Genomic DNA, 250,029 nt, shown 5'->3' with positions numbered 1-250,029 from the left:
GCAGGCGGTGCTCACAGACAATGTGGAGTACGTACCTATCTTCTGGCCGATGTTTGATCCAGGAATTTGCTGCAAGCTGCAACAGAAGGAGACGGAGACGGGAGGGAGTCTGTGAACTGATGGATTCTGATGCCGGATGGGGGGCAACTTCGGGCGAGCGACACCGGGATGTTTGCTGGAAGCTGCGCTAGGACGGGTGACTTTGGGGCGTTGCAGGGGAAAGTGGCAACCGCAAAGAGTTAAGCGCGTCGTCTTTTTTCGATGGGGGTCGGACAATGGAGTCGGGTCCGGTAGGTACCTAGGTAGGAAGTGGTGACTGGGGGCTGGGAAGCCGTGACGCTTGGGGGCGCTGGGGGGGGTAACTGCAACAAATGGACGAGCGCGCGGTGAGCCAGGTCTGCCCTGATAGCAAACGCCTCCTGATTGTTGCCGAGTGTTTCTTGGTGATGTGATTTGCCGGCTTCTTATCCGTCCGGTGTTGTTTGGCTGACCGTCTTGTCTTTCTGATGCTTCTTTTTCTTCTTCTTTCCTGTTCCCTTAAGTTCAGCACTGACTGTGTTGATGTCGATGCTGCACTTGTCGTACCGGTATCTGTAGTGCCTTCGTTTTTTTCTTCTCTCCACCTGTCACCGGCAGTTGCAATGCAGGGTATCCGAAGTGCGTTCTGGCGACCGAAAGACGTATCCGTAATGCTGCCCTGGTTTGCTACCCACTTTCTCGACGATCCGTCAATACAAGGTGGCGGCTTTGTTTGAGCCTTTCGTAATAATGTACGAGTAAACTGGGTATTTTGTTTGATGTTGCCGTTAATCGGTGATCGAATGCGACGTCGCGTTTACAGGCGGCTGGTAGTGGATGGGTTGATGGATGAAGGGTGGGACCCGGCTGGACAGAAGCAGTCGATCCTTTCTCGCTTGATGGAGAAGTGCCAATGCCAATGGCGGTGCAGCTCAATGCAAATGCTATCCCCTCCGAATGGCCAAATCCAATGGGCAAAACAATTCGGAAGAAACACCGCCCCTGGTCGGTATCGGTGGGCGATTCGATTTGCTGACGTCAAGCAGCGGTAATCGTCGCGTGTTTCAGAGCGCCTCCGCGTGGTAGTCGGCGAGTCGGTGGTCCGTAGTTCGAGGTACGGTTTTCGCCCCTCCCTTTACTTGCTGGATTTTCTTCTCGGTCTTCCCTCTCGGCCCTTGGCCTGATGCGTCCAAGGCGTGTCTGGAGTGGAATGGAACAATATGGATCAGATGATGGTTGGATGCGCTTGCTCGGCTTGGGGCCAAGGGTTCTCGTCCGCACGGTGTTCTGGCTTTCCCAGTGTCAGCCAACTTGCTTTCGCATATGCTGCCGCTGTAACGCAACAAACAGACAGCGAACCAATGTCTCTCCTTCATCCCACGTCGCAGCACCATGCACCGTGGCACGTCCTGGCGGCGCTGTGAACCGGAGCCTGCAGATGGATGGGGCCAAAAGAAATTCTTACCTCTGTGCACACCTGGGCTTTGCTTCCGGTGTCCCTTGCTACTTTTACTATCCTGGCCGTCGATGATCGGGTTGTCGAATCTCGCAGCGGGGTGCAGTTCGCCAAGTTGCCCTATATATGATGGTGCGCTTCGGAAATTGAACGGCGTCGATAGTGTCCAAGGCCGCGTTGGTTCAGCAAGATGAGGGCGGAACAAGCGACGATTTGATTGTGCGGGAGTCGATTGACGACAGAGGACAGCTGCAAAACGAATCGGCGGACCACGATGCTGTCAGAGAGGTATGGCTGACTGAAGATATCAAGTCGGATGGTGAGAGAGTCAATTATCACTGCGCAACGTGGGTGTCGTGATCAGTCAGGCGAGACTGAAAGCATAATAAAATTTGCTCAAGTGCGAAAGGCGCAGCAAAAAAACGTGGCGGGAGGCCTTTCATATCTATACGAGCCTCCGGTCCAAACGGACCAACGAGCGAAGAGCCAACCCCAATTTGTGTGACTGGCGGGAGCAGCTGAGAGAGCGTGATGGTGGGTAGTGACAAGTCGATGATGATCTGGAGGACCAAGAGCAAAGGGGAGAAAGGCGTGGCCTGTCCCGTCACAGTATGGCATGGCATGGCATGGCGACAACATTCTGAGGATAGTCGTCAAGGGACGCAGCTAAGAGAACGCAGAAGTTTGCGTTGGTATGCTTGAGTACCTCTCCCGTCACAGGCCACTGCAGAGTGCCTTCCTCTCTTGCGGTTTTTGTCGACTTGGTACATCTGCCTACCTTCCCCCTCTCATTTAGACTATTGTACACCAACCGAGACTAACCAGTAGGGAACTATCAAGGGATACGGCCTAGCGACAACATACAACGCTCAGGACCGATCGCCCCGAGATGGAGTCGACATTGATGTTCCCAATTGCCGGTCCATCCATGGAATGACAGGCGACCGAAGGCGTCCGAATCGAAAACTAACCAAGGGCCGGGGTCTAAGAACAGCAGGACGCAGCCGGTGTCCTTTGGATGCTCGAACGTTCTCAGGTCCCACGAGGTGTCGGCCTCTCTAGAAACACAGCAGCCTGACTGGCACGACTGGCCGAGAAGCAGCTCAAACCGGAGACAGAGAAAGAGAGAGAAAGCAGACGGGGCGGAAGGCCTGGCCCTGCATTCCCCATCCCATCCCAATGACCATTACCCACCTCCCACGAGCCCCGGAACACGTTCCTGGCATGGAACTTGAGCGTCAGAAGTGAAGAGCCCTGCCACTCCAGACTGCCAGACTGTGCTGTGTGCCTGTCAAGCACGCAGCACAAAGGAGCCAGTCGGTCAGTCTCTAGTAGCAAGAAGAGGGGTGCGGAGCGGGGTGGGGAATCCCTTAAGCCCACCATTACGCGTTTCGCCCCTCATCGACTATCCCACCCATCCCACCCGTCCAACAGGACAGTTACGAGGTTCCATCCAGAAACCTTAGCTCGTCCTGCCCGATCAGCCACCACTCTCACTGGCTAGTCGTCAACGAAAGCAAGATATGGCAGGCTTGCCACAGTCGATAGATGCTGGACTGGGCGAGACAGAACGAGACATGGCTAGATAACCACCCCAATGCTCAGGGTATCCTGTACCTGTACAGACGCGCCATGTACGCACAAACACGAGGTCGCGGTTAGCCGGGCGTCCCGCCACTTGCATTGCGCCGCTTTGATTTCTCTGGCTTTACTTCGATGCTACTTCGAACTCCATCTTGGCCGCGTACATTGTTTTTCTGCTCCATTGGGCAACCATGATACCGCATGAGAGATGTGCGTCGGGGCAGCTGTACGACGGCTCGGTCTGAAACTTGACTATCTTCGCATCGTTCAAGCAGGCAACTAGCTAACGACAATCCTTCCCGAGCCCCGATGGCCATTAGTCGTCCATTAAGCCAGTCAGTCAGTCGGTCAGAGGGATCTTTCTTGCGCGTGAGACTCGGTTGCGATTCATGCTCGCCATTTTTCTGGCACGACGCCTCAAACACATCCAGACAGCATCTTTCGTCCGATGGCCTTTCCTCAGGCGCCATGAGGACCGAACGGCAACGCGACGAAGGACCCCTAAGACCGAGACATACAAACATCTGGATCGGACGCCATGGGACCGCGAGGATGATGCCCGTCCCACCGCCTCTTCTTTGTCAAGTTGTCAGGTAGATATGTCCAGCCCAGCCCTGGGTGAGAAGCCGGTCACCCCTGCAAAAATGTGGACTTCTTGTTCAACGGTCATACGAAGGCTGGGCAGCAACAGCGCTGCGAGTTCCACTTGCACCCGAGACTCCGAGTTTTCGACTCGGCTGCCAGACCGCCGCAGGAAGCAATAGTCTTCAGCTCTACCTGTAGTCGACAACATCCGCGGGTTCCATATTGTATGGTTGTGCTGCGCCTCCATTAGAGCTGCGGCCATGACGCGGATCGAAAGCCTATCGAACGCGCACGACAGATACGTGGATATACGTATTCTGGGCGGCCCAAGCTACCTCCACATAGTGCGTCCGCCTACCCCAATAGTACGGTTCTACGATCCGTGCCCAGGTCCACGACGCTGCAGACCACCAGTCTGAGTCTGTAACCCGTTCTTGTTGCGTCTGCACTTGTGGTTTTCGACCAGTGGTTAGGGATCCCCGAGCCTAGAAGCAAAGTTTTTCGGTGCTCTCTTCTACGGAAGTTCTTTCGGCTCCTTTTCCAATCTCGCGGCACGTCGAGGCTCGTCCGCATATTCCATACGGTGAGAGCAAGCCAAGCACCAATTATGTATCCCGTAACAATAGGTAGGCAGGACTGCATGGTTTGCTTGTAGGACATCTTGATGTAGCAAGGCTTTTCACCCCTTAAACACCACGTATCTTCGTCTTTCATGATTCCCATTTGCAAATCGCCGGTTTCGTCTATCCGAGCCCTGGCATCAGGTATTTGGACACTGGTCTGTACCTGACACGGATGTACAAGTTCAAGTCCCCTCCATCTTCCAGTCGTGAGGAAGGGGCTTTGGAGGCCCGAGCTTCTCGGCAATCCTCCATGTTTCCACTGATCAACCAACATCCTACCACTAACAGCCCGCAGAAGATCCATGCCTCCCCGTCAAGTCTGTCATTCAAAATAGAACACGTACGCCGACTGGCTGGTGATTGCTCGGTACATTCTCCAAAACAGAATGGCTTGGACACGACATCAGTGAGATTGGTGATCGTCCCGCCAGCAACATTCTGACAATGATACCTCGAATTCAATGATGCGATATGACTTGCTTCCGACATACCAAGACCAGTGAGACGGATGTCGCTTTTCAACGCATCATTGGGGCACCTTACACAGGCTTGTCCCACCAACCTAGACAAAGGCTAGAGCCAGCCTGTCCATCCAGAATGCCAATGGCCTTGCACGACGTTGGCACGGCCGGACTTTCCGGCGACTGGTACGATGAAAGTTTGCACCCCTCACGGACCTGCCAGATCCATAGAATTCGTCCTGACACGGATACAGAGGAGCAATATAGGTAAGCTAGCGGCCATCTCTGGCTGCAGGAGAGCGGACTGGGCAATGGCTCCCCTCTCGTAATCCGCAGGACCAATTATCAAGCAGCGTGCAGGCTTGGCCAGCTTATATCAAGATTTTGCATCCTTTTGAAAGCACACAAGTTCGGGCTTTTTTTGCACGCTACTCGCACATACATACCTACATGTTCGGGATGGGTTTGCTTCCGGTACACACCACATCCTTGGCCATGCACCTCAGCCTGTTTCGCGCACCGCGCCTGTCGTGGGTTTGGAAGGCGGCTGCTGGTCGGAGATCGGGTTCGTGCTCCCTCGTTCACGATTCGACTCATGTTCGCCCTGTCTAGGATGTTTCGCTCATCCTCAATCGCATCACCCATATTCTTGCCTTGTCTCGGTTGGCATCACTTTCTATCGAATTCTCCCTGCGATTGCAATAGGCAAAGTAACTACCTAGGCATGCTTCAGCCACCAATCGAGGTTCAAGCAGCCAGCCTCGGGCTGATTGTTGCAGTGGAAGCACGGCGGGTAGGGGAACCGATCTCGATCATACCCCCTCACGGCGCAAGTGGCGGGCGGTAGTCGAGCACCCAAATGGCTGTTTAGCGGCTGCATCTGCCAGCGGATGGTGCCTTGGCGAAGAGGCCGAGGGAGCAGAAACCAAAACCTTGGCATCCGACCTTTCCCTACCTCAACCCGGCAGGCCCTTTCAATCTTACCTTTTTTTTTCCCTTTCTTTCTCGATTCTTTCCTGAAACTCTGGGCACTCTGTAAGGGAAGGTGCTGCGGCACCTGGCATCCAGAACATGGAACCGTCATCCCGGCCAGCCGTTATCCCTTAGACTTCCGAGCCCAGACTCCGAGGCTCTGCGTCAGCTCGTGGAGCTTTGCTTGCCCTTTGACACCCTGAACTTTTTTTGGTCTTCCTTTCTTCGCTGGCGTTTTGGACAACTTGAGACGACGCAGCGTATCCGGGTTCTCCCATGGCAGGTTTCCAGGGTTTCGAGAATTTTGCTCGCCTTACTTTTGGGCCGCCATTCTTTGGAAACTCTAGTTGATTGAATTGAGTTGGTCTGATCGTTCGCGACTAAGGCCGCACTGCACTGACTAAATGACTTCATTCATGTCGAGAGTAAGTTTTTCTTCTCAGACGAAACGTGCGGAAGAATTGGTGGGGGGCAGAAAGCTGACTGCCGCGTCCGGTTGCGGGACCGACAGGTTCATGTATACGACCCTTTGGAGGGCCAACTGGCGGCGGTCTCTGGATAATGTGAATGGCATCAGCGGACATGCATGGCAGCCTGCTCTGCTGTTGTGAATCATTTAGTATCTAATGTGAATGTATTTCGCGTTTCCTTGTGTTGAGTTTTGGGGCATCACTGTTACTGGTTCGGGATCGTGCTGCTCCTCTTCCGGCCCGTAAGCGGAAAAGATGATACTCGACTGGAATCGGACAACTTGAAGTTGGCTGTTTGAGGGCAGATTTGACTTGCCCGGTCGTTTCGTACGCTAGCGCCCTGTACTTGAGGAGGCGGCGACGACGACGAATCGTATGTATAGTTGCTAGCCTCCCTACAAAGGTAGTTCAAAGGGTGCTCTGTGGTTTGCTCGAAGCAGTTGTAGAGTTTAAACCTACGTTGGTTTGGCTTCCGAGTTACTATTTCCACGTCTCGAGTTATTGCTTATCCTAACCGCCCAACTGCTGGATGGACTGAGCAGGGCAGTCTTTCACCTCTATAGACACCCTCCTTTTCGTCTTCACTCTCAGTTTGTTGACTGTCAATCTTGGGGCTGTCGTCCCTGTTCTCACCGGCTTCCCTGGTCCATGATCTCTCTTCGACGTTGGGGCGGCGAAAGCAGGAAACGAGGGTTAAGGGGAAGCTGCAGGAGCGGGCCAGAAGTAAGGGGTGCGCTCAACTACGTCCATTTGCGCTGTTTCTCCGTCCACCATTATACATTGATACGACTGTAATACGGAGAGACCTCTTAACCCTGGAATGGTTGATGGATGTCGCTACCCCTGGAAAGGTGAACGTTGACACCAGCTGGTGTTAGTACAAGCAATGCACATGTCTTGACTTCTTCAAAGACAACAGCTTAAACCACATCTCACCGCTTTACCCTGTGATGCTGGTGGCCTTGCCCTATATCGGGGCAAATAGTAAAGTGATGTGTGTTTCAGCACAGTTGAGATGGTGATGGGACCTATCCGCGATCCTTCACCTTGGGGTTGAGGATCCGTAGCATGGCCCGCACAAGAATCTCGACGAGTATCTTTCACCTTCAACAGCACGATACAGAGCATTGGCAAACCATGTAGACCTGGACGTGATACCGAGCGTGCCCTCGCAGGTGAACCTGACGCTCGTTTGATACATCCCCCTATGGCGACCTTAAGGCAACAGACACTTTAGGAGAGGCTGTCGCGATCAGGGAACTTGCACTAACGAAGACACTACACCGCGCGAGATATAGAGAGTTCTACAGTCTTATTATTTCGACCGTCGGGCAAACTCACAGGGGAACCTCGGCTCATCAGCACGAACTTCGGTGTCTGGATAGGATATTCAACACCGATGAATGTTTCTTCTTCGGGGTGTTAGCTCCCTGGAGCAACATGTACCTGTCCCAGTTATGTTACTGTGAAACCTCTCACAGGCTGGCTTGCTTGTCTGACACGTCCAACTCCTTCTTTTAGTGTAGGCAACCATGAGGAAACCCCGAGAGGAGCGATGCTATTGTAGTGAAGCATACGGGACGGGCTCGCGATAACGTCGTCAATGGAGAGCGGGGAACCCTAGAAATTATGCTAAGGAACCTATGAGCCCCTCGTCCGGCCAGTCAGAAGACCTTTATTCAAGACACTGAAGGCACGACGTGTACAACGATGTATCAAGGCCCTCTTATGTACCGTTCTTGTCATCAGTTACTGATAGTCTATGACTACGCCAGGGAATGAGGACGAAGGGTACGACGGGGACGACAACGAAGAAACGACCATGGCGCCGACGCCGGAGAATGCCATACGCGCAGCGAAAGAGCCATACAAGACGGAGCAGGTCAACGACCAGGGTTTGCCCATCAACACCGCCATGCTTCCAGTTCTGAACCACGCGAAGATCGAGAAAGTCATGTGGCAAGTGGCCGCGTACGGTCAGTGGGTGGAGGAGCACAACAATGACGTGACCCAATGGATCACCATTCACGGTCGCAACGACACCATTGACCAAATAATCGTCAATGACATGAGTGCCCTCGCGCTTAAGGACCTGCTCATCGGTATCTCTACTAAATATCCAACAGGAAGTAGAGTCGACATACTACATCCCCACATCCGAGCCGGATGTCGTACTTGTACACTTGTAAGTCCGTTTCATTACAATTATCAAATTGTCATGTAATTACTGTTCTCACAACACCGTCCCGCAGCTTCTTTCCCCGTAACATGTGATGGCCACCGTCGGTAGATGGAAACTATACTATACTGTCATAGACAGTAAACAGATTCAGCTATGTCGTACAGAGTCGAAGTAACTTGATCGTCCGATGGACGATGTGGGATGATGTAGGACAACGGTGGCTCGTAGTGGCTACTGCAGTGACGATCAACGTGCCTCCGCAAGTTTTTAGAGACGTATGCCGAGCACGACACCACGTCTCAGCAAGGTAGGTATAATATTATGAAGCATGACAGGCAAGCCCTTGAAAGAAAAATATAATCCGGTGTTCACTTACTGCTTAGGACGTCGTTGTTCCGTCACCCACCTAGTCAGGATTTCACTTGGGATCGTAGTTCGTGGAACTATCCAGGTCCCGATGTGCGAGCACGACGAACGAGGAGCCCGAAAAGTCGCCCCAAGCCGAGCGCCGGCAGATCTGCCGGCGCGGAAAAGAGGGAGGCTTGTCACGGGACGGGGCCGATCCTCCGGGGCTCCGCTACCTCACGCGTGCCTCGCAGTGACCCTGACGTCACCTGCCTTGTGTTCGTCTCACAGAATCACAATTTCAGAAACTCAAACTCGAGAGGAGAATCTTGGTTTGATCACACCCGTGATCCTACCACTTCCAGTGTGAGATGCGGTGTGGTCGCCCCGACGGCTTGATATGTATGACCAGGGCAAGGGCAGACTTTCCCCAGCTTCCCCGGATCGCACAGTCCACATGTGGAAAAAAAACCTAAGATAACCATATCAGCATCATATGATGCGATGGGCGGCATGTCACTGGGCCTGGACTGATGGACATGGACCACATGGACAATAGTAGAGGTGGCAGGACAGGAATGGGAGGCTTTGGGACTGCTCTCGCAGCAAGACATTTGGACTGAGACTGGGACGAGCCGTATGATGTTGATCAAGAAGGCCGAAATGGAAGTTGTGCAAAAACCATTGAATACCGTCGCTGAGCCATGTCTTTTAAACACCTGACATTAATGCCGCCCGATCTACCGTTCGTCGTTATCGCGTATGTGTAGCCGGCCAGCAAAAATCAAGTATGTTGATTTTTTTTCATTTCCCGTCCTCGAGCCCCCAAGCATACGAGGCTACTCTTCAACCCGTACACAGAAAAAAAAGAACTCTCCTTCTTTGCCGAATCACGCAGAATTCATATTCCCATGTCTCAGTTGAAAAAAGGGGAGAGGGTATTTCCCGGCGGGGTGTGCGTTTCGCCTCATGTGTGGTTGTTTGACGAGTTTGATTTGATGCCTTTTTTAGCAAGCAAGGCACTGTGCTCTTGCCCTTGCCTTGACCGATGCAACCAATTCAGAATCCATCCTCAATACCAACTCCGTCCGATGAAGAGGGGCCGTTTTTTAAATCGACGAGGGGTAGAGCATCACGCGAACGGATGCGCCGAAAGAGCGGGTGGGGAGGGGGTTGGAGAACTTGGCGCGGACGACGCCAGAGTTGCCTATTCATTCGTATTAGCTGGGAGAGCTCGAGATATCGTGGGTGTTTCGATCGGAAGGGAGGACTATATTTACCGTGAGGGCGGGTGACCTTGCCCCAGATGACGCGGATCTTAGAACCGCGGACCTCCTTCTGAGCCTTGTAGACGTAGGCGATCTTCTTGCCGAGGTAGAAGCTACTCGCAGGTTAGCGATCGATTGAGGTCGACAAGCGGGATAGGGCGACATACTTGGCGGCGTTGGTGTCATCAACTCCCTCGATCTTGATCAGACTCGTCTTGGAGTGGGTGACGTGACGGCTACGCTGGTAGCTGAGGTGACGTCCCCTGGAAGTGATTGTTAGTCTCGGTTCATTCGGTCTGCGCATCGTCGGCTCGTCGGATAGGATGTCTCGAGGGCATTCAGGGTTTCGTCGGATCGATCCACGAATGCGTGGTCGGTCGCGGGAAAAGGGGATTTCGGTTTTGCAACTTACTTGACGTATACTGCGGAAAATCAGAGTCAGCTCAGATTCAAGAAAACGAGAGAGCAAGTTAGGCGATGTGCCGAGCGCGCAACGCCCGTCGATGTCGAGATCGTCCAGGGCGACTGCGCGGCTTCAATCCACATCGCCAAACTTTGCTTCGAGGTTGTTGGGGCAAACAACTCACATCTGTGACCGGCTTCCGAAGGCATTTTGGCGGTGGTTAGTATTCCTCGCTCCAACCAGAAGGGACTCGAGAAAGGAAAGTCAGAGGATGTCTTCACGAAAAAAGACTGGTACTCTGGTCGACGTCGGTTGGGTGCTTCGTGAATATTGCAGGCGGCTCTCGATAGGCTCAACACTGATGCGGAAAGGAAGGTAGGGTAAAGTGACCCTACCTGCCACATGAATTTTTTACCGAAATCTGAGCCGGCCAATCAGGGCACATGTCGGCGCTTATCTCAGCAGCCCCCTTACGTGGGGCTGCCAGATAAGATTATCCACCCCGCGCCACAGTTAAGGTCACGTGGTGGGTATGGGCTCGGTGGTGTGGCTTTGCAGGTTTCGAAGCCGGCGCGAAGACAACGCGCCCCGCGTCCCGTACATTTGCCGAGTGAGTGCACGCGGATGTGGACTTTGCGTTTCTCGGCCAGTTCGGCTTCGATACAGCTGCTGACCGGGGCCCCGTCTGGCCTAGGCGCATCTCTGCCGCCATTCAGTCCACACTGACCGCCCTCGCACCTTCATTCGCCCGAAGTCTTGCACTTTCGGCGGATAAGACATCTCGATCGACTGAGAAAATGTCCGTCCATGACAAATGGGTGCATTATGTCGCGATGCATTCGCAAAACATCATCTGTCTTGTCGTCGAGCATCACCCCAATCCGAGGATTTGTGCGACCGTTTGCTCAGAGATAAACCCATCTCTTCAAAACGTTTGAATAACGACGATTACCTACACACCTTACTATAGAGAAACACAAACTCGGAAACAGATGCGCGGCTGGGCCGGAGGTCCAGAATCGTTCAGGGTACCTGTGGGAGCTTGGGCGCCGAACCCGCGGAGTTGTGAGACAGTTGCTGGGCCGGCTCTCCAGCAAGTCCGGTGTCCCAGATACAACCCAAGGCCTGAATCTCGCGGGACTTCCTGAACAGGCTCAGGCGTCTCTGGAACCCAAAACAACAAAACAAAAAGAAAGATGGAGGGAGGAGGGGAAAGACACGATCTCACAACCACGCAGGAAATGTCTCAATCAGTTTCCCGCTAAAAACGCATCGGCCGACCTGTGTTCTGGTATTTTCGGATCTTTGGATTAAGAGCCGACGAAGACCGATCCGTGGGGGGAAGGCCCTGGAAGGGGAGCGACTCCGGAGATGTACTCAACTGCTTGGGCGGCGGCCGTGGTAATAAATGACCGGCGTTGGGTGAGCCACGAGCTGCAACGATTGGAACGCCTCGAAGAGGTGGGCATGCGGCAATTTCTGGCCGCCAAACTCTGCCAATTTCCAGCAGTCTGCAGCAGAGCTTCATGCTACAGTTGCATTGGCCAGGCCGGCGCGAGGATGGAGCTTGCCATGGAGACTTGACAGACCCCCGCGGTGACAGCATCGGAGTTGATGGGGGAGCAAAAGGGAGAGAGGGAAAGGAAATGCTTCCAAGCATATCCGCTTGCCGCCGCCATGCAGGCCAGACAGATATGACTCTCCAATGCAACTGGACCCGACGATACAGGTAAGAGTGACAGATTTCGTTGCTACGGAGCACCGTTTCACACAGGCTGGCCGACCCACGCTCGCTCCCACCAGCTCTCGCAGATTCCGCCCGCCCTTTTCTCAGGAAGACGATCTCACAAACAGCAAAGTCCGATCGGGAGGCTCGGTGGTGTCCGGCGTTTGGGATGGGAAGGACTGGGACTACCGTCGCAACAGCTGGAGCCGGCGATGGAGCCCAAGCCAAGATCCAGATTACTCAATGCTGGGCGGTTCAAGGCGTTGGACCCTTTTTGGGCCCTTGCTATGCGCCCGCCTGAGGTCATAAGGGTGGATGTTGACGGAGTGACTGATCACTGGAGTTGCTAGGTTGTGTCCAAGGGCCGCGAATCCCGCACGTCTGCGTGTGCATTGGAGAGCCTGTGCCGTGGGCTGAAGGCTGCGCTGCCTGCTGGCCGACAGAGGCACACGGCCTTTTTTACGTCCCTTCTTTTCCTCTGATTATTTTTGGTTTTCTGGAGCTCCGGTGCGCTCTGACAGGCGTTGGTTCAACAGTTCTGCTGTCGCCTGCATAACAAGGTACCTGGGCGCCTCCTCAGCCAAGGTACCTGAGCTGCTCGAGAGGTGCTCTTCTGAGCAGGGGTCCTGGCATTCACCGGGTAGGTACTATGTATTGCCTTCTTCACCAACGTCGCCTCGAGACCTTGCGAGTGCGGATCGTAGACTGAAGAATGGCTGCGGCTGGCCTAGGATGATAGTATAGCGACGCTTGCATGCGAGGACCTACACGGAACAGTTTGGCCGTAGTCGTGCTTTGTAATTCGATCCGGCGGAGAGACAGACCCTTACCAGTCTGCTTACAAGTTAGTGACGGAGGGATTGCCTTTGTGCATCGAACCCAATTGCCCACCGTCTAGTCCTATGCCGTCAGCGCCGGGCGAATCAAGGCGACAGTGGGCATGACTGACTCTGTGCACGCTGGAGCTATGCCAGGAAGCTTTGACTGCCAACCAGTTTTGAGGGATCTGCTCTTGCTCATTGGCACTGCTGATGGACGGTGGACGCGCAGAGCTTAAAACCGATAGATACGTGTGAATCTCCGGTGGCCGCTCAACATTTCATCGACAAGACCGAGGAGTGCCCCTCCTTTCCCCCCCTCCATTGACATCAACCCTGTTCAAGTCCCGGATCCAGGCCGGCAAGATGAAGTAGAATATCCCGGCGACATGAACGAGGGGCCCGTCTTCCCAAAGAAGCACCGAAACCCTCTGGAAAAATTCATTGATGCCCGCCTGCTCACTAATCCTTCGTCCGTCTCCGTGCGCTCAGCTCCTGGCTCTCCACAGCTCCGTCGACGACAGTCCGGAGAGAGCGGGCGCTGTGTAGAAAAGCAAGGCTCACCTGTGCCAACCCATCTCGCAGCCGACTTGACTTGCACCTACCCACTTGCCTACCGAGGGAGGCTTACCCACCGACTCATTCGCTTCCAAGCGCAAAAAGGCGAGCCGCGGTGCGTTTGCAGGAGCTCGCGAATTCGACAAGTACCCGAGTACAGTACCTCCCACGCTACTGCGTAGTGAGGGAACACCAAGAAAGGGCCTTGCGACTGTGAGTAAGCTCCCCCTGGCCTCCCGTCTTGCTTGGTCAAACCCCGCCTGCGCACGCTAGGGGCGGTACGTCGACCTAATCGCAGGCCAAGTACCTTTTTAGCTTCTAGCCCGTCTCGTCTAGCAGCGACTTTGTACGGTACCCGTCCCAAAGCCCCTCTCCTTCCACGCTTGTGTCTCGCTGTGGTGACAGGTGCGTACCCGTAGACTACTCCGATTCACACAGGCTGTACCCATACCTCTCCGCCGCGCACCCCTACCTCGAAGGTGAGGTACATCTGTGCTTCGTCATTACTAAATACCCCAATCCATCCGTCCCGGATCCCGCCCAGTATCTCTTTCCAAAACCTTCCCATCTCGCTCTTCTGCCTTTCTGCTTGCTGACTTGGTTTCCTGCTGTAGAGGCATATCCATCCCCTTTCTCTCCTACACCTCTCATACCAAAAGAACTGTCATAGTCGAGCCACTTCATCACCGACTTCCTTCACAATGGCCGACCACAGCTCCGCCGCAGCGTATGTCACCCCGCCTTCCTCACCCCACCAAGATGCTTTTGCTGTTCGCTGCGACTCTGGAGTCTCGCCCAGCATCATCGACTGCTCGGAAATAGACAGTGTCCCGAGAGCCGCAATCGCAATAGACCTCATTTTCTCCTCAAACTCAAGTTTGGCTGACTCGGGCGCGTTTCCCACAGTTCCATGGAGCTCAAGGACAACACCGTCATCGTTGTTCTCGGTGCCTCCGGAGATTTGGCGAAGAAGAAGACCGTACGCAATCAGAACGCCTCCATGATCTGGCACTTTGCTGACCTTTTCCCAGTACCCTGCGTTGTTCGGCCTGGTACGATCTCCTGGCCCGCACCGAGATGCCATACCCGCGGACTTGGCGAGCTAACCCGCGCAACTAGTACCGAAACCAGTTCCTCCCCAAGGACATCAAGATTGTCGGATATGCACGGACAAAGATGGACCATGAGGAATACATCCGTCGCATCAGATCCTACATGAAGACCCCCACAAAGGAGATTGAGCAGCAGCTCAATGATTTCTGCAACCTCTGCACCTACGTCTCCGGCCAGTACGACAAGGACGACTCATTCCTTAACCTGACCAAGCACCTCGAGGAGCTTGAGCAGGGCAAGCCCGAGACTCACCGTCTCTTCTACATGGCGCTCCCCCCAGTGTCTTCACCATCGTGTCTCAGCACCTGAAGAAGTGCTGCTATCCTACCAAGGGTATTGCACGCGTCGTTGTAAGTGTCGCCGCCTGTATCCCTAGTTGGTTACGGATGCGCTGACCTGGTGACAATTGCAGATTGAGAAGCCCTTCGGCAAGGACCTTGCCAGCTCCCGCGAGCTGCAGAAGTCTCTTGAGCCCGACTGGAAGGAGGAGGAGCTCTACCGCATTGACCACTACCTCGGCAAGGAGATGGTCAAGAACATCCTCATCCTCCGCTTTGGTAACTCCTTCTTCGGCTCTACCTGGAACAGGCAGAACATCGATAATGTCCAGATCACCTTCAAGGAGCCCTTTGGCACTGAAGGCCGTGGCGGCTACTTCGACGAGTTCGGCATCATCCGCGATGTCATGCAGAACCACTTGCTGCAGGTTCTCACCCTGCTCGCCATGGAGCGCCCCATCTCTTTCGCCTCTGAGGATATCCGTGACGAAAAGGTGCGCGTCCTCCGCGCCATGCCCGCCATTGAGCCCAAGAACGTCATCATTGGCCAGTACGGCAAGTCTCTGGACGGCAGCAAACCGTCGTACAAGGAGGATGACACCGTTCCCAAGGACTCGAGATGCCCCACCTTCTGTGCCCTCGTCGCCTACATCAAGAACGAGCGCTGGGATGGCGTTCCTTTCATCATGAAGGCCGGTAAGGCCCTGAATGAGCAGAAGACCGAGATCCGAATTCAGTTCAAGGACGTTACCTCGGGTATCTTTAAGGACATTCCCCGTAACGAGCTTGTCATGCGCATTCAGCCTAACGAGAGCGTCTACGTCAAGATGAACTCCAAGCTTCCCGGTCTCAGCATGCAGACTGTCGTCACCGAGCTTGACCTGACCTACCGCCGTCGCTTCTCCGACCTCAAGATCCCAGAGGCCTACGAGTCGCTGATTTTGGACTGCCTCAAGGGCGACCATTCCAACTTTGTCCGTGACGACGAGTTGGATGCCAGCTGGAGAATGTTTACTCCTCTGCTGCACTACCTTGACGACAACAAGGAGATTATCCCCATGGAGTACCCTTACGGTGAGTGTTTGTCTATTTCTTATGTTTGGCTCAGTTGCTAACTCGCCCGCAGGATCCCGTGGACCTGCTGTCCTCGATGACTTCACCTCTTCTTATGGCTACAAGTTTAGTGACGCGGCTGGTTACCAGTGGCCCACAACCTCTGCTCAGGCCGCCCCCAACAAGTTGTAAGTCATGTTGCGCGCGCGTGTAGCGTAGCTACCTTACATAGACGAATTGATTCTAAATGATGTTATGAACAGCTGAGCACACACTATCATACCACTCCACACAAAAAAAACATCACGCCTCGGCCATTGTACCCGCGATATCCCCTGCGCCGCTGCCTCTGCTGTGTGCGCAACGTATTATATCCATCGAAGGGAGGGCATAGATCCCAAAAACGACATAAACAAGGGAAGCCAGGGGGAACACCCATGGGTGAATACTGGTAGGACGATGGAACTTTCTTCGCTTTGCTTGGCCGGGTCAGGGAGGATAGAAAATCAATGAGATTCACGTTTCCAATGACAAACTGTTTGTTCTGAATTTGTTTCTCTGAGATTTGGAAAATGTAGACGTTATGCATAGGACTCACAGAGATCCAGCAATGTGAATGTGTGAGTGACGTGAGAGCTCCAGTTGCGCTGCTGGCGAGTCATTCATGACTGAGGTACCGCAATACTCTGTACCAAGACAAACGTCATTATTTGGGGCTCTCCGGTTCATTCGGCCGGTTTTTATGCGTTCAGTCTTACTCAAGTTCTAGTCTTTGACAAACCATCCAATGTGATTCTATGATAAAAAACCAAATCAAAAAAAATCTTGAAAGCGTCAGCCTCGAGGAGTGTAGCACTCTGTTGACCATGTCCCCCATCGAAATACCCACCTACTATGCAGTGACATGAGACAGTGGGCATCGCTAGAATGAGATCACTATCCAAAGGGTGATAGAGCTTCCTGGTGACGAGTCGATAAGATAAGGTTAATTGGTTAGGTACGGTTCAACTCGGTCGCCAGGGGACCCGTAGCCGGGAATGGGCGACTTTATTGGTAGAGGTCACATGACACACCAGCCGGATGAACAGCAGGGACAATCGACCTGCTGGAGCCTGCCCGAGAAAAATGCAGAAGGCTCGGGTTGCACCTTGTCCTCGTTTCCGCTCTGCTTGTCTGGCTGGCTGCACGCTCTCCCCATCGCATCACCACCCTCCCAATTGTCAGGCAGCCGAACATTCGATCGTTTTTTGCGCCCTTCCCAACCAGCGCCGTCCCGGCGCCCTTGCACTTCGATTTCTCCGCCCGGCGACTTACTCTCGACGGGGTATTTGCCGACTAAATCCCGACATCGATACCGCGTTTCCCCCCATCAACGATCGACGCTAGGTCGTATCCTCGGATTGCGATCTAATCGCGTCTTCACGACACCACGCTTGCGCTTGCGGACCACGTACTTCGACGATCAAACGACACAATCCCGCATCGCGTCTCGCCTGGTAACTTCAGTCGCTCGGTTGATGCGATTGCGCTACCCTGCCGGCTTGCGCATCCGGCGCCGATGACTGCATCCCGTCTCATAGCCACTTAGCAACGGGATCGGCCCTTTGACATCCTCCGTCGCTCATCCGTTACGACCTCTTGGACGGCCGAAGTCCTGTAATCTTTCAGAAAGGATTAACGCCAGCCCGTATTTTGGGGGCCGGTCGTGAGGCAGGCAACGAGGCAGGAAGGGCCCTCCCCCGATGCCTGGAATCGTCAACATGGAGAATGGAGGTTTGAATGGCACACACCCGAATCATGACAGAAACCTGAAGGCCAACGGCATCAATGGTGGAAAGATGGAGGGCCAAACATCGCCGAACAAGGGCAAGGCTCCGGCCGATATCCCGACGTCAGACAACATGACGAACGGCGCCCCCGACTCGCAAGACAAGCAGCAACCCCAAATGTCTACCGGACTCACATTGCAGCAAAAGCCGAGGATGAACGACCTACCTGAGGAAATCGTGCACATTACACAGGGATACATCCCCTTGTCCATGATCGTCTCGCGACTTGCGCAGCGCACTCACGAAGACTTGCAGAAAACGATCATGGAGATGGCGGCCATCAAGTGGGCGCCGCCTGCTGTGAACGGAAATACACCCCACGGTACCGACGCACCGGACGATATGTCGGAAGGAAACAAGAGAAGGAAGATGCTCATGCTCAAGTTTGCTCAAGATGCGCACTCCAAATGGGTCAAAGCCCTTGTCATCACGGACTGGAGCAGGAACGCAGAGGCTGTGAGCAAGCTCATCGACATCAAGGCGCACATCGACTCCAAGCGGATGCTATTCGACTTCTGCCAGGACTTGTTGATCGACTTGAAGCGATCCCTTATTTCTGCGCGGCTCCCTAATCCTGATCTGAAGACTGCCTTACAGGTTCTGACGACTGGTGAAGCGTCATGGATTCCCGAGGTCAGCTTACCCTATTGTACTTGAGAACTATCTGCTAACACTCCTCAGCCGGGTTACATTCCGCCGCCACCCTTGACACCGGAGGAGCAGTTGAAGTGGATCGACGATCTTAACACTATGCTGTCTCTGCGCCTGAACCTAGACGACTACGACAAGATACCGTATCAGTTCAAGAATTATACCATACAGTCGGGCAGAGTCACTTTCAAGGTGAAGGGCGAGTTTGAAGTGGATCTGACCATCGCCGATGAGGACTTTACGAAGCAATTTTGGTTCATCGACTTCCGATTTGCCTTTTCGCCTTCCTCGAGCAAACTTTCCGATGCGCTGGTATCATACCTTGAAATAAGGGTCAACGAGATTCTGGGCCAAGACGGCTTGGAGGGGTGCTATCGATTCCTCCATGAGTTCGTCCTCACTCACAAGATCAATGAACTCAGACGACAAGCCATCGAGTTGAGTCGCAGCACGTGGACCGGAACGTTGATGGTAGAACCCCTTAACCGAGCTTTGGCCCTTCAATACTGGACCACTCGGTACGGACCCAACGGGCCCAAGAGCTGGGTCATGGTTGCTGTTAACAGTGCCAAAAAGACCAACGGCCAGACCGACCCAAAGCATTCCAGTCGATTGGTTGCGCGATGGTACCGGGACAACAAGGAGGTCAAAGACGTGTTTCTGCCATTCGATGTTGACAACCTGTGCGCTGAGGATCTGCTCAAGACTGCTGTCGCCAGACACGTGGAGCACATTCTCTCTTCCATTCACACCAAGCTTTTGTCATATCCGCGGTTCATGAAGAGGGAGTCCTCCATGACACTCAAGATCTCACGTACAGAGCCGATGGAATCATGTCTCAGCATGCAACTGGGCTCGCGAGACAATGTCACCCTCGTTATACAACCGGTGACCGGGTTTGCGGCTATCAAACCTCATACAAGGTACTCTCTCACCGGCGAGAACCGACTCAACTACGGTGGCAAGGATCCTGCCGAGGATGGCGTTACCTGCCTAGAAAACATCAGGTGGGGCTATGTCATCGAAGAGTTCAACCGCAGGGGACGGAGCGTGGGCTGGAAGGGTTGCAAGAGCCCAATTGGAAGTGAAGACATCAAGCAAATCATTCGCACTCGGGAGGCTTTCCAGACCATCTTCCTGCAGCGTCAAAGTCTAGGCCAGGAATGGTATGTCATGGTATCCTTGAGCCTGAGTGGGGACGAATGGTGGTTGCTTGAAGTGTAAGTTTGCCCCCTGAACACTGCTGTTCATAGCGCTTGACTGACAAATACAGTGACCGCAGCACGCCGGCACGTCCAGTCAAGTTCCAAACCAAATTAGAGCTCACTCGAGGACAACCCGACCTGGACGACTCCTTCTGGTCGAATTTGACCCTCTTCGTTACTGGCATTATTACTCAGGCCACTGATCTGGAAGATTTGCACCAAAAGGAGGTTAAGTACCTGACCAAGGAATCGACAAATTACTCATTACCGCAACAAGTCCGGCTCCCGTCTCTTATTCTCAAACTGTCGCAGATATTGCGATCGCCAGAGACAAGTACACAGAATGCATCCAAGGCTGCCCAAAATCAGAGGGGCAACCGCAATTCATCTTGGGCTCAAGATCAAATCGAAGTCAAGTTCAAGGGGCTTCAACCTCAATCTTCACTCAGCCATGGCCCAGATGGCAACGCCCTCTCGGGTGTCGATGTACTTGAGAATATCCAACTCAATACTGTGGTGGACGCCACTGTAAGAGTCAAGGACAAGACGAAGTTTGCGCTACTCAAGGGTCGCATCGATCGGGACGTAACTTTCAATCCCAAGAAGGGCGAGTTCATTTTCCGGATTCGCCAATCAGTCGGGCAACCTATCCTGGAGACTTTGACAACCCACGTCAAGTCCATTGATCGCCTCGTAGGCTTCCTCGAGGCCATGGGCAAAGCACGCGGAGACGTCAAGTGTGAAAGAGTCAGTCTTCGGCAAGTCATCTTCACATACAGCGACATCACAATGCCTGGCGAAAGCGACACCATACAAAAGCCCAAGCGTTGGCGGGTATCCCTCGACTTGGCCAAGAGCGATATCCGAATGTGCTTGGAAAGGGGGAATCCGCACGTGAGAGTACTCGACTTGCTCACAACACTCGTCAACACTCAAGATGGTCTCAAAGCATTACTGATCTATATGCCGTTATTGCTGCCCATCCTAAGAACTCTGGACAACATCGAGTCGAAGTGGGAGCCGTTGGCAACAACGAACCAAGGGCGCTTGGAGATATTTGCAAGGTCCATCGATTGGATCGCTCTTCGTTACACTCTCCCTGGATTGAACGGCCAACCGCGAATCCTCGTCCTGGAAATCAGAAGCAAATTGCGGCGCAGTGAGGTATGGTGGAATTTCTCCCGTACGACCCCGGGCGGGCCACCACCCCCGATGAAGAGTTCAACAGGGTCTTGAAGGGGATCTGGGAATCCCACGGCGATGGATGGAGGGGTCTTATGACGGGCGCAGCTGCCTTGCCCGGACCCAGCACCATGGAGCTGCTTACGAAGCTCGACGACACTGTACGAGCATATGCTGTGACCAGTGACATCAGCGAAGCACCATCCACACAGGGGCACAAACACAACCGAGCCAGACATTCTCGGCAAACCAGTCTTTTGGCACGCAGCCCACTAGCGTGAGCCAGGGAAGCAACAGGAGCAGCGGAGGAAGCAAGCAGGCGCCTCTGGTGCTCGACTAAGATACTGATCCCGGTGTTCAATATCGGCATCAGAGCAAGCAGGCAAAGGGAGGACTCGATGTGGGCTGGGGCAACTCGCAGCCCAGAGGCGTACATACCTGACGAGCGAGCAGGGTGGATGACGCCACTTGTAATTTTCTTTCGATTCTTCCTCTATCATTATTGGCGTCGTGATACCAAGGGAAGGGTATACAGGACAAGGAAGGACGCAGATGGCGCGGAGAGCGCGCAAAGATGGTGCTTCTAGAGAAGGCCAACCGCCCCTTGACCAGCAGATGGTCGCAAAGATACCTCAAAATAAACATGTAAACTTGTCAACGCTGGTGGTCTTCAGTACCGCATGGTCTCCGATCCAGTCACTTCCGTTGACAGAGTACACTACGTGATTCGATCTATCCATTTTCCCCCCACCCGTATCCGTGAATCCTCTATACTTTTTGTGTTTCGTATGGTACAAGCGGAGCGTATAATACAGTCGTGTCTCGGGGAAAGAGAGCTCCTCGCGCCCCTCATCGGAGGTAGTTCCTCCACCCAATCTTCTCCTCGATGTCGCGCCCGATGGACCTCAAGTGCGCCCGCGGCACCTGGAACAGATCCGTCTGGTGACTGCGGAACTGCGCGAGACCGGTGTCGCCGACGTGCGACTGCGGCGACTGGGCGACGGCCGCGGCCACGTCGTAGCCGGCGCGGATGCCGCCCGTGACGCCGATGCTCGTGTACGACCCGCCCGCGACGGCGAGCTTCCCGCCGTAGGCCGCGTACAGCTCGTCGGCGGCGCGGGCCATGCGGTCCCCGTGGCCGACGTGGTGCTGCGGGATGCAGTCCTTGGCGAGTCTCGCCATGGCGAAGGCGGGTTGGGTCTTGGGGATGCCGAGGTGGCGCTCGAGGACGGACTTGGCCATCTCGATGCCTTCCTCCTCGGTCGGGTACGAGGCGTACTCGTCCCAGTAGTGGCCGCCCATGAGGACGAAGAACTTGGTGCCCTCGGGTTCCGACGGCGCGCGGGGCACTACGTCCGAGTCGAAGAAGACGCCGAGGAGGCCCTCCGGGTTCGAGTCGACGGCGCGCGGGACGAGGTAGCCGACGCCTGGGTGGGAGGCGTTCAGGCCAGGCTGCGGGTACCAGAGGTTGACGGCCATGATGGAGACGTTGGGGGAGCGGGCGAGGGAGGGCAGGGCGCTGTTGGTCGCGGCGGCCAGGGTGTTGCTGGTGGTTGTGGAGATGACCTTGTCGAATTTGGCCGGGGATTTGGAGTTCTTTGTTGAGAGCTGGGGAGTATGTTAGGCGACCGAGAGTATTGGACTCCAAGGAACGAGGGGTTACTCACTGAGATCTGATCGGCCTTGCGGTCGTAAGCGAGGTTCGTCACAGGCTCGCCGAGCTTGAACGTGACATTCTTTCTCTGTCGCAACCCCTTCTCGACAGCGTTTGGCAGGCTACTCAACCCCTTTTTAAAAAACACGAGCTGGTCCTTTTGCGCAGCCCGCGCGTAGCTCTGCAGCTCCTGGTCCTTGGCCAACGTCTCGAGCACGCCGGTCTCGTTGCGCGGGATGGTGACCCAGTCGTCGCGCTCGCCCTTCTGGAAGAAGCGCCACCACGGCCCGGGCATGAAGCTGCGCATGCTCAGCCGGTCGGCGTCGCCACCCCAGATGCCGTGGATCATGGCCGAGGCAAGGTTGTCCGTCAGCTCGGGGCGGCCCGTGGCGAAGCGGATGAAGTCGCCGACCGACATGTCGGCAGGGACGGGCTCGTTGCGCGCCTTTGCACGGCGCCAGAGGAGGGTCAGGAAGCCCGGGATGACGCCCTTGAAGGCGGCCTCGCTGAAGACGTTCTTTGGGTGCATGGTGACGAGGTGATCGGGATAGTAGATGTAGCGCGGCGGAGACTTGATGCCGAGGTACTCGCTCTGCATGTCGAGATCTCTCATCTATGTGGAGGAGTTTGCGTTAGCAACCAAGGTCCCTCAGCAAAGACTGGAGTAAACGGGGGACTGACCAGGTCAAAGAGGACGAAATCGTCAAACTTCCAAGTATCTTTCCCCATCCCGCGCAGCGTTCGCGGCCCACGCTCGAAGCGCACAATATTCTTTTGCCCATTCACCTCGACCTCGACCTCCTGCGTATGGATCCACCCGCCCAACCGGTTCGCCGCCTCGTACACGGTGATGTTGGACGTCTCGGGGAGCAGCTTCGCCAAATAGTGCGCCGCCGTCAGGCCCGTGATACCGCCGCCGATGATGGCGACCTCCTTCGGCACCTTCGTTTCATTCGTGAGGGTCGGAGCCGCATCGGGGCTCGATCCCGGTGCTTCCTGGCGTCGCGCGAGGGCGCTTGTCGAGAACCGCGCCCGTGTGAGGATGCCGGCGCCGGCGCCGTGGGTCGCTGCGCGACAGAAGCGCTGCGAGTGGTAGGACCTCAGTAGAGCCATGAATGCATTGTCGGCTCTTCTTAAGGCCATTGAGTTGGGAGAAGAGAGGCAATGGCTTGGGGGAGAGAGAAATTGGGAGCGTCGACCGTTGAGTTGTTGGTGGTACAAAGTGGCGTCACGACCTGCACTGGATGGGTCTCGCGGCGAACAGCTAGGTACGGGACGTGGACCAGGGAGCTTCCGGCCCCACCATCTTGAACCAACATCACCTCATTTCTCTCTTCATTTCGGCATTTGACTGCTGCTCTTGTCATTTTCTAGTTCTAACATGTTCTACCATTGGCGGTCTTTGCAAAGGAGCACCTCGCATGAATTAGTAAGGAAAAGGCACCATCAAATGGCTTGGGCTCATTCGGCACTCAGAAGCGGCTGACAGCACTGATGTTACTGTGGCCAAGTTGATGACGTGCAGTATCTCAAACATGACGCGCAAAAAAATAGAAACGTAGTATGAGGCCAGATAAACAACTGCATTCTTTGCCCCAAACGCTCTCAGGGACCACAGTTTTGAGATCCTCTAAGTCGTGTCGTGCCAGCTTGCCCGAAGCCACGTCTATACATGAATAGAACCATTGCACCCGAAAACGCCAAAAGTGCCATACCGCTTCGGCAATACATCATCGTCCAAGTATCATACAAGAAGTCGCCGCTCCAATACCACCAATATCTCTTTGTTTCAAGAGCCTCATGATGGCCTCCAAAGTCGAGTGAATTCGCAATCATCCTCCTAGGGTATACCACAGTTCCGATGCGAGACGCCATCCCGCGCTTGGCTGACCTCTTCACCCGACTGACTACTCGTTCTTGAGTTGAATCCTTCCACGGAGGCAACGCTTCTTGCATTGTGCAGCCTCATCTCCCAGTACTGCCGAGCTATGCTTGTTCACGCATATGCTTTACCATGTCCTACCAGATGATGTCCTCCTAGCTGATGACTTCCTGAGCATTGCTTTGCTCTTGGTTCGCGGCATTCTCCGACTCTGGAAGAATCACTTCTGCCTGGGCATTTGAGTCCACAAACTGACGCTCACTAACGTGATCGTTGCCCCCCTCAGCGGTCCAGACCTTGTCCTTGAATACCCCCTGTTGGCCTTCCTCGTGGGTATACATGCAGTGAGGGTTCTTGCAAGGGTTGAATCTGCACTTGACCTTAACATGTGTAAATTTACAACCCGAAGTCGTGCACCCAGCACCGTTGCGACACAAAGGCATTTCAGGGTGCTTGAAGGGGCACCTCGGATTCGTGCAATTGGGAAAGAATTTGCAGTCTTGCTCGCTCTGATGGGCAAGTCTCGCTGCCGGAGAGGGGTGGCGACCGACACACTTGCGGTTTTTGCATGCGGCACCGAAAGTACAAACATCGTTAATGTCGACTGTTGTGCCTGGTGGTGCCGCAGGAGATTGATGCGCAAACTTGCACTCGCGGTTGGTGCAGTGTAGGTTGTACTTGCAGACGGTTTCGTCCGGGTTGGGCGGTTCGCGCTTTGATTGCGACATTTCGACATCATCTCCTTCGCCGCCTTCTCCCATTGCCGAATCTTGTTTGTCTCTAGACTGGTGCTGACGGTTTCCGAAACCACCGCGAGAATTCTGAGTCCGGTCGAAAAGTGACTTGCCTCCGCGGCGTCCACCTCGCCCACCGGATTGGTTCATGAGCTGTTGTTGGAGTTGAGACATCATTTGCGCTTGTTGCTCCATCATCGCCATGAGGTCCATTTGCGAAGGTTGTCCTTGCGGCGGCATCCCCCAAGCGGCAGCCATGGGGTTCATTCCAGGGGGTCCTCCATGCTGACCATTCATGCCCGCCATTGCGTTCAGACCGGCTTGGATATTGACTCCACGGTTGTTCATCGATCGTCCGCCGCGTCCCATGCCGCCCCTGGGGCCTGTAGGAGGTCCGCGGGCATGAGAGTTGATTCTGTCGTTGCCACGAACGCGGTGAAGGACTGAGTCGCCTGTCCTGTCCATAGCCTTGGTCATGTGGCCAAGCATGCGCTTCTCGCGAGCGCCTCCTCTCGGGTTAGGACCGTTTCGCATGGAACGCGGGCCCGTCGGACTGCGGCGAGTTAGTAACTGATGAGATGTGGGGGGCAATCGGGAGACGAACGCATTCAACTCATTTCCATCGTTGGCACCCATATCGGTGTCGAAGTCGCCGTTCCCTTGAGACATGCCAGACATGGCATCGTTGCCTGCCGCCTGGGAGCCGTTCAGTTGCGCATTGATCTGTTCTGCTTGTTGAAATAACCATGCCGCAAATTCCATAGCACCAGGGTCTTCCGGGCCGAGGCCAAGGAGATCGGCCGAGAGCTCGGTGGCAATCTGCTCCTGCGTGCGACCGTTAACGAGCATGAGGATGATGTATTCGACGAGCGCGGCATCGTCGTCAGAGCCTGATGCCCAGCCGGCCTCGACGAGTTTTGGCTGAATGGCGGCGCTTAAGGCATCCGCCAGCGGTGTGTTGAGAACGACCTGAACCGTCATGTTGATTGGCGCCGATGCGGCGAGTATCGCGTGAAGCTTCGGGCGAAGACGCGAGTCGTGGTTCGGTGGGTGTGGAGGAGAGCCGACAGGCGAGACGCGTTGCTAGTCGGTGGTAAAATTCGGCAAGGACGGCGCCGGAAACTGCTGTCGAGGTTTCGGTGCGAGAAGCGCGCAATGGGATTGTGTCGCTTGCGTTGGGGTATATAGTAGGCAAGCAATCGTCGTAGGAGAAATGGCGTTGCAAGTCGACACAAGCAACAAAAAAGAATGTTGTGTATGATGGAGGAAGTGGATGGAGATAGGTAGGTGAGCCAGAGAACGTTCTTGGAGATGACGGAGAATTCAGCGGATGCTCCACAACAATGTATCTAATTGGGTGAATACCAAAAGATCACGTGAGCTTCCTGCAGGTCGAGAGTGTAGCCGTCTCCTTCACCGGAGAAGGTTCAGGCGAATTCCAAGTGTGGCTTGACTAATTCAGGCACATTATTCAGCGCAACGGCGCTGCCTTCAGCCTCTTTCCATCTAAGCCAGTGTCGCACCTAGAGCCGCCGTTGACTTTGTGAGTTTGATTACACGATCTTGATGAATCGTCGCCAAATATCGCTCTTTCTTTCGACTTGCGCCTGGTGGCACAACCGACTCTTTCAGCGTCGTGGCCGATACGGCACATTCGAAAGCTTTGGTGATGCATAAAAGGGGGAATTGTTTCTACAGACCATTAAAGGAGTCCTGGCTTGTCTGGGGGACCTGGGAAGTGACGGGGGGTTGCAGACGAAGACGACGAAACAGTAGGTAGGCTTCCGGGAGGCCTAGTCATTGGTCCATGCCGGTTGTTTCTTGCGCTCCTGGCCGTTCGTTGAGTGGCGAACGGCAGGTGTCGAGGAATGCTTCCCAGTGACCTAGGCGGAGGGCTGTCACGCTAGATGCGGGGATACGGACCACCAAATTTCAACCTCTCATGATATGTCATAGTGCGGCCGCGAAACCTCTTGCATGACTCCCTTGAAGTGGTCTAGAGCACCTGATATTTCCTCCCGAATCGGAATCCGATGCGAAGTAATGAAGTTAATGGGAGATGAGATTTGCGAACCGTGCGAATCTGTCTGCCGCTAGCCTGCAGCTGTGAGCTACCATCATCTACGCAGTAGGCGCTTGGCTCTGAACCCTGGCTCCTACCCCGGCTCCTTACCCGTTTGGTTGGAACTGCTATGGTTCTTCTACTGAACTACAGAACGTGGCAAGATCAGACGTAGAAGGGATGTAGCTGCTGAGAGGCAACTGGATGCAGCAGAATCGCAGGCAATGATGCCGTTGGTTGTGTCACTATGTTTTCTAAGTTCACACCCGGGTTTCTGCGCTTCGTTTGCATACAGCGCACCTGCATCTCGGTGATGGACCGTATGGGGGCTCTATAGTCGTGCCTTCGCCGCCTAAGTGGCCGACGAAACCCTGCTCAACAGCTGGGATGACCAACGAATACGCGCAACACGTAAATGTTAGCCCTTTGACGAGCCCGTTCTCGGTATGATACGCCGTATGGATGGGATCTAAATGTAAGATATCTTCGCTGGAATTCAATCCGGATACTCAGTAGCAGTCACAGCAGTGCGATCATGGCTCGGAACGGTGATGAGGCGCGATGTCCCGATTCACAGAGCTTAAGGTGGTCTACATCGTCCAATGGGTCGGAATATTTCAAAGAGGCTGCCACCAGAAGATGAAGACCAGCTCTGGCTCGCGCGCCCCGTTCTCACTCTTGAAAACCAAAAAGACGAGGAAGCTGCGAGGGAGAAAACACGAGGACGGCTTGCTGCCATCGTGGAGCAGGTCCGAACGGAGAAGCTGCGCAAAAGGGAGCGGGACTCGGACATGTGGAGAGCGGCGAGCGCATTGCGGCGGCCGAGGTGGATCCAGGAGCTTCAAGAGACACGAGAGCGCAGACGACGGACCGTAAGAAATGGATTTCTTGCGTGAATAAGTCTTGCCCGTATATTGTATACCATGTGGGTTTATCTGGGAGCTACACTATATGCGAGGCAACACGTCTCTATCGCTTTTTATGATGAGTACCTTGACTTAAATACAGGTGGCTTACGTCGAGGCTGTGTTCGATTGAGTTATCCTTGCTGTTCGCTGTTTGCTGGCTCCTTTACTTACGACCGGTCTTATTGCGGCGTGAGGCTCAGATGCACATGATGCTGAAAATGGGCAATTTCAGCGGCCAGATCTATCTCATCTATGCGCCTAACATTCCAGGCTTTTGTTTCAACCTCAGCCGGCAGGTTGGTGCATGTCCTTTCCATAGACAGCTAGGTGCATACGGTAGACGGGATGTTCGTCAGTGCCGTTCCCCCGCCCCCTGCCGCCACGCCGGTTGGCTGCGCTGAATCGCCTTTGTTTCTTGGCCACTACCACCCATGACTTGTGCCGCGACTCCTCACTCTTCCCCTCCTCGCCTGTTGCCTTCGTTGCCTTGGTTTTTTTTTTGTCTTGGACCTCAGGCGACATTGATGATCCCAATAGCCGCTCATAATATCAAGCACCTTGCATTGACATTGAAACTGAAATCACTCACAAACTTGTTCATAACGCGTGCCACACTAAGCCTCTATACCACCAGAGCGTCTTGTTTCCCGCCTTTCCCACCCTTTGGAATTAAGCTTGGCCACTTTAAACTTTAAACATCATTGTCCCTCTTCCGCCCTGGGTGTTCCTTTCTAAGAAACACTCGTTCACCGCTATCTGCCATCCAAAGGTCCCTGCGCGCCGCCGTCCTTTCTTGACCCCGTCGACTGCGCCATTCGGCTCTTTGTACTCGATAACTTTCCCGACGTTGCATTAGCATCAAAGCACAGCCAGTGTTTACCATTAATTCCATGCGCCTCGAGTAATCTGAGAGGCATTTCCCTTGTCAGTTGTCCGTCAATGACGAATCACAACCCAGCCTGTCAATCTAGAATATCAGGAACTGGAGACTGGGAAAGATCAAGATACTGGATCGTCGTACCATCGCTCAACCTAGCGCTGCGGGTCGCGGTCATCATACAGTATAAGACCTGTTCGCCGGTCTACCAAGTTCCAAGTCTTCTTGTTTCTTTTTTTTACGACCCCATAAGACCGGATCATCCCGAGGATCTCCTCCATAATCAGCCAGCCCCCCGTCGCTACCAAGTGGTGTGGGTTATCAAGCGGACTCAGTCGACCTCCAAGCTTGACGTAACGTTGCTCCGCGGACTGTAGCCACACAATCGCATCGCACTGCCAATTGGCCGGCCTGCTCTCCAACCACCAACGGTCATCCAAACTGCCTGCACGGTTATCTGCAAGGAGAGGCAAGAACGTCCACAAGCAACTGTTGCTACGTTCTCGTATGTCTTTCTTCTGATGCAGCTCAAATTGACACGCGACAATATTCTGCTCGTCGGTGGCTAAGGGGTCATTTCTTACTTCCTCCAAAGAACTGCGGCCCGCAAACACGGCCACTCCTGCCTCTAGTAGTTGATATAAGCAGCCTCGGTGCCTAATCTTGTTTCTTTAGCCGAGATATCTCCTTTTCTCCTCTCTCTCACATCGGTCCTCCAACTTCGCCAATATGTTATCCTCTTTCTTGTTCATCTCCCTCTCTCTCGTCCTGGGCCAGGTCAGCGCCGGTATATGGCCGGCGCCGAAAAAGCTCTCTACTGGCAAAAACGTTTTGTTCATAAGCCAAACACTGGAAATTACATACAATGGGGGATCTGTACGCTGGCTTCCTTCTTCCAATTCCTCCCCCAATGATGAGACGCAGCATACTGAGAATTTCTTCAACGCGCAGCTACCTTACACTTACGGTTACAGCCCGGCCTCAGGATCGACCTTCAACAGCAGAGACATTGTGCAAGGCGGCGTGTCACGCGCCCTGGGTGCCATTTTCCAGCAGAACTTTGTCCCGTGGAAGTTTCATGAAAAGAACAGCGACTTTGAGCCAGACGTCTATGCGACGGACAAGAAATCGGTCAAGTCATTGCAGATTACCCAGACCAGCGAGGACAAGCCTAGCACATTCAAGCCAGCAGCCGGCGAGGTAGACGAGTCGTACGCGCTGAACATAACCGAAGACGGCTCAGCCACACTAGTGGCCACGTCTTCTACCGGTGTCCTGAGAGGACTCGAGACGTTTGTTCAACTCTTCTACCAGCACACGTCAGGAACTTCCTGGTACACCCCATTGGCACCCGTGACGATTGAAGACGCGCCAGAATATTCCCACCGTGGAATCCTCATGGATGTGGCGCGAAACTTCTTCCCCGTCGAGGACGTTCTGAGGGTCATAGACGCCATGTCTTGGAATAAGCTCAACCGGATCCACATTCACATTACGGACTCGCAGTCATGGCCACTCGACATTCCTGCGATGCCGGATCTGTCTGCAAAGGGCGCCTACCGAAAGGGACTGTCCTATACGCCGGAGGACCTGGCAAAGATCCAAGAATATGCCGTCCACCGTGGAATCGAGCCCATCATCGAGATCGACATGCCAGGCCACATCGGCTCCGTCTCTTTCGCCTACCCGGAGCTCATCGTGGCCTACAATGAGAAGCCATACTACTGGTGGTGCGTGGAGCCACCTTGCGGTGCCTTCAAGATGAATGATACCAGGGTCGATGAGTTCCTGGACAAGCTTTTTGATGACCTTCTGCCAAGAGTCAACCCCTACTCGGCATACTTCCACACTGGTGGCGATGAGCTGAACAAGAACGACTCGATGCTGGACGAGGGAATCCGATCCAACTCGAGCGAGGTCTTGCAACCCCTCCTGCAAAAGTTTATGGACAAGAACCATGCCCGGATCCGCAAGCATGGGCTCGCGCCGTTCGTCTGGGAGGAGATGCCGCTCGAGTGGAACATCACTCTCGGAGACGACGTCGTGATTCAGTCATGGCTAGGAGGCGACTCTGTCAAGACTCTGACAAGCAGGGGCCATAAAGTGATCGACAGCAACTACAACTACTGGGTGAGTTTGCAACTACGGGCTTGAGGGATAGTTCATTAACAAGACAGTACGCCGACTGCGGCCGAGGACACTGGATGAACTTCGACAACGGGTTGGCTTTCGAAAGCTTCTTCCCATTTAACGACTGGTGCTCGCCGGCGAAGGGATGGCGACTCATGTACGCGCATGACCCGAGAGCAAACCTCACCGACGAGGAAGCCAAGCTCGTCCTCGGAGGGGAGGTGGCCGCATGGAGTGAATCGATTGATCCCGTCAGCATCGACGGGATCTTGTGGCCGAGAGCTAGTGCGGCCGGCGAGGTGTTGTGGTCGGGTCGGCAGGATGCTTCGGGGCAGAACAGAAGCCAGTACGACGCGGCGCCGAGACTGGCCGAGTTCAGGGAGAGGATGGTCGCGCGGGGCGTGCGATCGGAGCCGGTGCAGATGACCTTCTGCACGCAAGGGGACGCGACTGAGTGCGGCTACCCCATGTGAGAGCCAAGAAGATGACCACTGCTATCGAGGTTTGGGTTCACGACCGGACTCGGGAACGGGCTCCGTTCCTTCACATGGGCTTGAGTTGGGGAGGCATGAGGCATTCCGTACACTTGATATACCTTTCTGTACATGTCATAGATCAGGCTTTGTGCCCGACGCCCAATAATGTTAGATGACTGATGGACTGCCTATTCCGGTGCCAGCGTGAGAAGCCAGGGTTCCCGTCGGCGAGCTGCCTCGGGCTCACCAACCGGCTTCCACCCACACCTCCGAGCCCGTAAGCAGGCGCCGTCGGTGTCCAGGTTTGGTCCGTTGGCCAAAGATTCGTCCGGATGCCCGTGGGCCTGCGGGGAGGCAACGACAAGGTAATCTCGACGTCGTCAAACCCGGGGTTGAGTATCTAGCGCGTTTGGGGACTTCGCATGAACGGCCCTGTTGCGAGACGGGATCGACCAACGCAGCAGCTTCTAGGAAGGGAATGGCTAGTCACGTTGCGGGGGTTGCAGTTGCACATGTGTGATTATCCCGGGGATCAGCTGCGCTGTGAAGGGGGAGGGGGAGGGGAGGCCGTTCAGAGTCGCGTGGGAATGCAGGCTTTGTTCTTCGAACGAACATTGGTCTCGCGCGACGCTCCCAGTCCAACCCTTTTTCTGACATCCGGATCCGACGTCACGCTCCGGCAGTGAGATTTTGTTGCAACATTGCTGATGGCTGTACAGATACCTACAACGCGCTAGCGGGAGGGGCCAGAGAGAAAAGCCACTCGGGCGATGGAAGCAGGGGGTGGGGGGGGAAGCTCAAATTGCGGGGGAAGCTTGGAGTGGAGGCGTGGTGGGGACCTCGGTCGCTGCAGCAAGATTCCCTTTCTGGGTATTCAGATCGTGGCGGGTGACCCGCACGGTGCGAACTTTTAATCGACATAAAGTTGCCAGTCAGGTCCAGCGCGGGAAAACAGCAGAGCCTCCGAGCAGAACTCGAGAATGATGTAGAGCAGTAGTATAGTGCGTAGCAGGCCTTTGTCTACTAAAGAATAATGTATTGGGTCACCAGATACAGGTGTCCATCTCACAGCGTGGAGGGCTACATGGTGTTCTACAACGCCGAGCCGACAACGGAACCAATACGCTTTCGAAACAGGTCACAATGTGTGTGGTTCGATGAAGTCGGATGTATGTGTGGACGACACACCTCTGCTGGGCACGCCGCGCGCAGACGCTGCACTGTGCGCAGCCAAAAGTCTCACTCGCGTGTTTCTTGGAGTCAATCTCCCGAAAAGCTCCAAATTCTCTGATGATGATGATGATGATGATGATGAGAAGACGGCGCAGCGCTAGAGCAGACACCGAATTCGCACCTCGGAATGGAGGATGAGTTGTCCCTTGCAGAGTTTTCCTTTGCCTTCTCTCGCCGTCACTCGACTAGGTAGCTGATAGCCCGCCACTACGGGGTGGGACATCTGTCGAGCAGACGACCCGATGCAGGCTCGCTTCACCGTGCACAGCGCAGGGGAAGGGACCGGCTGCTTCCCAAGATCGATTTTCCCCACAACACTTTGGGCCTGGGATCCGCTTACTATGTACTCGTGCCTGCTTTCAAGTCAAGTACTGCATTACTGTACGTTCAAACCCCCTGCAGACCATTGATGTTCCAAACAGTCCTGCCGCAACTCTGCAGACAGCTGGGTAGCTCGTCTTCTCCGTTTCCTGCCCTGTTCCCCCCCCCCCCCCCCCCGCGTGTGTGGTGCGGAAAACGTCAAACAGGGAGGGAAAAAAAGTTCGTGTGGTTGAGCGGCGCTTCCGCCGTACAACGCAACATGGATTCTCTCCACCCATGCTTGTGCTTGTTCTGGCGTGGTTGCGCACAACGGCCGGTCAATTTTTCTTGCTTGAGGCGAAGCCGCGCAGTGGGCATGTGGGTGAGGTATGTTACAGATCAGTCAAGGCACGCCGAAGCGCGATACCTGACTGGTGTTTGGTGACATCCTGCTTCGCTTGTGATACGGACCCAAGACTACACTAGGTAGTAAGCAGAACACAGAAAATCAACATGGGATGTGGGATGTACTCGTTGTACTTGCTGTACCATACCATGTGGCTTCAACGCGGCCCCTAGCACACAGAAGGGTAAGTGTTTCGGCCGTGGGCGGACAGACGCGAGGGCATCCGAACAATGAGTGATGTGATTTGCTTTGCAGCCCGCCGTTCTCATGGATGACTCTTTTGGGCCATCTGGGCACCCTAGTCGTCCTTCTGGCATCCTTCCCTCCGCTCGTCCTCTCATGCTCCTCACTCTATCTCCCCGAAGCATACGCTACATATCTACCTGAGAAAGATCAGATCAAGCCGGCCCAGTCCTCATGGAGCTCTACGAGCTGCTTCCGGAGCACCCCCGTAACCGATGTACAAGACTTTGGACGGACTGGGGGTCGAGATCCAGCGTCGAGACATTAAGTGGGGATGAGAAAGTAGGAGTCTCGAACCTGTGGGCTGGGTAGCGGTCACTGCTTTTAGACAGCTTTTAGCTCATTCGATACATACTTAATACCATCGGCCTCACCTATCCGCTCCCATGCTTCAGACGATTATGCCCATCTCTGCCAAGTCCTCTTTTTTTGGGGGAGGGGGGGGAGGGGGGCTCTATTGCTGTAAGTCGGATCATTGATTCCCTCCGTCTCTCCGCAGCGTCCTTCGTCATCTACTTCCTCCACCCTTTCCCTCTTCTTCCATCGTGAGACACGACGCCTTTCTTTTTCTCCTTTCACCATTGTGCGCCGTGGTGGCATACGACATATATTCCAGGGTCTTTCTCGACCATTCTCCAACACCACCTTGCTAAACTCCAGCTCTCGCGCATCCTTTGGAGACGCGGCCCTGCATCATCTGCTGTGATCCTGCCCTTAGTCGATTTACACTCTCTGCGACCTTCAGATCCCATCTAAACTATCCTCTCGGAGCGATTTCGCCTTAGACAAGAAACACTACACTGTAAAACCTCGCCATGGGCTTGATAGATAACATTCTCGGGTATGTCAACCTGAAGGTGGTTGTCGTATTCGGTGTTGTAGCATGGTGGCTATGGATTGCCATTAAGCGTTTCGATGAGACTATTCGACTGCGCCGGTTGGCGCCCGGTACTCGCGGTCAACAACTCAATTCTCGCCTCCCTGGTGGTAAGTCCGATCTACTTACTTCAGACGGTCTCTATCACAACGATTCAGTGGCTGTGTAACGGAGAGGTACACGCTTCTGGGTTACTGTTCACTTACAAATCCTCTCAGGTATCGACTTCATATACAAGGCTGTCCGCGGGACCATGGCACACAAAAACGTCGAATTCTGGGAGGACATGCTCTCCGCCGTGAAGGGATGGACCGGCGAGAAGAGGGTCCTCGGCCTGCGCATCGTCTTCACTGTCGAGCCCGAGAACATCAAAGCCATCCTGGCCACCCAGTTCTCCGACTATGGCAAGGGCGAGCCTTTTCACCGGGAGTGGAAGGAGTTCCTCGGTGACAGCATCTTCACCACCGACGGCGACCAGTGGCACGCCAGCCGCCAGCTCATCCGGCCCCAGTTCATCAAGGACCGCGTCAGCGACCTGCACACCTTCGAGTCGCACATCCAGACGCTCTTCAAAGCCATAGCCAACGGCGGCGCCCTCAACGGCGAGGACCAGCACGTTGCAATGGATGCCGTGGACGGCAAAGTCCTCGACATCTCGGAGCTCTTCTTCCGTTACACCCTCGATGTGGCTACTGACTTTCTCCTGGGACACGACGTGAAGTCGCTTTCGTAAGTGTCTTCTTGGGACACACGTCAACGTTATCCAGGTCGCAGACTAACGCAATCTTCTCAGGACCCCCAAACAGGAGTTCGCCGAAGCCTTCAACGAAGTCCAACGAGTCCAGAACATCATCGCCCGCGCAGCCAAGCTGAAGCCCTTAATGCCCCTCTTCTCATTCCGGGCCGGCCTAAAGGTCATCAACCGGTTTGTCAACAAATTCATCGAGAGGGCCCTCCGCCTCAGCAATGAGGAGCTCGCCTCCAAGACCAAGTCCGACCAGGGCTACACCTTCCTCCACGAGCTCGCCAGCTTCACCCGCGACCGTACAGTCATCCGGGACCAGCTCGTCGCCGTCCTCCTTGCCGGTCGCGACACTACCGCCTCCTCGCTCTCCTGGACCCTCTACGAGCTGGGCCGCCACCCGGAGGTCGTCAGCAGGCTGCGCGCTGAGATCATCCAGCATGTCGGCCTCGATCGCGCCCCTACGTACGACGACCTCAAGAACATGAAGTACCTCCAGAACGTCATGAACGAAACCCTGCGCCTGTACCCCGCGGTCCCCTTCAATGTTCGCCTGGCCCTCAAGGACACGACCCTGCCCGTCGGCGGCGGTCCGGATGGCACGCTACCTTTAGCTGTCTGCAAGGACACGCCGATCGGGTACTCGACGCTCCTCATGCAGCGGCGCGAGGACTTGTACCCTCCCGTATCCGAGACCTTTGCAGACCCGAGCGAGTTCTCGCCCGAGCGGTGGTTCCACTGGCAGCCCAAGCCGTGGACCTACATCCCCTTCAACGGTGGCCCACGCATCTGCATTGGTCAGCAGTTCGCCTTGACGGAGATGGGCTACACGCTCTGCCGTTTGTTCCAAAAGTTTGAAAAGGTCGAGAGCTACATGGACGCCGTTGATGGCGGGAACCCAACGCTCAAGGCCGAGATTGTGCTCCAGCCCGGCGATGGTGTCAAGGTTGCTTTCTGGCGGGCCAACAAGGGTTAACTCAGACCGGGAACCTGCATCAAAAAAACAGTCTTTTTTTTTTGTTTGTGGCGCGATGACGACGGGGCGTCGGGGACGACTCTCTAATTGTGAGATTGATGATGGAAAGATGGTATCAAGTAACCAAAATCAGCTCAAACCAGCCAGGTCGGCAAACGTGGTCATGTCGACTATGGTGGACAGGCGACCACAACAACCAAGGAGGTTGAAACAAGCCTCCTTGTCCCAGCAAGCCATACAAGGCACCTCGGCCGCATGTTGCCCTCTTCTTACAGCTCACGTGGTCTAAACTGCTTACAGACTGGGGAGACTATGGGACGACAGCGAAGCCATAAGCAGATAACTGGACCATTTCAGTAGATTGCCGTGCGCCAAGGTGAGCAGCGCAGCCAGCGCCGGGTGGCTGCTGACGTGCATGGGTCCTCCACGGCACGATGGAGGGTACGTGGTTGTCTTGTCAGGCGCAGCCTTGCAAGGAATTGTTGGATATGCAGCCGGGATTTTAGGAATGGGGATTGGTCATGGGATATGAATGTCGGCGATGCATTCGCTTCGCTCCAGCTTCCATGGTGTTCTCAAGCAGGCAGATTGAGGAAAGCCGGAGTTCTCACTTGGTAATCCATAACAAAAAAATGTTGGCATTCATCACGCTGCTTGTAATCTAAAGATGCCTGTCTAGTCCTTGATTTTCATGACTTCCGCAACCGGATGGCCCAATCGTCTGGCATGCAACATGAGCATGGCGCCCAACAGCCTCGAATACGCCTTGGACTCTCCAAGACGATGCCAATCTACCCAACCTAGACAAGATGATTCTCGACAACCAATGGCTCAAAGACAAGTCCCGAAACCCCAGACCAGGAGTAAACAGAATGCCTTGAGTTCAAGAAATCTGGAAGCTCCCCTTGATAGCGGCACCCAAGCGCTGGATGGCCTCGTCCATGTCCTTCTCACTGGCCGACGCGAACGTGGCGCGGAAGAAGAGGTCCTTGAGCGGTGTGTCCTGCTCGGTGCGAAACCACGAGCCGCGGGCGCAGAGGACGCCCTTGTCGATGCACGAGTTGAAGATCTCCTCCTCGACCTCGAGCAGCGGGCGCGAGGGGCCGTCGGGGTGGGCGGAGTGGTCAATCTTTAGCCACAACTAGTACGGGGGAGCAAGCAAGTCAGAGGGGTTCACAATAAGGAGTCGACGCACGATCGGCCGGAGGTAGAGCCAAAACTCTGGAAGCAGAAAAACAAAAACAAAGGGCAGACTCACAAACATGCCGGCAGCAGGCGGCGTCCAGCTGACAATGTCACGGGGGAGATGCCTCTCGCACGCGGCCAGGAGCCAGTCGCGGCGCTTCGTGTACTCCATGCGCAGGTTCATGAGCCACTGCAGGTACCCCTCGTGGCCCCAGGTCTCGTCGAGCAGCTTCCACACGGCGACCTGCGAGAAGCCCGAGGGCCCCTGGTTGGCGACCTCGGCGTGGCGGATGAAGCGCTCAATGACCTGCGCCGACGCCGTCACCCACCCCAGCCGCGACCCCGGCACGAGCACCTTGGAGAAGGAGTCCATCCGCAGCACGCGGCCGTCCGTGTCCATGCTCAGGAGCGACGGGATCAGCGTGCCCAGGAACTCGGACACGGAGGCCGGCGGGGGCGCCGCGGGCGCGTCCGGGCCGGTGTAGGGCTGCATCTGGAGGAAGTAGTAGGGCTCGTCCTCGATGATGTACAGGTCGTGCTTCTGCGCCACGGCGTAGATGGCGCGCCGGCGCGCGGCGGACTGCGTCGCGCCCGTGGGGTTCTGGCCCGAGGGGACGGTGTAGAGCAGGTGGGGCTTCCGGCGGCCGCCGCGGGCCTCGGCGTCCCAGTTCGTGAGCATCTCGTCCATGGCCTCCGGGAGCAGGCCCTCGGCGTCGACGGGGACGCCGACGGCCTTGACGCCGAGCGGCGCGATGGTCTCGAGCGCCGTGGAGAAGCTGTACTCCTCGGTGAGCACCGAGTCCTTCCGGTCCTTGTCGCAAAACATGCGGAGCGTCTGCTCGAGGGCGCCCGTGCTGCCGACGGTCTGGCAGCACTGCCAGTCGGCGTAGGGCGGGTTGTAGACGAGCTCCGTGTGCTCCGTGACGAAGCGCATCATCTGCGCGGAGCCGGTGGACTGGGTGTAGTTGAGGGCGATGGAGAGGTCGTATTCGGCGTTGGGCTGGTCCGGGTCGCGCGTGTCGTACTTGCCGACGGTGAGCGTCTGGCCCGAGGCGATGGTCTCGGCCTCGGAGAAGTGCGGGGCCGTGGGGACCCGGACGGAGAGCTCGGCGAAGGGGAAGTAGGCGCTCGAGGGGAGTCCGCCACCGAGGGAGATGAGGCCGGGCTTCTTGAGGTGGCGGGCGGCCTGTTTCAGAGAGCAGGGATGCCGGGAGAGGGATTCCGGTGAGAGGTGGTCTGGATGCGTAAGTAAGTGTGAGTCAGTGAGTGAGTGAGAGACGGGAGGGAAGGGAGGGCGGGCAGGCTTACGGTCCCATCGTTTTGCTTGAGGTTTGCCGACGGCCTGCGAATGAGAGTCAGCATGTTTGCATTGGACGTTGTGGATGTGTTGCAGCATACGGGGGCCTTGAACATGTCACTATCTGATGCCGCGGCTACGCCTGCTATCAGCTTGCCGGCTTTGGCCCTGCGCTCCCGGACGCCATCGAACGGCGAGGGCTCCTGTCTCTTCTCGAAGACGGCTTTCCTCTCGACTGGGACGGCGTCCGCTACGGATCTGTCACCGGATTTTGAGTGGAATGGCCGCTGGATGAGGGGTGCTGGTGTCACGGGGGCAGACCCCAGGCCCCGGAGCCGGATGTCTGTAAGTCGAGACGTCTGGGTGTTTGACAGGGAACCGGCAGCCCGTGGGAGGGAGCCATTAAGGCCATGGCGAGCGGCTCTCGAGTACATGATGATCAGATTCGTATCAGTGGGAGCCTGTTGATGAACGATGCAAAGTCTATTGTGAGGTTTGGGAGTCTTTTTGGAGTTGTGTCATGGTAGTGTCGTTCAACGGGAACCGAGATAAAGGGCGTAGGGCGTATCTGACACTCGAATCGGGCGGGCAGGCAGTGAGTGGGTGGTGGGGCAGCCCGCAGCTACCCGCAGCTACCCATGTCCCCCGCCTGGTGCTACTATTCGTCCGTACCTTTTGGGTAATTAGGGGTCCCTGACCGCTGCGGGCACTGTGAGTGTTCTCTTCCCGTTGGAGGGACACAGTCAATGCCTATGCCGTGTGGAAGGGAGCGGTAGAGGAGACCATCGGCTTGTTCGGGAAGGATTGAGCGATGCCGGCCGCGGGAGAGTGGGCAAGGGAGGGGTAGCTCGGAGCCGGGGTGGGTCCCATTGAGTTTACCTCTGAGGACCGATCCGGAGGGCTTTAATGGTCGGCCGGATCCAGAGCTTACATAGTTCAATCTAGATATTGACGAGACAATGGTATGGGAGCCCGAGATAGTATGGTCCAACCAAATTATGCTGGACAAGTTCGTGGTACCGAGTCTGCAGTCGAAGGCAATGATGTCATTCGCCCTTGGAGTGCACAGAACTTCGAGCCCACCGCCAGCACACCGAGACCAAAGACAGCGCAACGGCTCCCGCCTCGTCTTCGATGCATCACGGATCATGTCGATGAAGTGTCACCGTTAGCTATGTGCGTCTCCGTCCGAGACACCTGTCTGTCGACAGACGCGAGCGTCACGGCCCCCGCTGCTGGCATCCGCGTAGAAACCCCGAGAAGACCCCTGCCCCGTCAACGATATGAGCCTTCGCGCCCCGCGCACCGCGGCTGTTCAGTGTTTGTCCCTGCCAGACACACCGTCAGATATTAGATGGCACCCTTCCAGTATGTGGAGAGGGTCTTGCAGGTTTCTTTACACCAAGCCAACGGGTCCAACGCCAAGTCTTGTGTGGGCTCCCAGCCACCCGCACCCGTCAAACACCAGCCACGCCATTTTCAACGCTACCTTCCCAGCCAATCATGAGCCAAGGATTCGTCCCAACCTCCCCTCATCTCAACTTTCTTTGCCGGGGAGCCAGGCCGAGTTGGATGGACAACGAACAAGGAACAACACTACGTGCCCATTTGATTGCTTGCTGTTCGTGTGCTGGAGGCCAAACATCTCGATTTCTTGTCCCTTCATTTCGGTCTCCCGTCTGCAAGACCCCACACCCTCCTGGCAATCTAGGCGGCGCGGCGCATGGGCTTGGGTTTCCAAGGCCCGGAAACCAAGAGAAAAGGAGCCCAAGGGGCCTTGCACGGCCCGATGACGCTACTGCAGCTGCCAGTGGCTGGATGGAGTATGGAACATGCAGAGCCATATAATTCCATCTGCTGCTGCCATCGATCACGGCCCGCCCGTGTGGTGTGCCCTTTCCCTCCAGCTCTTCCCTACTCACGTCTTGGCCCTTGTGTTACTTAAGTGCGACGTACCACGGACTTACACGGATCCTTGTTTGCTTCTTCCGCCTGTGACGTCGACAGCTCCTTAGGCCGTGACCAAGTCTCCCCGTGGCCATACTTGGGGGAATCATCTCTTCAAGTGAGAGAGATTTCTCACTGCACCTCGCCATTCCTCTCGACTTCCCGGTCCAGCAGTAACACATCCTCCTTCACTCATATTCGGCGGTGCAACACCCAAACACAAACAAATCACACGATGCTCTTCTCAAGGAGGCTACTCGCCGCCGCGGCGCTGGCAACAAGGGCATCGGCGCAGACATATTCGTCGTGCAACCCTCTCCACCAAAGTAAGTGGTCTCACCGATCGTCACGCGAACCCCCAATGCCATGGAAGTCGTCGCTTGTGTACTAACGAGCCACCTCTCCAGCAACCTGTCCCGCAGACACGGCCCTCGGCATGGCCATTCACGTCGACTTCACCCAGGGCGCCGTCAACTCCTTCGCAGCATCCGGAAACCCTACATACGGCGACGACGGCGTCACCTTCTCCGTCGCTGCCTCGGGCCAGGCACCTCAGCTCATGTCGCTCTTCTACATCATGTTTGGCCGCGTCGAGATCACTCTCAAGGCTGCCACCGGCGCGGGAATCGTCAGTTCCCTCGTGCTGCAGTCCGACACCCTTGACGAGATCGACATGGAGTGGCTCGGCGCCGACCCGACCGAGGTGCAATCCAACTACTTTGGCAAAGGCGACGTGACGACGTACAACCGCGGGCAGTTCCACCAGACGGACAACAACCAGGAGAAGTTCATGAAGTATACCATCGACTGGACCTCGGAGCGCATTGTCTTCTCCGTCGACGGCACCGTCGTCCGCACCCTCACCGAGGCCGAGGCCGACGAGAACCAGTACCCGCAGTCGCCGATGCAGGTCAAGTTCGGCGCCTGGTCGGGCGGCGACCCAGCCAACGCCCCGGGGACCATCTCCTGGGCCCGCGGGCCGACAGACTTCAGCCAGGGGCCCTTCCACATGGTCGTCAAGGATGTTTCCATTACCGACTACTCGACGGGGAAGGAGTACAAGTACACCGACACCTCGGGTAACTGGGGCTCCATCCAGGCCGTCGACGGCCAGGTCAACGGGAATCTCGGCAAGGCGGGCCAGGTCACATACACGGCAAGCGCTGCCGCCGAGACGGGCTCGCCCGCGCCAACGGTGCCAAGGGGCGGTATCGGCGCCGACGAATCTGCCACCGCGACGCAGACCGGCTGGCCGTGGGTCGCTAGCGCGAGACCGACTGGCGGCTCCGTCCCGGACGGCTGGCGCATGAACTCTGAGGGCAAAATCATTCCGGACGGCGCCGGGGCCTCGGTACGCCCTCAGTGCTTGGCCGTCCTGGCGTCTTTTGTTCTCGGTGCTGTCGCCTTGATTGGGCGGTAACGATTCATGATACCCATTGGAAGAGAATTTTGGTTTGGAAAAAGATGAGAGAAGTGGGCGTCAACGTGTTACGACCTTTGGAGGACGCTCGCATTGGATTCTGGCGGAGAACATTAGAGAAGCGGCGGCTTAGGCACATCTGGACAGGACTTTGCATAACACGGCGTTCTTGGAGCATTAATGGGAGCATGCATTGGATGGGACATCGAAGGAATCTGGTATGAATACATAGGGATAGATGCAGTGTGTTATACTGAGCCACCTCAGCAAAGAGATAAACGGCTCATGAAGTAATTGTACAACTGTTGTAACGATGGAAACCACTACCTTTCTAATAAACTGCATGAACAAATATTTTGGCTGTGCGGGGCTGTCTCTAGTGAAGGCTACATAGGATAGCTAATTGGAGTATCCTTTATCAACCGGCGTTGTGGCAGAGTGGTCTAATGCGCAAGACTAGAAATCTTGTTCCTTCGGGAGCGTCTGTTCGAATCAGGCCAACGTCGAGTTTTTGCCTTTTTGAGCCTCTTTCATCTTTACCGATACCGTCCTAGAGCGCACCACGCTGCAGCCTCCTCATTTTGCTTGAATTCTTTCACCTTGTTATCCTCTATCCTCGTTGCTGCGGCACTTGACATCATTGTCTGTGCCGGCAACGACGTTCTATTTCGGCCGACACGATCTGCTACCTCTGTTCTCCTTTCTTCTCACAAACTGCCCTTCGTCCTCTGAGGAGGCACATGCAAATTTGACGAACTTCCGACCGCTGAACAGCATTGGAATGTCAAGTCCTTGTATGACCCACAGCTTGCATCTCCCAGCCCCTTGCCGCTGTCGTTGTAGCATTTCTGATCATCGATAAGCTACTTTGTCGCGGTTGATGTACTGGAAGCGCAGCCTTGGGTGTCCGGTACTCCGTATAAGCCGGACGTTTGTATGCTCAACGATCTCATCAGAGATCGTTGCAACAGTATTGCCATCAGCATCCGAGAGGTATTCCGACCCCCTGGCCCAAACTGAAAAGGACTCATACAGGGAGGGACGAGATAACGAGGAGCAGTAGTAATTGTGACTAGGCATGACGAACAACCCAAAACGATCGCTCGCTTGTTACATGCTGAGCGGCCCTGCTGCATGGAACGTTGCAACTCAAGGAATCCAACAAGAACACTCAACACAGTGCCAGAAGATAGATTAGTCACGCATAACATAAGCTTTATGTCACTGGAATCAAGTGAGGGATAGCATACATCATATGTTCGTATGGCTGAAAGATCAGTGTTACTGAATTCGCTGTCTTGGAATTAACTAAGCTAGTATAGTCTACCTTGGACTGTATGCGGCTCTATGGCAAAGAAAAAGAGCGGCCGGCGGCAAAGAGAATCTCTATGCTCACCATTCTTGACGGAGGCTTTATGTATCCCCGTGTGGCATTTTTCTCCCCCTCTCGCTGTATGCATGAACACCTCAACTGTGTCGCCACTGCCGCTTGATTTATGCTTTCCTCCCGCCGTCGTAAGTGCCCAACGCCAGATAGCAAACCGGGGCTTTGCCGCAGTCTGCACTCAGACTGTGCGGACTGTTGGCGCTCGGAGTCGAAATGCTGAAATATCGAAATGCTTTTGGTACAAACAAATACAGTAGTAAAGGTTGCCGCGTGACGAATGGCTAGTGCAGCAAAGCACCTGTGAACTCTTAACGTCCGGATCAGAATTCCCACTCCTCGTCGTCAACGGACTTGATAGCCCAGCTGAACTTGTCACGGAGGGTCTTCGAGAAGAACTTCTCAATAGGAACGTCAAACTTCTTGGCGAAGACGACAGTGAGGCGAGGGTCGATGTAGTTCTGACTTTCGTTAGCATTTGTCTATCTTTAGTAGATTATCAGAAACTTACGATCTTAGAGGTGCTCAGAGCAACCTCCTTGTTGCCATCACGATCGGCGGCCTGCAGCTCCAAAGTCTTGACTCTGTCATCAAACTTTTTGACCTGTTCGTCAAGCTTCTCGATTGAAGGACTTCGGCCTTCCGGTTCAACCTTCTTCGACTTGTTCTCCTTCTTGAACTTCGCCGCAAGTTCATCGGCAGCCTTGAGGCGCTCCTTGAGCTCCTTGTCCGGGAACGGCTTCTGTCCTTCGGCGAGACGTTTCTCATTATCCTTTTCAAATTTCTTCGTGATCTTGCTACGCTGCTCTTCCACCAAGAACTTCTGGTGCTCGAGGATCCATTCGTCGGTCAGATCCTCGGGACGAGCAAAGAAGTCAGCGCCCTTCTTCTTCTTCACCTTGTTGTCAACCTGAAGCATCATCATTTTCGTCCGCCATTGCTGGTATCGGAGACCCTTAATACGGTCGCCAAGCTTCTCCATCTGTGCTTCATGCGCGGCACCGACTGTGCGCTTGTGGTTGCAAAGAATGGCCACCTCACGGTTGCAGTCGTTGTAAAGCTTGACCTTCTCCGCGATCGTCAAGTTCTTGTGGTCAACCAGCTTTTGGAGCAGGTTGGACATGGTGAAGGACGCGTTGTAGGTACGGAAGACCTTCGCTGTCAGACCTGGCATGTAATTCTTGAGATGGTTGTTCAGTTGCGTGGTGGTCAGGCGATCGAAGATGTCGTCGCCATCAGTCTTTGGCGGCTTCTTAAAGAGCTTTAGGTTCTTGAAGACCTGCTTTTCAACCGTGACTTCATCGTAGAAACGAATACTGTCCTTTCCGAGGAAGTCAAAGATGACGGTGTTGGGTTCTCGCAAGGTGATGTGCTCGTACTTGAGAGAGCAGCAACCAACGGTTTCGGCTTCGTTCTCGGCGTCTTTTTCGTTACCCGCTCTGAGAGCGAACTTGTCGATCAGGTACACTGCTGTGGCTCTCTGTCGGTCCGCCATGACCTCGCTCTTGAGATCCTTGGTGTAATCTCTACGGATCTTGTCGATGTGCTTCTTCAGCTCGCGGGCCTTCTCGAACTTCTTCATGTCACTCTGACCCTTGATGGCGCTGGCAGCACCAAGCATCACGTACTTGTAAGCGCCGTTGATGTTCTCCTGCCACATGGCCAACCAGGTAGCCTTGTTGTCGTGGACAACTGCCTTCCACTGGTGGCCCTTGGGAGGTTCCGGAACCTTGGCATCCTTGCCAATGTTGATCGTGATTTGCTCGGGATACACTCTCTTCTTGAGCTTTCCAGTCTTCGGGTGCTCGCCACGACCGCGGAAGAGACTCGGAGGTTCGACACGGAAGTTGCCGACCTTTTCTTTGCGTCCGTCCCACTTGCAATACATAAACGGAGCCTCCAATTCGTCTTTCTCTGCCTTTGCTGCTTTCTTCTCCGCCGGAGACCTGGTCTTTCTGATGGCGCTTTGCTGCTCGTAGTACTGAAAGATTTGTTCAAAGTTCATCTTCGAGAACTCCTTGATGTCGACCTTGTTGCCCTGCTTGTCAGTCGCGTGGCCTGACTCCTTCAAAACAGCCTTGAAGTCATCAAAGAAGTTCTTTTGGAACACAGGGTTATCAACGTTGTGCTTAGAGTTAAGCATGGCTCCAAAGAATCCGGCAACTTCCTCAGCTTCAATCGGAAGATTAACTGGCTTCCCGTCGTAGAGCAGCCTGACGTTCTTGGGAAGTGGTTGGTACTCGGGCGGGAACATGACTCCGTTGTGCTCCAATGTGGTCCACTTGACGCTGTCGTCCTCCTTCTTAGGATCCTTCCACCACTCGTACTCCTCTTCTTCGTCTTCTTCGGGGCCTCGCTCTCTTGCTTGGCCTTTGCGGCAGCCTTCTTGGCCGGTGCCTTTGCGGGTGCGGCAGCCTTGCCCTTCGCCAGTGGAGCCTTGGCTGGGGTAGCTTTCTTCACTGCCTTTCTCGCAATGGGCTCGTCGGAATCCGACTCGGCCTTCACACCATTCGACTTCTTCTTAGCAGAGCCGGCGCCGTTCGATTGGCGCTTCTTAATCGCTGACTTGGCCAGAGGCTCATCGTCAGATGACTCATCTTTGACAGCCTTCTTCGGTGTAGCCTTCTTTGCCTTGGCCTCGTTGGCACGGATGCTGCGAGCCTCCTTGGCGGCCGCCTTCTCAATGTCGGCCTTCTTCTTTGCGAGCTTGGCACCCAACGGCTGGTCGTCATCGGAGGATTCGTCGGGCAGAGCCGTCTCCTTGTACGAAGGAGGCAGGTTCTTGCCCCTCTTTGAGGTAAGCGGCTCGTCATCCGAATCTGTCTCTGGTGCCTTGGGCTTCGTCCTTTGTCGCTTGGCCTAAAATGATACCGTCAGCCTCGGATTCCCCCACCGTCCATCTGGCATTTGTAACCTACCAAAGGGGCGTCGTCGTCACTCTCGGTTTCGTCCTTGTAATTGACCTTGGGCAAAGATGAACGAGACTTCCGCTTGCCATTCGTAGATGGGCCGTCGATGTCCATGACATCGTCGTCCACCGGGCCATTGCGAATCGAAAGGCCAGGCGGGGCCGCTCTTGCCTTGGATGCGGTTCTGTCCATGTCGGTGTCGTCGGCCTTCGAAATTCTCGATGCAGAGACTGCAATGAGCGAGTTAGAAAGTTGCTAAGTTTTTCTCGGATGGTTTCGTAGGCAAAGGCCGGGATGGAGTGCAAAGGCACGCGACGAGTCAGGTGGGTTTGTGTGTAGACGTGGAGAGAGAGGGAAAAAAGTGACACGTCCGGCGTAAAGTGGCAGGCGCGAAAGGCAAAGCGTCCAAAAGCGCATAAAGTTTTAAGGTGGTTTCTTAGCGCACTTACCGTGTCCGTTAGACCTCGCGAGAGGTGCGTCGTCGTCGGAAGAGCTCATTGTGAGAGCGAAAGGTATCGGTTCGCGACGTTTACGGACGGTTAAGTAAGAAGTGAATCGCAAAGTCCAAAACCGGGGCCTTGTGGAGCAGAAAAAGTTGTGGTAGAAGCCGATCCGCGCAGAAGAATCGCGTAGATATAGAGGCAAGAGCCGGATGGTTGGAAAGGCCGCCACTTGCTTGGGTTGAAGACGCGGGGAAAGCACCCACGTCAAGTTCGACTCGAGGAAGGAGGGCGAGGTTTTCCGGGAGGGAATCGAGGGAAAGGAAGCTAGGAAAGGATGGGCGGGAAATTCATCGAAGACCTTCCAGCTGCGAGCGAAACTTAATGGGGCTGCCCCTAGGAGTCTGGGTAATCCAAGGAACCAGTAGGTAAGCCGGGAAAGCAAGGGCCAGTCCCGTCCCAGCCAACGCCTGCGCCACAGTCTGGACCACGTGACCAGCTACCGGCTGCCGGTCAAACTCAGTTAGCCGGGAAAATGAGGTGGATGGAGTCGGGTGCGAAGAATGCTAGCCGGGGAGGAAAATAACCTCGAACCTACCAATCTCGCTATCCCGAAGCACCGTCCGACAGCGTCAATTGATCTCGAAAGCGGTCGTGATCAATTGGTCCCCACACACGGCAGAGGCTCGATCTTCTTAATACCTACCAACTTTCACAATGCTTTCCCGGGCGGCGAGACCAGCTCTGCGAGCTGCGGCTGCGGCTCCCTCGCGGTAAGTCGGAATCCACATCTTCCTGAGCTCGGAAAATCGGAGGAAAGGGACTGTACGTAAGAGGACGCCACCACCGACGGTCGGTCATCAACGATTGAGGAGGATGCAATGGGACATTGGGAAGCGAATGGAGGCGATATCGAAGCAAGGATATAAAAGAGAGCTGTCATGCTGATTGCGGCGTTTCCAGAGTCACGGCCAGCGCGCCTATCAACGCTGCCACCTTCGCGACTCTCCGTGAGATCGAAGGCCGCCTCAAGTCCATCCGCAACATTGAGAAGATCACCAAGACGATGAAGATCGTCGCTTCGACCAAGCTCAACCGCGCCCAGAAGGCCATGACCGACTCCCGCGTCTACGGCGCCACCTCCAACGAGGTCTTCGACTCGGCCGAGACCAAGCCCCTCGAGGGCGAGGGCAAGAAGGAGCTCATCATTGTCTGCTCCTCCGACAAGGGTCTCTGCGGTGGTATTCACTCCGGTCTCTCCCGCAACATCCGCCGCCAGTTCCTCGAGAAGGACGCCTCCGCCGACCTCGTCATCCTCGGCGAGAAGTGCAAGGCCCAGCTCCAGCGCACCAACGCGAAGGACATCCGCCTCAGCTTCGCCGGCGTCGGCAAGGACGTCCCCACCTTCGCTGATGCCCAGGCCATCACCGACCAGATCGTCCAGCTCGGCGGCGACTACTCCTCCATCAAGATCCTCTACAACAAGTTCATCAACGCCACCAGCTACGAGCCCACCACCATTGAGGCATTTTCCGAGGAGGCTATTGCCGCATCCCGTAAGCTCTCTTCCGCAACATGAGCAGTATATCTATCGTACGAGTATATCTAACTCTTGATTCATAGCCAACTTCTCCGCCTTCGAGGTCGACGAGGAGCTCCTCCCCAACCTCCGCGAGTACGCCCTTGCCAACTCCATCTACTGGGCTCTGGCCGAGGGCCACGCCTGCGAGATCTCTGCCCGTAGAAACGCCATGGACGTACGTAATTCCCCTTCGCGATTACATATCCATCAAATTATTTTTATGAGCCCATACTGACTTGAGATTCGTAGAACGCCTCCAAGAACGCTGGTGACATGATCAACAAGTACCAGATTCTCTTCAACCGCACCCGTCAAGCCGTCATTACCGGAGAGCTGGTCGAGATTATCACTGGTGCCACTGCCTCCGAGGACATGTAAAGCGGGTTTGGAAAAGCGCGCATCAGATAGAGATGATTACTACCTCTCTTCCCTTTGTATCAAGCTACCAAGGGCGGCTAGTTGCCCTCAGTGTACCAAATCCTCGCGAATACATCCTGATCTAGAACATGGATAATTCTGTTTCACCTTTTATTGCCCTTCTCAAAACATTGAAATCATTGCCTATGCTGGTCTCATTCGTGATGTTGCTATGTACGGGCCTAGTGAGTACTATATATGTGTAAGGCTCATTACTGGGCAAAGAAAGAAGCAGCGAGACTCGCATCTCAAAGGCGAAAAGAGGATGACTATGACACGTGGGTATGCAGGACTCCCCTCAACGCCGATAAAACAAGACCATAGCCCCCAGTATGCATTTCGCCGCCATACGCGCCTGTTTGCAAGAGGCGAGAGAAAGCCATCTAGTCCGCTCCTATGTGACCATCCGTGAAGTAGTGAATTATGCTCCAGGTTGCGCCTTCGAAACCTCGCAATCACCATCAGAACCCAACGTCGCTGCCGTCACTTTCGGCGTAGCTGACATGCTTGGTCCTACGATGCTTCTGCGCGCTGCTCTCCCGCTGCGGTCCGCCGCCCTCCCCGTTCTGCGGGTTATACGGGTGCTCCCGCTGATACGCCGCCAGGATCTCGACGTAGTCCTTGTCCCACTGCGCCGACTTTTCGTTATATGCCGTAACGGCATCGGCGTAGGCGGCCTTCTGTTCGACCGCCTCGTCCTCATACGGCTTCCTCTCCTCGGGCGTGGCGGCCTTCCACATCTTGGACGTCATGACGCGCACCTCATTCGGCACAGGCTTCTTCCGCCCCGCGCGCTCCTCCTCGCACTTTTTGCGGGCAACCTCGAAGAAGGCCCGGCTGTAGAGGAGGTAGGCGTTTGCCGCCAACTTCGCCGGGCGTGAGGGCCTCTCGCCGATCTTGGACTTGATGTATTCCCAAGCCGCAAGCTCATAGGCCTCCAGACGCGCTTGTTCCGGGTCCTTGGGCCCTTCCATGTCCTTGCGTTTGTTGGAGACGCTTTCTTTGGGCAAAACCAAGGGCGTTGGAATGTCTATCGGGCCGAGGATAGAATCAACGACCTCCGATGCTGCGCGGAGTCCCGATAGGTAAGCTCCGTGAACGGTGGCAGGATGGGTGCCGATCGTGTGCTCTCCAGCGAAGAAGAGGTTGCCGATCGGGCGCGACATCGCATCATAGTCGTCCGGTTGCATATCTGGCCCGGCCGAAGAGTAGCTTCCTCTAGCAAACTTGTCTGAGGCCCAGCGGGTCACAACTGACTCAACGGGGCACGGCACCGCGGGTCCAAAGACGCTGCGTAAGACCTCGGTCGCCTCGGCGACCAGGTTATCGTTACTGTTATGCTCCGTGTCAAAACCAGCGTCACCCGCCATCAGCGCCACGAGGCATGGTAAACCTGTTGTCTGCGTGACGTTGAACCACTGGAAGAGGCGCCCCCTCGAGGATTTGTAGTCGCTCTGATTCAGACTATGCCGGTTAGGGGCATCTCGCAGGACACCAAATATGTGCCTCTCCGTATCCCAGAAAGGGTGGTCGTAAACCAGGACTAGTTTGTTGAGCACTCCATATCCTATCCGGGTGATTACGTCTGTTTTCCACTCCGGCAAAGGCGGATCGAATTCGACGCTGCCCTGCTTCAACACACCAAGCGGTATTGTCGAAACGACATAGTCTGCGTCAACTATTGATCCATCTTCACAGTGAATAGAAGCTCGCCCGTTTTCCTGCGTGTCGTACTTAATCTTCTTGACGGCAGACTTCGGCCTAACGTCGAGAGGCGTCGGGCAGTGCACAAGGCCTCTGGGGACGCTCTGGTACCCGCCAACGATCATAGTGTGCTTGCCTTCCCACTCGTTCCCAGCGTCAATGTCCCAACCACCTAAACTAAGGTTGTGAAGATTGGTGGCATTGCTGTATTCCAGGTTCGCCACATGCCAATTGATGAGGCGGTGGTCTTGGGCAGTCAAATCCACAATATTGCGATACTGAACGACGGCCTCGTCCATGACTGAACCAAGCGTTGCCGCTGGCAAACTCACGGCTTCGTTCAAATCAATATTAGCGTCGTTCGTAGAGCCATTTTTCAATGTCCATCCCATCATCTTAGCCTTTTCAGATGCCTTGAGGATGCCCGGGGTACCAGGCTGAGTATGTACACGTCCGGTCAGCTTGTCCGAGGAAACTGGCACCAAGTTGACTCGTTCAGGCACGTTTTGTTGAGAGACAGGTGGCGCATGCGGCAGTGCGGCAGTCGCTTCTTCAGCCTGGCTGATTGTCCTGTGTCCGTCACTCACGGCATCTCGCGCTTCATTGATCAGGTCTCGGTTGCCCTCGATCAGCTTGGAGGGCTGTGACTTGAACTTGTATTCGCTGACTCGATCCAAGCAGTCGTTGTACAAATTCTCCACAAGTTGATCTCTCACATAGTCCACGGGCTTGCCGTTTGAATCGTAGATTGTTGTCTCTGATCGCAGGGCACGGTATGGGAGACACAGCTGTGCACGTACAAGGACGTTCATTGGGTTGCCGCGCTCGAATCCCGTAATAATCATCCCGCCCATCTCGGCGGTAAATCGCTCCCCGTCAAAATCCGGCAGCGGTAGCGTCGGCTTTGATTTAAACTCTCTCGAGTATACCCTTCCACCAACTCGACCGCGCCCCTCAAGTACGACAACTTCCGGTAGCGGCTCTCCGAGCGCACGATATCGATCGGAATACTGCCTTATCAACCCATCGAGGTGTCTTGCGCAACCCAACCCGGACATACCAGCACCGATGACAACAATCCTTTTCCTCCTGGGCACGTTATCTGCAGCCGCGACCTGCTCGGCTTGGTCGCTTGTTGCTGGAAACTCTACACAACCAAAATTGATGTAGCCGCGCCGCACCAGCCAGTCGTAGCAAACGCTTGCAGTGTCAAACCACCGGGTGTTAGCGCAGCCGACCGCCTCTTTTCTCGTTACTGCGACACGCGGGTTGTTGTACCAAAGTCGAAGGATGCCGTTTCTGATGTTGAGATATGTAGTTACCTGGACATGACTGATGTGCTGTCGGAACATCTGGTATTCCTCTTGATGCAGAGCGTATGGGTTCAGCCTTGAGGACTCGGCAGCTTCTATGCATTGCCTTGCGTAGTCATAATTTGAGAGATTTGATGGGATAGACGATTTCGGCTTTACATCGAAGGATCGCCGCACTGCCTCGCGTATTGGAGGGGTTTCCGTCGATGGTATGGGGAACTCTTTATGCCCCTCTAGGTCCACAGGCGTCGTTGCCTTACTAGACACCGATGAGGGAACTGAAGACAGCTCAGACAGCTCGTGGTCTGATAGATTGGTCATCGGTGACTCGAACGACTCGTGAGGGGTATCGTGTGACTGGATATGGAGGGTTTCTGATTCGGCATCTTCTGCCATGGGTGAGCTGCTCGAGGGTCAGTAAAAACGTGCACTTGGTTTTGAGGGTAAACATGACGACACAGTCAAGGCATCTCATTGAAAGAGAACGAGCAGCCACGTACCCAGGGTTCGATGCGGGGACAGAGGAGGGCTCCGCCTCATCCTGACTTGTGTCATCTAGCTCCATGTCTTCGGTCCAGACGACGATTTCCGGTGCGATTTCCGAGATCGCTTCTGATGAGATTCGGCTTGATGGAGATGGTGTCGTCGAGTCTGCAAAGTTTGATGTCGATATCCGACTGAGCGTCGCGCTAGCCCTTGAAGGCGTGAAGTCTGATATGCGTGAGTCCCGATCAGGGAAATCCATCAATGAGCCCTTTCCAAATCCAGAGTCCTGCTTAACACGAGATCTCGGACTGGTTCTCATATTTCAGTCGTCGACTTGGATTGGATTCGAGGATGAGGTATGGCTATATGTTGGTGGAGGCGGGTGGTCGGCGATGAAAGATGCTCGGCCTGAGCCCCGTCCGGGGGTGTGATGTGGTGGGCCTAGTCCCAAGTCGACAACATGTTACGATATCTTAGCTCAGGTGAATCTGAATAGTTTCGCTGTGTAAGATCCGTCAGTTGATTTAGGTTCTCGGATTTGCAAGTGTTGGATATAAGAGGAGCCAGACATAAGGTACTGACCTTTTGACTGCGGAGACGCCACTGGCCCTGGCCGCAGAGCACTGTCCCGTCCTCGGTTGAGTGAGCCGTCCCGATATCGTTCGAATCGTGATGGGAGAACGCCGAACGAAGTGCATGAAATAATGGCTTATTGTTCTAGACAACTCTGTTGAGGAGACAGAGTCGTAGGCATGAAGAGGGAAATCGTCAGATACATGACCCGTTGAAATCGCTAGGTTCGGCACTCGACATGAGGAGCTCCAGCGTTCGAGACAAAAAAGGTGGGTCACGTGATGCTCTGACAAGCCACACCATTCATTGCCTGCACTCTTCTGGACTGATTGCAGGTCCGAGCCAAACCGACAACATCCTCTGACGGAAGCCACTGACTCGAGACACACTGGCCGAGCATTGCAACCCATAAGGACGAACATTGATGCTGCTAGTGGTTTTGGATCAATCCCCTGTGAGAGAAGCTTATTATCTAAATGCTCGTTTCGTCTTTCGCCCTCGATTACATCGCTTCACACCAACCAAATGCTCCTGGTATCGGTATTTGTCACACTCTGCGAAGCCTTCAATGCATCTCACAGTGTTGGACTTGCAGGCTTGACATTGTCTCTTGCGAACGACTCCTTCTCGATCGCCGCGTCCATCATTCGGTCCCCGTTTATGATCGACGTCGTACAGATGATAATGTTTCTTCGAGCTGCAGAACAAACCGGTTAGTGCCGTGTCGCTTGAGGAATCCCTCTAGAGTCACTTACATTCTTCCTGCTTCGCGATGAACCGCAGAGCAGCGATCTCAGTGAACGTTATGCCTCCGACAAACACGACGAATACCGTCTGCTTTTCTGCCCCTCCCGACAAAAGCGCACGAGCCTTGACGGCTTTCTCCTCACCCTTCTGCAATTCGTAAAACGTTTGCCCACGAACGTGCTTGATAGCTTCGTCAAACCCGTGCCAGCCCTGTGCAGCGGATCCTCCCGGTGCACCGCTGACGCCGTTCCCTCTCGTGACTTTGAGCAAGTACTGCTTCTGCAATACGCACTGGACAAGTCGGACCGACAGCGGCGCGTATCCGCTGTATACATATGCGATGTCATTGGGATCGTCTTCCTGGACTTCGTCAACAATGAGACGCAGAAGTTTACGGAGGTAAGTGTAGTTCGTCTTCGTCCCCGTGTTGTTACCGCCGGCGCCAGCCATGGGAATCATTTCCGCCAATGGGGAAGATCGTGACAGGAACAATTGAAGCTTCTCGAGGTTGTTTAAAGTCAGGATATGTTGGTAGCCATAGCCCTCCAGAATAAGTCGCCGGAACTGGTCAAATTCTTTGGGTTTGATACCGCCTGATATGCACGAGTAGATGCAAAGCAGCCGTAGAACTTCCGGCAATGGTGTATCTCGAGCAATCAGCTCTTCAATGGCATCGAACTGCGATGACGGGTCCGCGCCAGCCGCTAGGTTCTGCTGCGCTTCCAAAAGACCCTTGAACTGGTCTGTCCGCGTATACTTTATAATCTCTTCCGCCAAGCCCGTATGAATTCTCAGGCTTTGCTGTTCGGCCTGGTATCCTGGCAGCTTACTGACAAAGTCTTTGAGTTCGGCGATCGATTTGTGACTATTCCGACCCTCGTAGTCCTTTTGCAGGTTCTGTAGGCGGCGAGCAACTTTGTTGAGTAGGCTGCCAACGATAGCAAAGTTGGTATCCCGCAGTTGCTCGTATAGCTTGTCGGAGGAATCCAGCTGAATCTTTCGTTTTCTGGCCTGCGCACTAGTTGCCGAAGACTGAGACGGGGCACCGACCACGGTAGTATCGACTTCAGCTTGGTTGTTTTGAATGCCAAATACCTCATCAATGAGTCCCTCGTAGGTTAGTTGGGTTAGCAAAGGAGTGACGAAGTCCACTTCGCGATCGATTATTATAACACTTTCGGTGAGTGTGCTTGGTGTCAAGCCACCTCGATTCGTTTCGTTCGCATCTTCACCAGCAAGTATCTCTTGTCGCATCCGTGCCAGGAGCTCGGCTACTCGTTTCGCGTTGTCGCCTTTGCCGATGATCCGGGGGAACAAGCCATGATTCTGCTGGATTTCCATCAAAGCTTTGGCGAGCAGAAAGGACGGCGTTACGTCTTTGGAGAGATAGAGGTCGCGAAAAGATTCGTCTAGCTCGAGTGAAAGAACGTCTTTCTCCAGGGGAAAGAAGTATAGTGGCAGCTCAGAAATGTTGACATCGCCCAAGACGCCAGCCTCCTCTAGCAGTTTGTCGGAGACGAGGGTCCGACGAGGCACCCAGAAGATATGAAACTCATGGCCAGTCTGACTCTCGCGCTGTAAACGTCGGATCTGCTCTGGGTGGTTGTTAGCAATGAGCACGACTTGCTTGGTCTCGCAAGAGATTGGCCATGGTGAGGTGTCCCATCATGCCACATCGATGTCGTCAACCAGGAACACGGATAACGAGACCCAAGCGCGAGAGTGTGAGGTCTCTCGGCTGCCACTTGCAGAAGGCCTCGCGAGTTCGCATAGTGGGGAGCGCTGACCTGCTATCGTTTGTGCATGACGCGCGCACTCTCCGCGGGCTATGAAGATGACATTTCGCTGGCTGGTGTCGGCGTTTTTGTTCTCGAGGAAGAAGAACTTGTCTACGCCGTATTCTTGGAGAGTGGCGACTTTGACGATAGTGCCGATTGGACCGGCCAAGCTGCGCTCAAGAATGAGGTTCTTCTTTCCGCGAACCTGATGAAGCCGATGTGGTTAGCTCTTGGAGGGCAGGCTGTCAGCTCGGAATGCCTTACTTACAGCCTCGAGCAGGTAAAGGAGGTCCTTGCGCGCTTTGTCCTTTATCTGGTCCGTATTGAAGCCAGCTCGAGGAGCCATTTTCCGCTCTCCATGCGTTTGGAGGATATTTTCGTGGGGCGGCTTGGACTGACCGCTGCTCAGTGAGTGAATGAGGTAGAAGGGGAGGAATGGTAAAGCAAAGGTGCTTGATGTCTGGAGCTACTGGTGGGAGAGATTAGATAGAGCACGGGACACCACACCTCACACTCAGAGCTGCGTCAGCGGGGCCTCGGCGGACAGATGTCACTTGGGGTTTCCAGCTTGCGTTACAGCGAGATGTGCGCCGTCAGGCCCTGCGCATGTATTTTGCTCCCTTGGGACAGGTAGTTAATCGGGGGGTTCCATGTTGGATCAGCGGGGTCCAGTCACTGCATCTGGCCCGCTCTCAGCGCTGCCGTCATAGTTCGACCTCGACCACTTTCTCCAAAGGTTGGCGATCGTTCATCCACGCATGCTGGGTAAGGTATTTTTGTTGTTGGCGATGGGATACGCTTGCTGACCGCTGAATGTCATTATCTCATTGACATAGCGCATGGTCTACTCTCTGCCAAATATGCACGCTGGGCGAAAGAATAAAAAGTCGCCCAGCTTGGCGGACAATTGTCTCTCATCCTGTTAGCCGTCGACATGGGGCTAAACATCGTCTGCGGGGCCCCCGATTCTGCTTGCGAAACACTTTTCCTGACGCTCTTTCCGAAGTACCGCTCCATGAAAGCTGGAGAGGATCCATCAATACCATGCCAGTATTCTCCTGCCTCTCGCAGAGAACCAACTCCGTAACCATCTGCCTGTCATGAGTTCCCGATCTGTATGCCAAATCCAATCCAACGCCGAAAACAACCCTGCCGCACAAGACACCGTCCTCATAATCAGACGGTGTTATCGTGATAGTAGAAGTCGATATCTCTCGGTCGCAGCCTGTTGCTCCGAACGAACTCGTCATCTCCCGCCGGTCGTTCGTTCTTCTCGTTGCCAGTCAACATGCTCTGTATGCTCATGCATACGCTCTCTACGTTCTGCACGGGACTCCAGCCTTGGCTGCCGAGCAAGTCGAGGCAAATAATTCCATTCGAATAGATGTGGGGGTGCATGGGAATCGGCCGCTCGGTCGTTTTGACGAATGTGACCTCTGGGGGTTCTAAGAAAACTGGTCAGCTTGGACAGCGAAAATGAGCAACGGTGAGTCGAAAAGGCTTACCTATAGGGTATTGTTGGGAGAACTTGAACTTGAGCCTGTAGACCTCATCCTTATAGAGCGGGTTTTCGTCTAGAACCCGTATGTCCATGAACCATTCTTCAAAGTTGTCGGCCGAAATGAGATCGATACCGGGGGGTAGGCCGGTGTTCAGCTGCACATGAAATGTCAGAGATTGTTGCGACACAGCGAGCGTGTGCAGCACGACAGTCGATCGTGAGGCAACGCAGTAGCAAGTGGGCTGGATGCGACGGACCTTGGAAAGCTCTTTGGCTAGCCGCTTGGAAGCGAAGCTGGATGCCATTTCGAAGCGCGATGAGATGCAGAACAACGCGAATGAAGTCACGCGTGGTAAACGACGAAGAGGGCGAGGACGGAGTAGGGCGGCACCGCAAGTGATGACCGTCGGCGGCTCGTGAAAGCAAGGCAAGGCAGAACACGGAGGGAGGGGCTTTGTCGGTTGTTGGAGGGGCTGCCCAGAGACGGACCCCACGATTCGGTGGTTGCTGCCGAGAACAGCACAACAGTGAAGGCGGGCGATGTGATGACGCGCGCCGGAGTAGCAAATGCAACAGCTGGAGCGAGAACCTGATTGTGAATGCAGGCGGACTGAGGCGAAACCTTTGCCTCCGAGGTTGTCTATCAGAAACGAGCCGAATATCGCAAAGATGCAGAAAAAAAGACGATGTAGAAAAATTGCGCCGTCAGAGAAGATGCAAAGAAGAAGAAGAAGCGACAGCCTTTGTCGGTCGAATTCCGGCAGGCCTGCGCGTAAAGGCACTGTAACAGTAGACAGTGCTCGGATTACAGGCGCGCGAGGTCCGGACGCAGCGAGCAAGCTAGCTGGACAACACCTTGCCTAAGAGTCTGGAGGTCAAACAGCGCCGCAGGCAAATATGGGCGGCTGCTTCTGACACTGGGTAGGTACATAATTACCTTATACCTACCCTAGGATGCCCATGCTGCCGACGATCCACTTTCCTTTCAGTGATTCAGGCAGTTCTTGGTTCACTGAAATAGTGTCCCCGTTTGTTACACATGCATGCATTTCTGTGGATGTGGCGGCAGACTATCAACCCCCCCCCGTTTCCGGTCACCAACCTTTTGACAGTGGCTTGCAGGATATGGAGAGTACCTACGCAGAAGCTTTATATAAAGCGTGGGGACGTGTGTGACGATAAGATGGTTGTTCCCTAATGTACTTACGCAGAGTCGTCTCTACTCGTAAGTGATATCTTCGGGGTATGCTCGTTTTACTCATTAACCTTATGAGATGTCCAGCTTGCCGATTTGTTATTGTCGCTAGCGAGCTGTGGGTGTCGCTAGGTCTGTTCTTTGTTGTTCGGTTGCCATGTACCAGTCCCTCAGACCGAGGAGCCCTGGCCGTTGTGTCACCGTTCAGTGGCATGGCTGCAGAATCGCACCAACAACAAAAGGGACAAAGGCAGGATGGCTTGGACGACTGTGTTGAACTAGGGACGGCAGTTGTGTATGGTTTTGCGCAGAGGGAACCAGCCTCAAGGCCCGAGTCGGGAAGGGAACCTGGCTGTCAGTCTTTCCTCCAGACCCTGCAACGCCTTGTCTACCACTTTTTGACCCTCACGATGTCATCGCCAGGAAACAATGCGTACCGGGATGGGCCTAGGCCCGGATTTTCTAGCCTTGCAGGCCAGCAACCACCTCACAGTTCTGATGGCACACCACACCAGAACGCCTGGCCGGAAGGCAGTCAGTGCTTGTGGCAGCGAACGCGGCGTGCCAGAGTGAAAAGCGGCCTCCTCAGCCACAATTTCCAAACATGTCGTTGGGATACGGCAATCCACACTCGGGACCCCTGCAAGCAATCTTTAGTGCTCCTGGAGCGCAGTGTCATCACGGCCATGTCCGTGCTTCCCTTCTCTGCCCCTCCCTCGTCTGGCTGCGGCTGAGCATCCTGTTTAATTCTTAGCAGCCCACAAGGCTCACTCCGGCTGGCCATGACCCCTGGAATGCTGTTCCCTGTGATGGATGGATGAGCTGCCTGTTTTTTTCTCTTTGGGAGCCGTACTGCCTAGAGGCTGCCTCTGCTGCCTCTGCTGCCTCTGGGGGCTCTTGTAACTTGCTGGATACTAAAAGGGAACCCATCGCGGTCGCAACCGCTTAGCAGAAAAAGCCACCGCTCATCCGTCAATCTGCCATACCAAGCGAGCACCGTCTGACTTGTCTGGACCCCAGAGTCTCTATCTCGCTTGTGAAGCTCACCTCTCTTCTCCTCCCCTCCCATCGCACCTCCCGTCTTTTGTTACCCCACTTCACCCCTCAGCCCAAGCACCAGCAGCTACCAGCACCCCGACCCGGACCCCCCTCTCGTCAGTCGACCTTGCAAGTCTCCATCAGCAACTCTGCTTCTCCGTCCAGTCCAGTCCAGTCCAGGGTTCGAGCCTTCTCTGACTGCTTGAATTTTCCCTTCCCCTACGCCAGCCTCGAGCATCTCTCCCTCACACACGCCCGTCTGCGCTCCCGTTTCTTACACTCGACTCACTTCTCCTCGACGACTCCATCGTCTCTGCGCCTGTCGTGTCTGTCCAGCCATTAAACCACCCTTCCGCTCGCTGCGACCGATTACCATTCCCACAAAATGAGTTGTAAGTGCCACGGTCGCGTTGCTCCCCGACTCTACGATGGCCTGCGACCGATAGCTTCGCTTTGTCTCCATTGCTTAATGTCGAGTCGCTCCATGCAACACCTTCTTCAATTTCTCCTCGCCTACGATACAACTAAGGCTGACCACGAGTTCGTCGATAGTCTCCAATATGCTGAGCAGGCTTCAGGGCCAACCCGAGAGCTACGATAAGAAGTTCGAGCCCCTCCTCGACTACCCCTCTGACGATCTTACCCTAACGTGTTCGTTGCAGGGCCAAATACCGCTTCGGACGCACCCTTGGAGCTGGAACCTATGGTATCGTCCGTGAGGCTGATGGTCCCACTGGCAAGTGCGCCGTCAAGATTATCCTGAAGAAGAATGTGAAGGGTAATGAGAGGATGGTGTACGACGAGCTGGACATGCTCCAACGCCTCAAGCACCCCCACATCGTCAAGTTCGTCGACTGGTTCGAGTCGCGTGTAAGTACCGCACCGGTGAGAGCCGTGTCCTGACCCGACCTATCTGACAGCCGTCGTGCAGGACAAGTACTACATCGTTACTGAGTTGGCTACGGGCGGAGAGCTTTTCGACCGCATTTGCGAGCAGGGCAAGTTCACGGAAAAGGATGCCTCGCAAACCATCAAACAGGTACTTGAGGCCGTCAACTACCTGCACCTGAACAACGTCGTCCACAGAGGCAAGTTTTATCTGAAATCTCTCGTGGTAAACAACACCGCTAACGCAAAATCTAGATCTGAAGCCTGAGAACCTTCTCTACTTGACCAGAGACGCCGAGTCCGACCTGGTCTTGGCTGACTTCGGCATTGCGAAGATGCTCGACCGGAAGGACGAGGTTCTTACAACGATGGCCGGCTCCTTTGGCTACGCAGCCCCTGAGGTTATGCTGAAGAAGGGCCACGGCAAGCCTGTGGACATGTGGTCCATGGGTGTCATCACATACACACTTCTCTGTGGTTACTCTCCCTTCCGCTCGGAGAACCTTCAGGACCTCATCGACGAGTGCAGTAATGCCCAGGTTGTGTTCCACGAGCGGTACTGGAAGGATGTCAGTGAAGATGCCAAGGATTTCATCTTGCATCTCCTGCAGCCGGAGCCTGTGAAGCGCTGGTCGAGTGAGGTATGTTGCCCCTGAACGGCCGCTGTGACGGAACAACACTAACAGAACAACAGGAAGCTCTTCGCCACCCCTGGCTCAGCGGAGAGAACGCTACCGACCACAACTTGCTGCCCGAGATCAAGGCTTACATTGCCAAGGCTCGTCTTCGCCGCGGCATCGAGATGGTCAAGCTGGCCAACAGAATCGAGACGCTCAAGGCCCAGGAGGAAGACACGGAAGACTCGGATTTCCCTGCCGATGCTATCAGCGCAGCCGACCAATCCAAGCATGTGGGCGCTCACGAAGTCGCCGTTGGCGAGAAGCGCAGTCTGTCCAAGACGATCAAGGGGGCCATCTTCCGCGAAGTTGTTCTTGCCAAGGTCCGCGAGATGAAGCAGCAGCAAGATACGCTCAAGGTGAAGGAGGAGGCGGAGAAGGAGCACAGAAGACGCAGCTTCCAGGGCTAGGGAGTGTCGCCCACGTCTTCGCTTCGACGCTGACTGGTTTGTCGGGCCCAGGAAGATGATACCACACGGGTTGAATGATACAGCAGAGCCCTGATCACTGCTTTGAAGCGTATTTTGATATTGTTGACATTTTCTTCGTCATCGTGCTGCCCCCCCTTTTTTTTGGCACGCGCATTTCGTTTCAAGCCCGCGGGGTACAGGACTTGGTAACTGTTATATTTTTGTTGCTTTACCAGAGCGGGTGGGAGGAACAGAAAAGCGAAGCAGACACGTTTTCACAGCAGTCGTCAATTTCATCCAGAACCGAATTTCGTCTTGACAGTCCAGGCCGTGTATTGCGTGAGCCATGCAGTCTGAACCGTATCCTTCGGATGACATTTGACATGTCTGATCGCCCTCGCTAAGCACCGTTGACCATTGAGAGGTCTGTTCCCCTTGTTGGGCAACAATTGTTCGAATGCGCTCCCCATGCATATAATCTAGACATCTAAAATACGGGTGAGTTAGGTAGATTCGTGGCATTTCATTTGGGTCAAGGAAGATATTTTCAAGATGAACTTTGCAAGCTGGCATTGCTACTACTTGAAGTCAGGGAGGCGGGGAGCCCACCATCTTGGAGACGCCCTCCTCCCTGCTCTAGACTACACTAATAATATTGTGGTTGTTCATTGAGAGTCGTTGATGTTGGTTGTACAAGGTATATCTCAAAAGAAGACGACTTTAGAGAAAAAGTCGAGCAAGAAACCGCCCCCCGTGGTGCGCCGCCCTGCTCTAAAATGCTGAAACAAATGAGCCAAAAGCAAAAAAACCCTGAAATGCAGATGAGAAAAAAAACATAATCCCCCCTTCCCTCTTTCCTTTTGCATTAACCGCCCTGGATCCTGTACGCTTTTGATTCGCCGTGCATGGCTAAAGGAGGAATACGCCTCGAGGAGAAATAAATGGCACAAAATGCGAATGAGTGAGCATGTGCCGGTGGTATCATTTGAGAAACTGAAAGCAACAGAAAAAGAATAAAACAAAAGGCGTGAGTTATTGGACGGGCGGAGCGTGTGATCGAGACAGAGATCCGATCATCATGACAACTCGGCGAGGACGCTCTCACGAAGCGCCTCATAGCGGCTGGCGTCGAAGCGGCGACGCTGCCAGTTGTTTTGGCGGAGACGCTCGATGCGAGCCTTGATGTCAAGGCTGCGCAGCTCGTCTTCGAGCTCTGGGGTTGCAGCTCTGGTTGAAAGCGAGTCGGGGCCGGTGGCGTCTCGGAAGGGCGCAGCAAGCTGTTCTTCGACGTTGGCGATGTGGACTGCGATCTGCGATCGCAGGCTAGACAGCAAACCGCAATACCGGTGGATGGAGCGCTCCTGCAGGAAGTCGAAAGCGTCGCAGTCCTCGCTCAGAGGCTCGGGTGTCGGCGGCTTTGTCATCTCCTCGGGCTCATCGGCGGGCTCCGGCTCCTCGGGGAGGACAGGGAGATAGCGCGGCTCGGGCTCTTGCGGGGCGCACAGGAAGTCTTCAAAGCCAAGAGTAGGAGAGTCGGGGCGAATGAATGGCTCCTCAGGAGCGTTGCAGAAGGTAACGCGCTTCTTGGGCGGAGGCTGGTTGGCAGCCATCTTGTTCACTGCATCCTCCACGGAACAGACAGACGGAGTGGGTGACGAAAAGGCTGTCGAGTTCGTCCAGGTTCGGGATGAGGCGCGGGAGGAGATGGAGCTTGAAGGGGAGTGCATGCTTGAGGTTGCCGCCGAGGATGGCCGTGATGAGCGGGCCATGCTCTCGTCCGCTGCCTTGCTCAGATCCGACGCCTCCATGTAATGGGCCCGCGCCTGCTGGAGCAGCATTGTCCGGTACGGCGAAGTGCCATGCAAATGCCGCGAAAGCATGTCGAAAGAGCTGGCAGCGTAAAAGTGCAGATATATCAGGTACGCCGGCTCAATGTTCGCCTGATGATTTGGGTTAGTATGGTTTCGGGCCGCTTCGACTTCAGACGACCATGACTCACGGATTCCTTCATGTTGTCCAAGATTTCGCAACAGCGCAAAGAGCATGGCCGGTACTTGCGGTTTAGGTACTGACGCTTGACATCAGAGACAGCCTTGATCCATTCGGCGGATGTGTAAGGCAGTACTGGAAGAGCTGCCGGCGTCTGCATTGACAACCGCCTAGAGGCCCGTGCTTTAGGAGGTGCAGGTGGGTTCGTCATTGTCGTCGTTGCTACCGTTGACTGTGGCGTAGAGGCGTTCAAAGGTGCTGGGCCATTGGTTGAAAAGACGATACTGCTGCGGGAACCGGCGGCAACGGGCTTGAGAAGCAGAGGTATTAAACCACCCATCGTGAATGCTTTAGAGTGCGTGCTTGTTGGGAGAAGGTTCCGGATGCAGAGTTGGCTGAGTGATGAATAGGCACAGCTAGCTCGGCTCGCAACTTGGTCGTCCGATGTGAGACCAATCGTTGTACAGGATCGTGCCCTGATACTTGCAGTCGTCGATGCTCAACCGCCAATGACAAGCAGGTGTTATTGAACTAAGAGATAGGGTTCGTAGCACTTGATGCTGAGAGGTCAAACTATCGAGATAGCCGGAAAAGAAGATTTAATTCGGATGACCGGAGGCCGGCAGGACGAGCAGTGTGTGGAAGGGCTCCTCGACGAGTCGACAAAACACGGCGACTCGGCTTTCGGCGCAATCGGGTAACCCAAAAATGCGTAACGGGCGGTGCACCGGGACTCGGGAGCAGTCTCAAGTCGCGTGCAGGCTGCTTGTTGGCATCAAAACTGGGGATGATCTTCGGCCAGGGTTTGTATCAGAAGACGTCTAGGTGGTGCTGAGTTTATGGACGTTTGGGGTTTCCACGTTTGTGTCTTCGAGCTATGAAGACGAACTAGAAGGGAGTGACGCGCGCAGGTCACAAGATGGCAATGTCGCGTATATTAGGATGGTCGTACGGTCGATGATTCGTATATCCTTGCGGCTCCAGAAAGCGGAACAGCAGGTTGCGTCAAGTCGAACGGGGCTGGCTGAGGGTCGAGGAAACAGAAACAGGGAAACGCCAATCGTAAGAGTGCCCAACCGTAGGGATTGTGTGCGTGGTTGCGAGGTAGTGGAAGTGGCGGCTGAATACCAAGACAAGTCGTCGGATGTGAGACCAGCGACTGATGGCAAGTCTTAATTAATGACGAATAGTCCACCGAGCGGAAGCGTGAATTAGCTGAATAGGCCCAAAGAAAGAAAGCAACTCTCGTGGTATCTGTAGACCGAAGGTTGGGAGAGATTATGGCACCTGGTGGGCAAGCGAGATGATGCGAGCAACACAAGAAGAAACGAGGGGAGAGGTTGGGAATCACAGAAAGGGATCTCGAAAACGCAAAACCAGATGCCCTCCGGGGCATTGGAGGGGATGGGTCGTGTTCAAGTACCTCAGGGGATGCATCCAGCGGAGGTGATTTCGCGGATCCCCCCAAGCACTTGATATGGGTTTCCGTCCAACTCGAGGCTCGAGCTTCTCCCCTCGAGCTTGCTTTGGGTAGGATGTTTGCGCATCGACGTTGGACTAGGGAGAAAAGGGGAACAAGCTTCAGGCGTGGCCCGCGCAACGAGATTTTTTCGTCTCCTTCGAGGTCCTGCATATCGTGCTCCATCTCGCTGTGGTATGTTCCCCTGGCACCGGCGTGCCTTATCCTGTTGACCCTGGCTACTAGCCCTGCTCATCATTGGAGCTGCCCATGGTGGTGAACCCACACCCAATGCACGCCCCTCGCGCACCAATGTAACTATGTCGGTAGTTTGTGCGTACCTGACTACGAGTGCACGTCGCGCCGCCACGTAACGTACCCGTTCGCATATTGAAGAGACTAGGTAGCAAATGGTCCCCTGGCCACTTGCGTGGGTACGCTGTGAGCTGCGAGGCGTTGCTTGGTGTGTGGGATGGCTTGGGATGGCTTGGGTTGCTCGGGTAAGGAAGTGAGCAGTCATGCTCTGTAATCTGCAAGGTGCGAAAAGTCCCCACCTCGCGGCTGCGCCCTAGTCCGTTACATGGATACGCTATGAGCGATGCTCGTGGACGAGGCGTGGAGAGGGTCTCCGACCGTCTTGGAGGGCGTCTGTGTGCGCGAGTTGGCGAGATCCGTCCCCGATGCTATTCTTTGCAGCCCTGAGAACGCCGTGACGATCCGACATGGTAGAGATGACAAGTAATCAAAGACTGTCTCTAAGCAGGGATGGGTTCTGCGAGTGTCATGTTTGAGAAGTGGGAAATGGGGATGGGGGGAGACGAGCGGTTTGCGGTCCCGTTGTGGATTGCACGGGACGGACGGAGATGATTCGCGCGCGGGCTTGCTGGTGTCATTTCGCAAGAGGGATTATGCTGATGAAGACTTTCGATATTCGAGTCACGACGCACAACACACGACACACGACACACGCCAGAAACGCCGTGTGTATCTTGTCAGCAGGGAACCGTGTCTCTGGGCGACCAACGAACCGGAAGCCAGAACGCAAAGTTCGAAGGGAAGAACCCTTTGCTTGCAACATCAGCCCAACCAACGGGCAGTGGGTTATGATGCAAGACGGTTGGACGACACTCGAGACCCTTGCGCCAAAGGGAAAGGAAAAAAGAAAGACGCACGAGGCGAGGCGACGGATCCTCTCCCAACGGTGACTCAAGCAGATGGCAGCGGAAACCAACGGCCAAGCAGCAAACATTCACCCAGTTTAATCACCGCGGGTCTGGACTGGCATCTCCAGAGCCCAGAGTCCGGGTCCGGCAACCTCGTGCCCTGCCTGTTGCTGTTGGTGGACGAGGGCGGAGAGGAAGACGCGGGAGTGCCGTCGCCCTCTCCCTGGGATTTGGGAGGTGGGAGCCGACAGGTACCTGCACCGGCAAAGGTACTCGCGTCCAATGGCTGGACGACGCACACCTGCATGTACTCTCTCGTAAGGGAAGGTGGCTTGGTCCTGCACCGGAAGCCACGAACCGGCAACCCAATGGCGGGTCCCATCCTACCCTTGCATCAGATCTCCATCGTCGTTCCCTTCCGAGGCTACCGTCACTTTCCACACAGCTTCCTCCCCTTCTACGCCCCATTGAGCCCCATCTCTCTCCCCTGTCACAATCCTCGCAACCTCGTCTCACCTCTGCCTCTCATTGCACCCCATTGAACCCGATCCTACAGCTGCTGGGCCTTCTTTGGGTTGATATGCAGCATGCACATTTCTTCCAGGTTCATGACAAGTGATGGCATCCCACCCACTCTGGATTCCCAATTGCGCACCGTGACCCTGGAACCGTTCAATGGGATGTGGACCAAGAGCCTGGCCAGCCTGCGATCTCCCCTCTTACCCTTGAGCCCTTGGGTCTCTTGTTCAGTCATTTGGGTACCCGGCACTCGAGTAATGCCGCTTGATTCAATCATGACACGCCAGCGAGCCTCCGCCGAAAGACACGATGCCAACGTTCGCTACCACCGACACCGCCCAGCGGTCCCAATAAGGTGGTAACATCATTGTTAGGTTTGCTCCGATTATCCACGTCTTGACATTTGCCATGGCCACCGTCAAAATCCCACATTCGAGTGTCTCACCACGGACGAGGTATTCCTTGGGAAGGCTGTCAAACGAAATTGAGTCGCGCAGCGACACCGGCCGCCCCAGCAAGAAGATGCAACAATTTGCCTTTTTTGCTCTCGGGACTTGAGGGGAGAAACAAGCAAACAAGGCTAACACCAAAGGAAGATTAGAAGTTGCGAAAGAGGAAAAGGAGGGGCATCGTTGGTGTTCACCGTACTACCCCCAGTAAGAACCCGGCCCTCGCCCAATTTGCTGGCAGGTTTGTCGGAGACCCGTCAATCCCGTTGCCTCTCATTGTCTTTACCCATCCGTCCAGCACGCTTCGGGCGACCCAACAGCTCGTGCTCGTTCTCGTAGCCCCGAACCTCGGGCAATCAGACAAACGTCAGAAAACGACTGGATCTCCGATAACAAGTGTGAAAGTTGCCGGAAGGCGAGATTGGATCAAGAAGAGGCCTCAGCGCTGCCTCACGGACTCCGGACCGTGGAAGAAGAAAATACGGGCCCGAAACGAAACGTTTGCCTTCCCTTCCCTTCCCTTCCCTTCCCTTTCCTTCCCTTCCCCTCACCAATGCGACTCCGGTTACCCGCACCGCACAGATCTCCACCTAAATACCAGACGGCATGCACCTACCTACAGTCCATCATCACCGTCGCAATCGCGTGCACCTTGGATGTCTGTGCTTGCGCACTTCGCCTCCTCACCACAAGATCAACCGCCAGAATGATTCGTCCAACCAAGCTTGAGACTTCTCGAAGTCTGGTTTCGAGTCGGTGCTTGTTGTTTGAGCCAGATTCAACGCGACAACCAGTACGCATTCAACAAGGGATGTGTAAAGCGAGGTAAGGACAGGCCTTGCCGCATCTGAACAACCTGACTCCGTAATTGAGAAGTGGCCTGGAGGTTGGAGGGAAATGGTGACGCGAAAGACAAGATACCTACCTCAAGTTCAGATGAACGTTTGCCCCACCTAGCTTCGGCCCATATTGCAATGGCGGATGGAAACCATACCACAGCAAACAGCTCTTGGTCGTCAATTAGCCGATTCGTGCAGCTTTTGAACCACACTCAAACTGCAAACGCTCAACGTGGACTTCAGTCACCAGCTTCAGAGAGACGAGGTTTGCAAAGGTATTCTACTTTTCGTCCCCTCCTTGACCCTGTCAATGGCCTGCTATCGACCAAAAGACCCTGTCAACTTTGAACAGAGCCCTTGTATCCGCCTCACGATGTTGGCGGGGTTCGCGACTTGGGAGTCCTTGAAATCCCCCGCTCGCTTGCCCGTCGTTGATGTTTATGCGGTCGAGGCAGGGCTGGTCGTGAGGGGTAGAGCTGCCCCGAGCACTCGGGTCCACACCAAAGGGCATATGTGATGAACCTGTCGAGTGCTTTGGTGAAGTCAGCGTCGGTCGGCTGGATTTCTGGTGGTCTCAATCTTGGATCGATGGCGCTTTCTCTCTTGTGGCCGTGCCAATCTCAAGATCCCCTCGAGCAATCAGTCAGTCGGGGACGCGAAGCTATCAATGTTCCAAAAAAGAAACCGGGCTAGTTTCCTGCATCGGCCCATTCATCTCCTCAAAACCTGACGGGCATCGATCGCCGGCCTGGAACTAGCTTGCTGGCTAGGGTTCGTGAGCCCGTCCCTGCGCGCATCGGCTCCAGCACTAAAGCCCCATGGTGCGACGAAACCTCAGGTTTCCTGTGCCTGGTACTCCCGCCATTGCTGCTGCTCCGCTCGAGCTGCTTTGGCTGGAGATGCCGGTCCCTTTGTGTGTGTGAGAGGTTCCTGGAGGGAGCCAGTCGTGGTCCATGCTTCCTCCTCTACCCACGTGGTGATACACAGGGGCATTGAACGCCACGGCTGACGTAGCTCGACCACCAAAACTACTAGGGGCTCGACCGGACAATCCTACCTGATCATGGCGGCTGCCTAATACAGACGCCATCATGTTGGAGCCAAAGTCCCGGTGCTAATTACAGATTGACTTTGTAAGATGAAGCGACAATGGTCAAAAACGAGGACAAGATCACCGTCTGAAAGGGGGGTAGCTGATATGCTCGCTAGTTGTCTAATCCGGTTTTTTTGTTCTGCTTTCTAGTGCTTCATTCGCCGTCCGCTTATACGCTCGGCGTGTCCTCCGTCGCCTCGGCGGGCTTCTCTCCCTATGGCACATCGGCAGCCGGTGTCTCGGCGGCGCTCTCTGCCACCTTGTCCGATGCAGACGCGGGCTTGATGTCCTCGCCCCGCATACCTCCGACAACCCTTAGGCCCTCGGCCTGTCTGGCAAGGCCGTCGAGCTCACGCTTTCGTGACAGACGCTTCTGTACCTCGGGGACGAGCGACGCCATGTCGACGAGCTCGCCGTCCTTCTGGGGGTGGCCCTCAGGGAGACCCAGCTCCTTGATCCGGACGACGCCCTTCTGCACCTCGTCATCGCCGAGGATGATGGCGAACGGCGTCGCGTTGGACTCGGCCGCCTTGAACTGCGGCGGCAGCTTGGGCTTGACTTTGTACAGGAACTCGGCCTAGAAATTTCGACAGGGTGTCAGCGTTGGCTCCACCTTTGACTCGGTATAAGTCTATCCATGCTTGTCCTTCTCACCTTGATGCCTGCGTCCCATAGCTTAGAGCAGACCTCGAGTCTTTCCTTGATCAGGCCGGCCTTGGATCCCAAGGACATGACAAAGACGTCGACCGTGCTTTGCGGAGTTTCGCTCTCGGCCTGCATCCGGGCCTTGGTGATGCTGAAGATTCTTTCGATACCGAAAGAAACCTAGTTCGGTATTAGCATCTCGCCCGCTGTGCCTGGTGGTCACGTGCACTTACACCAACGCACGGAATCTGGGTCTTTCCAGAGAACATGCCAACAAGGTTGTCATAGCTATCATAGAGTTAGCGGACTGAAAAGTTCGAGTCAGGAATCCGGGACATGCTCACCGTCCACCAGCGGCGACACTACCAACGCCAACACTGGGGTCGTCGGAGCGGTCCTCATCATCCTTGTCCTTGCTCTTGCTCTTCTTCTTAGATTTGACTGTCTTGTCATCCGCATCAGGGGTAGCAGCAGGTGCTGATCCTTCCGTGACGACCTCATAGATGACACCGGTGTAGTAGTCTAGACCACGGGCAAGGGAGAGATCAAACGACACCCTGTCAAGGGCGCCAAAGGCCTCAAGGTAGTTGAAGAGGAGCTCGAGATCGGCCATACCGGCCTTCATCGAGGCGTTGGCTGAGAGCTTGTCATCCCGCTGCAGTTTCCGGAGGAGGTCCTGCTTGCCCTTCTGGACGACCCACTCGCCGATCCTGTCAGCAACCTCTCCGTCCAGACCCTTCTCCTCGGTCATCTCCTTTCGCACGTCCGCCCAAGGGAGCTTGTCGAGCTTGTCAACAGCAGAGGATATCGTCCGGATCTTGTCTTCGGGCACACCGCAGACCTCGAAGATACCGTCGAGAATCTTACGGTGGTTGAGCTTGATGGTGTAGTTTCCGTTCCAGCCGAGGCCCTCGAAGACCTCAACGACGATCCGGATGATCTCGGCGTCGGGGAGCATAGAGTCGTAGGTGCCGGCAATGTCGAAATCGCACTGGTAGAACTCGCGCATGCGGCCCTTGTTCATGGCAGGCTGGTCGCTGTGGTATGTTAGCGAGCTGCACCAACGTCTTGCCAAGGCTCGCGTGTGTCATACCGGCGGTAGACCTTTGAGATGTGGTAGCGCTTGACGCTCTGGATGTCCTTGTTCATGGCGAGCCATCTTGCGAAAGGGACGGTCAAATCGTATCTCAGGGAGGTGAGCTCGCCACCCTGGTCGGCAAGGTCGTAGATGAGCTTCGAGTCTTCGCCATACTATCACAGAAATGTTGATCAGCATCTTATGTTGGCTCAATGTTCCGAGTGGATCGCGGGGTTCGCGCGCGCATCGCTCGCAGGTGGGGGGAGGGGTAAACACGATAGTCGTACTTTGCCGGACAGGATCTCCTTCAGCTCGAAAACGGGGGTGTCAAGTTCCATGCCACCGTGCTTCTGGAAGACACCCTTCAGCTGCGAGAAGATCTTTTCGCGGATGAGCATGTCCTTGCCGAACCCTTGAGAAAATATTGTATTAGTCGCGTCATACGATTCCTCTCTCGGCGCAAATGGCGGCACGGAAGTGACTGACAATCCTTGGTGCCCTTGGGGGTCTTCAGCTCGAACTTCGATTTGGGCGCCATGGCGGGCAACTGTTCGCTATCGGTCTGGTAACGAGGAGACGACGACGAAAAAGCGCGACAACTGGGTCTGCTCCGGATGACGATGCTGCTTCTAAGCAAAAGAGGGGGTGGAATTGGGCTTTGGGAAAGAAAAGTCAGTCGGTAGGCCGGTCGGGCGGACCTCGAGAAAATCTTCACCTGGATCTGCATTCACCTGGCTTCCAACTGCGCAGAGGGGAAACCGATTTCAAAGTAGGAAAAGCGGCCCGCGGGGAATCTTGGTGGGTGACTCAATCGCAAGTTTTGGAGGGGCCCGACTGACTTACGACTGTTTTTGGGGGAGGGGGATTTGTGAGGTCAAAAAACTGCTGCAAGGCTGCGACTGGACGGGGATGCACCTGCATATGCGCGCCCAATGACGTTGCCGGTTCACAGATGACAGATCCCTGCTCCTGTAGTAAGGCTGGCTGCTGTCGGAAGTTCTTCGGGCGAATGATGAGTGTCAATTTAGTCGCCGGAGACTGTCATTTTAGACTTTTGTCGCAGTAAGCATCGTACTCCGATGTACTGATATGAGTCCTATGATGCGATAGAACACCTTGTTACAACTCGGCTCGTGGTGCCCGACGTGTTTTTTGTTAATCTGAGGTCAACGCTGTCTACCTATACAGCCTACAGCGAACCCCTAAGCCCTACTTCTGATTTGTATATACATAGTACTTTTCATTTTCCCACCTCGAAACGTACACATGCCCATCAAGCTACTTTTTGGCCACTACAGCACAAGGTCTTGAGTGCTCAAGTGTAAGCCAATGAACGAAGAAAAGCGACAATGGAGAATACTACAGTTCTGCGTTCAGCCAACCGACCCCTATTCTCTCAAACCAGCTTGCGTGGTGCTCGAAACTGACTTCGGGTTCATTGTCCCGCAAACTATCCGAGGCTACTGGCGGCCTTGAAACCTTGCAGTCGGAGTCTTGCTCATAATCCGACTCCGAGGGGATGGGGCAATACCCGGCATGACGAGCGACAAGTCAGATAAGGTGCGGCCGAAGGAAAGTATGTACACTATTTCCGATGACTTTTGTTTTCTCCTTTACCTCGTCCACATCATACCTGGAATCGCGTGGCCCTTGGTTGCCTGTTTTTGGTCTCTCGAATCAGGACGCGTAGAGGAAAACATGGGGAGCAGAGCGAGGACGAGAAGCATGGTGAGAACTTGCGTCCACCTCTCCAGCCAGTTTCCCATCTGCAAGGAACATCTTCAACGAGGTTCTTAGCATGTAACCCAATGAAACCGGACGGAATTCTGCCCCTCATTTGAACATTGATAGGCGGGACGTGGCGGCAGGCAGAAGCGGTCGCTCTGGTGGCGCATCAAATCAAAAGAATGCCTGCCTGCCAGGCTTTCCCTTAGGCAGATCAGAGACCTCGCAAATAAGTGCCACGTATCGAGAGCCCTACACAATGTATCATACAGAAATGAGTCATTAATTTGCATAAGGGCGAGAGAGTGGTGAGATAGGTATGCGGAATATCATGACAAAATCGGGTTGTTGCAAGTTGTCTATGGCATCAGTATCGCCACCAGACAGATAGCTAGCGCACGGCCCGTAATTCTTTTTACGACGCCAGCATAGTGGATGAGAGACATTCGGCTAACTGTTCTGGGTTATTTACGAAGTGAACGCTGATAGGCTACAGAGTCAAGCAGCGACACCAGTCTCCACATAAAAGTACCTGAGCTTAGCGACCTATATCCAAGTGTTAGATTGCAAACGGGCTGGAACCGCGTATTCGCATTGGGCAGCAGAGACTTGAAATTTTGACAGAATATTCTTTCATCCCAAGTGACATATATGCCGCCCGGATTCCGTCTGACTTAGGGAGACCCCCGATGTGAGCATCAACCTGTGTGGGGTTTGTATGAGAACCAATTCGGGGTCTGTGAAGTGAACAGTAACTCTTGTTACCTGAATGTTGCCAAGAATAATAAAATGCATGCTGCCTACCTCTTCAGGCACTTGCGTGTACATAGTACATACTTAACCCTTCCAACAAGGGACTGTCACAAGCAAGTCCATTTAGACTCGACCGAACTCCTAGTGAAAGAGCGGATGGGGCATGCGCACTTATCTGACCATTCATAAGCGGGACAAATATCCACCGTAAGTGGGTCTATCTGACTTCCCGTCGTTAAACTTGGGGTCCCCCGGTCAGCATTCTTACTAGGTTGCCTCGTTTGGGGACCTGCCAGCACCACGCTGCTGCACGTCTCGTAAAAGTCCACGGTCGGGATTATGTAGAACTTTACGAAGGATCAAGAAAGAAAGAAGGCTTGTAATGGATTGTGGAAATCTGCTTCAATTCTCCGTTTGGCTTTTAGCTGTCTCCTCGTAGCTCACGTCGTCATCACTTCCTCAGTATGTTCTCCAGATCTGCTCGTATAAACACAGTTCGACTACCCCTTACCTCTTGTTCTACTATCCTTTTCTTCCGCTTAACAAAGAAGACGCCTGATTGGTCTATTTCGCCCATTTTCGTTTGCCTATCAAACTAGTTGAACACTCTTCAGGCGAAATATCGCCCAAGTGTTCCCCTCCTCCAACATCGCCCGAGGATAATGTTTAATCGAGCTCCATCCTCCAAGACCGCGTCGACATGAACCCTATCAAGACGGAGACGGTCGAGACAGATGGGTTACCACCAGTGATTGCAGGCATCGTCGACGACGAAAAAAACGGCGCGATACAATCGACCTCCGGCGGTAGCGAGGCGCCAACTCCCGAAGTGAAGATCAGACCTGAACGACAACCTAATCTGAAGGACTACCTCCGCGTCTTCACATATGCCACGAAATGGGACATCTTTGCCTACTTCGCGGCCGGGCTCGCGTCGATTGCTGCCGGAACTACTTTGCCACTGATGAACAGTAAGGAACGACATGCTATTTGTGATGCTTTAGTTTCTGACTTGCACGTGCAGTCGTCTTTGGCCAGCTTGTAAACCAAGTCAATGGCTTCGGTGTCGATGGCGGCACAACGTCAGCAGACGATTTCAGGAGGATTGCGGACAGGCAAGCACTCTATCTCTTCATTCTGTTCATAGCCCGCTTCGCTCTCAACTACATCAACAAATTTGGGTTTCGAATGATTGGAATTCGCCTATCTTCTGCAATTCGCTTGCACTACCTTCGATCCCTCTTCGGCCAGACCATCCATGTGCTTGATTCGATGCCGGCCGGCGCGGCAGCTACAACCATCACCTCTACCGCAAATACTCTTCAGATTGGCATTTCCGAAAAGCTTGGCGTCTTCCTTGAGTTCAACGGCACTATCTGGACTGCCATCATAGTGGCATTCGTATACAGTTGGTCTCTGACTCTTGTTACGGCATCAGTCATCCTGTTCATTCTTCTGGTCTTGGCAGTGCTGTTGCCTTTCATCATCAAAGGCCACAGCCAGATGACCAAGGCGGAAGGAAAGGCTTCTGCTGTTGCCAGCGAGGCATTCTCAAGCATCCGAATCGTTGCTGCTTGTGGAGCGGAAGACCGAGTTGCTGCTCGGTATGCTCGCTGGGTTGAAGTTGCCCTTCAGAAGGGCCAATTTACGGCCCCTCTGATAGCTATTCAATTCGGCCTAATCGTATGCCTGTCTTCCTAACAGTTGATAACTTGATCTAATCATCGGTAGTTCTTCGCGCTGTTCGGCACCTTTGGACTGTCGTTCTGGTACGGCACACACTCTTGGGTGGATGGACGGGTCAACAATGTCGGCGAAGTCATCATGTAAGTATGTCTCCGCCCTTTCTGGATCATTTCCTAATTCAGCAATAGTGTTCTTATGTCAGTAATGCTTGTCGTCATGTCTCTCGAACGCCTTAGTACGCCTCTTCTTGCTATAAGCAAGGCAATGGTAGCAGCATGCGAGTTCCTCACTATCATCGATGCCCCCCTCCCGAAAACGGGCGAATTAAAAGATCCTCAGGTGTCCGCCAACCAGGACCTTGAATTTAAGGGCGTCACCTTCGCGTACCCCAGCCGACCGCACGTCAAGGTCCTGGACGATCTTGATCTGACTATAGAGGCTGGAAAAGTCACAGCCATCGTTGGGCCATCAGGTTCTGGTAAGAGTACCATCGTTGGTCTGATTGAACGATGGTACACTCTGCAGGACCAGCATGTCATCGCCAAGACAGTCGAAAAGGACAAGATGAAGGAAGCCCAGAAGAAGAAGAACAAGAAGAAAGGCAACGAGGACTCTGATGTGGATGACATACCCGAACCTGAAGAGACTGGTCCAGCTATCAAGCTTGAGGGCTCTGTTACCACGGCTGGCCATTCTCTTGAAGACATCAACTTGAAGTGGTGGCGATCTCAAATCGGCTTGGTACAGCAGGAGCCTTTCTTATTCAATGACACCATCTTCAAGAACGTTGCCTATGGTCTTATTGGATCACAATGGGAGGACGCCTCAGAGGAGAAGAAAAGGGAACTTGTCAAGGAGGCCTGTCGGGAGTCATTTGCAGACGAGTTCATTGACCGCCTGCCCGATGTGAGTTATCCCCTCCTCTGTTCTAAATTTCAAGCATACACAGACTGACCGGCATCATCAGGGATACGACACTCGAGTCGGTGACAGCGGTGCAAAGCTCTCTGGCGGTCAGCGTCAGCGTATCGCTATTGCTCGAAGCATAGTCCGGAAGCCAAAAATTGTCATCTTGGATGAAGCTACTAGCGCCATTGATGTCCGTGGCGAGAGAATTGTCCAAGCTGCTCTCGACAAGGTCTCCAAAAATCGAACAACAATCACCATTGCTCACCGTCTTTCAACCATCAAGAAGGCCGACCGAATTGTTGTCTTAAAGAAAGGAAAGGTGGTTGAGCAGGGCACTCACGAAAGTCTTCTGGAAAACGACGAAGGCGTCTACTACGGATTGGTCCACGCTCAGCAGCTTTCGCTTGGAGACCAAACGGAAGATGGCGACGAAGACAACAAGCAAGAAGATTTGGGTGCAGTCCTTAACCGAGAGAAGAGTGCCGCGAAGTCCGAGGTTGGAAGCACTAGCCATAAGGCCGAGGCTAGGAACCGCAACCTCTTCCAAAGTTTTGGACGCTTGCTTTACGAGCAGCGGGATCGCTGGCTTCTCTGCGCTCTAACCGTGGTCTTTGCAGCTTGCGCTGCGGCTGGAACCCCTCTGCAAGCCTGGCTCTTTGCCAAGGTCATTGTGGTGTTCAATCCTGAAAACACTCCCGACAAGATCCGTAGCGACAGCAACTTTTGGTCTATGATCTGGGCGGTCCTGGCCGTTGGCATCGGCCTTTCGTACTTCTTCATGGGACTCGCCGCGACACATTTGGCAAACTTCATATGCGCGGCCTACAGACAGCAGTACTTCGAGGCCATTCTTTTCCAGAAAACATCATTTTTCGACGAGGAAGAAAATGCACACGGCAGCCTAACCGCCAGGGTGGCAGGCGATCCCAAACAGCTGGAAGAGCTCCTCGGTCTGAACATGGCCATGGTTTATACGGCGATCTTTACTCTGGTTGGCGCCATTGCTATTGCTTTTGCTTTTGGGTGGAAGCTAGCCTTGGTTGCCCTTTGCGTCACAATGCCCATCGGTATCTTGTCTGCCTACCTCCGTTTCAAGTATGAAATCGAGTTCGATAAGATGAACGCGGCTGTTTTCGCCGAAAGCTCCAAGTTCGCTGCCGAATCCATCGGAGCGTTCCGAACCGTGTCGGCACTGACCTTGGAGGACACGACGTGCGCGCGGTACGACAACTTGCTCAAGGGTCATGTCAGTCATGCTTTCAAAAAAGCCAGGTGGACTAGTTTCGTCTTCGGCTTCTCAGATTCGGTTTCCATGGCCTGCCAGGCTCTTATTTTCTGGTACGGCAGTCGGCTGCTGGTCTCCGGAGAATACAGCTCTCAGGCCTTCTTCGTTTCCTTCATGGCAGTAATACAGGGTGCTGAGGCTGCAGGCCAGGGTCTCAGTTTTGGGCCCAACGCTGCCCAGGTTACAGGAGCCTCGAACCGGATCATCAACATGCGGGACTCTAGGAACCAGGACCTCATTCCGGCTACGGAAACCATCCCGGACACCGAGGGTGGCGTTCAGATAGAATTGCGCGACGTCCATTTCAAATACCCAACTCGCGATGTCTCTGTCTTCAAGGGGCTCAACCTGACAGTTGAAAAGGGGCAATTCGCTGCCCTCGTCGGGGCATCTGGCTGTGGCAAGACAAGCATCATTTCTCTCATGGAGCGTTTTTACGACGTGCAGAAGGGCGCCATCCTCTGCAACGGCAAGAACATCAACGACGTTAACGTCTACGAGTACCGGAAGCAGCTGTCGTTAGTAGCCCAGGAGCCTACCCTGTTTCAAGGCACGATCAGGGAGAATATTCTCCTTGGAGTGGACGACAAGAGTGTAACGGATGAACAACTACACCGGGTATGCCAGGATGCTTCTATTCACGACTTCATTGTCTCCCTTCCCGAGGGATACAACACCGATATTGGCAGTCGAGGCGTTTCTCTGTCTGGTGGCCAGAAGCAGCGTGTGGCTATTGCCCGTGCGCTCATCAGAAACCCGCGTATTCTTCTACTTGACGAGGCTACAAGCTCCCTTGACTCTGAATCCGAGAAGTTGGTCCAGGCTGCCTTTGAGAGAGCAGGAAAGGGTCGCACCATGTTGGTAGTCGCGCATCGTCTCGCAACGGTGCAGAACGCAGACATCATCTTCGTCCTGGGAGAGGGCAAGCTGCTGGAGAAGGGCAGCCACACCGAGTTACTGAAGAAGAAGGGAGTGTACTGGCACATGGTAAGTCCGCTACTCGAATCTTGATCCGAAGCATGTTACTGACCGTTTCTTGCAGTGTCACAGCCAGGCGCTTGACCGGTAAGGTGACTAGTGTACAATTGAGGGATGTGAAAGCTCCCGAATTGTTCGTGGAGGTTTTAGAGCTGGTCGCGTGCCCCCGAATATAAGCGACGCCGCAAGGAAACTCCTCTCCGTCATTTCAACGGTTTACATCGTGTGTTGACTATTTGTTGGAACTGGGACTGGAACTAGAAAAGCCATCCACTTCAAGATATAGCCATACTATACTAGAGGCCTACATGCCTAGAGTCAGGAAATCGTGCAGAACAATCACCCGTCACAATTGACACTCTCCAATCGGTGTTGTTTCGCGTCGACTGCCGCAATAGAGCGACACTATTCCAGTAGATGTTTCTGATCCGCCAAAGGTCTTCAAGTTACCGAAGGGGGAAATCCTTCGATGTTCTAGACAAAAGCACCGCCACTCTGTAAAGAGACAGGTTTTTATACAGGTGGACAGACAACCTTGAAATAATGATGGCGTGGTATTGCCGTCTGCTAATGAAACCCAGTGATATATCCTCCCCGCAAGCTCGTCTATGATGCACTTCCGTAATCCAAGCGTCCGAGCGCGCGCGCGTGTATACCCTCCATGTCTACCTTTGCCAACCGTCGCATCTCCAGTCTGGCCTCATGGTCTTACGACTGCACCTTCAACCCCCAGAACGCATCGAGCTCGCGCATGATAAACTCGGTCTTGGTCATGACAAAATCGTGGCCGCCGGGAAGCACCTTCCACAGCACGTTCTCCTCGCCGCCCAACAACGGCAGCCCGTCCTTGGTGTAGTCCTCGACGTCGATGACCTCGTCCATCTTGCCAATCAGCACAGCCGTCGTCCCCTTGGGCCGCTTGCCCAAGGCGCGCCACGTGTCGTGCTGCCCCGTCAGCGGCGCCCACCGCACGCACGACATGAAGGCCGGCACGAAGCCCTGGTGGTGCGCCACCATCCAGGGGACGTAGTCGCGCACCTGCTGCTCGACCTGCACGTCCCCGTCGCCGGTACCGTTGGGCCCCGAGACCTCGGCGGCCGCGACGTCGACAAACTTCTCCGCCGGGTCGTCCTCCTCCGCGACAGCGTTGGAGCGCTTGCTCGCCAGCGGCCTCTGCAGCCGCTTGCGGGTGATTGCGGCGAGGATCCGCCCCGGGACGAGACCCGACTGGAACGTCAGCTGGGCGAGGACGCCAAAGTTCTCGGCGCGGATGAGACCGGCGGGCGCCAGGAGCACGAGGCTCTCGACCATGTGCGGGAACGCGGTGGCGAAGGAGGCGGCGACGGCCCCGCCGAGCGAGTAGCCGATCACGCGGACCGAGTTTGTGCCGGACCAGGCGAGCGGGGAGGAGGCGAGGGCGAGGAGCACCTGGGTGGTGTACAGGCGGGCGTCGTGGGGAAGGTCGCCGACGCCGTCCGAGAAGCCGCGGCCGAAGAGGTCGAAGAGCATGACGCGGCAGCCCCGGGCGGCGAGGGCGTGGGCGATGCCGCCGAGGGTCATGCACGAGGTGCTGATGCCGTGGATGAGGATGACCTTGTGGCCGGCGGCGGGGCCCCATTCGTAGACGCGGATGGAGCCGTACTGGGGGAGGGGGAGAGTGTTAGCCTTGTGTCGAACTTGGTATCCATGATGATCCCCTAGAAAAAGTGGACAGAGGGGAAAGGGGAGGGCGTCTCACAGGCGTCTCGACATCCCGGGCGCCTGGGAAGGAGTCCGGCTGGTAAGGAAGCTTCTTGACCTCGTCACCCGCAAGCGTGGGGATCTTGGTTCTGAGCGGGTTAGGGATGGCGGTGCCCCATTTGGGGTAGAGACCAAGCCGGGCAAGGGATAGGAAGGAGAGCGTTGCGACGACCGTCGTCGCAACGATTGCCACAGTCCGTGGTTCGACTGACGAACCGAAGAGAGGATCCATGTTGAGCGTCGTTTGCGGGAGCGTTGGGGTTCAAGAGTCTTGAGGTATCGTGAGATCTCAGGGTCTAGCTGTGCCCTCCGGATGATACGGAGCGGAAGGGCGGGGGGGGAGGGGAGGCTCCCGGAGCTCCGTTAAAGCTTTTCGAAGCGGCCCTACAGATATTTCGGTCTTGACTCCGAAGTGAGTAAGTGAGTCACGACAAGCACCGCAGCTGATGGCCTACGGCCTAGCGAAAGCCCGGGTAGGATGTCGTCGTGTAGCGGAGTGAGGCGGCTACGGAGCTCAACTTCGGTGTTCAGTGGAGAGCGAAAGTCGCGCGCGTTTGGTGGAAAGATCACGTCACCTGTTTCTCTCCCTAGCCCCCACGCCCAAGGGACAAGCTGCCGTGAACTGTTCGGCTCCGAGAGGGGGAACCGCCCCTGACCATGCAGCCATGGCGCACCGCACCCCTATAGCTGGACCCACGTGGCCCTGTCATAATATGGAGACGATTACTACCAGCTGGCAGGGAACGGTGTCCGGGAATGTGCAGTATTCGCCGTCGGCTTTTCCGGGCCCCTGGTCTAGGGTTAAGCGGGCGTTGGACGAATCCGCACGGCTGGTACATCGTCGGACCTGGTCATTCCATACTCGAGATGTTCTAATCTCCTTCGGATTTGCAGCAGCCAGCAGCGCAAGCTAGCAGAAACGTGCTAGGCGTGAGTAATTTTGGCTCAATGTCAAAAGATTACAGCAAGGGTACCCAGGCCCCCCTGGAAGTCACAAAGTCCTAGCACCACCGCTAGCATGATTGCTTCCTGATACTGTGGAATCCGACTTCGCTGACGGTTTCCGCCATCTCGAAACCATGTCCAGTCTTCCAACTCATCCTGACGCGGGTTCGTCTCGTACCCATAGTTAAATGCCTGTTTCAGTTGGGAATGGCGATTCCCAATGCGGAGCGGGTCTTGTCCTTGGGGATCCAGACTCCACTGGCTACGCAGCAATGAGTCGCCATAAACGCTGCGCCTACCAGGGGCCGATGGCCGTGTTACGTTGCCACAGGGCAACGGGCCCTTCGTACAAATCACTGAAGATACGGCGCACCAGGCAACTTTCGCAAATCCATTACAGAACTGGCCGGACCGACGAAATATGCCATGCTTTTTCCTCCTGAGGCGGAGACTTGTGTGTGTGTATGCGTGGGAATCGTATGGGCGCCATCTCTTCAGCTCGGCAGTGGAGGTTGGACTAGGGGTGTCGGGGAATTTCAGGGACCAACCCAAATCCAACCTTCTCCCCTGCGCCCTACTGCCCCATAATCATGGGATTCCCGAACCATCGCCTGGATATAGTAAACCCCGTCACAGGGCTCGGTTTCGCACGCATGGCATAGGTACTATGTTTCTCCTCCCCTCGATAAGGGCACAGGGTCCCCGATCGTTCGTCCGTTGTCTGTGCAATTTTCTCTTTCTTTCGCCGGAGGAGGGAAAAACTCAATTGCAACTCAAAAGTCTCCACACCCAGTGGGGGGGGGGGGCGTAGGGAATACCTGTCATTGCGCATGCCTCGTTGCCGCAGGCTACGCAGCCTGGAACCGCTCGATCATACCTACAATATAGGAGTTGTGATCCTGGTACACTTCGATCCGCGACAAAGTCAGACGGAACCGAGCCAGGATCCCACTGGTTTTCATCCCGTCTTCTTCCCTACGCCACGGCACTATTCCTGTAGCGCAGAAGAGTATAGAGAAAACCAGATCTACAGCTTAATACGCTACCGCGAGGTAATAGTAGCAAAGTCTCTAAAAAGCCCGATAGGGCGCATAAAAGAGAGTTGGTGACGTGCTTGCTGTATGCACTAGCGTAATGGTCGTCGGTACTTCCGATGACGGGTTCCCCCGGTTGTCTTGCTGCGATAATCCTCAGACGGAGCTACCCGTGTGGAAGCTTTCCTCTATACAACATGACAGTCCGTGTGAAGAGCTGCTGTCAGTATGGTGGTGATGTGGGGCTAGTCCGATGGTTGCAGGACGGCCAAGTCAGGAAGAACGCTATTTCTGCCCGGCGCAGTGGTAGTCCGGCATAGCCTACAACTTGGCATTGACAGTATTGCCTGTGTGGCATACAACAGGATCACGATCACAGTAAGTCAAGATAGGAATGAAGTTCAGATAATTAATTCATATTTGTGACAAAAATCTGGTATTGCAGTCGCTTGGACTGGCGCAAATTCAGGGGTCATGCTCTGACAACGGGGCACGCAACACCCTTCAACGCCGTAAACATGTGCTGTTTAGTACAGGGGTATACAGCCATCCACCGTCCACTCTAGACTCCCTCATGGTAAGGAAAAAACAGCTATGCTCGTGATAAAATGACAAAATAAAAAAAGAAATCGTTATCCCATGCCCACTGCCCAAGCAGCGTGACCCAGCTGCTTGATTAGCAGGCATAGGTTCTCGACGATGGGCGGGTGAAGATCTCCTGAATCTCGGAAGTTGGCCCGGAGGATCTCCTGAGCGACCTCCATACACGCCTTGGGATCGTCAAGAGACGCCTCGGTGCCTCCGGCCCTGCTCATGGGTCCTGTTATCACCGGGCGACCCTGATTAAACCCAATGAAGCGGTGTACCAGGTTCGACTCGGTGCCGTCCAAGAAGACCTTCTCCTGCTCGTACTGAGCCGCCTGCTTCCCGCCCGCCTTCGAAACCACGCCGTATGTCCAACATGCAAGAGCTGCATGGTGAACGGCTACGGCGTAAAAGTCCTTGAGATGGCCCTGCGGGAACATCTTGGCTTGACGCAAGATCTGGCCTGCGTGCCAGAGCGATTGGCGCGCCTCGGCGCTTTGCGACCATTCGCGCAGATCGCCAAACACTTGGCGGGCCTGGTCCTCGCCCTCCTTGCCCGAGAACAGTTGAAGGTCGTTCAATGAGAGATGCAGGTTCATCATGAGAAGATGCAATACCAGGCTCTCCTGAGTTGAGAGCATCTCATGCCAGTTGGACGTAACCAGCAGAAAGCCCTGCAGGTCTTTGCACAATTCGGCATGCCTAGAGCGGAGCACCTCTTCGGACTTACCTCCAGAGTTGTTCAGCCAAGTCCGGGTGCGCAAGACGGAACAAAGCTGGAGGTATTCGTGGATGAGCGCCCAGTAGCCATGCAGGTATATCGAGATTGTGAATTGCAGATCCAACTGTTGGCGGTTGGTTGCAAGGAGGTTGATGTCTCTGAAGAGATCGCAGATTGAGGGAGGCAGCTTGCTCTGCCCAGCGGTTCGTTCGAGGCAGTGCATCTTCCATTCGGCCGCTGTCTTCGCAAACCACAACTCCTTGGCCTCGGGAAGAGGCAAGGTGAGTTCCGAGTAAGACATGGATGGGTTGGTTAGTGCAGTCATGGAGGTCTGAGCGTCTCGCACGAAGCAGTGGAAAAGTAGTCTAAATGTGTCAGCACAGGGATATCCCAGACATCAGGACTGTAAGCTTACCTCTTCCACGACTCACGCTCGCACCAGACCTTCCATTTGTTCTCCAAGACCTCGCCCTCGTCTGACATGCTAACCTCGATGATGGGGTATGATGCTCGCTGGAATTTGCCGCGATATCTCATCATCTGCCTATAGCGTGAGCAACAACTTCCTTGAAGGTGGCGGGAAATTAGTACTCACTGTGATGGGAATCAAAAGATGACACTCGGCAATCTCCATCTTGCGTCGGTTGCCACTCCACAAGCCGATGTCCTGGCCCAAGATCAAGGTCTGCAAAAAGCCCAGATTCTTGATCGAAGTATTAGCGTCCTCGAACCTTGCTGGAATGGTAACTCGGACCGCTTCCTGCAGGGCAAACCCAAACTTGCGCAAGGTTTGCACCGGAGTTAGGGTAGCTCCAGACGAGGCTGCGACAGCAAGCCATTCTGGCCACTGAGAGCTCATGGAAAACGAGCCGTGGTGAATCCATTGTGATGTCTGGCAGAAGTGCGACGCGAGGAATATGTGAATCAGGCTGTCCATAACCTCAAGTGACGGAAACGAAGATGCGACGCGGCTCATGATGCTGTCACTTTTGCAGGTTGACAATACAATTGCCAGGATCTGATCCCGACCCGACTGATCCAGTCTATCCCTGACGATTCTTGCGTGTTTCTTTCGGCTCTCTTGAAAGGCGGCGCTACTCGTATCGTCGGCCGGAACAGAGAAGTTCGGGTGCTCCACATAACCGGAGTCGAGCTTGTTGGGTGCCCATTGCCACGGCGATTCTGTCCAGACCTTGACCAGATTCTGTCGCATCTGCACCAGGTCGACGGAATCGTCGGTACGAGGTGTGAAGCTTTGATTCGATCCGGCGGTGCCCATGCCGTCCATGTTCCAGTGATCCAGAAGACCAAAATCCACTTCGTTCAGTTCGAGATTCGAGTTGTCGCAAAAGTCCAGAACAGCCAGGCCCTGCGCTTCCGCCATCCTCGACACCTCCATGCCTGGTTCGTAAATGACATTCTGGAGGAAGTCGGAGAAGGGAAGTGTCATGTCAACTGGCGGATTACCAATCTCGAAATTAACTGGCATTGCCCCATTGCCAACTTGGTCCATGGCGTTCCCCCGCGTGGGCAGATGGCCAGTTTCTGACTTGACGTGATGGCCCAGGCCCAGGCCCAGTTGACAGTTCTCGTCCCTGGGCGGTAGCATGGCATTGTGGGGATGCTGCTGATACGCCGTTGAGGGGCTGCTGTCATAGGCAGACTGGGAGGGGGAGGTAGTGAGGGAGCCGGGTGTCGAGGTCGTCGCGTGAGGGTTCCCAGAGAGGTGGAGAAGGTGCATGGCAGCTGCAGAACCAGCTTCGGTAGACGAGTATTCGCAGTTTAGATTACGGTTACGACACCGCGTGCAAGGCTTGACTTCCTCGCACTTGACGCGAGCCGTTGCGCAAGGCCGACACGCGTGAGAGACGCGGCCAGCGCCGGGAGACGTATCGGTGCGGCGTCTCTTCTTGTTGGGGTCGTTGTCGTTCTCATGATTGGTGACATGGCGTTTGAGAAGATCTTGGCGAGCAAATGCCTTTCCGCATATCTGACACGCAAAACGCTTCCCGAGGGTATGCGTTTGGATGTGACGGGCTAAATGCTCAGGACGAGAGTACCGTCGTTGACAATGAGCACACTGGTAGAGACTGGCGGTGGCGGCATGGCTCTGAGTAGCCGGTGCTGATGAGGGATATGAGGGTTGGTTCGACTGTGGTGGAGGCACAGGTGAAGGCGAAACCGATTGGGACAGACCATTCGGATTGTATGAGGGAGCCGATACGACAATGGTAGTGTTGGAAGAAGGACCTGAGGCGACGTTGTTGCGGTTGGTAGCGGAAGCTCTCTGCTCGTCGTTACCAGTGGCTCGGGACTGCATCATGTTGTTGCGGCCACCGCCCAAGGCGCCGTGTATTAGTGAGGCCGGAGCGGGCCCGGCAATCCGCCGCGGATGACCAACGGCCCCGGTGGAAGGCGTTCGGAGGGAGTTGGGTGGCTGCTAACGGCAGCGACGGCAGGGCTGGCAAAGAGATGTAAGGGGGGGGGGGGGGGGGGGATGGGTGAGTGCAAAGAGAACGGCAAAAAAGTTTTGCAGCAGAGCTGAGCTCAGTAGGATAGCTCCGGTGTGGGAGGTTGTCGGGAGGGGATAAGAAGGAAATATGAGCCAAGGGCGGGCAAGGCCCAGAAGAAGCCTGTTGCAAGCAGCCAAAAGTAAGCGGCCACAGCCAAGACTGCAGGACGAGAGCTTGCCTTGCTTTGTGATGGTGAGGATTGGAGTTGGGGTTGGGGAGGTTTCGGCTTTGGCTTTGACTTCAGTGTCGACTCTTTTGGGGCCGAACAGATCTGCTCGGGGAGCAGCCGTAATAGTAGTTGAGTCGTGCTCCAGGTAGGTCAACCGTCAACCGTCAACAGTGGTAGGACCTCGAGGTGAGGTAATGTATGCCAAGACTTGCTGGTAGGGTAAGAACAGCCAAGTGGGTAACCTCCTCCCTCCTCTTCTGGAAAGGCAGGTACGGTACGTACCCCGTGGTGCAGACCCGTCCCTGGTGCTGTGCAGTGTGCCTTATGGCGCATGAGCGCGCAGATGAGGAATCCGTGGACCTCTGGAGGCGGCGCTACGCAGTAAGGCGCAGCTGCGATGGTGATGTGGGACGAAAAAATGATGAAAAGGGTCTGGAGACGAGTGGTGAGGTGCCGCGTCAGGCGGGCACGGTACTATTCGTGGTAATATCTCAACGCCACATTGCAGTACGTCGGCCGCTGGCGATGGGTATATTGGAGCCCGGCGACCAGACATTGAAATGCGAGGGCGGCCCTAGAGACAAAGGGCAGCGATCGGGGGTGGCCTCGTCATCCTCTGGCCGGCACTGAACCTCAAAGGGGAAAGGCTCGAGCTGCCAGAGCTTCGAAACCCAAAACTCAGGCGTTGATTGCATTTGGTGGAACGACCAGGTCTGGAGTTATGCAGGGCAGGATGACTACGATTGGAGAATGGGACCCAGACCTAGATCCCGGCCGAGGCGACTACGCAAGGATCCGTCGACGGCTAAGCACTGAGACGACGACGACGACGACAACGTCGCGGCGTTTCCTCGTGCGTGCGAGGGTGCCGGTGCTATGCGCCGCAGACAACACGAGTCCGATCTGGCCTGCAATGTGTTGCAGGTGACTCTGGCCTACATAGTAAAGGTCCGAATACTCACTTCCCCTTCCCATCAGCATCGGCCGGCAGACGCATTTGAGAAGGGAACGGACGGCCATGGCCTACTAGGACACACATTGTGTAAGCGTGAGGGAGTCCGAGGCTGACTGCGACGGCCATTATCGCCAGATTATACGGGCGAACGCCTCAAGAAAATACATTATCTTGATGTGAATATGCGCTGGTCGGTCGTAGACACGTAGCGCAGACGGCCTCTTCCAACAAAGACGCCGAGCCGATGATGGCACCCTGTCGCTAAGTGAGCCGATGGGACCAATTACATTGCAGTAACCAGAGATCCTGCAAATCGACAAAAGCAGTAGACATTTCATTTGACCAAGGTCAGTAATGCCCCGTCGCGAAAGCTTTAGTCCAGTCCAATTTCGGCTGGTCCAGGACGATAGACCGCACTACAGCTCCGGGCAATCGCATCAACTCTCTTGTGGCCGTGTCAGTCGAAGTACAACGGTAACTTTTCATTTTTTGTGAGGACAATCAATGTTGGAGATCTTGATACACATGGTTGCCCGTCCTGCGCTGCCGACCGGGTCGGCTCGGGCGATGGTACAAGATCAAGTAGGCTTTCAGCTTGACTCGTGGCAAAGGTGACCAGTGGCCTGGCCTGCCTCCTGCCACCTCACCTGGAGAAGGTTAAGCAATCCGAAGCTCAATCTTGTTCGATAAGCGACCGAGTTCACCGCCGTACTGGACGGACATGGCGAGGGCGCGTCTTGCCGGGGGTGACTAAAATACTGACGAGTGGGAGGCCGGAGTTGGGGCGAGGACCGAAAAGTGAGCGGCGGAAAGCTCCTCTCCGCTGCCGCCAACGGAGAAGCAAGCAAATGCAATGCATACGCAGCCTGGTGTGTACTGTAACACACAAAGTGCATTCGGGCCCAGGGGTCCTAATCCTTGCGGAGTCCATCTCCATCTGTTCCCCATGCGCAAACCGTCCAAATCCTCCCGCCGGCGAAACGCACCTGAGGCTTTGGCAGCTGGCGGGTTCTAAAGGTAGGACAAGCCTTGCAAACAACGTGTCGATGCTTGCCATCAAAGGAGGGGAGAGGTCTAACTAGCGGATGAACAATCAGCAAAGAGCGTTACGTAGGCTCTAATATCTGTGCTATCCCTGAGCCTGCTTGTTGTCCCAAAGAAGATAAGCGCTATGGTGCTTCTCAGCAAGGACCCGCCTGAGATGGACGGCTCACTAACCTCTATTGATAGATTCCCCCCAATAATTCTTGATAATGAAACCCTTCACCATCGTAATTACGCACCACGCATTTCGATGTCTCGAGGTACGTACCGCACTAGTACCTTTGGACCCGCCCCTCTGTGGAACTCGTGCTCTAGCGCCACGGTACTTGGCCGTGCTAGCGGGCTTCTAGCATGGCGAGGTACTGTCGTACCTACATCTAGGTCGTTCCTTCATCCTACATAGCTAGAAGCGCCCCACATACTCCTCAACCTTGCATTCGATTGCTGCATGTGTGATTCCACGATGTCGTCTCCTCCACATGCACCAAGGCTGCGGGCGGAATTCAACCACACTGCTGTTTCTGCGTGACCGTAGCCTGACCTAGCCTCCATTGGTTCGACCTGTCATTGGCGGACAGGACTACAAGTGCTCTTAACTTCAGATGGCAGCTCAGCGATAATTCGCTGCTCTACTGGTTAAATCGTGACGAAAGCCTTCCCCCCGGTATTCTCTTCCCAAAACACGACCCGGCAACCATAATCTTTTCACCGATTATGGAGCCACTGCTTGAAGCTTGAATTATGCCTTACCTGACGGGGCACCTGGGGCAAGCTGAGGAGAGCAAACGCGTTGTGATTCAGAAAGCCCCATCATCTAAAAACAAAGATGACGAGTTCACTTTGTTTCGAGACGCCGGCGCCAGGCGAAAAAAGATGCAAAGATGGAAAATTGGAAAGCCTCACCCGACCATGCTGTCAACCATACCACATCCATCCCCTGTGAGATCGGGAAAACGTCAATTGAAATCCTCCTTACTTTCCGAAGTACGAAGCAAAGAAACGACCCTTACCAGAGGGCCGGCCCATGGGCGATAACTGACGACCAAGGTGCGACTGGAGCGCATGCACATTACCGTAGGATCGGCGAACCATGGCCTCGGCCTTCACAGCAGACTTTTCTGTGGTACCAAGTCACGCCTGCTTTCCCAGCTTCGGTTCACGAGTGACGAGATAACGACTCTGCATGTCATTGACACTGTCCAGGAACTGCACTCTCTGCCGACCGTCGTAGCATATGCACTGCACTGCCAGGACGCAGCTGGAGCGAGCCCTCCGTCACTAATCACTTGAGCGGCCTCGGAGGCTTTGGCTAGTCTCCGTCGAGGGGCGCCTCGACGGGGTGTCTACTACTAGCGGTTGTCCAGTGCCCACGGCAACAGTACCCCTCCAGGAATGTTACGTGGGGATCGCGTTGCGCGTCTCCTAGGCGAGACCTGCTAGGATGTTTCCGCGCAGGCGAAATGCTGCCATTCATTTGAGTTTTCTACCCCATACTGAGCACCAGCCACACTTTGTGCTGCGTACGAATGGCACACAGCCGGCCTTGATGGGGGGAAACGGCACTCTATGTCCTGCGCTTAGTTCATGCAGCACAAAACCATCATCCTCTCGAGGCTCCTTAGGCAAGGCTTGGTGGACCTGGTCAGACCTAGATCTTACCGTGTACGCGTGCGATGGTGGCGGCGGGGCCTGATTGGGCGGACGCAATGGAGTCCATGATTCCCGACTGCGATCATCATCATCTTTATTATCGGCAGGCAATGGGTCAGTGCTGTATATACCCCTTCTGTCGGTGTTAATATGCGGGAGCCATGCAGAGACGGACACATGCGTACGTACGTCTCATCTCGGAGCTGTCGCATGGTTCACCTGTCCTTCCCCCCTCCCTCGCCGACAACTAGACTAGCGTTCCTACAAGAGCCCACCAATTGATTTCTTCCTGGTCAAGATTTGGTCTCCCATGTCCAACTCTTGGCAAGATGCTTTGTTGGTGGGACTGATCCCCTTCAAATCGAAGACACCCCTGGGTCGCGGGTAAGACAGTGGCTGCTGCGCCTAAATCCCTGTCTGTCCCTTTCCCACAGCGCGTCGCCAAGTCTGTCCTCACCTGGCAGGATTGGGCCCTGACTATCTCCTGCTTAGGCCCGTCACTCATCCTCCATCAACCCTTGGGATATGCCACCCTTTGTTCCTGACAAGTTGGTTGCCCTCGCTGCTACTCTACGCCGTCCTCACTAAAGTGTCAGCAAGTGGTTCTTCGCCATCCTTGAAGTTTGCGACGTTAAGTTTATCTTTAGTGCTTGTATCGTTACCCCTCACCCGTCCCCTGCCTGCTTTCCTTCTCGTGTCTTCACCGACGACTACACACCGGCTGTCTCTGCCTCTCCTACTGCCGTATCGACGAACCGGTTCGAGATGGTTGAGTAAGCCCCATGTTTCCCCACAGAACCCAATCAATGACGCCCTACCGAGACAGCAAAGGTTATCCCCCTCCTGTCTCTCTCTTTCTCTCGCAATAGTGGCGAGTAGTGGCAGTAAACCACACGCACTTGTCAAGACCTCTCTGGTGTAACAACGTTGAGTGATCGACGCGGCAGATACATCTGGACTTGCCTGTTTCAGTGGTTGGGGACGTCTATTCAAGACGGGTAGTGGCCGCTCTTTTCAACGCTCCCCAATTCCTGGGGGCAGACATCAAAGCAACTCTATTCATCCGCGTTGGAAAAGAACAAGGTGGACACCCCTGAAGAGACTCCACGTTCTTCTAGACAGCCCGTACGAGGCAAAGACTCCATCGCCTTCATGTTCCAATAGGGGCACCCGACGGAACACAAGATTACAACAATGAGCCAAATAACAAAGAATGATTGGGGGGACAGTGACCGGGCGAGGACGCTGGGAAATATCCGTTTGAGGCATCCCGAGACGAACGAGATTATTCTAATTCCAGCTCCATCCACAGATCCAAACGACCCCTTAAACTGGTAGGCTCCATTGGCCCAGGTCTGGCGAACCTCGAGGGGCTCGTTTGCTGACTCGTCTAGGCCACAATGGTACAAGTATTACATGGCGGGGCTGATTTGTACCGCTATGATGATGTGCAACTTTCTGGCAGCAGGTGGGTGAAGTCCATCATCTAGGGCTCCGGAATGACCGCCTAACGACCTCATCGCAGGCCCCTCGATAGCGTTGTTGAACACCGCTTTGGAGTTCTTCCCTGCGGCCACCACCGATAATGACGTCCGCACTCTTGCAATCGCCCAGACTGCCTACTTCTTCACAACGACAGCGCTGCTCCAGGGCGTGGGCAACTTCTTCTGGGTGCCCATGGCCAACAAGTTCGGCCGACGGCCGGTCTACGTCGCGAGCTACTCCATCTACTTTGCATGCTCAATATGGCTCATCTTTGAACACTCCTACGGCGGCTTCCTGGCCGGCCGGATCCTGATGGGATTCGGAGCCGGAGCCGCAGAAACGATTGCCCCTATCACCATCGCCGACGTCTTCTTCTTGCACGAAAGAGGGACCATCATGGCGTATGTGCAAGTTTTGACGGAATTGCGGGTCGGCAGATCGCTAACGTCACAATCGCAGGCTGTACACCGCATTCCTCTCTGCTGGAGTTGGCTTTGGACTAGTGATTTCTGGGTAAGTGACTTCCGAAATCCTCCGCGTGGATGAAACCTCTCTAAATGTTGGTTCTCTGGCAGCATCATCACTATCAACCATGACTGGAGAGTCATTTATCAAGTTTCTGCTGCCTTGATTGGCGCCGTGCTTCTACTGGCATTCCTCACCTTCCCCGAGACGGCATACGAGCGAGATGGCTCGACCGCCCCGATCCGCCTTGGCTCGCTGAGCGGTAGCAAGCCTGGATCGATGGGGTCCGAAACAGAGCTCTCTCGCTCTGTGAGAGACTCACCGAGACTCCCGAAACAATCATACCTGTCGTCCCTGAAGCTCTTTAACAAGACCCTCACGCAAGAGAGCCTCCTAAAGCTCGCCCTGCGCCCGTTGGGCCTAATCATCCTCCCTCCCGTGCTCTGGGCGGCACTGGTGCAGGCTGTGACGGTAGGGTTCCTCGTGGCCGTGTCTTCGAACGCGGGATCCGCGTTCAACACTGCGTATGGTTTCGATTCCTGGCAGATTGGCCTTTGTTTTGTCGCCGGCATCATCGGCGCTCTGCTCGGAATTCCGGCCGGTGGCCACCTAGGCGACATGATTGCGGACTGGTTCACCAGACGGAACGGCGGGATCCGTGATCCGGAAATGCGGCTCCCTGGCATGATCATCAGCATGATCACGACGCCGCTGGCATTGGTGTTATATGGTGTCGGCATTGAAGACCGGCTGCATTGGATATGTCCCACTATCGGCATTGGCCTTTGTAGGTCCACACCAATCCGCTGTTCCCGTGGCCAGATTCTAACCATCTCTTCTTAGTGACCTTTTCGATATCTCAGGGGACAAACATCTGTCTCGTGTATGTGATCGACGCCTACCGGCCGGTGGCGGGCGAGGTCACGCTGGCCGTCATGGGCTTCAAGTGTATGTCGCAGCCCTGCAACCTTGTATTTTTTTCGTTCAATGTTTCGAAGTTGGCGGAAGGGCTGACTGTTCGTTTCATGTAGCACTCTTCGGCTTTCTGCTATCCTTCTACACCAACACTTGGGTAGAGACGACAGGTTACGAGAACGCATTTGGTGCCATGGCCGGAATCGCATCTGCCGTGCTGGTCCTATGGGTACCGCTGTTCGTTTGGGGCAAGAAGATACGACACGAGTCGTGGAAGTGGCCAATCGTCCAGTATGTTCACTGGAGCGAGGACAGAGAGGTCGGAGAGTGAGAAGAGATGACGGTGCGGAGAATCGAAGTGTAGAAATTTTGTATCATCCACACGCACACACGTCCTACACAAGCACACGCACGCCGGGCAGGTTCTGGCGTTTTCTGGCGTTTCGGTAATGGGGGACATATGACGAACTGAATTTCGAGAAGAAACAGCTGCGGTTTGGCAGCCTTTAAGGTTTTCGTTCGTGTTCTTTGGGATGCCTTTGCCTACGCTTGGTTCCTCCCTCCTGCGTACGCCAACCGCCCACCATCCTACGGGATGTGGGAGGATATCCCCCCTACCCGATGTCGCGATGTGGGGGGAGGCACCACTCTCAGCTTCGAAGCAAGCTCGCATCACCCCCATTTCCTGATCCATTGGAAGTTTGAACAGACCATTCACGTTCCGGTTTTTCCTTGAAAACTTTGCTCTTCAACCTAGTGTGAGCCTGAGTCTGGTACCCTGAAAACCCTCCAAAGTGGCTGAGTGGACGTTGACACAACGCTGCAGGGAGAAGGAAGGAAGGAATACCCGCCAGTCGGCCCGCCCTGTGCGGCTCGTTAGATGCTCAGGCCTCCATCAATAATGGCGTTGGCGCCGGTAACGCTCCTGCTCCTGGCGAAGCACAGAACCTGGTCCGCCACGTCCTCGACTGTGGCCAGGCGCTTGAGGGGTGTGCTGTCCCGCGCGGCTTGCTGCTTCTCCTTGGGAAATTGTAGACCCCAGTCCTGATTGCGGCACAGTTAGCCGGTGTCTCCTCTTCTCTTGGAGGATCATATGGCGTATGTTAGAGGAGGGGAGCGGAGTGAGGGGGTTTGACCCACCGTCAACATGAGGCCCGGTGAGATGCTGTTCACTCGCACCTTCGGGCCGGCTGCTTTCGCGAGGCCCTTCACGAGGTGGATCTGTGCCGCCTTTGTCACCGCGTAGGCCTGGAGGGACACATTAGACACTTTGTGCCCAGAAGGTTGAATGGACGGAGAGGGGAGGGGATCTTGCATACCAGGGAGCTCCCGCTGACTTTTACGCCGGCCAGCGACGCTGTAGTGATGAAGGCGCCCTCGGCCTCGTCAAGATACGGCCGCGCGGCGTGCATGAGGAACAGGTGCGACTTGACATTCATGTTAAAGCAGCGGTCCCAGTCGTCCTCGTCGACGTTATCGTCGAGGTCGGCGATGTTGCGCAGCCGCGTCCAGCCGCCGTTGGAGAAGACCACATCCAGACGGCCGTTCCCAAGCACCTCGACGGCTTGTTGCACAAGGCCGGGCGTTTCCAATTTGTTGGAAAGATCTGCCTTAACGGCGCCGAAGCGCTGTTGGTCCGCCGGCAACGGGGATAGAGACTTGAGTTCGCGGACCAGGGAGGCCGCGCGCTCGGCGTCGTTGGCGTAGTTTATGACAACGTTGTAGCCGCTGCGGGCGAAGAGCTTGGCCGTCGCGGCACCGAGGCCTGCGCTGCCTGCTGTAATGAGGGCGGCTGGAATGAGAGACATTGTATTCCTGTTGTTTAATGGAGGTAGACAGAGACGGAGATGGAGACGCGGGGACTGTTTTGGTCCCAGGTGCTATGGTCCGGCCAGTGCTTGTTGCTTCCGGAGGGGCCACGGCAGATTGTCGGAATCCCGGCCTCAGGGCGGGGTAGGTCGGGGTTGGGGGCCGGCCGGCCACACACGGCAGCTGAAGACGGGACGGGATTGCGGATGTCGAGCGTTCGACGTGTGTTTACTATACAGTTGACCGGAAACACTCCGCTCCAGCGACGAAACAAGGACGGAGAATCTTGGAAGCGAACTAGACGATGTGACCTTTCCCATCGATATTGAGTTCAATTCCTACCGCGTGATCCGTCACAAGAACAGTCACTAACCGCGTGGTTGGGAACGGAACTCGAAAGGGCCCGGGTTATGGCAGCTGGTGAATCTGCAAGAGCATTTGAGCTTCGCCTCTGACAAACTGGGTCTTCGTTCGGTGTCATTGTTTGAATCCGCGGGCCGTCCGTAATGACAAACGACCGGGCAGCGAAGCCTGAACAGAGGGGGGGACCCACCCCCACTGAGCCGATCTCTCCTCGTTCTCGCTCCCCGTCCACCAAACGAGAAGGGAAAGACTTTCTACCGAAGCATCTCTACTATACAAGCCAATCCGGAACAAGCTGAAAGCAGTTGTAGGGCGAAACTACCTGGCTTCGATTCATGTTGTTTGCCCTTCCCCTCCAAAGTCTTGGCCAAGACATCGCCCTCGAGTCGGGTTGTGGGAATCATGAAGCCAGCGTCTCGGTGTGACAACGTTCTGCATACATATATGTACATTTCCTGAGCTTAGCCGAGGTAGACTATCGATCGATTTTCAGTGGTGGCGCGTGAGGATCTGACACTATATCACAGTACATGGTGCAGTGGTGGAAACCCAGCGAGCTAATCACAGCCCCAGATGGTTCCCCTCCCCCGCCATGCTTCCGAGTTTCCGCCCGCCGGCACAAAATGCGGGGGAGGAGCCAGGAGGCAAACACACACACACCCGTCAACCTTTTTGGTGTAAGGCCTGGCCACTTGGTGCTTAATTTGGATCCATTTTGGAGAGCTAGAGCCTATCTCAAAGGGTTCCGGTGATGCGGTAATTGAGCACAGAGGTTACCATACGCGTCAGATGACAGCTTTATGCTATGGCGGCTCGGCGATTGGAAGAGTCCGGGATTCCTGGGCAAGTCGCCCATCGTGGCCGCAACAGGGAACTGGAGAGGGAGGGGCCGAAGAGACTTGAGTAGCGACGATCGATACTTGGCTGCTGCGCTCACCGGGACGGAAGGCGTTTGAGATGACGACCTGCAGCTCCGGGGACCATGGACTACCTGCCCTACTTTTACCGGAGTACTTGATGGGAATGTTTTCCCCCCTCGTCGCGGGGCCATGTTTCGCTGTTTTGATCCTTAAGTCAAGTTCTTTCGGCTTTAGGGACTCGGTTCGCTTTTTTTCATTGAGCTTGCCTTACCTGCAGGTTCTGCCGACTCAATCCTTCTTTCACTTATCGCCAATAGCGACGAAGTCAAGGACGTGTTTCACAACCATTCAGAACGCCTCACACTTATTTCCCCCTTCGATATTGACACCTCAACATCATGTTGATCAACGGTGAGGTCCAGCGCCCGAATGGCGTTCACTCTAGTCCTCTGGCCCACGACTATCCCCGACCTCTCAAGGTCGCCATCGTTGGCGCGGGTATTGGAGGCCTGAGTGCCGCCATTGCGCTGCGCCGACAAGGTCACCAAGTAGACGTATGAGACCCTTGCAACCTCCTATCACCTGCCAAGACATTTGTGCTCACCTTTGGTGGATTACAGCTCTACGAGCAATCGAGGCTCGCCAACGAGACCGGAGCCGCCGTGCACCTGGCACCCAACTCCAACGGCCTCCTGAGAAGATGGGGTATCTACGCCGAGAACTTCGGCGCCAACCCCTCGCACCACTTCAAAGAGAGAGACCAGCACAACCAAGGCGGCTTTGACGTCGAGGTCAAGAAGACCGCGGACATGTGGCAGCACCCGTGGCAGCTTGTCCACCGCGCCTACCTCCATAATGAGATTCGGAACGTTGCTACGGCGGAGGACGGCGTTAGCCCCCCAGCCAAGCTCCATGTTTCGTCCAAGGTGATCAGCGCGAACCCTGAAAAGGGTGAGTTACAGCTAGAGGACGGTACAACTGTGCAGGCGGACGTCATTCTCGGCGCTGATGGTATCTACGTGAGTTGCGAGGACTTGATGGTGCGCATTCCACAGACTGACAACTACATTAGTCCAAGCTCCGAAAATGCGTCACCGGCACCGACTACAAGCTTTTCCGTTCGGGCAAGGCGGCGTTCCGCTTCCTTATCCCGCGCGCTGCAGCCCTGGAAGATCCTGTCACTGCTCCTTTGGTCGAAAAGGAAAACTGTCTCGGCATGTGGTTTGGGTCGGACAGGCGTATCGTGATTTACCCTTGCAACAACAACCAGACGTTGAACTTTGTGTGCATTCACCCCGATACAGAGTCTCACGCAACCGCAAGCGATGGTACGCATCTCGCATGTCACGTCTCCATTGCAAAACTGACAAATACCAGGATGGAGTAAGAAGGGTTCCATTGAACAGCTCCTCAAAGTGTACCGTGAATTCGATCCTGCTCTTCTGCAGTTGGTCAAAAAGGTCCATCCCGACGAAGTCAATGTGTGGCAGTTAATGGACATGGAAACCATGCCGACGTGGGTGAACGGCAGGCTGGCCTTACTCGGCGATGCCGCCCACCCCTTCACGCCTCGTAGGTAGCAATGGCTGTAGAGCGCATCAGGGCACTAACAATAAGACAGATCAAGGACAAGGTGCAGGTCAGGCGATGGAAGACGCCGCGGCATTGGCGGTCGTCTTGCCGAAGGGAACCTCCCCGGAGGATGTTGCGGAACGGCTTCACCTCTATGAGAAGATCCGCATGGAGCGCGCGCACACGATCCAGGAATTCTCTCGCCAAGCTGGCAAGGACAGAATACCTGGGCAACCACCCAGTGTCAAGAGTTTGTGGCACCCCGGTGTACAGTCACCCGAGTTGCACCCACTAACATGTCCACAGTGATGAACTTCACAAACTACAACTTCGGCCACGATGCGCACGATTACGCTACAAAGGTTTTCAACAAGTACCTCTGGTCCAAGAAGAAGGACCTCTACTGGCGCATGCCCATCGGGTTCGGTCCGTTCCCCGGCCCCCGTCAGGACTTCTACGGCCGCCGCCAGCCATCCGAGCTCGATCGTACCTTCAAGACCATCTCTATCAAGTTCCTCACGTCGCGAACCCTCCTTGAGACAATCCTTCCCACCGACTCCTTCCGCTTCAAGGATCCCGGCACCGTCTGCACCGCCTCTCTCTCCCTCACGCAGCTCAACAACATGTCGTGGCTCGGCGGCGGCGGTTACAACCACCTGGGCCTGTACATCCACGGCATCGAGTACGTCAAGCACGATGGTACCTCGGTCAACGGCACCCATCTCGCCGTTCTCTTCGAGTCCCTCACTGACCCTATCGTCTCGGGCCGCGAGGAGCTCGGCATGCCGAAGCTCTTCTGCGACATTGATGTCGAACACCATGCCACGGCGGCCCGCGTGCGCGCGTCGTGGCGGGGCGCCAAGTTTGTTGACATCTCGCTCAAGAACCTGCACCAGGACGTCCCTGAGACGGAGAAAGGCACTATAGGTGGCGAGGCGGACTACGGCATCTTGGTATACCGGTACATCCCCTCGGTCGGGGAGCCAGGCAAGGCTGACGCAGAGTACGCGTGCGTGGTGCCGCACGAGGAGGAAGCGCGGGACGTGCCGGCTACGGTGCACGCCGTGTCAAGATCGTCCGATGCCTCAGTCAAGCTGGAGGGCCATGACTGGGAGAAGCTGCCGACACTGCATCACATTGCGAAGTTCCTGGCCGAGATGCCTATCTACGGCATTGTAGGTGCCAAGGTTGTGGAAGGAACCGGTGTCCCCAATGTGTCCGCGGCACGGAGGATAGAGTAGGGCTGAGTGCACAGGTTTTGTTTGAGAACTTTGATGGTCCTGTCAATTTTGAGAACTGGCATACGTAAAGCATCGTGTACATAGCTCTGGTTCCGGTTGGCATTCGGGCTAAAAGGCCCGTCGGATACCCAACTCTGTTTCTTCTTATTAGCGATGGTTGCTTGACCTAGTCCCAACATTGCAACGCCCAAAGGGCGCAAACAATACAACAAATTTCAAACCCAGAGTACCACTGACTTCTAAAGCTCGGGTTAGCCAAATAGTGCACGCCGATCTTGGTGCGACTCCGGACTCAACTGTACTCCGACCCGTTGGGGCCTGTTAGGTCCATCTCGCCCCTAGTTTAGCATAAGAACCAGATCCGCAGTTCCAGCAGGCGAACTAATGCAGACGCAAAACTAACCCCAGTTTCTACGCCCCTTTGGCCCCATTTGCAGGAATGTCGGACTCGCGCCTAGTTCCATCGCGTCCGCCCGCCGTTCCCACCATCCGTCCCCGCACAACCCACCGGTACACCACATTCTCCTCTCCGGCCCCGCCTCCACTTTCCGATAAGGTACGCCGGGGGGTTCGCTGTGGGTTCATACAACCTCGGATGGCGACCCGGCATTCAACTTCCTCCTTGCACGGGCGAGGCGGAGGCGGGGAAAGATGACTCTGGCAGTTGTATCAGAAGCTTGGGGATTTGGTAAGACCCGAGAGCTCTTGGTAGAAGAGTAGAAGAGCGCCGGTCTTCTCGTGTTAATACGTCAGAGACTACACTTTTTTCAACGCATACTTGCCAATTGCATCACACAAACACCTTTAGAAACGTGCCATACCTGCGAGAACGCATAAAGACCCCAATATTGGACTCCAGAAGTTATAAGGATAGAAAATACACACATACGTTGCCCCTCTTGTCAAAATGGCCCCCTCAACCTCTCCGAACAACCTTCGCCGCCCCCAGCGCTTCATCACAGATCACGCCCTCGACGGCAAAGCCATCTTCAACTCCACCCTTCCCGAGGAGATCCCCCAACAGACCATCAGCAATGGCGCAAATTTCTATCTCGGCTACACCACCGAACATACTCCCGTCTCCTTCGCCAACAACAAGGACGTCGAGTCCTATGCCACGCGCCTTGCGAACCCGCCTGGCATCGTGCTCCCCGGCGGCAGCGTCATGCGCATCGTCGACTCGCCGCCCGGTACCTTGTCGCCCATGCACCGCACCGTGAGCCTAGACTATGGCGTCGTGCTCGAGGGAGAAATTGAGCTTGTACTAGATTCCGGAGAGACGAGGAGGATGCGGAGGGGCGATGTGGCCGTGCAGCGTGGCACAATGCATGCGTGGAGGAATGTGAGCGACACGGAGTGGGCTAGGATGCTGTATGTGCTACAGGAGAGCCAGCCACTCGAGGTCGCAGGGCAGGTCTTGAAGGAGGATTACGGGGTCGGGATGGAGGATGTCAAGCCTTCTAGTAAATAATTGATCAGAGCCTGTTGTTGAAATGGGAGGCCACAGGCTGGCCAAAATGTCATGTCATCTATTCAGAGCACTGCCTTATTGACGTACGCGGCGCGTGCGAAAGTAACAAGGCAAACATGCACTGGGATTTGATATAATTTGTTGACCACTGGGCTACAAAACTCTGCAGTGCTGTTGTGAGAAGACCGAAAGGCAGGCCATCGGTGCAGAGAACCGCTCGGATGTTGTTGCCGGCGTGACTCTAACAAAGTACACATGCCCCATGTGTGTGAAGCCTGTGACAGACACTCGCTGTTTGGAGTGCGCCGAGATATCAAGGCGATGATTAGGGATAAGTAACTGCATGTAGGATTTCGTGATCAGATAGGTATTGTAGTCAGAAGAAGACACATTGACAACTCAGGATTACACCTCGGCAAGTCGTCGTCCACAATACCTGTCAAGATACTTCGTCGTTAAATACCCTACGGTATCAATCACTCCACCAATCTTGCCTGCCTCCGATTTGCATGTAAGGCTCGGAAGTTTAGGAACTAGAAATCGTATGTTAACCGAACCCCCACCGTCATTTCTGAGAATGAACTTTATGGCCTCGAGGAGCACAGGCAGTCTCAACATTCCGTCCTCCTGCAATACATTCACTTCCAGGCTATCGATTCAGCTCTGAATCACGCATCAGGTAGTTCCCCCGCTTTCGAGTGATAAGTACTCGCCCTGCTATGTTTGCTGTTCCTGGGATGAGTAGCTCTGTGATCGGTTTTGGATCGCTAGCTATTGTAGCCAGCAAAAGGTAATGCAAACAATCCCATGGGGCTTCATTTTCAACCTTGTCAAATCTTGGAATTAACGAATAAGAAGCAGGGCAAAAAATTGTTTTTTTCCAGATAGTCCAAGGGTCTCCATTGTGGTTTTCGAAAAGCGACAGCCTAGGATGTGGGTAATGAGCAGACGCCTCACAAGGCGTCTTCGCCGAATGCTATGGAAAGCGACATATGAGGTTATAAGTGATCACAAATCCTTGACATAGTCTGGCTACTTTGCCGGTGAGATTATGAAGAGTACAAGGAAAGCCGCTCTAACTTGAGGGTTGCCAATGATGACACTGTCTTCTGATCACTTCGGAAAAGGTCTGAGTCAGTGCCACAAAATTCGTGACTATGGAATCCGGAGTTTCTTTGAAATGGAAGCTCTAGGACTCCTAGTGAAGGAAAATAAACAAATGAATAAAACCAGAAAGAAGAAGCACCCCAATACCAGGTAACCACTGCATAAATCCGCAGGCTGGTTGTGGTGATGAGCGTGATGGATGAGGTGAAATGGCAGCATTACGGAAGCTGCAATTCCATTAAGCAAGTTGGGAACCCCCAGCCACGGTGGCGGACCCTTGATCACCTGGAGTGGGGCCTCCCCGTGCCACACTTCCTAGCTGGCGCCAATCGCGCGATAAGGTCCTACAGGGAAAGGTCTGGGCTGCGATAAGCACCGACCCGTGGACCTCCCTGAGTCCCTTTGCGACTAGGGCGGCAGGTGGTTCGAAGAGGTGCATGTGCTCATGCTCGTGTGCCTCGACCTGCCCCTCCAAATATTACTCGCTCCATCACCTAGGACTTTCTGCGGGTTTCTGTACTTTCTTCGCCTCGACGCCAACGATCCTCGAAGGCCCAAATGAACCCGACCGCTGTCGGCCTTCCTCGTCCAGGTAACATTCGACCCCACCATGTCGGATATTGACTCTTGTTTCGTCATGCTGACTTATCACCTTCCGATAGCCTGACTATCGCTCGCCCACGGCTTTGCTCGCGACACCGACCTGATTGACGCAGAACACCTAACGACAAGCTATATTCGAGACGCACTAGGCCCCAACGACCTCGTAGACACCAATCGAGTTACTGGGGACGATGCAAACATTCTAAGATGGAGAGCCCAGACGGTGGAGCTGCTCCAGCTTCCCTTGACGATCACCACCGCTTGCACGATGATGGAGGAGACTCGATATCGGGCAGCTCCCATATAGGGAGTGATGCCTCGGACGACTCTTCAGAACGAGGAGGATGTCGCTGGCGAACTGCCCGATATCACGACATGGAGTGCTCTCGATACTTTGATTGCCCTACCCACGTTGTGGAGAGGCAGCTCTCTGACGAAGAGACCGAAGATAGCGATGCGGGGGAGGACGAAGCAACGGTGCAGCTTCAGATGGACGATGACACGGCTGAGAATTCTTCGAGCGCGAGGCTACAAACTGTCGAGCCTACCGTGCCAAACTATACTTCAGAATCAGGAGCAAGGTTTGCGCCCGTGCCCGAGGCGACGGATACGGACCAACCGACAGTACCAGTACATTCAGCACAGGCAGCCTCAGCACGGGATACTGAAGGGCCTGATGAGTCTCAGGATCCCGAAGAAGCCGCGCCAGCACCACCATCGCCGATGAGTTCTCGACTTTCAGAGTCTTCTCAACCTCTCCCACCCACCGCAACGCCTGCACAGCCTACAGGAGAGTTCGTCCCGCCGGAACGGTCCTCGACTTTGTTGGCCTCGCAAGCTGCAAACACATCCTCGCACGATTTGCCTCTACGTCCAGCCTTGCCATCGAGTCGATCCCTGGAGACGCCGCCTCCGCCGCCGCCCCGACGAGCGAGCTCTTCGGCTGCATTTCGATCTACCTCGCGGGACCAGCAAGGTTCCGAAGAGAGGAGCGGTCCGCCCGAGTTTGTCTTGCCAAGGTGGCAACCCGACGCAGAGGTAACACTCTGTCCGATATGCCACGTACAATTCAGTATTTTTGTTAGAAAACATCACTGCAGGTGAGTTTGCGCAGTTCTGGGAGTGACGCAAGCCGTAAGCTAACGCGAGATAGGAAATGTGGAAGAGTCGTGTGTAACGCCTGCTCGCCTCACAGAATCACGATTCCTTATCAGTATATTGTTCAACCGCCAGGCCAACCGCGTCTGGCGGCCCAGAGATACCCGTCGTCCCTCATCAGCGGTGAGGGAGGATATGCAGATTTTAGCAGTCTCGGTGGAGGAGAGCGAGTTCGTCTATGCAACCCGTGCGTCCCTGACCCCAACACCACGCCGCCTCAACAGCCACTCGGGTCGCCATCACAGTTGTCGCCCCGAGGAACGCATTACAGATCGCAAAGCAGCATTAGCACTATGTCCAGTAACGCGCCTCCACCCACTCGCTTCTCGGGCTACTTTACGTCGGGCCCTTCCCCGGAGACCTATGCGCGGTCTAGAAGCATCACGGTAAGCATGGCACTTCCCACTCCCGGCCCTTGGCCAGCTCAACGTGGAGGCTAACAATCATAGCATTCTGGGTCCGGTGGGCCCTCGGGCTCTCGAGGACATTACCACTCCACGCAAAACCGGATCATGGCGGGAACTCCTCCTACGTACTACCCTTCCTCGTCGTCGGGCTATCCGGGCTCATCACGTTACCGGTCCATGTTAGACGTTGGCCCCTCTTCTTCATCTTCGGCCGCCCAGAACCGTGCACTGCCACCGCCGCCGCCCCAAATCGCCGAGGAGGACGAGTGCCCGGTCTGCCATCGAGAGCTGCCCTCACGCAGTCTACCGAACTTTGAGGCCGTGCGGGAAACGCACATCAACACTTGCATCACCGCTCATAGTACATATAGCGGTACGCCAACGGGAGAGACGCCGCAAAATACCGTCGGCACCCCGCCTCCCCTAGCCGTACGCCGGACTGGCATGTTTCCTTATGTGGCCACGGAGAAGGACTGCGTGGACTCTGCCGAGTGCACCATCTGCCTCGAGGAGTTCGAGGTAGGCGTCCCTATGGCGCGTCTAGAGTGCCTCTGCCGTTTCCACCGGTCTTGCATCTCGGCCTGGTTTGTCAACCATCCCGGACGGTGCCCCGTCCATCAGCATGATAGTTTTGGCTATTGATACCTAGGGTTGTTCTTCCGCTATTCCATCTTTCGCTTGCTCTGCATTTCGGCGTTTCGGTTCTGCATGGGCCAGTCACTTTAACCAAGTCCATCATTTAAGACAAGTACTTCTCCCCTCTATTGTTTCGCGGCAATCGATACACTCGTCTCCTTGTCTCTACATGCCTGCTGTTGTTCAACCTGACACATCAGGAGAGTGGGGCTTGGCTTACGCAGAATGTGGCCGTCATCAAATGTGGGTGTCCAGGATGGTCAGCGGTTACTGTTTATGTTTGGTTGATCTGGGACTCTCTGGGCCATGCGCCGCCGGGCCACAGTTTTTTGTTTTTATTTTACACAGCCAGGGTATAACACTTTGCCAGTAGATACTTCCGAAGCGAAAGGAAGGGGAGCGTGGTTTTCTTGAACAGTAATATGCACACTCTCTATCGCTCTCTCCTTGACGGAAATACCGCCACTCACAATAGATAGATTTTGAGAATTCTACACTGTATGCCGCATGTCACGCGAGATACTCGCTCTGAACTCGGCGACGTTTCATTTGGTCTAAAAGGATGATCTCCTGTAGCACAAAGGCTTGCCTGCGGCTGTTTCATTTTGAAAGACATGCCGTGTGCTGTCGTGGAGACCGGACAAACAATGAGCATATTGCCAGAACCAAGGTTAAGTGACGTCAAGCTCCGAGAAGGTTTGTTTTTGACGTTTCCGACACCCCCGGAGCCTAGACTTTCAAATCGCTCTTCCCTAGAGTTAGACCCCGTTGCCGATTCCCGTGAGCTGTCCGACAACACCGTTACCATCGCCGCCCATCCGCTGGCCAAGCCGGGCAAGAAAGGGGGGCCTAGAACATGTCACACTAGCTCAGAGTGGCTAAGGAACCGATACCAAGATCCCTGCCGCGAGTCCCCCGGGCCCCCACCGGTCAGAACCCACTGCCCATGCTGACAATGGAGCTGCACACCCTTGTCCGACTGGGCCGACCTTGCCGGAAGAAGACACGCAAAAGACGAAGAGAAGAAGGAATAAAATACCCCTTGCTCAACCTCCTTCCTTTCTGACTCGAATCGCAGGCAGGTTTAGATGCTATGTATGACAGCGGTCCAGGAGATGCCAGGGCTCAAGAAACAAGAGTTCTTTTCCATTGGTTGTGGAAGAAGGGGCAGGTACATGCCCCTGTACCCGACCTGCATCCATCATCCACCGAGATCGAAAAGATGAGCTTATTTCTTTTTTGCGTGTTTTTTTTTTCCATTTTTCTGCCTGCGTTTTGCACTTTCTCCTCGCGCTAGTTTGATTAAGTCCCCGCGCAGTCCATTAACTACATAGTGGACTGGCGAAGGCCACGGGAAAACAATTCAAATTGAGTCACTCTCCCGCCTCAGGGATGACCGTTGTTTTTGTATGCATATACCCAAGCGAGAACGGTGCGAATCCATGATACTTCCGCCAGGTGATTGGATGAACTAATGAGCCAGCGAACTTTAGCACAGCGTTTTGTTAGTTTCATGGGAACTGCCCGTCCTCTCCCCTCTACAAGTTCATCGGATGATGGTCGAGTTGCAGGAAAAGAAGGGGGAAGGAGAGTGGGAAAAGGGGGCAGAAGAAGGGACCGGACTTGCGTATATTGTTCAGAGTAGAAGAGAGAACTATATCATCGCCGGCATATACGGCGCCGAATGCATGATGTTGATCATAGCCAGCGTCAGGCTGAGAGCGATGCAACGCCTCCTCAGCCCTAGGCCAATGCCACGGCCACTGCCCGCACCTTGGAGCCGGAAAGAGTCCAGACTGTTACCGGAGGGGGCCTCTGCGCTTGTCATTCTCTGCTCATTTGTCTTGTTTCGACGTTTGTTTGGCGGCCAGAGGCCAGAGGCGTCCCACCCCCACTAGATCCTGGTTTCAAACCCCCGTCGATTTGAGATGAGGATGGGGCCATGCTCTCGCCACGAGCAGCAGGCGAGCTTGTCAACGGCACCGCGGAGCCGGGAGAAGGGGGCGGCCCAGATTCGCTTCCGTCGCCCTCCGCCTCGCATGCAGTTGCTGGCTGGGCCGACTTCGACGACCAGGACGGACCTATGAGCGCAAAATAGGATGGCGGCACAAGTGGAATCTCGCGCGCGTTGTTTTCCGTGGTGGCGCTACCTACCTGCTTCCATCAGCCTGCAGGATGGAGTAAGATTAATCTCAACCAGGAAGCTTGCTCGCTCTCCTCTTCCCTCAAAAGGACCCTCATGTCCTGTTGTAGTTGGAGGTCTAAAGTCTCTCCTCTTCATCCACGCTGGTCTGGAACTATCATTGCCCCCTTCGTGGCCCGTCACTCCTTCACACATTGCTATCGCCGACTACTGTACTGCCATTATCCAAGGAACTGATCTTGTCTCTTCACGGACTTGCATCTATCAGCAGTTCCCCTTCGGCCAGGAGCTCACCGTACATATACACTCGTCACGTCTCTCTTCAACACAATGAAGCACCACATTCTTTTGTTGGCCGCCACGGCCGCCCACATGGCTTTCGCCAAGCCCATCAAGGCATGCCCGGCAAAGTCGCGCTCGACAACCGTGATCACCTTCACCGTCGGTCCGACCTCCACGCGCGCGACACTGTCCCCCGTTCAGCCGACGCCGATCGGACAGTCGGCCCCCTCCTCGTCCCCCGTCGAGACCCCCGTTCAGGTGTCGCCGTCCATCAACACCCCCGCGTCGTCCTCGGCCCCAGTGGTGGAGAACGCCGTCCCGTCTTCGAACAGCGTCAACACCCCGGTCGTATCCACGACGCCGATCAGCGGTAGCGGGAGCAAGCAGGGCAAATCGACCTTCTATGGCGGCAACACCTCCGGCGGAATGTGCTCCTTCTCGACGTACACTATTCCCTCAGGCCTGTATGGCACCGCCTTCTCCGGCCAGGCTTGGGACTCGGCCGCCCACTGTGGTGCTTGCGTCAAGGTCACCGGCCCTAATGGCAACAGCATCACTGCCATGATCGTCGACCAGTGCCCTGAGTGCGATGAGGCCCACCTCGACCTCTTCCAAGATGCCTTCGTCAAGCTTGGGTCTCTCTCCGCCGGCATCATCTCGACTTCGTATGAGTTCGTCGAGTGCGGCATCACGTCGCCCATCAAGCTGCACAACAAGTCGGGTACTTCGTCCCACTGGTTCTCTATGCAAGTGCTTAACCACAACGAGCCTGTGTCGACGCTGGAGGTTAGCACGGACGGGGGAAGCACTTGGCAGAAGACAACCCGCCAGCAGTACAACTTCTTCGAGAACTCGAGCGGCTTCGGGACGGATACCGTTGACGTTCGGGTGACCAGCGAGTCTGGAAAGACCGTTACCGTCAAGAGCGTCAGCGTCGCGTCCGACTCGCAGCACGAGGCGGCGTCTAACTTCTAAACTGGGAACGCAGGAGTCCTGTAAGCCCAGGCTTTTGAGGTAGGGCCGTTGTCCGAGTACCAGCGCTATTGAGGAGATTTCGTTCCTTGGCCACTGTCTGGCATACTGCAAAGACCTATCGTCTGCCTACGGGCCCCACTTGGGACCGTGTGCTGTGCATGCTGTAGAGACGAACATTCCGAATGCGATGCGACCCGTTTGATCGCCTGCCTCGCTTGGCCGAGTTGCTTTTTTTCTTTCATCTTCATTTCGGAACGCCCATGATGAGTGCGTTATGTTTTGACCGGCAAGGGCTTTGACGGTATCATGACTTTGTTCTCTGGAATGGAGATTTTGGTTTGCATGACGACGGAACTGTGGGAAAGTGATGGGTTGACCTTGAAGGAGGGGAATTTTAAGGCGAGGTAGCTACCTAAGGCTGGGGCTATATAAGGGGCATGTGGTGTGGCTGACCTGAGGTCACGTAGGGGTGCGCCACATATAGCAGTACCTACTCACGACACATCCCCTTGGACTAGCTAACCTTACTATGTATATAAGAACAAGCCGAAAGAACATAGCAATGAGCCACTTCACCAGTTAAACGCGCTGTAGAGCCAGCCCTTCACACTCAACCAGCTATATCAAAAAACTCCTTCCGCTACGCGTAGCTTTCTGGAAAGCTTCAGTTCCGTCGTACGGCCTTCAGCGTCACATTATATGGGGTATAGTATTGTGATCGGTAGCGGCCTTGTGGCTATGAGCAGGCGTGTTAAAGTCGATGGTTGACTGTTGGCTCATGAATTTCGTTCCGGCTGATTTGAGCTAAAGCCATCTTCACGGTATCGATTCCCGCACGAAATCATCCCAAAGGGAAAAGAATAATCTAATGTTGTATCTTACTTGCCAAATGATGATGGGGATGGCGGGTAAAGGGTCAACTCTTCGTACCTCGTTGAATGCAGACCTACTCCATTCTTGTCAATGGCGGGATAGGGCCAATTGGATTCATTGCCCGAAAATGCCCAGAAATCTTTGCCTAATTGAATGCTTACATTTCGGTGTCATTGGGTATTTCAAGATGTAGAAAGATATAGAAAAAGTGGAGTGAGTCTGCAATCGATGGGATACAACAAGAATGTCGGTCAATCACATCGGCAAAACGACACCTTCCTCTTGGAGAAGATAAGAAGATGAGCACTCAAAACTTTGGGGTTCGCCGCCTCTAATACCGTATCAAGCCCCAGAGAATACGTTACTCAAGGAGCAAGGCAGCCTTCTTGGTTACTATTTGTTTTCTTGTCAAGGCATACGAGACATAACAACAATCATCAACAATCATCTTCAAGACGTTTACTCGTGCGGCTTTGCTTGCGTCCCTGGTTTCAAGCTCAAGTGGGTTGCCTTCTCCCCTCACGTTCACAAATGGCAGCGTAGCGGTGCTGGATATCTTTGTTCTTCCAAGCCGTAAAGATGACCAGTTCTATAACGTCAATGTTACCTTGACCGGACAAGTCCTTCCAGTGATGGTCGACGCCGGTTCCAGGGACCTGTTCGTCGTCTCAAACAAATGCCCACGGATAACGATCAAGATGGACGTTATGGCCTCACTTCACCCTATATAATCAAGGTAAGTCGCTGCAACAAGCTGTCTCTCCGGAAGCCTGCGACTAACCATACCATCCTGTCCAACGAGACGTTCTTCACAATCGTGGGAGAAGCAGCCGTGTATGGAAACCAATCATTTATGCAGGTAGACTTTGGCGGGCTGCCGACATCTGGTCTTGCCATCGGCTTGGTCTATGAATCAGCCTTGAGGGAAGGTCAGAATGACTCTCTCAGCGGCATTTTCAGCCTCAACATGAGAGCCGTTAGCCGCCAGCTACACTTCAACAACAGGCTGCCGCCGATGGAGGCGCTCTTTGAGCCTCAAAAACTGAGAGAGCCCAAGTTCTCGCTCACTTCCCCGCGTCATGGAGACCCCATTTCTGCACAAACCAGCAAGTTGACTCTGGGAGGACTCGGAGAAGAGGCTGCTGGTTACAATATTACTTACGGACCGGTTTTCAGTACGCCAAAGTGAGTTGACCAACCTGATCCCTCTGTTCACTTTCCAACACTACTGACCGTGCGGCTTCTTGCAGTTTACAACTATAATGACTTTCCCCTCGATTGTCAAGGATGGACAGTCCAGCTTGAAGGCGTTCGGATCAATGGTGTTGAAATCAAGATGACCAACGGCCTGATACTCCCCGAAGGCAAGTATCTTTCAATGACGGACTCTGGAAGATCCTTGATGTACTTCCGCCCAGAGGAGCTGGATGCCATTGCTACCCAATTCAAAGGTCTGATTGTTTATTCAGGCAACCGAGACGTATGCTTCGACTGCTCAATCCCACAGCTGATGGAGTTGAAGTACTTCGGCGAGTGGTATGCAGTGGATCCACTGGATCTCGTGATCCCCAGCGATCATGGATTCGTCAACGGCACACAGTACTGCCACGCTGCTCTTGGGAGGCGGGCGTTTGCCGGCTCCATCATCGGCCCCCCGTTCTTGCGCTCCGTTGTTTCTGTCTTTGACTACCTCTCCAGCGACCTGGTTCCTCAACCACGCGTAGGATTGGCAGGTCTGGTTAACGGCGCTGCTGCCGTTGCTCGATATCCCGATGTCTTACCCCACCGTCTGTTGTAGGCATCACAGTATTCCCCCGACTGTGGACTCATGCCAGTAGGTGCTTACAAAACTGTTAAAGTAAACCAATAATCAGCAGGGAATTTATAGTACCTCTTATCTGTTTGGCAGCAAGTAATAGGTAGGGGGTTAACGTGACAGTTTGGTTGATTCAGTTAGGTACGATTCCGAGTCAATGCAACACGACTAGGATTATTTGACCAGGAATAAAAAGCAGTAATCCAACGTCAAAGGAGGGAAATACAGCAAGGTGAGGTAGCTAGGCTGGAGCTACAAGGGGCCGGCAGTGGCTGACCTAAGGTCACGTGGAGTTGCGCCACACCCGGTACAAGTAAAGCTACTACTATGTACCCACAACGTGGTTTGATCCACGTCCCTGTGCGCCTTGGGATTCGCGCAAGCTCGTGGAACCCATTTCTGGTTTGTACGTAGTAGAGCCTTTCTGCGGGCCCTGTAGCAATACGGATAGTTGGATTCAAATCATCTTAATTGGGCCGATAATCAAAGGCAGCTTTTCTTCGAGGCTCAAACTTGATCGATCGAGAATTATTGAACTGCGCTTTGGCTGGTAAAACCTGGCTCGTGCTGGTGCATGTAAGCGGGCAGCGCGATGCAAGGTAGCTAGCATTGGGCTTCTGGTGTCCGGTGATTCACGAGAACAAGCCGTAGGTTAGCGATGCAGACGGTTCGACTTCACGGCGGAGATCGACAGGCACGGTACCTGCAGCGGAATACGTTAGGACTTGACCAACATCAATACACAATCCAGCAGACAGCTCAAGCAGCAGTTTTCCACCATCGCATAGTGCTGTGGCAGCATGTCGTCGACGGCTAGTCGGCAAAATTTGTGTACCTGGATACCGGCGTGGTTCAGAATTAACGTTGGTGGCTAGTGCCTGCCAGGACAGCAACAATAAATGTCTCAGTCTAAGGTCAGTCGGATGCGGATTGGTGGTGACGACTGGGCTGAAGGTTTGCTAGTTCTCACTGAAATTAATATGGGGGTTGGTCGCTCAACGGTGAGCGTTTGGCTTGCGTTGTTGCGTTGTCATAGCGAACGTCGGCGGCTGTGCTGCGCATCATTAAGCCACCCTGTACCGATACGAAGTTCATTAGGTTTGCAGCTCTTTGTGAACGTTGTGGGCAGCAGCCACCCGTACGCATCACCGCACCACTGGCACATCACTGTAATGAGACAGTTGAGTAACCTGTCAGCCACAACGACCTGCCATCGGGTCGCGCTGGTCCGATCGGCGAAGGATTGGCGGCAAGGATCGGCCATCTGGGATGGTTATGATTCGGCACCTGTTTGGTCGCATTGTCCAGGTTCAGGCCTGAGCGATACTTCGCCATGCTACTATAGGACCTTGGCCCCGTCCAGCCGCAACTCGGTGCGGAGAGAGAGAAGGGGTAGGTGTGTGTGTGGAAGAGGAGGGGTCGCAGGTCACTGAGCTGTTGTAGGTATCAGTGTCATGACGCATCTTCAACGGCCTGTACTGGACCCCGCATCCGAGCCGTAGATGGCGTGCATGTAGGTACGGTGCATTTTCCGAGGCATCATGGCAAAGCAGTCGGGATAGTCATCGTCTGGTCTTGGTGACGACAGCTTTTTGCTCGCGTCGTTACTTGTTCGTATGCAGGTATGCAAAGCAAGGTTTGATCGCGCTCGCTCTGGTTGATCTGATGCCACGGGGGTGTCTACAATGAGACGAACAGCCGCGGATGGGGAGGCTGGCACTGCTTGTAGGAGCAGTGTTCGTAAGCTTGAACACCCCACGCTCAATATTCCGTGTTTGTTGCTGCTGACATTGAGCAGATGCGGTTTCGTGTGCTTGGGGCTGAACTTGGCGCAAATGTCGCACCTTTGGACCCGAGGTTTTGTGTGAGCCGTTGCCCAGTTTTTGGCAGTCTTGGAGAGAGAGTGTGTGCGAGTGAGTGAGTGTGGAAGGGGTGGCCGAGACGTGGTCGACCCTGTCGTGCTGGATGGAGGGTGAAAACGGAGCTACCGGTGGGTGACCCTGACCAAGCTGGAAGTTCGGCTATTCCCCCAAGCCTTAACGTCCACCCTCCCCGCTTCTAGAGGCGCTTCCATTCCAAGTGCAACCTTTCCGGGAGGCCAGCCAGCTTCCTCTCACTTCCCAAGTCCCAAGCAAGGCGATAACCCCTGTCTCGAAGCTCCATCAGCCAATCCCGCTGATCTGGCTCGACCAGGGGCCGCGGCCCTAAGCAGCTGTCGGCAGCTCCCCGCTCAACCTCAGCGGCCAGTCACAGCCCTTTGCAGCGTCTCCCCCAGCTGAGTCCGCTGAAGTAATTGCGAGTATTACGTCGATATCCGCAGCCAAGGCTACGGCCTTCAATCACCATCCATCTTACATAGTACCTGTACCTTTCCTCCTCCACCAGGCAAATGGTGCTGAAGCTACCGAGATGTTGCGCCGCCCAAGCTATCACCTCTGCTGGTAAAGGTGGTCTTCCCCCCGGTGATGGGACTGTACTATGTAAGGTGTTCTCTTCTCCGCCCGCCCTTTTCCAGTCTGGGAACGGTTTAGGGTGAAATCCAATCTTGGTCCAAGCTGCTGTTCCGACCCCTGGTCCACGACGTCTGCGCCCACCACATCTGCGCCATCTCGGTCTCTGTGTGCCCGTTGAAGCTGCGGTTGCAATCTTGTTTAGTCGCACCTGCACTTTACAAGTATTGATTGCATTGGTACCATAGTACGAAAAGTTGTGTACGTACTTTGCACATGCACAAGCAGACTTGTACCACCTCTCTTGTCGTCCACCCGGCCGTGTCCATCCTACCCCCGTCCATGCCCATAGTGTTGCCGCTAGCGAGCCTGACGTATCTGGGCCGAATTTCAATCCAACCTTCACCTTTCTCCTTCGCTGCCACCTTACCACCTTGCCTTCTCCCGCCAGTGCCACCTTTAGCTTCGTGGCTTCCCGCCTTTGTCTTCTACCAATGTATTTTACCTCCACACAAACTTCTCACCACTAGTTTCCCTCCCAACTACTGGCCGAACAGCCACAGTCCGGCCACTCTCCATTCACTCCCTCCTTTTTTTCCTTGCCGTCGATCTGTAGCTACCGTCTCTTTCTAGTCCGAGACCCTCCCTGAGACCCTCACTTCCCTTCTCCAATTCTCCTACTTGTTCTCTTCTTTCCCCCTCCGACCCCAACTTCGCCAGCCCACCCGTCCACGTCACCTTCCTGGCCCGCGAACCATATATGCGTCGACACAGAATTGCGACTTGAGCGCCTTGCCAATTGACCTCGACATCCCCATACCGAGCTGCTCTTAGCAGCACTAAAGCTCGAGAACATGGCTTCTGCGCTCGAGAAGAACGAGCTTAAGGTCCAGGGCGTCGTCGAGGCTGCCCAGGACCCCGAGAGCAACGTAACCGCCGATGACGCCCAGAAAAAGATCGTCGAGGAGTCCAAAAAGGCCGGTATCACTGCCTTCACCTTCGACCCGGACGCGAGTCCTGAGGAGAAGCGCCGCCAAGCTGCCGCTGTGAGTCGCGCGGCCCTGCTTGCTTCCCGTCGGACCTTGACTGATCCTCTCCTCCCTGACAGGCTGTTCCAGCAGGCTTCCACTCGCAGCGAGCCAAGGGTGTCTCCATCGTAACCGACGTCGCTGATTCGAACGCCCCGTAGCCGACCTGCCGCCCCCGACCAAGGAGGGTGTCATTGAGCTTGCTAAGGACAAGGACGGAAAGCCCATCAAGACTGGCGAGGACCCAGAGGGCAACGACGAAGAACCCTATACGCGAACGGGATGGGCTCCCCAGTTCGGCTGGCCCGCCGACGAAGTGCACGAGGGAGCTAGTATGCTGGACCATTCCACCTGGCTAGAGAGCAACCTCCCTGACAAGTTCTACGGAGACTGGTACCACAATGCTGCTGTCATCGCCTTCGCCTGCATTTCCTCTTGGCTTGTGGCCGTCTTGGGCGGCGGCCTCGGCTGGGTCTTCATCCTCATGGCTGCTTGCTCGACCTACTACCGGACCTCCATTCGCCGAGTCCGCCGCAACTTCCGCGACGATATTAACCGTGAGCTCTCCCTGAAGAAGCTGGAGACGGAGACCGAGTCGCTTGAATGGATCAACTCCTTCATGCTTAAGTTCTGGCCCATCTATCAGCCCGTTCTCGCCCAGACCATCGTCAACTCGGTTGACCAGGTCTTGAGCTCGGCCACTCCCGCCTTCTTAGACAGTTTGAAGCTGAAGACGTTCACGCTGGGCTCCAAGCCACCGCGCATGGAGCATGTCAAGACGTACCCGAAAGCCGGCGATGATACTGTCATCATGGACTGGAAGTTTAGCTTCACTCCCAACGACACGGCCGACATGACTTACAAGCAAATCAAGAACAAGATCAACCCCAAGGTCGTTTTGGAAATCAGAGTCGGTAAGGCTATGATCAGCAAGGGCCTTGATGTCATCGTTGAAGACATGGCTTTCTCTGGTATCATGCAGCTCAAAATCAAGCTGCAGATCCCCTTCCCTCACATCGAAAAGGTGGAAATGTGCTTCCTGGAAAAGCCTACGATCGACTATGTCTGCAAGCCTCTGGGAGGTGAGACGTTTGGTTTCGACATCAATTTTATTCCCGGTCTTGAGACCTTCATCCTCGAGCAGATCCACGGCAACTTGGCTCCCATGATGTACTCGCCCAACGTGTTCCCTATTGAAGTCGCCAAGATGCTTGCCGGCACGCCGGTCGACCAGGCTATCGGCGTCCTTGCCGTTACACTCCATGGTGCCCAGGGACTCAAGAACCCCGACAACTTCTCTGGTGCTCCTGATCCTTACGCCGCATTGACTCTGAATCGCCGCCAGCAGCTTGCCCGTACGAAACACATCAAGGACACTGGAAACCCCCGCTGGAACGAAACCCACTACATCATCATCACTTCCTTCAACGACTCCCTCGACATCCAGGTTTTCGACTATAACGATTTCAGGAAGCACAAGGAACTGGGCGTGGCGTCTTTCCCCTTGGAACAGCTTGAGGAACTGGCTGTTCACGAAAACGAAGTTTTGGAAGTCATTGCCGACGGCAAGGCCCGCGGCCAGCTGACATGCGACATCAGGTTTTTCCCAGTTCTGGAGCCCCAGAAGTTGGACGACGGTACTTTGGAACCGCCCCCCGAATCCAACACCGGTATCCTCAGGTTTACCGTTGAGCAGGCAAAGGATCTTGATGGCACCAAGAGTCTCGTCGGGCTCCTGAACCCCTACGCGACGCTCCATCTCAATGGCCGGGATGTCCACCATACGAAGAAGCTTAAGCGAACCAACAACCCCATCTGGGACAACGGATCCAAGGAGATGCTCATTACTGACAGGAAGAACGCCAAACTCGGAGTCACGATCAAGGATGACCGCGATCTCACCGGTGACCAGGTTATTGGAAAGTACCAGATCAAGCTCGAAGACTTGTTGGAATGCATGGAAAAGAGCCAGGAATGGTTCCACTTGGCCGGTGTCGCAACGGGCCGTGTCAAGATGATGGCCCAGTGGAAGCCAGTCGCTCTTTCCGGTGTCGTCGGCGGCACTGGCGGCTACGTCACTCCCGTTGGTGTCATGCGTTTCCACTTCAAGAACGCACGCGATCTTCGCAACTTTGAGACCCTGGGCAAATCCGACCCCTACGTGAGAGTACTTCTCTCAGGCATTGAGAAGGCGCGCACGGTCACTCACAAGAACACTCTGGATCCAGACTTTGACGAGGTCCTCTACGTCCCAGTTCATTCTGCTCGGGAGAGACTGACTCTTGAGGTCATGGACTCGGAGAAGATGGGCAAGGACCGCAGTCTCGGTCTGGTTGAGGTTTTGGCTGGCGACTACATTTCACAGGCTGAGAATGGCGAGTACAATGTTCATGACACAAAGAAGATCTTCCAAGGCGGACTGCAACTTCACGGCAAGGGCATTGCGAAGGGTGTCTTGACCTACACGGTTTCATTCTTCCCCTGCCTCAATGTTGCCGATCCTGAGGAAGAGGAGGAGCAGGAGAAGGCAGCAGCTGCCGAGAAGGCGATCGAGGATGCCCCTAGATCCACGGAGGCCGGAAAGTTCAGCAGCTCCATTGAAGCGAAGAAGGACGGAGCCGAGCTGGAAATCAGCCCGCCCAAGACCCCGGTTACCCCGGTCTCGCCTTCATTCCCGAGAAAATCCAGGGATGAAAGTGGTCCTCCTAAGATTCGCCTTTCCCCTCAGGAGCTTCTGAAATACGAGTCTGGCCTCCTGATTTTCAAACTCATGGAAGCAGAGATGCCAGAGCACAACACGCATTTGGAGATCTGGGTCGACGACATGGCCTTCCCTTCGTACACGTCATCGGCAGCCAAGCACAAGAAGCATACGTTTGAGGAAATCGGCGACTGCTTCATTCGAGAACTGGACTTCTCCCGCCTCACCCTCAAGGTGCGAGAGAAGGGCGACAAGGTCGAGGGAAGTGAGAAGGACAAGGATCACACTATTGCCAAGCTACAGGGGAACACTCTGGATACGCTGAAGCAGTGTCTGGTGAGAACCATTTCTTCGAGTTGTGCATAACGACATACTAACCGGTGTTAGAACAACCCCACCACTCTCAAGCTGAAGGACAAGGACAACCGCCCAAGCAGTGTCAAGGTCAGCCTCAAGTACATTCCCGTCAAGATGCAACTAGACCCGAGCGAGAGTATCAACAATATGGGAACTCTCCGTGTCGATGTCTTGGACGCGCAGGACCTCCCCTCGGCAGACTCAAACGGCAAGAGCGACCCGTACTGCAAGTTCGAGCTCAATGGCGAAGACGTGTACAAGACCAAGGTGCAGAAGAAGACCTTGCATCCTGCTTGGAATGAGTTCTTCGAAGTCCCTGTGCCTTCAAGAACTGCTGCCAAGTTTAAGGTCACCGTCTGGGATTATGACTTTGCTGACAAGCCTGATTTCCTGGGAGCTGCCGATATTAACCTCGAGCAGCTGGACCCATTCAGGCCAAGCGAGAGTCGTTTGCTCCTGGATGGCAAGTCTGGTACAATCAGATTGAGGATGCTCTTCCGGCCGTCTTACGTTACCCGAACCCGCCAAGGCACTTCGACATTTTCCGGCACATTTGCGGCGCCCGGAAGAATCGTCACTGGCATTGCGGGTGCGCCAATCAAGGTTGGAAGCACGGTTGGTCACGGTGTGGGCAGAGGGGCTTCATTCCTCAAGCGTGGTCTGTTTTCGAAGAAGGACGACGACTCCAACGAAGCATCATCAAGTTTCACTGAGATCCCGACCATTGTCGAGAACGGCAACAGTCCCCCTGCTCCCACCCCCGGCCTCGGCCTCAAGCGAGCAACTGGATTCTCTACCTCTGATGGTAGTGAGTCCCCTGACACGCGTCCAGGAACCTCTAATGGCTCAAGCTTGGGGCACACTCGCACGAAGAGCAACGGCGCTGCCTCTATCCATAGCGTGACCCCAGGCTCACCGGGCTCTGGAACTGCTTCCTTCACCGTCGTATCTGCCACGGGTTTCCCTCCGTCAACTGACCTTTACATTACCATCAACCAACTGACGCCCAAGCCCAAAGTAGTCGGCAAGACTAAGCACCACAAGGATTCTACTGGCTTCTTCCGGTACAACGAGTCCTTCAAGTGCACATGCACCCCCGACACTCAATTCAAGATCGAAGCGAAGGGCGAGCACACCCTTAGGAGCGATGATGATCTGGGCGAAGCCCTTTACTTCGTTGACGATTCCGGAATGGGAGGCGAAAAGGAGATCAAGGTTGGAAGCGGCACGGTGGTCCTGAGGAGTACATTCACTCCGTCGGCTAGCGCCTTAGAGCCTGACAGCCCGAAGCCTCCTGTTCGCCGTAGCTTCATGGGCAAAAGGGAAAGTCGCAGCAGAGAGGGAACGCCAAACTGATTGAGCGGTCCACTTCGGCCACAGCGCAACCTTTCTGAATTTCGACACATTTCCTAACTGTTATTCCCCTTGACAAAAGCTTTTTCCATTGCGTTTAGATACCTTGGATGTTACCATTGGCTGGCACACTCCATCCACTATTGAGTCTTTTCCTTTCCTGTCCCTTTTTCATTGATTTTATTTGTGGGAAGGAGTCGCAGGGCTTAAGGAGGTAGGGTGATGGCGAACATAGGCTGGCAGAGCATGGCAACGGCTAGCTCCCATCTCAGTAGCTTCTGGCAGTTAGGATGCAATTCACAATATTAATCTAATTAGTTGTGAGGTTTTGATTCATTGCTACGCAACGACCAAACGACTGGGTGTACTCGTCCTAAAGGGCAGCTCAGGAGCCACTACACTATATATCTCTGGGCCTGAGATATGCAGCATTTAGACATTCGAAGGAAGAAACGCGTAGATAAACAAGTATGGCAACACCTGTCAGTGGCTGGAATTGTGGAAGGATAGGCCGAAGCTTATGTAAAGGGAGAGCGCACGGGCCATTGCTGGAGTGTACCTGCAGCACTTACCAATTCCAATTCAGGCAGTAAGGCATCAGTCAGCTAGGTACGCAGTTTCCCTGCTGAAGCTGGCCGTGACGCGAGCATGGAGCTGCCTGAGCTACTCCCCCAAGTCAACCTCAAAGAACCCCATTGTCCATTCCAACCGCAACCTCACCCGCCCCTTCCACTCCGACGACGACCACCACCACCACCACAGCAATCAGAGTCCACACGTCTGATTCTCTCGATCTCCAATAACCGAATAATCTCGCCTACATACCCCGCTCGCCGACCGTCGAGATGGACAGCCTTGTAGCCAAGTACAGCCGCCCGGCGTTCGAGCAACACAACGCCTTCCGAGACGATGAGCAGGAAGACCTTGAGCTCATGGGCGGTGCGCCGCCTCTGTCGTTGAAGTTTGCCATGCCCCCCGTCGCACATGTGAGCTTACTACCTTAACTGTCCCTCCTTCGATAACCCGTGCAATCATCCAGTGATACTGATACAACCCCTCAATCTAGCCTTCCTCGTGGCTCCGCGCAGCAACAGACGACCGCTCCAACCCCGACTGCCCCATCAAGATCGCCCACGGCACAACGACCCTCGCCTTCCGCTTCCAGGGTGGCATCATCGTCGCCACCGACTCCCGTGCCACAGCCGGAAACTGGATCGCCTCGCAAACAGTCAAGAAGGTCATCGAGATCAACTCGGTACTCCTGGGCACCATGGCCGGCGGCGCTGCCGACTGCCAGTACTGGCTCGCCTGGCTCGGCATGCAGTGCCGCCTTCACGAGCTCCGCCACAAGCGCCGCATCTCGGTCGCCGCCGCCTCCAAGATCCTCGCCAACCTCGTCTACTCGTACAAGGGCATGGGCCTCAGCATGGGCACCATGTGTGCCGGCGTCACCAAGGAGGAGGGCCCCGCGCTCTACTACGTCGATTCGGACGGCACTCGCCTTCCCGGCAACCTTTTCTGCGTCGGCAGTGGTCAGACCTTCGCCTACGGTGTCCTGGATGCTGAGTACCGCTACGACCTGACGGACCAGGAGGCGCTCGACCTCGGCAGCCGGAGTATCCTAGCCGCCACCCACCGAGACGCCTACTCTGGTGGTTTCATCAACCTGTACCACGTCAAGGAGGAGGGCTGGGTTAAGCACGGATTCAACGACACGAATCCCATCTTCTGGAAGACGAAGCTGGAGAAGGGCGAGTTCACCAACGTTACGGCCGACTTGGACTAGATGTTGGGCGAAACAGGCTATGATGAGTTGTCGCTGAACTCGTTTGGATCATGGGATTCTACACAGACCACAGAAATCAGCCAGTCGGCTACGCTGGCCGAGCGGGACACCGGCGGCATCCCAACCCTTGTCACTATACGGTGCAGGAGAAACCAGGAACGACTTTGATTTCCATGCATCGGGACGAATAGAACGGTCACATTACGGCAGGCGATGATGGAGGGAAGGGCAGCTGCGCAGGAGGGAACACGGGCTGTCAGGCTGTCTCTGTAGGCACTGGTACTCAAGGAAGGGTGCTGGTGTCATGTAACTTGTAAACTAGATCCACGATACAAGTTCATTCTTTACGCTTTTGTCGCTGCAGTATTGTTACAGGTGATGTTACACTAAAATACAAGGGGGGGTATCATGGCTTTTCACTCATCTCTTCTTACCCAGCCGCCGAGGCCGAGGATCCCGCCCTCGTCGCTTGCGGGGTCAATCGACCACTTCCGCTCGGGGTGCACAGAGAGCTCGCTCTCCCAGCCGGCCTCGTACATCTCCATGCCGGTCCAGGCGATCATGGCCGCGTTGTCCGTACACAGCGCGGGCGGGGGCGCCGTGAGCTCGACGTGCCCGAGCCCGCGGACGTCGAGGGTCCTGCGCAGGACGTGCATGAGGAAGCGGTTGCTCGCGACGCCGCCGCTGACGACGAGCGTCTTGACGGCGTCCCTGAGCTCCGGCTGGGCGGCGAGAGCGAGGAAGACGCGGCTGGCGAGGTGTTCGAACAGGAGACGCATGGCGGCGCGGGCGAGGCATCGGCGTTCCTCGAGGGGCATTGCGTCGGCGTCGGGCTTCGAGGTTGCAATCTTGTGGATCTGGCTGCCGAGACCGGCGAAGGCGTAGGACAGAGCGCGGGAGGTGGCGAGGGGCGGGGTCAGGGACCAGGAGTAGGGGGATGCGTAGGTGGTGATTTCGTCGACGCGGCGGAGGGGCGGGGCGTACTCGTAATCGTGGCCTTGCGAGGACGACGGAGAGGCGGCGAAGGACTCTGGGAAGGCGAAGCGTTCGAGGAGGGCGCCGTACATGACGTCGCCGTGGGAGGCCAGCACGTCCGGGGGCAGGATGTGGCGCGCCGCCTTGTCGAGGGCGTCGCCGACGGCAACGTCTATCGAGGTGGCGAGGATGCGGTGGTCGGTGAGGGAGCGGGAGTGGACGAGCTGGGTGTGGCCGCCCGAGACGAGGAGGGTGAGGAAGGGGTATTCGGGTGTTACGGGGGACGAGGCCGAGGCTGGGTCCGGGGAGGAAGAGGAGGCGGGCGAAGTAGGCCGGTCGAGGGCGGAGACGAGGCGCGGGGTGAGGGCGTGGGCTTGCATGTGGTTCACGGCCAGGAGCGGGACCTGCCACGCCGTCGCGAGCCCCTTTGCCGTCGCGAGGCCGGAGGCGAGGTTTGCGGACATGCCGGGGCCGCGGGTCACCGTCACAAAGGTGGGTTTCTGGCGTGGAACGCCCGAGACTGTCATCGTGCCGCCGCCGCCGCCGCCGCCGTATCGTGCGGCGGTTACCCTCGCGACAGACCCCAGGGTACCATCATCATCTTTGGGGTGTTCTTCGACGGGCGGCAGGGAGGCGAGGGCCTCGGCGACGAGAGGCGCGAGGTGCGCGTCATGAGAGCGCAGGGCGACGGGCGGGTAGACGCCGCCGTAGGCTGTGCTATCGCACGTGATCTTGCGGTTGAAGTGCAGGGTCGCGCGGCCGTGGGGGCCGGGGTCCTTGGAGAGGAGAGCGACGCAGGTATCGTCGCACGAAGTTTCGATGGCGAGAGTCAGGAGGGTCCGACGGCGGTGGTCGTGTTGGTGGACGGCCAGCGTCGGCGCCGGGTTACTGCGGAGGAGGGTGCGGCGAGGAGAGAGAGACGGTGTGCGCCATCGTGCGAGGGTTGCGGCGGGAGGGCGCATTGGGGTTTCGCATGTGCTTGAGGAGTGTTGGGGGGAGGCCTGGTGGTGGTAGTAGTAGTGATGTCGCGAGAAGTTTAAGAGCTCTTATCTTATCGGCTTCTTGGTCTTATCATATCCACACCGAGACTCACCGACTTACACGTCCCACACGTTCTACACTGTGGCGCCACATCGTCTGGAACTGCAACCCCAGAGGCATCCATGGGAACAATCAGCTTTCACTCTGCGCGATGTTTGTGGTGTATATCTCGTTCTGGTGCATCATGTTTCGCAGCCAGCTAGAAGACTCCGTGCACGCTACCTAGCTGGGATAATTCATACAAATGCTGTCACCGACGACGAGGAGGGATACTTTATTGGTATTTCCTACTGGTTTCTCCACAACTAATCATTTCGAGTTCTTTTTTTTCGCCGACTCGTTACCCCCAGCGAGATAACAACGAGAGGAAGGGAACGCCACCTGAATCTCAGAGTATAATCACTCCTGTACTTGACATGGTCCGTCAAGCCGTACTCTACCACTCCGAGGGAAATCATGACGATTTCTCAGACGATAGTTGATTACATACTATGCAGATGCTAGCTGCCATGCATTTTTTTGGTTTCCTATGTTTCCCCCATATGCCATGCAATGTCCAATACTGATGCCATTCCCGTATCCATGTCCAATCGTATTCATATCCATGTCGATATCCATATCCATACTCAATGTTTGTTTCCTGTAATGATGTTTCCGTATCTCTCATCAGTTTCCACTATCCCTCCTGGCGATAAAGTTCGCCCACTCGCACCGGCATCCACCAGTACCGCCATCAAACCCCCCAAACGATGCATCCTTATCCTTGCGCGGGTTCACCAACGTGCCACCAAAGCCAATATCATTGGGCAGCAGTTTTGGGTTCGCCGTGTCGATTCCCTGGCGGTCAGTGACAGGCCAGTGCCACACAAACTTGTCGCCCGACTGGCCGCCGTGGGTGTCTGTTTTGACAGTGACGGGGTAGGGCATCGAACCCTGTTTCTCGCCGTCGTTGGACGTCAGGAGCTGTGTGTTGTCTTCGGAGCGAGTCCAAATCTGTACGAGAAAGCGTGTCTGGGACCACGTCACAAGAAATTTGGCCTCGCTGCGGCGGGAGCCGCCGTCCTTGTCGAGGGGCACATTGCTCTCGCCATCGGTGCCGTTGAGGGTGGTGACGGACTTGAGGTAAATGGTGCGCTTGAAGTAGGTGTAGAAACCGTAGTGCTCCGTCGGCAGGCCGCGGTCGTAAAGACGGACAGGCTGCTGAAGAGCATGAGGGAAGAGTTGGGCGGGGGCTCCAGTGCCGTCTGCTTCGAGGTCCGGGGCTGGCAGAGAGACTGAGATATCCCCGAGGGGCTGCTCAGAATTTTGACGCCTGTCCAAGGCGTTGGGGCCGACTGTTTCGTTTGCGGAGTTAAGAATGCTGAGATAAAACGGCGTTGGCTCGCCGGCTTTGCTATCAGAGACGATGCCGTCCGTCGTATTTCCGAGGAAGTACATTTCCTCAAAGGACGGGGAGACGGGCTCGGCGTAAAGGCTGGGTTCTGCCTCCGGATGTATGCTCCAGCTCTGGCGATGATTCCGCCAAAGGTCAAATCCCGCTTCCGGGGGCTAGACCCAGGTCGCGGAGGTTCGCCGTTGGGTACATCCCACAGGTTACGGGTGTTGTTGTCCCACTGGATCTGCATAATGAAAGTCGGCTGGTTAGGGCGATAAGGAGCCACAGAATCCTGTTCTTCCTTGGGAAGTGCGCAGCTCCAAACGGTCGAGGGACTACTGCAGCCAGTTACGGCCGCCGTGTTGTCTGGACCCACGACAGAGAGCACTCCAGTAGGCATTGGGGGAAGTTGGTCAGGTTGACAAAGATGCTGTCAACCGGCGCAGCGGCGCTGTTGCGAGGAATGAGCGTAACGCAGAGGACAATGATGAGGATGCTCAGGGCGAGACTGGCCCCGCACACTCCCAGGCACACACGCCTTCTCTTGCGGCCCTCACGGCCACTGCGGCCGTAGCAACCGCTTGCGGGGATACACCAACGACCCTTCCAGAAGCCACCGAGCTTACGAGCTGCTATTTCCTCCTTTTCGTGACGTCGGCGCTCACGCTCGACCCGATGACTGTCTCCTGATGCCGCCAGAAAATGTTCCTGGGGCACGAACGTACCCGCGAGCCTTTCCGGAAGACGGCCATGTATGCCCTGGGCAGGGCTGTTGCCTCGCGCCGGTGGCGTCAAGGGAATGTCGGTCATGTTGATGCCGCCTTGTGAACTCATCGTACCATTGATGGCTGGTGAAATCGGTCCCGGAGATGGCGGGTACAGCGCTTGCAGAGGATGGCCTGCGGGAAAGACAGCTCGGTATCTGACGGCTTTTTGCTGTTGCGGCGGCGAGTATGGTGGCGGTTGCTCTGAAATAGAAGGGCTCGGCTCAGCAAGAGGAACCTTCTCTGACTGAACTTGAAGTCTCGGGGTTGCTGAGCGAGAGGGGGACGCGGGCGACGGGTCGCGTCGGTCCATAAGCGGCGATGGACTTCTCCTCGGTGTAGGAACTCTGACGATCGGCGCCTGATTACTGCGCGGTGATGGTTTAGGCGATGCTGGAAGGCCGGGTTTGTAAATAACGGCTGGTTGTACCTGTGCTGGTTTGGGAAGTTCGAACTCCGAGTCTTTATTTTTGGAGACGGGTGTATTTGTAGACTTTTCCCTCCACCATTCACCATCTTCAGCTGCTTTGACTGGCTGTGATCCGGACTTGGTCGGGACAATGGGACTCTTCCTCTCCATAAAGGGTGTCGTGATATGGTCCCACCAACCACGTGCCTGAGTAGCTGCGCTGTCCGGACTCTTTGATACCTCTTTGGCCTTTGTTGACCTTGGACGGTTCGAAGCCGCTCCGTCTTCTTCGAACAACGTGCATGGGCTGCCTCCGTCGTCGTCGTCCTCGTCGTTGTCCTTGAGGACGACACTGACCACTCTTTCCTGTCGCTTGTAGGTGGAGGGAACAGAGGGTACAGGGGGGGCGTCGTGAGCCACTCGCACCCCGAGACCAGTAGCTTGGGAGTATATGCTGGATGAGCGGTGGGAAGGCTGGAAGGAAGATGTCGTGTCGGGTGTGTCAGGGCTCCAGACTGATCTTTGCTGCGAAGGAGTCAGAGGAGTGACAGTATTTTGCTTGCTTGCCACCGGTGGGTTGTTGTCATATTTGGGCGGCAGGTCATGTGGTGTCTCGAGAACTGCTGTGTGGGGGCTGATTTCCCTTCCAGCCATTTCTGATGGCAGGGCGATACCGATGACGATAGGGCGGTCATTTGGGGAAAGGTCTTGCTCGAGCGGGCTGCGCCTGATGCTTTGAGGGGACTGGCCGCTCTGGTCGGTTTTCTTCTTGAGCCAGTTCCAGTTGCCGACGGAAGCAGAGTTGGGTGACCCCTCGAGGGCCCTAAGAGCGGCGGCATCGACAAACTTCGGCTGCTGCAAGTCGGGATTCCGGCTTTGTTGAGCAGCTCGTTGCTGTTGCAGGGCCGTCATATCCGTCACTACCTTAATACCAGCCTTCGCGTTCTGCGCCTTCTGTCGTTGACGGGATTTTAGACGCCTCAGTTTCTGGACGGAATACCGAGGCTGCGAATATCTTGTGGAAGCAGGTTTGTTCGGCTTCAGTGGGCTGGGAGCAGCCGTCTTGTCCATGATGAGCTCTTGGTCGTCTTCCATGATAGGCGTGACCACATCTTCATCCTCCCAGTCTTCCCAGTCATCTCTCTCATTGTGAGTTCGGTATTCTTGAGGTTGCCGCCGGGGCGTTGAGGTTCCGTTTAAGGACATGTCGCCGTCCTCGTCGTCGTCGAAATCTAGTATCGCCGTGACGGACTTTCTGAGTGAGTGCGTACACGTCGAACCAAGATGTCGAGATAGTTTGACGAGTAGAATAAATATCGAGTCAACAGTTTTTAACAAATGAGAAGTCTGTAATCCAATGATGAGATTACTTTGTCGTCGAGGGTTGTGTCAGAAGGTGACAATGTGTTGTTGTATGGGCAAGATGGAAAAAGGGAAGGAAGGGAAGGCTCAAAGGAGAGCTGAAACGATTGACAACTAACTCGCTCAAATGGAATACTCGGTTGTGAGTTGTGAACAGGCGCACAATGGAACAAGAAAAGGGAAACCGGATGTCCACCCACCGAGCGTTCGACTAGGTTTGAAATCACGAAACAAGCAGGAGCACAACAGCGCGGCAGGAGTAGCTGGCTTCATTATATGACTGGGACTCGTTCACCAGACGGCGGCTTTCAGTTCATGGGTCGCCGCCAGGCCCCATGATGTTTGGCTGGACGATGCAGAGATAGTATGAGGTAGGCGCCCAGTTGAGCATCTCGAGCTTCTGATTGGTCGTCGTGCCGCTGACCAGCTCTCGGGCCTGCACAGGCGACCGCGCTGCTGGCCATTCATTCGGCCGCGGTTCTCAGAGGCCTACATGGCTCTGCGGCATGCAGGACACCCAGGAACCCGATGGCTGCTTCATCTCACAAGGCGCGAATCAAAGCATGGAGTGAGCCACGACGGGTAGATCGTCTGTGGTTGAGGTAGGGGAAATGGATACCATGGAGTGGCTTGACACAAACAGCTTGAGTACCTAGTGCACGGTGCTGTGGCTGATGGGATGCGTATTACCTAATCACGCCTCCAACACCGGTCCGACCGTCTGACAGTGGTGAGGTGTCCTTCCGTACTCCGTGGCCTTGCCGTGTGTGGAGGCCGAGATAGTTCCTGTTCCCGGATGCACTCTCGGAAGGCTGCCGCTCTCCCGTCCAGGCTGTGCTCCCGCAATTTCTCCCTCACACTTTGATTGAGGTGTCACGACAGCCGTTGAAACGAACTGAGTATTGTATCTGATACCCGTTCCGGCGACTTGCTGAGATGCAGTCTTCTTCAACATGATTGTTCGGAATTCCAATCTGATCACAGAAATTTCACATGAAGGGCGTCAACACATACAGTCGTAGAAAATTCCTCTCCTATTTGCGCCAAGCTCGGTCGCCCCGTCCATCAGTCCCTGGCATTAGGCATTGCATGGTCACCACAAGCGACCTAGTTAACTGTTCAAGTACCTAACACATCTTAGCGGCCAGAACTACTTCGGACGACACATACATAACAGAGGCCAGGCTGCATCGGTCCATACGTCGTCCCGTCTTACGTGTCTGCACGTCAACCCAAACTCCTTATTGCTACAACCTCAAGTACTTGTTTTGGCCATGAACGGAGGAATAAGCCCCGACACGTCCGGTCTCAGGTGCTAAGCAGGTGGACGGGATGAAGTGGCTGTGCACCCCGTTGCCTCGCAGACGGCTCCAGGGGCTGCCAGTCGCAAAATCCGCTCATTGCTAGAGCAGAGCGAGAGCAAAACCACAACTAAATAACCGTTTGTAAGATGATGCAAATTTCCGTGTGCTCGTCAACGGCATGGGAAGCTAGTCGGCCGTCTGAATGTTACGGAGCCGCACGGCAGCGCCGGCTCCAAAGTCAAAGCCATTGCCCTTTCGACAAGGCGGTGACCCTGCCGACTTGCTTAACTCTGCTGGTGTTACCGAAACGGCGTGGTTAATTTAAAAATTTGCCCGTACCGAGGGAGAATTAAGAAGAGAGAGGGGAAACCCCACTCGATCTTAAATGCAATCCTCAATCGGGAGGATCAAACACGTCAAGAATCACCTTGTTTGGAGTGGCCATGTAGTGTGCTGTCTTTTCTCTGGGGTTTCCGCGAAACTTGTCAGGCGCAACATTTGGACATAGTAGGCTCGTATTAGAAGCGCCTCACGAGAGACGTGCTGACTGAGTGACTGGCATTCCGAAGACGCAAAGGTTCTCCCGCAGGCGACTAGTAAATGAAGCGGCCCGACCTTGCTCGACATCCACTAGCATCTCAATTTAGCGCATTTGAGATCTCTCTCCCTGGCCAATGGTGGCTCTCCAATTGACTCGAGTCGCTGGCGTGGGGGAGAGAGCCCGCCCGCAAGGATGGCGCCCGTGGTTCGTGTCTTGACCATACGGTGCTTTTATTACCTCCTTACCTCAGCCGTACATTGTCACCCCTGATGTTTGTGATGAGTTCACAAGGCCAGGGGAAGACCAAGGGACCATCCGTCACTATCTCCCTTGGAGAGGGAGTCAAGATGGTTTACTGTTTTCTTTTCCCATAGATAAGATTCCGGTCCATGACATAGTTCCCGTCGCAACATTCGGACGATAGAGGCATTGGCTTTGGGGGGATAAGGGGCGAAGGTTCACAAACCGAGAGGCTAAACAGTTTTGACTGTGAGTCTGCAAGTACACTTGACCTGGCTTGGTGGCACAATCCCAGCATATGGCCATGTGTCGGCTACTCGAGTCAACGCAGGGCCCTGACGCAATGTCAGCGGACCACCAAACGACCTTGGCATCCAGGAGCACCCCATCCAAATAAAGATTAGGTAGACGCACAGGAAGGTATGACGGGGGGGTTCTGCTCCTACACACGGGCGAGAGACTCTCGGTCAAAAAGTAAGGGCTCGTTTTTTGATGAGGTACTATGTAGAGACAATGGGGTGGGTGGTTACTGGTGGAAGGCGTCTCTCCCTTATGATTGCGTCTTTGGCTCGGCTCCCATTTTGCAGATACGAGAGGATCAAATATAAACAAACCATTGGCAAATTGTCGCACAAAGGCAGTTGGTCCCTTTGAACTGGGACGTATTGCCCTCCGAATCCTACCTTCTTCCCTGCTAACAGCTTCTTCGCTTGTTGACCTGCCTTGGTTTGTCAACCCATTCCTCCTCCACGCCCTGTCTTTCTCCTCCCCCCCCCCCACCACGCCAGTGGCAGCCGGTGGTCAATCCTCTCTTTTCTGCTTGCAGCCACAGGCGATGCGAACGCCCTCTTTTTCGCTTCTCCCGTGTGCCTCGACCCCAATCGGCCGTCTTGCCACCAAAGAAAAAAGAGACCCCAGCCTGGAGACGACTCTCCTCCACTTCTCCCTAATAACTTTTTGCCTGCCCGCACCTGGCCCGTACCATCTACGCACCTCAAACTGGAAAGCCAACGAACCGAGCCCCGATTCCTTACAGCTGCCATACCTTGGGCCCTTGTGTTTACCACCTGCATCTTCCCCTGCCCGACCGACCACCTGTACAGCCTCACTCGGATTCCACGAACCACCAGAAGCTATTACGGAAGAGAGGGGACCCCCTTTTCGGATACGTCGACCCCCGTCCCTTTCTACCTCTACATTAGCGAGTCCATCTTGGCCATCGCGTTGTAACCAGACGGCTCGAAAAGTGCCATCTGGTCACAACCCTCGATAATCATTCATCCTGGATCAATCACAGCAATTTGCCGCCTCTTCGTCCTTCAGCGAACGCAGGCCAACACGTTCCCATCACCGACGCCGCTCTTCTGCATCTAGCGGGCTTGCCGTCACCGTTAACGGCCCAGGCGACCGTGGCTCTTCCCAACTCCTGGGAGTCCACGGCCAGCTGCCTGGTCTCGCGCCGATTCCTGGTACGTTTTGTCCCGCACCTACTCTCTTGCCCTCTTCAACCTGCAGTTTGATCCCGTGGCTCACATATGACCCTCCGCCCCGGCCTGCCACCAACACATGCACGGTTGGACAATACGAACGGAGGGACCCGCTTGCTGACATCTCGTGTTCTTTGAATGCTGCAGGCACCCCCAACACCGCAATGTCGCTTTCGCGCAGCCCATCGCCTATACCTGGTGGTGGCTGGGCCAGCCCTGGCCTGACCATCAACACCAGTGGCCGATCGAGTCCGAGCAGAGGCTTCTCAGCATCCAACGGCGCAACATCGCCTTGGGAGACCTCCAAGATGAGAACCGCAGGCATGAACGGATACCCGTCCTTCTCTACGCAGAACCAAGGCTTCTTCACACGACACATGCGCCGGATATCGAGTAGTCTGCCGCGATTCAACAATCATGGTCACTATGCTGAGAAGGAGAAGCTGGGTCGAGGATCATGGGCGGCACAGAAGGTACCTCTGGTGGGAAGGATACGGAGCGTCTTCGCGCGCATGGGGAGGAAGATGAAGCTGCGTTTGCTGATCCTTCTGCTATTCTCCCTGGCCATGACCGTGTTTTACAACACTCGTACGTTGGGAAACCCTCGGTGCACCCTGGACTTGTCGTTGACCATCCTACAGCTCTAGTATACCACTGGCGGAGACATTTTGGCGGCGGCCAAAAGTATGTCATCATCTTGGCGGCCAACGTAGGGGGAGGTGTCATGGAGTGGAAGGGCGCTCGCGAATGGGCCATCGAACGGGACAGCGTACGAAACAAGAAGAAGTACGCGAACCGGTGGGGATACGATCTCGAGATTGTCGACATGAGCACCAAGAAGCGATACGCACACGAATGGCGCGAGAGCTGGGAGAAGGTTGACTTCATCCGCTCCGCCTTCCGCAAGTATCCCAAAGCTGAATGGTATGTTGAGCACGCGGGACTTGGTGTCATCCAAGCTAACGTCTGGGCACAGGGTCTGGTGGCTTGATCTGAACACCTATGTGATGGAACTTTCGTACCCCCTACAAAACCATATATTCAACGACCTCAGCAAGCACGTCTACCGCGACATTAACGAGTTCAACCCCTTGAACATCAGCCACCCCTTCACCGACCCTTACCTAGATGAGGAGTCGCGAAGTCCCGTCGGCGACGGAAGGCCAGAGTCCATCAACTTGATGCTCTCTCAGGATTGCTCAGGCTTCAACTTGGGCTCTTTCTTTGTGAAGAGGGGCAACTGGGCGGACCGTATGCTCGACGTCTGGTGGGACCCGGTCGCCTACGAGCAGAAACACATGGAGTGGGAACACAAAGAACAAGACGCCCTGGAGCAGATGTACGCGACCCAGCCCTGGATCCGCAAGCATACGGCCTTCCTCCCGCAGCGCATGATCAACTCCTTCCCGCCGGGCGCATGCTCCGAGAACGGAAACGACACGCGCATTCACTACGACCAGAAGGACCGCGATTTCGTCGTCAACATGGCCGGCTGCGAATGGGGCCGCGATTGCTGGGGCGAGATGTACAACTACCGCGAGCTCAGCTACTACTTGAATCGCAATCCGTGGGAGCGCTTCAAGGAGGACCTCATCGCCGTCCTCTGGTTCAAGCTCACCGGCCAAAAAGTCAAGCTCTAAGACGACCAAAGACACGGTCCCGGTGCGCCTTTGCGCATCAATCCGCGGGCCACTTAATAACGGCTGGTCGACCGTGTTTCTCTTCCCACGCCCTGCTTATCCTATATAGGAACACCTATCTTGTATACCACACAAAATACGTATGCGAAGCCCGGGAGCTCGGGGCACCCTGATGTCCATACATCACGAGCGTTATGAAAGAACGATGTAGAAGCCGTACAACGAGGCGGTTGTTTGGACCAAGGGGCGGTATTACCAAAATGAAGGGAGTTTAATGTCGAGGGATAGGAGTATTTGGGTAGCTCGGTTCGACGGTGCGATGTGTAAAACACTATGGTGCTTATTTTTTTTTTTTTTGGCTGCAGCCATGCGATTCTACTGTTGCACTGGGCGTTATACGCCGTGGCATATCCAGAATTCGTGTAGAAGCATGGGCGGGAGCAGAGCCGTTTGGGAACCCCCCGGCTTCAAGAGCTGACGTCGCCTTCATGCCCCCGTCATATGAGCTGGCTTGCATTTGAGTGGCGTTATAAATCTATGCCTTATTACCTGTTCGCATATGTTGAACGAGTGAGACTCTGGGGTTTTGGCGGGCAACGGGAGGGTTATAACGACTGCTATGCTAAGCGTTGCCTGCCGTGGTGAAACGGCATGAGCTATATCCTCGGCTCCTGTCCCCGTCGTTGATAGCCTACCAAGAGCTCAAGTGACACTCGGGAACCGCCACTTGCGCTGCTGTCCAATTTACTTGAGTGCAGATCAAACACTTGAAGGACGCTCGACGGTGGATGCGGGACGCGCATGGCCTGCCACATGTCAGTTGGCAGCTTGTGCCGAATCAAGTCCTGATACGTAGGACGGCACGGCATGGCAGCCAACAAGCTTATCGCAGAGTCCTGGGATGGGAAGGAGTCTGGGCTGGGGCTTGGCGGCGGTGGCAGGCTGTCCCTTGCACCGGGAAGGGATCAACATCTGGGATTGATAGGGGAGGGATGAACTTTGGCTTCCTGGACGGTGCTCATTGGGCATCTTGCCCCCGGACAGTCAGGCACAGGAGCTCGGTTCCGGAGGACGAAGACGAAAAGGGGGACGGCATGGTTAAGTCCCCAACGGCTATGGGCATACATCTTTTCTTTCAATGCGTCGGGGTTGTCTGCCTTTTTGGGATATTCAGTGGGCGTACCTGGTCCAGCTCGTCCGCGCTGCATGAAAACGTTCATGACGATCACGTGTGGCTACGTAGTGGATGAGTTTGCGAACCTTTTTTTTTCTTTTTTTCGCCTCTGAAGATGGGAGTTCTGGTTTACGCAGGATTCAGGGACGTCGGCATTGCGACCTCGTCGGACAGGCGGAGGCGGCCACCGGTACGCTACGAATGATGCGGCGCCTTTGGGCTCCGCCCCGGAGGTGACCATCGCCGCTGTGGGCCCCGGGCTCTCTTCGCCTCTCTCAGGCCATTCTTTCTTTGTGTGTTTTTTACGGATTGTTTGCTCCGCCCAGGACCGAAGCTGTTGGATAACGGCACGACTCTATTACACGTGTCGAGACCGTTCTCTCTTCTTTTTTTTTCTTACCTTTTTTTTTTTTTTTTTTCGGTGTGCCCCATCGACAACTTTCACCGGGTCCCCCAGTCGCATGGCATCAACAAGTCAGGTAATACTGGGTCCAGGGCCCAGTAGGGGAAGGGATACCGGTTCCGCATATATTGATCTGCGCGCGCCGGCCGTTCGGATGGCAACTGCTTGTTTCTCGGGCTGATCGTCGGTTTTCCCCTGCTTCTAGAACCCCACGCAGGGGACTCGGGCGGGACGGTTCAGTTTGTCGGTGGACAATGTTGGGTAGATGTCGCCGTTGGAGCATTTGATCCGGCGAGGAGATGGGACTGGCATCTCTCCCACACCGACGGCGCACACGTTTTGCGTGTTCCCTGAGGGTCCTCCTCTGGTGCTCTGGGCGCGGGATGGATTGAGACGTTGGCTGCGCGCCGCAGCAAAGTGGGAATGGGGTGGGAAACAGATCTTTTGCCGTCCCATGTCATCCCCAACCCGTCGGCGCGCATCAACCGGGGGGTTCGCCCACGATCCTCGACGCAGCCCCGTGTTTCGACGCAGCCCGAAGACCCGAAAGGGAACATCGATGGGAACAGTACACTATGTAGAGATGTCAAGAAGGGGGCGGTCAAGGGGCTCGTGGGGAGACGGTTATCCGGCAAGGGATCACTGGCAGCAGTGTAGTCAGAGGTGGCTGTTGGATGGCGCGTTTTGGCTGGACCGCCCCCAGGTCCAACATCGCGAGGCCCCCAGCATGTGATGCGAGGCGATGCGATGTGATGCATGCTCTTCATGTCCGTAGGTGACACAAGACCAACACATTGGGATGGAGCGCCAAGGACGGCCGGGCCTAATTCGAGCCGCCCCCAAGCAAGAGCAGACGGGCTGAATAACGGCGCTGCAGACGATTGACGAGACGATGTACAGACCAGCAGGTCCGACGGAGAGCAAGAAAGAAAAAAAGAAAATCCACTCACGAAGCGGACGGATGCGACGTGGAGGCGCGCGCGTGCTTGTCTATGGGGTCCAACATTCCCGAGCGAGGCGAGGAGAAAGGATGCGCGATGCATGCCTGTCGTTCGCACGAGACCCATGGGAAAGTCGAGAGCCCAGTCCGAGACTGAGTCTCAAATGGGTTTGTGAGTCCGTGTGAGTGTTTCCGAACCGCAATGGTCGACTATGAACGACGCGCGTGTGCGCAGTGTTGCTGCCGGGAGCGCGAGTGTGGTTGGGCAAATGTTTCAATTCAGCCTGCCCACGGTCTGCCTCCCTCCCCCCCCCCCCCCCCCTCTGAATGCTGCCAATGTTTCTGAGAGGGTTTACCCCCTTCGAAAATGCATTCGAATGTTTCAAAGCCACCCGTGGGAACCGCCCCAGCAGCCCCCACCACACTACACAGTACATAGTATACCTGAGCGATTTGTGTCCAGCGCAGGGGCCGAGACTACTGTCAGGGGTGAAGGAGAGGAAAAGGTTGCGTTAGTTCGAGGGAGTGACAGTTGCGCGTGTGTGTGTGGTCAGGGGACGACCTGCAAGGAGCTTGTAAGCGCACCGCCAAAGAAGCGACTGCCGATAAGGTGTGTGGGTTGTGCCTTGTCTTGGCCGCCGATAGGTACTTTGAAAGAGTGACATCCTCCCCCCCTCGCCCCAGGGGCACACAACCGCACTGCAGGGCTACCCAGTAGGATGCCTCCTAGACTCAAGAGACAGCCGCCGCCGCTAGGGCGAGTGAGTGCCGCGTGCTCCAGACTGACGGGCCCCGCCGCCGCGGGAGCGAGACGATTGGACGTCCGTCCGCCCGCCCCCTGGCATGGCCCGCGTTTCGAAACGGCCACGACCACGACACCTCCACCAACCTTTCCCACACGCGCACACGCACGCCCGACGTCTAGAATCTTTGACGTCCAACCCGGCATCCAAACGGCTTGCCATCTGCGGCTACCTGTCTCTCCCTTTGCCTCTCGACCAGTGGTGGGCCATGTCCCAGGTCCTCCTGCCGGTCTTGGTTCCCTTTCCTTTTTTTCGTTCGTCCCATCTGAACCCTCCCACTCGCCCCTTGTCCCCATGATATAGGGTACCTGAGCCAGGAAACACTTTGACGATCCCTCCGCCCCCCCTCCATGAACCCAAGCGATGCCCCCCCCAATCCCTCCAGTCCCCGTCTTTTCTCAAAAAGCACGCACAAGCCCACCCACTCACACGTCAACTTGGGTCCTTGTCTCGACATCAGAGGACTCGCATGGCATCCTGTATGTATACAACGTTCTCTCGGCACCGAGTCGAGGGGAGGCAAAGGCACGAGCTGGGCTAGCCCTTTCTGCCCCTAATCACCCCATCTTCGCTCCGGGTCCTCTCCACCGTGCCTTTGCCCGTCTCCCGGGGACTCCCCTGGCAATCACCATCCATGGCAGGCCTTGGCGGGTAAACACATCGAAACGAGGACCTGTCGTTCGTTGGAAGTGAACCCTCGAGCACACTCCTTTGCGCAATCACACTTGCACTTACATGGCGCATGAAGCATGGGGGGGCAAGGACCGCCGAGGAGTTGGGCCGAGATGGCAAGCAAAGAGAGAGGTTTAAACAAAATAAAAACAGTCTCACCATGGTTCCGGGCTCAAGTCTAAACTGGGTCTTTGTGTGCCTATGGGGACGCGGCCTTGGGCAGAACTCGGTAGAACGGACGAGTGACAAGACAGAGAGATGGTTCGGATGGGACAAGTCACTTACAACGACCCCCAAATCGTGTCCGGTGGCCGGGGTTCTTGTCTCCCCCCCCCTCCACCATCGCCTTCTCCTCGAGCCGTATTTAGCTGACTGCATTCCCCGATGGGGTTGCGGCTCGTGAGTCCTGCGATGTGCCGTGCTTAGTGTTGGTCTTCTTCAACCTCCTTCAGCCTCTTTCAGCTTTTCTTCCCGCCCGTTTCGTGGCCCCCATTCACTTTTCTTCACTTCGCTTCTCAGCCCCCACGAGGCATCATCGCCTGTTCCAATCCTTCCCGGCTGAAGTTATCGTCATCGCGCAAGAGGTCCCACTCCTTGATCCCTCTGCCCTTGGTTCACATTTCACTTCCCCTCATCCGGTTTTTCATTGCCTAGCGCAAATACGAGGGCTCCGAGTCTGAGTCAAAACTTCACGGTCTAGTCAGCCTCTATTGAATAGGGCCCCAAGCAAAACCAAAAGAGGCCGCGCGCTGTGCGTCATTACTCATCTCACCAACTCACTCGACACGAGGTCCCCCGACCTGGCTCCTTCCCAAGTCTACCAAGAACGGCCAACGCTACCAATACCAAGCCCCAGCCGCATCGTATGCTTCTGGGCTTTCCACTCTTTTTTGGGGACAATAAACAACGGTTCAAATTCCTCGGAAGATAAACCCAGCCGCCCTTTCTCTATCCCTAGGTCTTGCCTAGACAGCCCAACGACGCAACAACACAGGACCAACTCGTCCCAACCAACCACCCAAAGTGACCGGCTCACTTCAGGACCAACGACATCATTCTTTTTTCTTCTTCTTCTTCATCGTATACATCTTGATTGATGTCCCTCTGACTCTCCCTCGTCCCATTTTGAGTCAAAAGTCTTTGGACACATTTCCCTCCTAGAGGCTTTCCCAAGTCTCTTCAACCCCTCATCCCAGCACACACATACACAACTTTGACTTTCAGCCCGTCGAGGTCCGCTGAAGGAAAAAGAAAAAGAAAAGGAGACACGCAAGCATTTCTCAAGAGCACGGAAGATCTCGATCGCATATCGCAAAGATGCCTTCGCACAAGATGAAGACGGTTCTGGTGGGCGCCGCCGCCCTCCTCCTCTCCTGCGCGCCCGGGCCGGCCCAAGCGCAGCAGAAGTACGTGCTCCATGACAACTTCGACAGCTCAAACTTCTTCAACGAGTTCAGCTTCTTCGACCAGGCGGACCCCACGAGAGGTTCGCAGGTGTACACAAGCGCGCAGACGGCCAACGACAAGGGCCTCGCGGGCTACGCCAGGGGCGGCATCTACCTGGGCGTCGACTCAAAGACTCAAGGCCAGGGTCGCCAGTCGGTGAGGGTGACCTCGAACAAGGCTTTCGACACGGGCTTGTTCATCGCCGATATCCAGCACATGCCGACGAGCAGCTGCGGTGTTTGGCCGGCGTTCTGGATGTTTGGCCCCAACTGGTAAGTGCTTCAATCCACCACCATGAGATGAGATGAACCGTCATCTAACCGCACTCGCAGGCCCAACTCGGGTGAGATTGACATCATCGAGGGCGTTAACACGCAAGAGTCCAACTCGGTGACGCTCCACACGGGGCCCGGCTGCAGCGTCACCAACGACGGCTCGCTCTCGTCGACGACGCTCAAGGACAAGGACTGCAACACTGGCACGGCCTTCACGGGGTGCGGCCAGACGACGGCCAGCAACCAGAACTACGGCGACGGCTTCAACGCCATCGGCGGCGGCGTCTACGCTGTCGACTTCAACAGCCAGGCCATCTCGGTGTGGTTCTTCCCGCGCAGCGCCATCCCCGGCGACGTCAGCTCGGGCAACCCGAACCCGGCCTCGTGGGGCCAGCCGCTGGCCAAGTTCAACGGCGGTGCCGGATGCGACATCCCCTCGCACTTCAAGCAGCAGAACCTTGTCTTCAACATTGCACTGTGCGGCGACTGGGCCGGCAAGGTGTGGGAGCAGAACGACGAGTGCAAGGCGCTCGCGCCGCAGTGCTCCGAATACGTGGCGGCGAACCCGCAGGCCTTTACCGAGGCGTTCTGGCTCATCAACTCCGTCAAGGTATACCAGTCCGACGGCGGCGCCAATGTTTCTGTTCCCTCGGGTGCGACGCCCACTGGGCGACCTTCTGGGTTCCCCGGCGCCTCGGGGTTTCCTGGAGCGAACTGAATAGTGGCTTAGAAAGGCAGGACTTGTCGAGTCCATCTGAACGGGAACGTTACACAGGATTACAAACGGGTGGTAGACGGTCAGGTACACACCCTGGCGTTGGAGGCTGGTTGCTTTCCATCCATTTTTGACGACATTTACGACTTTGTTTGGCTTCTTTGACGACATCTACTGAGTAGATGTTTTTCTAGGGACTGGTTTATCTCTTTCTTTCTTTTTCTCTTCTTCTGGACACGAAGAGAGATCTGGCGTTGTGGGCATGAAGAGGACTTCTGGAATTCCCAGCTTTGACGTTTGACGTGGGTACTGTCAGTCAGATACCCGAGAATTGGACTACTTTACCTCATCTTCCAGTTTATCTGGAACATGACAGCTGCTCGTGACTCCGTCCCAGTTCGCATTAAGCATGAAAACAGAGCTGTTTCGCCAAGCACTTCGGGGAAAAGTATAGTCGATCATCAAGTGTCAAAGGTCGACTCACCCCGAGTCAGAGATGGCGGCGCCATGGTGGAAAACAAAGCCGTTGGCTGTCGACGAAAGATTTTCCTCCAGCGTGGACAAGCAGGCTGCAAGACGCTACAAGATTCGCCCGAGCAAGATGGATCTCGCTATCGTTAATCCAAACGCCAGCGTCAGAGACTGGCGGGAGACAGGGTTTTCTCGACTCAGTGGCGTGCATACACGGCACCTGCCATCCGGAACAAGATTTCACTTGACGTCCCGAGATGAGATGTCGTGCAACTTTGAATGGGAGCAGCCACTAAGATCGACCGATTCTGTTATGTGATCAGGGTGTCGGGGTTCCTCGGAGGGCGGTACCGAAGCTGTTGGAATCGCCGGGAGGATTGACGTCCGATCTTCTCTTGGTCTAGGTTGCATGAAGTGGCAGAGCACCAAGACTCGAAACACGCTCAAAGAACCCATCTGAGCAGCCCAGGTGGGTGGCGCGACCAGATTTGAGGGCCATCGCAACCGAGGTGGGATGCACAAAGGGATGCGCGAAGGGGTGCAGGGAGGGAGCGCGTCAGGTGTGACGGAGATGTCAAAAAGGCTCGAGTCGGACCTCGAACACACGATTGAGAGTTGCGTGCCATGTGCTTGCCGCCCGGTGACGGTTCATCCAAGGCTCCCTTGTCCGCGGATCTTGTCATCCGAAGAGGCAATACGGGCCAGGAGTCAATATTAAGCGTGAAAAAGAAGAAGAGGCACACGGGGAAGCGTATGGTCAAGGCGGGAGCGACTCCGGGATCGCTTCTGAACGGAGTGAAGACCTGAGGAGTTTTGGGACGTTTACGAAGTGGATACAGTGACGGAAAAGTGGCGCCGTACCTGGCGCTAGTGGCCTTTTTCCCACGCGCCAGTTGGCGGCCGGAGGCTAATCCCCCACTTCTTCCAGACGGGCAAGTAAGGACCGCCCGATCGGGTTTAGCTACCTTGGGTTTGAAGCAGATCCACCATGATCTTCGACAGACTTCAAACTCGCAACCGCCACAGCCCAAACCTCGAACATGTCCAAAGCCGGTGGGATGTCGAACGCAGTCAGCCTAGACGGCCTAGTCGGAACCAAATACCTCGTCTTATTGGGTCGGGGAACGCCGAGAACGTAATCGACAGCGCTCGTAGATCCGCCCCTTGGCAAAGAAGCTTGTCTTCTCGATGGAGCTCTGCAAGGGTCGGCCCTGGCTCCTGTTGGTGTCGATGTTGCAGCCCGCCCAACCCTTATGTTGCAGCAAGGCTCGGATGAGACAGACACCCAGGAGCCATCACAGCTTTGAGATGCTGGTTCGGACGACCCAGGAGTCGGGCGCCTAAGGGGTATTGTCGCGAAGGTGAGATGATGTGCTTTGCCTGTCAGAGAAAGGCAAAGGTCGCCGAGCTACGAAGGGGGCCCTGGGGCAGTGATGAGGCAAGACTTACTATAGGGACATCTGGTATAAGATCCTCCCGCTGCCCCAGCCAATCTCTGTTATATTCTTTGTTCATCATCAACAACATCAGACTCAATAATAACCTTCCTTTCATTTTCCACAGCAGCGCTGTTCCACTCACTCTTTGCCAACCAATATCTTTTCAACTGTAAATATTCTTCTGTTTAACTTACCCACACCTTCCACCAACCAAGCAACCAGCCTACCAACATGTACTTCTCCAAGATCGCCGTTCTCTTCGCCCTCGCCGCCACCGGCCTCTCTGCCCCTGTCGACGCGGTCGATAAGCGTCAGGCCAAGATCCTGACCGTCCAGGACTATTCTCAATTCCAGGTCTCTGACGGCACTGGCGGCAAGGCTCTTGCTGAGGTTGCTCAGAAGTTCCCCGTACGTTCTCGGCTTGACATCTATCGTAAGGACCCAGGCTAACACGGCACAGGTCGACCAGATCAAGGCCAATCTCGCGGGAGTGAGCAAAGACGACCTGGCCATCCTTCAGGCCGCCCGCGTCGCCGCCGAAAGCGCCGAGACGGACGCTGGAGGCTTCAACGACGCCATCGCCAAGGCTTCGGGAGCCGACGCCGACGCCCTCAAGGTTGGCAAGATCAAGAACAAGGTCCTCAAGCTCCAGCTCGAGGTTCTGGGTCTTCAGGTCCAGCAGGCTCAGGGCGCCTCCAACCAGGCCAAGATTGACGCCGAGCAGAAGAAGCTGGACAACAACATCAAGCTCGACACGGCCGCCGCCGGCAAGGCGAGCAAGAGTGTCACCATCAATGCCACCTCCCAGCCCAAGGGCGGCAAGATCTAAAGGCCCGTTCCCATCAGTTATCCCGCTCCGAGGGCGGTGAGATGGAGACGTTTGGCGTTATTCTTCTCTGGGCCGTGTTAGGGGGAGGGGGGAACATGGGTCCTTGAAACAACGGCGAAGGGAGTTTGTGCGCTGGGGAGCCAAATTTCTGGTTTAATTCGTTGACTAAATAATTCAGTTAAAGTTGAGGAAAAGAGTAAATGAGAATTATTTACCGAGGAGAAAATAAGGCTCTAGCCGCATCTCACTTGTATCGACTGCGCCGCACTGTATCTTGTTCGGACGAGCTGCGTGCTGGACTGTGCCCTTTTTTATTTTGACACTGTGCCAGGCTTCCACCTTCCCCAAACCTTACCTAACTCAACTCACTCCTTCCTTCCTCTTACACTGAAACGACGCCATCAACCATCCGAATCATCACCCACTCGACTCAAAAAACCATAAACACGCTCTTGCCTCGTATTGGAGGCCGACCTACGTAGCCTCTGCCGAATGACGAGTACCGTCGAGCATTTCAATTAAACCGGGCGCCTCCGGGTGACGCGTCAACCTCGCCTCATGTCGTCACCACTGAGCTACGTTCCCTTGGGGGGCTTGATCATCACTCAGAAGGATAGCGAACTCACAGATGATGAGTGGGGGAAGTTGCAGAACAGGTTCGGCAACTGGACATGCATTTCACCGGCTCTCCCAGCCGTCGGTGGCAGCTCCGCCGAGCTGTTCGACCAAACCGACAACCTTTTCCTGAAATCGGCATCCTTCAAGCATTACAGAGCGCTTGTCGCCGAGAAATGGATTCGCGTGGAGTTCAGGATCAACCCCGATGATGGAAAGGCTGGCGTCGCAAGAATCTACGTTTTGCCCGACGATGTTGATAATCGATTCATTGATCGAGCCCGTAGCAAGTTACACAAGTCTCGCAAGTCCCTCATCTCCCTGTTAGACCTTACACCAGAGACTTGGTCCGGCAAGCCATCTGCAAAGCGTTTGTCTTTAGACTACGTGTTCGAAGAGGAAGTTGACCACGACGATGAATCGGTTTCCCTTCTTCAACTCTTCAACACCATCCCCTCTCCCGACCCCGCCCCGGAGACGATTGCCAACCCTACCGACCAAGAAGCTGCCTACAGCGTATTGGATGGCGATCTCCCCGGCCTGAAGAAGACCTCTGTCCTGTACGATTATCAGCGGCGCTCGGCTGCAGTCATGATTCAACGCGAGAGCCAGCCTGGTCGGGTCATCGACCCGAGACTTATCAGGGGAACCGACCAGGCCGGCGCGACTTTCTACTACGATCTCAGTGCCGGCGTCCTTTTGAAAGAGCCTAGGTTTTACGAGGGCGTCAGGGGCGGAATCTTAGCTGAACAAATGGGCTCTGGCAAGACGCTCATATGCCTTGCCGTCATTCTTGCCTCCAGACATTCGGGCACCCGCACGCCCGAACTACATCAGGGCAGCGACGTTCGCGTGAGAAGGCGTATCGGGTCACTCGCAGACATGGCTGCATCCACTGCTACCAGCAGATCGGCCGCTTGGAAATCCTTCTTCAACATATACGAGCCGAAAGAAGCAGTGTATTCCAAGTGCATTGATGCTATCAGGCGCAATCCCGGCTTCTACCACGTTCCTAATCGCCCACCTAGACGTCTCAGACGTCGCGGCCCTCCGGTGGAACGGCCACCCAAGAGGATTTGGCACAGCCATGCGTCGCTCGTGATTGTCCCTAATAACCTGGTGCGGCAGTGGGTTCAGGAGATCGAGAAGCACACCGTTGGCCCCGACAGCCCGGCCGGTCTGAAGGTTCTGCAGCTCACCAGCCACAACGAGAAGATCCCCGAACCTAAAGTACTATCCACATACGATATAGTCCTCGTCACCAATTCACGGCTAGACAGGATCTGGAGAGAGACAATGATGCTTGACTGCCCTTTGTCAGAGGTTCATTTCAAGAGATGCATCGTCGACGAAGGTCACAAGCTGGGCTACGCCAGGATTGCAAACAAGAGCAATGTTCTTCTGGCCATCGACGCCATGTATTTCTCTGCTCGCTGGATCGTGACCGGTACACCCGCCACCGGGCTGTTCGGTGTAGACGATCGACAATTCGCCAACGCCACTGCTGGCGCACCTGAAAGTGCCAACAAGGCAGCGGCCTTGGCTGAGGCGGAGAAGGGTGATCTTGAGAAGATTGGAGCGATAGTATCGCTGTATCTGAATGCTCGACCTTGGTCCAATTCCGTACATGAGACGGCAGACACGCCGGCGGACTGGGCCGTCTACGTGATGCAGCCGCAGCACAGCTCCCGAAGCAACGGTCGCAAGGGCGTTCTCCGGGCCACGTTGAACTCGCTACTCATCAGACACCGGTTGTCTGAGCTCAACACGTTACTTCCGTCGGTCAACGAGAAAGTCGTTGTGCTGGATGGATCTTACCAGGATAAGCTGTCGCTCAACATCTTTTCGATGATGATCATCTTCAACGCTGTCCAGTCCCAGAGAGTCGACCGAGACTACTTCTTCGACCCGCATCAGCGGAAAGCCCTGCTTCAGCTGGTTCACAACTTGAAACAAGCTAGTTTTTTTGGTGGCTCCTTCTTCACTAGAGATGAAATCAAGAAGTCACTCGAGACTGCGCAACAGTTTGTCGAAGAGAAGAAGGTATTCATCAGCGAGGAGGACGAGGCTTTGCTCAAACAGACCATGGAAGTCGCTCACATTGCCATCAACAACCAGCTGAAAGAGTTCAGCAACAAGTTCAACGAGGTACCCATCTTCATCCGAGACTTTCTGCCCAATGGCGTTGGCTCAGCCTGGTCCCTGGATGACAGAAAGACGAACCCTACCTGCACCGATGCGGGCATGGTGCTTGCTGCACAGAAGCTGATCGCTTCTTCTCGGAGCGACACTGCAAAGCTGAACAGCCTCTTGAATGGAAAGCTGGAGGAAGAGGGCCGCAAGGAACAAGCCGGACAAATCACATCCGTAGCAGAGGTTACCAAGGCCGACTCGAGACCATCGAAGCATGCAGGTGTCCTGGCAGGTAACACGGGATTGGGAGGCGAGAGAGTCCCTCGCCATCTCCGGGCGAGCGTCTTGCAGAAACCAGGCCAGTCTCCTCCCGAGCAGGACCTTCCGGACGACTTGAAGAAAGCGAAGCTCGTCTCCACCGTGTCTGCCAAACTCTCCTACCTGATCGATGCCATCGTTGAGCACCAGGAGCGGGAGAAACTCATCATCTTTTATGAAAACGAGAACGTGGCGTGGTACCTGGCGGGTATACTTGAAGTGGTGAGCTCCGTATCAAATCTTATGCAGTGATGAAGACAAGCTAACTTCAATGACTAGATCCATGTGCGCCATTTTATTTATGCCAAGAAGCTCTCGTACGAGCGGAAGATGTCTTATATCAATACGTTCAACAATGATCCCGAGCTCCGGTGAGTGTCTGATCCATGTGTATGTCTTCTGCTGCAGGTCCTAACCTACTTCAGTGTCATCCTCATGGACTTGACGCAGGCAGCTGTCGGTCTCGACATGAAGGCGGCCTCGAGAATCTACTTCATCAACCCTGTTCTAAACCCGCAGATTCAGGCGCAGGCCATCGGCCGAGCCCGGCGTATCAGCCAGCAGAAACCTGTTACCGTCGAGACGCTCGTCCTGCGGGGTAGCATTGAGGAAGTGATTGTGGAGCGCAAGAAGAGCATGTCCCAGATCGAGCACTGGAAGTGCAAGTCCATCCTGGACGATCGTCCCATCTACAACTGGATCCGGAATGCTAGCATCATCCCTCTTGCAAAGGACCGGAACGAGTACCTAGCAGAGACAGTCCCTCTGAGCCATCCTCAGCCGATTTTCGGGGGCAAATTCGGTGGAGTTGAGCATACGGGCCAAGATTCCGCTGTGAACGGGAAAGGAGCCGAGCCAGCGTACCAAACATCTCCGAACGGGTTGAAGCGCTCACGCAGTCCCGAGGCTGAGGGCAACGGAGATTCGGCCAAGTTGGAGGTTAGATCTACCCAGCGCGTTCGCTTCACCGTAGATGATGAAGGTGAGAGCGCCGAGCGGCCCGCGCGTGGAGTGAGATTTGCGGATGAGTGATTCATGGTTACACCAGCATGGCGAACGGTGTTTGAATATGAACCTGGAAAGTCTACGAATGGTTTGCGGTTAGACCATAGTACTGATAGGATTTGTGGATCGGGGCTTGTTGTTCGGCGAAATTAGGCGTGGTCACGCACGAGATACCATGACAGCTGCGCATCGATGCAGCATTGAGATTTGAATGTTTTAGCCAGTATTCGCCAGTGAGTCTCTGGAGGCACATGCCATCCCAAGTGAAACAAGCCGAGATGATCTGCTCTGTGTTGGCTCATCGGGCATAGAGGACTGTCTGAGGAACGGGCGCAAAGGACGTTGTTGCTGGAGAGACTCGGGGCCTCTGCGGCACACACCGACCTAGTTTTTTTCACTTCCCGAAGCAAGAGGATGTTGATCCCGGTGCGATGCCTAGCACACCCTCAGTGCAAGAGACGGTACTGCAGGCTATATCTGCAAGGTGATCTTTGGACCGAAACCAAGACCGGCCGACCGGGGTGACGGCAGAGAGCACAGGAAGAATTTTGTTTCTTTTTTTTCTTGCAACGGTCCTCCAAGTCCACGCCGGTTGTTTCGCCCAAGGAGCTTAATTTCGATGACAGCGGAACCCAGTCACGGCAAGAACAGAGTAGCGCGGCCGGGTCGGCCGAGGAACTGGGACATGCAGGGGCCACCGGGACCTCGTGGTATGTACGGAGTGTTCGGGCGCTTATTGTGCACGGAGGATCATGAGCGGACTGGATTGCACGCACGCACGCACGTACCAACTTTTTCGCCTCAAGGCGAGTTGCCGCGAGGACGTGTGTAAGTGAGGTTTAGCAATAACAACATGCCGGGGAACGGGGCAACACAGTCTGGAGGATGCGCTTGGTGACAGAGGAAAAGTTGGAAAAAGTTGGATAGGCTTTCTCCTCGCCCAGGCGGCGACGGCGAAGTGGTGCCGGATGCAAGGCATTCACATGGGGGGTTTCGCCCCCGAGATGAAACCGGTATATCCGATCAAGATTTGAAGAGTACGTAAGCACGATAAGGCTGTTTAGGACAGTGGGGAGAGAGAGGGCAATCGGCCGGCAAGAACGACGATGGGATGATGCAATACGGAGATCACGGCAGGGAGGATTTTCATGGATCGTGGACCCAGTTGTAAGGAAGAGGCTGGGGATGACGGGAGACGCTGAAGGAACCCCAGTCGTTCAGGAAGGTGAAGGGCCAAGCAGAGAGACCTTGTCCGAAACACGGCTTCCCCACTTTGTACCCGTTGCCTGCTCGTGGAGGAGGAAAAGAAGGAAGGAAAAGAAGAAGAAGAAAAAGGCAGAAATTTACATGAAGAGAAAGAACGTTGGCATGGCATAACGCCTTCCGTGCAACTGATCTGTCAAGCAAAGCAGGCAGGCGTCGTGGTGGTGGCATGGCCGGGGACGGGGCGCGGACAGGCGTTTTCAGGCCCCATCCTGTCCGCTTCAGTTGGGCCAACTCTGCACAATCACCGACCAGGAACACGGCTTCGGATTTGCATCATCTCGACATGCGCCGCGCAGGCATAGAGTCTTGAAACGGACTCGTGCATGGGAATTCGACTCGAGCTTCCTTTCGTTTCGCCTTACAATGGTCCATTGTTCGTAGATGAGGAACGTGAATCCACCGCCGAAATTCCAAGGGGTTGGTGCGTTCGTTCCTCCAAGACGCTAGATTCGAGACTAAGGCAGGACGCACCAGAGACGCCCGTTGGAACCGACTTCTCACCGCAGCAACCGGCTTTGCCTGAACGAGTTACCTTGCTCCGATTTCTCGGGAATATCCATCATCACGTTCTCTTGCTCGAACTCAAGGAGGGGAGAGGGCCATATAGGAAGGGCCCGAGGAATGGTATCTCGACCTATCGAGACGAGTTGTGACGGACTTCAGTCCTAGCTTTCGAAAGTCTGTTTGCCCCATGGTCAGGACGGGGGACGGCGCGGGACATGATGCAAACGCGGAAGCGGAAGCGGGATGCGAGTGACAAGATTGACGAGGCGTCCTTGATGCGACCTCAGCACGCGCCGCGGCACCGGGGTTGCCGGCAAAAGCTGGCAGAGCTTGCCGAGCTGGACACCGAGGACTTGACTTGGCTTGGGGAGACGGGATTCTCGCCCACGGGCGCGCGTCTCTGTCCCACTTGACTTCCCTGGTTTCCCGGTCTTGTTCCTGGATGTTGTTGTTTCGCCAAGGCACGCCAACGGCCACCGTCTGAACAGCTGCAGCTCGCAGGACCCAGTCCCGTCTGTGCCAGCGAAAACACTTGTGGCCAAAATGGCCCCGTCATGGCTTGCTGCAGCAGCAACCCCTCATCATCGTTCCGTCGATTTGACGCTGCAGGGCGGACGGGATCCCCCCAGGCTCCAGCCCAGCCTCTCGCTGACACGCTATTCGCGGGGCAGATAGGCGGTCCGGACGAAACGAGCAGAGATGAGACCAGACGGACGCGAGGGATGATGATGAGCTCAGGATCCTATTTGCCCGACACGACACCAGGGCCCGTTCAAGTGCGCCTCGGCGGCCTGCCCCTGTCTTCTCCCTCGCGTGAGGTTATGACGAGGCATGCGCATCTCCAAATGGACGTAAAGGGCTGTGCAGCATTGCAAAGGACGATATTACTGGACATCGAAGCGGTTCATCGCAACCCCGCGAAACAACGATGGCATATGCCTTGGCCTCTGCCGGGCCGCTCATTCGTCGCCTCCGGGGGTTGTCGCGGCCGGCTTACCGCACCGCCACTCAGGGATCACCTGGGAGCTCCAGAACATTATCGACCTTGTTAACCTTGTTTTTTTTTTGTGTTGCCGTACGTACCTATGAGAAATGTGGACTGCATGTATGGAGTGCCCACCGCCTGCGACACATCGTCGATTCTTTGAGGCGCGACGAGCTAGACGAGGGGATAGGAGGGGTCAGCTTGCCGCATTCCAATCATTCATGCGACTAAGGCACCTCCCAGCCGCTGCACTGCAGAATGCTGCCGCCATATTGCGTTGCTTCGAGCAGGTCTAAGTATGGGTTTGCAAGTCAGAGGGCCGGGAGTGCGTGAGCGCCGAGCAGGGCTCTGGCTGGTTCTCGACCCAGGTCCAGTCACCAGGTTGCGAGTTCTATCTTTTATTTCGAGAGTGGGATAGGGCTGCCCTCGACTTTAGATATAATGCACACCGAACGCATGAAGGTTGCAATCTTGCCGACCTGGGCTTCTTTCTCTTGTCCTGCTCCCTCCCTCCTTTCTCCTTTTCTCGCCCCTCTCGCTGATTCGCCGGATATCTCGCATTTACCTGGAGGGCTCTCGTCTTTATTTGCGACTTCCAGCTCGTCATTAACTGCCCTGCTCCTGATGATGCCCTCAAGTTGGTTGAAGCGGGTCGGCCAACTGAACTGAAACCCACCCTCGCAACGACCGTAGCTGGCCAAGATCTCCCCACGTCGGTATATTAATATTACGGCAGAACGACCTCATGGGAACGGATTTGGCAGACCCCCTTTTGGCACGTTGAATAAAAAGGGTCGCTGGTTCGCAAGGCCCGAACCCGGCCATCAGCTGTGCGGATGAGAGTGAGAGAAAGAGTCGGTCAGAGCAGGAACAGAAATTTCACCCCAGGACAACAGGACGGCCACGAAAGGATAAGGAGACGAAGAATACCGTCAACAATATTAGAGACGACGACGACGACGACAGCTTTATCGATACGGGAGACGACTGTCTCCAAACGGCAACTATGATCAGCGGACGGCAGTACTACGAGATGCCGCCTGCGGGCCAAGCGATCACCAACACGTACAATGGCAACCGGCGATTCGACCCCGATTACGGACTCGACCTCGGCCACCACAAGTACGGCCTCGCGCACCACAAAGATTATCGATCCGCCGCGCGGGCGGTTCCTGGCATTGGGCCTGCCGGCGCAAGGCAATCGCTGTCGGCTCTGGACGAGAAGCGTGCCAACGAGATCCGGCATGGCGTATACGCACACGTTTTCCTCGATGTCAAAAATAGCCACAAATCAGACGCTTCGTAAGTCGCCTTTTTTCCAATATTGCCCCTCTTGGGCCCCTAACGGCCGCGTTCCCCATTTGTCTATTGGCTGTTGCTCGCACTACTGCTTCTTTTCATTCGTCCACTTGTCTCTGCAATTCTTTTTATCGCGCGCCTTTCTTTCCCTACCTTGCAGGTGCTTGGCTTTCATTGCATATTGCTGCTGCTGCTCTTCGTTTACGCATTCATTTCCATCGGTCTGATATCACGTTTCGCACTACTGGACATGAGGCGGCGTTGGCTTTGGCGCTCTGGTTCATCCCATCTTCCGTCACATTAGCCTTTTGGGGTATTTTCTTTTCTTCCCTCCCTTTCTTTCTTTTCTTTCTGTGGGATTCCTGCTTCTGCCCACATAAAAACTCGATGACGCCTTGGGCCGTGGCTTGCAAGTGGGAGTTGCGTCGTTCGACTGACGAAAAAGGCAACGGACGGGGCGGAAGCTCCACGTCTCATTTCTATCTCTTACCGATCCTGAGCCCTCCAAGTGGAGTTGAGTCGAGCGGAGACTCTTGTTGGTTGTGAAGTTCCGAGTGCCTCTTGGTAGTGTAGTTTCAACGGGCCACTCATCCAGACAGGCCACACCGACAGATAGAACCAAGCAGGCTATGGCACGAGAATCTCAACATGACATAACAAGCCACGTCCTGCAGACGCCGCGAAGTTCTCTCGGCGTATCCTAAGATTACCTCTCCACGGCATCTTCCTGCCCAGCCTGGGCGAAGGTGGAGCCACAGTTGTCCAAGTTTGACCTGTCGCTTCTGAGAGGGGAATGTATCGACGCTTGAAATGGAGCTCAAAATCCCACGACTTTCCTCTTCCGCACTTTCCCCCTTGCCGAGACACCCCTAGCCCTCTCTCATCTTCAGCTTCAGTTCTGGGGAGCGGGTCCTTGGACCGAATCATGTCACTCATCCTTGCGCCGTTGTCACATCCTCCCTCCCCCTCCCTCTATCCGAACGAGGCTTTCGAACGGCCCTAAAGGCACGAGGGGGTCACTTGTGTCCCAGGGAGACGTTTCGGGCGTGTGCGGGAGCCATCTAGCCAACATGGACCGGGACAATAACGCTACAGGGGGTGCTCCCAGGCCTCAAGGAGGTTTCCCCCAATTTCCACCGGCAACAGTGGCGCGCGCGTCTGCCGGCTTTCACATCAGGGCAGGGCAGGGGGAAAATTGCGCTGCCTTTCGTCAAATGGCGCGCCACAAGAAAGTTCGTTGCTTGTCGGGCTCCTTCACGTCTTCTCATCCCATTTCGCGCCGTACGTAGTATAGTGTAGCCCCTAGCGCAAGTGCTAAAGTAGGGTAGTTGGCGGTATTCTGTCGCCGCGCCCACGTTGCCGGGTTGCGCGACTCGGACTAGCTGCACCCCAAAAGCTTGGGAGCTGCCTGATAGCTTACACACTCATCACGCTACCCTACAGCTGAGGAGTAGTTGTCGTTGTCCCCCCGAGGTGGGCCAAGGTTCAAGGGGGATTAGATACGTGATTTGGGGGTTGCGTCCTCCCACACAAACTGCTGCACCCTCCGGTGGATGGTGGATGCGAGCAGCCATCCGTCAGACTCCATCCGGATAGGATCATCAGAGCGCTGGTCCGGGCACTACCCTCGCACCTCGTTGCCCGCGCCAACCTCCATCGGGTCGAGGGTCCAGGGTGTGGTGTCCATTGCAGATTTGCCCAGCGGCAGCCTCCTGGGTGCCATTGCCAGTGCCGTCTTTTTTCTCTCCGGATTTTCATATTAAACATGACAGAACCCCTCGTCACCTTACGTTGGCGCCTTTCTAGTCCTTCTTGGTTCTTTTCTTCTCTCTCTCTCTTTCCGGGGGTTACTGTTTGCCGATTTCCTATCATTTCTTGGCTTGGGGCCTTGACCGTTGCCGAAATCCGTTTTGCTGCATCCTTGAAGTACAAAGTACTCCGAACTAACACACGTTCTTGGTCTCCTCTCCACAGCAACCCCAGAGCTCAACAACACAAGAGACGAGCTTCCGCTTTACCTACTTCTTCCAACTACATCGCCCATGATGGTCACCGCCTAAGAGCCCCCGGCCGTTTCGCTCCCCCTCCAGCTGTTGCCGCTTCCATTAACCCCTCTGCTTCCGCCTCTGTGTCTTCCGTCATGACCGCCAGCCACGGCTCAGCTCCGGCCTACTTCGGCGCTCCCCCAGATTTATACCCCAAGGGTGAACAACCCATGATGGCACAAACACGGCCGAACCCGCGTACTGCTCGCGTGCCGTACGCATTGCAAACGACACCCATGGACGCGAAGGTAGTATTCGAGGCGATGCCTACGCCGCTCAACAGACCACGGAAGCTTTCCCAGGCGTCTACTATCACCGTTACGAGCATCAACAGCCCTAGAGAAAGTTTCGAGACACGGTCCCGGAGTTCATCGTACAGCAGCAACCGAACGAGCGTCGATTCGAGGGATTCCAGCATGTGGCGACCCGACTACATGTATCAGCGACCAAGTCAGTCGACAGTGTTCAGGAAGAAGGCGAAGCCTGGCGAAATCTTTGCAAAGCTACCCGGCGAGGTCCTGGAGCTGATTCTGGGCGAGCTCAAGAAGGCGCATCTTGACAACGGCAGCCAGAGCTGCGCAACATGTTGGATGCGGGATCTGTGTTCGGTCAGCCTGGCGGCGAGGAAATGGTGCAAGTTCGCACGGGTCGCCTTGTATGAACCCTCCACCCCCACGATGTGTCTGTGATCCTAACAATGCCAGGTATGAGGACATTCAGCTTGTAGGAGCCGACTCGGCGTCTCAGAAGAAGCGGCACAAGCTCACTTTTGGCACGCGGATGATGCTCCTTAGACGGACCTTGAGAGCAAACCCATATCTCGCCGGCATCGTCCACACAGTGAAGGTCCCCAGTCCCCCTGCTGGCATCGCATTGGAGGACTATCACAATCAGGTGGCAGCGCTGATCATGGCCTGTCCCAATTTTGAGCGCCTCATCGGTCTCCACCCCCAGTATAACCACTCATTCAGCAAGCTCACCCACGCGCTGTCGACTCGCAAGCGACTCAAGCACATGGATTGGATCGTCGAGCCTTCCCCGTACCAAAGACAGCACCGGCTCAAGTCGAGCTCGGGCGGCAACGCTGCGGCGCTCGCCCAGCCGGCTCGCGATTACTCGGTGACCCCCGGAGATCTGCAGCCGCAGCAGAGCGCGGCCTTCCTCGAGTTCCACGTCGACTGGGCCCACCTCACGACGCTGACGGTCCACTGCCTCCCCGGCGCGACTCTCACCCCGGACAACCTCATCAGCTCGGCGCTGATGCACTTGACGTCTCTGCAGCACCTGTTCTTGTCGCGGATGCCGGTGACTGCCTTCAACGACAGCACTCTACTCTCGCTGCCCCCTTGCGTACACTATCCCTCACGCACGTACCGGGTGTCACGAGCAGTGGCATTTCCGCCCTGGCTACCCTTCCGACGAGCCAAGCAATCCAGAAACTGACTCTGCGCCACATCAACCTCGACTCCCTGCCCGCCTTGGCCCGGATCTTCTCCAACTTCACCCACCTCGAGGCCTTTGCCCTCGTCCAGAGCTTCGCGCCCACCCTGCCCGAGGACACCTTCATCTGGCTCATGCCGTACCTTGCCTCGAGCTCCCTCCGCAAGCTCCACTGGGACATCACAAGCAACACGAGCAACGCCAACGCCGCCGACTCCATCCTCGCCCGCAGCATCACGGCCGCTGGTTTCCCCTCACTCCGCAGCCTGCGCGCCCCCAACGACCCAGAGGGCATCTTCCAGGCCCTCTGCCGCCCGCAGGAGAGAACAGACAGCGCGAGCGACCGCTTCCGCGGGCCCAACGGACCCGCCAGGAGCTCCTCATTCCCCACGCCCAGCGGCAGCGCCCCTGGCTCACCGATCAAGCACTCCCGCTCGTCCACGGCGCCGGCATCGCCCGTGACGACGACCGAGGGGTACCGAGAATGCAGCAACCTCCACCATGCGCGGCTCGCGGCCCAGGCGCGGCTCGAGGCGGCGCGCGCGTTTCCGCGGTTCTTTGTCAACGTGATTGACGAGGACGGCACGGTACTCGAGAAGCACGGGCTCGCGGGATTTATGGGCACGGTGGAGAGCCGCATCACGTACAACCTGTGGCCCGACGCCGGCGCGAAAGATGAGCGCGGCGGGCTGGTCGAGATGGCCGACCTGATGGCGGACAACGGCGAAGACGTCGCCGCCAGTGGGAGGGATGGATGCCAGGGACGATGGAACGCATCGCCGACGATGCCGGACAAGAAGGACAAGGAGAGGTGGTGGCACACCGAGAGGGGTCGGTGGTACCAGCCCGAGCTGGCGTGAATTCCGCCGACGCACCGTGGAAGCTCCGCTGCGACGGACGCAGACGGCCCCAACGCCAACGTCCGATATCCATTCAGGCGTGTGTGATGAAACGACCGGGTTTATGATACCTACCCCGGATTGTCTCGGACGGGAAGAGATCCCAACGAAGGTTCTAAGGACAGAGAGAACAACTATTTGTAACGTCAATAATGTATATCATGGTATTTTTCATAGTAAATGGAGGCCGATGAAAGGGGGCGGGCGGGCGGTATTGGATACATTGGTGTGTAGATAGGTAGCGATATCAGGATGTAGACGCAGAATTCAACGGCCTCTCCGCGAGAAGGTCATGGTTGATGAACCTTGATGCACCACGCAAAGAAGCATTGTGAGACAGGAAGGGCCCGTTCGTATCGGATTTGCTTCTAGAAGCGCAGTCTCAAAATCCGGCCTCGTTCCTTCCCCCACCCCCCCCGAGATCGCTCAGGCAAAGAAGCTCCTACGCAAAGACTGGTTTCTAGGTTGGACCCGAAACAGGAGACGGAGGTTGAGGCCACAAGCATCGTGCGCCACCGCCGCCCCTCTGGACCTGTGTGCTTGCTGTTCCTACCGCCGCTGCTGCTGCCTGTGCTCACCTTGCGCGGTGTGGGAAGCGCCTGACTGCGGTGGCTGCTGACTGCTCAGTGCTCAGCGCCCCCGGGTGGGTTCTCGCTGGAGTCAGCACGCAGGGCCCTGTGATTTAAAACCCCATTCCCTGTTTGGCGCCTGGTTACTTTCTCCCCCGCCCCCACCATTCGCCTCCCCCCGCCCGTCAACCTGGAAGTGTGTTGCGTGTCTGCCTATCGGAAGGTACCTATCTAGTGTACGTCGACGCCACCCCACCTGACTTAGGACCCTCCTCCGTCAGCCTCAACGCAACGAACCTCGGACAGGCTCATCGAACATTACATTGGACATCTTTGAACTGTTCATCTCAATATTGACGGCGACGACCACATTTGATACCCACCCCCCCTCATTTTTGAGTTATCGCTGCCGCTGGACCGCTGGCATCTTGGAATAACAGCAACCGACCCCGTCAACGACATAACCCCCGGAGACCGCCGCCGGAACCCCCACCTGGTCAACTACGCCCGTCTACTTCCAACCAACTCACACAGGACTCGGCATCGTAGGACGGCGGGGGGCTCATAGAAGAATCGACCCCGACCAGGACAACTCCAAGAAAAAAACGCCGCCTCGGGCCTCTGGCAAAATCCGCGATCATGTCGGGAGGAAAGACGCTCCGCGTCTTCTGCTTCGGTGACTCGCTGACGGCGGGGTACTCGGCCTACGGCGCCGTCTACCACCCGTACTCCATCGCCCTCACCAAGAAGCTCTCGCGGGACCTCTCGGACACACAGGTCATCGCGACGGACAACGGGATGCCCGGCGACGTTGTCTCGCAGGGCGCCTTTGCGAAGCGGTTCGAGAGCGAGTGTGAGTGCTTGCCGTCTCTTTCTGTGCTCGCGGCCTTTTTTGGTTGCAGTACTTGCGGATCTTTTTGAACCTTCAACATTTGTCCTCGGGCACATTGGGCCATTTCATGAAGTTGATGCTAATGTGCCGCCACAGTGAGCCAAACAACATATGACTGGGTCATCGTACTAGGAGGCACAAAGTAGGTCCACCATGGATGGCCCTTGTTCATCTACCAGGTGTCATCCACACATGTATATGTATGTACTGCATGATGCTAAGACTCGACGACCAGTGATCTTGCATACAATGTACCGCCAGAAAGGATATTTGAATCCCTCCGCCGGGTGTACGACTCGGCCATCGCCAAGGGGAGCAAGGTCCTCGCGCTGACGGTCCCCGAGTGCGCCGCCAAGGACGACGAGCTCGACAGCCACCGGCGACAGCTCAACAACACCATCCTCTCACACCAGTCACCAAACTAGTATGTGTTTCCGTAGTCCTCTCCCCCTTCCCTCGCCCCGTGTCCGATAAGTCTTTCTCTTGATCATTGTTGGAGGGGCCCCTCTTCATCATCACTAACCACCAACCCCAGCCACGCCTTCGACCTCAATCCCAGAATCCCCTACCACTCGCTCACCGAGCGGGAGCGGCAGCGGTACTGGGACGACGGCCTGCACCTCACGGCCGCGGGCTACGACTGGATGGGCACCCACATCGCCGAGGCCCTCGGCGACCTCGTCGAGCTGGAGCGGAACCCGGACTCGCGGAGGGCGCGGCGCGCGCGGCGCCACGTCGAGGAGGAGATTTGCTTCGACGAGGAGGACGGCGACCCGCTGTCGCTCAGCGGCGGGTACGTGGTTGTGCGGATGAGGGACCTGAATTAGACACCTTGTTTTATTTATTTATTAGAACAACAATGACGACCATGTACACTATGCCTTGATTCGTGTCCCCTGCCCTTCGCTCTATCTGCCGGCTGCCGACTCCCCGGCATGTTTTCTCTTCTACGGCGGCGGCTTGCTGTGCTATGCCTCTTTTGGTCGCATGAACCCCCCCCCCCCCCCCCAAACGCCAGTAAGTCCCCCATTTTCAATAACGCCGGTGTGGTGTGTTCAACATTCAGTATCTCATAATAACGGTCATCTCAGACGACCAGGTTGTTCTCCACAAAGTCCTAGACGCAGCCGTTAGCGAGCCGTAGCGCAGTGATGGGCAAGAGAAAGGGGGAAAAAACAGAAAAAAACCTACGGGGAACTGCTTCTGCAGGGCGTTGGTCACGTTCTCCACCTCCTCGGCCATGTTCTGCACGTTGGCATCCCACCGCCGCATCTCCTTGCCGACGACGACCTCGGCACGCCCGCTGCCCTTCTTGCCCGACGCCTCGCCGCCCTCGAACCAGATGACCTCGTCGAGCTGGTCGATCCGGCCCAGCAGCCGGCCCTGCTCAATCATCCTGGCCGTCGTCTCCTCGGCCCTCTCCCCGTCGAGGCCGAGCAGGGAGCCGAGCGCCTCGAAGCCAATGTTCCGGTACAGCCTCGACGCGCCGAGCAGGTTGTGCTCCACGACGGCCTTGGCCAGCACCGTGGACCCGTCGGCCGTGGTCGCCAGCTGGTGCGGCTGCAGGCCCTGCGCGAACTTATCCACCTCCTCGGGCGCCAGCAGCCGGTCAAAGAACATCTTCTCCAGCATGCCGAACTCGTCCAGCCCCGCCGACCGCTCGTCCTTGTACAGCCGCCCCAGCGCGCGGCTCCGCATGGGGCCCGCGGGGGCGAGGATGGCGCACTTGACGGCCATGCCGAGGGTGTGCAGGCGCTCCTCCTCGGCGATGGCCGGGCTGACGCTGATCTCGTGGTAGCGGCCGCTGGCGCCGAGGAAGTCGCGCTTGGAGTCGAGGATGCGCGCCTGCGAGAGCTTGAAGTGCAGGTCGAGGTCGCGGTCCTGGACGGTGTGCATGATGTTCTTCAGCTTGTTGACGTACGTCTCGGCGGCGGTGGTGTCGTCGACCTCGAGGTAGTTGCGGGCGATGCGGACCCAGACGCGGGCCTTGTCGTCGTTTGTGACCTTGCGCTGGGACCCGTCGAGGGGGATCTCGGCGAGCGTCTTGGCGGCGTCGAGGAAGTCCTCGTTGTTCTCGTGGGCCTCGGCAACGAGCTCGCGGACGGCGGCGGCCTGGTCGAGGAAGGAGGAGGCCTGCGCGCCCGCGGCGAGCTGGGACAGCATGTGGTTCCCGACGGCGATCCAGAGGTCGTCGTTCTTGAGGTCGCGGAGGGTGGCGACGAATGAGGCCAGCACGGCGCGGGTGGAGACGATGCCGAGGGAGGCGGCGAAGAATGCGTCGAGCACGGCGGCGAGGTCGTCGGCCGCCGTCGCGGGGGAGGAGAGGGTCTTGATGTCGGCGATGATGGATTCGTAGGCCGCGGCCTTGTCGCCCGGGGCGGACTCGGCTAGGGCGAGCCGCTCGGCAACCTTTTGCGAGGGCGCCATGGTCTTATGTCTTGTGGGCGTGTATTTCTGGTCGTGTGCAGGTGGTTCGTAGGGTCTATTCTGGGGTTGTACGGGGAAGGGACGGCGTCTGGAAGCTTATGCTCTGGTGAGGGTGGATTTCCGTGAAGTCGCCGAGCTGGAGGAGCTGAGCTGTTGGATGGTTGTCATTGGTAAGGTTAGGCAGGCATGGTGGGGTAGGTGTTGGCGGGGTGGGCAGGGACCACGGGTGACGGCCGCCATGGGGTAATCAAGCCAAAGACAGTGAGTCGGCTTAGCCCAGCGATCTTTCGGGTTTCCACAGAACGATTCGACCTGTAAAACATATTATGGATTTAGTCTTTCATAAATTCTCTGATGCTCTTCCAGAGAACTCGTTAGAAGTGCTTTGCTTGATTAGCAAGAGGTTTGGTTACACTGTAACTCTTATCCCACACCGTGAACTATCAAAAACTAGATTTCAATTTGACATACATCGACTGGAAAATCAAGACATGGCAGAGGCACGAGTCCTAGCCATAGAATTTAGGAAACAACCATAGCGAAAAATGATCCTTGTAGGTAATGAGAGAGTACGTAAGTGCAAGCCGTGACTAATCTCGAGGTAGTCATAAGCTTCTGCTCAAGCCGTTGGCCCAGCTCTACGTGAACCCAGTCTGAATTCGCAAGAGCTTACAAACACCGCCGCTGTCGCAAATCACAATGACTGAGACACGAGCTCGCAAGTGCGTGTTCGTAACACCGTCAAGCTCACCTACATGTTGCGATGTTCTGCCCGGTAAGAGCCCACATTGAGGAGTATGACATCACAGGAGTTCTAGACGAGAATTTCCACAACGAGACAGTACAATCAGTTTCACTTACACATGGAGCTCTCGGTGAATGATCGGAGTACAGAGCCGTGTTTTGGCCAAGTTGCTGAGCTATTTTGGAGGCGGAACGGCTTTGGCGGGTTTCTTTAGTCAACCGGGAATTTTTGCCAAAACACGACTCGCACCATTTCGTCGATTTTATCCACCACTTCCAGTAGTAGGTATTTGTGGGTTGAGTAGAGTTTTGCAAACATTAAATTATGAAAATGCCGGGTATCTCACAATATCGGCCCACTATCAGCTGATGATGACGGCCGAGCCTTCCCAGTCCAGATATACACTTTTTCTTCTACTGTACAGGAACAGAGTCATCTTTTTTCTTTCTCTCTTCAATCATTACCATACCCTACTTCCTTAGTGTTGCAGCACAATCGGCTTCCCGGCCTCCCAGTTGTTCAAGCTCTCTTGAATGTTAACCCAGTACCGGAGCTTCACCGCTTCACGCTTCGCCGTCTCGATATCGTCTCGCCGGAAAGCTTCCTCGAGCACCTCCTCGCTCTCGCGTATGCGCTCATCGTTGGCCGCGCGCTGGCCCTCGAGCTCGCTTTCGCTTGTTGCTTCCTCAATCTCCTCGCGCGCCTCGAGCACGATCATCAGCAGCTCTGGGTCTTCGACCTTGAGCGTCTCGTCCTCGGCCACGTCGACGCCACGCAGCGAGAGAAGGTACTGCGCGCGCAGCAGTGGGTTCGACAGCGTCTTGTACGCCTCGTTGATGCGCGCCGACGTCGCCTCCGCCCGAGCCTTGAGCTCCGCCGGGTGCATGTCCGGGTGCGCCTTGGCCTGCAGCCGTAGGAACTCACGTCGGAGGGCGCGCTGGTCGATGGGAAAGTGGCCTTTGGGCGGCGGGCCGTCGGGGAGAGTGATGGGGAAGAAGTCGTAGTGCGTCGTGGGGAGCTTGCTTTCTTGCGAACTCGAGGCGGTTGTCGCTTCGTTGCTCTGTGCCGCCGTCGCCGGTCGGGTGAGGGGGGCGGTTCCCGACATCCATCGCTTTTGGTTCGCACTGCTGGTAGCCATTCCCGAAGCCCATCGTGCATGTGTCGTAGCCAGCGAATGACTGGCGATTGCCACCGTTCCAGATGGCCGGGTTATCGTTGCCTGTCGCCGGCACCTCGCGCAAAGGCGAGAAATGTCTCGTGCGCCCGTTGTAAGTGAAGTGCGCATGCTCATGGTCTGCGTAGTATTTCTGTATGCGATGCGGAACCAAGAATACCAGCTGTTCGTGGAGTGCTGTCGCGATTGAGTCGTTGTATAAGTGCTCAAAGCTGGCCACGAAATTTACAAACATCCCCGGAACAAATGGGATGGATGACGTCCCCGTAAAATCATTGCCGCGCCAAAGCGAAGCGAAGCGTCTAGCGCCGAGAGGCGCCGACATGTCCGAAGTCGGGGCAAGTCGGGGTTAACTCGTGCGCCCGCGGTGTTCTTTCCATGACGATACCCCACTGTGCCCACTCTCTGCTGCCTCCACAGAACGCTTGACCAAAAAGTGCACGTTGATTCGATGACTGACAGGCTCCTCTAGCTGCCCCCAACCCCGGATCAACCCCCCCACGGTCCTCGTTTCTCGCCCAGACGTACGGGGTAATTCCTGCCGAACGATTGGCGGCTTATTACCATGATGTGCCCGCTCGGTCAGTTGCTGAGATCCTGCCATGTTTTTCTTGCGTAGTTTGTGCTATAGAACCTCCAATTGCTGACACAATGTCGAAGGTATTTACTGCTGAAGAAGGTTGGTCTGAGGTACTCTCCGCTTGTACGTTGAGCCTATGCTAATGCTGCCCCATAGTCGCCAAGCACAACACCCCCGAGAGCTGTTGGGTAGTGCTCTACGGCAAAGTGTACGACGTGACCGAATTCCTCCCCTCCCACCCTGGCGGGTCCAAGATCATTGTGAAGCTCTCCGGCAAAGATGCGACAGACGAGTATGACCCCATCCACCCGCCGGGTATCCTCGAGGAGAACCTCAAACCCGAAAAGTGCCTCGGCACCGTAGATCCTGAGTCTCTGGCGCTGCTGCAACCCGCCCCCGCGAAAGCGGAGTCCCAGAAGCCCAAGGAAGGCCCGCCGAGGCTGGAGACGCTGCTCAATATTGAGGAGATTGAGGAGGCTGCCACAAAGATCATCCCGAAGAAGGCCTGGGCGTACTACTTCTCGGCTAGTGACGACCTGTGGACCAAGAGCAACAACAACAAGGCGTACAGGCAGATTCTTCTCCGGCCGCGGGTCTTCGTCGACTGCACACAAGTTGATACGTCTACAAACTTGCTGGGCCACCATGTGGGAATCCCTCTGTTCGTGGCACCAGCCGCCATGGCGAGACTTGCTCACCCGGACGGTGAGCGAGGCATTGCAAGAGCGGCAGCCAAGTTCAACGCGATGCAGTGCGTGTCGAACAACGCGTCTATGACACCGGAGCAGATCATCGAGGGCTCGCCCGAAGGCCAGGTGTTCGGGTGGCAGCTCTACGTTCAGAATGACAGGGCCAAAAGCGAGGCCATGCTAAAACGCATCAACGCCATGAAGGACCGCTACAAATACATCACCCTTACGTTGGATGCCCCGTGGCCCGGAAAGCGTGAGCTCGACGAGAAACAGCAGTTCGAGGGCGCCTTCGAGGTCGAATCCGAGTCAAACTCAAAGAGTGACGAGGCGAAGCGGCCAGGCGGTGGTGGTGTGGGACAGCAGCTGTTCTTCGGGACGGCGGCTGACCTGACATGGAAGACGACCCTGCCTTGGCTGGCACAGCATACCGACTTGCCCATCGTCCTAAAGGGACTGCAGACACATGAGGACGCCTACCTTGCGGCCAAGTACGCCCCGCAAGTAAAGGCCATCATCCTGTCGAACCACGGTGGTCGCGCCCTCGACACGGCGCCTCCCGCTGTTCATACGCTGCTGGAGATCCGCAAGTATTGTCCCGAGGTCTTTGACAAGATTGAGGTCTGGGTCGATGGCGGCATCAAGCGCGGGACCGACATCGTCAAGGCTCTCTGCCTGGGCGCAAAGGCTGTGGGTATCGGCCGTGCCGCGCTGTTCGGTCTCGGTGCCGGTGGCCAGGCCGGTGTTGAGAGGACATATGAGAGTACGTACTGCGTTCGAGATGTGTCGTTGCGGACGAGTCGCTAACTTTTTGCCCAGTCCTCAAGGGTGAGATGGAGACATGCATGAGGCTCCTCGGCGCCAAGAGCGTCAGCGATCTGGGCCCCCATTTTGTAAGTTACACCATCATAGGTCTCCACAACCTAAATTTGCGTGAGACGTCGGATTCTGATAGGTGCTGCAGATCAACACTCGCGCAGTGGAGAGAGACATCTACGACGGCGAGTCTGGGCTGGAGAACAAGGTTAGCCTATGGGTGAAGTCGAAGCTATAACAGGAACGTCCCGAATGAGATCATGGAAACCTTGAGTCGGGAAGAGTTGAGGAAGGCCGCATTCCCGCGTTGCGTCCAACAACAGGCAAAATCGCTGGACGTACAATGGTGAATGGCATCGTTCCGCCGTGAAGCAGTCGAGCGAATGCTTGAAGCCTCGACTGCAGGAGTCAAGATATGCCTCGTGTTAGGTTGGGGCCAGGTCTGGATCTTTCGAAAGTCGAGATGGGACGAAGAAGCGCAGGGAAAAAGGAGTGTGGCCGCGGAATCTGGGACCGATCCCATGCATACAATAGCGTTACAATTCCGCTCGCTCTGTCATTCTGGGCGGGCATTGTAGAGTCATACACAAGGCTACTATAGGTAGAAGGATAGAGAGGATCCTGGATTTCATGCGAATCAAGGCTTTAGATACCGTATACTTCCATCATTGTCATGCTATCACGGGCCGGCCTGAGGTGTTGTGAAACGAAACCATTGATGTGGTATTCTTCTTTCTAACACGGTTTCTCTCCTTCGTCGTTGGGGAGTTTATCAAGGTAATGTGATCCTGGTCGACGCCGGCGGGCACTTCTTTCCCGTCGTGATGGATCGCGACGTGCGGCATTCATTCATTCTCGGTCAGAAAATGTTGGGTGAAGCGACTCGATGCGGAATTACGTCGGCGAAGGGTCTGATAGGCCGGGGACCGTGGTGATCGAGACGGCGGGCTGGGGGGGTGTGGACGTCGTCGTCGTGTGAGTACTTTTTATGGAAACCCTTGAGGCTTTCTTTTTGTTCCCGCCAAGACACATTGCAGAACTGCATTCAAGCGCTGGTTGGTTGTCTACGGGCGATCGGGTCGGGACTCAACCACAGGGCCACGAGCAAGGTTTGGTTATCGGCGGTGCTGGAAGGGAAAGGCAATTGGAGACAAGGTTAACGTTGAGCCTCCCAAGCCTCTGCAAGCTGGGATGCTCACTCTGTACCCTTCGTCTCTCGTCCCCCTTTCGTCATGACCCTTGCGTCTTGACGTCTGGCCCCGGCACACAAGCTTCTTGCCCAAAGTGGGCTGAGCTGACTCGATCGGCCGGTTGTCACGTTAAGGTGGAAGCCGAAACTCAAAGTAGAGGAACTGGACGCAGGATCTCGAAATGAGTGTGACAGTTGATTGACAGCTCATCATGGATGAGCTATGCTTCATGGATGAGCTCTGCTTCGTACACTATAATCGAATAGGTCGTCGCTGTGGGTGTACCTCACTATGGTTCCGGTGGGTATCTGCTGGCGGGCCCCACCGTGATGTCCCGGCTTACCAAGGCTCTCCAGGTTGCCTCCCCCCTCTTACTGGCTTCCCCAGGGCTAAGACTCTGCTCCCCGTCCCCACTCCTACCCGGATAACGCCCAGACTCTGGGGGAGGCACTGAGTGGGGCGGTGCGAGGAGCGTTGGGCGGGCAAGGCGGGCGCCCTCCAATGTCGGCTGCCCTCGCCGGCTGCAGGTGCAAGTCGCAGCTGAGTGGACCACGAGCAAAGGTACCTTACTTTACCTTGCCTTGTCTTGCTTGCCTCAAGGAAGCTTCGGATACTCTCACGCGGGCATGCAAAGGTCCTTGTGTGTTCTCGAGGCAAATCATTGGCCTTTCTGCGTCAAATCTCCGAGACCAATTCGTCCAGATCCAGCCAATCCTGGCCCATCCTCCGCCCTTTTCGGCCGTTTACAGCTGTCTTCTCTTCCGCGCCGCCCTCTGGTCCGGCTCCTTGCTCCCCTGTATCTTTTACCCAATCGTGCCACCCACGCATGCGTCCCATGGTGCCTTTATTTCTTCTTGCAGCTCCTTGGATAATTTCCTGATGCTGCGCCCATGTGATAGCTACCTGGACACCTCTTCATGCGCTACCCTTCTGCTCGTGTCTAAGCCAAAAACTCGGCGAGATTACAAAAACTCAACCCAGCGAGGCCGCGATGGGGTCTTTGAGAACCTTTATTGGCCTTCCCGTTGAGCCCAAGGGGTTCACCAGTGGCGCACGGCGCGAGAACCAACTTCCCAGCCTTGGGGCCTTGATGTTTTGATTGGGCACGTGAGGATACCCTCCCCGACGCTAGAAGCCGGCCGGTGAAGGCCCTAGTGGCTGATGGCGGGTTGCTTGGAGCTGCCAACGTCTACTGGTTCCCCCTCCTCCATCGCTCACAACCCTCCGGAGGCTTGTCTCGTCGAGAGAGCCATGGCTTAGAAGCCGTTTGTGTCCTTCCCTCGATCTCCTTAAGCCAACAATGCCAGCCAACCTATCATCGCTTTATGATCTAGACAGAGACAGCTTCACCATTACAACGCCTAATAGCGTTCACGCCTCACTTCGTATCCATTCCCTCTGGATCTTGTCTCTCCACCCAATCTAGATCCCTTCAAAATCAGTGGACAAGCCTCCGAGCCAATATGTTGCTTATTGGCGCAGAATCCGTTGACACCCACACCCACACCCGAAATTGACTTTCATATGCTCAGTGTTGCCCAAAAGATGCCGAGGGACCGCTCTCCGGCGGTCCAGCAAGATTGCAACTGTGGTGTTAGCGGGCAAGGGCCCCCTAGTTCTTCCAGTCCTCCTCGACTCACACAATGCGGGGCAGCCGCTTGGGGGAGATGGTGTCGACCTTCTTCTCGGCATGCCACCCAATTTGGCAACGCTGCCCCGGCCTGCCCTTGCAACAAGACCTACCCGTAATGCAGATTTGGACGTCAAAAGGTTGACCTAGCATATTTCTCTGCGTTGGTCTATGAACGGCCTACCATCTGACCGGCCGATCCCCAGTTGTCCTTACGCATTTTGGCCATGTATCTTCCTCGATGGCCACAGCCACCCATACGCTACCTTGCACTTACACCCACAATGTGTACAAACGCCCGGGTACCAAAGCGTATCCCAACCTACTCTACCCTGCCTACCCTACCGACTGGCCTGGCTTAGTCGGTACGTGGAAAGGAAAAGGGTTACATGCGGACTTGGCGTGGCCATGAAGATCTCGAGCCATTGCGGCGCGTGTGATGCTCAAGGGTGTCTGCTATTTCCTGGCGTCCCCAGCTCTTACCCCAGAATCTCTCTCGATCTTTGTACTTAAGCTCCCTGGGTCCCACTCGACCACCTCGTTGCTCGGTATCCTGGACATCGATCTGTCGAGCTGTCATTGACACCGTCGTCCAAGTGGACATTCTGCTCCAATCTCGCAGTAACCGACACACACACATATCGGAAGTTCACGACTGTGGGCGGCAACTCCCCAGCTACACCCCACGGACTATAACTCGTAACGTAGTAGTTCGGGCAACATGAGCAAATACGACGTGTCTCACACCGAGAGCGCCGGTGGTACCGGCTCGTACAGAGGTGGCAAGAGGAAGTCATGTATGAGGCACTGCGCGAGGTTTTGGTGGATCTATCTCATTGCAACCATCGCCGCAATCCTTCTTATTGTCCTCCTGATGTAAGTCTGAGCTGTACTGGACACCGCGTACGGAGCAATATGATCCTAACGAGACGTAGTATTTTCGTTGCCGTCCCCAAGATTGCCCAATCGAAACTTGATCATGCTGAGCTCACGGTCGACGGAATCGCCGTCTCCAACACCAGACCCAACTCCTACAACATGGCTATCAACTCGACGCTGAAATCGGACGGCTCCGTCAAGGCGACCATCGAGCCCTTCGACGGCGTCATGTACCTCGAGGACCTGGAGCCTCACACTCCCTTCGTCCACCTCAATTTCCCCGAAACCAAGTCTGTCAAGCTGCAGACTGTCAACATCAGCCAGCACATCGAGATTGCCGACATGGCGGCCTTCACCACTTTCGCCACCTGGTTCCAGAACAATGAGTCCGTCAGGGTCACCATCAGAGGCGACACTCACGTCAAGGTGAACGGTATTGCGAGGCGCTACGGTGTTACGTTCAAGAACACGGTGACCTTGAAGGGTAGGCCTACGAACCAAGGCTTTAGGTCGCGTGAATCCTCATACTAACGGAACTTAGGCTTGAATGGCTTCAAGGGCCTCAATGTCACGGACAATACCATCTCTCTCACCCCTGACGCCCAGGGGGACAACTTCAAGGGCCACGTCTCCGTTCCCAACCATTCTGTTCTCACTCTCGAGATCGTAAGTTTATGCACCTTTTATTGTTCAGCTCAGTTCTAACACCTGCTTCCCCAGGGAAATGCCAGCTTCTCCAATCTCCTGAACAACCAGGACATTGGCACCGTCTACCTTGACAACCTCGTCCTCTACCCGGGCATAAACAACGCCACCATGCGCGCCAACATCACTCAGGCCCCCGTCCTCGCCGCCATCGCTCAGCGTCCCGCCTGCGAGAATGGCATCATCCCATTCGCCCTCCGCGGCAAGGACGTCACCAGCGGCGGCCAGAGGTTGTCGTACTGGGCCGACGCCCTGGCCTCTGGTACGGTCGTCACCGACATCAACATTGGTGCCTCCCTGAAGAAGTCCCTGAACCTCACCGTTGCTTGTCACTGAGCGGGTCTATTTGTATGGTGTTTGTAATGAAAAGGGGGCCTTCACACACGCTGATTCACGACTCAAGGAGACAAGGTCATTCATCTAATATGCGCAGATGTGATTCATGGATTTAATGAGGGCTGAGAAGCAAGGACTGGCACAGAGCGTATTACGCAGAATTGGACTACATTGGCCTCCTGCGTTGCTGAACGTACGCAGACGAAGCGGCGGCGATGAAGTCGCGGGATAGTTGTGTACTGAATCATGATACCTCGTTGACTTTGTTTTGGGTCCACTCACGGGTCTTGAACCCTGAACCTCGACGTGTACTATTCACGACAACCTCTGTTACTATACTCTGACTGACAGCACTGTCAAGCTTGGCGAGTCGTACAATTCGACGTCATGGAAGTCGACTCTGCCACTGGTAACTTTAACGCTGCGCCGAAGTGACGCAAAACTTTGTCCGGCTGTCGTTAAAAAAGGGGATGGGGGGATAACGCAAACTCATTTCTACCCGGCCCGTGTCCCCGGAACCCTCACTACACATCTGACGACACGAATGACGGATGGCGGGGTGCTTCGCAGCACACCCTCGCGTATGCACGGGCACACTTTGCAATGCCATCATCTTGTAGGGGGGTATCAATTGATGCATTTCTATGCTTTTTCCCGCCGTACCTAGCCCTACGCAAAAAGCGTTCCAGCATCGGACGTTGGCTGTCTAGTCCACGTGCCCCGGATCTCGCACCAATGGCATCGCGCGCCTCGGTTCCCAAGAAGAAGAAGAAGAACCTGAGACGCTGTCGTAAACTTTGGTCTCCATCTGGACCCCACGCGCGGCGATGCGGGCTTTGTGGCCGAGCCGACGTTTACTCCCACAACCCTGGAATGTACATCGCCTCCCCCACACCATACCTCTCCCAAGATCTTGGATGACCGACCGGAAGACGTCCGGGAGATCGACTGTGAGGTAGTAACAAACAGTTTCAAGTGCCCGGCGATGAAGTAGCCCGCGATCGAAGACTCTTGCGTCTAGAGTGCATGACGTCCAGTGGCCCTGTAGATATCCTTGACCCCTCTTGCATCATGACCTATCCATAGTGTCGCGGATTGTCTCCCACGCTGGCGAACGGCGGAGCCCACGCCAAGCACCACCGTGCTGCTCGAGGCAGTTGACGGAGGGATCGCCTTGCCGGTGCAGTTTAGCACACTCACAACGCACCCGCCTTCCGCTTCCCCGCGCGCAGGAGACCACCCTGCTCAGCGGCAGCAGGAGAGCTGACATCAGCGCCTCCGGCAGTCGCCGCCGGCACAAACTCCACGGGCCCTCCGCCCTTCCTCAACCCCGCCCGCTCGGCGCGCACCCTCTCCTGGCTCTGCCTCAACGCGGCCCTCGTAGCCCACTCGGGCAGCACCTCCTCGGACATCGGGTCCCACAGATCGGGGGGCAGCGTCGTGGCGTACCCCGCGCGGCCGTCGAGATCGACGAAGCCCATGAGCTTGTCCGTCAAGCTCGGGTTGCGGAGGGCGGCGGACTGCGCGAGCTTGGCGTTGAAGTGAATGCCCTTCTTCTTGAGGTCGAGGAACTGGGTGAATTTGGCCTCAAGGGCCGGGGGCGGGGAGCCGGGAGGCGAGGGAGGGATGTCGAGGTTCGGGACGGGGGGGAGGGTTAGGTCACGGAGGAGGGCGCGGGAGGCTGTGTAGGGCGAGGCTGGGGGTTGAGAAGGGTCGTCGTCGTCTTGAGAGGGGCCTTGGGGAGGTTGGGGCTCCATTGGCGGGAGGGAAGGGCCCAGAGGGACTGAGTGCTGTTGAACTGGGCCGATTGTCACGTCGTTTGGTGAGGGATGCGGCTCTGGTGCCGTGGTCGTGGGTGGTGGTTGTGATGGCTTGGCGTCATCTGAGGGCTGGTCAACAACGGACTGCGAGAAGGCGCGCTCTCCTAAGCCGAGTTTTTTCTCACTTGATTCTGGTTGATCTGCGGACTTTGTAACTTTCTTGGAAGTTTCAGTCTGTAATCGATGTGTTAGTGATGCGGGTGAATAAAGGGTTCTCAACGAATGGGCACCTTTACGGGAACGGATTCTTGAACTTCATCTTCTTCATCACTACTGCCATAAGCGACAAGGCCCCCCATTTTTTTGTGTATTATGGTTTGAGATTGAGTGTGGAGGACAATGTTATGTATGAAAAATGCGAGCACTTGGGCGTGGTGTGAGTGAACAGATGAATACACAGAAGGATTGGTTGAAGGTGAACGAAGCTCGGTGTGATGGAGCGCCACAAATTAAGACCCCAGTGTGGCTAGAGAAGTGGCCTGTGCGCGTCGCGGCTAAAACTCGGTGGAGTCAGCCTCATTCCTGGAGGCGCATTAATGTAAACTTAATCTGATCTATCATGTCGCGACCTTTTCCCGCCCCTCACCTTAAACTCCAACAGCTGCCTGTCGCCATCCGATCGCCAGCTCGACAGATACTGTGGGATCGTAACGTCCATACGACACATTTTATTCGCACTCGAGAGCTAAGAGAGCTGGAAATCAGCACTGGTGACACCCTCGAGTGAAGAACCTGCCGAAAAAGTAGCTCTCACCAAACGTAGTGTCTTGCAGAGAGTTCGAGACCTACAACATGGCTCGGACCAGGGACTCGCGCTCACCATCGCCTGCAGGAAGCCAATACAATGCGAGACGCCCCCGCAAAGACGATGACAGGCGCGATCGGGACCGCCGCGATGACGGCGGCAGAGACTACCGTCGTCGCTCGCGGTCCAGGACCCCTGCCGACGTGAGAAGCCACCACCACCACGGGAGACGCGACGGGGAGCATTCTGACAAATACCACGAGCAGCGCCGATACCGAGACCGTGACCGTGATCGCGACTCTTACCGTCGCAGAGAGCGCTCCATAGATCGACGAGACGATGATTCCTACCGCGGAGGCCGACGAGACAACGACCGCCACAGAGACCGCCGGAGGTCCCGCGACAGATATGCCGACCGCGATCGGTCTCTGGACAGACGGCGACCCCGCGACGGCGACAGGGACCATCGCCCGAGGCGGGACGACTCTAGAGACCGAGTTCACGCAAGGCGAGAGGGAACCGCTGACTCCCGTCCCCGCAGCAGGCGCGACGACAGCCGCCCGCGCGGTGCGGCGCCTCCAGAGAGTGCCAGCACTCCCGGTAATGAGGTGAGACAGGCCCTTCTCCATCATGGGACTACGCTCGCTAACCCGGATTTACAGGCTGCTAAGCCCAAGCCCGCCCCAGCCCAGACCGAAGCTGACAAGAAGGCCGAGCGACTCGCCAGGCTGGAGGCATGGAAGAAGAGCAGAGAGAACAAGGCCAATAAAGAGAATGAGGTTAATCCAAGTCAGACTAGGAATCTCCTCGCGGAGATGGACAAGAAGTCCGTGCCGTCCCCGGCCGCCGCTTCGCCATCTGTGGCCTCGCCCACTGTGGCGTCACCTGCCGTTGCATCCCCCGGAGCGCTATCACCTGCCCCGACTCAGACTACCGCGTCAGGAGCTGCATCCCCGGCCCCTTTTGCGGGTAAGTTTGACCCTAAGGCTATTGCGAAGAAGTCGGCAGCGTCACACAAGAATGTCGGTACAAACGGTGTACTGGGTTCTCTCGAGGGCCGTCCTGAGAAGTCGACTGCACCTGTCGCACCAATCACCAAAGGTATGCTTGTACCATGTCCCACAGGAGAGAACCACGCTCACACAACGAAAACAGCTTCGGCACTGCCTGCCAACCGCAACTTGAGTGCGTTTGGTTTCAGTAAGGCGACAGCTGACAGCGAGAAGCTTGCGAACAAGCGCAAGCTGGACCTCGACGAGGAGGAGGGAACGAAAAGGAAGCTTACGAAGTTGCCCGCACTTCCCCTCGAGGCTGATGACACCCCCTATGCTGATCAAGACGAGGACGACGAGTCTGATGGTGGCAACTTCGCCGAGACTGAGGAAGAGGCTGCTGCCGCCGCTCGTGCAGCACACGAACGGCGCGAGAGAGAGCTGCAGGAAGCGCAAGAAGAGGCAAAGCCCGATGTCGACATGCAAGACGCCGTACCGCTTCAGACCAACGGCACCGCCGAACAGCCTCAAGCCGATCAGATGGATGTTGAAGAGAAAGACGACGTCGATCCTTTGGATGCGTTCATGGCCGATTTGACAGATACCAAGGCCGGACCCACGGCTCCCAAGGCAAGTACATCATCAAAGAAGGTCCAAGAGCCAGAGGCGTACTTCAGTGACGATGACTACGCTTTTAAGGCAGAAGATGGCAAAGACCCCAACGCTGTTCTGGCCATGGCAGCGAAGCGCAAGAAGAAGGACATTCCGACCGTCGACTATAGCAAGCTCGACCTGCACCCTATTCGCAAGAATTTCTGGGTCGAACCAGCGGAGCTTGCTGCCCTGACTGAGGAAGAAGCCAACGAGCTCCGTTTGGAGCTCGACGGCATCAAAGTCTCTGGCAAGAACATCCCGAAGCCTGTCCAGAAATGGGCGCAGTGCGGTCTGACGCGTCGCACTCTTGATGTTCTCGCAGACATGGGATTCGATAAGCCGACTTCCATTCAAATGCAGGCCCTCCCCGTCATCATGTCAGGCCGCGATGTCGTCGGTGTTGCCAAGACTGGATCGGGTAAAACGCTTGCTTTCCTTCTCCCCATGTTCCGTCATATCATGGACCAGCCCCCTCTCAAAGACACGGACGGCCCTGTCGGTCTTATCATGACACCAACTCGCGAGTTGGCTGTCCAGATCCATCGAGACTGCAAACCTTTCTTGAAGGCAATGGGCCTGCGAGCTGTATGTGCTTACGGCGGAGCACCCATCAGAGACCAGATTGCCGAGCTCAAGCGCGGAGCTGAAATCGTCGTATGTACACCCGGCCGTATGATTGACCTCCTCGCCGCCAACCAGGGCCGCGTTACGAACTTGCGTCGTGTCACGTACGCTGTGCTTGACGAGGCAGATCGCATGTTCGACATGGGATTCGAGCCTCAAGTCATGAAGATCTTTGCAAACATTCGACCCGATCGTCAAACCATTCTGTTCTCGGCGACGATGCCACGCATCATTGATTCATTGACCAAGAAGGTTCTCAAGTCTCCGGTCGAGATCACGGTCGGAGGTCGTAGTGTTGTCGCATCAGACATCACGCAGATCGTTGAGATTGTCCCCGAAGACCAAAAGTTCTACCATCTTCTAGGACTCCTCGGCGAGCTTTACGACAAGGATGAAGACGCACGTTCCCTTATTTTCGTTGAACGTCAAGAAAAGGCCGATGACTTGCTCAAGGAGCTCATGACCAAGGGCTACCCGTGCATGTCTATCCACGGTGGCAAAGACCAAGTTGACAGAGACTCTACAATCTCGGACTTCAAGAAGGGCATTGTCCCCATCCTCATTGCGACATCGGTCGCCGCTCGAGGTCTGGACGTCAAGCAGCTCAAGTTGGTTGTCAACTTTGACTGGTAAGTTTCCCCTCTCCATTCCCCTAGAAACCATCAGAACACTAGCTAACACATAAACAGTCCGTCCCACTCTGAGGACTACGTCCACCGTTGCGGACGAACAGGGAGAGCAGGCAACAAGGGTACTGCCGTTACTTACATCACCGAGGAACAGGAGAGTTGCGCGTCTGCTGTGGCCAAAGCACTTGAGCAGAGCGGTCAACCTGTTCCTGAGCGTCTCGATGAGATGCGCAAAGCTTGGAAAGAGAAGGTCAAGTCGGGCAAAGCCAAAGACACCTCTGGCTTTGGTGGTAAGGGTTTGGATCGTCTGGACGCCGAGCGCGAAGCTGCTCGTCTCCGTGAGCGCAAAACTCATAAGGCCGAGGGTGAAGATGACGACGTCAAGGAGGAGAAGACCGAGGAGGACAAAGCCAAGAGCTCCGTCACTGATATACAGTCCAAGGTGTCAGCCATTGTGTCCCGCAACACCAGCAAGCCTGAAGGAGATGCCAAGAGCAAGGACGCACCGGCCGCCACAGGCAAAGGAGGCCAACCCCTCGACATGGTCAGTGCAGCGATCAGGAACATCAACGAGAGACTTGGCAAGGCGGGACAGCTTCGGTCAGGCCAGCCCATCGACAACAAGGGCCCCGACGCTGGCGCCTATCACGCCACGCTCGAGATCAACGACTTCCCGCAAAAGGCCAGATGGGCCGTCACGAACAGAACCAACGTTGCCAAGATCTTGGAAGCTACTGGCGTGTCGATTACGACCAAGGGAACCTTCTATCCCGCTGGGAAGGAAGTGCCGCCCGGTGCAGATCCCAAGCTATACATTCTCGTTGAGGGTGACACCGAAGTTGTAGTGGGAGCCGCTATGACCGAGCTCACCCGACTCCTGAGCGAAGGAACTGTGGCCGCGGCTACGGCTGACAGCCGTGCTCCTGCTTCTGGACGTTACAACGTTGTATAAAGCTGCTGTCTGCGCTTGCTGTAGTATATCGGTCATTTACAGGTACAATAAACGGTGGCGTTCACGAGCAAGGGTTGCTCTGAGAGAATAAGCAGGCTGGACAGTTTCCAATTAGCAATGGCCAATCAAAGATAACCGACGGCTGTGGCGGTTTATATATAAAACTGTCTTCTCATCAAAAAACAGGGCAGACGGCCAGGCCCAGATAGTGCAAGGAGACTACGAGGGTCTTTCGACCACTAAGAGCAATCGAGAACCGTCTGCTAATATTCTTGCTGTTATGTTAATGTTTTTGTCTTATTTCTTGCTTCAAGGCCTACTGAGTCCAATATTCCCATTCCAAGCGATCTCACCTTCTCTTACTGTGAAATCAAAACCCCTCTTGTATCGAATGGTACCCTGCGCTCGACTAAGTCCGGTGGGCTCTCGAGCCGATTCATAAGTGGGTGAAAGAAGTAGTGTAGATCTTGGCTCCCATACTCCAGCAATGTTGCCAAAAAAAAAAATTAAAAGCTACCAAACAAAAGCCCACAAAAGGTATTCTCGGAAAACGTCGCACTTCAACATCTAGTGTCCATCTCCTCAAAGGCCGAACGCTTGTGTCCGTCCAATCCTCCTCTATTAGTCTGCGCCATTCGTCACATGTCTCGGCTCTAGTTGTACGTCCTCGCCTCCGCGGCGGCATCGGCGTCCCGCTGTCTCAGCTGCTGGGCGCTGGCGTCCTTGAGCAGGTCGGCCTGGGTCTGCTTCTTTTGCGCATTGAGTTGCGAGGACAGTTTGCCTGTCGACTTGCTCGCAGCTTTTGCTCGGGCCTGTCGTAGATTCTATACGTTAGCAATTTGGTTCCTCAAGGTCGTGGTCCGATGGCGGTCTGCGCCGTGGAGGCCAAGAGCCTTAGAAGGTGGGGGAGAGGGCCAAGGAATGCTTACCTCTGCTGCTTCTGCGGCCTTGCGCCGCGCTTCGGCCGCGTCGGCGGACTGTTGTCCGGACGCGCCGCCGCTGCTGCCGCCGCCGAGGGTTCGCGGGGGACCGCCGACTCTGGCGGGGATGGGTGCGGTCTTTGGCTGGGGCGGGGGCGCTGTGCCGAGGGGGCGGCCGGGGGAGGTGAAGTTGTCCCCCTTGTCCTCCTTGCCGCAGACGGAGCCCATAACGGCAGAAGTTCAAAGTCCGGATTTCCGGGTATTAGGACGGTTCGAGGTGTGCGGTATGCGTTCTGGGACTGAGTCGGGTTATGAGCGTGCGCGACGGCGAGGGGCGTTTCGGCGCGAGTCGTTCGCGGGAGGGACGGGGTGAGGTCGGAATGCGGAGGTTATCGGTCGAGTCGGGGCCGGAGAATACGTAAGTGTATTCCGGGTAGGTGGTATTTCGGAGGTATGGGATCGTTGGTCGCAATGCGCCTTTACGGGTGGTTTGACGTCTGCGAGGTTCGTAAGTGCGATGGGAGCGTTCGCATGTTGTGCAGCTACAAGTAGAGAGGAGGTCATGCGGGAAAGACGTCTGGGACGCTTGGTTTTAGCCGGGGGAACAGAGTGGCCGCGTAAGGTAACCTCGTCTATCGATATGAAGCCAAGACTTGCGACGTTCTACACACTCGACTCGCCTGCCCTGCCACCCGGCGGAGGGGGATGACGCTAGCGGTGTTGGGGCTAAGGCGCATCAGCGGACAAGGGCCCAGTGGCTGTCCCCTGTCAGCCTGTCCAGCGCCGCGCAGTGACAGTCATTTGTGCTTTCTCTGGGCCGTTTTATTCTCTTGAGGCCACAGCGGGGGCGGGGTTCATTGGCCCGAGACAGCACTGGGACCCCTCCAAAGAAGCAAGCAAACGGGGGGAGGCTGCTCCAAAAAGTTGACGGGCCAATGGCCGAAACTCCAATTCTTTTTCTTGCGCAAGGTTTGGTGTGCTTGCTTCAGCAGGTGAGGGATTGTGCCAAGCATTCAAACAATTCGCTCAGCATGCTTGACGCTTTTGGGCATCACCATACGACATGTAATTGCGCAGAGAGCGTAGTAAGGTTTCCAGCACCTGAGCGGGTGAACTTTTTGTGCATGCTCCCTCGGTCTCGTCCCACTCGAGACGTGGACGCTGGGTGGTGGTTGGTGTCGAGGTCACTGCTGATGTCGCATGCGTTTCCCCCTTCCCTTTCTTCACCCTCTCCAACGGGTTGCAATGCTACGTGGGGCAATACCTGGAGAATACATCATCTACCGCCTTAGACGTATGGGATCGTCCCGTACCTACTGCGTAGCCAATATTTTTTTCCATAGCTTTTTTGCTGCCCCTCCCCCTCCTTGATCGGAAGCCGATTTTGCGCAACCTCTCCTCCTCTTCCCGCCCGCCCACAGGCATCATCGCGCAAGGCAAAAATTTTGCTTTTCCTCCCCTTCTCTTTTCTCCTCTCTCTGTCCCTTTCTCTCCTATCATCTCTGACTCTTCAACAACAATTCTTCTCCCCCCCAACGAGAACTTGTCGTTGCCGAGAGCACCAAAAGCAAAAGATGTCGGGTCAGAAGATTGCCATCGTCTCCGTCTACGATAAGACGGGCCTGCTGGACCTGGCCAAGGGCCTGAACCAGCAGAATGTTCGCATCCTCGCCTCTGGCGGTACTGCCAAGATGATCCGGGAGTCTGGCTTCCCCGTCGAGTAAGTTGCAGCCCTTGCCGAAATTTCCAAGTGGCCGGGACTGGAGCTAACTGGACTTCTTTCTAGGGACGTTTCTGCCATCACCAAGGCCCCCGAGATGCTGGCCGGCCGCGTCAAGACTCTTCACCCCGCCGTTCACGCCGGAATACTAGCGAGAAACCTCGAGTCCGACGAGAAGGACCTGGCCGACCAGAACATCAACAAGGTCGACTATGTCATCTGCAACCTCTACCCCTTCAAGGACACTGTTGCCAAGGTCAACGTCACTGTCCCCGAGGCTGTCGAGGAGATCGACATCGGTGGCGTTACCCTTATCCGAGCTGCCGCCAAGAACCACAGCCGTGTCACCATCCTCAGCGACCCCAACGACTACGCCGAGTTCCTCAAGGAGCTCCAGGCTGGCGAGATCACCGAGGCCAGCCGCAACCGCTACGCCCTCAAGGCCTTCGAGCACACTGCAGACTATGACGCCGCTATTTCCGACTTCTTCCGCAAGCAGTACGCCGCCGACGGCAAGCAGTACTCGGCTCTGAGATACGGCGCCAACCCCCACCAGAAGCCCGCCGCCGCCTATGTAAGCTCCGGCGAGCTGCCTTACAAGGTTCTTGGTGGCTCCCCTGGCTACATCAACCTGCTGGACGCCCTCAACAGCTGGCCTCTTGTCAAGGAGCTCAAGCAGGCTCTGGGCAAGCCCGCCGCTGCCAGCTTCAAGCACGTCTCCCCTGCCGGTGCTGCCATTGGCACTCCCCTGACCGAGGAGGAGCGCAAGGTCTACTTCGTTAACGACATTGAGGGCATTGAATCCTCCCCTCTTGCCCAGGCGTACGCCCGTGCCCGCGGCGCCGACCGCATGAGCAGCTTCGGTGACGTGATTGCCCTGAGTGACATTGTTGATGTCCCCACTGCCAGCATCATCTCCAAGGAGGTCTCTGACGGTGTCATTGCCCCTGGCTTCGAGCCTGCTGCCCTCGAGATGCTCAAGAAGAAGAAGGGCGGCAAGTACCTTGTCCTGCAGATCGATCCCGACTACGTCCCATCCAAGACCGAGACCAGAACCGTCTACGGCGTCACCCTGCAGCAGCACCGCAACGACATCGAGATCTCGCCCAAGTCGTTCAACAGAATCATCACCCCCAAGGAGTCTGGACCCCTGTCCGAGTCCGCCCTCCGAGATTTGACCGTTGCCACCATCGCATTGAAGTACACTCAGAGCAACTCTGTCTGCTACGCCTATAACGGACAGGTTATTGGTCTTGGCGCGGGCCAGCAGTCCAGAATCCACTGCACGCGTCTCGCTGGTGACAAGGCGGATAACTGGTGGCTCCGCTTCCACCCGCGCGTTCTGGGTATCAAGTGGAAGAAGGGCACCAAGCGCCCGGACAAGAGCAACGCCATCGACCTCCTGGTCAGTGGCGAGCTCCCCAAGTCTGGCGCGGAGCGTGACATGTTCGAGGCCGTCTTCGAGGAGGTCCCTCCTGCCTTCACTGACGCCGAGAGGGAAGAGTGGCTTGGCAAGCTGACCAACGTCGCTGTGTCGAGTGATGCCTTCGTAAGTAAACTTCGTATCGGTTCACATGCAAACTTTCTGACAATATTTAGTTCCCATTCGTCGACAATGTCTTCCGCGCATCTCGATCTGGTGTCAAGTACATCGCCGCTCCTGGCGGCAGCCAGAACGATGGCGCCGTCTTTGAGACTGCGGAGAAGCTCGGCATTACGTTTGTTGAGCAGAACATCCGCCTCTTCCACCATTAAGCGTCTCTTGTGATTTCGGTGTTTAGGGAATTTCAACTTGATTTTGAGATTGGGCGGGCTTGGTCCTGAGGGGAAAAGTTAAATTTTCATGCCAGAAAATCGGCTGCTGAAACTTCGACAACGAGCGGAGATGAGCAGAGCCGTGATATGTCCCGCCAATAAGGCGATGTTCGGCCGGGGAAGCCGCTGCAATCAGAGGGGCAGAAGAGGCTTCAGAGGCCATAGCGTCGAAGGGCAGTGATATTCAACATATATCCGGAGTAAATAGGAATGGGTCTAGGTAGCGGAATCAGAATCGTGGCTGCAAAAGCCCGAAGTCAAGTCAAGCTGTGGCTTCATGGTTTAGTGTCAAGATGATGCGTGGCATCCTTTAGCGTTGAGGTGTTGGCGCTTGGCACGTGTGATTTTAGACTTTTTGCTTTTTGCAGGGCAACTGACCAGCTCGCAGAAGCTTAGCTTGTGGATCTTCCGACGACTCTAGCCATCGGATCCCGCAGTTTAAAGCTATGTAGGCGATGGAAGACGCAGCCACGAGGTTTGATTGAAGGCGATACGAGCGGCAACGTACGTTGATCGCCATTTCCCCGACTGTGTGGCTGGTGTCGGTAAAGGCTGAAGGCTGCTTAGGGCGACAGAGCGAGTTCGGATAAGATATTTGGCAGCAGTTGAGGCGTTGGTGTTGCGTTCAGATCGTGGGGAAACAGCCGATGGCGTATCAAAGTTTACGTCTAAATGAGAGACGCCTTGCTATGGTTGTTTGGATGTAAGGATGACGACCAGGGGTGTAGTTGTTCCGGAGATAGAGAGAAACAAGCCGAAGCTTACCCTTCTGCCCGTCCTGCCTTACCCGCATGCCTTACACGGGATGGGTGTAGGTTTGGACGACGAGGATCGGTTCGCGGCGGCGCACAGATCCCAGAGCACACTGCGCAGCAACGGGGTCATGAAAGCCTGCTTACGTACACGTAGCTGGGAAACACTCTGTCCAATGAGAAGCTGCTCGCCCGCTGGGAAAGGCCACCGCGGTGGGCCATTTGCCAACCACGAGCCATTGATTACACGCCCCTTGTGGGCCCCGCACCCCCACGCTGTCAGCCTCTCAGAGGTTAGGGAAGCCGTGGTGCTTGGCGGAAATGCCTTCTCGAGAGACACGGATGAGGGCATGAGAAGGACCGCAGGAGGGTTCTTCGATATGCCTATCGTTTTCTCGCCAAATAAGGTTCTGAACGACTTGGAAGAGGAGGCTCGATGCCGATTTCGACGGCTATATGAAGGGGGGAGGAGTCATCGTCTTCGACAACCCTGGAGCGCGACAAACTCATTCGTTGTGGGCGACCGAGTCAATCCTCATCACTTCGCAAAAAAATAATATAGAGACTGGGAAAGAAGGGGCCCAACGCAATATCGTCGCTACACCATTAGACCGACAGGTACGTCCTATTAGATCATAACCGTACATTTTGCATAGTGTTTGACAGAGGCGACAGGGATTTCGGTGTTACGCTGGCAAGTTTAGCCCCTCCGTCACCAGACAGAGAGGCCGCATTTTCGCGCCAGAGGCCATCAAGGTTCTCACGCACCGCACCACAACTGGGCATCGCGCCTGCAACACCGCCTTCCCACAACGTGGGTTCAGAGGAACGGCAACCGCTGCTGGTTGCCCTCTGGTTCCTTGACGAACCGCTGGTCTCCAGTCCAATCCGGTCGTCCATTCTTGGTTTCCCGTTACCACAAGCCTTGTCAACGGGTGTCTCGCCTTGTCTCGCCTCGCCTCGTTTCTCTCCCAAGCCGCCATCCCACTCTCATATTGTCTGCTTTGCACCGATCTGGTCCCCTGTTTCGTCGGAACGTTGTTGGACCTCCACGCCACAGGCACCATTACTATTACTATTACTACTACATCTACCCTCCCCGACTCCTGGTAACCTCCGTCTCCAGATCTCGGATCTTACCTTTGCGGCTCTTCGTCCCCTCTACCCGTTCTCCTCGTCCTTGTCATTCTCCCGCCGTCCCCCCGTCATCCTCCTCCAAGAAACCTCGTCAGTCCAGTGGCCCAAGCCACCGACAACGACGATCATCGTGTGACCCTCTCCCAGGCGCATGGATAACTTTGGAGTGTTCTCCATAACCGAGCCATGGACGACCATCAAGATGACTTCTCGACGGCCTTCGATCCCAACCAGACCCTCTTCAACATGCCTTACTCAACAATGATGCCAGATCACGACCACGATCACTTTCTTGGTGGAACACTCTCAATTTCTCATGATGAGTCCTGTCTGGACCTGAAGTACGACCACGTTGCTTGCAGAGGCCTCGAGAACAACCACCAACATCACCCTGTTCCAAACCATAACCACCCTCGAATCAACTTGAGCTCAATACCGATGCTTCAGCGAAGACACCACAGCATCTCTACAATGCCCGGCATACCCAACTTCTTCGAAACCAAGGACCAGTCGCCTGTGGGCTTTGGCGCGAATGCCCTCATGTCACCAACCGCGCACGTGGACTTCGCCGCCATGATCCATACCGACTCCAGTACCAACGTCGAGGACGATAGTACCTCAGCGGCGTGTAGCAGTTTGGACTGCAATCAGTGCGCGAGCGACTGCGGCGCTAGCGAAGCCGGCGATATCTGTCGAGATGCCGAGTGCGGTCCGGCCTGCGACGACGATGAGTGCGAGCGGGCTGCCTCGCCCTGTGAAGACGCCGAGTGTCTGGCTCGCTCGCTCTCGGAGAAAGACAAGGCTGCTGCCGGCGTGCTGGCATCGTTTGGCGGAGAAAACGCTCTGGGGCGAGATGGGATAGCTACCTCGATGCCATCCCTGCAAACCTCACAGTTCTTTTCGAACCAGAGCTCTTTCGACAATGGGGTGATGACAGCGGCCGGCCAAAGTTCGTTCCACAATGGGGGATTGCCCTCAACGATGGTCCAGTCGATGAACATGGATGGCTTCTATCAGTGCGACCTCGACTCTCTTCCGGCCACCTACATGGATGCAAGTATGGACGGCAATTTTGACTGGGCATCATGGGCGGCGCACATTGCCAACGAACACTCCTCAGGGGCTTGTGTGCGTCCCTGCTTGATGGAGCAGAATCTACCTTTCGACAACACGAAGTGCCCCATGCCTCATCAGGTGTATGCCCATCCAGGTCAGGAGTATTTTTGCGTCCCCTCAGATCAGACAAACTTTGTTGCGTGCGGTGCTGAGTTCAACAACACTACGGATCTTATTCAGCATATCTTTACGCAGCATCAGCACCAACACGTAGGAGAGCATCTTGAATTTTTCCCCGAAGCACATCCACCAACACTGCCTCTGATGGCTTCTCAACATCAACACACACATGCTCATCCACAGTCACCGAACACCATCCAAGTCTCTACGAAGGTTCCCCGTAACAGGGAGTCTTCAACAAACTCCTCTATCTCGAGACCCCCGACGGCCTCATCGCCAGTAGCATCCCCCAATACCATCCCTTCTGAGGCTAGCTCCATCACATCGGAGCAGTTCGTTTGCAAGTGGCACAAGGAAGAGGGTGGTCAGGCCTGTGGTCTAGTCTTCCAAGACGACGAGGGTCTGCAGAACCATTGTCGCGAACAGCATCTCAAGAACTTGAACAAGACGGACAACGGCTTTAAATGCCATTGGGAGGGTTGTTCTCGCGATGGGCATTTTACGCAGAAGAGCAAACTTGAGCGTCATCTCCAAACACACACCGGGTGTAAGTTGCTGTTCTATCCTGCTAATGCACAAAGTTTGCTAATTCTGTATCAAGATAAGCCAGTGAGGTGCACTCTTTGCGGTCTGGCACTGTCCGCGAAACAGTCCCTTGCTCAGCACATGCGCATCCACACCGGAGAGAAGCCGTGGGCATGCCAGCATCCAGGTTGCGAGGCTGCTTTCAAACAACAAAGCGCACTCAGTGAGTAGAATCATCAGACAGCTACCTTACAGTTACTGACTACGGCTCAGCGATGCATATGCGAACCCATACAGGCGAGAAGCCTCTTAGCTGTGACGTCTGCGGCAAGGCTTTCGGCGAGTCTTCCAACCTGTCGAAGCACCGCAAAACCCACAATGTCAAAGGCGCATTCAAGTGTGATTTCTGCGACAAGGACTTCCACAGACTTGACCAGAAACGGAGGCACGAGAAGACTCATAGGTCCAAGGAGAACGGCGGTGCTGCAGCGGACATCGAGCCTTCTCAAACCATCAGGAAGACCCAGGGTGGCCGAGTCACGAAAAATACTAAGTGATCAAATCGAGGTGGATGGCGTCAATTCTGGTTTCTTTTGTTTTTGACCTTCTTCGAAGGCCAGGTCCTTTTTGGCATGACAGGCAACGCTTTTCGTCAGCGTCTTATGAGATACCTTTGAGGGCTCCAAGATTCCGGACCGGCGTTAGAGACGGGGAGCAGGTCAGGACGGCATACCAGGCTTCGGTGTTCAGGACGGCGGCGAAAGAAACAACACAACAGGTAGGGATGTACTTGGCATTCATCTGGAATTTTGGGGAAGAGAGAAAAAGTTTACGTATCGAGTAACGTATATGCATAGCGAGTCGCCCATCATAGCGAGCCGCCCACCTTTCACTACCCTCCAGCCATTTGTGTAAGTCAATTAAGCCACATCGTACGAAATCAATTGAAACTACTCATCAGCCTCTTCTTCAGAGGTCTCCCAAACTACCTGATATGTTCGTACATTATGTCCAGTCTTTCCGCAGTTACCACATCGCCGCCCGCGCGATTCACCCCCCTCCGTACGAGCACCCTCTTGACGCATGTTTTCGCCTCCAGCATCAACAACCCCCTTTTCTACCCGTATTGCCTCAGCTTCAGCTGTATTAAGTGACCCTCCAAGACGTAGTTGGGTTTTCTTAGCTCTCCGGCGCTTACTTAGTATCTCATTTGCCGTACGAAGCCCGCGGCACTCGGCTTCAACAAGAGCTAGTTTGTGTGCTAACTTGCTAATACCTTTAGCTTGCAAATCAACAACCTCGTACAAATGAGTTGGTGAGCTATCTTGATGACTAGTGATTCTTTTCTTAAGTGAAGCAGAGCTTCGTACGGCGTCATGTGCTGTGGTTGGTGTCTTTGGGTCCCAGGAGCCCTGGCTGCTTGGGCATGAGTTGGATGGTGTTGGCGTCTTTGGCTTGAAATCCAGGCGGGAAAGAACTGCTTCTGGGTCGAATGGTACAAGGCCAGCCTGTCTAAAACCAGCTTGTACGTTTTCTTTGCTTATTGAAGTAAAAAAGGCTGCCTTGAAGGCAGGAAAGAAATCATCCTTAGTAATGTGCGTAATCTGCATCCGCATCATCTTCTCGATTTCCTTGCCATATGAAGCCTTCAGCGGACTAAAACAGCCAACATCAAGAGGCTGAAGCTCGTGCGATGAATGCGGAGGCATGCAAAGAGCAATAATGCCGTGTTCCTTGCAGTAATCGTCAAACTTGGTGGATTTGTGGCTGTTGTGGCCATCAAGGATTAGGAGCCGTTTAACACCCTTCGTGCGAGACTTTGTGCACTTTTCAAAATGTTTTAGCCAATCTAGGCCAATCTCATTTGTAGTCCATCCATTTTCGCTAGGGTGGACGCGCCATTCGGGTGGGAATTGGCCATTGGTATACCATGAGAGTAGGTGATATTTGCCCTTAACAATGACGTATGGAGGCAGCGCCCAGCCATCTGCACATACGCCCTGAATGACAGAAACCCATTCGCGATTGCCAGGCTGCTTCGTACGAGGCCTTCCACGGCGGTCAGAGGTTGTAATAACCTTTGCGTGCGACAGCATTCCCATCAAGAAGCCCGTCTCATCAAAATTGTAGACATCGTCATCGTGTATTCCGTACTTCGCGATTGTGTTTCGTACGAGGGCAAACCAGGCCTGCACAATTGCAGGATCTTCAGCCAATGCCCTCTGATAGTCGATTCTACGTCGAAAACGCGTCTTTAGTTGTGGTTGGCGTCGTACGAAGTTCTCTGCCCATCGCGGTCCGACACGCGTCGCGTCACGTTCGTCAAGGAGACAATCGGCCATATCTCGTACGTCGTCAAGTCGCGGTGGAAATCCTCGATCGATCAGGTCAATAACTCGTTCAAGAATCACAGTTTCTTCCACCTGAGTCATCTTCATTGAATTCGTACGAGTTTCGCGTCGTGGTAGAAGTCCAGCGCGTCGGTCGCGAAGTGTAGTTCTCGGGACCTTATAGATAGAAGCTGCTTTTCGAACGGATAGTTTTGGGTCCTTTTTAATAGCTTCAATTGCAAGGATAATGCGACTTTCATTTGAAGAGGAACTCATGGTCGTACGTAGAGGAAGGTTGTTGTGAAGGTGAAGAGTGTAGAATTAAGGAAAAGTGGGCGGCTCGCTATGATGGGCGACTCGCTATGCATATACGTTAATGAGTTTATGGTTACCACGCCAGAAGGCCATGGGCAGAATCGGTATAGCGGTACAGCGCCAAGAGAATTCAGTGCATCAGTCTTGCCTCTCACCATCTATCCCTGGCTTGCATGTGGCGTTCCGTTAACTCTCAAGGTTGAAGTGACACGTTCCTAATTCGTCACAAAGTCAAATCACCAGAAGGGTTACGTAGCCTGATGTTTCCCTTTCCTCATGATACTAATGAGCCCACTGTATGTTTGGAAACCAAATTCGTAGCAGGCATCTCCAGCTCCATCTGGAATTAGAGTGCGGTGTTGGTGCAAGCAGTCTAGACAGAACGTGGAGCATGAGGGAATGGGAATCATGGCACTCGTATGTAAGTAGGGCTAGGCGTCAGAGATCTTTGGCTCCAATGAACTTCCAGGCTCGTTCTCAACGGTACTCGTGTCGAACAACATAGCGAGGAAAAGCTTGACGTTTACGCGGCGGGATGTGGCGGCGCGAAGGCTGGTGGGTAATGTCACTTGACAGGTAGTCAGTTAAGGAGGTGTTCTCCTAGAGCGAGGCCTCTCTGGATAAAGAGATTCTGTTGCGGAGATGGGGTCTGACGATCAGTTCGGCTTTCAGATATGAACTCACTTGTTGACAGGTGTGTGCTAGAGAGGCAATGACGGAACGACCCCCCCCCCCCCACCTGCTTTTTCAACAATTTTGTCAAGATAATCAGTCCTCACAGGCAAATTCTGTGTTAGACATATTTGCATGATGCCACTAGATTCAAGCCTTTCCTGTATAGAATCCCGATCACGTTGTCATGTTCAGGGGCCGTGTGAAAGTGTGGCGTCCCGTGTTGGAACACTCTCGTCTCAAGGCTTTCATCACGAGGGCTCGTATTACCGTGTTGGTAGCTCGGGTGGGGCGAGTGTTCCTCCCTTGCTGGCTCTTACACGAGAGGCGTTATGCTTCGAGCAAGACAGATGTGATCGGGAGGTCGTCGGATGGGGCACGATTTCCGACGGATGGCGACCTCGGATAGAGAGAGGAGAGTCTGGCGCTCGTTTACGAGAAGCTTGAATCTTTTGTTGATTAGTTGCGTTGCGAGATCAACTCGGTCCGTGGCGCTGGGATCAGTAGTCAGGTGGTGATGGCGATTTTTTCAAAGTTTGCCTCGTTACTTGTTGAGGACTGCGGTAATGTGGGTCGGTTTGAGGCAAGGCGTCGTCAAAGCTCGTACGGCTCATGGGTTGGTCTTGGCACATGTGAGAGGTGCTCTCGAGGCTTTGAGGGGCGTGGAAGGGGAGGAGTGTCGTCGAAGAAGGGAAGGGTGTAAAGTCAAGGACGGAGACGATGGTTCATTAGTGATCGTGACGGAGATTTCAGGAGGTGAGTCTATCGTAGGACCTTTGAGCTCGGCAGCCTTGACTTAGTCTGGGATTGCACAACATCGAACCATTATGACGAAAGTTTTCCCTTGACGTTGCCTGGCTTCACGTGTAGAAGACAGGAAAGCGACGACAATCGGGGGCAGGTTGGCACCTTGGCTCTTTGTGGGAGATATGGGTGCCGGCAAATGATGTATATGAAGACGTCCTAGACAAGTCTGTTGGATTTAATCTGTATCATAGAGTTGCTGATTACGTTGCCTGCTCCTGATTCAACTGGTTGGTCTACTGCTGTAGTAAAAGCCAGCCTACTGTCTTCTTTTCCAAGCTTTTTTGCCTTGCACCGCGAGTGGTGGCTGCAAAACAGAGAATTTCGACTTGGAGCATCCTCTTTCTGGTCGCGTCTCGCGGATGAAGACTACGATTGTTGATGTAGCTTGAGGTGCTAGAACAGGGAACGATATGCATGTTGTGGACTCATTGAAAACAGAAGATGTTGTGTGTTGAATATATGGACAATCCGAAGCTCGATCCCTATAGTTTGGATCTGATGGAAGCGCTGAAATACGAAGTACTGTCCGAGCGGTATAGATGATTAACGAGTATCTCATTCCCATATCATCCTCCGTGGTATATCCTCAAATATAGGATACTAAAGACGAAAGCGCGGACTGAATATGAAAACCTCCAAAGCAACTCTGCCGATGAGCTTCCTGCGATACGTATAGCTCCAACTGGCCTGTTGAACAAAGGGGAACCGCGCTGATGCTAAATCGCATGCGAAGATCAGGGGAATGCCAGCATAGCTATAGGTAGCGCAAACTACTATCGCAAAAATGAGGCATAACGTGACCAACCCGAAAAAGATCCAAACCAACTCGGAGACGACGTTCAGAAGACAAGTTGAGTGGGCAAATCCTGGGTATGGATGTCACTAAGCTGGAATGACGGATCAGTCGGACATAGTGCGAGGAGAGAATGATATGAGAGGCTACGCTTCAGTAGAAGACAAGGGGAACCTGGAATCAAACCCGACAACTTGTCAGGGCAATACTGAGTGTAGGGAGACCTAATGGCAATTGGATTAAGAGTATCAAGAACCGGGGTTGGTGACAATTCCAAGAGAGCACGTTGGAGGAAACGGGAGCAAACTTTTGAAGTCGGGACATCTTTGGGCCCCATCTGACATTTTTGGCAGCTCTATGCTACCAACACACACTCGGGGAAACCTCTCCCTCCCACCACAAAACATGAAAAAGGGGGTTGTATGGGTGAGAAAGACAGAAAGAAGAGGATTTCTGCGAGCCCCATCCAGACTTTTTTCGTTTTGCCAATGTGTTTGACCCGTCTCGAGAGAAATCCATTTGTGTTTTTGCAGCACTTGGGGGAAAATGACAAAAGCGCAAATAAACCCTTTAATTTCCCTCCGTGACCATGCAATGCATCATCGAGTAATACGGGATCCCCGTGTGCCAAAAACGTGTTACGCCTCCATGACCATTTTCGTTATCCCCAAACCTAACCCAGGAGCGGTCGGCTAATTTACGCGGCCTGTATCGTCTGTCAGCTACGACGTTTCCTTGATAGCGTTGGGTGCTGTTGAGGAATCAAGATCCGGGAGACCGAGGTACAAAGCGAGGGGGGACATTGTACTGGAATATCCCAATGTCATGTCCCGGTCCTCTTCGCCGTTCCTCACGTCCCCCTAAACCCATTCGCAACATGCCCCGATTCAACTGACCTTCACGGCGAACTTGCGCTGAGGGAAGTGGACGGTGCGCTTCTTGGCCTTCTCGGTGACGATGCCAGCCTCCTTCTCGGACAATCTCCGGCGGATGGCACGGGTCTGCTTCGCACGGAGGTCGAGGGGAGCGTACTTCTTGTTCTTGTAGAACAAGCGGAGCTGGGCGCGTTGCTTGGCGTTGATGACGGTCAGGACGCGGGCGATCGACTTGCGGATGTCGTGGCTGCAGGCAGAAAAATTCACCAGTCAGTCGTTCGTTCCTCATTGACCATTCGGTTCCTTCCACTGCTTCCGGATCGAACGGGGACAATAACGCACATCTTGTTCAGCTTGCTGCCAGAAGAGGTGATCTTCTGGATGCGGAGCTGACCGAGCTCAGTCTTGAGCTCTCCGAGTTGCTTGGTCAACTCATCCTTGTTCTTGTTCCAGAGCTGGCTGGCCTTGACCTTTCCGGACGACTGCGACATGGTAACTTCTCGTCAGCGGGAACGGTTCTTCTCCTTATAGATGAGTGTTTTGGTGTTTCTCGTCGGGGCAAAAGTGATTTCGGACGCGGGGTGTCGTAATCTCGTCGGGGGGAAATGTCTCGGGGCTATTCGAACATCGCAAATCCCGTCAGGAGCAAAGGGTCACTCACCATCTTGACTGATATGGGGGGTGGCGCTGGATATCTGGGTTAGTATCGACACGTCGTGGGAGAGGCTGAGGTGATCGATCGTAAATTTGAAAGGACAAAAAACGACTTGCCCTATGAGTTTGTGCGCAAAAATTCGGTACCCGGCGCGGGGCCACCTGTGATTGGAGGAGGTGGGCCTTGGGGTTTGGGCATGCGCCACAGCGCTGCTGAGCCACAGCCGTCACCCAAAAGCCGCTGTCACTGACTGACTGCCCCTGCGCCGAGCCGACTTCACCGATCGATGTGCTTGCTCACCTTGGGGCCCTGAATCCAGAGCAACGCATGCACGAAAGGCGCTTCAACAGTGAGCTGAGATGGAACCATTGGGAACGATATAGAGGACAAGTAAACAGTTTCCTGGACAAAACTTAGTACATATAGCTGTTGAGCTGATTGATTCACCACCCTCTATGCGTTCCTGGATTTGAATTCCTACATTATTGATGACTGGCCGAGTAATCTCTTTCTTCAGCCTTCACTCATGCCCTTTCATGGCCTTAGTCTCGACGTCTTGACTACCGGTACCTATCCGTACATGCAACTGGACCCGCAACTGCAGGCTTGCTGCAACTCTTCGACGCTTACATAACAATTCGAGGTGCACGGCCCATGTGACGCCGAGCTCCTCCCTGTTGCATCTGGTCCCTGCTGACGGTCCTAGACACACGGACATACCTAAGCCCATCGCAAGACGACACCTCGACCTCGGGGGCAGCAGACAAAACAGACAACCCACCACAACAAACACCGCGGCGCCATGGCTGCAGTTTCGGGCAACACGGGCTGGGCCCAGCTACGGCAACAGGCGCGCAGTCTAGAAACACAGGTACGGGCTCCCCTCACCCTCAGCGGCATGTCCATCTCCACCAGGTTTCCCTGACATCCGGCCTCCTTAGACAGAGACGCTATTCCACACATACTCCCAGTTCTCGACGGTAGCAGATATACCGGCGAAGCCCACCGAGGAGGAACGGACAACAGAAGCGAAGCTGCAAGACCTCCTTGACAGAGTAAGTCTGATGGAAATCCCCCATTGGAGTCCTTCCAGCTTGCCTCTCCCGGCTCCTCAACAATCATCACTAACATGGCTCCCCCAGCGTGAAAATGTCATTTCCCAACTTTCCCGCCTTCTCGACTCGGAAGCGACCCTCACCTCCTCCGCCCTGAAGCAGAACAACCTCGCCCTCCTCCGTGAGAAGCTTGCCGAGCACAAACGCGACCTCGTGCGCCTGCGCAACACCATCGCCCAGGCCCGCGACCGCGCCCACCTGCTCACCAACGTACGCTCCGACATTGATGAGTACCGTGCCAACAACCCCGAGGCCGCCGAGGCCGAGTATATGCTTGCCGAGCGCAGCCGCATCGACAACAGCCACAACATGGCCGACAGCGTCCTCTCCCAGGCATACGCCGTGCAGGACAGCTTCAACATCCAGCGCGAGACCCTCGCCAGCATCAACCGCCGCATCACCATGGCCGCCAGCCAGGTCCCCGGGCTCAACAGCCTCATCGGCCGCATTTCAGCCAAGAAGCGCCGCGACGGCATCATCATGGGCGTCTTCATCGCATTTTGCTTCCTCTTGTTTTGGTGGTTCATGTAGTCAGCGGGAGAGGAATGCGGCATGTTTTGTTTCAGATGACGACGGCTCTTTGGATGTTTTGATTGTGTTCGTTGCTTTCTTCCAACAAGCCGTTACGACTGGGGGACATTACCGGCATAAGGGAATTGCGGAGGCGTTCTTGGGATTCTTTTTGGACGTTTTTCTCGAATTGAGGGTATCTTTGGTGCATACTGTACACTAAAAGAACACGGGTATACGTAGGCAAGAGGGCCAGGCCCTCTATGACCTGGCTGCCGCATGCTGTTGGCCTTGCGAAGCCACCCGAAAAAGCTACTTTTCTCCCACTCACGACTTCTCCTTCTCGCTCCCTACCTCCTTGGCCTTGGCGGCCTCCAGCGCTGCCTTTTCGGCCTTGTTCCACTCGTGAAGGACCAGCTTCATGCCCTTCACCAAGCTATCCCGCTCCTCCGGGTGGGCGGGGCCGCTGGCGGCCCAGCGGATCCTGCACAGGTTGTCGACGAGGTAGACGTAGCCGACTTTGCTGTTGAGGTAGCCGATGGACTCGCTGATCTCGTTGGTGATGCCGCGCGGTACGAGGAAGTACTTGCCCCAGTGGTGCTCGGGGATCTGCTTGCGCAGGTTGCCCATGAAGAGCTTGACGATCCATGCCTTGAACTTGTTGTCCTCGATGTTGAGCTGCACGACCTGGGTCTTGCCCTGCGTCTTGGCCAGGAGCTCGTGCAGCGCAGGGTTCGCCTCGGGCGAGATGAACGTCTTCGCCTGGTCGTCGGCCCACTGGCTGCTGTACATGGCGACAACGGACACCTTGCCGAGCAGCGCCCGCGTCGTGTCGCGCGGGTTGTTGGCGCTCTTCTCGAGAGTGTCGCCGACAAAGTTGGGGAAGAAGAGGGACATGTCGGCCTTGAAGGGCAAGGGAGGCGCGATGAAGGATTTGCCCTCGTGGAACTGCATGTTGCGCCAGTCGCGGAAGTAGGGGCGGGCCATCTTTTCTTTTCTGCAATTGACTCCAGTCAGCTCGACCCCCCAGTTTGGCATGTGAGTTGAGTACTTACAGCTCCTTGCGGCGCACGAGATGCTTGTCGTAGTCGACGAAGTCGTCCCTCCGCTGCTTCAGCGACCTCCTGTCGACGCCCGAGTTGTCCTCCGGATGTGGCGGGTGCGCCATGCCGATGGGCCGCGGCAGGGGCTGCGGCGTGAAGTCCTTGATCTTCTTTCCGTAGGCTCGCGGGGCGTGGATGGCCGACCCAGGGAGTTCGGGCTTCGTCGGCTCTAGGGGAGCGGCGCCCGGGGCTGGGGCTGGTGCCGGAGGCTTGTTGGCCAGGTATGGACGAGAGGTGCTCAGGTGCCGCCTCCATGAGCAGATGGTGCAGGAGAAGGCCCTTCTTGAGGGACCCATGGACATGGCCATTGTGCGCAATGGGGTGATGGGAGCCATTGCGTCTGAGGCTGGGGGTTGATTCGGATAATACCAACTATCGTCGAGAGGCCGGTCACTCTGGCACCTGTCCGTAGAAAAATTCGCGCCACATATTCCGACGTTCCACGAAGTCGGTAGGAAGCTTGCGCCTCACCCTCCAAGCCACAGGGGGGTCTTGGGCGATAAGAAAGTGGACCGCCGCTGCAATGCGGAGTGAGCCGACGAGAGGGGAGCCAAAAATCACACTGAACCGACATTGCGGGTCTCGGGCCACCCTTTTGCTGCCCTCGGGGCACTTCCAAGCATTGTGTCATGGGGGAAGATGGATTGACCTTCACAGGCCGAACACCGCGAATAGCCGAGTCTGGGGACAAACAATGCCGCTGCCGAGCGTGCTCGTCCTGCAGCGGGTGTTCGCACATTCCAAGGTGCCCTTCTCCTCTCCTCCTCTGAAATTCTAAAAAAATATGCGAATCGTTCCTTACCGTTTTCCTCTTCTTTACTCTACGAAAAACGGCTCAACATGTTTCTGCAACGCGGCTCGCGCGCCGTCCGGACGCAATGGCACGTCTCCAAGAGCGTGGCCCGCCTGGCCGCGGCGAGAGCTGCTGGCGTCTACCCCTCCAGACAGTTCCATGACACGCGGCATCTGAGGGTCATCAAACCGGTCCTACTAGCAGACATTGGTGAAGGTTAGCAAAAATTCTCCTCCCCACACCTTGGGAGTTAATTACACCTCTAACAAGTCCCGAATGACAGGCATCGTGGAATGCGAAATCATCCAGTGGTTCGTCGAGCCCGGCGCCCGCGTCGAGGAGTTCTCCCCGCTGTGCGAGGTTCAGAGCGACAAGGCCTCGGTGGAGATCACCAGCCGCTTCTCGGGCGTCGTAAAGAAGCTGCACTACGACGCCGGCGATATGGCAAAGGTCGGCAAGCCCTTTGTCGACATTGACATCCAGGGAGGGGCCAAGAAGGAGGACCTCGATGCACTGACAGCCCCGGCCGAGCCGGCGGCGGAGAGGACCGCACCGAGCACTTCGGAGCCCCCTGTGCAGCAACAACAGCAGGCGAGAACACAACAGGGAGAGCAGGCACAGGAGCAATCAAGACAAGAGCCGGCGGTTGCCATACCCGAAAGTGCTGGTGCACAGGAAGCTTCGCGGCCACCAAGGGGCAAGCATGCCTCGCTCGCCACGCCAGCGGTGCGGCACCTTGTCAAGACATTAAACGTGAACATTGTGGACATTGATGGCACGGGAAGAGACGGCAGAGTCCTCAAGGAGGACGTGCAAAACTTTGTCAAGCGCCGCGAATCCGGGGAGAAGCTGGCGGCGTCCTCGGCCCCGCCTTCCGGCGCAGTTCCCACTCCGGGGCCCGGCTCCGCCACACAACTCGAGACCCGCGTCCCGCTCACAAACACCCAGCAGCAAATGTTCAAGTCTATGACGCGCTCCCTCACGATCCCGCACTTCCTATACGCCGACGAGGTCGACTTCTCCAGCCTCGTCCAGCTGCGCACCCGCCTCAACCGCGTCCTTGCGACGGCCCCCGAGGTGGGCGGCGGCGAGACCGGCGTCGCGAAGCTCTCCTACCTCCCCTTCATCATCAAGGCTGTCTCTATGGCGCTCTACAAGTTTCCCATCCTCAACGCGCGGGTCGACCTCGATCCCTCATCCTCCAAGCCCTCCCTCGTCATGCGCAGCCAGCACAACATCGGCGTCGCCATGGACACCCCGCAGGGCCTCATGGTGCCCGTGATCCGCAATGTCGGGTCGCTCAACATCCTCTCCATCGCCTCCGAGCTGACGCGGCTGCAAAAGGCGGCCTTCGCGGGCAAGCTGACGCCGGCGGACCTGGGCGGCGGTACCATTACTGTCTCCAACATTGGTAACATCGGCGGGACCTACCTGTCGCCCGTCATTGTTGACAAGGAGGTCGCAATCCTCGGCATCGGCCGCATGCGCGCCGTGCCGGCGTTCGAGGGGAGGACTCGGACAGGGTGGTGAGGAAGCACGTGTGCAACTTCAGCTGGAGCGCTGACCATCGTGTGGTCGACGGCGCAACCATGGCGCGGGCCGCCGAGGTGGTGCGGAGGGTCGTGGAAGAGCCCGACGTCATGGTCATGCACCTCCGATGATATGGGGGGTGCCCAGAGTCGCAGTGGGTGAGTGAGTGAGACCGGAGAGCGAGATACCCTAGGAGGGAAACGGGATAGGTAGATAGATTTGAGGAAGGGAGGGTGACGATGGGGCGGGTTGAAGTGACGGTGTCCGCGCCGCGTGACGCGGAGACGCAGACCGGGGGAGCAGTCATGGTGTGGGTGGGCGGGTTGGATCACTAGACATTGACAATTAAAGGTCTAACTGGTTTGTAGATACGGGAGGAAGGGCGGGGAAGGGCAAGCACCTTGTTTAGGCACCCGTTGAGTAGTACGTTCCGGGAAAAATGAAAATAAAAAAGGGTTCCCAGTAGAGATCACCTGTAAGATGGCAGCTGCTGCCCGATGCATGTCTGTCTGACAAGCATATCACCGCAGCGGTTGGTGACGGCGTGATGCCTTGGCCGGGTCGGGTCCCACAAGGCCACCGAACACCCTGCCCACCATATGAACGACCCCCATCTCGGTGTACTTTGTAGGAAAAGAGGAAAATGTGACGGCCCAGTTACGACGGACCAAGGCTTCTCCACACCTTCACCGAGCTGACGCGAACCAATGCTGAAGACTTCCCGGATGGTCAAGGTGACGCTTCGCACTCCGTGGGCTGCAGTCGTCTCGATCGGGGCAGTGCGACTACCATTTTGGTGAGAGCGAACAGGGCCTTGTCGAGAGCGGTTGGAGGTCCGGATTAGGCTGGCTGATTCACACAAGGTACGACAGCAGGTGGGACAGTGACAGTTCGATATTTGATCAGTTCTTTATTTTTTATATTCTCAACAAAGACTTGCAAGTGATTGAAACCCAAGAACCTCCAGCCGGACCCCGACCAGTGAGCATTCTCCGTTCCTTGACCCTGCATGAGCGAGAAAACAAGCGCCAGCTCAGCATCGCTGCTGTTCGCATTGACGGCCAACCCCGTTTGGGACTGCTCGCATCCTGACATTCCGTATTGCCATGTATTATCCTCACCCAACGTCGCACGACTCCTACCCAACTGACTAAACGGGCTATGTAGAGGATGCCCTTTATGGCGCAAGTCCCTCTACTGTCACCCTAGCGTCCGTACACTGTATGCAGGCTAACTTTTCGAAGCCAGCGGTTTTGTAAACCAGATCCCAATGCTGACGCCGTGAATATCCAAAAGCCAACGCTCATAGTTGTATGCCCGTAACTCCATGATCCCGTAGGATGATCCGCAAAAACGAAACCCAATCAAAGTGCGCCGCTATAGACATTTAATAGATCACGCCTCTTCCTCCATCACGGCCTTGACGTTGGCCAGAGCATCGCGCTTGACTTCCTCGAGGGAGCGGCTGACGTCGAGACTAATGACATCCGTCTCATCGGCCATGGGAGGCTCAAGGGTCTGGAACTGGCTGTGGACCATGTTGGCGCCCATGTAGTGGTTGGTCGCAGCACTGCGAGCTGTCACGCGCTGTACGAGAACGTTTTCGGGGGCCGAGAGGTAGATGAAGTGGATGAGAATCGAGCGGTCGTAGTATCCGGCGACGCGGATGACGTCTCTGTACTTGCGCTTCAGGGCTGAGCAGGTAAGGACGACTCCGTCGGAGCCTGCCGCCAACTGGTGGCGGGACTCTTCGCGCAGCGCAACGAGCCAGTCCCATCTGTCGGCGTCGGTCAGAGGCACGCCGTTGGCCATCTTCTCGATGTTTGCTTGGGGGTGGAACTTTTTTGCGCGAGTCAGACGGAGCTCAGAATGCGAGAAGGCGGGTTTTCAACACTCACACTGTCACCCTCGATGTAGGGAAGCTTCAGAGCCTGGGCCAGGTACTCGGCGACGGTCGTCTTTCCACAGCCAGCTGGGCCGGTAACTAGCCAGATGTGGTGGTACTTGGTGTCGAGAGATCCGTTGACGTGTGCGCCGTTGTTTGCGGAGGTCGGAACTCCAGGCACTCTGGGCTGGGTCTTGGAGGCGACAGCTTGTTGCACGCCATTTGTGAGGCCCGAGGGGGACTTGGGAGGCTGCCCGTTGACAGGCATAGGAGAGTCGTAGGAGAGCATGGTTTCGTGCGGGATTGTATTGTATTCGAGGAGGGCGGTCGATGACGCTATCGCATCATCCGGAGAAGGAGATGTTGAGGCGGATAGTAGCCGGGGAGCCAGCAAAATAGTATTGTGGTATGGGTATATGAGGATACGGAATAGGTTGGAGATGAGAGAAGTAACAGATCTGATGTTTTCTATTTCCAGCGGGAAGACGATTCAATTGCAAGATCGGAGGTCAAGTGACGGAGCAAAACGCAGGGCGTTGTCTTATACTTTATAAGTGACCAAGGACGGGGACTGCTTCTGGGGGATCGATGAGGTAAAAAATTCCAACGGGGAACCCAAGGGGTGCCTGACGGCAACTAAAACGCCCTGGCAGCGCTCAGCAGGTTCCAGTACCTGGACTCAGGTTCAGCGGACTTCTCTCGGGCCAGGGTAGGGAACGAGGGGCGTGTCACTGACCCGGCTCTCAAATGATGGCGTCCCCTGGTCATCACAGTAGCCAATGGGTATAGCTCATGCACCCAGCGGGGAGAAATCCGTACTCCACTAGTAACTGGGGGAGGGTGGTCTGTTCCAAAACCGAAGGGGGTACATCCATAAACAGCCGTGTCCCTGCACCCAATCTTCCTAGTTGCTGTCCCTCGATACGTACTTTCTCTCCGCGGGATCCAAAAGCTAAGGGGTGGCATCTGGGGGAAACGTGGGACGAATGGGAGACTGAAGTTGCGCTCTACATGGAGGGCCAAACTCTCTCTGAGGGGGATGAAAGCATCCCAATGGCAGTCAGCGACTGGTAACCGTGCCCACGAAGAGTGCCAAAGACAAGCATCCCGTTCCTTTGGGAATTCACCGTCAGGTATCGATCGTCGGGAGAGAGCGACCAGCGCCAGCGTGCAGTCGATTGTTACGATCGTCTTTGCCTGTTTCTATCGGACTGGGGACTCACACAACCCCAGGAACCATAGAGACAGACCGCACCCGTGGATTGGGTACTCCTGGTACCAAATCGAGGCTGCTGGGCTTGCTGTATCAGTGATCTTACTCTGTACCTTCTGTTTGTATCGCGATGGCGGCACCGCAAAGGAGACCAGCAACGGTAACCATTGCGATGCCCGCAGAATGGCCGTATGTATTGCCGATGCCGCAACTTTGTACGCAGCACAAGCCTGGTGTGCAGATACCGCTCGCCTCATAGGTTGTACTGTGCGATGCGTTGCGTGCGTATGCATGCGGCATCACGAGAGTTTCAAGAACCCCACGATGAACATGGGTCGGAGGGTTGGCTGTCCCGGAAAAGCGATTGTCCTGGGCAAAAGGTCAAAAGTCGTCGTAGCCGGACGAGGACTGAAAGGGGGTGTGTTGTTACAGCGAACAGCGACAGCACCGGGCGACGACAGGACCTAGTTTATATCGCGGGCCCGGGGAGGACGGAGAACGGGGTTCGGTCAAGGAAAATAGGAGAATCCAGTTGGTCGGCGGCAAAGGACATGACGATGCTTGGGACCAAATAGGTCAAGGAGCCAAAATGGCGGGGAGGCAGAGCAAGGGCAGTCGGGTCGGGTGGAGGAGGGGGGTGCCGCGGGTGAGGTGTAGACTGTGGAGGGGAGAGAGAAAGTGGACAGCGTGGGGGGACACACTTTTTCTAGAACAGACACTAGGAGATAATTGCCTGAACCGGGCAGGGGCTTGAGAAAAGGAGCGAGGTCACTCGACACGCAAGAAAAAAACTCGGCCCTCGACAATCTCACGTTCCAGCTGTCTCGGTGGGGGAACAGTGTCCGATGACGGGTAGCGGACACCAGAAACGCATTGACCAGGAATGCGAGAGGCTGAAGAGAGAAGAGACAAACAATGCAACGTAGTACGGGCACATGGGCGAATGATACCGGTGGGAATTCGGAGCAATGCCTAGCCAAACAGCAGTCCAAGTGTCTGCAAGTCAGAATACGGGATGGGGGAGTAAGGCGGTTTGGGGAGTCCAGCAAGCCGGGCGAGGTCAGGTCGAGGACGAGAAGCAGACGGCGGGAGATGGGATCGGTACCTTAACACTCTGGAACAACTCGAAATGACTTTCCCCGGCTCCTGCCCGAACGTCAAACGGGTCTGTTTTCCTGTGCAGCTCCTGCCTGCCCGCAGACCTGGTCTCCGTCCCCCGTCGGGCTGAGGGAAAGTGCGGACAAGTGCTTTCGGGCAAGCACCGAGGCGCTATTATTACATCATAAGGAAGGCAGGCATATGGGTCGGCGATGTGCAGCCGAGCGTTTCTTGCTCTTACGGTACTTACTCCAGCTGCGTGGCTCTTCCTGTATTTTGATTCCGAGATCCAGTGCCCATTTGCCCGGTGCCACTGGTAAGGCAGGGAGCTGTTACGTACGGATCCCCAGGGAGATTTACGTGGTGGATGGCACTGGCAAGGGAAGGGACGAACGTGATTAATCCGACAAATCCGTCTTAGCCGACCGGAGTCCAACATGTAGCCGCTGTACTTTACACTTTTCCTTGTTACACTTTCATACATAGTACACCAACTTATCGCCCTCCAAACTGACGAATCATGCAGAACGGAACATTCGCCGTCGACTTTGCGGCCAGTTGCTGGGAACGAGGCCCAACAGCACCGCGCTGGGCCAAAGCCTCCGCGGAAACCACCATACCTACCTGGAGAGAGGGCCACAAACCCGTCCAAACGAACACCATACCCAGCACGCTTGAGCTGTGTTGCAACCCGAGGGTGTTCCACCGAACCGAGGACAAAATGTATCGTCCACTCAACTTACCTATGATGCAAGTCGGCACTCCACGTCCTCGGGCCCGTAGGGTCAGCACAGCAAGTGCTCATCACCCTAAACTCTCCGTCATCAACCTTGAGGTGAGGTGCAAGTGGTCTGGCTCTGGCTCTGGCTCTGGCGTCTTCCCGTCCTCTGCTTTGCTTTGCCCTGCCCTGCCCTTCGGCTCGGCTGGAGTTCCGAGTGGGACGCTCAACGCAAGCCCGGCATTGCGCACCACGACCCCATCGACTTTTTGGAAAATGTGGTTTTACTGTACAGTAGCATAGTCCCCATCCATCACACTGACTTCATCCCAGCCATTCGGAATGCGCCCCAAGAGCCAGAGGCTTTCCCTCGCTCCTCTTATCCTCCACAGTCGGCCTCCTCCTTCGTCCACTCTTTTCCACAACTCACAGGGCTTCCCTCCGCAAGACTCCGCTAGGCCCTGGTCCTAGCATCGTTGCAAACGAATCAAGCACAGTTTGCTTGCTGCAATTCGCTCCAGCCCTCGGCGTTTCTGGTGCCTGTTCTGTTTTTTTCTCCAAGACTCCAATTTCTCCCCTCACCATTTCCTGTGCTCTCGACCGCTTTCTCCAAGTGATCCAGGCCACTCCAGATCACTCCCCGCTAGGTCCCCAACACCGAACCCAGGCCAACGGTCAGGGAAATCAAACACGCGAGCGGACAAGGATGAGGGGTCTTTTTACTTTGCTTTTCCAAAGCCTCAAGGTGTTGCTCTGTACCCCTTAGTACCAATACGAATAGGTACGGTTACAGTTGCGGTCGTCGGCCTCTCACCGCTCTCTCGTGATGAGGCAGCTGACTTGCTTCTCAGTGGGGCATGCAGTTCACTGGAATTGACTGTTGGCCCATGCATCGGAATTGTTTGTCCCCATCGAGCATCGGCTCGGCTTTTTGACATTGAACGAACGCTCGCGATACACCACCACGTTGTAGATGTCCCACCGAATACTGCGTCACAACCCATCTCACGGACGTTAGAGCGGTAGCGCCTCTATCAACCATCCTAATTCCTGCGCGGGAAAACCGGCTGCAGGTTTCGTGACATCTGCTTAAAGCCAAACTCCACACTGCCAGCGTTTGTCAAGGGATGAGCGGAACTTAACACTAATCGCACCGGCTGCTTGCCGTGTCGAGTCAACGTGGAAGTCAACCATCCTCTCGTCACGTCGAACATGGGTGAGTTATTTGTGTGAGATTTCCAGCTCATGGCTGTATAACAATTGTTATAGCGTCAATCCAGCGCTGCCTACGAACCCGACTGGTCGAATCGCAGCATACTGCGAGGGATATGGCAACCCCACCTGACTGTATCAACCCGGGTCAAATGCATGCGACATGTGCGATCATCAGTCGTCTCTAGCCCTCATGGCGCACTGCGTCAATCCATGCGAGGCATCAAGTCAAACAGCAGACCGCCCATGACGAAGGTACCAGGGGGGTACAGACGCAATGCACACAACATAACACTCTGTACAACACAATTGCCTCGCCAGAGCCGGCCGAGGCGAACAATGAATGCAAGGCGAGGAGTGAAACTTGTTGAACCCTCTAGGACCAAGCCACGGCGGCACGGCGCATGTTCCCCGGCGACCCCCTCGGTCTGAGCAATCCATGTCACTGTGTTCGGTTTCATGGCGCTTAAGCTGGCCTGGGTTTCGAGACGCCAAGGCAGATGGTCCGAACATTCGGAAACCCCGGAATCTCTCCTCACTTCCCCGGGCGAGAACTCGGCCAAACTCGACATGGTATGCAGCGCCTCTCGGCTCCTCTTCCCGGCCGAGTCAACGTGCTGCCGCGGGTAGGTTTACCCGCATCCGTCGTACGGCAGGTGTAGCAATGCCGATATCCTTGTGGTTCGTGAAAGTACAGATAACATGGAAGAATGACATGATCGACTGCACGGCATACACTGGAAAGCACCTGACCAAAGTATTCACAAAATGCGCTGCTTGGCGCTTGGGGGGCAAACAAGTGATGCTGCCTGATCACCGCTAAAGTTTAACACATATCCAGCCACATTCCTCTCAAAAGCCCTCAATGAACTCTTGACACGACACGTAGTTCTGTTGTACGTGTTGTGCTGACACTGCATGAACACAAAAACCTCGCTCCTGTTGCCCGTCCTGCTGGATGCTACGCTCCACTGTGGAAGTACTCTAAAACCGACGCCAGCCTATGTGGCGGCTGCTGTATATTGCCCTCCGTGCATCCTTTCAGCCGAGCCGTGTAGAGAGGCTCCCCAACGTTGCAGATGAGGCATATAAGTTCGGCAGCCACCAATCTCAGGTCCTAGGCAATGACAACCGCTCAAAGCCGCTCATGCCAGCTTCAATACCTGTCCTACCCTAGATGATGACAACCAGTATCGAGACAAGAGAGAAGTACCCTGTACAAGCATAACAGTCGTTCATGTCACATATCATTGCAAAACAAAACCGACCACGATGCAACCTGCAAGCAAGCCTCGAGATGGGCGCTCTGCAGCCTACCTATGCAGCCTGCCCGCGCAAGCATGTCGATCCTAGCGATGTCTCCCATTGGCCCTCGAGGCCATGCATGCAAGGATACCCGACAGGTGCGGTCTGCGAGAGACGGGTACGAATGCAAGCCGGACCCTCTCGGTGAGCAGTGCGGTATCGGGAACGTGAGGGTGTATCTCTTCGTCCGGGTTGGATCGGGCTGTCGATGTTGAACGACGTCGTCTCCATTATCTAATACAAGTATTATTCTATGCAGCCCAGGTACAGCTTGTTTTAGAGGAGTTTTCATCGAGCTTGTAATACCTACTTCGGCATATCAAACTTCGGTCATGTAATCCACTTCTTCTCTTCCGGCTGGGCTTATCACCCATTCTGTCTGAATAGCGCCTGAGTGTCGAACCAATACGTGATGATGAGCTGCTCAGCCACTTACCGCAGAAGTTCAGTCACTAGGCTTGATCCACTGCTCCGAACATACATTTTCGAGTAATGGGATGCATTGAGTAGTGGAAACAACATTGTTCTACAGTTAACCCATCGCACCTAAGCCAGGCTCTGAACTGTTTGCCTGAACACTATCTACCATTGGAGAGCCCGCAACGTAAGCGTGGTTTGACGTCAACCCGCGAGTACACAGGGACGACTGACTTCTACCCCCACCTAGTCCCCCCCCACGTATGGACCCCTCGGTAGGTTGGGAAGTATAGTATGTGTCTGCACGACTTCGTCAGCTCGACCTGATGTGTGTGTGATGGGATGTGCTCATGGGGATGTCCTTGATCTTTTCTCTCACTTGCCCCTCCTTCTGCTTTGGTGTAAGCTCTGTAAATAACTCATTCGTCCCATTGACAAAAGTGCCAGAAATGCCCCTCATTGTGGCTGAAGCTCCCAATGTCCTGGCCTGCCTCCATGCCTGTTTGGGGAGGTGGTCAGGTTCCTGAGGCATTCAGGAAATACACAGGCTTAAGTATCATCTTCACAGCCTGGGTCCCCAATTGGGCGTCATCCGCCAATCATTAGCCATGGTTGTTTCCAAAGCCCCAAAGCGCCACAGCTTCAACTGCGGAGCACCACGAAGCGTGGCTTGAGCACTGTGCAAACGGTGAGCCCGCTGATACAGCTCGTGTGGCTCTTCCCCGCTGTTGGCGGCGCCTGAACACAGTTGTCGTCTGCTCATCCGCCGCACCTGCCTCATCAGTGACCAATGACCAGTGCGGTGCCATCTCGACTCCTCATGCGGGTTTCATCCATTTCCGCCCTCCAGAGACTGACCTCTTTGCGAGTTGCTTCTCCCTCACTTCACACTTCTCTCAAGACCGTCAGACCTAGAAACCACTTCCCCTTGCTTGCGAAACCCTGCCGGCAGAGATTTTCCACCATGAACGCCCAGGAGCTCACCCACTACCTGGCTGACGCGCCGCCTTCAGTCGTGAGACTGGAGATCGAGAAGCACTTTGAGCCTCTCACCGACAAGCAGAAGCGCTATGCGCACTTCATCAGCAAGTAAGAAAGCTTTTCCCTCCGTGATGCCATGTAACCAAGACCTCCGGGCCCGGATGCGCCAAGCTTTTATGGGGTGCGGGAGCTAAATGACACCCCCAGAGCCTCTTTTGCTGGTAGCCGCATTGTGCTCAGACAGCTGTCCCCGGAGTCGGAGCCCATCTACGACTTCATCATTGCCCTGCACAAGTCGAGCGGAGGCGACTGGAACGGTCTCGCCCAGAAGGCTGGTGTCGATGAGACTCAGCTGACCCACTTCCTCGAATATGCTGCCCAGTTCTTGGGAAATAATGGCAACTACAAGAGCTTTGGCGACGCCAAGTTCATCCCCAGAGCCGAGGAAAAGACCTTTGCTGCTCTTGCCGCCACCTCGCCCGATGCTGAGCGTTTCTACAAGGCGACCAACGGTGCCATCTTCAACTCCGACAAGCAAGCTTTGATGCACCTCGGATACCCTGACAAGGGCCACATGACCACATACTACCCCGACTCCCCTCACATCACCCAGGATGAGATCGAGGCCGTGTCCGCATGGATGGAGAAGAAGGGTCTTCTTCCCGAGAATACCCGTCTCCGTAAGACCAAGGAAGGCTCTTTTGAGCTGCTTATTGCGTCTGCCGTTACCAGCGTTCCCGCCGAGGGAGGCGATATCGGCAAGGAGACCGAGTTTCAGCTTGAGGATGGCCTTCTCAAAGGCAAGACGATTAAGCTGGTGTACGGCGACTATGCCGCAGAGATGAAGGCCATCTCCGAATATATTAAGAAGGCGCAGGAGAACAGCGATAACGAGACCCAGGCGAAGATGCATGAAGCCTATGCAAAGTCTTTCTCGTCCGGCTCTCTGCTTGACTTCAAGGACAGCCAGAGATACTGGATTAGAGATAAGGGCCCTATGGTGAGTGGCACGCATTGCCTACAGCAATCTGGTCTAACACTCGGGGCTAGGTCGAGTCAAACATTGGTTTCATCGAGACATACAGAGACCCCGCAGGCATCCGTGGCGAGTGGGAGGGCTTTGCTTCAGGTATGTTCACTGATCGATTCTCTTTTGACGGAGTACTAACCCGCTTCCAGTTGTCAACCGTAAGTCTCAAAACTGCCCATTACAAAGATCTTGTTGCTCAGCATTTCACAGTTGAGCGTACTCGTGCTTTCGGCGAACTCGTCTCCTCTGCACCCAAATTGATTCCCCTCCTCCCCTGGAGCAAGGACTTCGAAAAGGACAAGTTCCTTTCTCCTGACTTCACCTCTCTCGAGGTTTTGACATTTGCTGGTATGTGCAAACCTACACATGCTTTCAGACGGCGCTGACCTACATTTTTAGGCTCGGGCATCCCTGCCGGAATAAATATGTAAGTAGATTGCAAGATTGACGCCTCTGTCTTTTTCTGTAAAAACCAGGGACGATACTGATACCTGACCAGCCCCAACTACGATGACATTAGGCAGACGGAGGGCTTCAAGAACGTTTCCCTTGGCAACGTTCTGAGCGCCAAGGCCCCCAATGAGAAGATTCCATTCATATCGGAAGCCGACCTGGATCTGTACCATAAGTACAGAGACCCCGCTTTCGAGGTCCAGGTTGGCCTGCACGAGCTGACTGGTGAGTCCTCTTGATGTTGATCCTCGATTGTCACTAACTGGAGCAGGTCACGGCTGTGGCAAACTCCTCCAGGAAACTTCTCCTGGAACCTTCAACTTCGACGAGAAGAACCCTCCCATCAGCCCCTTGACCAACAAGCCTGTTACCACATGGTACAAGCCTGGCCAGACATGGGGATCCGTCTTTGGCAGCCTTGCTGCTTCGTACGAGGAGTGCCGTGCTGAGCTTGTTGCTATGTATCTTGGGTAAGGATACCGAACGTCTTCTCACTGCCTCTTGGCTGACGCAGGTTTAGTTGCGAGTTCCCCGTTCTTAAGATCTTCGGCTTCGGCGACGGAACTACAGACATTAACAACGAGGCCGGCAACGTCCTGTACGCTGCGTACCTGCAGATGGCCCGCGCCGGTCTTGTCTCTCTCGAGATGTGGGATCCCAAGAGCCAGAAGTGGGGTCAAGCGCACTCCCAGGCTCGCTTCTCTATCTTGCAGGTTAGTGGTGACGTTGTGGATTGATACTTGATCTTGTACTGACCATTCTGAAGTGCTTCCTTCAAGCCGGCGATGACTTCTGCAAGTTGGAGTACAAGAACGACGACCTGTCTGATCTCGAGATCAAGCTCGACCGCTCCAAGATTCTGACTACTGGTCGTGATGGTTAGTTCTTAGCGACCCTACGAGATTCAGGGATATGAAGATGCTAACTCCTCATAGCTGTGGGCAAGTACCTCCAGAAGCTTCACGTGTACAAGGCCACCGCCGACGTCGAGAACGGCACCGCTTTCTACAAGGAGATGACCAACGTTGACATGGACTTCTGGGGCACCAAGGCCAGGAACGTCGTTCTGAAGAACAAGCAGCCCCGCAAGGTTTTTGTCCAGGCCAACACCTTCCTGGACGAGGCGTCGGGCAAGGTCAGCCTGAAGCACTACGAGGCATCACCTGCCGGCATGATCCAGAGCTGGGTTGATCGCGATTTGTGACTAAGCTCAGAACCCAACATGCCAACAGCCAAGTTGTAGGGGGTTTAAGAGTCCGAAGACAAAAGGAGGGGGCGGCATCACTTGTAATACCCTTTCTTATTTAATACCAAAGCCACCAAAAGGGGAGGCGAGAACATTGGATTGAAAGCGCAACTTGGGCCCTGTGTACCCTGCGCACCTAGTCCATGGAGGGAGGCCATGTGGTCTAGTCAAAAAATGCCCCGTACAAGTCCACGTCTCATGCAATTGAATCATCGAGTCGCGTTTTCCATTTCAAATATTGACATCATCCATTTTTGGTAAGGAGCTCTTCCCTAAGGGGGGTTTGTGGGTGCGTGGTGACGAGTGAGTGTGCTGTGCCGGTGGGTGTACGTTTGTGGACCAGATGTTTTATCTTCTTTGTGTGTTGGATTTGAAGAACCTCATTACAGACGCCAAATGTGACCGATGCCGTCGACTTCCAAATGCAATTGGCAAAACCAGCCCAGCCCGTAGCCATAAGTTCTTCGTCGTCTACAACAACCACGTTCTCAACCGCAAAAAAACCTGGGGTCGAAGAAAAATGTTTGTTCTTATTTTTGTTCCCATTTCCCTTCCCCGAGTCTCTTTTTTCCCCACCCTTCCAAAAAGCCTTGCTACCCTTCAATCACGAAAGCAGCGCAGCAACAGGCGGGAAGCAAGCAACCACACGTCAACGAACCCAGATCAAACCAGCCGGAAAAGGACTGTTTACCAGGTCATCTCGTGGGGCTTGTCACCCTTGCGCAGGCTGAAGGAACTCGCCAGGTAGGAGGCGAGCATGTCAACCTTCTTGATGCTGGCGAGCAGGGCCTTGTCGACGGCCTTCTGGTCAGCCGCACGGCTGCTGTTGACCTCCTTCTTCTGTAAAGTAGCACAGCTCGTCAGTTTTCCATTCTTTGTATCATATCGAACCCTGCTTCCCTTCCGATCCGAGAGGAGCTCGTCTCGTGGGTAGATGGGTGTATGGTGGTGTGAATCGTACCTGGGGCTTCTCTCCCTGCTTGAAGAAAGCGTCCTCGCCGGTCTGCTTCTTGGCCTTGTCGGCGGTGAAGTACTTGGGTTGCGAGATCTCCTCAATCTTCTTGGAGTCGACGCCGGAGACGTCAACCTTGTAGGATGTGGCGATGACGTAGCGGGAGTTGACGCGGCGGAGGGGGACGCCGTTGATCTTGAAGGGGCCGGTGACGAGGAGGACACCCTGGTCGAGGGTCTTCAGGAGGACGACGCGCTTGCCGCGGAAGCGGCCGGCGAGGAGGATCAGAATGGTGCCGGGCTGGAGGGTCTTGCGGGGGGCCCAGGGGCGGACGGCCTTGCGGACCTATGTTGACGGTGGTTAGTATCGCTGCCGCCTCCTTATTTGAGTGCGTATTGCTTTTGCTTGTGGAGGGATATGTCATTCCGGTCACGAGCGTCTTCCTCCCATGTCTCGATTGTTTCTGGTGCGTGTCGAATCGCGATTGCGTAGTCGATGCTGGCGTTGTGGCTTTTACTCTCTCTCTCTCAAGGCGTATGAAGTTTTTTTTTTGGTGTCGTATTTCGATAAGTTGCGCTCGGGTTGCCAAGTTCCTCCTCCAATATTCCCTCGAAGGCCGCTCGTGATGACAATTCTCCCTCCCGTCGCGGATGCAACAAGCGCAACACTTGTGGATTGTAGCAAGAACTCACCTTCTTGGCCTCGGGCTCATCGTCGGCGTTGTACCACTTCTGCGCCTTCTGGGAGGGGGCGGGGACGACCCGAGTCGACGAGCCGAACTTCTTGGTCGTGGATTCCGTCTTCGCCGACATGGTTGCTCTCGGTCCTCGTTGAGGGCTGTGGTGGTTAGCGGGAATAGGGGATCGTGAACGAAAAAGAAGAAGTGGTTGGTTCTCGTTCAGAGGTAGCTGGCTTGTCGATTCGTGAGAAGCAGGAAATTGACGAAATTCCTGTGTATAGGGCCTCTAACCGAGAACCCTCTCCCGCGCTAGTCCCGATTCGTCGCAGTGGAGGCAGTCGCCGCTGGTATCTCTCGGGGCGCGGATTCGGTAGGCGGTGTGGACACTCGCTTTTTGAACGAAAAGTAGGAAAGGGGAAAAAGAAAAAAAAGCTTTACGCCGGGAGAATGTGCTTCCGATATTCCGGGCCCAGACTCAACCACCAGTTGATGGAACCCAGATGGAATCCCCTAGCTGGAGCCTTCTAGTGTCAATCCCGCGCCCACACTGAGGCGCATCTGGCCAGTACCGGGTGTGGATGTCACTGGACGTCAACAAACAACCGCGGAAATGAAGTGCACTTGCATGGACGACATGCCACACGGTTGACTATACAAAAGCATTGAGACGGCATGGGTGCCTTCTTTTTTTTCTTCTCTTCTCTTCTATTGTCTCGTGCGTCAGCTCTGTTGCTCTTGTCTTTTCTCTCCCGATTTCTCTGGATACCATAGACCTAGGTAGAATAGAAGGGCGACCTAGAGGGCGGTGTTCCATCATTTCGTCATGCGCATGGACCACGTGGTGATAAGATAAAGCTTCCCGAACATGCTAGACGTCGCCGAAAGTACGAGAAGGTGCAGGCAAAATCACCCAACTCGGTGACGACAACGCCGGGGTTGGCCTGAAGATATAAGGGGTAGTGACCTCGACTTGTTAGCCATTGCTGTGTCTCATACCGGTTTTTGGACGAACTTTTGCAACATCTGGTTACTACACCAGTAGTAGACAATGCAAGCCAGGAGACAATTCATCTCATCGGCCCGGCGCATCGTCGGGTCATCATCACCGAGACCTGCACGTTTAATCTCAAGAGCCATACTCAGCGAATCGACCGCGCTCAGAAGCAGTGGCAAGCTCCTACCCACGATTGCCATCCGTACATATGCAAATGGCAGGCCTCACCCCCCCGGCGGCACCCACCGCATGAACATGGGTGGTGAGCCCGAGAAGCCGGCACTCGAGCAGTTCGGCATCGACCTGACGGCCAAGGCCAAGGAAGGGAAGCTGGACCCGGTCATCGGAAGAGACGCCGAGATCCAGAGAACCATCCAGATTCTCTCACGCCGGACAAAGAATAACCCCGTCGTGATTGGAAAGGCCGGCACTGGCAAGACAGCCATCCTGGAGGGCCTCGCACTGAGAATCGTGCGTGGCGACGTCCCGGAGAGCATCAAGAACAAGCGTGTCATCGCCCTGGACCTGGGCTCGCTCATTGCGGGCGCCAAGTTCAGGGGAGACTTCGAGGAGAGACTGAAAAAGGTCTTGACCGAGGTCCAGCAGGCAGAGGGCGAAGTCATCCTCTTTATTGACGAGCTGCACACGCTGCTCGGCCTCGGCAAGGCCGAAGGGTCGATCGATGCGAGCAACCTGCTGAAGCCAGCGCTTGCGCGTGGTGAGCTTCAGTGCTGCGGTGCAACCACCTTGGAGGAATACCGCTTGATTGAGAAGGACGTCGCCCTTGCGCGAAGGTTCCAACCGATCATTGTGAACGAGCCCACCGTCCAGGACACCATCAGTATCCTTCGCGGCATCAAGGACAAGTACGAGGTTCACCATGGTGTACGCATCACCGACGGCGCCTTGGTGGCTGCCGCTACCTACTCTAACCGATACATCACCGACCGATTCCTGCCGGACAAGGCCATCGACCTGATGGACGAGGCCGCGAGTCATCTCAAGCTTGAGCATGAATCGAAACCCGAAGACATCATGGCTCTCGACCAGAAGATCATGACCATCCAAATCGAACTCGAGAGCTTGCGCAAAGAGAAGGACGTGGCCAGCCAAGAGCGCCGCGAGAAGCTGCAAGCGGACTTGAAGAAGTACGAAGAAGAGATGGCGGAGCTCACAAAGCGTTGGGAGGCGGAGCGTGCCGAGATCGAGGCCGTCAAGAAGACCCAAGAGGACCTCGACAAGGCCAGGATCGAGCTCGAGCAGGCACAGAGAGAGGGCAACTTTGGACGTGCCTCGGAGCTCAGGTACAGCGTCATTCCTACCCTCGAGCAGAAGATTCCCAAGGACGGCGAAAAGACAGGGGGCAGCCTCGTCCACGACGCCGTCACCGCCGACGACATCGCGGCAGTCGTGTCGAGGGTCACCGGCATTCCCATTTCCAAGCTTACATCCGGTCACATCGAGAAGCTGGTGCACATGGAGGATACTCTCCGCGAGGCGGTCCGCGGCCAGGACGAGGCCATCAAGGCCGTTTCCAACGCCGTACGCCTCCAGCGTGCCGGCCTAAGTGGCGAGAACCGGCCACTCGCATCATTCTTCTTCCTCGGACCTACCGGCGTCGGCAAGACGGAGCTCTGCAAGAAGCTCGCGGGCTTCCTCTTCTCGACAGAGTCGGCCGTCGTCCGCTTCGACATGAGCGAGTTCCAGGAGAAGCACACCATCTCCCGCCTCATCGGAGCGCCCTCCGGCTATGTCGGCTATGAAGATGCCGGCCAGCTCACCGAGGCTGTCCGCCGCAAGCCCTATGCAGTGCTCCTCTTTGACGAATTCGAGAAGGCGCACCGCGATATCTCAGCGCTCCTCCTCCAAGTTCTCGACGAGGGCTACCTCACCGACGCGCAGGGTCACAAGGTGGACTTCCGCAACACAATCATTGTGTTCACGTCCAACCTTGGCGCTGATATCCTTGTCGGCGCAAATCCCATCCACCCCTACAAGGAGATGGCTGACGGCGACATCGATCCGTCGGTCCGCAAGGCAGTTATGGACGTCGTCGCCGCCAACTACCCGCCCGAGTTCCTCAACCGCATTGACTCCTTCATCGTCTTCAAGCGCCTCGCCCTCAGCGCCCTCCGTGACATCGTCGACATCCGTCTGCGCGAGCTGCAGCAGCGCCTCGACGATAAGCGCATCGTCCTCAGCGTCAGCGGCGAGGTCCGCGACTGGCTCGCCGAGCGCGGGTACGACCCCAAGTTTGGCGCCAGACCGCTCAACCGCCTCATCACCAACGAGATCGGCAACGGCCTGGCTGACAAGATCATCCGCGGCGAGCTACGGTCCGGTGACACAGCGGTGGTGTCCATCAAGGAGGACAACTCGGGACTCGAGGTGGCGGCGCAGTCCAAGGCGGCGTAAGAAACGTGATGACGATGTACGATGATTCTGTTTGTATTGCTATTTCGGAGAAAGAGAGGGTCTTGCATGCACGGAGTATTTTGAAAGGCATTAGGCTGGATTTCTCCTCTCATGAGGCGTTCATGAAGAGTAGTGTAACAAACAACCCCAGGAAGGGTGTACTGTGTGCAGACTGTAGCTACATACCCATAATCTCACCACAAAAAAGTACAAATACTGTACATTGTTCTACAATGCTCGTGCGCGTATACCCACCCGCCCGCCTTTCGCGTGTAGCCATTTGTCCTCTCTGAGTTTGTGTCATCATCCCTGTGACGTACCAGTGCCTGCAGCACGCGTCCAAGACATCATTCCAGGTAGGGTCGTAGAGTCGCGAAACTTTAATACCTTTTCTGACCAAGATCCGTTCGAGGGGCCCCCGCGTAGAACGTCACCGAAGGGCCAGGGGGATAGAGGTAAATGGAGACTTGTCGTGACACACATCACACGACACAACTAGGTTAAAAATGATGACAAGTCTATAACGATTCTGTCCCAACTCAAGGCTAGAACTACCTGAACCCCTCCATACCTAACAACAAAAGACGACAGACTGGAGGTAAAGCAGGTGAACCGCCCCTTATAGGGGTTCCAACCAGCCGTGAAGAACATCGTTAAGCCCATGTCTCATTCCATCCCTACCGAGAATGGCAGACGACCGAAACCACCAAAAGAGCAGAAAACACCGATTCATGGAGTTTGCAGAAAAGGCAAGAAAGCCAGGGTTCATGAGTAGGCTTCCCCGTCACGTTTGGACGGGGAAACGTATAGAGAGTTGCTGCGTGAGGACTGTACAGATTTCCCAACCCAAGACGCCCCCTTTCTTCCAAAACGAAACTTGTCCTTTTGAGACCAGAATGTGTGCTTGCTGCGTCGAGAGAATGCCAGTGGAGTGTGGCTCACGTGATGTCAGGACCACCATGGGGAGGAGGGGATGGATAGACGGAGGGAGGAAATGCGAGAAAATGAGTTATGGACTATTCGATTGCCTTGTGAACGGTAGCTGTGCGAATTACAACCGTAACAGAGGGATGACGTGAGAGAGTAGCAGAAGAGAGGGAGTCCGTTCGGCTTCTCTTCGCGGCATTTACTGGTGTCCCGCCTTGCGCAGGGTGGTGGCAAGCCACTCGAGACCCTCGTAGAGACCATCACCGGAGGTGGCGCAGGTGGACTGGATGTACTGTCGAAGGGGTTAGCATGATCGCAGTGAATTTTCTTGTCTGCGCGACGGGAAACGTACCCAGGCGCGTTGTCTCAGGGAGTGGAGGCCAAGCTTGTCTGTGATCTCGGCGGCGTTCATGGCGTTCTGTGAAAGAGTAGGTCAGTCGCATGCTTCATCAATGGAACCATCAGGGGCTTTGCGGGGGTGGGAGAGTAACGTACGGGCAAATCCTGCTTGTTGGCGAAGACCAGGAGGATGGCGTCCCGCAGCTCATCCTCGTTGAGCATGCGCTGGAGCTCCTCACGGGCCTCGACGATACGGTCGCGATCGTTGCTGTCAACAACGAAGATGATACCCTGGGTGTTCTGGAAGTAATGTCTCCAGAGAGGACGGATCTTGTCCTGACCACCGACGTCCCACACGGTGAACTGGATGTTCTTGTACTCGACAGTCTCGACGTTGAAGCCTGAAGGGTTGACCAATGTTAGCACACCATTCTTCCCCCTAAGGTCAATGTGCTAGCGATGGCGGGGCGCGCCACTTGCGATGATGACACGAGCAGAGGATGATTGTCAGGTTTGCGTACCGATGGTGGGAATGGTCGTAACGATTTCACCGAGCTTGAGCTTGTAGAGAATCGTAGTCTTTCCGGCGGCGTCGAGACCAACCATCAAAATTCTCATCTCCTTCTTTCCCCAAAGCTTGTCGAAGATCTTGGAAAACGCGAGACCCATGTTTGCGGTTCGGACTGTAGTGAAGGTCTAAGTGTCGGGTTTGGTTGGGTAGAGGAAGAAGTAATCTGTTCAAGACCGAGAGTGTAAGCAAAGCGCGATTGAATCAATTTAAATTAAGGTGACGTCGAGAAGGAGGCAGTGCGGGCGGGATATAAAGCGATGTAGAAATGCCTCCGAAAGGACAGATTTTGTCGGGGACGGGCAGGACCGGGTAACTGACGAAAGTTTGCCTAGGCGCTGACCAGAAGGCGAAAATGTTGCGATGATCGGGTCAAGGTTGAAGTTGAGAACCAGGCTGCCGCAATTCGCAAATGGGAAGAGGAGATAGCGGGATAGAAGAAAGTGGATGTGGACAGGCGACGTGGAGGGAGGGAGGGATAGGGATATTGGATTGGGTTGGGGGGCGTATGGTGGGCTGCTTTCTCGCTCTGTCTGTACCGTATCCTGAGGTGTCGTGTCCAGACCGATGCAGGCACGCGCACGAGAGAGAGCAACTTTGGCCGAGGGGGTGAGAAAGGGGAATGGAAAGCCGACGGCGAAAATGACACAGAGGCTGGGAGAGCGGCGAGTCAAGACCAGACAGGAAATGAAAACAGTTACTCACGTTCTTCACGGTGTCCCTCTTGCGACGGAGAGTGACTGGAGAGTAAGAGAGAGGGGGTTAGTTTGGAGTGTCGTGGGTGTGAGTGTCGGTGAAGGGGGGAGACAGTCAAGTGTCAAGAGGTTTAGGTGGAATAGAGGCGAGCAGAGGGGGTGGGCTTTGGTAAGATAAGTTCGGCTCGGCGAGGTTGGTGGTGATTTTGGGAGCCAGAAAGGCCATGTTTTTCAAACTCTGTGTCCCCACTTCTTCCTGACCACCGCTACAAACGGACGCCACCCTCTGGCCTGCTAAGGTACTCTCCCACCCGAAACGCTGCCAGCGGTACCTCCCTCTGGTCCCGCCGCGCACATCACCTTAAACTGCCCACGCTGTCATGTTTGCGTGCTGAGGGACCAAAGGTACTAGCCTGCGGGCCACGGGCCACGGGCCACTTGGAGCTACTTGCCTGTCTCCCTGTGGCCGCCCCCTTCTAGCGCTGTTGACCACCGGAGACCCTTCTGAAGCAAGAAGTACCCGCATCACGTGCAGGGGTCCTCTTTATGGTACTTGGGAAGGGGAGCTGTCGGAAAAGCATCGGTCCTTTGCTCCGAACGTCCACACTAGTCCCCTTATGGATCAGCCTCAAGCCCAACCAGACTTCGCCAAAGTGTCCAGACTCAAGGCGCAGGGATCACCTCCAGGAACCGATCTGGAGAACAGCCTGGACACAAACTAACGTCGCTCCTTTTTTCCCCCGGCCCTGACATCTGCCTGCCTCACGACTACAGCATAGCTCGACTTTGCTGTGCCCGCCCGACCAGCAGTCTTGTCTGACGCTTCTCTCTTCGAACCCCCTCCTCCGAAAAAAGAGCTACTGCAAAGAAGCTCCCGCCATGTTCTTTCCCTCGGTCGCCAAGCTGCTGCTTGCAGCTGGCTTTGTCCACTCGGCCCTGGCCCACAACATCCAGCTGCCCGCCCACGGCCGCGAGTGCTTCCACGAGACGCTGCACCGCGATGATAAGATGACTGTCACCTTCCAGGTCGGCGACCGCGAGTTTGGCAGCGCCGGCAACCTGGACATCGACTTCTGGGTATGAAACAAGCCATCACCCACCCAGGCGCGAAGCTGGCGCGCAATTGGATCACATGTAGCTAACCGGCAAATCCCCTTGCAGATCACGAACCCCCAGGGTCAGTACGAGACCTTCGACAAGAGCGTTTCCAACGGCGACTTCTCCTTTGACGCCAAGCACGACGGCAAGTACACCTACTGCTTCGGCAACGAGCACTGGGGCGCCCACAGCAAGGAGGTCTCCTTCAACGTCCACGGCATCGTCTACGTCAGCGAGACCGACGTCCCCGCCGACCCCCTCGAGACTGAAGGTAAGGAAGACCCAAGAATTTGTGGCCAGGCAGTAATTGGCGAGGAACTCATTGGGACTAACACACGCGCGCTCTCAGTCCGTCACCTCTCCGAGCTCCTTGCCCAGGTCAAGGACGAGCAGTCCTACATCGTCATCCGCGAGCGCACCCACCGTAACACCGCCGAGAGCACCAACAGCAGAGTCAAGTGGTGGAACCTGTTCGTCATTGGTCTCGTCGTCGGAGAGTCCGTGTTCCAGGTGTGGTGGCTTCGCAGATTCTTCGAGGTCAAGAGAGTGGTTTAAAAACAGCCGTCTTCGTTTTTCGTTTCTCGGATACCCGTGCTGGGGACGACAGGTCGTAGGCGCATAAAAAGATTGGGAGGCTTTGCGAGGGCACGATGCCGGAAAGGGGCGCAATTCCTAAGCCCTCCGGAGACGAGGTTGGCATGTATAGTGTATCATAAGTCACACACGAATGACACGAACGATTCTGAACATGAGATAATGAGGTCCAGTACGCGAGCCTCAGGACGGCGAGACTCTTGGAGACTGTGGAGGCTACGGGGTCTGCGGGCCTCTCGACATGTCAGACCAGACCTAGATTCCGTTTGTTGCAAGTCGAACCCCCCCCCTCGGCTGTGTTGGCTTGGACTGTGGAATCCATAGTTTGGCGTTGAGACATCTGTCCAAAGACACTGGAGCGCTGCATAAAATCAAGCTTTCTTGAGGCACCGCGCATGTGGCCTCCTCCAACGCCGAGTCCTGCAGCGGAAAGGGGAACCCCGACTGGCAGACATCTCAGCAACAGGCAGACAGCTTACCCGAGTAAGCCCACCACGTCAACCCGAGTCTCTCGTCCGAAAGGCGTGCGGCCAACCACCATAGCTAGCCGACCTGAAAAGGCCACACTTGCTCGCATCGTCAGTGCACGCACTCCCCAACCGCGACCAGCCAAACGCCAAAGCTCGCCCGCCCATATCTCTGGAATGAACTAGACCAAAGGGGCTTCTAGTCCAGCCGCCTCCAAAGCCGTCGTCTGCCATATCCGTGTCTCAAGAATCCCCGACCCGACACTAGAGGCCGTTTGCTGCACGTCAGGCAACTCGACCGGGAGCGGGCGGGCTCACCGGCTGACCGGCTGCCTGGCGATGGCGCCAACGGCTGAGCACAATGGGATGTCCACAAGCATAGACAAGAGCGGCCGGTAGGGACCACATATCACGTACACATCAAGTACACGTCACGAGCAACCACCAGGAAGCGGAGGCCAGATGTGGAATTTGTGATCTCGAAATATAAGTTCTTTTTGGTCATACTGTGGCCATCATGACTCCCTCTAACCCGACAGTCATTATGTACGTCATACATCGTATTTAGGGCCAAGTGCATTATGCCTTTCCTACAATAGCCACGAGTCCATCTCGTAAGCACCAAAAGAGTTGTGCATCATAGAATCCAACAAGCCAATGCCGAGACGCCATACCATCTGAACCCAAATGTGAGGCCCCTATAAACAAGAAATAAAACCAAGCAACAGCAACGCAAACGTGTCATGCTTCATACGCCTCCGAGGCCGCTTTCAAGCGTTCGGGTCAGACTCGGGAACGTTCTCCTTCGTCTCTTCAGGTATCTTCTCCACCGGGATGTCAACTCCCTTGACGGGATGGATCAGCATGGGGGGCAGGCACATCCGTCCCTCACCGCCACGCATCTGACCAACGGTAGAGCCGTCTTTGCTCAAGTCTTCTGTCTTTTCGAACTCCTCGCCACCATCGTTGTTGACCTTGAGGCCGAGCCAGCGGCGGTAAAGGTTCGGGGCGAAACCCGAATTGTAGAACCAGCTGAGGCCGCGGAGGTTGTGCTCCCGCTGGCCGAAGACAGCAGTGCGAGAGCCGCCGCTGGCGCCGTTCTTGCCGCCGTTGAGGACCTGCGCCAGGTACTCGGTAGGCCATTCTCGGTCGACGAACATAGGATGAGGAGCAAAGACAGCCTTGTATCCGTGCTGAAAAGCAACCGTCACGGGCCACATTTCGGGGAATGCGAAGTGCTTCTTGAATGCAGTTTCGCGGTGCATGGTCATGAGAAGGCGACGGGACATGCGCGAGGCAGTGATGATATGCGCTCTTCTAGGCGGCATGGGCTCGTCCCGGTTGTTCTTGTTGTAACCCGTGATATCCTCGGACAACAGCCAGGTGGTTCCCTCGGGATCGAAGATGGGGTTGAAGGCAATGTAGTCGGCCTCTTCGCCGACGCCCCAGGTGTACTTGTCCTTCTCGTAGGTGGTAGGAGGCTTGGGGTCGTTCTCGATTTCAAACCAGTCATCCTCGCTGGTGGGGCGCTCAGGTCCCCATATGGTCTTCTCTCCCCTCGAGATCTTGGCGGGGTTCTGGTTCTCCTTGTTCTTATTTACGCCGGGAATGTTCTTCCACACGTTGTCTGGGCCTTCGGTACCCATCTCGGATTGGACACGGGCCATTTGTCTGAAATCCTCCCACGAGCCGTGAACGCTGGGGATGTAGAAGCGGGCGTTGCGCTCCCAGAGGCCCTTCCGCGGCTGCTCCTTACCCCAGTTCTCAATCTTGGAGAACAAGTCGTAGTAGTGCCCAGTGTAGCGAATGTCCATCTCCCAAGACCAGTAAAAGTCATACTCGGGGTGTTGGTAGGCGAAATACTGCATAGCCATAGTGAGACCGCGGTACACTCCGTGGACAGGCAAGTCAGGGCCACGGGTGTAGAGGTCGAAGATGCCCTGGTACAGAGACAGCATCTGGGTCTCTGTCCACAGCGTAACCAAGCCTCTGAACTCCTCCGGGATGCGCTCTCTGATGCGGCGCTCGTAAACCTCGTGGTCGGCCCAAACCGGGTATGCTGCATCGTTCTTGATCTGGACCAAAAGATGAACGTCGTAGCGCCCGCCCGAGGCCAACGCAAGCTCGGCGATGACTGAACGGACATTCATGATATCTTCCTCGCGCCAGTCGTACTCGTCCCAAACGCGAATCACGACGGCGGTGCGAGCAATCTTTTCCTTTTCAGTCTGTTGTTCCTGGCCGGGATTCTTGTCGTCTTGGGTAGCTTTGGCGTTGGGCTCCAGGTTCTCGAGGGGATCGCGCGTGACAAGTGTCGAGTTCTGGGCAGGCTCGTCGATAAAGAAACCACGAGCAGAAGGAGTCTTGGGAGGCATCGGCTTGTATCTGTCGGTGTTGGCCTGGTAGCAGCGGCGCTGAGCATCGGCCCAGTCGACTTGGCGCCAATCAACCTTGGGCGTCTTTTCCCATACGTCTTCGGAGCCTTCGTTTTCGCCGTGCTCGCCAATTCCGAGCCCTCCAGCAGGAATGGAGTATCCGAAACCGTAAGGCGCGTAACGTCCAAACCGTTCGTAGCAGATGTCTTCGGGCAGGTCTAAGAGCTCATAGGAGCCTTCGGCGTGTTGGGGGAATCCTTGGGGTCGCCCATCAAGATACCTAATCGGCGGAATGCGAACCTTGTTGTCCTTGTCGATGAAGCACTCATTCATCTTCTCGGGCTTGGTGACGAAAATGGACCCGGGATGCTCGACGAACTCCTTGCTCTTGGGAACAGCTCGCCTCACGGCATCGTCCTTGCCGTCTTCGCTCGTCGCAGTGGCCGTGGTATTGATGTCGAGCTGGTCCAATGGAACCTCGTCCTGGGAGCGAGGGTAGGAGGGGATGTACTTTGAAGGGGAACGATGGACCTGACGCCACCATAGTATCTTTGGAGGAAGTCAAAAGACTCCCACACCGGCGGGGGGTCTGGCTTCTTTTCCACCTTGCCCTCTATGATCATCTTGTTCTCGACGTGGCTCGCGCGTACTAGAGACATGATCATGAGGACGATGAAGGTCACCAGTCCAAGACAGAGGTAACGAATAATCCGGTTGGGAAGTCGATAAAGATGCGTGCGTGGGCGGCGGGCCGTCGCGAGAGCCCGCTTCGGGAGCATCATTGCTGCGCTCGAGAGGGAGGTCGAGGTATGTCTTGAACTCCGCGCACTCGGCGACGATGCGGAGGAGTAGTCTTCCGATTCATCGTCGGAGGAGTAGTAGTCGTCGTCGTTGGAGAGGCGCTCCTTTGTGCGTAGAGGACTTAGTTGCTCGTACTTTGGTAGTCTACCAGTGCGGTTCTCGCGAGACCGCAATGGGTTTGAGAACATGCCCATGGTACTGATCGGGCTCGTGGCTGGAGGTTCTGCCGTTAGCTCGTGCGGGGAGACGAGGATAGCGATAGGCTGTTGCTTACCACGAGGAACCCGTAAACGCCTCTGGTTTCCGTGAGAAGCCCGAAAGACGGGCGAGCGTCTGTTGGGTTCCTGCTATTGGGTTGTATGTAGCCGGCGATGCGCGTATCGGCAACGAAAGACGCAAGGTTCGGCGGAAACTGGGTATCGCAAGGAATGTATAGCGAAAGACAGTCGAAGGCGGATGGATACAATGGACAGGATAAAGTACGAGGTGGTGAGACGCGACGTGGAAAAGATGGAGGTGAGGTTCGGGGGCACGATGCTAGGGCATCATTGTATGGAAATGAAGCGCAGCAGGGGAAACGAAAGACGGAGGCTAGTTCGGGCCAACAGAGCCCACCTCGAGTAATATGGATCTATCAAAGCTGGATATGAGGTGCCCCAGACGACGGCGGGACAACATGAGGAAAAAGGGCAGGTCGAAAGTAGCTAAGCGACCAGGTACGTACAAGCTTGTCTAATCCCCGTAGCGCAGCACACCCGACTTGCTCGCCTTGCATACACACACACACATGCATAGTATGTATGGCTCGGTAGTCCGAGAGGTGATTGGCGCCAATGTACGTGTGTATTGTATTGTGCACAGTGTGGGCTGGCTACATCGAGTAGCATCCCATTGTTGTTCGGCTGGAAGAAAAAGAGATGGTGTGGAGCTCACTCCCAGTCCTCTTTCCCCCTATCCCACGCAATCGCCACTGAAAAGATTGGATCTGATTGGGAAATCGGTGGGGGTTTCCAGATGGCGGCTGGCCAACTGGATGTTGCTCTGAGCAACGGCGACGTGGGCGGTCTCTGCAGGCAGAACTGCAATGCTGCGAACCACCCCCGTCACTGCTGCCGAGAAAGGCCACAACGCCGCACCGGACAAGCCCCAAAGCAGCGACGAGCAGCCGAATGGGCGATTGCTTAATGCTGACTGGGCTTGCTGGCGATTCGAGGTGGGCGCCAATGCGGGTCGCCCAGAACTTGCAGCGTCCAAGAAGACACGGCAGGGGTTGTCGCCTTGGTCTCGACTTTCTCGCTGGAAGCCCGACTGGGGTCTCCCTGGCAACCACTCGACAGCCTCCGGACTGGTTGCCCGCTACGGCTCGGCTCCCTTGATTGAAGGTGTGTTCCACTTCCCGTGCTCCTGCAATTCAGGACCGTTGAAAATGCTTTCTTCCGGGCACTGTCCAAGCCGCCGGTTTTGCTGTTGCTGCTCCTCCTCCTCCCTCCTCGGTCCACCTTTATCTGGCTTGTCGCATCACTGACTGACAAGAGAAACCGGACAGGCGACACTGACTGACTAGTAGGGAAAAGAAGGTGGCCCCCTCCCCCATTTCGCAATCTTGATTGACGAATGGCCGTAACCTCTATTGCTTTGCATTTGCAGGTACAACCGATGTATGATTCAATCACGTCCCGCGCCTCATCTCGAATCGTTGCCTGTCTCGTCGCAACCCTCGTCCGACCCGTCGTCGAAAAATGAGACTAGACGAAGCTGCAACATGTTCGGACGCGTTCTTCTGTTTCGTCTCAACATCGCATGCTTGGCTCTTTCCTTGAGACAGCCAGCTGGTACTCGACGTAGCACCTGCCAGCCCAGGTAGAGGCATTTCTTCAGATAGTCCAGCTCAGCCTGAATCTTGTTCCATCCATGCACCCCGCAGCGTCTCCTCTTGGGTCCCCAATTTCGACGTCATGCTGCCAAGCTGTCGATGAGAAGGCAGGAAGCGCAAATAAGTGCATCCCTACAAGAATGGCCGTGCTACCTTGCGCCTACGAATTGCGATTCGCGACTCATCTCATTTCAGACACTAAGAGATTGTCGCAATGAGGGACCATACCGGACCATCAATCCATCGAGTCTTTGCCGGTTGGCCCTGCAGATTCCAACCGAACAAATTTAGAACACGCCGAGATTTCCCACGCGAATATCGGTTTGCATACCCATTTTTCATCTTGTCCTGCATGTGGCTGAGGGCGGAAGTCTCTTATGGCGCATCCCCGTACCGTGGTTGAGTGGTACTGCACTCTACAAGTCGTCCTTCCGATGCAACCCCCCTATGTTCATCCCTGATCAACGCTATCTCCTGAGCCTACAGCCCGTGCTTGCTTACCCTTCCTAGCCCCGCATACATTGAAAATGGCGCCGTGTCGATAAGATTGGTCGTCCGTAATGACAAGGCCTTGACGCGTCCTGTCTCACCCAACGCAGGCTGTCGGCCACCGGATACTCTCTTTGAACTCAGCAAAATCTCGAGACAGCATGCGGCGAGCCGCATTCCCCAAGGGACCATGCCGGTTCATGTGCGGTGCCGTCTGTACGCTCCGCCAATTACTACAAGCCGACAATCCAGCAGGGCGGAAGGCAGGAAACAGCTTGGCGGTCTTGTCCATGTGCTCTCGGCATTGGCAAACTTCACTACCACGGCCCTCCCGCCAATTCCGTGGCGGTGGGATAGACTTTTATAGGGTGCAGTCATCCTGACGGTGAGACGCAACTCTGTTCTAAGTTTCTCCAGCAGGCTGCAGGCACTGTGGGAGCTAGGTGTGTAACCCAAAGAAAAGAAACGGGGCTTGCAGCTATGGCTCGATCTCGACGTCGTTCGCTGTCAATGGTTCTCGAGGCGGTGCACAGCCAGCGTTTGCAAATACGAGTCCTGGTTCAGCAAATTTTCGTGCGCGACACGAAATCGTTGTCCAACCGTTGTCGCTGAAGCCGCTGTTGACCCAAGGCCTCGCCGCCTCCTGAACATCCATCTCAGCAAGCGACATCATAGTGCAGCCAGCCAATGGACAGCGTTTCGGAAGGGAGTCGGCTGATCCGCTGCCGTCGAGTTGCTCAAGTGCGCCCCTCTTTGTGGGGACAAGCACACGTTTTGGATGACTCCGGCGGCTCTCATCAACCTTTCCAAGGGTCGCTACCTCCTGACCTCTCACCGTCGCCGGGAGTCCAGGTGGCCCTCCGTCACCGGCGCTCTGGGTAACGTTCACCCGAACTGGCGGTGGAACCTGAGCGACCTCAACCTAACGTCATGCTTGGGATAGCTTCCGTTGCGCGTCGGCCTGCGTTGCTCAGGTGCGGTGTGTTGTCTATGGGCCTCCATCGCGCTCGTCCATTGCTACCTATCTTCATGCAGCTATTCTTAACCAATAGCAGAATCGCACCGACTGCAGCGGCATCCAGCTGGCATATTTTCTGCCCCCTGGATCTGGAATTCGACCCTTGACTCGAGAGACACGAGGTCCGATGTCTCTTAGCTCACGGTTTGCGGTACTGGCTTTGCCCTAGACCGCTCGTCGAGGCGGGAACTTTGCCTATCTCTCCCTCGCACGAGCCTAGTGTCGAGAGTTGCAGGCCAAAGGCTATATGCGGCGTTGCGGTTCAAACTTCCAATCAAACTAAAACTAGCCACTCACGTTTGTCGCTTTTGTCACTTGATCAACCGTCACCTTGACGCCCAGCTTCCCGACCCCGCATAGGTCTGACCTGCAAAGAGGACCCCCGGTGGCTGTCTCGAACCTCGTGGCCACCCGTTTCTGTGACAAGTCAGCTTGACCTCATACCCTTGCTTTACTTTCACTTCGCCCTACTTACTTTCTCCCAGACTTTTCTCTCTTATAACCCGCTCCGTCTCTTTCTCTCGCTCGCAAAGAAACCGTGTGCTTGTAGTTTTCCTGGCCCGTCACATCGTGCCTCGCTGGCCGTGCATATTAGTGCCCATGCGTCTCATCAACTCTTGAATAACCACAATGTCCGTCGCCATCACCACGTCGACGTCAGACCTCCTCCATGAAGAGCCGAGCAGCGCCGCCCCCAACGCCTGCGTAGGGCTAGACCTCAACCAGGCCGCCGTCAGCTGTGTCCTCAAGCAGGAGCCCATCTCCGTCACTCTCAATGGCCCGGCCATCTTCACCCTCTCCATGGCCCTGGCCCTCATCATCCACTTCCTCGAGCCCCGGGTCGCTGAGTGCCTCCTTGTTGCCGTGCCCATCCTTCTCCTCGTCCACAACGACTACCACAACTTCCTCGGTCTCGGCCCGGGCGGCACCCCGCCACCTTCCAGGGTTATATCCGCATCGCCTGGCTCCGCCTCTGGGCCATTCGGGACCCCTTCACGGCGCCTGACCCGGACCCCAGCCGCCTGCCGAAGCGGGGCATCCTTCGCCAAGCTGACGACCCGCACCACCGGCCTCTCCCCTACCGCCCCGGCCCGCGGCCCCAGGTCGCTGGCATCGCGCCGCAGAGGCAGCTAGACCAGCACGGGACAGCGCCCCACTACCACGCCCTACGGCGGACACTAGAGAAGCTCGCGGCGGGGAACCCGGCGCGGTTCGGCACCGCGAGGTCGTGTCTCGAGAAGCACGGCCTGGGCCTCTTCGCGCGGCACCCGGTCAACGTAACGTGCAACGGCGAGGTGTGTCATGTCCACGACTCGGACCACTCGCTTCACATGAACCTGCACCCGGAGGACATTCGAGAGGTCCTGGCCAAGGGGTGGGGGCAGAGGCACCCCCTGGCGTGGAAGGGGAGGCTGGTGAGGATGCCTGTGCCGGAAGAGTTTGTCATGGTGTACGCTCCGCGAGGTACGTTTGTTTTTCCCGGGTTCCGATGGACGAGACCTGTTCACGCTTCGCCATTTAGCACCTTAAAACAAAGCTTGCGAAGACACTCCATGAGTCGTCCCCCCCTTGTCGTTGACCGTTCCCACTGACGCCGCGTATAGATGACCACGAGCTGAGGATTGTATGCAGGATCATTGAAGCGGCCATCTGGTACGTCGTTTCCGAAAAGACGGAGATCCATGTCGAGAGGGCTGCCTGAGCCTCGAGCGCCCCGGGCGGCCCTCTCCGCGTTGAAGCGCTTATAAACCCACACAGTTTCCCACTCCATCACACAAAGGGAGGGGACTAGACTGATCGAAAACGGCAAATTGTGAACAATAACCGGTTGGAGTTGGGGCGTCACGGTAGAATAGCCTGCATTTGAACAAATAAAAGTGGTCATTCAAAACCCCGAGAATACCGATTCTCAACTGTGTGACTGCTCCAGTGCCCATGAGAGGTCCAGATTTGAGTCGTGTGAGGCTCCTCTGGCATTCAGACGCCTTTTGGTACCATTTTTTATATTGCTCTTTACTTTTGTGCTCTTGTCATCGTGTTTCCTTCGACTCTTTATACTTCTGTACAGTCACTTCTGCCCTCCTAGCCCCTTTCTACTCGGCAAATTTAAGGCTCACATGGGAAAACCCAACAGCCCCCTTGGAGCAAGGCAGCAAGACGGCGAGATGTGGAGGACAACATTGGCAACAGCAAGCGAGTGCGGTGCAAAATAGCCCTTCTTTTCAAGGGTGGTTCCGCGGCTCTTGGTTCTCGCGGTCTCCAATGATACAACTCTATAAATACAGCGTGTCTCTCGACACTCCGCAGGCAGCACGGTTTCTTGCTCTCGTCCATGGCTATGCCCAACATCACTCGCTGTCGCTCGCCTGCCCCTGCTTCGACTTCCTGAACCGCTCCCGCCCCGTCGCTACGGACGCCTCCACGACCCGTCCGTCAAAGCTGCGCCCGTTCATGAGCTGGATACACGCCTGCGCGGACTGCGGCTGGGAGAACTTGACGGACACCACGCCGTCCGGCTCCTCGTCGTACAGCACCACGTTGGTGACATTTCCCAGCTTGGCGCACTCCTCGCGGATGTCCTCCTTGATCTCCAGCAGCGCCGCCGGGTCCTCCTCGAGCTCCGCCAGCGTAAACATGTGCTTGAGTATCACCGTCTTGTCCCACTTGGAGTTGGTCTCCGTGGGTATCGCAGCCGTGTCGTCGTCGCTCCAGTCCGCGAGCTTCGCGGCCATCTTCTGCGTCTTGCGGATGATCTTTTGCCGGTCTCTGTCGTTCCGTTCCCTCTTCGGCTGGGCTGACGCTCCCTCCCCATTATCACCACCGTTACCCCCTGTCCCGCTGGCCCCGTCTGCCCCGTTCTCGTCGTATTTGACCTTCTTGTAGCTCGAGTCTGCAGCCTGGACGCGCATCCTCGGCGTCTCGCCCGTGCCGGGAGCGAAGCGGAACTCCGTGTCGTCCAGCAGCATAATGGCCATCTCGACGCTCTGCGGCTTGAAGAAGACGACGAGTGCGTCGCCCTTGAAGTTGCCCTTCTCGTCCGTGTACATCTTGATGCGCGGCCGGCCGCTGTCAATCTCCTCGGCGATCACGCCTGCCTTGCGCGAGAACAGCTCGTGCACCTCGTCAACCGTCGCATCGGCCGGCAGCCCTGTGACGTAGACAGCCGTGTTCTGGCGCGGCGGCGGCGGTGCGCGCGCCGGCTTGGCCTTCTTCGCAGGACGGGCTTTTCCGTTGCCGTTGCCGTTGTTGTCGCCGCCCCCGCCTTGTGCAGCGTCCATACCTCCGGCTTCTGCTGACGTGGGTGAATCTTTGCGTTTCCTGGAGTTGGTCTGTTGTGGTTCGGCGCCGTTGATGTAGCCTGGGCCAGCGCCAGCTCTGGACAGGTCTGCTAGTTGTGCTGCGGTCTCGTCATCGTCATCAATCGGCTCCAGGGGTGCATCTGCTGCCTCAGCCCAGGTAGACGTTGCTGGGTCGAACTCGAGCTCGGTGCCGTCGTCGAGGACAGCCAGGTACTTGTTGTCAAGCTTGGAGAAGGATATGCGCTCGTCATTGCCAAAGTCCTCGATGACGGTCGGCAATGGGTCCTTTAATTGGTCTGCCATATCGGGCGGGGATACGATCGTCTGTGTGGTTCGGAAAGGTGTAAGATTGACAGACGAATGAGCTCGGTTTTGTGAGGTTTGCAAGGGAATACAGCTTGAAGCCTACACTGCGAAATCCGATCGCATTCGGTGACGTTAGTGGATCAGCAGCAGGTGAGTGCAGGGATCCCACACGTTGGGGGCAGTGTGGGGTCCATCGCAGCACTTCCTGTAATCCTTGGACGGTCTCTGCAACCGTGTTATTCGTCCGTGTTGCCATCCATGCTGGTCTGTCTTCTCACTTCCTAGACGGTTATCATAGTAGGGCGTGAACCTAGATACAGGAAACACTCGAAAGCTGACATGTTTACACTGTTGGAAAGGACAAATCCTTCAGCCCGATTGGCAGCCGCCAGACAGGACTGATACCAATGTCGAAAGAGGCGCCTTGTGATAGCTACTGTGGACGCTATCAAGTCTCAATAGGTCTATGTCATGTCCGGAAAGCCTCTGATACCTGGACGCTTGCTTTGGATATTCTGTTTGGTATCCCACCGTCGCGTCTCTGCAAAGTCTACGTTCAAAAGACCGTTACAAATGATACATCGTTATCATTGCCTGAATCTGGCCTACCAGTCAGGCGCTCTATCATGTTTGTAACTCTATCGTCAATCGTCCTTTCCTTGTGTACCTTGCTCCACCTTAACCCTGCTTCTTCTCCTTGACCGTTGACTTGATGCTCTCAACGAAAGCCTCAACGGCCTCGCCGCCGCCCAAGGGCATGGCACCGCCCCTCATATAGCCGCCATTGGGCACCTTGACGTTGAGTGCTCCCGCAATGGTAGGAAGGCCGCCATCCCGAAGCGCCATGGTCAAGCTTCCGAGTGCTTGATGGAACTGTGGGCTTCTGAGGACTCTCTCCAGTAAGCTCTTCTTCTCCGCCAGGCTCAAAGTAGCCTTAGCCGCCGCAGCTGCCTCTGCGGTGGGCTCTGAGTCACCCAAGTCATCGGATTCCGTGGCAAGGACAAGGATCGCGGGTGGCAAAAAGCTCAAGAGGCTGTCAATATACTCCTCTGAGGCTGATCGAAGCATCGGAATGGTGATCTCGTTCGGGAGAAGGTGGCTGAGGTACGGGTAGAGCTTGTCGGCGTGTTGTTGCTGTCCGCCTTGCTGAGATCCACCTAGGCCGGCGTTGCCTCGTAATGACTCCAGGAAATTCCGAACAGCAGCATCCGCATCTGTGTTGGAGCCACCGGCGGCGCTATCAAGCAGTCAGCACAGGAACACATCTGTGGACGAGTCAAGCCATGGGCACCGCGCTGAAAGGCAAACTCCGAACCCTCGTGTCTTTTGAAAGGCTCTAAAAGTACAGATGGCGCCATATCGTGGGCCTCACGTCTTTCCCTCGCCAATGCCCATGTAGTTTGCAAGATATGAATGATCCTGGACTCCGTCCAACAGAGACATGCATCAGGAAAAAACCTACGCTCGTGCTCCATCGCCTCCGCCCTCTCTGGCATTCTCGCCCTCTTCCCGGATATCGCCGCCTGTAGCGTCAGGTCCAGCACCGCCACTGCCTCCTCGGGTCTGGTCGCTCCGGTCTCCATGTCCCTCGGCATCTTCCATCGTCTCGTCGTCGTCATCGTCCCGTCTGTTGTCGGTGTTGCGGACTTGCGCGAGCTCTCGGCCAACATTGACTTCCTCGCCCTGGAGGAGCGCATTGACGATCTCGCCAATCTTCTTGTCGCGGGGGCTGAACCAGCTGGGGTCCCCGTTGCGCGACTGAGGCTTGGACTGGAGCCAGAAGAAGTGTCGCTGAGAGGAGGATCCGAACTTGAGGACGAAGATACGACCGTTGGTCTTTGCTGAAGGTTGATCATCGGCGGTATGGGCAACGAATTCACCATCCATGGGCACCATGACGAGGTCGAGATCGGGGTTGTCCAAGGCGGCACTACGCTCTCGCCAGCAGAAGTGGATCAAATCTGCCTTGTGTTAAAGATTGCCAAGAACAAAGACTTCGACCGTACGTACCATCTTCTGAGTAGAGGTAGATGTAGCCGGGGTTCGGCTGCGGCTTGATCTTGTAAGGCTTGCTGGAGGTCTACGAGCTAGGTCAGCGGACCGGGGTCTGCGGCATGGAGACTGGGTAACGAACGTCTGCATCACAGATACCAGCCTTGAAGGTTATTATCGGCAAGATCGATGCCATGGTGAGTTGTCGGTTGTGTACGGCGGAGGATATGGGTGTGGTAACGAAGTTCGGGGTTTGCAATTGTTTGTATGGTGGTTTGGTGAAGGGTGTGGTTGGCGTAAAGTCGAGCTCGATCGGTTTGGAGCTCTAAACTGCAATTGCGTAGGAGCTCCCTGCCTGCTGGATGGACCTAACCTGCCTGAGGTGGGCTGGCGGCTTCAGGTCCATCCCACCTGCCGGGGTCATCCGGCCCGTACTTAGTCCGAAGGGAGGGGTGCGGCGCTGGGCAACCAGGTTCTGTGGGGTCCGTGCCGCCCAGGAGGTGAGTGAACAGCACCGCAATCAAAGAGACAGGTCAAAAATTTCCCAAACCCCACCTCGACCTATTTCTACCTGAACCTCAACACATCCTTCTTTCTCCTGCCTCTTTCCCAGATACCCCTTTTCTTCCCTCTACATATCCTCCAAACCGCAAAAATGGGCTTCGCCGACCTTCTCACTGATGCTGGTGCTGCCAGTAAGTTTCTGCAGCGTTGATTCTTCTTTCTTTGTCGGCTGACAATCGAGTCAGTGCTGAACAGCTGGCTCACCACCCGCTCCTACATCGTTGGGTAAGTTGAAATTCCTCCATTCACCGCTTCGCGCTCTCGAGAACCCTTTCTCGCTTCCCTTGGCTACATGATGAGGAACATTGGTCCGTGTTTCGGAGGCAGCCTCAAGACCTGCTATTTGACGACAAAACCAGCACTTCGTGCAACTCTGACCCCCGCCTTGCCCAATCATTTTTTCTACGCAAAAGCAATATTGGGCAGGACATTGCCGCTAACATACGGTACAGTCACACCCCTTCTCAGGCCGACGTTGTCACCTTCAAGGCCCTCCAGTCTGCTCCCGACGCGGAGAAGTACCCCCACGCCGCCAGATGGTACAAGCACATCTCTACCTACGAGAGTGACTTCGCCACCCTCCCCGGCGATGCCTCCAAGTCTTACTCCGTCTACGGCCCTGAGGCCAGCGAGCTCCCCGTGAACCCTGCCAAGGCCCCTGCTGCCGAGGAGGACGACGAGGACGTCGACCTGTTCGGTTCTGACGACGAGGAGGAGGACGCCGAGGCTGCCCGCATCCGTGAGGAGCGTCTTGCCGAGTACAAGAAGAAGAAGGAGAACAAGCCTAAGGTCGCCGCCAAGTCGGTTGTCACCATGGATGTCAAGCCTTGGGGTACGTTCCATTGTTATCTCCGACTCCCAAGTCGCGAAGCTAATTTTCCATCACAGATGACGAGACTCCCATGGCTGAGCTCGAGGCTGCTGTCCGCGCCATTGAGCACGACGGTCTTGTCTGGGGTGCCTCCAAGCTTGTCCCTGTTGGTTTCGGTATCAAGAAGCTCCAGATCAACCTTGTTGTTGAGGACGAGAAGATCAGCTTGTCTGACCTCGAGGAGGAGGTAAGCGTTGACCCCTCATTACTGCCACTATCCCAACCCTTTCCACCAGCTTGGATTCTCTTTCAATTTCACATGACGATACCCTCTCTACCCTCCTAGCTATGGATTTGGAGACTAATTTCCCGCCAGATTTCGGCCATTGAGGACTTCGTGCAATCCGTGGACATTGCTGCCATGCAGAAGCTGTAAGGTGCTTTATGATAGGATGGGAGGGATGATTTCACGAGGCATGAGTTGGAGATATGATAATCCATAGAATCCTCACCAAAAAAAAGTCAGGCTCAGGAAACGCAGAGTTTTCGGCACCAGCGGAGGCAATGCCTCGCCTACGACAGAGTGCGGGCTTAAGACTTTCATGAATACAAATGAGGTTATGAAGACCTTTGAAGAAGTCAAAACCATTTGCCCCAAAACCTGTGAAAGCCATGTTTTCTGTCGAAATGAGGGGTAAATTCGCGCTGTGCGACCTCGATGTTCAGCGCCAATGAAATGTGACTCGCCGTCGAGTGGGCTACTGCTCTGGTGGGGCAACGCTAAGTGAGGGGCACTTTTCGCTTCCCAATATGGCCAGGCCAATGCGACGCGACTTGACTGGCGTGATGATTCTAAGACCCGTACCTGCAAACCCGCCAGTCCCAACGCGATTCTCGACACGACACGCGCCAGCTATTGCAAGACGACCTGCTCACTTCCAACAGCTCGACTCAGCTTGGCATAACTATTCGTAAAGCACCATGTACGGCGATCTAGGTAACAAGTTGGTATGACCAGACTGAAGTGCAGCCATCCGTCGTGGGTGATGCAGAGGACTAACGTTTTTTCAGGTGCAACATGCCAAACGGACCCAAAATCTTGCACACTTACCAGCGTACCAAGCCGAGATGGTACGCGCTGTTACGCGAGAAGTCAGAGACCTTGATAAAGATGTGACCGAGCTACTGGAACCTTTCCAGGGCTCCTTCGACCCATCCGCAGACCAAGCAACGGCATGTACGGTGCTGGTCAACTACCTCTCGATGCGAAGAAACAAACGTTGCCTCCTCGCCTACCATCGAACGCGAACCGACAAACTTGAAGAGCTTGCATGGAGGGGAGTGGACGTTCTCGATTTGTCCGGCCAGCAGGTACGAGGCAATGCAGGATCGACAACCAGCGGGCTCAATGGGAACGCCGACGGCCCAACGAGCAGTCTGAGTCCGCAGGAGGAGGAATACGCGAGACAATATGGCGACCTACTGGCCGCCTACAAGGGCCAGTGGACGGATATTGATTTGACGGGCAGCTTGGAGCCACCACGAGATCTCTTCATCGACGTGAGAGTCTTGAAGGATGCGGGGGAGATACAAACCGAGTACGGGTGAGTTTGAACTGTTTGAGCCTCAGCTGGAGGTACAGGTCTGACGCCGAGGATTTAGCGCCATCAACTTGACCAAGAACAGCCAGTTCTATGTGAGGCAGGGTGATGTGGAGCGGCTCATAGCGCAGGGTTACCTGCAAAAGCTCAGCTGATGAGGGGAGCCGGACCAAAATGCTCAACACCAGTGTCTGGAGGTAAGGACACCAAGAAGAATGTGTTCTCATCTCTCTTGTTCTTGGAGATGAGAGGAGCGTTAAGGGTACGGATGCAGGGCCGCCTGGGACAGTCTGATGCATGGTCGAGTTTCCCCATGGATGTCTACCTGCACAATCCGCATGCCACGCGGTGCGCCATCGCTGGCAGGATATTTCAAGACGGTGCGTCAAGATGATGCGAGCAATTCGAGATCTGTGCAATTTGCCGGCGTCTTGCGGGATGTGCGGGGCACAAACATGCAGTTTCAAGGGGCCAGGGAACGGGGTTCGCAACGCAAGACAAAGCTGACCGCGGCGTCGACTCCTGCATCGGAATCGAGTGACGGGACGACGAACAACGAAAACACGCCGCCCAGAGCAAGATGGGGCCAAGATCTGCAGGGCAGGGGGCTTCCGGGCGGCCGACTGAGGCAATAATGGCTAATACGGCAACGTACGACGGCCCGCCGCAAGAGAATCTGATGGGGCTGCTGCATTCGACAGAATCCGAGCAGCGTGGTACAGGGTATGTAGGTTGGCTTGCTGACTGAGTCTGCAACGGGCCAGCAGTTTTTGTCGCGTTCGCGACGAGCGGCGAATTGGAAAAGATGACTCGCATGGCAGCAAAGGTGCACCCTCTTGTCCTTAAGGGTACTATTGGTCGGCAGCTTGGCTCGCAAAGCTCGGACAGGTGGTGGTTGCGCGGGGAATGAACATCGGATGTCGCGATATCGGTGGTGGATGAGCTGGAGAGACCGACAGTGACATTCGACGACTCGGGCTGCATTGAAACCTCAGACACGCCCACGACTTTTTGTGTCTCTTCATCGAAATCTTAGCGGCGCCACCGCTCGGAAATGTGCCACGGGCAGCCGGTTACCAATAGAAGCAGTTCAGCTGCACACACACATAGCACAGGGCAAGCAAGGCCTGGTGCGCTGCATTGCATCATGCGCTGCATGACGCTCGCCGTTGGCCAGCTTGGCTAGCCCGGATTACTCTCTTGATCGTCAGCCCAGGGGAAGAGCCGGCGCAGGAGAAGACAACGGCGGCGACGACTGGTCCACTGATTGTTGTCCCGCCTTGTTGCAGACACCTCCAGCCATTGAAGGCGATAACGAGGATCAATTGACGCCAGACCTTGCAATTGAAAAGCCGTTTCCCCACGAAAAGACATAAAGTTTCCCAACCGCGAGCAGTGCATTAGCTCTTCAGATGTGAGCTTGGGCTGGGATATGGTTTCTTTGAGATGTGATGCATCGGAGGAGGACAAAGTACCAACGTCAAACAGTCTTCCCATCCGCTCTAAGCGGCCCACGGCCCAAAATCCAAAGCTTGGCCTGGTGTGCTTGGCTTGAAAGAAGAGGTGGTGGTGGTGCAGAGTGTGGCCCTGGCTTCCGAAGAGCAACAGAGGACGACTGGAATCCTGGATCCGAAGTGGGGGAGCCGACATGGTGAGGGTGGGCTGCTTGGCTGACAGTGGACTGCCGTCCTCCCCAATCCAACCATTTATCGCCGTTCCACTGCCTGCAGCGGCTGTAAGTGGCTCGCTGGAGGGGCCGTTGTGCTGTACGTGCAAGGATTGTTGCGGCGTTACGTAGTGCGACTCAAGCACCTAGGGCAACATAGGCTGCGCTGGGCTGCGGAATGACCGCCCAAGAACCCACGAGGATGGGCACTAGCTCGCTGTAAAGAGAGAGGTAGTGTACCCAAGCATCCACAGTGGTGGCATCCGGTAGAATGCACGCTAATGAGGGGGCGACGAGCCACATGCAAAATGCAAATTTGACTTGGATCAAGGTTCGTCCTTCGTCTAATTCTGTCTACGTGCGCGCGCACCATGTTGACGACAACCTCGACCTCCTCGACCTCCAACTCGGTCACTCTCTCTCCTCCCTTCGTCTTTCTCCGCCTACCCTCTCTCGCTTTGTCAGGTCCATCTACATTGCAACCGTTTTCCTTTAGCTAGCGTTGGTTTTTTAGCCTTTGGCCTTTCCCTCCGCTTGCCCACCCGCTCAACTTACACGGGGGCTATCCTTGCTTCGCCTGTAGATCCAGGCCCCGTCCGTCGACTATCTCCTAATACACTTTCTCCTCTCTTATCTGCGCCGACGCCCACCGCACATTTCTGCCTCGCGCGCACACCCGAGCTGAGCTTCCCATGTTTTCCAGGTAAAACCTGCAACAAACAGCCGTACTACTGGCCCGGCCACTCAACAATTGGCGCCTCCAAGAGGTGCGACGTTGACCCGAGGTGTCTACCCGCTGCTAGCCAACATACCCGCCAGAGAGCCATGTCCTCCCCAAACTTTGGCTTCTCTCCATGGCGGAGAAGAGCCGCATCGCTCAGCTCCCAAAGGACCAGCGATAATAGCAACCCTGAGAACCCTTTGCTCAGTCCAGGCCGAACCTCTCAAATGGCCGATTCGAGAAACCTGTCGTCCTCGGTGAGCTCCAGTCACCGGGAGCCGATCCGTTCCTTCATCCATGGCAACGTAAGGGACCATCTAGGTAAGCATCCAATGGTTGGCGCATACGTCACTCTCGTAGCACACACCACTAACTTACTGCACATAGCTCCCGTCGACAGCGCCCAGTACGCCCGCAGTGTGCGCGAAGACACGGCAGAGTTGGCCTCGTACCTCTTGTCCGACAAGAAGACGGGCCAGAGCCCAGGTTTTCTCTCCCGTCAACGCTCGCAATCTTCGGCCCTCGCTCGCGAAGCGGCTACTTCGGATAATGAGGAGGAGGAAGAGGAGGACGGCGAGGAGATTGCGCATGTCGCGAGCTCCGAGACCATTCCGGAGGTCTCTGAGCCATCTTCGCCGGATGAGAGTGTTGAGGGAATTCCGGAGGACGGCCCCTCGATCCTGACGAACCTACTGAAGAAGTCCCCTCCTCAGTCGCATCGCGACCCGTCACCCGAGCCTCCACCCGAGCCATTGGAGCCATCCCACCCTGAACCGAAGCGAACGCCATCCACGGAGCGATCGGAAAGAGAGCCACAGAGGTCGACGACAAGAGTCGCTGGCGAGCCCACTGAGCGCACGCCGCTGATTCCCAGGTTGTCATCTGACAGTTTCGAGAGCTATGATACGAGCGGGACCACCGACGGGATCGACGTGGAAGGACAAAAGCAGAGGCCTAGGAAGAAGTGGCTACGCGGTCTGAAGGACCTGACCGTGAATGTGGAGGAACACATTGTTCATGGGATCCAAATCGCGACGAGTCCCAAATCTTGGGACCGTCGAGCGCTTTGGCAGAATGCCGTGGTGGCCCCCGCATCTTGCTTGCCGGCTGTCGTTGTCGGCTTACTGCTCAATGTTCTCGATGCCCTTTCTTACGGTAAGTCTCTTGCTAGCTACGTCGTTTGTTCATCTGATCTGACTGGACTAGGCATGATTCTGTTCCCTCTTGGCAAGCCCATCTTTGCCGGTCTGGGCTCGGCAGGCATATCTATTTTCTATGTTAGCACCATTGTTTCTCAGTTGACTTTCTCGACTGGCAGTATTTTCAAGGGAGGTGTTGGTTCTGAACTGGTGGGTTGCCCTCTGTCCGATTATCGCGACTATGCTAATCCGGTTATAGATCGAGGTTGTGCCGTTCTTCCACAACATGGCTCAAACAATCACGGACCACATTGGCGAAGATCAACCTGATGCCGTGATCGCAACGACGATTGTGTCGTATGCGATCAGTTCTATGATGACTGGCACGGTATTCTATCTCATGGGCAAGTTCAACTTTGGCTACATGGTTGGCTTCATCCCGAGGCACATATTGATTGGCTGCATTGGCGGTGTCGGCTGGTTCCTGGTTGCTACAGGATTTGAAGTCTCTGCCCGAATGGACGGCAGCCTTGAGTACGATATGGACACTCTCCATAAGCTGTTCCAGAGCGACACGATACCCCTATGGGTGACACCCCTTCTGCTTGCCGTCGTGCTTTTCTACAGCCAAACTCGGGGCGCATCCAAGTACTTCCTGCCGCTTTACATCATCTCGATTCCGGTCGTCTTCTACTTCTTTGTATTCTCTTTGGATGCGCTCGAACCTGACTCTCTTCGAGATCATGGGTGGATTTTCGAAGGACCACCAGCGGACGAGCCGTGGTGGTACTTCTACACGTTGTACAGTACGTCGAACCCAGCCCGCCTACTCCAATTAATGCTGACTGCTGTCCTTAGAATTTAACCTGGTCGAGTGGGATGCCGTGCTGGAGTGCATTCCTGCTATGCTAGCTCTTACCTTCTTTGGTATCCTCCACGTTCCCATCAATGTTCCCGCCCTGGCTCTGCAGAGCGGGGAGGACAATGCCGACCTTGACCGTGAGCTCAAACTACACGGCTACTCTAACTTCATCTCTGGCATGGCTGGCAGCATCCAGAACTATCTTGTATATGCCAACACTGTATTCTTTATGCGCTCCGGGGGAGACAGCAGGCTCGCTGGTTACATGCTAGCGGCTTTGACCTTTGGCGTTATGGTTATCGGCCCTAAGATTATCGGGTTCATTCCCATTATGATGGTCGGCACTCTCATTTTCGATCTTGGTTTCGAGCTCCTCCTCGAAGCCGTGTGGCTACCAAGGAAGAAGCTGAAATTAGCCGAATACCTGACGGTATGTTGTGCAAATCTACACATCCACAGAAACCAACTAACACCCATCTAGGTAATCGTAATCGTTCTAGTAATGGGCATCTACGATTTTGTCATTGGCATTGGTGTGGGCATCATTCTCGCTTTCGTCTCGCTGATCTTCCAGACGTCGAGAGTGTCTGCTGTCCGAGCCAGCTACACGGGTGAAATCGTTGGTTCTACCGTGCGCAGGAACCCCTCGCAACACCACTACCTGCAAGAAGTTCGTCGTCAGATCTATATCGTGAAGCTGACTGGCTTCCTGTTCTTCGGCACGGTTGTGAGTGTCGAAGAGAAGATCCGCGCTCTGATCGACGACAGTGCCTTTGCGGAGAGGCCCATCAAATATCTCATTCTCGATCTGTACCATGTTACGGGCCTCGACTACTCCGCAGGTGAAGCCTTTAACACTATCAGCAGATTACTGGACAACAAGGGAATCGTTCTCGTCTTGAGTGGAAAAGACGCGGAGAGCGAGGTTGGCCGTAATTTGCGGGCCATGGGACTCGGCAACGACAGCATCGAAGTTACTTTGCTCCCAGACCTCAACTCGGCTCTGGAGAGCTGTGAGAACGAGCTGCTCAAGACGTTGTACGCTAGGCAGGAGGAGCTTCGAAAGGGTTCTCGCCACGCGCCGACAGCCAACCTCGACGTGCCGGCGAAGCCAGATCGGGGAACCTTCGATCTGGTGATCAACTCACCGAGACGCAACCATCTTCACGAAGCTGCTAGAAACGCGCTGGCGAACACAGAGTCGTCAGGCTCGAAGAAATGGCAAAGCTTTAAGGAGCCTTTGCGACTGATGCTCCAGATTTTCCAGGGCCTCAGCGATAAGAACGAGGACTTCTGGTTCAGAGCGGTTGGCTACTTTGTCAGGAAGGAGTACACAGCCGGCACGGTGCTCTTCACAAGAGGCGAGCCTGCCAAGGGTTTCTACCTGGTTGAGAAGGGCATCCTCCGTGCCGACTACGACTTACCCCAAGGCTCGCTGACGGAGAGCATTGTCGCAGGTACCACCTGCGGCGAATTGCCCTTCTTCTCTGAGACAGACCGAACTGCGACGGTGACGGTTGACAGAGATTGCGTGGCGTGGCGCATGGATAAGGAGGGGTGGCAAAAGCTTCAAAAAGACCAGCCGGACGTCGCCCAGGAGCTGTTGAGGGTGTCGCTGAAGCTGACAAGTGAGCGGATGACTTCCATCACTTCGTACATCTTGACCATGGCCGGTTAGTGCCTGGTGAAGACTACCAATAACTTTTATCTTTCTTTGAATTACTGGAGTTGACAAGGATACTAAAAAAAGATGGGTTTTGAATATCAAGGGTTTTGTCATTTGTAGTTGGTTGTCGTTAGCGAAGTGGCTTACATACTTCTATTGTTGATAGCCTTCTTCGGATACCTAGATGTTGAGGCACAGAGTGTAAGTCCTCTCTGCATAAGCAAATAGAATCGTAACGACAAGAGATGCCGTTGGTATTACATCATGTTCTGGAATGATGTCGTGACGGTGGGTTTCTGAGTCAAGACACATACATGTCTTGCCCGCATGTCTCGCCAAGCTTGCTGACGGGCGCCGCAAGAGCTGGACCTTCGCCCAGTGCCAACGTGCCATGAATGAATCTAGGTGTCTCTGCCGCCGCGTGCCTGTCTTGGTGTCGTGTGCCGTCCTGTGCTGTGGGTGCTTTTTCTCGCCCCCTTCCTTTCATGGCGACTTTCATCCCACATTCCAACTATACACAATTAGATTTAGGTCAATTACAGAAACTGTTAATGTGAGATGCATAGGAAAAGCAACCAGCAGTAACAGCTTGCGCATCAAAGCACACGGAACGCTCTGTTCCCAAGGAATATAAGCAACAAACCCCCATATCATGAATCAGTGCGATAACAGGCGGTGTTCCTCTCGTTTGGTGTCAGCCCTGTCCCCGTCTGAACCAACACCATTTCCCCAGACCCTCTAGTCAAACCTTACGCTACCTGAGATAGTGATCTGGCCCCTGGTCGTACCATAGTGTTTATGTTGAGAGTCATCTCTTAAAGTGAATTCCAGTCATCTGACCGGTTCTGGCGGTTCGTGTTACATCGAGGGCATCTGGTGGTATTGCTGGATTTATCGCTGGATCTATCGCTGAATTATTGCCCATCTTAAACCACACGTTGTTCGGACTTTACTTGCACCGATTGTTTGGAGACCGAAGCACCCTACCATCATCTAAACAACCGTAGCATCCAGTCCCCATTCCGTCATGTCCGCGATTCTGCGTTCCATCGGTGTCAGGTATGCCACGGCTGCACCCCCGCACCATCCAACTTCCGGCATTGACCCCGACGTGGAGGTGTCGGCGACCCGGGAGTCCAAGTCCCACACGCAGACGCCGGGGTCGCCGTGTCTGGAGAATGCACTCTGGCTCAATTGAGTTTTTGTTGCTTTGGTAGCGATAGCCTGGGCAGAGACTTGATGCCCTTGTCGCCGTCGGCTTCCACAGAGAACGAATGCCGGAGTATTGACATTATCTGATTGGAGTAGCTGAAGAGGACCTCCTACCCATGGTCTCCCATGTCGACTGTTCTACACAGGTTCTTCATCGCATCTAGAGGGATCTATCGGCGAGTGTGCTTCATACACTAGGGGTGGAGAAAACGTGCTGGTAAAGGCATGATATGGCATGGGGATGGATAAAACCATAAAGTTGGCTAACAAACGCCGCCAACATACCATAAGTTGTCAAAGGCTTCGATTTCTGAAGCGGACACGGCATCTGGAAAACGCAGCACCTCGTCAACATCAGATTTGAAATTTCTGAAGATTTCTCCTTTATGGTAAAAGATGGATTCACCATTTTTGGCGACCTCGCCGACGAAGAAGTTCTCTTTGAATTCAGCAAGAGACCTGTCGAACTTGTCCTAGTCGAGTTATACCAGAGCCCAGTCGTTAAATCAGCCAGGGGCCTGACTATCAAGGCTTGGGTGTACGTTACGTACCTAAATCCTCTCGGTTCGAATATTTGGCGTACATTGTATAGCTAGGTAAGGTTTGACCTCGGGAAGCAGTGTTTTGAAGATCTCATCGTTGCACTTCTCATTGGGCCTTTTGTTGACATCTTCATATCATACTTTCGATTTTCCCAGTTCCTCCGACCTTTCCGTAATGTTACCGGGTCGTATCATTCCCTAAGTTCAAACTCGTGCTGTCTTCATGATACGGTAGGTGTTGCTGGTTTCACTCCCAGACAAGGCCACATGCATGCGTGTGAGAACGCAAATAGCCGTTCATGCTGCACTGCACTCAAGTATTTAATACATAGGTAAGGAACCCGGCTTCCCTAGAGCTTCGAAATGCTAATCGCGGCGATGCCACGTCCACTTAATATCTTTGGTGGTGACTGGTTGATGTGAGGATTTGCGTTTGGGAGAAAATTGTATACTTCTTCATGTCGCATGACACATCGAAGCGCACATGCTGATCAAGGATCGACTGACACTGCTGGAAAATCGAGCACAACAGCTCGAAAAGGAAAAGAAGAAGTTTTGCGTTAAGTTAAAGAGGAGGAAGGCGTTACGGCCGCTGCAGCCGAAGAAGCAGCCGAAGAAGAAGAGGTGTTTCTTGCTCAAGAAGCGCAAGGGACCGCTGCCACTGAGGCCGCTAACGTCACCGAAGAAGACGAACAGCTTGCTGCGCTGGAGGCCAAGAAGCTCGCGCGTCACTGCGCCTTTCGTAACGGATATCAAGAGCATGCCTGGATACGCTCCCTCGTGGTCATAGCCGAGCCGTAGGATGCCCACAAAAGTCCAAGCCGACCCCTCTGGCGTGATGGTAATTGTGGTCTCAGTGACGAAGAGCCATCAGAATTGTTCCAGAGCGTGATGGTGGGATATTTTACGGTAGATCTTAACTCCTCCTTCATTTCCCAAGGGCTATCTTTGAATCTTCTTGACCATTTGTTGGGCGACTGGGCAGCGAGCTTCGGTATCAAGGGAAGGCTCTGATAGTACTACGAACGTTCCTCAGCGGCCAGTCCTTTTCTTTTCGGCCCTTTCCGTTCCCTTGTCCGTATGATTGAATAGAAGCACTGTTGATGATTCTTTTCGCGTTGTTGTTTGAGTGAAGTCGCCTACTGCTGTCACAATACTACCGTGCGCTGGCTGTTGTTGTGGAGGCTGGAAGCGTAGCCTCTCCCTTCTTAACTAGGACGGGTTGTTTGAAGAATGGATATTGGATTGGAAAGGGAAAGCATGTTTCAACCTCTCACAGCCTTTTTGACACCTTCGAGTAGAACAGGTCTGCCTTCCACCGTTATGCAGGAAATGAGGATACTACGGCTTGTTATTCACTTTAGCCCCTGTATAAGTGCGTTTGTCTCTGTTTCACCTTGGTACCCCCTCTTTCACCCGATGCCTCTTGCTTATCCGCATCCTTTTAATTCGCCTCAGTTTCACATGAATTATCACCTTCCCCGATATTACTGTCAATGGAAAATGAAGGGGCCACTACCACAGCCCTCCGCCTCGGTTCAAACCCCTTGCAAGGACGTCTGTAAGCTGTTGAGCTCCAGGATACAAACCCGTTGGTAATGAACCGCTTGGGCTGTTATAGAGATTACCAAGAACCGCCCAACTGTCAATAAACGAAACAATGACCACGTGGAGCCCCTGAGAGACGGGACTATCGGAAACCTCCCAGGCTTTAACATGACAGCTATTGACATACGAGTTAAGTACGACTAAGGGAAATACTCTGTCGCCCTCTCTATTTCCGTGGTGCCCATCACCGCCGGTGATCACAGCTAGCCGCATCGCCAGTGTTTGGAGAATACCTCCCTTCGCCGCGGTATTGCGGATATATACTGCATAGTCAGGGTGCAATGTTTTCTTTAGGTTCGCTAGGGAAGAGAGGAATCCTGCCTCCGCCCCCTTCAACCGAGGATTTTCGGTTTATTCGGTCAATGACACATACATGGCCCGCTATACCAATACTCGGACAAAATATGTACAGGTGTTGGTTGCCCAACAGCCTGGACCGCGAGGGTACGAAGGTCCATGCATCCGTATGAGAGAATATACGGCGGATGGAAGATCCTACATCGGCTCTCTGAAGAAACAGAACTGGGTTGACCAGCAGACGAAACAAAAGTCACGAAGCTCGAGGAGCAGACTGGGGGTGGACGAGTTCGAGAAGCACTTGGACCAGCAAGAGATTGCCGAAATCCACCAGGACGTCACGCGTTTTGTCATCTTACCGACCTCGTCAAACCCCGAGGCAGGATTCGTAGGACACGTAGGGTACTCCTCTACGCCCGCTATCCGTAATTCGAGATGGCTTTGCGATTACATTCTCGAGGAGCTCTATTCCAACTTGCACGCCTGGCTCTTGGATCACGTTGGGAGCGATATACGCGTCGATTGACCCGGCATCTTGCGGATGCAAAAGTTTGGGACACCTCAGCCCGGCGTGCCCCTTTTACGTCCGACCTCCAACGGTGTCTTGATATTGCGGGGCGTCCCGCCTGTTCGTGAACCTCGCAACTCGAGGTCAGCAAATTGTCACGGTAAGATCGCGGCGAAGATGGGAGACGGGAAGAAGTCGGCATTCGGGGTGACCGGCGAAGCCCGTTGACGCAATCGCGACATCCGATGCGGGAGGTCGACACCACTTCGGATCAATGGCGCATGGTGTTCGGGAACCATTCGATATTATCTAGAGGCGGAGATCCTGGTGCCTGCACCCGGGATCTGCACGGATGCATTGGCGGGCTCCTTACCGGAGGCTGCTGTAAAGGCTCAGAGAAGAAGATAGAGGGCACGCCTCATGCTACACTGATTAGGTGAACTCTGCAGATACTGAGGATGGCCGGCTACGAAGCCAGTCTGCGCTGACGGTGTCGTTGTCCTTGAGCATGCTCTGTTCGCTTTCTGGCGTCTCACTGATGGAGTCAGCGCGGTGCTGGGAGGCTGGGATCTGCGAAGGATGTATCTAAATAACAGCACATAAGATGAGGAGAGGCGTGGTGGAATAAGATTAAAGGGCTGAGAAGACGACCGTAATCCAGCTTATTCGTGTGAGGGTAGTAGCTATATGTTGCTTCTCGACGACCTACGGCGTTTCAAGACGCACATCATAGTCGCAGCACTGAATTAAAGGCCACCGGCCGACACTCGGTCAATGTCTATGACATTTGATGTCTGGATATTGAGCTGGTAGTTTCGATATACATTGAGAACCCGGTACAGTTCGGCGAAGTGGGCACAACATCACGCGGCACAGCCCCGAGGCCCAACAATCCCTTCTGATTTTGCACAGGAGAGCACAGTTTCACGCCAGAAAACAAAATGAGCGAAGCTAAAGCCCTTCAGGATCCCTCACCCAGAAAGGAAGAAAAAAAAAAACCTTGCACGTCGCATCCCATTCTCACTATCTCCGATGATGAACCGTAACGTCCAAAAAGGCCTGCATCTGCTACCCTACAAAATCCACCCTCTCGTGCAGCAGACGTCGCAGTGAGTTGGATAGCGCGACGTGCCAGACTGGGCAGTGTTGGGTTGGGCCAAGTCCAGTTTATGTGGTCGCAAACGGCCTCATGTTACATCGGGTAATCTCCTTTCAAAAGGAAGAACCATCGTGCCGACGACTGCGGCACTGATGAGCGCGCTTCGGAATGTAACGATACGACACCACCCTACGAAAGAAGAAGAAGAAGGAAAAAAAAGTATGAGGGGGGCTCGTCCAAATCCGTCCCCAACGACGGTTTTTTACAAGGACATTGGCACATTGCGAGATGATCGTGTTGCATTTGGGCCAGTCCCCCGCAAATTCACGTCGAACAACGCCGTCGTTTATCGTATCTAATTTTGTTTTGTTTTATTGTTAATTAAAAAAAAAAGAACTTTTGTTCCGATCCAGAAAGGGCAACTCTCACCCGTTCGGAGTAGTAAGCCAGGACCGACGACACTTGGCTGGAGAGTCGAGCCACTCCTACCGGCCGCTCCCCACCGACAACAACACACCATAAACTTGTCCACGTTGCTGTGCGATGTTGTCAAGACCCAACAAGACCGGACATAAATAAAAGCCATCCTCACGGGAGATATCGATCCCCAAAGGAAAAATCATATTCCTTTTTTGTAATATGCCACCTTCTCATGGATTCGTGGGCTTAAGGTAGATCGCCTACGGGGATCGCCAAATGTTTCGGTTTGATGTTCGTCCCAAAACTTGACTCCTCTTGACCCGTTCGACTGCCAATAAATTTTCGGCCTTCCGTCCCAGGTGGACCTCCAGCAAAAGAAAGCCGGTTTACCTTGAAACCTTAGGATTTAACTAGTAATTTCCACCCCGAGAAACAAAACAGAATGTCATCTTCTCCAACAGCACCGCGGAGCGTGAAGAGCACTCGTGCCATACGACGTCGGATTTCCTCACCTGCCTGTGACGAAGCGTCGTTATCTCTTTCCTCGCTTGACAGGAGTCCGGTACCCCTTGGAGGACGTGCTGGTTCATTTGCCATCCAATAAGGGATGCTCGCGCAACCCAAGCACGGCTCGTCGTCGGATTTGCCACCACCACCACACCCACAAAGACCCACCCGAATCGACATCCGGAAAGGCGCAGCGGCATCCAGAACCACCACCCTTTAAAACGAGAGTGGAGCCGCCCGGACTACAGCTGCCGGACATGCAACGCTCACCTACGCATAACGTTTTATCATCTTCAAGATATCCCACCGGCTAAAGATCTATTATTCCGAGTACGCTCGCATATCACGTCCCGGAAGAGATATGAGCCTGCGCTCAATACTGGGTGGCGGTCGCGTGAGAAAGTCAAAGCCAAGGCCGAAAGCGACAGTCTCAGCGTCGCCACGGAAGAACAGTGGGACCAACAGCCCCCGGGCCGGCAGCAGCGTCAAGAAGAAACCCGCGCCGGCAGACGCTGGTCTGGACTACGACGATGACGACGACTTCTTCCATGACAGGCTCGACGATGTCGGCCTGGTTGCGGCGTTGGCGACCGACATGTCGCTTCGCGATGTTGTCCAGGCCATCAAGTACACTCGCAACCACATGTTCGGCCCTATGCCAACAGAAGCGGCTGGCATGAATTCTACGCGCATCGCCGAGGTGCTCAATTACCGCAAAGCCATACCAGGGATCGTGACGGTATCACACCTCCACGCGCTGCTGGCCTCCCCAACCGCTGTGGAGCGCGAGGTCGCAGAGTTGCAGCGTGGCGGAGCTCTTCGCAAGATCTACGTGCCACGTCGGGGTGGGCTGGGCGAAGCTCTTATCCAGACGTCCGAGCTGGAGGAGATGATAGCGCAGTCTGCAGGGCTGGACGAGGAGGCGAAGACGGCATTCTTGCAGTTTCTCAGAGAAAACCCCCTGGCGCAGACGATGCCGCGGTCTGCCTGCCATCAAAAGCAGGCCGATGCTCTGGTGCGGGCAGGGTTCTTGACGGCCAGTATACATCCGCAGCACGTCAACACTCCGCTGATGAATTTGCATTTGCGCCCGGAGGACCGCGGCAGCTTGATGAGCATCGAGGCGGTGTCCCGCGCAGCGTCCGGCACTTTTGACGCCGTCGGCGGCCAGGGGGCTGTACACGCCGCAGGTGGTGGCGGAGGGGCGCTGCGGTCATCCCGTGCCGATGCGTCATCATCTTCGGGGGTGGAATTCACCATTGCAGTGCCCGGAAACGGGTCATTTCTAAAACTGACCGCCGCCGCGGTGGAACAACTTACCCAGCTATTGTCCAGATCGCAGTTTAGGGAGATGCCTGTGTCCATGTTAAGGGAGCGATGGGAGGGTGGCGTAGCCCGTGACGGGGCACGTCTCGCAAGGAAGGCCAGGGGAGAGTTCGCCGGCGTGCTGCCGGGACGGACGAAAAGATGGAAGGACTTCTATGGCTTGGAGTTCCACTGGGTATTGGAGGAGGCAATGGGCGCCGGCCAGGTTGAAGTCTTTGAGACGCGGAGCGTCGGCAGGGGAGTTCGTTTGCTGTAACCGTGAGACCTCTGAGTCTGTGTACTTTGTCAGCACAGCGAGGAAAGGTTTGAGCTTGATGCCATGAACATGAAAAGATTCCCAATCAGCGATGAGGCCCGACATTGAAGACCGTTGTCGATGAAACCCTCTTGGTGAAAACAAGTGGCATCGCTTAGCATGTTCTAACACAAGAGACTGGGATGCTGTGTCCGCCTTCTCGCTTGTTCGTCCGAGTGTCGTCGTTGTAGCCATGAGGCCCTGAAAATCCACACAAATTGTGCTGATGGTGAATCGTATCATGCTTCCCAAAGCTCACTTTCCTTACTCCAGGAAGCCCTTCTCTTGACGAGAAGTGCGCGCTCGGGTAGCTGGGTTGGCGGTAAGCCAGTAAGGATTACGTGGGCAAGGACAAAGCGCAACACGCTTCCTAGTGACGTTTCCTCCGCACCCCGGCTCCCTGCAAGTCATCGCTGCCAACCACGGGAATGTCCTGAAGGGTCGCAGAAGACGAAAGGCGATGCGGCTCGAGTGTTGTCTAGGAAAATCCTAGATGTTAATGTTTGATCTTCCATGCTTCGCCCAGTCGCAGAGCTGGGCGCTGTTGGCGCAATGTTCAGTCGAGAAGGGCCGCTTTCTAATCGCGACTTCGTCAAAGGGTTCTTGACTCGTGAGATGGACCTGCGAATCCGACAGCATGAACGTCAACCTCCTCCCATTCGTTGTTTCGATTGCTTCGTGTGATGCTGTCAAAAGCCCGAGGGCCTCGGACCTCGACATGCCTTTCCGGAGGCATCTGCCACACAACGATACACACTGTTGCGTTTTCCTCGTGTTAGAGCTAGTGACTAGAGCGGATGCCCGAGTCGGTGGAAGCGTTTGTGGGACTTTGAGTTGATTGCTCTGTTCTTGACACCTACGACGACTGTGTGGATAGAGCCTGATAGGAAATGCTTGGCCATCCGCAGCTAGTGTTCAGAGTGAAGTAGTTGTCCAAGCAGAACAGAGCACAGTCAGTTCAAAGCTGTCAACCAGACGCCTAGGAACCAGACCCATACAGAATGAACCTGACTGATGTCGTTCGAAGCTGGCAGTTACGAATTGGCTGCTGATCTGCCAGGGTTTCAATGAAGGATGCAACACCAAGCGTGGACACGCCACTCTGAACGTCCCTAAGCTGAGAGGTCGAACCATTTTGCACATGGACAAAGCACAAACCTAGGGTGTAAAAGCGCACCTTACGGCTACGTTCGCCAATGGAAATGGCCTTTCTCTTGTAGCTCATGACGTAAGATGCTGCAGTTGTCCTGCGTGCGTTAGAACACCGAACATGGAAAAAAGAAAAAGCAACTTGGGCTGAAGTGCGAAGGGCGGGTACCTACGTGCAGCCCCAATTAGATGCGACCTCGGCCAATCGAGGGAAGTAAGCTTGGTCATGCTCTGATATTTGAGAGAGCAAGCCCGTGGACTACTATCCAACCGACTCCTGCTTATGAAAAGACGATTTGATGTGCTAAATATGGTGAGGCACATGCGCAACCGTTCTGCGACATGGGACTGCGGAGACGGAGCGTCGCCAACTGCTAGGTTCATCGGACGACGGGAATACAGAAGAATGGGAAAAGGCACAGCGGGCATATGTGGCAATGAACACAAACATCCGATATCACGGCTCGGCGAGACGGTCCCGGGCGTCGAAAAGTTTGCGTCTCTCGGCTTCTCGTCCGTCCCATGATATTCTCCTGGACAACGGCATTGTTTGACCTCCAGCAAGCGACGACAACCAATCCTAGCAGTTGGAGAGAGGGGCCTCGAGGGATTGGTGTAGCGGATCCAGGCCTTGGAGATTGTTGGAGCAGGGGATGCATGAACCATCAACGAATGAGGGTTGGCGGGGAATGAGAAGCAGCCACTAGCATGCTTGTCGACACACACAGACTCCCAAGCCAGCTGGGTCGTGCTAGGGAGCTTGCCGGAGACGGTTCCTGCAAAGGAGCCGACGGCGCAAGATATGAAAGCTGTAATTGAGGCCTTGGTGCGGCGTGCCTGGACGAAGTGTGCACGTGCACGCCACACATGGCAGGCCGTTGGTTGGAAGAGGCAGTGATGTGATGGCATCCGGAAATTACAGCATGGTCCGTCCATCTGGGGGCTTGCTGTCAATTCGTAGACATGCTTTGATTGCGAACACGGTTGACACTTTAAAGCGCTTGTCCCAGCCCTCCCAACGTCCCATTTGCCGCGTGCGCTCTGTCCAATTGGCGATCGAGTCAACCGCCGTCGTGGAGGAGCCCCGGCAAACGAGCACCCTTGATCGATTCGAGGGTCTGTTGTGGATTCGGGACAGATCAAGAAAACACCGAGGGTGATGGGCAGGGCCGAAGAGGGAAGTCGGAGCCTGGCTGTTGGTACATGAGTTGGCAAGGAAGCAGGGCTGAGTTGGTGATGGAACTGCCCATACTCGGTCCGTTGATTTGTACTCGGCAAGAGACAAAAGATAAGACATACGGCCGCGCGGTGTCTCGGCGTGGAACGGATACCAAAGTCGACACATCCCGCACGGGTTCCTCCTCCTTGTGCTGTTGTTCCTGCTGCCAAGTACTGCTTGCTCAATCGCCTGCTCACTCGGTTAAGTTGGTCTGAAGTAGGTGCATATGCGTGCAACGGTGGTACAGGACTGCGACGCGTCTACACATAAGCTGACAGAGTCCCCCCCCCTCCTAGTTGACGCGTAGTACGTGCAGACATGACATGACAATAGGTCTGACATTCAGATGTAGCCAATAAGAAAGTCAAGATAAATGTTCTTTACATCTCATCCTAACCAATCTTCATATTCTTGCTACAAAACTCATCCCTAATCCTATCCCGAATCCTACACCTTAACCTTAACTAGAATCGTAATAAACCTTTCCAAAAGAGCCTTTTTTTACGATTTTTCTAAAATTTAATAGGCCCAAAGTAGTATAAGACATGTATTAAAAAGAGAAAGATGGGTCTAACAGGGTCTGGATATGTATTTTGTAGAATATGGCAGGAGGACATTGGGGGCTTTATTTTCTGAAAGTCATGGCCCACTGTCATGTTATGTCTGCACGTACTACGCGTGCACGGTATTCGCAGGTCAACTAGGGGGAGACACTGTCAGGTTGTCTGATCACTCGACTGCGACATGTGCGTCCTTCACAGTCGTGGACGAAGTGCCGTTAGTGCCCAGCGAGGAACATGCTTCCACAAGCTTTGCAGCGGATGCATGGCGGGTGTGAACCGACGGCAGGGGCCCTCGAGGTACCGCGAAACCTAGGACGCAGGTAGCGGCAAGGAGTCAGGCCACAGGGCGACACGGGTCATCACCCGAGAGGGAGGGATCTCATTTGTGCCGCGTTCTGCAGTGGTCGGCGTTGGAAGTGGTCCAAGATGCGCGGCCTCTTCGCGATTAAGGGGCGTCCTGATGTGCCGAATACCTGGGGTGCTGGTATTTCGTGGTGGCGCCGCGTGTATCATCCAACTAGTCCAGGAAAAGTTGACCCCTTGCCCGTTCCTGAGTTGAACGATGGTCCTTGCAGGGGATGCGACAGGGGTTTAATCTCCAAGTCTGGGTACCAATTTGACGATGACCAGGCTAGCGAGGGAAAACTTTCTGTGTCGGGGGTGATGATGAGTGAGTGGTGCATTGGACGGTGTCAGTGGCTTCTGGCTAGTCAGTCGATGAAGGATTGGTGGGCGGGTGGGCGGGGGAACAGAGAGAGGCATTTGGCGTGTGCGGTTCGATGTCTAGCTCTTCCTAGCTTGGAATTGGGCGGTGCCAGATCGGAAGCACTTTCTGCGTGGGAGGTAGGCAGGCAGGTAGGTAATGATGATGAGAGAGTAGTGTAAAGGGAGCAGAGGACCAGTTCTGCACGTCCTCGCCCCTCGAAAATCGGCGTTGGTGTCCGAGTTGGACGGGAAAGATCCCTCCTCCCCGGCTGAGGACCAAATGCAGGTAAGTGAAGGGGTGTGGGGGGAACGAACAACACGAGAGATGAGCGGCATACGCAGACGGGCAACGAGAGGAAGCCAGGGTAGGGGAAATCTCCATCCCCCTCGTCCCCTTTTTGCCGAGTTGATTGGCACGCAAACATGCCCCATTTCCCAGTCCCCTCGCCCATTGCCCGTCGCTCGTAGTCACATATTTTTCTTATCCTGCTTCTTGCTCTGTGCACTTGTCTGGCCCTCGTGAAGAGCTCCTGAGCCCCATCGGCTCAGACACGGCCCTTCTTCCCCCTCAACTTTTGCATGCCCCGTTTATGTTTCTGCTCGACACAGCTACCAAGGATTGTCATTTATCCATTGGCGTTCTGTAGCTTAATCCAATTGCGCAATTGTTCCCGTTGTCGGCATATCCACGCACAACTTTATGTGGAGTTCTCGCAAGCTCCCGCCCAGAAAAAGCAAAGGGCGAAAATTCGGTACGTACCCAGAATCCACTTATTTTACACTAAGGTACCTCTACTGCAACTGCTTGCCCCCCCTGGCACACAAGACCAACGGGGAGAGGGGGGGGGAGAGGGGAGAGGAAGAGTAGGGAGGAGGGAAGAGACCAAAGAGAAGGCGCGCGGGCGAGCGAGATGGAGAGAAAGCACGAACTAATCACCCTACGGCCCAGTGGCCCTGTTCGTCGAGAGAAACCAACGTTAATGAACGCGCCTAATACGGAACAGAAGGTATCATTGGACTGGCCTCGAACGTGCCGTCCATATCGCTGCCAACATACCCGACGGGCCTAATAATTAGCCACCCAGTTGCTCACTCACGCACTCAGCTATACAGAGAGTGCCGACACTGCCTTCTTGGACGCAACGGTCATTTCCCGCTTATCTAGCCGTCTGCTGCACTAATCGCACCGAACTGCACTCCTCATCACCACATTTCCTCACGCCTTCTTCTTTTTCTCCGACCGAACGCTCCTTGCTCATCTCGCCTGAGGAGCGCACACGCTTAGGCTTTCGCTTCCAACCTGTCTGGTTCTCCGATTGACTTTTCGCGCCCTCGTCTGCTTTGTTTCTTGCCTTACTCCGCCAGGACCAGACATAGCTGCCCACAGCCCGAGACCCGGATCCCCCCTTTCCAGGAAGCATCGCAACCCCATCGACATCGCCTCAGAGTCCTAACTCTCAGACTTCCCGCACTCCAATTCCACCTGCTACTGCGGTCACAAGTTAACATCTTGTCGTAACGTCCTTCCTTCGGCCAGACTTTGCTGTCCTTTGGTTCACTGCTCCTGCTTCTTGGAGCTCAGACGCCACGGCCACAGCGAAAGGCCACCGCGAATCCGCGTGCGCATATCCCGCGCTCGTTGCTGCTGTCGAAACATTTCCACTCGACGAAACCAACCCCTTCCCTCCATCCCGCGCCCAGGTCTTTGACTTTCCCCGACCTGCCGCCCAATCTGGGTGCCCGTCGCCATCCCAGTCCTGCGACTTGAGCGGCGCGAGACACCAGAGGCACCGTGCTCTGCAGACAGACGAAAAAGAAACCCGCGCCATACGCCTCACGCCGCCCACTAGCGCAAGGAAGACAGCTCGACGGAAAAAAATCCACTACAGTCAGACCTTTGTTTTCCCTCCGCACTTGGTTCAGCAGAAGCGACTGGGCCCGGTTTGAACCCAAGGAACAGTCTGCGAGACATACGAGCCACCTCAATTCGGGGATCCCCCCTCAAAAACGCTTGACGCTGGGTATCCCTCTTTTACCCCGTTCTGATCCACCACCATACACACGACAACACACACAACGCTGCTCAATACATCATCGTGGTAAGTCTTTTGCCTTCCCTCCCTGCCCCAACCCGCTCCGCTCCTTGGGATCGCTTGCATCGCAGGCCCATCTGCAAGTCATGTCGTCGCCCTAGTTGTCCTGGTCCCCAGTGCACTGACAAGCTTCCTGCCAGCAGAGCATCGAAATCCGATGAAAAGTTCCCAACCTACCCTGCACACCCCCAACGCATAATAACGTTTCACACGTCCCTGTTCTCGAATCCACCCAAACTTTCGAAATATAAGCAAACTCTCAGACCAGCTCCCCGTCCACGCTTGCAGCCTTCGGACGAATACAACCCACGCGGAGAGGCCCCTTCCCATCGACGTAATCAACCTTCCGACGATCACCCCTTTCCATCCTCCGAGTTCATGGACCGACCGAATTCTTGACTGCCCCCGACGATTTAGAAGGCCTTCTGCCGCAGTTTGGATTCCGGCTTTTGGGAGATCACGGCTCCTGCTTCACAATCGTTATACCAAATGGCGACTACGCTCCCGCGGCCAGCAAGGCCGTCCAACGGCCCGCCTACTATGGCCTTGCCCGCTCTTCCTGTCGCCAAGACAAGGAAAAGCACTGGAGGCATACCTACGACGGCCTCCAAATCCAACCCGGCCACCCCAAACTCCAAGAGCAGCCTCAGGGCCCCTTCCACCGGTTTCCTCCCTCCCACGTCCCCTGCACCCACATCGGCACTACCGCAGCCGCGTACGGCCTCTGCTATGAGCAATTCTTCAGTCCGGACGTTGCGCAAGACAGTGAGCATCAACTCGTTCCCCCAGCCGCCTCGGGGCGACAACCGCATCAACAGCCTACCCCCCAGTCCATTAGGTGCTGACTCCTCACGGAACTCCACACGCAAGTCAAAGGGCTCAATAGCATCGACGTATTCGCAGAGCAATGGCGCGCCGAGCCTGCTCAACAACAGCGCCGAGGGAAAGTCGATATCGAGCGCCAACGTCCGCATGTCCGACGGTCTCATCAGCATCTCTTCGCCACCGCAGAGCAGGAGCTCCTCGGCACAGGACTCCTACTCAACTTCTGCGACGACGTATGATGACCCTATCGATGGTATGGCAGCAAAATCCTCATCTGACGGCACCAGTGATAAGAGAGGCTCCAAGCTAGACGGCAAGGGAAACGTGCTAGTAAGCGTAAGAGTGCGACCAGATGCGACCGGAAACGAAAATGCGAAGGCCGAGGGCGAGTGGATGGTCGACGGGCGCAAGTCTCTTGTTGCTTATAGAGGAAAAGAAGGCGGCGACTACTTCTACGGTAAGCGTACTCTCCTGGTTCTGAGGGTTCATCCTAACATGAGCCGCTAGATAATGTGTTTACGACGCACGATGACAACAGCCGAGTCTATGACTGCTTAGCAAAGCGGCTAGTCCGCCGCGTAATGGAGGGCTACCATGGAACCGTTTTCGCCTACGGCATGACTGGTACCGGAAAGACATTTTCGATGCAAGGAACTGCTTCTTCGCCCGGTGTCATCCCTCTTGCCATTACCGACATCTTTTCCTACATTAGGGAAACACCGTCTCGCGAATTCCTACTCCGTGTCAGCTACCTGGAGATATATAACGAGAAAATCCACGACTTGTTGAGCATGCCAACCGGAGCCGGTGCCAGTGCTGGCGGGCAAGAAGAGATCAAGTTGCGCGAAGACAGCAAGCGCGGTGTCTACGCCAGCCCCTTGAAGGAAGAGATTGTGCAGAGTCCAACCCAGCTTCTGAGGGTAATCGCCCGTGGCGACCAAGCACGCAGGACGGCGAGCACCCAGTTCAATGCGAGAAGCTCCCGAAGTCACGCAGTGGTACAAATCGTAGTAGAGAGCCGAGAACGGATACCAGGAAACGCTGGCGTTGGCGAAAGTAAACGATCCGGAATGCTGCCTGGTGGCGTACGCGTGTCAACACTGAGCTTGATCGATCTTGCTGGGTCCGAGAAAGCGGCCGAGTCCAAGGAACGACGAACGGAGGGCTCGCACATCAACAAGAGCTTGCTCACCTTGGGCACCGTCATCTCCAAACTCTCCGAGCACAAAGACAAGGACGGAAAAGCCGCCGACAAAGATGGGAAGCATCTGCCGTACCGAGACAGCAAGCTAACCAGGCTTTTGCAAGGGGCTCTGTCAGGCGGCTCACTCGTGAGCATTCTGTGCACCATCCAGATTGGTGCAGCCGGTAGCGCTGCTTCTTCAAACTCCCACACGTCCGAAACCATCAACACTCTCAAGTTCGCGTCCAGAGCCAAAAACAACATTGTCAGCCACGCCAAAAAGGCGGAGGAGGCTCTCGGAAGCGGCGGGGATGGCGGCGCCAGAGTTCTCTTGGAGCGGTACCGCATGGAGATTCTGGAACTGAGACAGCAACTCGACATGCAAGCCAAGGAGAAGAACACGAAGTACGCCGACGAAGAAAGAGAACGAGATGCCCTTGAGGAAAAGGCCCGTGAACTAGAGGCTGAGCACCGGCATGAGGAGCAAATGCTTGAAATGCAGTTGGCTCGAACAGCGCTCAAGGAACGGATTGATCACCTTAACCGTCTGATCCTGAGTTCCAAATCAATTGGCGTTAATGTCAGCGGGTCCTACAGTGCTCTGGGCATACACCCACGGTCTTCGATGGCTTCGGTGAGATCATCATTGGCCACCTCGAACAGCGGCAGACCAATGCTCGAAAGGACAGCATCTACGACATCTGCTTCTTCAACCATTGGCCGTCAGTCAAGTTGCCGGTCCAGTGGGGAACAGCGCCGGTCCAGTGGTGACGGCGGTATGGTGACGGACGATGACAGTATCGGCGAATTCGGAGATGGAAGTGCCTCGTTGACGGCCCAGAATCGCGCGTTGCAGGCCGACCTGGCAGACAAGACAAGATATATCCAGACCCTGGAGAAGCGACTCATGCAGGCACGAAGAGCCAGTTCCTCAAGAACCTCCGTCGGCTTCTCCGCCCCGAACAAGGCCATCATGGTTGGAGAAGACCACAGTGTGTCGACGCTGTTGAGGGAAAAGGATGCTGAGATTGCTGAGCTGAAAGCGCGGCTGGACGACAAGGACCGCATGCTGGGTGCGTTGCGCTCAGCGGCCCGATCTCGAGACATGGCGGAGGGACATTTGGACGGTCGAACGTCTTCTCTGTACGAACATAGCCCCCCGCCGAGGATCAGCCCGCCGCCAGCACCATCGGCCTTGGCCAACAACGCCCGTGTTCGCACCAAGAGTGTCGACGAGATGAGCAAGATTCTGGACGAGATGATTCAAGACCACGTCGAGACTGGTCACCTGGTCAAGGGGGCCAGAGGGAGCATTCGCGTCGCCAGCGATCGCAAACTTGAGGTGCATCCGGAGCTACCGGTAAGACTCGAGCCGCTCAAGAAGACAGCATCTTTTGACGAGGCCAGCAAGGTGGCAGTGATGGGCATGTAAGACGCTCGTCTATGGGATGTGTAAGCTTCGTTTGTTCATTTTGACTGTGATAAGGGATGAGGTGGCATTGGTACAGGGTGCCTCGCGCAGGCCAGGAAAGGCGTTTAGGAAGGGTCGACAAAGGCCTATTCTTTTTTTTGTTTTGTTTTTTTCTCTTTT

The 250,029-nt window shown here is 55.3% G+C and overlaps 71 protein-coding genes and 1 non-coding gene across 72 annotated transcripts; 44 read left to right on the top strand and 28 right to left on the bottom strand.

Annotated features, from left to right (window-relative positions):
* Nucleotides 1–7,991: 7,991 nt before the first annotated feature.
* Nucleotides 7,992–8,358, top strand: ColSpa_02551 (uncharacterized protein; the record flags this gene model as incomplete). The annotated part of the gene is made up of 2 exons (XM_049268763.1): nucleotides 7,992–8,271; nucleotides 8,303–8,358. The coding sequence occupies 2 exons, from the start codon at nucleotides 7,992–7,994 to the stop codon at nucleotides 8,356–8,358; spliced, it is 336 nt and encodes a 111-aa protein (XP_049124720.1).
* Nucleotides 8,359–9,805: 1,447 nt separating this feature from the next.
* ColSpa_02550 (60S ribosomal protein L33-A) lies at nucleotides 9,806–10,268 on the bottom strand (the record flags this gene model as incomplete). Its single annotated transcript, XM_049268762.1, has 3 exons — nucleotides 9,806–9,903; nucleotides 9,977–10,077; nucleotides 10,132–10,268. 3 exons carry the CDS (start codon nucleotides 10,266–10,268, stop codon nucleotides 9,806–9,808), a joined length of 336 nt encoding a protein of 111 aa, XP_049124719.1.
* A 3,902-nt stretch (nucleotides 10,269–14,170) lies between these two features.
* On the top strand, nucleotides 14,171–16,105 carry ColSpa_02549 (glucose-6-phosphate 1-dehydrogenase; the record flags this gene model as incomplete). Its single annotated transcript, XM_049268761.1, has 7 exons — nucleotides 14,171–14,196; nucleotides 14,376–14,448; nucleotides 14,501–14,521; nucleotides 14,589–14,861; nucleotides 14,885–14,932; nucleotides 14,995–15,934; nucleotides 15,987–16,105. 7 exons carry the CDS (start codon nucleotides 14,171–14,173, stop codon nucleotides 16,103–16,105), a joined length of 1,500 nt encoding a protein of 499 aa, XP_049124718.1.
* A 1,568-nt stretch (nucleotides 16,106–17,673) lies between these two features.
* Nucleotides 17,674–20,834, top strand: ColSpa_02548 (mediator of RNA polymerase II transcription subunit 14; the record flags this gene model as incomplete). Its single annotated transcript, XM_049268760.1, has 3 exons — nucleotides 17,674–18,375; nucleotides 18,424–19,613; nucleotides 19,676–20,834. The coding sequence occupies 3 exons, from the start codon at nucleotides 17,674–17,676 to the stop codon at nucleotides 20,832–20,834; spliced, it is 3,051 nt and encodes a 1,016-aa protein (XP_049124717.1).
* A 795-nt stretch (nucleotides 20,835–21,629) lies between these two features.
* On the bottom strand, nucleotides 21,630–23,577 carry ColSpa_02547 (protoporphyrinogen oxidase; the record flags this gene model as incomplete). Its single annotated transcript, XM_049268759.1, has 3 exons — nucleotides 21,630–22,388; nucleotides 22,448–23,047; nucleotides 23,116–23,577. The coding sequence occupies 3 exons, from the start codon at nucleotides 23,575–23,577 to the stop codon at nucleotides 21,630–21,632; spliced, it is 1,821 nt and encodes a 606-aa protein (XP_049124716.1).
* Nucleotides 23,578–24,471: 894 nt separating this feature from the next.
* On the bottom strand, nucleotides 24,472–26,031 carry ColSpa_02546 (nuclear polyadenylated RNA-binding protein NAB2; the record flags this gene model as incomplete). Its single annotated transcript, XM_049268758.1, has 2 exons — nucleotides 24,472–25,603; nucleotides 25,655–26,031. 2 exons carry the CDS (start codon nucleotides 26,029–26,031, stop codon nucleotides 24,472–24,474), a joined length of 1,509 nt encoding a protein of 502 aa, XP_049124715.1.
* Nucleotides 26,032–29,626: 3,595 nt separating this feature from the next.
* On the top strand, nucleotides 29,627–31,500 carry ColSpa_02545 (beta-hexosaminidase ARB_07893; the record flags this gene model as incomplete). The annotated part of the gene is made up of 2 exons (XM_049268757.1): nucleotides 29,627–31,027; nucleotides 31,075–31,500. 2 exons carry the CDS (start codon nucleotides 29,627–29,629, stop codon nucleotides 31,498–31,500), a joined length of 1,827 nt encoding a protein of 608 aa, XP_049124714.1.
* A 3,000-nt stretch (nucleotides 31,501–34,500) lies between these two features.
* ColSpa_02544 (cytochrome P450) lies at nucleotides 34,501–36,280 on the top strand (the record flags this gene model as incomplete). The annotated part of the gene is made up of 3 exons (XM_049268756.1): nucleotides 34,501–34,672; nucleotides 34,781–35,291; nucleotides 35,356–36,280. 3 exons carry the CDS (start codon nucleotides 34,501–34,503, stop codon nucleotides 36,278–36,280), a joined length of 1,608 nt encoding a protein of 535 aa, XP_049124713.1.
* An 883-nt stretch (nucleotides 36,281–37,163) lies between these two features.
* ColSpa_02543 (aromatic amino acid aminotransferase) lies at nucleotides 37,164–39,196 on the bottom strand (the record flags this gene model as incomplete). Its single annotated transcript, XM_049268755.1, has 3 exons — nucleotides 37,164–37,421; nucleotides 37,539–38,651; nucleotides 38,774–39,196. 3 exons carry the CDS (start codon nucleotides 39,194–39,196, stop codon nucleotides 37,164–37,166), a joined length of 1,794 nt encoding a protein of 597 aa, XP_049124712.1.
* Nucleotides 39,197–40,944: 1,748 nt separating this feature from the next.
* On the top strand, nucleotides 40,945–42,129 carry ColSpa_02542 (putative extracellular glycosidase; the record flags this gene model as incomplete). The annotated part of the gene is made up of 2 exons (XM_049268754.1): nucleotides 40,945–41,035; nucleotides 41,132–42,129. The coding sequence occupies 2 exons, from the start codon at nucleotides 40,945–40,947 to the stop codon at nucleotides 42,127–42,129; spliced, it is 1,089 nt and encodes a 362-aa protein (XP_049124711.1).
* Nucleotides 42,130–42,553: 424 nt separating this feature from the next.
* On the top strand, nucleotides 42,554–42,635 carry ColSpa_tRNA_065. The gene has a single exon. It is a non-coding gene; the product is annotated as a tRNA-Ser (tRNA).
* Nucleotides 42,636–47,579: 4,944 nt separating this feature from the next.
* Nucleotides 47,580–48,822, top strand: ColSpa_02541 (ATP synthase subunit gamma, mitochondrial; the record flags this gene model as incomplete). The annotated part of the gene is made up of 4 exons (XM_049268753.1): nucleotides 47,580–47,635; nucleotides 47,826–48,418; nucleotides 48,486–48,619; nucleotides 48,694–48,822. 4 exons carry the CDS (start codon nucleotides 47,580–47,582, stop codon nucleotides 48,820–48,822), a joined length of 912 nt encoding a protein of 303 aa, XP_049124710.1.
* Nucleotides 48,823–49,322: 500 nt separating this feature from the next.
* Nucleotides 49,323–52,443, bottom strand: ColSpa_02540 (putative lysophospholipase BODYGUARD 4; the record flags this gene model as incomplete). Its single annotated transcript, XM_049268752.1, has 2 exons — nucleotides 49,323–52,281; nucleotides 52,379–52,443. The coding sequence occupies 2 exons, from the start codon at nucleotides 52,441–52,443 to the stop codon at nucleotides 49,323–49,325; spliced, it is 3,024 nt and encodes a 1,007-aa protein (XP_049124709.1).
* Nucleotides 52,444–53,512: 1,069 nt separating this feature from the next.
* On the bottom strand, nucleotides 53,513–55,335 carry ColSpa_02539 (vacuolar protein sorting-associated protein 35; the record flags this gene model as incomplete). The annotated part of the gene is made up of 3 exons (XM_049268751.1): nucleotides 53,513–53,634; nucleotides 53,693–55,279; nucleotides 55,305–55,335. 3 exons carry the CDS (start codon nucleotides 55,333–55,335, stop codon nucleotides 53,513–53,515), a joined length of 1,740 nt encoding a protein of 579 aa, XP_049124708.1.
* Nucleotides 55,336–55,368: 33 nt separating this feature from the next.
* ColSpa_02538 (vacuolar protein sorting-associated protein 33A) lies at nucleotides 55,369–55,808 on the bottom strand (the record flags this gene model as incomplete). Its single annotated transcript, XM_049268750.1, has 3 exons — nucleotides 55,369–55,471; nucleotides 55,501–55,667; nucleotides 55,731–55,808. 3 exons carry the CDS (start codon nucleotides 55,806–55,808, stop codon nucleotides 55,369–55,371), a joined length of 348 nt encoding a protein of 115 aa, XP_049124707.1.
* An 830-nt stretch (nucleotides 55,809–56,638) lies between these two features.
* On the bottom strand, nucleotides 56,639–57,268 carry ColSpa_02537 (putative ubiquitin-conjugating enzyme protein 17; the record flags this gene model as incomplete). Its single annotated transcript, XM_049268749.1, has 2 exons — nucleotides 56,639–56,898; nucleotides 56,968–57,268. The coding sequence occupies 2 exons, from the start codon at nucleotides 57,266–57,268 to the stop codon at nucleotides 56,639–56,641; spliced, it is 561 nt and encodes a 186-aa protein (XP_049124706.1).
* A 2,488-nt stretch (nucleotides 57,269–59,756) lies between these two features.
* On the top strand, nucleotides 59,757–61,171 carry ColSpa_02536 (calcium/calmodulin-dependent protein kinase cmkA; the record flags this gene model as incomplete). The annotated part of the gene is given in 5 exon segments (XM_049268748.1): nucleotides 59,757–59,845; nucleotides 59,859–60,066; nucleotides 60,128–60,310; nucleotides 60,348–60,725; nucleotides 60,779–61,171. The coding sequence occupies 5 exon segments, from the start codon at nucleotides 59,757–59,759 to the stop codon at nucleotides 61,169–61,171; spliced, it is 1,251 nt and encodes a 416-aa protein (XP_049124705.1).
* Nucleotides 61,172–62,247: 1,076 nt separating this feature from the next.
* ColSpa_02535 (uncharacterized protein) lies at nucleotides 62,248–63,371 on the bottom strand (the record flags this gene model as incomplete). Its single annotated transcript, XM_049268747.1, has 2 exons — nucleotides 62,248–63,111; nucleotides 63,171–63,371. 2 exons carry the CDS (start codon nucleotides 63,369–63,371, stop codon nucleotides 62,248–62,250), a joined length of 1,065 nt encoding a protein of 354 aa, XP_049124704.1.
* A 5,525-nt stretch (nucleotides 63,372–68,896) lies between these two features.
* On the bottom strand, nucleotides 68,897–70,943 carry ColSpa_02534 (histidine--tRNA ligase, mitochondrial; the record flags this gene model as incomplete). Its single annotated transcript, XM_049268746.1, has 7 exons — nucleotides 68,897–69,259; nucleotides 69,337–69,507; nucleotides 69,561–69,615; nucleotides 69,672–70,364; nucleotides 70,421–70,578; nucleotides 70,693–70,817; nucleotides 70,892–70,943. The coding sequence occupies 7 exons, from the start codon at nucleotides 70,941–70,943 to the stop codon at nucleotides 68,897–68,899; spliced, it is 1,617 nt and encodes a 538-aa protein (XP_049124703.1).
* A 2,640-nt stretch (nucleotides 70,944–73,583) lies between these two features.
* On the top strand, nucleotides 73,584–77,832 carry ColSpa_02533 (ABC transporter BEA3; the record flags this gene model as incomplete). Its single annotated transcript, XM_049268745.1, has 6 exons — nucleotides 73,584–73,854; nucleotides 73,908–74,566; nucleotides 74,615–74,709; nucleotides 74,758–75,475; nucleotides 75,537–77,750; nucleotides 77,806–77,832. The coding sequence occupies 6 exons, from the start codon at nucleotides 73,584–73,586 to the stop codon at nucleotides 77,830–77,832; spliced, it is 3,984 nt and encodes a 1,327-aa protein (XP_049124702.1).
* Nucleotides 77,833–78,449: 617 nt separating this feature from the next.
* ColSpa_02532 (serine O-succinyltransferase) lies at nucleotides 78,450–79,713 on the bottom strand (the record flags this gene model as incomplete). The annotated part of the gene is made up of 2 exons (XM_049268744.1): nucleotides 78,450–79,382; nucleotides 79,480–79,713. The coding sequence occupies 2 exons, from the start codon at nucleotides 79,711–79,713 to the stop codon at nucleotides 78,450–78,452; spliced, it is 1,167 nt and encodes a 388-aa protein (XP_049124701.1).
* A 2,379-nt stretch (nucleotides 79,714–82,092) lies between these two features.
* ColSpa_02531 (early growth response protein 1) lies at nucleotides 82,093–85,089 on the bottom strand (the record flags this gene model as incomplete). The annotated part of the gene is made up of 3 exons (XM_049268743.1): nucleotides 82,093–83,131; nucleotides 83,182–83,306; nucleotides 83,362–85,089. The coding sequence occupies 3 exons, from the start codon at nucleotides 85,087–85,089 to the stop codon at nucleotides 82,093–82,095; spliced, it is 2,892 nt and encodes a 963-aa protein (XP_049124700.1).
* A 5,451-nt stretch (nucleotides 85,090–90,540) lies between these two features.
* Nucleotides 90,541–92,293, top strand: ColSpa_02530 (putative MFS-type transporter; the record flags this gene model as incomplete). The annotated part of the gene is made up of 6 exons (XM_049268742.1): nucleotides 90,541–90,565; nucleotides 90,623–90,983; nucleotides 91,042–91,095; nucleotides 91,158–91,834; nucleotides 91,891–91,995; nucleotides 92,079–92,293. The coding sequence occupies 6 exons, from the start codon at nucleotides 90,541–90,543 to the stop codon at nucleotides 92,291–92,293; spliced, it is 1,437 nt and encodes a 478-aa protein (XP_049124699.1).
* Nucleotides 92,294–92,838: 545 nt separating this feature from the next.
* Nucleotides 92,839–93,770, bottom strand: ColSpa_02529 (granaticin polyketide synthase putative ketoacyl reductase 2; the record flags this gene model as incomplete). Its single annotated transcript, XM_049268741.1, has 3 exons — nucleotides 92,839–93,006; nucleotides 93,103–93,210; nucleotides 93,282–93,770. 3 exons carry the CDS (start codon nucleotides 93,768–93,770, stop codon nucleotides 92,839–92,841), a joined length of 765 nt encoding a protein of 254 aa, XP_049124698.1.
* Nucleotides 93,771–95,392: 1,622 nt separating this feature from the next.
* Nucleotides 95,393–97,807, top strand: ColSpa_02528 (FAD-dependent monooxygenase OpS4; the record flags this gene model as incomplete). Its single annotated transcript, XM_049268740.1, has 6 exons — nucleotides 95,393–95,548; nucleotides 95,585–96,013; nucleotides 96,067–96,322; nucleotides 96,372–96,566; nucleotides 96,634–96,816; nucleotides 96,873–97,807. The coding sequence occupies 6 exons, from the start codon at nucleotides 95,393–95,395 to the stop codon at nucleotides 97,805–97,807; spliced, it is 2,154 nt and encodes a 717-aa protein (XP_049124697.1).
* Nucleotides 97,808–98,714: 907 nt separating this feature from the next.
* Nucleotides 98,715–99,278, top strand: ColSpa_02527 (uncharacterized protein; the record flags this gene model as incomplete). Its single annotated transcript, XM_049268739.1, has 1 exon — nucleotides 98,715–99,278. The coding sequence occupies one exon, from the start codon at nucleotides 98,715–98,717 to the stop codon at nucleotides 99,276–99,278; it is 564 nt and encodes a 187-aa protein (XP_049124696.1).
* Nucleotides 99,279–101,363: 2,085 nt separating this feature from the next.
* ColSpa_02526 (E3 ubiquitin-protein ligase PIB1) lies at nucleotides 101,364–103,195 on the top strand (the record flags this gene model as incomplete). Its single annotated transcript, XM_049268738.1, has 4 exons — nucleotides 101,364–101,715; nucleotides 101,772–101,992; nucleotides 102,203–102,532; nucleotides 102,596–103,195. 4 exons carry the CDS (start codon nucleotides 101,364–101,366, stop codon nucleotides 103,193–103,195), a joined length of 1,503 nt encoding a protein of 500 aa, XP_049124695.1.
* A 2,467-nt stretch (nucleotides 103,196–105,662) lies between these two features.
* On the top strand, nucleotides 105,663–106,589 carry ColSpa_02525 (expansin-YoaJ; the record flags this gene model as incomplete). Its single annotated transcript, XM_049268737.1, has 1 exon — nucleotides 105,663–106,589. The coding sequence occupies one exon, from the start codon at nucleotides 105,663–105,665 to the stop codon at nucleotides 106,587–106,589; it is 927 nt and encodes a 308-aa protein (XP_049124694.1).
* A 1,549-nt stretch (nucleotides 106,590–108,138) lies between these two features.
* ColSpa_02524 (putative aspartic-type endopeptidase) lies at nucleotides 108,139–109,260 on the top strand (the record flags this gene model as incomplete). Its single annotated transcript, XM_049268736.1, has 3 exons — nucleotides 108,139–108,198; nucleotides 108,322–108,637; nucleotides 108,713–109,260. 3 exons carry the CDS (start codon nucleotides 108,139–108,141, stop codon nucleotides 109,258–109,260), a joined length of 924 nt encoding a protein of 307 aa, XP_049124693.1.
* A 3,322-nt stretch (nucleotides 109,261–112,582) lies between these two features.
* ColSpa_02523 (uncharacterized protein) lies at nucleotides 112,583–117,170 on the top strand (the record flags this gene model as incomplete). The annotated part of the gene is made up of 4 exons (XM_049268735.1): nucleotides 112,583–112,774; nucleotides 112,837–112,873; nucleotides 112,918–115,793; nucleotides 115,845–117,170. 4 exons carry the CDS (start codon nucleotides 112,583–112,585, stop codon nucleotides 117,168–117,170), a joined length of 4,431 nt encoding a protein of 1,476 aa, XP_049124692.1.
* A 1,054-nt stretch (nucleotides 117,171–118,224) lies between these two features.
* ColSpa_02522 (tRNA pseudouridine synthase 1) lies at nucleotides 118,225–120,890 on the bottom strand (the record flags this gene model as incomplete). The annotated part of the gene is made up of 2 exons (XM_049268734.1): nucleotides 118,225–118,788; nucleotides 119,388–120,890. The coding sequence occupies 2 exons, from the start codon at nucleotides 120,888–120,890 to the stop codon at nucleotides 118,225–118,227; spliced, it is 2,067 nt and encodes a 688-aa protein (XP_049124691.1).
* A 745-nt stretch (nucleotides 120,891–121,635) lies between these two features.
* ColSpa_02521 (uncharacterized protein) lies at nucleotides 121,636–122,406 on the bottom strand (the record flags this gene model as incomplete). The annotated part of the gene is made up of 1 exon (XM_049268733.1): nucleotides 121,636–122,406. The coding sequence occupies one exon, from the start codon at nucleotides 122,404–122,406 to the stop codon at nucleotides 121,636–121,638; it is 771 nt and encodes a 256-aa protein (XP_049124690.1).
* Nucleotides 122,407–122,692: 286 nt separating this feature from the next.
* ColSpa_02520 (uncharacterized protein) lies at nucleotides 122,693–124,723 on the bottom strand (the record flags this gene model as incomplete). The annotated part of the gene is made up of 1 exon (XM_049268732.1): nucleotides 122,693–124,723. The coding sequence occupies one exon, from the start codon at nucleotides 124,721–124,723 to the stop codon at nucleotides 122,693–122,695; it is 2,031 nt and encodes a 676-aa protein (XP_049124689.1).
* Nucleotides 124,724–128,615: 3,892 nt separating this feature from the next.
* ColSpa_02519 (putative alpha-galactosidase B) lies at nucleotides 128,616–130,091 on the top strand (the record flags this gene model as incomplete). Its single annotated transcript, XM_049268731.1, has 3 exons — nucleotides 128,616–129,039; nucleotides 129,093–129,375; nucleotides 129,428–130,091. The coding sequence occupies 3 exons, from the start codon at nucleotides 128,616–128,618 to the stop codon at nucleotides 130,089–130,091; spliced, it is 1,371 nt and encodes a 456-aa protein (XP_049124688.1).
* Nucleotides 130,092–135,400: 5,309 nt separating this feature from the next.
* ColSpa_02518 (endo-1,3(4)-beta-glucanase) lies at nucleotides 135,401–136,522 on the top strand (the record flags this gene model as incomplete). Its single annotated transcript, XM_049268730.1, has 2 exons — nucleotides 135,401–135,801; nucleotides 135,862–136,522. 2 exons carry the CDS (start codon nucleotides 135,401–135,403, stop codon nucleotides 136,520–136,522), a joined length of 1,062 nt encoding a protein of 353 aa, XP_049124687.1.
* A 2,138-nt stretch (nucleotides 136,523–138,660) lies between these two features.
* Nucleotides 138,661–139,258, top strand: ColSpa_02517 (uncharacterized protein; the record flags this gene model as incomplete). The annotated part of the gene is made up of 2 exons (XM_049268729.1): nucleotides 138,661–138,837; nucleotides 138,890–139,258. 2 exons carry the CDS (start codon nucleotides 138,661–138,663, stop codon nucleotides 139,256–139,258), a joined length of 546 nt encoding a protein of 181 aa, XP_049124686.1.
* Nucleotides 139,259–139,816: 558 nt separating this feature from the next.
* ColSpa_02516 (putative ATP-dependent helicase) lies at nucleotides 139,817–143,356 on the top strand (the record flags this gene model as incomplete). The annotated part of the gene is made up of 3 exons (XM_049268728.1): nucleotides 139,817–142,546; nucleotides 142,604–142,695; nucleotides 142,750–143,356. The coding sequence occupies 3 exons, from the start codon at nucleotides 139,817–139,819 to the stop codon at nucleotides 143,354–143,356; spliced, it is 3,429 nt and encodes a 1,142-aa protein (XP_049124685.1).
* Nucleotides 143,357–145,317: 1,961 nt separating this feature from the next.
* On the top strand, nucleotides 145,318–145,512 carry ColSpa_02515 (uncharacterized protein; the record flags this gene model as incomplete). Its single annotated transcript, XM_049268727.1, has 1 exon — nucleotides 145,318–145,512. One exon carries the CDS (start codon nucleotides 145,318–145,320, stop codon nucleotides 145,510–145,512), a length of 195 nt encoding a protein of 64 aa, XP_049124684.1.
* Nucleotides 145,513–147,090: 1,578 nt separating this feature from the next.
* Nucleotides 147,091–147,390, top strand: ColSpa_02514 (uncharacterized protein; the record flags this gene model as incomplete). Its single annotated transcript, XM_049268726.1, has 1 exon — nucleotides 147,091–147,390. One exon carries the CDS (start codon nucleotides 147,091–147,093, stop codon nucleotides 147,388–147,390), a length of 300 nt encoding a protein of 99 aa, XP_049124683.1.
* A 2,133-nt stretch (nucleotides 147,391–149,523) lies between these two features.
* Nucleotides 149,524–151,728, top strand: ColSpa_02513 (uncharacterized protein; the record flags this gene model as incomplete). The annotated part of the gene is made up of 3 exons (XM_049268725.1): nucleotides 149,524–150,083; nucleotides 150,133–150,733; nucleotides 150,754–151,728. The coding sequence occupies 3 exons, from the start codon at nucleotides 149,524–149,526 to the stop codon at nucleotides 151,726–151,728; spliced, it is 2,136 nt and encodes a 711-aa protein (XP_049124682.1).
* A 1,247-nt stretch (nucleotides 151,729–152,975) lies between these two features.
* On the top strand, nucleotides 152,976–154,055 carry ColSpa_02512 (uncharacterized protein; the record flags this gene model as incomplete). Its single annotated transcript, XM_049268724.1, has 3 exons — nucleotides 152,976–153,189; nucleotides 153,451–153,652; nucleotides 153,764–154,055. 3 exons carry the CDS (start codon nucleotides 152,976–152,978, stop codon nucleotides 154,053–154,055), a joined length of 708 nt encoding a protein of 235 aa, XP_049124681.1.
* Nucleotides 154,056–154,315: 260 nt separating this feature from the next.
* ColSpa_02511 (COP9 signalosome complex subunit 4) lies at nucleotides 154,316–155,655 on the bottom strand (the record flags this gene model as incomplete). The annotated part of the gene is made up of 2 exons (XM_049268723.1): nucleotides 154,316–154,345; nucleotides 154,420–155,655. 2 exons carry the CDS (start codon nucleotides 155,653–155,655, stop codon nucleotides 154,316–154,318), a joined length of 1,266 nt encoding a protein of 421 aa, XP_049124680.1.
* A 1,223-nt stretch (nucleotides 155,656–156,878) lies between these two features.
* ColSpa_02510 (J-type co-chaperone JAC1, mitochondrial) lies at nucleotides 156,879–157,538 on the bottom strand (the record flags this gene model as incomplete). Its single annotated transcript, XM_049268722.1, has 1 exon — nucleotides 156,879–157,538. The coding sequence occupies one exon, from the start codon at nucleotides 157,536–157,538 to the stop codon at nucleotides 156,879–156,881; it is 660 nt and encodes a 219-aa protein (XP_049124679.1).
* Nucleotides 157,539–158,142: 604 nt separating this feature from the next.
* On the top strand, nucleotides 158,143–159,897 carry ColSpa_02509 (cytochrome b2, mitochondrial; the record flags this gene model as incomplete). The annotated part of the gene is made up of 4 exons (XM_049268721.1): nucleotides 158,143–158,155; nucleotides 158,311–159,606; nucleotides 159,663–159,736; nucleotides 159,808–159,897. The coding sequence occupies 4 exons, from the start codon at nucleotides 158,143–158,145 to the stop codon at nucleotides 159,895–159,897; spliced, it is 1,473 nt and encodes a 490-aa protein (XP_049124678.1).
* A 3,303-nt stretch (nucleotides 159,898–163,200) lies between these two features.
* ColSpa_02508 (uncharacterized protein) lies at nucleotides 163,201–164,399 on the top strand (the record flags this gene model as incomplete). Its single annotated transcript, XM_049268720.1, has 4 exons — nucleotides 163,201–163,355; nucleotides 163,415–163,842; nucleotides 163,900–164,024; nucleotides 164,079–164,399. The coding sequence occupies 4 exons, from the start codon at nucleotides 163,201–163,203 to the stop codon at nucleotides 164,397–164,399; spliced, it is 1,029 nt and encodes a 342-aa protein (XP_049124677.1).
* Nucleotides 164,400–165,595: 1,196 nt separating this feature from the next.
* On the bottom strand, nucleotides 165,596–166,156 carry ColSpa_02507 (meiotically up-regulated gene 151 protein; the record flags this gene model as incomplete). Its single annotated transcript, XM_049268719.1, has 1 exon — nucleotides 165,596–166,156. One exon carries the CDS (start codon nucleotides 166,154–166,156, stop codon nucleotides 165,596–165,598), a length of 561 nt encoding a protein of 186 aa, XP_049124676.1.
* Nucleotides 166,157–167,011: 855 nt separating this feature from the next.
* On the top strand, nucleotides 167,012–170,815 carry ColSpa_02506 (pre-mRNA-processing ATP-dependent RNA helicase PRP5; the record flags this gene model as incomplete). The annotated part of the gene is made up of 3 exons (XM_049268718.1): nucleotides 167,012–168,065; nucleotides 168,120–169,863; nucleotides 169,924–170,815. 3 exons carry the CDS (start codon nucleotides 167,012–167,014, stop codon nucleotides 170,813–170,815), a joined length of 3,690 nt encoding a protein of 1,229 aa, XP_049124675.1.
* Nucleotides 170,816–171,468: 653 nt separating this feature from the next.
* Nucleotides 171,469–171,963, bottom strand: ColSpa_02505 (uncharacterized protein; the record flags this gene model as incomplete). The annotated part of the gene is made up of 2 exons (XM_049268717.1): nucleotides 171,469–171,639; nucleotides 171,745–171,963. The coding sequence occupies 2 exons, from the start codon at nucleotides 171,961–171,963 to the stop codon at nucleotides 171,469–171,471; spliced, it is 390 nt and encodes a 129-aa protein (XP_049124674.1).
* A 1,346-nt stretch (nucleotides 171,964–173,309) lies between these two features.
* ColSpa_02504 (bifunctional purine biosynthesis protein ADE17) lies at nucleotides 173,310–175,210 on the top strand (the record flags this gene model as incomplete). The annotated part of the gene is made up of 3 exons (XM_049268716.1): nucleotides 173,310–173,455; nucleotides 173,522–175,004; nucleotides 175,055–175,210. 3 exons carry the CDS (start codon nucleotides 173,310–173,312, stop codon nucleotides 175,208–175,210), a joined length of 1,785 nt encoding a protein of 594 aa, XP_049124673.1.
* A 2,420-nt stretch (nucleotides 175,211–177,630) lies between these two features.
* On the top strand, nucleotides 177,631–179,477 carry ColSpa_02503 (zinc-type alcohol dehydrogenase-like protein; the record flags this gene model as incomplete). The annotated part of the gene is made up of 4 exons (XM_049268715.1): nucleotides 177,631–178,485; nucleotides 178,579–178,942; nucleotides 178,997–179,143; nucleotides 179,176–179,477. 4 exons carry the CDS (start codon nucleotides 177,631–177,633, stop codon nucleotides 179,475–179,477), a joined length of 1,668 nt encoding a protein of 555 aa, XP_049124672.1.
* Nucleotides 179,478–184,724: 5,247 nt separating this feature from the next.
* Nucleotides 184,725–185,203, bottom strand: ColSpa_02502 (60S ribosomal protein L35; the record flags this gene model as incomplete). Its single annotated transcript, XM_049268714.1, has 2 exons — nucleotides 184,725–184,959; nucleotides 185,055–185,203. 2 exons carry the CDS (start codon nucleotides 185,201–185,203, stop codon nucleotides 184,725–184,727), a joined length of 384 nt encoding a protein of 127 aa, XP_049124671.1.
* Nucleotides 185,204–186,169: 966 nt separating this feature from the next.
* On the top strand, nucleotides 186,170–187,013 carry ColSpa_02501 (golgi SNAP receptor complex member 1; the record flags this gene model as incomplete). The annotated part of the gene is made up of 3 exons (XM_049268713.1): nucleotides 186,170–186,238; nucleotides 186,339–186,422; nucleotides 186,510–187,013. The coding sequence occupies 3 exons, from the start codon at nucleotides 186,170–186,172 to the stop codon at nucleotides 187,011–187,013; spliced, it is 657 nt and encodes a 218-aa protein (XP_049124670.1).
* Nucleotides 187,014–187,319: 306 nt separating this feature from the next.
* Nucleotides 187,320–188,430, bottom strand: ColSpa_02500 (mitochondrial ATPase complex subunit ATP10; the record flags this gene model as incomplete). Its single annotated transcript, XM_049268712.1, has 2 exons — nucleotides 187,320–187,989; nucleotides 188,048–188,430. 2 exons carry the CDS (start codon nucleotides 188,428–188,430, stop codon nucleotides 187,320–187,322), a joined length of 1,053 nt encoding a protein of 350 aa, XP_049124669.1.
* Nucleotides 188,431–188,935: 505 nt separating this feature from the next.
* ColSpa_02499 (lipoamide acyltransferase component of branched-chain alpha-keto acid dehydrogenase complex, mitochondrial) lies at nucleotides 188,936–190,549 on the top strand (the record flags this gene model as incomplete). Its single annotated transcript, XM_049268711.1, has 3 exons — nucleotides 188,936–189,104; nucleotides 189,172–190,387; nucleotides 190,411–190,549. The coding sequence occupies 3 exons, from the start codon at nucleotides 188,936–188,938 to the stop codon at nucleotides 190,547–190,549; spliced, it is 1,524 nt and encodes a 507-aa protein (XP_049124668.1).
* A 1,264-nt stretch (nucleotides 190,550–191,813) lies between these two features.
* ColSpa_02498 (putative gluconokinase) lies at nucleotides 191,814–192,592 on the bottom strand (the record flags this gene model as incomplete). The annotated part of the gene is made up of 2 exons (XM_049268710.1): nucleotides 191,814–192,257; nucleotides 192,317–192,592. The coding sequence occupies 2 exons, from the start codon at nucleotides 192,590–192,592 to the stop codon at nucleotides 191,814–191,816; spliced, it is 720 nt and encodes a 239-aa protein (XP_049124667.1).
* A 6,638-nt stretch (nucleotides 192,593–199,230) lies between these two features.
* On the top strand, nucleotides 199,231–201,934 carry ColSpa_02497 (putative dipeptidyl peptidase 4; the record flags this gene model as incomplete). The annotated part of the gene is made up of 10 exons (XM_049268709.1): nucleotides 199,231–199,355; nucleotides 199,455–200,247; nucleotides 200,298–200,376; nucleotides 200,488–200,625; nucleotides 200,677–200,704; nucleotides 200,777–200,955; nucleotides 201,002–201,200; nucleotides 201,251–201,443; nucleotides 201,497–201,608; nucleotides 201,666–201,934. 10 exons carry the CDS (start codon nucleotides 199,231–199,233, stop codon nucleotides 201,932–201,934), a joined length of 2,115 nt encoding a protein of 704 aa, XP_049124666.1.
* A 729-nt stretch (nucleotides 201,935–202,663) lies between these two features.
* Nucleotides 202,664–203,740, bottom strand: ColSpa_02496 (60S ribosomal protein L6-B; the record flags this gene model as incomplete). The annotated part of the gene is made up of 3 exons (XM_049268708.1): nucleotides 202,664–202,894; nucleotides 202,938–203,273; nucleotides 203,621–203,740. 3 exons carry the CDS (start codon nucleotides 203,738–203,740, stop codon nucleotides 202,664–202,666), a joined length of 687 nt encoding a protein of 228 aa, XP_049124665.1.
* Nucleotides 203,741–204,856: 1,116 nt separating this feature from the next.
* On the top strand, nucleotides 204,857–207,016 carry ColSpa_02495 (heat shock protein 78, mitochondrial; the record flags this gene model as incomplete). Its single annotated transcript, XM_049268707.1, has 1 exon — nucleotides 204,857–207,016. One exon carries the CDS (start codon nucleotides 204,857–204,859, stop codon nucleotides 207,014–207,016), a length of 2,160 nt encoding a protein of 719 aa, XP_049124664.1.
* A 1,126-nt stretch (nucleotides 207,017–208,142) lies between these two features.
* Nucleotides 208,143–208,504, bottom strand: ColSpa_02494 (ADP-ribosylation factor; the record flags this gene model as incomplete). The annotated part of the gene is made up of 3 exons (XM_049268706.1): nucleotides 208,143–208,235; nucleotides 208,296–208,361; nucleotides 208,439–208,504. The coding sequence occupies 3 exons, from the start codon at nucleotides 208,502–208,504 to the stop codon at nucleotides 208,143–208,145; spliced, it is 225 nt and encodes a 74-aa protein (XP_049124663.1).
* A 1,920-nt stretch (nucleotides 208,505–210,424) lies between these two features.
* ColSpa_02493 (endosomal protein P24B) lies at nucleotides 210,425–211,198 on the top strand (the record flags this gene model as incomplete). The annotated part of the gene is made up of 2 exons (XM_049268705.1): nucleotides 210,425–210,622; nucleotides 210,707–211,198. 2 exons carry the CDS (start codon nucleotides 210,425–210,427, stop codon nucleotides 211,196–211,198), a joined length of 690 nt encoding a protein of 229 aa, XP_049124662.1.
* A 1,276-nt stretch (nucleotides 211,199–212,474) lies between these two features.
* ColSpa_02492 (uncharacterized protein) lies at nucleotides 212,475–215,074 on the bottom strand (the record flags this gene model as incomplete). Its single annotated transcript, XM_049268704.1, has 2 exons — nucleotides 212,475–214,562; nucleotides 214,616–215,074. 2 exons carry the CDS (start codon nucleotides 215,072–215,074, stop codon nucleotides 212,475–212,477), a joined length of 2,547 nt encoding a protein of 848 aa, XP_049124661.1.
* Nucleotides 215,075–215,964: 890 nt separating this feature from the next.
* On the top strand, nucleotides 215,965–216,544 carry ColSpa_02491 (uncharacterized protein; the record flags this gene model as incomplete). Its single annotated transcript, XM_049268703.1, has 2 exons — nucleotides 215,965–216,262; nucleotides 216,528–216,544. 2 exons carry the CDS (start codon nucleotides 215,965–215,967, stop codon nucleotides 216,542–216,544), a joined length of 315 nt encoding a protein of 104 aa, XP_049124660.1.
* Nucleotides 216,545–218,890: 2,346 nt separating this feature from the next.
* ColSpa_02490 (uncharacterized protein) lies at nucleotides 218,891–219,962 on the top strand (the record flags this gene model as incomplete). Its single annotated transcript, XM_049268702.1, has 3 exons — nucleotides 218,891–219,100; nucleotides 219,205–219,724; nucleotides 219,865–219,962. The coding sequence occupies 3 exons, from the start codon at nucleotides 218,891–218,893 to the stop codon at nucleotides 219,960–219,962; spliced, it is 828 nt and encodes a 275-aa protein (XP_049124659.1).
* A 646-nt stretch (nucleotides 219,963–220,608) lies between these two features.
* On the bottom strand, nucleotides 220,609–221,862 carry ColSpa_02489 (spore development regulator VOSA; the record flags this gene model as incomplete). The annotated part of the gene is made up of 1 exon (XM_049268701.1): nucleotides 220,609–221,862. The coding sequence occupies one exon, from the start codon at nucleotides 221,860–221,862 to the stop codon at nucleotides 220,609–220,611; it is 1,254 nt and encodes a 417-aa protein (XP_049124658.1).
* Nucleotides 221,863–222,543: 681 nt separating this feature from the next.
* Nucleotides 222,544–224,053, bottom strand: ColSpa_02488 (putative proteasome subunit alpha type-2; the record flags this gene model as incomplete). Its single annotated transcript, XM_049268700.1, has 4 exons — nucleotides 222,544–223,102; nucleotides 223,328–223,826; nucleotides 223,876–223,945; nucleotides 223,967–224,053. The coding sequence occupies 4 exons, from the start codon at nucleotides 224,051–224,053 to the stop codon at nucleotides 222,544–222,546; spliced, it is 1,215 nt and encodes a 404-aa protein (XP_049124657.1).
* Nucleotides 224,054–224,512: 459 nt separating this feature from the next.
* Nucleotides 224,513–225,668, top strand: ColSpa_02487 (elongation factor 1-beta; the record flags this gene model as incomplete). Its single annotated transcript, XM_049268699.1, has 5 exons — nucleotides 224,513–224,552; nucleotides 224,607–224,646; nucleotides 224,874–225,253; nucleotides 225,310–225,479; nucleotides 225,609–225,668. 5 exons carry the CDS (start codon nucleotides 224,513–224,515, stop codon nucleotides 225,666–225,668), a joined length of 690 nt encoding a protein of 229 aa, XP_049124656.1.
* A 545-nt stretch (nucleotides 225,669–226,213) lies between these two features.
* ColSpa_02486 (DNA replication complex GINS protein PSF1) lies at nucleotides 226,214–226,988 on the top strand (the record flags this gene model as incomplete). The annotated part of the gene is made up of 3 exons (XM_049268698.1): nucleotides 226,214–226,240; nucleotides 226,304–226,836; nucleotides 226,895–226,988. 3 exons carry the CDS (start codon nucleotides 226,214–226,216, stop codon nucleotides 226,986–226,988), a joined length of 654 nt encoding a protein of 217 aa, XP_049124655.1.
* Nucleotides 226,989–229,447: 2,459 nt separating this feature from the next.
* ColSpa_02485 (uncharacterized protein) lies at nucleotides 229,448–232,899 on the top strand (the record flags this gene model as incomplete). The annotated part of the gene is made up of 6 exons (XM_049268697.1): nucleotides 229,448–229,541; nucleotides 229,608–230,375; nucleotides 230,427–230,569; nucleotides 230,619–231,165; nucleotides 231,218–231,651; nucleotides 231,703–232,899. The coding sequence occupies 6 exons, from the start codon at nucleotides 229,448–229,450 to the stop codon at nucleotides 232,897–232,899; spliced, it is 3,183 nt and encodes a 1,060-aa protein (XP_049124654.1).
* Nucleotides 232,900–235,125: 2,226 nt separating this feature from the next.
* ColSpa_02484 (uncharacterized protein) lies at nucleotides 235,126–235,431 on the top strand (the record flags this gene model as incomplete). Its single annotated transcript, XM_049268696.1, has 1 exon — nucleotides 235,126–235,431. One exon carries the CDS (start codon nucleotides 235,126–235,128, stop codon nucleotides 235,429–235,431), a length of 306 nt encoding a protein of 101 aa, XP_049124653.1.
* Nucleotides 235,432–236,622: 1,191 nt separating this feature from the next.
* ColSpa_02483 (uncharacterized protein) lies at nucleotides 236,623–237,072 on the top strand (the record flags this gene model as incomplete). The annotated part of the gene is made up of 1 exon (XM_049268695.1): nucleotides 236,623–237,072. One exon carries the CDS (start codon nucleotides 236,623–236,625, stop codon nucleotides 237,070–237,072), a length of 450 nt encoding a protein of 149 aa, XP_049124652.1.
* Nucleotides 237,073–239,441: 2,369 nt separating this feature from the next.
* ColSpa_02482 (uncharacterized protein) lies at nucleotides 239,442–240,662 on the top strand (the record flags this gene model as incomplete). Its single annotated transcript, XM_049268694.1, has 1 exon — nucleotides 239,442–240,662. The coding sequence occupies one exon, from the start codon at nucleotides 239,442–239,444 to the stop codon at nucleotides 240,660–240,662; it is 1,221 nt and encodes a 406-aa protein (XP_049124651.1).
* Nucleotides 240,663–246,919: 6,257 nt separating this feature from the next.
* Nucleotides 246,920–249,870, top strand: ColSpa_02481 (kinesin-related protein 11; the record flags this gene model as incomplete). The annotated part of the gene is made up of 2 exons (XM_049268693.1): nucleotides 246,920–247,712; nucleotides 247,763–249,870. 2 exons carry the CDS (start codon nucleotides 246,920–246,922, stop codon nucleotides 249,868–249,870), a joined length of 2,901 nt encoding a protein of 966 aa, XP_049124650.1.
* Nucleotides 249,871–250,029: the final 159 nt, after the last annotated feature.

This window comes from Colletotrichum spaethianum (assembly GCF_022836535.1).
Source record: "Colletotrichum spaethianum MAFF 239500 DNA, contig04, whole genome shotgun sequence".
NCBI lineage: Eukaryota > Fungi > Ascomycota > Sordariomycetes > Glomerellales > Glomerellaceae > Colletotrichum > Colletotrichum spaethianum.
Note: the sequence above shows the minus strand (reverse complement) of the source record. Positions and strands in the feature narration are given on the sequence as shown.